General features: G+C 32.4%; 2 protein-coding genes and 1 long non-coding RNA gene across 3 annotated transcripts; 1 reads left to right on the top strand and 2 right to left on the bottom strand.

Annotated features, from left to right (window-relative positions):
- The first annotated feature begins 33326 nt into the window (after positions 1-33326).
- LOC111001319 (DE-cadherin) lies at positions 33327-199617 on the top strand. The gene is made up of 24 exons (XM_045631197.1): positions 33327-33807; positions 157872-157954; positions 158364-158486; positions 158842-158967; positions 159210-159359; positions 160236-160421; positions 161149-161351; positions 161697-161874; positions 162064-162556; positions 163198-163469; positions 163882-164163; positions 167375-167528; positions 168612-168799; positions 173429-173620; positions 177001-177156; positions 179949-180146; positions 183038-183254; positions 183832-184050; positions 190775-190999; positions 191387-191517; positions 192887-193022; positions 193554-193754; positions 194135-194290; positions 195757-199617. The coding sequence occupies exons 1-24, from the start codon at positions 33723-33725 to the stop codon at positions 195879-195881; spliced, it is 4479 nt and encodes a 1492-aa protein (XP_045487153.1). The 5' UTR covers positions 33327-33722; the 3' UTR covers positions 195882-199617.
- Positions 49043-50628, bottom strand: LOC123689758. The gene is made up of 3 exons (XR_006750647.1): positions 50415-50628; positions 49879-50082; positions 49043-49774 (listed from the first exon to the last, which is right to left on the bottom strand). It is a non-coding gene; the product is annotated as an uncharacterized LOC123689758 (long non-coding RNA).
- A 17197-nt stretch (positions 199618-216814) lies between the features above and the next one.
- On the bottom strand, positions 216815-221772 carry LOC111000482. Its single transcript, XM_045631089.1, has 6 exons — positions 221641-221772; positions 220147-220233; positions 218894-218980; positions 218057-218302; positions 217530-217686; positions 216815-217353 (listed from the first exon to the last, which is right to left on the bottom strand). The coding sequence occupies exons 2-6, from the start codon at positions 220222-220224 to the stop codon at positions 217169-217171; spliced, it is 753 nt and encodes a 250-aa protein (XP_045487045.1). The 5' UTR covers positions 220225-220233; positions 221641-221772; the 3' UTR covers positions 216815-217168.
- Between the last annotated feature and the right edge of the window lie 66586 nt (positions 221773-288358).

A 288358-nucleotide genomic window follows, 5' to 3' on the forward strand; every position in this document is an offset into this window, starting at 1 on the left:
TTAGTAGTGTTAACACAAATTAAAATTAGTATAAAGTTTGAGATATTTATTTTTTATTTAATAAAACGTATTATCAACGTACCTACTATCACGGTAGCAAAAGGCATCGTAAAATACCGCGTGCTTTAAAAAATTTAAAAGAGTGTAATTTCATCTTTCTACGTATGTACATTTATATACGTGCCTGAGTCGATTGTGTCTCATTGAAGAAATTTAGAAATCCAACAATTTGTGTTATTTTTACTCCAATTCTTTTGTCGATCATAAGTTTGCATTAGCACTAGCAATACGAAATAATTTATCTGTGAAAAGGGAGAAGTCCTGTCTAGCGTTTCGATAAGCACAACCGTAAACAAAATTAATTAATTATATTACTATTAAATTGAATTACTTTGATAAATAAACGATTTCCGTTTCCAGGAATAGTCTCGAACCGTTTGGTAAACATTTGGGAGTCAAAAAGTTTCACGTTATTTAACCAGAAACACGAACGTAACATAAAATTAGCTTATGAAAATACAAACAACTTTGTATTCATGGATAGAAATATATTCGGGCCGTTTATGGACGGCTATAAAATGCTCACAGTGTCATCTTAGTTCACACAATTTTAGGCTACACCTTCAATAAACCTGTAATCGTAATGCGTCAACTTCAAAAAAGCTTATTTAAGCACTTTCTTTTGTTTGAAATAGTTTTCTTGTCAATTATTATTAAGGAGTTTCTTTATATGTGTAACAGTGACATCTAGTAGTATATTTGTAAAACTATGCCTTTAAGAACGCGTATTTGTAGTTGTAAGATTTTAAGTTTTATATGATACTAGCTGACCCGGCGAACTTTGTTCCGCCATAATGGCAATTAATAAGTAGTTTTTTTTTATTGGAAAAAATACAAAAAAATTAAATACCTACATTAATCATTCATTATACTAATGGGCAATGGCACTATCAGTACATTATAATTGTTAATTATTTATTTAATAGAAATAGTTTGAATATTTATTTCTTACAAATATCAAATTGTCATACGTCAATTACATAGCATTCATTTGCGTTTTGTTATTCCAAGTCTGATTCTTTTTTGTTATACCACGTATTATGGTGACTGACGTTTCATGTCAAGTCACACGGGAACGCTGTTGAACGGGATAAAAAGTATCCTATGTCCGTCTCCTGGCTCTAAGCTACCTCCATACCAATTTTCACCCAAATCTGTTCTGCCGTTCTTGAGTTATAAGTGGTGTAACTAACACGACTTTCTTTTATATATATATAGATTGCCATAATATTTTGAAGGTATTTTATTCAACTATAATTTATATTTGCTTTTAAATATATATGAAATTGACAAATAGAAATTATATTTTAGATTAGATTCTTCGTTACTGGGGCGTAGGTATCGTCGAAGGATGTACCTATGTAGGTAATAACTTTAATGTTTTTTTTTCCCCAGAAGTCAAGCGTAATCAAATCATTTATTCCAACTAGACCACCTAAAATAGAATTTTTGAACGTTAAATAAAATATATAGATGATTATAGTTGCCCCTTCCAAAAAAATGTTCTCTGTGGAGAAGAATGGGAAAGAAACTCCACACTTACTCTTTTAAAATAGAATTTACTATATTTAATATACTACTTTATAAATAAGTTAAATTAGGTATATGTGAAGATAATGAACTTCTAGAATAAAACTACTATACAGGTCTATTATTGTATTGTTACATGTTCCTCACATGTTTACAAATATGGAAACCGTAAAATATTATACATTGAAGAGTAATAAAAAATAAATTGGTACATTGTTGTATGTGTGTGTGTGATTTAAATAAAATAATTACAGTTTGTAGTATTATACAACAAAAAAACAACAATAATATGTAAAATTAGATCAGCTACCAATTGATTTTGTCAAGGCTCTATGAAAGTCCTATGGATCAGGACCAACATGTTTCCAAGCATTCTAATCTTGATTATAATCCTTAATCGTATGTCCTATGGTCCTATCTGTTAACAAAACCTCAGGGCGTCATATTTTTTCACACACATAGTTTATTTGACCCATATATATATATAATTATCACACTTTACAAATATTTGTATTGCATTCTTAGTATTCGTCGGTTTGTAGCAGTTATAGTTGAAATAGATAGTGAAGACCATAATATGATTACCAACATTATAAATATAAGTTACAAGTCGCAGAACAGAATATAGTTAGAATTTCATCAATTTAATCCCTTATATGACGTAAAAAGTGGTAATCAGATATTTTTAAAGCACATTTTTGGTCAAAATCCTGCATATTAAAGTATTGACGTGAATATTAGACGCAGAATATATTAAAATAGGTTGTAATATATATTTCACTATTTATCTCTGTTAATTATCTTATTTTATAATCGATGTTCAACGGCTGTTATGTATTCGGGCTAACCGAAAAATCAATGTCATACAAAAAAGTGTTTGCATAGACAACTCTCGCCAATGTTTCAGCAGGCGTTAGTGTCCATTTTACAACCAACGCTTAATTCGGTTTGGCAGCCATTCCACTACCGCATATTACAGTAAAAACATACCACATTTCGGCCGATATGTTAGGAAAATTTTGGCAACTGATCAGGGTTGTCAGTTAAAAAAAACTAATTTAAATATCGTGTTATTTCGAAAACGGAACAGAATACATCTAAATCCTCCAACAATATAGACTAAAAGTTTGCTATATTTTTAAAGTATCAGGCATATATTGCGTTTGGCAAAGATGTAAAAATAATGGTCTGCCTGGCAATTTTTTTTAAGCCGTCCTTGTACCGTACGAATACAGCTTGTGATATCTAAACAAAGTTTTTTAATGAGAGAGATACAATATGTCTGTTTCACTCCTATTTAAAGAGGCAAGTAGGCTGCTGTACCCTTCCGAAACCGAAAAAAGTCTTTATTTAATCTATTGTTTACATTTACTATTTGCATTTTCTATTTCAATTCCTTTTTATGGGAAAGGAGGCAAAGTTTGTTTGAGGCTTACCTGATGTAAACTGATACCGCCGTCACACATTGCCAGAAGGCTAGCAAGTGCGTTGCCGGCCTTTTAAGAATTAGTCCATCCATTTCTGGAAGGACCCTAAAATACATTGTGGTGGTGCCTTAAATATTCAGTTGTGAAACAACACTCATCGAAGTGATACGAATGGTATCTTATTCTGTCTTGAATTAATTTGATACAGAATATGAAAGTCAAAGACAATTTGATGAAGGAATTCTTGTATTTGTACTCTGAATATTATAAATTGCGAACCTAATAGGTAATACTGTTCCTTTTACTAGGGTATCTATTATTTCAAGATGAATAAATTATTCAACCCAACATACAAACGTAAAATGCATCATCACGAGAGTAAAATTACTGAAACATTATGCATATAGTGTGTCAACACTGTAGTTCATAGTTTCTATTATTTATATGTTAAAACGTAACAGGGCTTATTACAAAAACACTGAATTTTTAATTGGCCAATCATATTTAATATGATAATGCTATCCATTTCGATCTTTCAAGAGACGAATTAAAATAATACCTAAAAAATAGTATAGGAACAGAAATTTCTTTCTAGTTATTATAAGCAATTACAATGAATTCATTTATATAATATGGTGTTCTATAAATTACAATTATAATTGTAATTAGTACTTTTACTGTTTAAAAACACCGTTCGATCGTTGTGAAGTGACACCTACAATCCGCGCTGACTGACGCAAATCACTGCGATGACGTAATACCCTGAAACCCGCTCACAAAGTTACTCCATTCCTAAGGATATGTACAACTTCTCGCCGCTGAGATAGTTGAGACGCGAGTAAGCAGAGTGAGAGTAATTAATAATTTCATATTTCATCATTCGCTGTTTAGTCGAGTCACCTAAGTCAGACAAAACTTTTTTTTATAGAACGGAGGCAAACCGGCAGGAGGCTCACCTGATGCTAAGTGACACCGCCGCCCATGGACACTTCAATACCAGAGCGCTCGCGATTGTGTTGCCGGCCTTTGAAGTATTGGTACACTCTTTCCTTGAAGGACCCTAAGTCAAATTGGTTCGGACATATTTCAGTGGGCAGCTGGTTTCACAAATAGTGGTGCGCGGCAAAAACTGCCTTAAAAAACGCTCAGTTGAGGCACGGCGGACGTCGGGATAATACGGGAACAACTTCCGGTTTGGTCCTACCAGCCCTTAAGGCTATTAACGAAATACTAAAAGACGGCCCAAGGCGAGGCCCTTGTAATAAGACAGGCTTGAGCTAGTCGCGGAAAGAAGCCTCAACCAAACAGCCCGGGCTTGGGGGATAGAGGTCCAAGAGGAAGATTCCATTCCCAAAAATATGCTACCGGCTAGTCCATGGGTAGACAGAGGATACTACAACATCCTTCCTCTACAGTTGTATAAAAGTATGATAAAAATCTCAGTGTGCCTTTACGCATGAGCTCGTGTCACATGTAGACCTAAAGCTAATAGATATTAGGCACATTTTCCTGTGCATGAGTGTCTTTCTAGACTATTTATATACAACCTGAGGCCAAAATCTATATATTAATAATATTATACTCAATATCTCCATAGCAGTTCTCATTGTGGTGTATCTAATTTAATATGAACAAATATAAATGTGTGACTTTATAATGAAATAAACAAATTCCTTAATTCTCAAACAAGGAGCATTTAATGTGTCGTGGCTTGAGTCCCTTGCCGTACAAACTTTTCCAATATCAACATAAATTTTGATTGGAGTTGGAAAATTTTGGAACTTTATGAGCGGCATTTGTTAAATTAAAAAAGATACCTATAAAACTGAGCTATGAGTTTTTTACGATTTAGTAAAGCGTAATTTATGGGCAAAAGTTTTATCACCTCCTTAATAGAATGCATTTTAGCGTGGAGATTGTTATACTTAAATTATAATTTAATTAAATAACAAATTTAAACATGAAAAAAATGCAAATATAGTTTTACAGAAATAGGTACTATTCACAAGTTTGTTTTTTACTAGTCAGGTTCGCTTTTTAAAGTGAAATTTTTATTACATCGTCTCAAAGTTTTTGGTCTGTGTGGTGCACGTCGCGTGACGGTCGGCCGCGGAGTAGGGATAAATTGAAAGGCGCTCGTCATAGCAACCAAGGCCAATATGGCGGCGCACATAGTTCGCAGCAGCTGGCTGTGTAGTCAGTAGTGTATACTTATAGACTATTATTCATTTGTGCCAGTGCTCTACGCTATTTTAATATGTGTATATAATCTAAATAATTGTTAGACAGTTAGTAAGTAGTTAGTTAGACACAGAATTCAATAAAAATATTAGTTGGAGACTTAGTCTACTTCTATTAGTCCCATTATCATTCCAATTTTCGAAGTATAAAATTAAGATTGATAAAGCGAATTTATACCCTTAATGGAATATGATTCCAAAATTATTTAGTTAAATGTCTATAATATTTTAGGTACGTTAGTTAAATGTGAAAAAAAGTTTCACTTTTACCGTGGTTTCATAAAACCACACAACATTTTTGGTTCAATATGCCAATAATACATACTAAAGTAAATACAAATACATTTCAATATTTATCTATTGAACTAAATCTGATAAGTATTTGGTCATCGGTCAGGACTCAGGTATAAGCTTATTCAACAATTTGGACGCAATAGAAACGCCCTGATACTCTGTAACATTAAATGTAGGGTATACGTTTTCAAAGTATTGAAATATCGCTATTTACATACGTAAGTCAGTTTCGTTTGAAGTAATTTCAATAATTCGTTCGCGATGTAAAATAAGAGCATGTTACGACTACATGTTACGTGTTGCCAAAACAGTAAAACTAACTTCATGTAAGTACAATATTGTTACGAGCTAGGGGATCGGATAGAAACTGCCGTCGATTTCTTCAAGGGTTTATTTTAATAAAATCTACGAGGAATTCGTTTACACTAATATCTTGAAATTACGCACAGAAAAGCACTAATAACACACACAATGAAACACTGTCACTAATCACTTAAAACACTCAGAACTTTATCACTGGTTCGCACTTATTCGCACTTTTTCTCTTCGGTGTTTATCGCTTGGAATCGCATTCAAAACTGAACTGAGTGATCAATCGTTGCTCTTGTGTATCCGCTCTTCTGTGAGGCGGACAACAGCCAGTTCGGGCTGAGCCCACGCTGGCGGTGTGGTTGTTCGCGTCCTGCCGATGCAGAACGGTACTGGGGCGGGCGTATAGCCCTTGGTGTGGCGGAGACGAGGAGCGTCGGGCTCGACTCATCTCAATCGTCTTCTTTTGTTTCCTCATCCGTTGTGGGGGGCGTCGGGCAGCGTCGCGGCTCGCGGTCTAGTCCCGCCGAGAGCGGCGAGATGACCTGCGGGTGATGCTGCGTTGACCGTCCGTGCCCCGGTGTCTGCTACGGTGGGGGTACCCGCGCGAATCAGTTCGCGCGGATACGAAAATCTTGTGTCTGGAGGTCTGGAGTGCCACGGCGCGAGTTGCTGCAAGTGCGGGAAGCGGGACGCGTCCGCTTGCTCGAACATGTTCTTCGCCGCCTGTGCTACGAAGTCGTCGATGCTCTCTAGGCGTAGGTCGCGTGCGATGGTGGCGTTTCTCACGTAGCGCTGCGCGTTTACTGCGCGCCGGAGTGTCGTATTCTGCACGGTGCGCAGTCGTTGGCGGCTCGTTTCTGAGGTGAGCGCGAACCATGCTGGCGCCGAACTGAGTGATCGCGTTTTGGCTCGCTTATATATCCCTGGGAAGAATCTCGAACGATGTTTCCGATGTTTACGAGAACTTTCTAAGCGGGAGCGCTACTGAGTAGCGATCGCCTAATTCTAGAACGCGCGTACTTGCTATCTCTTTCGCACATTGCTTTTACATTTGCATTTACGTGCTTGTCGTACGACGTTTTAGAGTTCTCGGTCTAGTTTCGAGAAGGTTCTTATCTTTTCTCTCTTTCGCGTATCAAACAGTGCTTGTCCCACACCTAGAAAATTCGTTCTAGAATATTCCTTTATCAAAGGGTTATAACCAGGCCTGAAAACGCCTGAAAACGGGTCTGCTGAAAAGTGTACCATTCATCTATACGTGTTCTGAAACCGACTGAAAAAATGTTTCAGCCTCCTGAAAACTACGGCAACATTATGTAAATTTTGATTTCCTAATATGTGATTGACCCTCTCCCGAAACGGTCATAAATCATATTTCAGCCTGCTGAAAAGTTCTCTAAGTAGTGGAAAAATCTAAAAACATTGCAGTTGACCTGTCTTCGTAACAATATGATCCAATACAATATGATCAATATGACCATAAAATTTTTGTAGCATATTCTTGCAAATAAATTACAATATCAAAATAAACGTTAAAAAACTAAACGCGACTATATATCTATATAGAAAATAGAAATCTCGCGTTAACTATGTCTAGCACACGGAATTTCAGTTCGTAATAAACTCCTATTTACTGTAATGTTAACTATAAATTATTAACTAATAGTACTCACGTAAACCATAAACAATATTATACTAGTACATTACGTATTTTTGCTCATCCAAACCAAAGAGAATTTCCTATCATAAAACGGAAGGTTTCAGATATTATTATGTAAAGCGATATCAATTCAAAGAAAATCATGGGCGGGAGATGTCGATAATTCTCATAAATATTTACTGTGTATTCAAAGATTCAACGTCTGTCGGTTGTCATGGTAACGGAAAGCCCCAGCTTACATACGCCTAAAATTATAAATAGTTCGCAACAAAACTACAGAAAACGGAATCATTTAAAATCGTTACATATTATTATAAAACTTGTGGATTTTTTTTATATAACAGGGGCAAACGGGCAGGAGGCTCACCTGATGTTAAGTGATACCGCCGCCCATGGACACTCTCAATGCCAGAGGGCTCGCGAGTGCGTTGTCGGCCTTTAAATTGTAGGTTGTCACAGCAAATGATAATAAAGAAATTGGAATGTTTTGATGGGAAAAATATTTTCTTGTTGGATAGTTCTTATAAAATGGTTTAAAATAAGCTATATAACTTAGTCTACGACTTACTTGAACAGGCATGGCATAGCTGGTAAGTATAAGATAAATGTTCAAGACCATCCTTGGAGACCTTGGTATTTCATTATATAAAAAAATTAAAACAAAGCTATATATATATGTTTATAATATATAATATAACTATATATATTTTGTTTATCGGCCTCCGTTACTACGTTACTCAGTTCGCCCGTTGCTTCCTCTAACGAAAATACTGTGATTATAAGATACTTCACTTTTAAAAATCTAAAAAAATCATAGAATATCTTGGTTTTGTTGATGCTTAATATTTTAGAACTAAATATAAAAAAAGAGTGTGTACTTAAGTTATACTTCTTTGGCGTTACAAGATAAAAACATTTCCAAAAATGATATTCTACATTTGTAGAAAAGACAACAATTCATGGTGTCGGTTTTTTATGACGGTGTATGTGGGCATCGTAAAAATAATTTTATAAAAATTCCCTAACGAGCCAAAAGAAGTATAACTTTAAAAAATGCTTCAATATTCGTGAAACTTTAAGTTTGAAATATTCATATCATATTACTCTAACCCATTCCGCTTATTAAAGTATATTTCAAAAATATTAATAAGCTACCCCTCTATTCAAATGCAATGAATGACCAATCTTCAATTTCCGTGACGAGTTCATACGTGCATTGAGTGCTTCCCAAATACGGGAGTGCATTTGAGATTTTCAATAAACCAAGGCAATATTTCTGAAGAGGGAGAGTTCTAAGTCAAGTTTTATTAGCTATCGGATAATGGAAAATTCTTCGTTTCTTTATTCAAGACTAAATTATTTACTCGTAAGAGTGAAAAACCCCGAAGGGTTTGTGGAAACCTTATCTTTGTTGAAAAAAGCAAATGCCTTTATTTGCCAATAAATTCGTTGATTTGCAAAGAAAGTTGTGCATTCGGATTTATTGGTGAATTATAAATACCGTACAATCAGCCATATAAAAATAGGCATGCCAATTAAATAATAATAATTATATTTTCATAATAATAATAAGAACAGTTATGTTATTTATAATTGTTGTCAAAAATTAAGGTCTAAATACTCTCGTACACTATGAAGCACTTTGCCTATAAAAATTTAATTTACCAAGAAAACATTACACTAGAGTGATCTGTAACATCTAGGATCGTGATTAGCTACCTATATTCACACATCGTCATGCAGCAGCGGGAACTCACAGCTGTCAACTGATACAGGCAAGTTTCTTTATGTCTTTCGTTATATGTTTGTTTGGTTACTCTATGGGAGGATATAATCAGAATCAGCAATAAAATTCTTTCTTTACTAGTTAGAGTAATTATAAGAGATTATTTTCGAGAAGCATATACAAGGTAACCGTGGATGGTGAGGTCGGGTCTGGTGGTGAATTTTATGAAACTAAAAAAGCAGGGTATATCAGGATCCATGGTCTCTGCCTATAACTTCGGTAAAAAGGCATGAGTGTTTCGGTAAAGGATAATGTACTTTATTTATTTATTTATATTTCGTTACATTATAATATAAAAACTTAACATAATTACATGAAAAGCAGGGCAACTGGTTGCCTCATCGCTTTCGAGCGATTTCTTCTAGACTTCTTCTTTCTTCTTCTCTTTAATTTGAAACTAAAAAAAAATATTTCTAAAACTTCAGCAAACACACTCGCGAGTGTTCTGGAATTATGGGTGTCCATGGGCGGTGCTAGCCTCTCTTGGTGTTAGGAGTACGCCAAACAAAGAAGTCCATTAAAAAGTGTTTTATGAAGAGCACGCCGTGAACAATTTCTTGCTATAATCCATAAAATAACGCTACTGTTATTACAAATTATAACCGCTATGCTAGAGTAGTTGACGTTGAATTATATTAAATTGAACAAAAGTTGTGTGTACTTTAAAAAAACAATTTTAATTATTAAAAAATTACATGTGTTTGTTTTACTATATGACAGGTGACACTAACAAGAACAAAAACCTTGGGAGATTTAAAATAATGACGCAGACTTTATTGCCATTTCTCGTAAATTATACGCCCTTGAATTGAGAACTGGCAATAATTGTAATCTCAGAATTATCTATCTATTTCATGATAATTTGTTAAACTAATAGGCAAGCATCAGTTATCTGTGCTTGACACACACTGTTGTTCGGGTTTGGGTCTTAGGAATGGCGATTTCCTTCACCATTAGACCGAGTGTTAAATACACACAAAGGTTATTTAACCATTCCATTGGTGTACAGCCGGGGATAGAACCTACGACCTCAAAGATGAAAGCCGCACGGTGACACCCCTAGGCCAACACTACACTGCCTTTTGTTTAAACAATATAATCAAACTGGTTTTGTTAAATAGGCTATAGATTAATTTAAGAATCACTCCTAAATCGAATTAAATTTTCAATCTAGTCTGGACTGTTCGCCATAGAAAATATTGTGAAAGAAAGTCGTAAAATTTGCGTTCCTTAAGAAATCCCACAGTAAAATAGAACCACATTCCGTATCCAAAGCAACAATACGTATTTGCATTGTAAATACAGTGCTGACTGTGAAAAAGTTACGATACTTGAGCGCCAAATATAATAATGCTAAGAATTCCATGTATTACGATTTTTCTTGATATTTACTGAAATAGTAATGAAATTTTTCAATGTTAACCAATGAATATTTCTTTTTAAATCTTGCGGTGAAGGATAAGTAAGTATTCAGTAAGTGTGATTATGCATCAATTACCCATAATAAATAAAAAATAAATGAAAAAGCAGTTATTCCAGTACTAGCATGTTATTTTTAATATAAATACATGACCTCATACAAAATTCTTCCACTTGTCTCTCATCCTCGCCACAATTTTCCCGTCCTTTCCGCTAGTTTATTCCATTTTCTGAGGTTTCTGGTGGCCGTCTCTTTTTCTTCTGCCATTCCAAGTAAGGGTCTTTTTGTCCCATCTAGATATATTTTTGATTAACACAGGCAGTATAACCGGCCCAATTATACTTAAACTTTTTGAATGTGTTTCAACGCCTGTTACTTTTGAAAGGCTTCGTATAACAACGTTTTTAGCTCATGAAGTTTCGATTATACCTTTACAATTAATAGATCAGATGCAGATTTTTTTTTTCAATTATGCTAAGTATAAAAAGTTTAGCCATGAGCTAACATTAGTTACGTAACATTTATTTTAGTTAATTAATAAAAGCGCAAATGTTAACTATCATCTTACACTTGAAATGAAGGCAGTGTTGGCCTCGTGGCCTCAACGTGCGACTCTCATCCCTGAGGTCGTAGGTTCGATCCCTGGCTGTGCACCAATGGACTTTCTTTCTATGTGCGCATTTAACATTAGCTCTAACGGTGAAGGAAAACATCGTGAGGAAACCAAACGTCCTAGACCCAATAAATTGCCAGCGTGTGTCAGGCACAGGAGGCTGATCACCTTCTTGCCTAGTAGTTTAAAAAATGATCATGTAACAGATTCAGAAATATGATGCCCAGACCTAAAAGAGGTTGTAGCGCCACTGATTTATTTTATTTTACGCTTGAAATGATCCAAATGAGACATTCTCGTTTCTGATAATAGGCAATAGGGCGACTTAACTAGCTTTAAGATAAAAGCCAGTTGACACCCAGCTTCAGACAAAGAGTTTCATTTAACATCCCTGCAAAAACCATCCCAAACTTAACTCCCGATTCAGTGATATTTATTCAATATATAGTTAAGGTGTCTCAAAATAAAGTTCATATTTAGTTGATCGTATAAATAAATAGAAGTCGTGTATCAAAAAAGTGTATATTTAAAAAGTTTTACATTTAGAAACTCCATTACATTTACAAGGTTTTATTATTTATTTTTTTATTTTTTATTTCTATGCAAATATTTTTTTCAGGCCTTTCAATTATTAAGTACGTTATAAACGCCCAAACTTCACATGAAATTGGTGCATAAAGCTGATTTTTGGAGGTTTGTACTGAATTTGTTTATTAAAATTTTAATTTTGCGTTTTGATAGAAACCTAGATATAGTGCAAAAGATGCCTATTAGTTCAAAAGTTTCAAATAAAAATCTGTTACAAAGCCATAATCACGTAAGAGCGTTTGTATGGAAAGATAGTCGGGTTGGCCCCTCTTAAAGTACACATTTTGGGAATTAATTTCTTAAAAATAATACCGTTCAAATGTAGACCCTCGCGCAGCACTCATTTAATCGAACAATAAAATTACTTGTGACGGCTCGGCAGGTGGACTCAGTGATGGCTGCCATTTCGTGACGGATATTATCTTTCAATTGATAAGTCGGCTTATTGGCGTAGACAACAGATTTAAGATAACCCTATAAGAAAAAATCCATTGGAGTCAAATCAGGACTGCGTGGAGATCAATTTATGGCACCTCTCCTGGAGATCAATTTGCCTGAAAAAATTTCACGAACTCTTGGCAGAGACGTATTGGACGGGTGTGACGTTGCTCCGTCTTGCTGGAACCATGTTTTTTGGTTTTAGGCAGGAATGTTTTGAAGTTCAGGCACCAAAATATCGTCTTACATTTTTACATAACGTAAGCTAAATAAATGTTAACTTATTTCACCTTTTTATCCGACTTTATTATTATATTTCAGATATTCGATTCGGGCAGAATATTTCAACCAATATTTAACAATATTTGGTATGATGTAATAACTAAATAATCATTTAAAATACCAAAATAGTTTACATTATTGAACAAAGTATTTAAAATTATTTAATATAAATAACTCATCGGTATTTTACCTATATGTTATAGACAAAAAGAAAGAATATAAATTTTATGTGGAACAAAAAGCATGAAAACATGAAAGTCATTTTTCATTTACTATAGTAAAAATCCATAATTAATTATTAAATCCAGCCAAGGCTTGTATTAAATAATACAACCGGTACGTATTTCCAGAACACTTCTAGAAGAGCCGAAAGATGATATTTAATTGTAATAATACAAAATTACAGCACTGAAATTTTATCCATTCTACTTGTTGAAACTTTTATAACGCTCCCGTTCTTCGGGTCTTTCAAACCAAGTAAGAATTGTAAAGATTTTGTGAATTGGATTTTCTGGTGAATTTTTAGGTAGTTTATGCTCAGCCAGTCGCTTAGGCGGAATAGTAAATGACGTTTCTATTGTAACGTGGCGTTATTTTCGCTTTTAAAACGTGATTGCTTTAAATATTGAAGCCTTTCACTGAGGAAGTCGAATCTTTTGTCTGGCAACCTGAAGTGATATGAATGTGTTCGCTCTTGGATTTTAGTTCGAATACTGAAATGATTATAATTATAGACTTTTAAAATAAATTTAAAAGCATGTTTGAAACATATTTTGTTTTAAATGTTTCTGTCAAAATTGTATTTTTCATAAAGCTTGAATGTTAAATATTTATAAAGGATAATTAATTACATCCATCATAAATTTTAAACCCAAATTCCTTTGCATTATATCTGCTCTATCTATTGTCAAGAAAACCAATAATAATAATAATAATAATCTTTATTTCCTCACAAAACTTCATACATGATAAGTTACAACTATTTATTAATGTATGTATATGTAAAAAATTGTCACAAAACTATTAAAATCAAATTCTATTTACAGTAGGAAATTATTTATTTATGTTAGAGTAAGAAATACGGAGATTCCCCACAATACCTAATGCGGCACCAACACCCATTGTTTGCAAGTCTATTGTGTTACATTTCAATAAACCTTTAGAAGAGCAACATATTGTATGCGTTTTGAAACCCCTTAAGCGATGTTTAAGTTTGTATGACGGATCACTTGCTTTATGTTTACGTTGGTAAACGTGTTAATTTATAATAATTGATCAAAGCGTTAATAAAACTTAAAATAAATAAATCAGTGGGGCTACAACCTCTTGAGGCCAGGCCTCAGATTTCTGAATCTGTTTTATGCTCATTTTTAAATCTAATAGGCAAGTAAGTAGGTGATCAGCCCTCAGTGCCTGACACACGTCGTCGACTTTTTGGGTCTAAGACTTGTCGGTTTCCTCAAGTCCATTGGTTCACAGACGGGGATCAAACCTACGACCTCAGGTGTGAGAGTCGCACGCTGAAGCCACTAGGCCAACTCTGTTAATAAAACTTACAGATGCTATTATTATTGAACTTATAGATATGACGTGTATACTGGAGTTATTGCCATCCCGAATTCACATTATATACATAATTTATGCTGTATTATGACTAATTAAAAAAAAAATTATTCCAGATCTGGCGACAAAAGTAAAGATCATATGCGAATATTATAAGGCAATACGCTAAAATCGTTAAGGATACTGAGTACAGTTTGCAAGGCAACGCCATGACGGACATCCGGTTTACATCAGGTTTACGGAACTGTAAGTGCTTTAAAACAAAACAAATTAGTACGCTTTTAATATTTGTTTGATATTTAAACTATTATCCTCAGTTACATAGCCGATACAGTCTAGACTGTGCCTGCCTCTAAGGATAAGATTCAATCTTACTTTTAAAGGCAATACAAGTGGTAATCGTCGCAATATTTTAGCTGTGTCAGTGTCTCGGGGTGGACTACGGTGCGCAATATAGAGACCTGGAGCACTGAGGCGAGCGAGGAAAAGAAAAAAAAATTATAAAATACCTTTAACTAAGCCGTCCTAATTCCGATGTGTTGTCATGGTGTGTATCTGTGGTGAGTCTATTTTTAAGCATATTATATTTTAATTATTTTAAATAGTGCTATGTATGTTAAGAAAATTGTAATTATTGTTTAATTGGATAATAGTTTTTATAATATTTTTAATTATAATAATCTAAGATGTTTTTTTAAATTACCTTTAAGTTTCGTTGATTAAAAAGGAACATCGTATTCAATAATGGTACAATTAAAAAAATATTAATAGTTTACTGCAACCAGGCTGTTTGATACACAATTATATCTATGATTAAGAGGTAGGTATGACATGCATGGAAATGGCGAAATAGATGTGGCTCCTAGGCGCGAAAAAATGCTTCCGTAAACTCTCAACATACCAAGTGCTACTCAAGCTGCAGTTCCACATTATCTTTAGATAATCAGACTGCATAATAGAACTGATAATAAAGTAGCAGTTATTATCAGTTCATTATTTTTTATGACTCTTTATTGTAACACTATTGCTGTCCAGAAGAGTTCGAGGGAGCACCAATTTCATTCGCGTGACATTTAATCTAACGCTGCTCTTTGTCCACCTCGGAAGGCTGAAAACAATTCCATTTCATCAGAACTAGGAATATCCCCTCAAAAAGTACAAACAAGCCTCCAATATCCAATACCTATTCTTCGCATTCCGAAAAAACATGGCTCAGAGGAAATGCCTTGAAAAGCGGTGAAACAAATAGTATTTCGAAAAGTTATTTTTTTAGTTAAGTCGTAAAAAAAGCTGATCCATCATTCGTGTCGTTTATGTTGATGTATTTCCTGCACCTGCTCACCCATCAATCACAGTTATGAGGAATAATTAGCTAATTCAAATATTGGCATAGTTTAGTTTAGTTTTGATATAAAGATTTCTATAATATAATCTATTGCTTATATTATTGCTAGCTCACTAATTAATTGAACAGCCAGGACGCGAAAATAAAGATATAGAATTGTTGTATTTATTATAACATTCCTGTGCTGTGTTTGACTCTTTATAGATGCAATAATTAACAAAAACTTTAGTACTAAAAATATGCAGCAAAAGAAAATCAAATAATAAATAATCCTGCCCGTTTGCCCCCTGTTCTATATAAAAAAAAGAAATCAAAAACGTTGATAAATACTACGTGTACTTACACCTGATTCCGTGATCATATGAAAATGCTCCTATTTCTGTAGACTATCTCACCTGAAGCTACCGGTAATAATATTAGCTCTGCTTATTTATATTAATTATTCACAGTTATCCTTTTGATTGGCTAGTAACGTGGATAGAATAGTAACGTGTGGTTTTGAGTTTTTTTTTTAAATTATTTTGCATTTTTTGTACTCTACCCTCTGTTGGTGTTTCTTTTTCGTTGTTTCACATTAGGGTTGCCTGGAAGAAATCCGTTGTAAGCGATAAGGCCGCCCGTTGCCTTATATCTTTTGTAACCGTTAAAGTTGCTCACCTCACACATTGAAATCGATTATTTTTTACTCGTGTATTTTTGTTTTGTCACACTTCATTTAGTATGAAAATAACAAAGAAACGCCATAATCGTGTTTCATATGTGATTTGTACTGTAGATGATCAAAAGCCAATAAAAGGCTATAGGTAACAATAGGTCGAAATAAGAATATTCCATTAAAGCTTAAACAAATTGCCTTTCAAAGGAACCAATTTATGAAATAAAACTTTGAGACAGAAAAAGTGAAATACCAATTTAACAACGGTTAATTATGTTTGATGGACACATCCGAAAATCAACTTTCTTTGTTCATAACGAAATTAATTTCCTTATAACGACTTTGGGATTGGCTTGTCAATTAAACACTGTCTTATACCCAGTTTATTCAGTAACAGCTACTAAATTTTATGAAAGAAATGAAATGCGATATAGCAAATATACATACATACGTACCTACATAAAGTTGGATTGTGAACTCCGCAACAGGATTGAATCAAAATCTACTATTTTATATATTATACGCTTTTACTATTACAAAATTGGAGTCATTATGAAACGACTTAATTAATAAAAATAATTAATTTATTATATACTCAATGTATATATAATATGAAAACAAACGTATAATATAGACTACATATCTCTTCTACCAATGAAAACATTAACATCTCATAAATCAGATTCGCAATTAACATTTCTACGTAAAATTAATTTTCATAAATAATTTAATTTAACGCTCTTTCTCGTTTATCATAATGCCGATGGTAGCAATTTAACTTGTGTTTAAATTTATTCGAGGATTTAATGTGGTTGTTGATCAATATTTAATTATTTGGTTGGTTAGGTATTTATTAAGGTTAACCAACGCGTGTCACTTCCGTTAGTGCAAACTTAAATATTAATTGCGTAAAAGCTCTTTCCTCGCATTAAAAGCTTAGGACTCTTTAACCTAGTTATCAAAGACGTGTACAAATTATTATTTTATGTTAAGTATAATGTCTATATATTATTTACATTCCGCTTAGGCTATTATTAACTTGGTTTGAGAAATTATTTTTAAAGTAAGTAAAAAATATGATTTAGTTATTTATTAATAATTTTGACTATATGAAGCGGAATATTATACACTGGGTTGTTAATGTTTCATAAAAACAATATTTTTTAATAACGATGAAAATAAAATCTTAAATATTAATTGAAGATATGTACAACCTTTCTGTGTGTCAATCTTCAAGGCTCACAACTTGTAGAATTAAGCCCCGGCAAAATTTTGATTATCTTCATAATTTGCTTATTTTTAGCTAACAATATTAACACATATCTTCTGTGTCGTTAGCGATATCTTTGTAATAATTTTTAATGTCTACTGCATTATTCCCGTGACCACCCCATGTAGACAAACCTACCAATGTGTAATATTAAAAACAACACACGATAATAAAATATGATAATATTTAAGGATAATAAATTTTATAACAAAAATTCAAAATGCAGTATCATAGGCGAAAACTTGAGATTGCATAGCGGGTCACGTTTTGTATTGAAACAGTTCGCACTAGAACAACCAACTGACAATGCATAGGATTTACTATATTGCATCTTCATTTATTTGGATAAAGTAATAAAAAACTTATATGTTTCTTCTGGTAGATCACTTGATGAGTGCTGGGGCATAGTAAAAAAAATATGGGATTCCGATCAAGAAATTAAATCACACACGGCCCAAGGTTCTTTTCATAAGCTGAAAAAAGTACTATGTTGCCGATGGCGCTTGTCGCTGTCTTCTTGGCGGGTGCGCTCGGCTTCTTCGCCGATTTGGCCGCGAATTACGCCGCCGCGCCGGAGCCCTTAGCACCGGAAGACGTGGAGGCGGCCGTCACCTTCTTCGCCATAGGCACGCTTGTGATACTTTCTAAGAACGGCGCCAACCTCTCGGCTTCGAGGCGACGTACTTCTTGATCGCTTGCACATGAGTATACAATTTAGGACTCGTACTCTGTTACATCTGGCCAGTAGTACTATACGGCGGTAAGGCATGGACTATTAAAGATGACATAAGAAGGCGCCTCGATGCTTTTGACATATAGTGTTATCGACGTGTGCTTCACAATTTGCACCACCTGGATCCGATTTATTGCATCGTGTGGCGAATGTATACTAACTCTATACTAATCGGACTATAAGACTTACCTATAATATAAAACTGAGTCTACTTCATGAACTATATATATATTGATATTGTATTTTGTGAATCATCATATCTCATAATAAGAATTATCTATAAGTAGAATAATCAAAACAGTATTCATATAACATATTTTGATGTCCCATATATCATATTTATATATGGCATTATTTGGAGTCAGAAGTTAAAGCAAATACACAAAACAATGAGAGAATTTACGTCTGCCACATGTCACACTCTCAAAGTAGGTCATATCAAGGCTTAATGTACTTTAAAAGGTTCTAAAACTTTGTCATGTAATGTTCTTCATTAATAATATTATTTCAACCCATACATTGACTACATTTTACGTCTGTTTTCTGATTTTCGAATAAGTTTTTTGCAAGTAACTGATCAGCATTCTGTGCCCACGCGGTCGCCTTTTTGGGACCAAAGCATGAAAGTTTCCTTCATTGTACGATCGTTTAATAAGCAAACAGAATGGCAATGTGCATAGGACAGGGTTGAAAGTTGCTCGCTTAAACCACTAGGCTAACACGTCTCTAAAGATCTACAGATGATACTGAGCATAGATCCAATATAATGTTTAATAAGTTGGTAACAAGTCAGACTTAGATCCATTGTAAGTTGAGTTTTTATAGTGGGATTTGGCGTACCATCTCATAATCTAAGTGTTTTACAGTAAAAAGATAATATGCGTTTAAAACTTACATTTCTAGCTGTGAATTTGATGCGCAGGTAAATCGGAGAAATATAAAAATAAATGCCTGAAACATGATAATAATTTTAACCAATTGTTGTTTAATAATTGTTTGGTTTAATATTGGTAAGTTCCCTTCGTGTATGTCACATTAAAAATAGTATTCTGTGGTTATTTTACCGAAGTTACAGTGTGCCGAGAGTTAGTAAGCTTTTATCAATAAAAAAAATAATTAAAGGGTTGTTCCACCTGATGGAATAAAAAAGGGAGTTAAGAAACTGAAATTGTGAAGTATAGGTAGCAGTTCTACCAAATCCAGCGCTTTAGCTCGTTCAAATTTACCTCAGTTTATTTCAGTTTAAACGTGAGGCACGTGTATTTTTTACATATTATACAAATTTATCATAAATATACCGGTACAACAATTATATACAAGAGTGCGGAGAATCAGGTCATATAGTGGACGTCAGATCTTGGCTCACAAACCTAGAACACAATTGAATACACAATAAAGAACCATTAATTCTAATAAACAGAAGCTTACACAGGCTGTTATCTATTGTAGTGAGGCGTAATTAAGACGCATTCTCACAACTCAAAGTCCCATTACCAAAGGGTCATTTCAGTCCTTAATTAACTCCACACTAAAATAAGCAAGTTGGCAGCGAATAAACATCTTATACAAAGATCTAACTATGGATAACTTTATTTAAATTGGGTTGACCTTCTAAAGCGATTTAAATACCGACATGCCTGTCAAAACCAAAAACGTACTATATAACTTAAAAAAAGGACAGTTATTATTCAGTTATATTGCTGTATAGGGTTTCTGTTACAAAACAAAACTTACAGATGTACTTGTACACGCATGGGGAGGTCCTTTGTCTGAAACGAGGAATAAAATATGGACACTTGAAACAACAGCAGTTTTTCTAGGACTGTAGAAAAAGATGGATAGGACGACAAAAGAAAAGATAGACAGATTACGTAATAGAACTAGCGGGAAAACTCGATGAATGTTGCTCAAGACAGAGAAATGGAGAAATATCGAGTAGGCTTGTACCGTAAAAGAGCCCATACAAATACAAATACTAGAATACTAACAAAACTTACCTAAATTTTAGAACTTCTACTAACACAAATGTCAACTAAACAATATTGTAAGTATCTAATATATAAAATTCTCGTGCCGCGGTGTTTGTAGTTAAACTCCTCTGAAACGGCTTGATGAGAATGGGTCTCATGAAATTTTGTGAATTACGGATAATACTATAAGCGCTTGTTCCTATAGTGAAAGAAAACATCATGAGGCCAGAACAAAACCATGCCGTGGTTGACGTCAACCCAAAAAGTTCACGGCACTTGTCTTTGAAATAAAAAGGTGTGGCACTCAGGCACTGCCGCGGTAAAGCTATTGCGTAGCATATTTTATGAACTTATATAATTATAATTTTTTTTGCGCTACGTCACCGATTACGCCAGACCGATGTGAGACGCAGTATGAGTTCTGTCCCACTATAAAGCGTATTGACCGCACCTATTTTACGCCATCGTGTGTTAGGTTTATTATCGTTACGGAATTTCTTGATTCAGTCACCGCGCTCACGACTCGCGACAAAATCTATGCAATAACTTAAAATTATGAAATTTAATCGGTAATCCTCACCTGAATAGATGACTTAATCGATGACGTGTAAGACACAAGGCTAAGCTACTTGTCTTTATCATGAAGGATGCAATCTGTAGCCAAGCCTCATATAGGGACTGTAGTATCCCTGGACTATTATGTACCGTTATTTTTATTTATTGTCAAATACCTAGTCTATGCTTAGCCTAAATAATGTTGCCCAACTTCTAAGCAATATATAAACCACATACCCCATAGCAAACCACTCTAAGTCATACGTCAACTGTACATATGTTTCTGACCGTCATTGTACTACGTATTAACAATAAATCAGCTACACGTCCAAACTCATTGTTCCATATATACGCAGAGGTATATGCTTTAAGTTTGATGTCTTTAGGCAATATTTGACCAAGTAAGTAATTCGTATGTGATTAAATATCGTTACAGGAGAAGGCAGGTTCGAATGCAAAATTTCACATAAGAATATATTCTCTGAACAATTTTCATTTTATTTTATTTTTTTTCATTTTTATTTCAGAAATTACCTTCTTTTATAACGAGGGTCACGCACTCGAGAATCTTCTGGAAAGTCTAGAGCCTAACCAAATTCTATAAAACATGATGTAATATTAATTGTCAATAATAAATTTAAATTCATGTATAATTTATTTATTTATTATACTTCGTTGCAGTAATACAGAAAATACAGTATTAAGTGCAAGAAGTCCTTAGTCCTCTAAGTACTTATAAAAAGAATGTAACAAAAGAAAGCAATTAAAATGTATGTAGACAGTGAAAGAATACATGAAAAAATCGTAGTTAATAAATTACCTACCAGAATACTGGTTATTATTTCGCACTTATTTGTAATATTTTAACAACATTTTTAATGTTATTGAAGATATTTTAAGCAATGAAGCGAGAGAATTGATACCAGATCATCTTCGATCTCACATTTGATGCAACCAAATTTCCTTCATAATTCAGGTGAAAGCAGGTCATCAACGAAGGAGCAACACTGTTTTATAGACCTACCAAACATATCGTTCTATTAAGAATATTAGCCTGAAATAAATTATTTATGCTAAATTCGAATAATCGTATTTTTTATTTATTTATTTATTTAATTATTATTAAATTTTAAGTTGTTGGATTACTAATAAGTTGGATTACTTATTAGTAATCCAACAGCTACTTAACACATATTATTATACAAAACACAAATACAATACACAAAGCCAAAACAGAAATGTGTTATTTCAAAACAATGAAATATTTACAGCAAGTGTGAAAAACTCTTGTGGTGTCTAGAAAATGTAAGTGGAAAACAGTCTATAATTCTTTTCGTGTTAAAGAATAAGGTTCAATTTACAATAATTATCTCGCCCGGCTCTGATTACTGCTGTTTCGTCTTGTAATTATTATGTAATTAGCACGCGGCGTGTTTTTCAAAGGAACGAAAAATAAAAATTAGCTTATGCGGATAAAGGAGCTTTGTAATACAAACGCCTTAATTCTTGTAACTTTTTGTTACTAACTTCTTATTATTATTACATTCGAAAAAGAAGTGGTTTTCCTGTAATTATATTTTAAGAGAAAAAGCACATTTAGTTTTTAGTTTGTTTTATTTATATTTTGTGTGCATTCAACTATACAATTCTATAATTTTTGGATTTCTTCTTGCACTTTATCCACCATATTTCTTCTTAAGTTCTTCCCTTAATAGGGTTGCCTGGAATAGATCGCTTGTTTGCGAAAAGGCCGACCGCTGCATCCCTTATGATTTTTATTTAATATGTTATTTGATTTGTCTGTATGTAACGAAGTGTCAATAAATACATAAAATAAAAACACTCATACACACATATACTATAACTAAATGTACACAATCATAATAATTTTATCAATGTACCAGCAAAATATTAAAGTATTAATTTCTAAGAGTGCAGATCACTATTCAAGCCTTCTGACTGATGATGGACTTAAGGGCGTTTCATCACTCCTATGCGAGGATGTTCAATCACCACAGCGGACACGCAGGCTTCAAGGCCTGCTCCCGGCGTGTGTGATGATGGTGCTAATTTTACGTTACATTATATAGTCTTATGAAAGAACTGCGCCCATACTCTGTAACTTCCATGAGCGACAGATGTATCGATCCTGAAGTTTTTGTACGTGATATAGACCTCTTAATATCCGTAGCGCCGTTGCAACCGTGGAATCACGAGAATCATTATTGCTGTCGTTATTGGGTGTACACTGTACAGAGTAAGGGCTCTGAAAGCAATCACTTACTTTTAACGCCTGCACTCGCTACTTGAGCTTTACTAGGTACTGCGGCAGTTTATTGATTATAAATTTGGCTTGAATTGACAGATATATAAAGCACATTCGTGGTTCATTGAGTGGTTTAAAGTGATATACAAAATGTTATGTAGTATATAGAATTTCTGTTAATAAGTAAAAAAATTTAAAACACAAAATCATTTATATATACCTATAACTATATCACAGACTAGAAACACAGGACTAGTACACACTATAAAAAGTGCTAAAATATACATTTATTTATTTATTTATTTAATTATAAGTAGTAAGCTTATACATATTGTAAGATAAAACACTAAGACAATACAAAGAGCCAAAACAGATAGTATAAGTAAACAATATATGTATATGAAACAGAATGTTTCGTAATATAGTACCTACCTGTGACTGCGTTGGTTGATTGGTTTTCCAATCCGTCAAAAATTCCGCGGTACATACTGCCGCTTTTTTTAAGATAAGGGTTCTTGCGAAGTCGTGTAAGATCGTAAGTATGCCTATGCGTGAATGTAGTAGTGTTCAAGTGTGTGTGCGTATAATATACACTGTATTTAAGAGTGTGGCTGACAGTTATAAACGTGCGCTGTATTAGTGTTAGTTTTTGTAACCTCAGAGTCAAGCCATAATATGTAATAAGGCTTCTTCAGAATTCTTTTTTATGCTTTAAAACAAATTTGTGTTTTAGTCCCAAAAGCTAGTCCCGCAAAAAACCCACAGATCCAAAATAAGAATACTGCACTCAGCTTCATAATAAAATATGCAAATTTTAAAATGAAGTCTACGAAAACGTACAAGTTTGCGTTGTTAATGAAACAATGTAGCGAGTGTTTCAGTCGGGCCTTCTAATTATCCGGAACAAGAGAACACCAAATTAGCTTTGACTCGACAAAGGACAGTGAGGCGCCAGCGAAAACCTGCGACTTTCAGATGTTTCGAACTCGCATAAAGGAAATAGTGATTTTTCCGTACAAAGGTTTTGTAGGAAAATATTTTGGTTACACTATCGTTAAAAGGCTTTTATACTGTTTAGTCTTGGTTTATTAAAACCGCGTTTAAATATTACGCATATTACAATGTGTGAGTTGTCACATAATCAAGCTAACGCATTTACCATGGAGAGTGTTCAGAGGAGTTGTTGTGATTATATGGGAATACCTGCTTCATCATCGGACGTCAAGGATAACAGAATACGAAATACCCGTAAAACATCGACGTCCGTCGTTCCACAACTGACCGTTTTTACTTGACCGACTTAGGGCCCTTCAAGATCAGAGCGTACCAATTCTTTAGGGGCCCGCAACGCACTCGCGAGCCCTCTGGCATTGAGAGTGTCCATGGGCGACGGTATCACTTAACGTCAGGTAAGCCCGTTTGTCCCCTGTTCTATAAAAAAAGCTATAGCATACGCTTTTCCATTCAGTTCCACTATGTCCCTTTCTATTATCTTCTACCATCGTTCTAGCTGAAGATATATTACATAAATTATTAAAAATAATTATAAATATTGCATGGAGTTGAACTTCATCAAAAAGTATACTAAAAAGGAAATTCATAACAGGAACTCATCGAGCCATTAAATAAAATCATGATTCATAATATTTAAGAAAAACCATAATTTTCGTAATATTATGGACGACATAATCCATAACAAAGCGTAACTTTCAACGTTTTAATAATGTCGTAAATAAGAAGCCCTTATCTCGGAGTTGCTATAAACTTTACGGTCCGTTATTAGCTACTGGGCATTAAACATTAGGTCAGCAGTCACAAGTGACGCACACTAAATATTCATTTATTCTCAATGAGATTGTTAACGTTATATAATTAAATCTATTTAACGGCAAAAGATATATTTTTTATAAGTTAAAATATGCACTTTTAGGGTCTGTTTCACAATGTCCGGATAAGTTCCAAATAAGCTACTTATTACTTACTGGTAGGATAAACAATTTTTATTATAGCGCTATTCGTCATGAAACGCGAAGTATCTTATTTGGAACTTTTATCTTTCAAATAATTTATGCGTTGCATAGCTATTTGGTACTTTATCCATACATTATGAAACAGGCCCTTAATGTATACAGCAGAATAGGCTTATCATTTTAATATTATATCTAAAGGACTAAAATGGTATACTTAAGGCAGTGAAATACTTTTTTGAGGTTCTTTATTATTTTCTCTGGGAATATAAAAATATTAATATTATTTTCAGTCAATTGTACTTCTTATAGTGATGTAGGAGCCTTCTAAATGTATTGCGTTGATCTTCAACTGACTCCAGTGACCAGTTCATCCGCTACGTGAGTGAGTGTCCATGGGCGGTGGTATCACTTAATGTCAGGTGTTCCATAAAAAATGTTTTCTTGTTTTGATTATATGTAATATTATGTTCTTAGTTTAAAGTTTGTATAAACAAGTATTCTTTTGTATTAGTATTGTTACATTAAGAATATAAAATGAGTAAATATATATAAAAACATATTCCAGTACCATACCACTTTTGGACTTTTTATATGATACTCGTACATAATCAAAGAATAAATAATAACGGTAAAAGATAAAAGATGAACGAAGGAAAATTCATGACGCCATAAATTGAGGGGGAAGAATTGCGACTGCTCTCCTTTACGATATAATCGTATCCAGTCTTAGATCATTAAATATAATCGACTATGTGAAATAAAAATATATATATATATACGTTATTAGGGTAATTTACTTTATACACTATGCATAACTTCATATATTTTGTGCAGTGATGGCCTGGTGCAATAGCGTGCGACTCTCATCCTTGAGGTCGTAGGTTCGGCGCCCGGCTGTTCACCAATGGACTTTCTTTCTATGTGCGCATGCGAACGAATCTTGAATAACATCGTTCGGAAACCGCCTTGTCTTAGACAAAAAGTTGGTTGATCATCTACTTGCCTTTGATATTGACATTGTTTATGAAACATATAAAAACCAGACGAAGGACGAAGTCCAGACTTGCATTTGAGAATCATGTTTTGTAAGGAAATATGAATACTCAACTTAGCAACTATCTGTGGTATTGTTACATTGTTAGTGTTAACAATCTTATTTTAAAAATAAACACCAAAATATTTGCAAATTGAATCAGTTAAGTTTCGTGATATGTAGCAGTTTACAGTATGCGTGATTACAGTTCTCTTTCTAGCCTTTAGTATAATGTCTACAGTCCTCATTCAATTTCCTTTTTTATAAACTAATTTTAAAAATTACATCAAAAATACAATTTCATCTTTAAATTACAATTTTACAATTATTACAATACAATTTCAATTTTTAAATTGAATGATTTTTTTATATACAACTTCACCTTTTACATACCTCATAAATAACTGAATTAATTGATGGTTCAACACGCCATCTTGTAGAAATTTAAGATAACATGAGATACATTCATGCCGCCTGCGCATATCAACTTATTGAGTGTCTTAAAACAAGATGGCGCTATAAAAGTGTAAAATGCAAAAACAATAAATTGTTATAAAAAAAATTCTACTATCTTGTCAGTCATCTTATCTACGTCTGTGTCATTTAATAGTGTCGCACAACAGTCTTCTAGATTTAAACGAACTCAGAGTTGAAAATTGAAATTGTGTAATTCAATCGTTTTTAATAAATTATTAATGTATGTTTTGTGATAGGGTAAATACAATTTAACAGAACGAAACAAAAGAGTGCATAGGCTGATTTTATTTTCAATGAAGGCTTTAAGCTACATATTATATGTTGTCGTGCGTCAAGAATTATAATTAAGTAGTAAATATATTAAATATCTTTATGTTTAGGACTGAATAAAGATGTAATATGATGTTGTAGATTTAAGATTCATTCGGTTTATTTATACGTTTCCTACGCGTGACGACACTGCATCAACTATACGAAATATAACTTAATTATATAACTGTACAAGTCTGTCTATGACCTGTCCTCACCATCTACGGTTGTCTTGTATATCCTACCCGTAAGCCGCTGCCCATTCATCCTATCTACTGAACCTAAGCATCTTCATTATCTTTTGCTTATCCCATCAATAAACTAACTCTAGGACATACTACAGCAGGGACCAAAACCGACAATTATCCATTGTGAATGTCACGAAAAGGAAACGAGAGAAATATGTAGCAAGTAATCTTCGTGTAAATAAAAAATTATGACTGGATCTTTACTAGGCAATTATTTAGCCGTGTTAACATATCTAGCATAAGCTACTGAGCTTATTAAAGTACTATATATATGCAGGTTAATATGATATACATATTTAAAGCCTAAAGATTAAGGTACACATAATGTAACTTTATGGCATGTCATGTCTACGTCATCCGGCGTTAGTTCAGGAATTGATAGGTTTAGGTTAAGATAATGTCAATCAAAGCTCATAGTTTGGTTATGCTCTAGTCATAAACTACGCAGTTTGGTTTAACATGAATATCTCTTTATGTTAAATAACCTTGGTGCTAGCAAAACTCTGTTTGACGAATTTACAAGTCGAATTCATAGTCCTTCGGTACTTTGAAGCCGCTTTAGAATGTAATGTAACTAACAAGCAACCTTTTTATATTTCTTTATTAAGTATATTAAAATAGATAAAACAGTTTTTTTATTAATTAATTTTTCAAAAATTTAATTTTAATTCTTAATTCTGTTTTATTTATCATAACGTCACAAATATTGCAATTAAATTAAAATACAATGCTAATTAAAAAAAACTTTAGTATACTAAACTTTAATTACAAAACTTTTGTAACTTAAGTTTTATGACCATAATTAACATTAAGTGATCAAAATAAATGCCGACCATGATGTTAATTTACAAATTACTGCTTTAATTTCACAAATCACCCATTACATGGGATAAATCAAAACACGCTGACAATTGTCTATACTAATATTATAAAGAGGAAAGGTTTGATTTTTTGTTTGTTTGTATGAATTGAATAGGCTCCGAAACTACTTGGCAGATTTGAAAAATTCTTTCACTGTTGGAAAGCTACATCATTCCTGAGTGACATAGGCTATATTTCATTTTCAAAAAAAATAGGCATCCTTACTAAAATTACGATAACATTAACATTTGTTTATTATTTGATACAATTCTAACAGATGGCGCTGAGTTAAAGGTAGTTTAGTTTAGGTCCGTGTCGTGGTACCAACGTTTTACATAATTCTCCTACGGTTTCCCTTGATTAATTTACTACTATGTAATATAACAAAAACCTTAGCCACAGCAACGCTTGGCCGAGTCTGCTAGTATGTTATATTTGCAATATATGATGTCTCCAGTTTGCAGATCATAGTCGTCTTAGTTGTTAAAAGTTTAAACGGTTATTTGCCGACTATGATATCCTCTGAATCTATAATACAAATACAATAAAAAAAAATTCTTTCATTTTTGATTTGCGATGTTACTCTGTTAATTCCAATAGCGATTCTGATCGGAATAATTACTTGTTCTTCCGCTCAATCTCAAAGCAATAATGTAAAATGATTTAAAACTTTATTAATTGAATGTTAAAATGCTTTAAATATCAAGAGCTGTTACCGAAGATGATAATTTTCACTTTATAAAAGCGGTAAACACTTAATTTAGGTCAATATCTGAATGCGCCCGAATCACACCTTAAGTCTGATGTAAAAGCTTCATTTTCTATGTTATTTCAGAGGTACGTGAAAATTAAGTGCAAACTTCGCCAAGTATTCAATTACGAACCGAATTGCCACCATTTACTTTTTATTCACAGTTGTAAGTAATAAAACAAAAACTTTATTGGTAATATAGAAATGATTATTTGGTACGAGGAAATTGCCCCAAATATAATTTTTAAAGATACATAATATATTGTATGTCGTCTTCATGAGGTATAGGTAGGTAATCTAGTATTTCGAATTGTCTTAAACAAAAACAAAACAAGATATATTGAGATGAAACACATTTATTTAAATAAAACCTACACATATTTTTAACATTATTTGAAATTTTCTACATAGTAATTATTACTATGTAGAAAATTGATTAAAAATTAATCAAAAGAAATTTAAAACATATTTAAAAAGCTTTGTCTGTATTGTCTGGTCCTGTGGCAGTAGTAGTAGTCTTTAACGCTGGCAGAATTTCCTCGCTGTATTGCGATACTTATTCGTTGAGCGAGGAATGCACCAGTTCAAGGGACACCGGTACTATCTACCAGGTGCCAATTTCAATCTTTAATTTGGGCCCGTTTAGTTGAAGGTGGACCAAGAGTCTTTACTCCAAAGGGAAAAAATATATTATTATCCGCCTCCTCTGCGGCTTTTTTTTCTAGAACAGGGCAACATCAGGTGAGTCTCCTGCCCGTCTGCCTCCTGTAACATAAAATAAAGTATGTATATAAACATTGTAAAACTTCTCTAGTCAGTTCGCAGTTTTAAGTCAGGTGATATAAATAATTATTTTTTTCTGTAATGCCCGAGTTAAGTTCACTACAAATCAAATGTATGTTAAATAAAACTCTTGGTTTGATGCTGGGTGTCAACTAATTGGTTATAACATGAGCTTATAACTAACATAACATAGTAGGATAGTGGGGTTGCGACAATAGCCAAAAACTAACTGGGCTTATTTAAGTGTTTTTAAATCTATGTGACACTGTAATGTAAGTGTAGCAAGTAGTCGATCTTTTGAACATTATCGGAAACAAGAATGTTGCATTAACGTGTGTGGGAAATATATGGCGAATTTTAGCTAGCGATAATTGCTAAAATTGGTTAATAATTAATAGCTAAAATATATCAGAGATTATGTAATACAAAAATTCTATGTCATTTGTTTTATTAGAATAGCAACACCATGCAGTATCATACATTTTATTGGTGTACAGACATATGTCAATGTGCCAAAGTCAATTTTACAGTAGTGCGTAGAATCGATCGATTTAATAAAAATGTCGGACGACGGATAATGACACAATTTTGCACTTATTAACCGCGTTGAATCTGCAACACATGTATAACGTAACTAATGTTAGGTTACATAACCAGCTTAGAAATATTATTCCTATGTTAGTATACAACAAGGTATTCTATGATCAAGCTCCTACAGAATTAGGAAATCACCAAATCTATTTACTAAGTCCTATGCCTATTAATTTGTATACTAAGATAATGTTAAAACGATTTATCATCCTTACCGTGATCTTGAAAGGAATTATCAACATAATGGAATTTCTGTACAAACGACTACTCTGAAAGTCGGGCTCAGGAGATTTAAATCTGCCCTCTAGGCTTTTATCCTGTTATTTACAACAAGATTCTGGTATCTTGATACCGCTGAACATATTATTTGGTTACCGAATCTTACATAAAATTCTTTTTATATGGTATTCCTACAATGGAATTTGTTTACTGTAAATATCGTTGGAATTCTAGAACTTACCTACTTAAAATCTACTATTCTTTCTCTTTTAAATTAAAAATATCTTACGCGCAGTTACGTTATATTTCTGTCAATTTACATAAAACCTTGATCAACTAAAACTAAAACTTCTTCAGCAACAAAATTTGAATGAAAATCGACATAGTTTTTTACGTCTATCTCTAGCTTAGTTCTTTCTCCTGCATTTTAGCATACATAGTATAAACCTAAAAGCGCAAATTTATTTACAGAATTGTATGGACCAAATGTAAAAACAGTATTATATAATTAAGCCATCTTTACAATATCCACAGAAAACCTCTAGCTATCCATTAATTTTCCCTTCTGTCATAGTGTATTCACCAATTTATTCACAAATAGGTCGGTATACGGCGAAGAGTCAAGCAAAGTATTAAGCTGCGATCGGAATGGAAGCATGTTGACGCTGGACTGAGCTAGTCGAATGCACAACCAAAAGGTTGTGTTTCCGGCTGCAGGGATAATTCTCTGGAACGTTATTAATTATGCTTAAACCAAATTTCTTCAAAGCTAAATCCCTACAAAGTTCTAGTGTATCATACTCTTAAACCCCCATAAATTAGTAGGGTAAAAGGAACTTAGTAGTAAAATAAGTTGTACCTTATTTTATATAAGTTTCTTGTTCTTATACACACTCTCTGTTCTCTCTGCATCTTATATTGCATTTGAGAGTGGTCAGAGGAGTTGTTCGGATCAGAAGCTGTTTAATAATCAGACGTCGAAGTAGAAAACGAAATTCCGGATGTAGTAATTCAATTCAACGTTTACGCGTCGTTCCACAACTGAGCGTTTTTGAGTCGGATTTTGCCGCGTGGAATCAGCTGCCCACGGAAGAAATTCAAAACCAATTCTACTTTGGCTCGTTCAAGAAAAGAATGTACTAATTATTAAAAAGCCGGCAAGTCACTGGCAAGTTTCTGGCATTGAGAGTGTCCATGGACGGAGCAATCACTAAAGATCAGGTTAGCCTTCAGCCCGATTGCCCTCTTTTCTATACATAAAAAGGCAGCGTTTTCCAAAGATATATTATCAAGATTATAATTAATAAAAAAAACATTTTATTTGTAAACATTGCATTCGTTAGACACACACAATCATGCGGAAAACTCAGTGAATTACTCTCGTGGAAAATATTTATAAAAAAGAGGAAATGTTTATTGTGTCCCATTTTCAGGTAATGTTGAAATAAAAACACGACGCACAGACTAATGTATGCAACCTTTTAGCCTGTACATGCCAAGTGAATATAATACGAGATTTTTTATCAAATGAAATTATGAAGCGAAATGATGGAAATAAAGACACAAAGGAAATATTATCCTTTAATAAACATGTAACAGAGCAATTTCAGTTAATTAGCATTAATTACGTTTACTATAAAATTCTACGAACAAAGTTGCATTAAATATTTTTCAGAATTATATAAAATTACATTAAAATGTTTTAATATTGTAAATTATAGGGGATTTTTGAAGTGAAACTTCTTTAGGCGTTATGGATGAAACGTCACAAAGAAGTGCATCGTTTTTGTCGAAGATAAGGTAGAGATTGAGTAAGAGAGATCGAGAAAAAAATACACGTACACATGTATACACATTAGAACTTTAGATGAAAATTCTGTCGCATAACGTCATCTATTGGAGCTTTTACCTTATTATTAACTAATTTACAACGAAGTTCAGTGTTGCAACTTTTTACGATGTACCTACTCCTCTGAGTAGAAAAGCCTCTGAGCCAAATAATTCTCCTAAACCTTAACATATCTCAACTTTTAAAATTACAAAAATTAAGTGACTTTCATATGCATGGGGCGCGGAATACAAAATTGCATATGTAGATATTTGCATGCCTTTCTCATTATAATATGCTGTCATGTTATTTGAAAATGGAAAGCGCAAATGAGACTTAATGGAGACAAGATGTATCCACAGGAAAAAGACAGAAAGATAGTAATAATTATAAAACTTTTATATAATTAGTGATGCCCACGGCTTCGACTATATAGAAATATGTTCGTCGGAAAATGTGATGAGTACTTTTGTTCTAATTTATACGGGATCGAGGGTATTTCATACTATATTTAAATTTTATATAGATTTTTCAACTCACGCAAGAAAGACTCTAATATGATATGTATAAATATCTCTAGATAAGTAATAAATTACATTGCATTATCCCTCGCAGTCTGACTACTAGTTACAATAGTTTAATACATATAACAAAATATTAAAACTTATATGTAATTTATGTCATTATTATAGAAAATTTACTTTATGCGGAATAAATCCTAGTATCGTAAAACATCAACTTTAATAATAACATAAATGTATAACGTCAAATCACTATTACATTAGCATAAAAATAGTTTATTTGATATTACATATTTATTAGTTTTTACTGAGATAGCTAGGTAAGGCTAACAAATGTCAAAATCGTAACAAGATTATGCATAAAATGTTAATGAATAGTTAAGTTTATTTCAAATCTAAAACTTGCTTTAAAAGTAATGAATGCAAGATTTATATTTAGGCTCTACGGAGACCCTAAGTTCTCGTAAGGTACACATATATTGTAATTCCATATAATGATCTTTAGAAATAGGAATCCTGGCTGGACGACATCTTTTTTGCGCGAAAAAAGCCTGTTTAAAGTTTCACCGGTTGCTAACGCTTCACCTCCACGTATTTGCAATGCCGGTTGCCGCTTAGTCAAGTGTGAATATAGGAGCATATAGCGCATGCTCCGAACTCAACGGCCCGCCTCGCGCGGCGCTCTAACTTGTTGATTGTTCACTCACTTCATGCTAGTCTCTCGCGAACGATGCGCCGTGTGGTCGTGTCGCACATAGCGCTCACTAAATATCAAGTTCGAAATTCTTTTACGAAAGTATGTAAAGTTTTAAAACAAAAACTTGTGTACAAATATCGCGAAGTTCGTGCCGGTTAGTGCGTTTATAAGTAAAAACGACACAAATAAGTAGTTTTAAGTTATTGAAACTTAATAGGCTTACTCGTTATACCTGCATGCTTCGTCCCACGTCTCGTGCGAAGCGGTTACCTTTATTGGATAAACGAACATTTTTCAAATGGATGTGTTTTTGTATTATGTGATAGTGTGCGTGATATGTGTAAATAAAGGACTTCATGAGTGCATTGCTAAGTCTGTGTCCAGGTATTTACTCTAGTGACGTGCCTAAAATTGTCAAGTTAAGAAAATGTCTTTCTGCGGAAGAGAGAGGGGAATGTTCGTTGCGCTGTTGGTCGGCTCGCTGGCATTGGCGTCAGCTCAGTACACTAAAGGTGGGTAAAAACGACTTTCTTACCTGTTTGTACGCACTACGCTAGGTAACCCCGACCCTGTCTTGCTTTGTTCTATCGCCCATTGTTCACTTCCCGGAACATTCAAATTTTGAGCTACCTGTCACCGATGACATCATTTTTACTTAGAAATGAAAACGTGTTCAATGATCGGTATTGTTACCGTTCCTAAAACCTACCTATTGTATGGGTTATCGAAGTAATAATGTAAATAATATTATTTCGTTCTCTTTCTTGATTAGGTGCGATATAATTCTACTATTTATTATTATATATTCATGTTCGTAATTCAAATCTAGCTTGCCTAGATCTTATTACAATCTGTTTATTTCTATTATGTATTTTAAGTGCTCAGTGTAGACAAATGTAAATACTGATAATTTTTATAGGTTATCATTATTTACCGTGAGCAAAGTTTTAAGTCTCGCGTTCGTTATTTTATTTCACAATAATAATAGACTAAACACATAATTAATACTTATTTTAGTTGCTTATATATTATGCTAGTAAATATGGTAAATTTGATTGCTACTGTTTACGATATTGACCCAATAATAACCTAAGGTAGGCTGTAGGTATCGTATCTAGAGCATAATACCTTATTATAGTACAGTTCGGAGAATGCTAGAATGTGATACCTCCTACTAATGGCACTCCTCGCATTCTATTACGTTTAAAACAATAGGAGGAAACACGATAGGTCCTAGGTACGTATTGACAATGGCCTGCAAACAGATCCGTTGTATGGTCAGGTAACACATAACGACCACCATATTTAGATGTTAGGACTAGTTCTTAGTACCAATTTAGGTTAGGAAGTACAAAATTCAAATTTGTAATGTGAGCCATAAACATTATACAATTATATTAAAATCAGAGAACAAGTAAGATTATCTCTGTGGTATACGTTAAAAAATATTAAATACATGCCATTTTGTTACTTAACAAATTATTTATGTCCTGATGACGAACTTTTTTCAGTATTACCTATAAAAAAAGTAAATGAATGTGTTGACTCAGTGGCTACGAGTGAATCTGATTCATGAGTTCGTAGGTTCTATCCCTGTGCACCAAGGGACTTTATATTTGCGCATTTAACAGTCGCTCGAACAGTGAAGGGAAACATCATGGGGAAACCGGCTTGCTTTAGAGCTATAAAAGTCGACGCGTGCCTTAAGAAGCTGATCACATACTTGCCTATTAGATTGACCAATGATCATGGAACAGATTCAGAAATCGGAGACCCAGACTCAATTAGGGTTTTAGCGTATAGATGTTTTTAATATTAAGTGAATGTATATACGCGTGAAAAGTTATAGGTTTTTCTAATTATGTATGTCAAACAAAAATTTGTTTCTTTATTGTTGAATCAAGCTTTTTGATATCAATAAGATTTTAGCTTATAATTTTAATATCATTTTTAAAGAACGGGCATGTGCTATTTAGAAGTAAATGTTTGATTGCTATATACATATAAGTACATATATAAATAATGGGCGGAAGATGTCAAAACGCGAAACAATTTCTGTAATGTTAATGATTCTTTTAAATAATACTTAAGTACTTTAAAAATTCTAACAATTATTAATAAAAAAATTTCTGACTTTCACTAAGAAATTTGTACAATTTGCTTACAAGTTGAGAGTCATTTACCCCAGCGAAAGGTGATCGTGACCACGACACCCATTGTTTCTTGCAATTGTTTAAGTTCAACCGGTTTTGCAGAAATATACATCCGAAAATAGTCTGTAATTATATTGGAATTAAAATTGATATCCTGTACTCCACTTCGCTCCAATTGACCGTTTACGAAATCAGCTTCACATTTAATTTCACAGAATAATTAAGTTGGTAAAAGTAAATTTTGTAATATAATTAAACTGAAGAAATAGATAAAATATCCTACCTATATATATATATATATATATATATATATATATATATAGGTATATATAGGTATACTAGCGGATCCGACAGACGTTGTCCTGTCTATACGTCTTTAATTTGAAAATTTCAAACTTTTTTTAATAAGCTAAAACATTCTGGACCATTTTGATAAAAATTATTATTCAAATGTTATGACAATATCTAACGATTCAGCACATGGTCTACAATAACACAATGATAACAAAACTTTTTTTTAATTAGATCGCAGCGCTAACTGTCGGGACAGACTATAAAATTAAAATTCGAATATTATTTAAAATTTGACAGTGCGATGGTAGCGCCGTCTGTCGGATCCAATGTAAAACATTCCAAAATCAACAACTACTAATTAATTAAAAAAAACATTGTCCAGCGGACAAAATTGTGAATCTAAACCATTCTCGAATCTCCACGAACACACACAAAAAATTTCATCAAAATTGGTCCAGTCGTTTAGGAGGAGTTCAGTCACATACACACGCACACAAGAAATATATATATTAAGATAAACAAAAACATGTGCAACAGTCTAGTCCTGTCGTATAATTGCAGACAAAACATTTAACTGAAATATTGTTTGTTCACGTATTGTCTGCATACTTTAAGATTGTGTAAAATAAAAATATCTAATAGATTTGCATAGTTTTAAGTAGGTAGCTAGTATAGGTCAAGGAGAAAATGTTCAGAGAATATGCTGATTTTATAATACCTTGCTGAATCAACTAGGTCGGTGTCAAGAAATGGTTCTAGAATATACTTAAATGTTATAGCTTCCTTTAAATTTTTGTTGAATTGAAAAAGTTGGTCCAGCTCACGAAATCTAAAATTATTTTTGTAATTAAAGATAAGATATATAGAGATATGATAAACATATGAATAGTGGCACTACTGTTACACTGTCCGTAACCATTCAGTGGCGTCAAAAGACGGTCTCAGGTTCATGTTTCACTGAAAAAATTCCTTTATCGTATATATTTCATCTATGTCTTTTCAAGTCGATTACTAAGGCTCTTCCCAATCCGAACCAAGACTCCTGTATCTCACAATCCAACACGTGTACTTAGTCCTAAGTCTCGACTCTGAATTTTACTATAAGTTTTGCTTTCCTTTCCAAGTTCACGTCCGTACTTGTGTGCTCTTGTGTACACACACAGCACACGTCTCTTGTCTTATTTTTTTCTTTTTGTAAGGAAATGCGTTACGCATTCGCTGACTTGGCGGGAATGTCTTTGGTAGAGGGAGGGTTATGTAGGCCTCGTTTCTGTTCCTACTAAATCCCCACGGCAACACCAGCGATTTTAATTTTTAGTTTATGAAAAAAATTACGACGCCGGAAAATTTTCATAAATAAAATCATACACAAACTAGCTTCAAGTTACTCCTGACGTAAAGGAAAACGTAACATTTCTCGTAATAACCTACTTTGAAACAATTTCTTCGTTACGAAAGCGAAAACAAAGCTAAATCTTGTTAAAACTCTTGTAATGGCCTATTAATTTTCTAGACTTGTGAAGTGGGAGCCAAATTCTTGGTGCAGTGCGGCTTGGCGTGTCGATGCGTTAGGAAATTGAAAGGAATTCTATTTCAGACTTTAGTTCGGCGAAAAAATTATCACTTGGTACATTAGATTTGTAACTTTCCTTTCAATTATGTTGTGTCGTAACTATTCCGTTTAGTTCACTTTAGTGATATATACAGTTTGTTATTAAAAACAACTTGTCTAAAAACACAAATTTGGCACAAAATATTCAAAAAGTCCCGTTTACTAAAATAATTTTCAGACGAGAACAAAGTACATTTGTAATTATTTATTTAAGATTAAAAAATTTATTCAAATCAAGAAGTGCATCCTACATCTATATATTGTAGAATTTCCTAATGTTTTCTAATAATATTTTGGGCTTTACCTTTAAATAATAGCAGAATTGTAAATATGTGCTTTAAATCACTAACAAATAAATAAAATCGTGTTAAAATTTTCCAAACATTTAAACTCCAATGTTTTTTTTTATATTTATTTAGATAGTACTCGTAAAAATGGGAATGGAACATCCAAAAATTGAAAATGTATTCCGATTAAGTTGTTAAAGTGGCTTTTAACTAGAGTACATGTTTTTATGTCCATCAAACGAGGGTTGTAACCCTTATCTGGTAACATGTAGGCGGCATGACATGAAGTTTTTGCCCAACAACCAACAAAATAATCATTAATATGTATGTCTTTAGTACATTTTGGTATAGATACTTCTATTATACGAATAGACTAGGTACAAACCTAGACTGTTCTTGCTGGAATTTATCTTTATATTATGATATCGCATATATAGTTAGCAGTGCAAGGGTAATATTAAGAAACGAGACAGGGCTGACGTCAAATTTATTGAATTTTAATATATAGTCCTTGCACTTAATCTTGTTTCTCAATCTCACGCCACGAGGTTTGTGAATCCTTAATAATGAGGTGGTAACTGTCTTGATGAAACATCGCAAGCAATCTTTTATCTGCCGAAAAATTTGGATATATTATATATATAATCTAAACTTGTTTTACAAATTATCCAGAAACCTTTAAGTTAAGAAAGTTAAGCTAAATTTATGCAGGCTATATTAAATTGACGAAATTATGTTATTAATGGCTCAGAACTGCATTTTTAATTATTCCGTACTGAAATGATTTAAACAAGTTTTCGCCCTACATTTGAGTTCTGTATCAACAATCTAAACGAACTTTGCCAAAGTTTAAAAGTTCAAAATAAAAGTTAAACGTTTGAATAAGTTTCTGCTTTAATATTTAATAATTTTCATCTTACAAAAGTATAATGAGTAATATTTTATGATTTAACATTTAGTTTTTTAGTAAGTACAATACATAGTTAAGCTGAAAGTTAGGAATCAACATTAATTTATGAACGCTTCACAAATATAAATAGGTTTTACTTCACTCACCTAATAAGTACGGTAGCGATTGTGTAAATCACTTTTAGCCAAAGATGTTGGTGCCTTTCTACAACTATGCGTTTTTTAAGGCAGTTTTTGCGCCACACTACCACCATGTGGATCCAACTGCCCACTGATACTTTAGTACTACTTTTTGAACCAATTCGACTTAGGGTCCTTCAAGAAAAGAGCGTACGGCCGGCAACGCACTCGCGATCTCCCAGGCATTGTAACCATGGGCGACGGCATCACTTAACATCCGATGAGCCTCCTGCCTCCTGTTCTATAAAAAAAGAAAATTAAGTCATTAACATTTGATTAACTCTCTTGTCATTGAAAACAACATTAATAGATTTGTAGTATACTATGTTTATGTAAAACCGCAGTGTACAAAACATGAATGTGCAGCAGTATGTAATTACAATGAAAACAATGCCAAGGTACACAAGACCACATAACAGAATGCTAACATACACTTTGTGAATCACTCACCACATGAATAAATATAATTCATTAACCAGTATATATATTGAGGCCACTAGGTGTGTTTTTGTATCATTCCGCTTGTTTCCACCCGTATAGTCTATTAATCGTTGCATACTTAAACAGTAGTGTAATTGCGTTTACTTTGATAAACTGTTCAGAGAGAATCTAGGCCTCGATGATCAAAATAATCAACAAGTACGGTTCTAATATACATTATAAAAAAATCAGTGCCTGACGTTGTCGACTTTTTGAGTCTAAGACATGTCGGTTTCCTCACGATGTTTTTCTTCACCTTTCGAGCAAATGTTAAATGCGCACATTGAAAGTCTATTGGTGCACAGCCGGGGATCGAACCTACGACCTCGGGTATGAGAGTCGCACGCTGAAGCCACTAGGCCAGCACTGCTCATTTAAATACATTATAGGTTACTGTATAAAGTACTACCTTTTCCCACGAAGCAATGATCACAGTATACAAAGGTATTTCTTGATAAGTTTAGTAATTGCTGTTTTATTCCCAAGTTGTGGACTTAAATTATTCATGCATTATAGTAGTTTTTCTTTATCGACATATCTCAGTTTGTTTCATACTTGTTACTCATACTTCTAAATAGTCAATTTTGTAACAGCACTCATTTTGAAGAAAAATTCACACTGGACAGTTAAACATGTTCAAGTAGCAGCAATAATAATTTCCTGTCTCACAATAACCCATTCATTACCCTTAATTTATACACCTCATTCGAACGGCGCTCATTGCACACTGCACAATGCTGACTCAAAGGTGGCAAGGTTAAAAGCCGATAAACTGAGGGTGCGATGGTTACAAGTCTGCGCCCGCGCTTAGCTGTGGGTGCCATTGCGATGACGTCATCGAACCGGATTGGTGACGCTGGCCTTAGAAAGCGAATGCCTTTAGGGATTTGTTGTATGTAGTGACTACTTTTGGACATATTAACTGTTCTTCGTGGTAGGTCCTTTGTATTTGTAAATCCGTTCTACTGACCACATGCTAAATCTTGTTAATATTCTATGACTTCTGTATAAATTATTGCGTAACTGTTTTTATGGTGACACCTTAAATCAACGCAGTTACAAACTCAACTACTGAATTTTTAACGCTGATTAATAAATAATCTTTTGTAAATTACGTTTAACAATGAACTGGTTTTATGCGAGCATCCTTTTTTATATTTACACACGTACAGCTATCTTAAAAATTCATTTAGAATACATATAATATTAAACGAATCGTTTAATCAACTTAACACTCAGCAACTATTGATGCATGAAGCATCAATCAGTAGATACTTTTAGGTCGACAAGGGTGGGGTGGGGTTACTGTTATCATATTGATAACAAAATCGGATCATAGATTAAATGCACTGTTTGAAACGGTCACTAACTACTTAAATTAAAAAAACCGGCTATACAGTCAAAATCTGTTATAACGACATCGAAAGGACTACGTATATTTGGTCGTAAAAACCGATAGACGTAACAGCTAATTACCTAATACAATAGAATTCAGCCGGGACCTTTGATTTTTTCAATATAACCGGTATGTTGTTTTAAACGATGTCGTCGTAAACGGTTTTGACTGCACCTATGCTATAGCGATTCATGGCGAATTAAAAGCCAACAGTTTTATTAAAAATCCTATTGAGTCCAAATTATGAAGTAAACTTATATTAATTAATTTTAATATTTGATTTACAAATGTATTTGAAAATTATTAATATAAAATCTAACTGTAATGACAAGGCTTGAGGAAGTTTCAGTCTGCGGTGTTGCGGCTGGTCTAGTTTTGTTAGTATTGAACCATCCTTCCCTTTCGCTCGTGTTTACAATTCTAAAAGTATTAATTTATTTAATATAGGTATACTACTGTTATTTTTATCGCATATATTATAACAAATTAAAGAATTATAAAAATATCAAAACATAGTCGAAATGAAAAATTAGATCTATAATTTAGTAGGTACCTACTTAGCGATCCATGTCTAATGGCATGGCGGACATATTATGCTATATAATTTAAAATATTGCTTAATAATTCGATGCAATATGCCAACTCGTTACTATGTGATATTTACTTAATAATCTTATCTATGAATGATTATAATTGATAGTAGAATGTTCACACCTTGTTGGCAAATAAATTTAGCATTCTAAACTGTTATACTATGTTCTAATATGTTAACTTAACAAATCATATTAATAAAAATTTCAACCAATTTTACAATAAGTTATTACAGACAATATTATCATTCATATATATGTATAGCTTATATTTCCATACAACGTAGGTACGTTTATTAAGTCAAATGAAATTGAAATATCAATGGCCATAGATACGTTTCGATATGCCGTATTTTTCTAAGGTAAGTGAGTTGAGAGGGTAATTTAATCATGCCAATATCGTGGTAGGGGCTGTCAAGTTAAGTAGGAGTCTAATGGAAATCTTATGTAGCGATACACTTCTAGTGCCATGTGAGTATAGCATCGATAATCGTAGTACCATATAGTTGCTCTTTTGATCATTATTTACTTAATAAGACCCAAGCTTATAGGAAGGCTTTGATAGTATCAGCTCGAAAATATACATAGTTTATTGTTTTGTATCTTAAGATGTTATGCATGAGTAAATATTTTGTTTTTCGTATCGATTTCGACGATTCATTTGAAAAATATGACTTCATAATAAATTAAAAAGGATTTTATTAACAGTCATTAAATCCATGACCTTTTCAGTTTTTCAGTCATTAATCGTGACATTCTTTGACTAAAACACATTTATAAACTGCTTCAATATATGTATGTAACACAAATAAATTAAATATAGGACGATGAAAAAATAAAATAACAAAATAAATCCCATTTAGTAATCGTTGATTGCGTGTTAATCTTGAAATTTGGAATGTAACTTGTAATTATTTTAATGAACTTAAATTCGTGACTGATATCAAAGTTAGTTTAACAAGATTAAAAGGTAAGATATACTTTGGTTAAATAAGTGGTTTAAAATCGTATCAAATTATATCCACTTGAAATCAACATTAAATTTTATCGAACCTACTTCGAAAGAGAAAAAACTAAATGTTTTTCTAAATGGTAATTGCAATTTGTAGAGTTAATTTTTAATTTGAATTTTTATACAGCAATATTATTCGTGATTTTTATGTTTAATTGAAAATTGTATTTATTTATTATTGACAATTATTGAATAAGATTACCATGAATGAGAACAACATTTAAAATTTGTTTTTGTCAACATATATATGCAGTGTTTTTTAACTTGTATCAAACAAGAGTCGCTCATCTTCACATGTCTGCATATGTGCTTGCGCATCTCAGTTACCTAATAAAACTAGACTAGATTTTGACTTTTTTGGATAATGATATTGCCGAGATATTATCACTATAAGCTTAACTATGTAGGTAATCATTTATTAAAGAAGCAATTTCCCATGTAATTGATTTTCCAATATTACTCATTCTTGTCTGCAAGGTTACATCGTAATATGTTATTAAATTTGTACAGGTCGCTGGATTTAATATGAGCCTGGGATTACAGAATCAAATTATTTTTTGTAGGATCACCACAACCTAATAACCGATGATTTAAGATGTCGAACAAGGGTGAGGAGATGCATTGTGTGTAATATTTTGCGTCCTATTCGAATTGGTTATGAGGATGACACGTAGATGATCTAAGATATTTATGTATAAGTAGGTTACAATGCTTGTTTGAGAAACACAGGCATATAAAATATTAATTAGATCATATGAGATAATTCAGATAATATACATTAAAATAACGTATACAAAATGCTTATATTTTAAAACGCAATTCCAATACAAAATTATTTTAATAATACGACTAAAAAACTGTTAATTTAAACTTCTCGATTTCCTATATATAACGAAGCTGTCATTAACACGGGAATACTTGAACTTAGTAAATATTTCGAAATTAAACGGTACAAATAACAATAGATCCCGTTAAGAGAATATCCGTATGGGTCCCTCGGGGGTCGTTTCCACGAAGCGAATTGCACGTTTTAAAAATAAACCCTCTGATTGCTCTTAGTAATCGTTTTACATTCAATATTGCTTAATTTGAATTAAATTGTATGGGTTTGTTATGATTGTAATGTAGACGCATTAATACGTAGGGTATTTGATTAGAAAACAATATCCGAATGGTTTAAAATATAATCTAGTTATCGATTAAAAATTTAAGTTTTAAATATTGTAGAATTATTTGACGATTTGCTTTCTTTTAAAGAGTACCGAGAGATTTTTACGCCGGCTTTTTCTCTCGGCCAACACACTCTGTCTTCTTTGCCGATGAGTAGGGATACCAACGGGCTCGAATTTAATGACGGAATAAGTGATACCACCAGGATCCTATGTTCCAAAATAAACGTACATATTTTATTTTTTATTTTTTTTATACTGGCTGGCTACTTACGACATGTACATGTTTCTATTTTAAAAGACGTCATTGCTCAGTAAATAATATAAATATACAACCTTAGTCGTACATAGTACGTTAAACCGGGTTCGATTCTGGGAAAAACATTGATTCGACTTGAATGACACTCTTCGCTTATAAATGAATTTCGGGTTTGAGAAACTTGAAAATTGTTTGATTTATTGAGCCTCCTTTCAATGAAAAGTAATAATTATAATAACGAGAGCATAGAAAAAAGGACGTACGTTGTCAAGATATTAATAACGAAACAGACGCAGAGATTACTTCAATCTTAGAGGTAAATCAAAAGAAATTCCGCAATCCAATCCGAAAAAAAAAGATTAAACGAAGTTTGTATTTATTTCCCCCGCAATTTATCGTACCCCAGGGTACCTAAATATGTCAACAGAGCACAATTATATTTCTTGGCGGAAGTCCTATAGACTTTTGTTTTGAAATTAAAACCTTGTGCTAAGTTGTTTAAGGGTAAATGAATAGACCAACTTCTAATGAAATTCGAGTCTCGAATAGCATATTATAGTTCTCAACCCCTCAGCGTAATGGTTGTATGCTCATATATTTGTTGTCATGTTCATTCAAAGTGTCACTACATTCAATAGACTTTTTGAGGTTTAAACAACGATAAGGTAAGGCTTTGGAAAAGGCAGATTTGACTAGGACTAGCAATTAAATAAAGAAGCTCTGAAGTGTTTAGGACTCTTCACTGTCTATGGGTTTATAGTTCGGATCTTTGCCTTGGATTCGAAGAACAATTAAATGTTGTGATGAGTATTTGTGTATGAAAAATAAATTAAAATATTCCCAATTTAGGCTAAATATTCCCAATTCAGCAGTTGTAATTTTTAATCGGTTTTAATGTTAATATTGTTATGAACATCAACAATTTGGTTTAACAACTGGCAGGTAATTTAAATTTAGAAGCATTTAAGTTTTGTTTTTGTACTATGTAAATTAATTGAGCATCAATACAGTTGATACTCACTTCAATACTTTCTAGTTTCATTTTTCTACCAAACAAAAAATACATAAAGGCACTCAAAATACTTAATTTTCTATAGAGCTTAAGTGGTCGATACTTAAGTGGAATCGGAGAGAAATAGGTAAGTCCTGATACCAGTTCGCAACACTTGAATGTTTTCTGAACAGTGGATCTTATGAAATTTTGTAGAGGTCTTTTATTAAAAATAGTTATAGCAGAGACTTCAAAAAGCAATAAGTTTAAGAAGGTTACAACGTCCCTTATTAAGATGATTTTTATAATATGTTTTTTATTAAGTAAAAGTATTTTACTACCATTTTATGTTTTGAAGTCGGTATCCATTGTTACATTATTGAAATGAAAATATACAGTTTATTATTTATTGCTTGGTTATAATTATCGGAGCAGTGTTGGCCTAGTGGCTTCAGCGTGCGACTCTCATCCTTAAGGTCTTAGGTTCAATCCCCGGCTGTGCACCAATGGACTTTCTTTCTATGTGCGCATTTAACATTCGCTGAAACGTTGAAGGAAAACATTGCATCGCGAGTAAACCGCCTTGCCTAAGACCAAATAAGTAAAGGGCGTGTGTCAGGCACAGAAGACTGATTACCTACGGTTTTATAAGATTAACAAATTATCATGTTATACAGAAATCTGAGGCCCAGTCCTAAAAAGGTTGTAGCGCCATTGATTTATTGTATAATTATATCTATTGTATAATTTTTTATTATTATATAGAAAGTCAACGTAAATTGACAATATTAAATCTTTATATATATAATAAGTATATAGTAAGCCATTGGGTATTTAGTGAGAATATTATCAAATGTTTCACTCTACTTAAAAAAATATCACTTTTAGAAATCACATTCCGATGCTCCAAATTTAAAAAAAAAACATTTCCACTTGGCCTTCACTCTGTGAACTGTCACAAACATTTTCACTATAAGATCGAGTCGTAAAATTAAGTGCGGTTTGTCGAGCTGTCACTATTAGCACTAGAGGCGATGATTGCTTATTGTTGCCTACCACAATACCCAATCAATGCTCATTCGTTCACTCAATTGTGAATGAGTTCCGTTAAGTAGAACGAGATACTGCCTCGACCTTTTATTGGTCACGAATTCTGGGTTATTTAGACTCAGCTATTCTTTAGATCATTTTGCTAAGTTTACAGATATTTCGATTTAAAGCGTTTTCAGAGAAATATATATTATTTTATATAACGGCGAGATTCTTGTCCGATCTATGCCCTAGGAAACTAGTCAATATGTATTTAGACCTTCCAATTTTTTAAATATAAAACATTGATGTTACTTTCTATGTTTACAAGGTGTGAATATATGGTACCTACTAGGAAATGGAAATATGCAAAATTTTAGTATTAAACAAACCTATGGAATTACATAACATTATGTTAATACTTAGTTTTAAAGTTAAATTTGTTGTTTCGGCGTTATCCTTGTGGGAAACACAGAAATTTAGTTGAATCTGGCTGTATGCTACTGTTTAATTAAACGTTGGTATATTTCGTACAGATGCACTCCTCTGCCGTATTATAATATATATATATATATATATATACATAATAAATATATGAGTATCTATTATTATTATTATTATTAATCTATTATAATATATTTATATATAAATATATTATAATAGATTCTTTTTCTTAAAAAGAAAAAACTTTACTTTTTACTTAATTTGTTAACTACACTTAACTCCATTCGTTTTAGGCATACAGCGATGTTATTTTGTAAGTTCCAGTATGGATGAATATGATGTACCGATATTGGCGCGGTATTTAAAAGAACTATACAGCAATTAGGTACAAACATCTCGGGATCACGATGGCGCTCTTTGAAGTTACAGAGTACCGATGCTGGCGGGCAAGCCTACTATTTAAACAGATACAGTAAACCTATATAATATGTAATTCTTAATAGAAACAACACTACGCCAAATATTCGTAGAAATTTAATTGCCATATTTTAACATTATTATTGTTATGTAAATGAAGTTTTTGTGTTAACTCATGTGCTAAAATATGTAATGCTGCAGATTAAATAATATATTTAATTAACTGAATTAATCATGATATATTTTGTTACAGGTAATACAGTTAAAGGGACTCCTTTTAATAATATTTTTTAATAATTAAATTTTAAGGTTAGTTATTAGATATATTTTTAGTTTGTAATTGTATATTAATATAATTAAAATCCTTATAGATTTAACTTCTTTTGTGACGTTCATAAATATACATTATAAATACAGTTATAATTCGGATATACGAGTATTTTGTGGTGAGTATTTTGCTGGTTATGACACCAGGAAAAAATATAGCCACTTTTTGTGTGTGTGTGATATAAACATATGATGATGATATAATATCGTTTGACAGTCAAGTGCAGGGTACAAGATTTAGAGTGGAGAGAAATAAAACATGAAATGTATTTAATACGAGCAATACCTCCCGGTTTGACTCGCGTAGATACCGATATCCTGCTAACAGAAAGTCTACTAATAAGTTAAACTGTAGATATATTTTTATCATAAAAGTTTTATTTTAATTTTCTATAAATAACTTTTTTTAGATTATTTATTGGATACCTACTGCTATAATAATAATCTAATCAATATGTAGATTTTACTTTACAACGAATATATATCTAATATATTTATTAATGTAGAATGTCCAAACTCCGAAATTAGTACATTTTATAATTTCTACAGGTATTGAATAATTCTTGATTACAAGTAGGTAATGAAAGATGTTTTTAATCAAGGAGTTTTAGCTTGATTTTTTAATTGTTAATGATAAAAATATATGCAAAACTTTCTTCTGCGATATTGGAGAAAAGATTTATTTATAGAACTTCCTTATACATAACATTTGACGTAGTTTTGTTTTGTGGCAGAAAAATAATTTAATGTTCTGGAGTTCCCACTCGTGAAAAGCCAACATACCTTATATGGATAAAACATTCCTTATATGGATATTGATACGTTACAACATTACAAGCATACAAACGAAAACACAAATGTTTCCTCTTTATTATATCAGCATAGAGTACATAGATATTAAATTTTAAATTAAAATATAATTAAGTACTTGTTTTCGTCGATCTATTTTCAAACTATCAATTCGACAATTTCTCTAGACCTATGCTGCCATAATTTGATTTTATCAAAATTTTACGCAGATAAACCGCTTCCGTAACCGATGATTTCAACAAATACTATCATTAAGATATTAATTATCTTCCGTAATCACTTTACTTATATAACACATGTGACAGCACGCGTCATAAAAAACGAATCCATGGGACGTCTCTGCCATCTGTTTCCTAATTGAGCATCGCTAGACTAATAAAGATGAGTTATGTTCTAAATTATGGTTGCTTGTATTGGCTGTAACGGTCAAGATAATGTTCATCAACAAATTTTGATTATTTAAATTTCGAATGTTAATTAAGTATGGCTGACAGTTTTGCAATAATTATTTCTTCCAAATTCAAATTCACACACACTCTCAACTAGATCTTATTTCTGTATTTATTGATTATATTGCAACACGACAATATAATCTACACTGCATAACTGTTAACAGCTAACGTAAAGAGGAAAACAGAGATATCACAAATCTAAACAACATAAAGAATAGAATTTGAAAAAATAACTATTAATATTCTGGATGAGTTCTCTATAAGTAATAACTGTGGCCCACATTATTATGTAAGTGTTCTCAGTGTCCTAAACAAGTACCTATATTTGAAGCGGTAAAGCTCTTTACATTTCAGTACCTTATCATAGTTAAGTATTCCAGCTTTAGGGCTATGCCTTGTGCCCGTGTAACGCCTGTGTTTGACAGCTATTCATAAACAGTGCCCGTTGTTATTCGCGTGTCGTGTTTTTTTCTCCATCCCACGGAATAAATCTCGAACATTTGTTCGGAAAATGGAAGTCTATGTTAGATGGAACAATATGCAATCAAAACGGACCTGATTGCTTTAACCGGATGTTTATGTCGAGTTCGTTTTAATTCAATCCTATATCTTACCTGCTCTCACGTAGATAAATGCTAGCGTTTTATCTCTGTTCATATAATTTTTAAAATCTCTGAATTCGATTTAAAATAATAAAGCTTAAACCTTTATCGCCTTAGATTGCATCTAATTTATTATTATTCTGTGCCAGACACGCCGATTCTTAAGTATCACACATCAGTCTCATACACTCGTACAGACAAATTCATTTGTGGATCATTCGGGGTCATCGTCAAACGCACGATTTGTTGTTTATTGTTTGATAAGTATTATTCCATATAGCATGTAGGGTAAAACCCGGATAGTTGCCCCACTTTTCGAAAAAGCTTTATTTTTTAAAAATATGAAGTTGCTGAAAATTATTCAGTATGTATCTCACAACATAGGTCTTTTATCTTCTATAAAAGCCTATTTTTGTATACATAATTAACAATGGTTTTGAGTAAATACTGTTTTATTTTATCTCTCAGAAGAGGGATAGTTGCCTACTATGGCGGATAGTAGCCTAGCGTAGAAAATGCTTCGGGGGATACTTGCCTCAGTATGATTTTTATTTTGGATAGAAAGAAATTTATATCAATTAGAGTAATCTTTATTATTCATTTAACAGTTTTTAAAACTTTTTCGCCAGAAGTAACTGATTTAACTGCTTTAGCACCTTTCTTAGGGCAAGTACCAATTTTATTATTGAGTTGGACACCGCTTTCATCCATGTTAAATATTCTATCTGGCTTATCCAGCAAATTATTCTCCGTTAAAATAGTTGTTAAGAGTTTGAAAAAATTTGCAACTTCTGTTCTATTAAGACCCATCGCTCTGTCAATTGATAAGCCCTCAGCTTGTCTCAATGCTATTTCAGGATTTCTTTCAAGAAAGCTTCTTAGCCATTGCTGTCCAGCCATCTTACTCTCATTATTAAAGTTGTGCTTTAATCCTAACTTATCAGCAAACTGATAAGCTAATTGGCGAATCACAATTCTGTCAGGAGGAAAACCGGCGTCTCCGAGCTTTAATATATGAGCTACCAGTCTAGTTTTTCATTCTCAAAGCCAAGAACAGGATATTTTCCTAGAAAAGACAAAAAATCCAATAAGGTCAGATAAGAAGGTAGGTATGTAGATAGAATTTTGTATTTATACTGCTAAGTATACACCTTTAAATCAAAAATATACCTTGAGTTAGCAGTTGCTGGTTACTCTTTTTATAGCGTCTTCTTAAGGTTCGAGCGGATATTCCGTATGTTCGAGAAATTTCATTGATACCTTTTTTTTTTGTCTCAATTCTTCGAAGGCAAGTGCTAAGCTCTCTTCTGTCCAGTTGATGTTGCGTGGCACCACGCCTGATTTTCGCTTATATTTGCGAGGCATTTTGCTTATCTAGAATAAATATATAAAACTATGGTGTAGATATTTATTTAATTTACAACAAGTTAGAGACAAAGTAAATTTAAAAAACAGCAAAAAAATAAAATCCGTCTTTGCTTGTTAAGAAATTTTTTTTCACTATAGGGGCAACTATCCGCGACAGTAAGTAGGGCGACTATCCTTTTTGATGCGGATACTTGCCCTTTTTATTTGCGAAATAAATAAAAATTATTCAGCAATAAAACATAATAAACAATGGAATTTAAAGTCTAATGCATGCAAAAAAGCAATAAGTTGACTGAAACCACGATCAGTAATAAAAATATTCAATAGAAATTACTTACCAATATAATTATAACGCCCGTCAAAGTTTCGCCGCGGAAGATTTTTGCTCACACAGACAAAACAAGTGCGCCTATTCCGATGGCTTATGCGGCATTTAGGCCTTCGGGGTGGTCACAACTTATTGTAGTAAAGCGCTAACACAAATTATAATCGTAATATAGTTTATTAAACACCGGGGCATGTATCCGTCCGAGGCAACTATCCGGGTTTTACCCTAGACATTCTTTAAATTTTTAATCTTTTTAATCTTCTTTAAAATTTCACATATTGTCAAAGAAAACTTAGTCGTTGAAAAGTTGTGCGTCCCGAACGGATAAGTCAAAGTCCCTGGAAGCTATTATTTAAATTGAAGAGTAAAGTTTCGCAATTTTCACTCCTTATTTGAGCTGAATTAGAGTCGAGGCGTCAGACTGCATAGAAACTGCAGATTATGTCCACTGTTGGCGATATTAGGTGCTTCTTTAACTATTAAGGTTTGCCAATGTTTAAGGCTTACAAAAATAACCACGCATCTTTAGCGTTCCTTACTGGGAGCTATATTTTTTGCGACATGCATTTTAATATGAGCTATGGTATTTAACTTTGAAGAAGAAAGATACCTAGATAAGAATAATTAGTAGACTAAGGGTCTGTTTCACAATGTCCGGATAAGTTCCAAATAAACGATTTATTACTTATTAGTAGGATAAACAGTATTTTTGCGGTTCGTGACTGTCAGATAGCGCTATTCGTCATGAAACGCGAAGTATCTTATTTGGAACTTTTATCTTTCGAATAATGTATGTGCTGCATAACTATTTGGTGCTTTATCCATCCATTGTGAAACAGGCCCTTATTATATTAAATTTGTATTATACAAAATTTAGTTAATAAAACAGTTTTTTGATGAGCTGTTTAATTAAATTTAAGATTTATTAATAGATTAAAGATCAATCAAAATTATTTAAAATCGTTAACCCCCCCTTATATGTTTTTATTAATTGCACATAGATTATATATATTTATACATTAGGAAATGATGTACCCTTCGTTAAGATACATATTAAGGCATGGGCACTAAAATAAAGGCAGCCTTACATGTAAGACTTAATTGAGGACGAAATTTCAATGACATCTCATAGGTTTTATTACAATTCTATTGTTAATTTAATTGCATATGATGGCTGTCCTAAATTTTAAGATATTACTTTATTTTTAACGTACAGGCACTAAGACCTTTCCCATATGTAACACATAAGATTGAGAACAATATTGTCTTTCTTAGTAAACTTAATTCCTGAAGCTGGTCGGGTTAGTATCGCCGCAATTTTATCCATACTGCTCTGTCTTCGCACAGTCTCAGCGCCTGGATAATTGTCTTGTAGAGGCCTTGACTTGTTCGTTCCCCGGCGAGTGTTAAACCTCGCAGTTTATGTCCTCCATTCTACCTATGGCAACAATTTTTACTCATTTGTACATATATATTGAAAGTGTGCAACTTGAAATTACATTCTCTACACAGCCATTTAGTAGAACTATTTATATATCCCTTCCAAAAAACGTTCTTGCTATGTCCTATGATTCCTTATTACCTTATTAGATGAAATAAACTGAAATTTGTACTTTAGACGTGATTTGACTTTTAAAGGTGCTTTGTCTGAAATACACATATCGAATTATATTTAGCAAAACTACTTAAACGAAAAATGAATTTTCTTTGATGAACTTTCTCTAATATATAAGCGGTATGTTGTACTAAACGTATACAGTTTTTACTGTATTTCTAAAAACCTCGACTAGTAAGGTCCGCCGTTTACTTCATAGTTTATTTTTGTAAGTTTAGGGCTAACAAAAATGGGGCTACGGGATTTGAAATCGAAAAACTAATCTTATTAAACCGTAATTAAACATAAGTTGAATATTTCGTTGAATTAGTTCTAAAAAGTTATTTCCAAATCAAGGTTTGTACTCATCATACACCGAATTACCCTTTAGTGGGGTGAAGTGGAATTCTATTAAACTCATCTTGAGTTCGTGGCATTTTAACAAGTTTGGAGGGCTATTTAGCGAGAGGTATTCTGAAAGTTTCCGACTAGGTATCAAAGTTCGTTCAAACATCGGGATTTTATGCGCAGGAGCGTTGCTGTTTTGTTTCTTACACCCAAATGTGACAGGTTATTACTAAGGCTTGTGTACCCTAAGGCCCTATCCCAGCACGAATTCTGTGTCATGCTCAAGACTTATGTCAGTCTGGGTGAACTGCGGTGCGCAATGGAGAACTGGAGTACTGAGGCGCGCCGGCCCGTAATAATAATTAGTTATGTAAAACATTAATATAATTTTGTGAATTTTTTTCTCAAATGGATTACTTAAAATATATCGTGTAAATTTCAAAATCATGTTCTGTACAAATTTTCGTCACAAAATTAAGTGTCAAAAAATGGTTATGTTTGGGTATTTTTTCTAAGGCCCTATCCCAGCACGAATTCTGTGTCATTCTCAGACTTATGTCAGTCTGGGGTGAACTGCGGTGCGCAATGGAGAACTGGAGCACTGAGGCGCGCCGGCCCGTAATAATAATTAGTTATGTAAAACATTAATATAATTTTATCAATTTTTTTCTCAAATGGATTACATAAAATATATCGTGTAAATTTCAAAATCATGTTCTGTACAAATTTTCGTCACAAAATTAAGTGTCAAAAAATGGTTATGTTTGGGTATTTTTTCTAAGGCCCTATCCCAGCACGAATTCTGTGTCATTCTCAGACTTATGTCAGTCTGGGGTGAACTGCGGTGCGCAATGGAGAACTGGAGCACTGAGGCGCGCCGGCCCGTAATAATAATTAGTTATGTAAAACATTAATATAATTTTATCAATTTTTTTCTCAAATGGATTACATAAAATATATCGTGTAAATTTCAAAATCATGTTCTGTACAAATTTTCGTCACAAAATTAAGTGTAAAAAAATGGTTATGTTTGGATTTTTTTTTCTATCAGGCGAAGTTTTTTAAATCGTGTCAGCCTTAAAAATGCTTACATAAACTACTTAACTACACCATACTTTTTTTAATTGCCCTAATTTAAGAAACGATGAAAAAAAATGGAAAGAAACAATGTACTTTTTTTAAGTTTGGCGACCGGACAGGTCCTTAACGTATTGAACCCAGGATGTGCCTTCTAACCGTTTAGTGTGCTTTACAAAAATGATCAGATACATTAAACTTAAACAATGTTATAAATACGCGTTAATCCGTAGAGCAGTGTTATAAAATAAGTTTGTGGTGAATGAAAGCCATCGATACCTACTCGGCCAATTGCGATACTAGTCGTCAAACACGCAATTTTTTTTAATTTAAAATAATTTCACTATGTTATTGTTAATTTAAATAAAACTGCAACTAAGCATTTAATCATCTACCCACCTACGATTTATCTTACAGTGTAAATTAATTAAATTAGTAGAAGTTTGATAGCACTGGAGACATTTCAATAAAATTATCGATTAGTAAGAGTCTAAACGAAGCCTTTGGAATTACTGGACTATACGAAAACTATTGCTATTAATATGAAGTTTAATGTATAGTCTTTAATGCATTAGAAGTAACAATTTAGCTCTTTTATGAGCACTTTCTACTTTGTTCTCAGCTTATTGTTGTTAAGAACATGAAAGTTGTGTATTATGTTAGTTTTTCAATAGTTTCTTGTTTGATATATTCAATGTATGCAAGTGATGGTAAATTTAAGTATGTACTTATAATATAATTATAACTTATAATAGTTTAAATGAAAGTGGATAGGGTAGGTAACTTACTAGGTACTTATTAGTTTTCTTTCTTATGCTAGTCGTCATACTTGAATTGGCGAATTAGGTGATTAATTAAGTATGCAGTAGGTAAGTATATTAAATATGAAAAAAATTTTTTTTTACATTTTTCATTAAATTTCTAAATAAATTTAATGTTTTATTTTCGCTTTTTCGAAATATGTATAGATATATTATATATGTAGTCCATTACAATTAAAAGGTAATGTTACTATTAATTCCCTTCGCTTGTAAGTATATAACCGCTAATCACTAACTTCTAAAATATTCCCATATAAATATTAAAACATCGATAGGTCTTCAAGTAAACCAACACTCAAAACAGATTGAAAGCCATTGTAAAAAGTTATTAAGCCGGGGGCTGTAGTGGTCCTTGAAACGACCAATTACGAAGAGGCTGGGACCATCTGCTGGGGTACAAAAACCCGATAATATTGGGTGCGCTCAACCTAATGGACGCTGCATTTTATCCGACTGCGCGGAGGAGAATGATTTTTTCTTTGCATTTATTAGCCTGTTTTGTTTTATCCAAGTGATTTATTTACTGACCGACTTAGAAACATACATTTCGAAATTTATCCTTAATTTTTTATGTTTTAATATACAGTTAAAATCTGTTATAACAATACGTGGACTTGGCTACTCAAGAAAATAGTAATAATACTATTTATACTGAAATCATGATTATAAAGTACCTAAAACAATAGAATTTAGCCAGGTCCTTTGATTATAGTCAATATAATTTGTGTGTCTAAACGATGTCGTTAACGGTTTTGACGTTATATACAATAATATAAAAATTGTCATGTAAGATAATTTCCCAGCGACGACAAAAATATTGTGTTAGATGAGGACACTTTTTACTTATAATAATGTGATGTCACGCGAAGTGCGCATCACACGCACGTTTTGAGACAAATGATACCTCAAATTCAGCTACTTAAATTGTAAAATGGTATGTATCACATTAGAAATCATAATACATTACTTATGATTCTTATGTTAGAAGGAGTCAAAGAATGTATGTGATGCTTACTTGATACTGTTGATATATTATTTATATTTACTATGGGGTAGGTATACTTCTTTCGCTTCCAATTTAATGACATTCATAATGCATACTTTAGGCAATGATTACTAGGGCATTTGTTACTTTTTATTTTTACTTTTATTATTAGATACATTGGCTTGAAGAATAGGATCGTAAGTAATTCTTACGAAGTACTTAAGGTTTTATAGAATGGCTATTCCTCATACAAAGAGATCTGAATATGGGCTAGAATAACAAGTACTATTGTAATTCAGGATTGCTCTCGAGTTTTTACAAGTACTTTTTAAAGAACAATGGCTACGTATATGGACGAAATACTATGCTGTTCAGACATTTTCTATAATGTAAAAGAAACAGTTTGGTAACGATTTTTTATTATTAAATCGTTTGTTTATCTGAATATAATCAGTAACAAGTGGTACAATAAAGTTCAATAGAATTCTTTATTCAAAAATTTGCGTCAAAAGAAATACTGTCAACAATGTGATTTGCGAAATGTCTTCATACTTGTACTGTGGTAGTGTTTTTTTATCCCTCTTTAAGACCTTAAACATTATCTATAATTCGGACATCTAGTCGGTACTAGAAAAAGTAGCGGTGGGCTAGTGGCTAAATTAACTTTTGTATAAGTGCGTATTTAGTAAGGTGAAGGATAACATCAGAGAAAACGTGCCTTAGATTTAAAAAGTCGACGCCGTGTGTGATATACTTAGATACATCACTAGCCTATTAGATAAATGTGATGGTCAGGAATACAGAAAACTGAGGCCCAGATATAAATGGTTACACTGACCGCTGCTGAGTTCAATTTTTTATATACCATAATCGGGCAGTAGGCTAACTTAAGTGATACCACCCAACCGCCTATGGACTCTCAATGCCAGAGGGTTCGCGAGTGTGACCGGCGTTTTATAAATTGGCGCACTCTTTTCTTGAAGGAACCTGAGCCGAATTGGTTCGAAAATACTTCAGTTGGTAGCTGACTTCATATACAGGTGGCGGCAGAAAATGCCAGTAAAATTTCTGGATCGACGAATGTCTAGGTGATACGGGTTACATTTCGTAGTCTGCCTTGACGTTCAATCAAATGTTCCGGCTTTCTCCTATGTACCAAATCGTATACTCTCGCACACATAGATTACTGATACCGCTATATTGTATAACATTTTAAAATTCTTATATTCACATTTGTTATTGAATACCGCAATACTATTGACTTGATCGCCCTTCTGTGATATTTACCGTTATTTGACTCATTGTCATTGATATATCTGTTATGTGAATATCTTGTATTCAGAGCATGTCTCTCTCATTATTGTCGGTGATTTTCTGCGCATTGTCATATTAACTGTACGACCTCGAGTTGGAAAGTTGTCTTTTCAATAAATTTTAACGTTCACTGTTTCAAATGTTTCGATAATGAAATATGTGACTCAATAATGAAATCATAGCGTTATTCAATTATTTATTGTAAAGTCATGTTGAGTTCTTTGTACATAAATTACTTAAATAACTTTTCCCTTTCCGTTTCCACTAGATAATTAAATATGGGTTTATTAAGCGGAGGTTAACACTTGCCAATAGCCCGCTGTGACCACATCGTATCCATAACTTTCGTACTAACTGAGATTGATCTAAAATTATCGTTATTCTTTTTTTTTATTCATGTGCACTGTTTCGTTCTCATAGTGTGTACTTTTTTGTTTAGTTTTTTTCCTATTTTAGTTTTGTCTAAATAGCTTTATATATTATGTATTGCACTTCTTGCTTGCCTTATCTTATTTATTTTGTTTTTTTTTCAAAGTGGTTGACTGGCGAGTTTGCTTCCTTTTCATTTTATTATGTCAATTGTATTGTTCTCTGCAAACGAAGTATTAATAAACAAATAAAACCTTTTTTGATAATTGAAATTTTTAGTCGTTAAAACAACTCAAAGTTTCCATCTACTTATGAAATAAATTTTCACGAAATTTTCGACTTATATTACCCGACCGAATTTCGTAAAATGACACTAAAGTTTCTTAAATGTCTCGTTACCAACTACCGGTACAATCGTGAGAATAGCATTACTCATATATAACCGGTTGTGGAGCGTTGCCCTCATTTCGTCGTAGTATTTTTCATAGCTTAGGTCATGAATTTTACCGTTACCTCGCCCTGGATGTATATGGTTACACTTCAATACATAGATTTCCAAATTTAAATATCTCATTCACACGTATGTATTATTGTAATAACGATAAGCAAATCCGGTACCAAAAAGATAAGTGTATATGGAGAAAAATCTTGATTATACAAACCTTAAAAGCCACGGGGCAAGTCGCTTCTCGTAATACTAAACAAGATGGAGAGATATAACCAACAAAACAACAAGACAACTTTAAGCGTTTTCGAAGCATACGACTGGGAGAGTTCTTAACTTCTTTTCTATCTTTTTTCATATGGTTTTATCATTATAGATACCAACGTCTCAAAACATGAGTATTAACAAGTGGCATGTAAAAGTGAAGTTACATTGAATACAATATATATATCTTGTGCTGTGGAACGTATTAGGAAATAGAACAAATGTATGTAAAATGTCGAAGTCAGAATTTGTATGATAATATAGTAGATAAATTTTTATACAAATTTAGTTTTCGACTACATACACTTATGTTAAGGCATCGAATTCAAATTCAAACTAATTTTATTCATTAAGGTAACTTAATGTACACTTATGAACGTCCAAAGAAAAATAAATATACATTAAATGATTCTATATTGAATAGAGATTTACTTAGATCGTTTAAATATTTATTTATATTAAAATAGGCCTTAGCAAGCAGTTTTACTTTAATGTTATTCAATTAACATCTTGAATAAGCCCTATGGTACGCATACGCACAATGCAACCTTAAAAAGATTAGGATTAAGTATATATTTTGAGTTAGAAAAACATACATCGTTCTCGTATCCAATACTGTGTAATGCGTGACTCACTCTGCAAATATTTTATCGAACGATTCTTAATTCAGTGCCTAAAGCTATCTAAAAGGTTAGGTCTGAAGCCTTTTGATGTTCTCCCTTTTTAATTAAATATACGTTTAGCTATAGCTGACGCAGGGATTCTAATTAAATTGGAATTTATTAGTTACTCTTTTGCATTTCTAAGGAATCTTGCAACCTTTAGTAATTGTCTACGAAAATGTGCCTTAATATACATATTAAAGTCTAATCAATAACTTTAAGAGAAACACTAGTACTTATGGGGCTTGGCCAAAGTTCCTTCGACAATTATTACCCGACATTGTTAGTAGGAGCCACAAAATTTGAGTTAAAGGCATAAATAGCTAACTTCATATTAGCAATTAACTATTTATTTTCCTACAAACATAAAGATATATTTGTAATTTAATAATATAATGTGTAAATCTAGGAATTCAACTGAATCATTTTGATAAGAAATACATGAGGGGAGATAAGACTGATATGTATAATCAATGATATATTAATATACCTATATAACATAATCGGTTCTCAGTAGGGAAAAATACGTAAAGTTTTGAGGATACATAGTTTTGCAAATTAAAAAAAGCATAAAAGAGTGACACCACCTTTTTTATATACGTTTTATATAATAGTTATATATCGCCACATGTCCGAAACTGACTTACCGTAACATAATTTACGATTATTGATTATGTTTACGGCTAGTAAACAATTTTAGTACTTGATCTAAGTGAATGTTTGTTTCCATTTTTTCACCTTTGTGACTCAGTGACAAACATATGTCTATGAGTGGTATTAAGTAGTCATAGTGAATCATGGTCTATGGTTTCTCATAGATGAACATTGCCTCAGAAACGTGTTAGGTTATACCTCAATCTCGCATAATAGTGCCTTTTATATGATAATTAAAAAAAATGGGTTTTGCTTGTAGTTTATTGTTGTTATTGTTAAAACATTGTAAGCTATTCAGTGCTCAGAATATGCTTAGCTGATTCCTCATAGTTAATAAGCTTAATTCCATAAATACAATTCTCAAGAGAAATTTGGTAAACATGACTGAAGTCAAATGTGACGTCGACATTTATTTAGGACGAAGGTACTTTTGAGAAAGTAATATTGTGATATCGTCATTATGAAATGGCTCATAATAACGGTATGACGTATTTGGAAAATCCTTACAATTACTTCAAGAATGCCTTTTAAAAATCTTTTAATATTAATCAATGTTTTCACATTTTGGCAAATACAAAAACAAATAAATAGTAAGGGATGCAACGGGCGGCCTTATCGGTAAGAAGCGATCTCTTCCATGCAACCCCAGTAAGGGACAAACTAAAAACAGGATATATATTGTAGTATAGACATTCTAGGAAGAAGTAATTTCTTCCAACGCAAATTCTGGCGAAGTTTCGTGTCATACATCGATAACGCGTCAGGTGTGTCTATGGAAACATGCAAGTGAACGATAAAAGTGAGGCGAGCTTATCTTCAGTTTTTATGTCCTGACCACGTCAGCGGCCCACGATGAATTACACTTACATTATGTGCATGGAATATATTCGTAATTCTTATCAACTTAGGGTAGATAGTGTCTAGGTGTTTGTTAGAAACGCTGCCATAATATGCATAAATAAATAAAATAGTCTGTAACCCCATAATACTGTAAATAAGTATTTTAGATATCTACTCTTGGGCTAATTTAATCTCTATTACTAACAAAGTATAGAAGTAGTAAAAAGTTGTTCGGATGTCTGCAGCTGAGTTCACTATCGGACGTCAAGGCAGGATCACCCCAACACCTCGACGTTCGCCGTTCCACGACTGAGTGTTTTTCAAGGCAGTTTCTGCTGCGCACTACCACTATGGGGAACCAGCTGCCCGCTGAAATATTTCCAAATTAATTCCTTCAAAATGAGCGTACCTACTTACTTCCTGCCCATTTACCCCCTGTTTTATAAAAAAAAAAGGAAGAAGGATGAAATAAACTTTTTATGTCTGTCTCTCTCGCTCTTAGGCGGGCTAACCATGCCCGAGTGGAAGGGACGCGTGCCTCTCACTCGCTCTCATTGTGAGCGCATAACGTGAGCGGAGCGTAACGCAGTTTCTTGAAGTGTCACCCGGCAAACCAATTCATAAGACGTTGTCGCGTCAAAAAACCTACACAGTAATAATAATAATAAGAAATTTAAACGGATTTGAAAAGTTAGGTCCCAGTGGTACCTTTGATGCTGGCAGCATTTCCTAGCTGTATTGCGATACTTATTCGTTGCGTCTGGAAAGTACCAGCTCTTGGGTCGCTGGTATTATAGAGCCAGTGCATTCGATCCCCACGGCCCAAGTCTTTATTCTAAAGCGAACAAAAGTTGGAGGAACGACTCTTATATATGAGACTTAGTGCGTGTCTGAGTTGAGTTTACATTGCCAATCATACAATTTAAAGAGATTTTTCCTCCCGATATTCTTTTATTGTAATGGAATAACATTTATGTGTTAACGACGTTAGCCGCAATAGGTGTTCTTATTGTATCATAAATTTAAATTTGTAAGTCATGAATTTAAGGTAAATCCGCCCTAATTACTCGAAGTACATAAATCTCAATATATGTTCGTGTAATGGATGGGTTTTATGCCTTTGTTGATTACGTACATTAAATAAATGAGTGTGGACAGTATTTTTATTTTACACGTGATACTGGAATTAATTTAACTAAAAACGTACTTTGTTTTAATTGAAGCAACAGTTCTTGTGTTGTGTAAAATTATTCCTTTAATAAAAAGGCTTTGAGATATTTTACAGTTCTTCTCGCTTAATCTACAACCTTGATTTGGGAACTGTAATTTACACCAATAGTTGTTTAGACGTACGTTGTTAAAAGTCAACTCATCTATCTGTTTTTATCACAGGAAAATTACAATTTGACGAAAAGAGACGAAATAGCACTGTAGTTGTAAGACTGCAATTAGACTTAAGTTTTTAACAATATTTACTAAATTAGTTTAGTAATAACATAATTATTTAAATATATGATTTAGTTAATAGATTAAAAGAGGTTGAATTGCTATCCTTCTAGTGTTTTAAATTCGGTTAATTCAGTTATTACACACTCATTTAGACACATAAATTTTGGGGCTATACTTGCACACTTCTCTCCAAATTTTTTTTTCGAGGGTTATGTTGTTTTTGAAATTTAAAATACATGAAACTCTATTTGAAGCTGGGTGTCAACTGGCTCTAATCGTTTAAACATGAGTTTATTACTCACATAAAATATAGGGATAGTGGGGTTGCGAGCTGCGACGCTAACAAAAAAGTGCGTGCGTACAAAATAGATACACATGTCAGAAGTAAAACTTCTTTATAAATTTATTATAACTAAGGTAAAGAACCCCAATAGATGATCATGTACCAGTATATGATCACTTCATGTATTTGTATTTATCTATATTCACACTGTTATCGTGCTAATAATAATATAAATAATTCAGAAATCTGCGTTTACTGCACGATAGCTTATGCGACGGACTAAACGAATATCAACCAACAGCGTATTTTTCTCTCTCTCGATCGTACTTAATCGCTCTCTTAATGTAAAAAAATTAAGTTAATTAAATTAAAGTAAAGAAGTTCATTACAAAACCTAACTTGTTTATTCAACGGTTCTTAAATCTATGTGACTCTTCAATAAAAGTGTAGTGAGTAGTCGACGTTTTGGAAATTATCAGAAACAAGATTGTTATATAGATAGAAATAAGGGTCTCATTTTTTAACATAGGAGTAGTAGGAGGAGGAATCCCGAACCGCTATTTACTATGTATTTTTGTTTTATAAGTTTCATTGGAATGATCCCTTTCTTCTAAGAACAATGGAGCTATGCAAGTTTCATGTTTACTGCCTTTAAGACATTTTACTGAGGCATTTTAAAAACTCACAAAGGTCTGTTGCTTTTAAAGTATGTTCAAGTGGCTATTATATTGATTGTACATTGTATTTGCATATGTACACTATAATGCATGTTCGAGGACGCGGTGTGTATATTGAGATTGCAATTATTAGACGGCAGAACTGAAATCATTATATGATGTATATTTTAATGGGTTTTTCAAATATTTCTGTCAGTATTGGTATAGATAAATATATTTTTTCTTGTTTCAGTATATACAGACAATATTGAGTTTTTGTAAACGTAACCTAAAATATTACTACATACTAATATTGAAAAAGAAAAGTTTCTTTTTATATTTACAAAGAATAAATTCAAATTCAGAATCATTTATAGTAACACAATGTACACTGATGAACGTCAAAAACTGCTATATAAATAGCAGGACTAATTAACGTAGATCTAAAGTATTATACATATCGGTTCCTAACTTGAGTAAACCCGAATCTGCTCAAAAAAAATTGCGAGTCTAAAAACTCATTTATTTGCTCTAAATTTCTCTATATGTTACTAACGTTACTAAAACCAATTTTTATTTCGCAAATAGTTCTAGATGTCATTTAAACGATACAAAATGTCTTCAATATCAATCAACTCTTGCCGCTTGATTATTTATTGCACACTTATTTATGCAGACGTTTTATTGAGCCAAATTGCGTACACAGTAAGAAACATCCATTACTGCACAGCCGGAGCTTAAAAGCTCGAATTTATAAAATCATACGCTGCTAAGAAACATTTTACATACCAAGGTGGAAAGGCTGGACTCAAAAAGACATCAAAGGGGCCATCGGGCACGCTTTCCTATTCTACATGGACTAGGATGCAATATGTATGCGACATAAGAAATCTTTATAAACTTGAGAGATTAAAAAACAACTGCCAACAAACCCTTATGACGCCCATTTATGACTGCTAAAAGTGAACCAAATTTACGAAGAAATCCAAAGGCGTACAGCCTAATTGTTGTTCAAGGAAAAACAATTAGGCTGTACGTTACTATAATTTCAGTAAATACAAGTAACACGACACGATTTTTTAACCTCAATAAAAGCGAAAAAATTTAGGCGCGTCGAATGGCGGGCGGGAAATGTATACGCAAGTGACGTGGCTGGGAAAGCCATTTACCCACAGTTAAGTAATGTATATTTTAATGGATTTTTCAAATATTTCTGACAGTATTGGCATAGATAAATATAATATACAGATAAGTATATATATACAGACAATATTGCGTTTATATAAACGTAACCTAAAATATAAAATTACTACATATTTCCAATAATTTTGGAAAGGAAAATTTATCTGTATATTTGTAAAGAAGGATGAAGAAACCTGGTCTTCCCTGGGATATACGACCTTCAGTTGTTTATATAATGAGTATACTCCTTCCTCAAAGGCGGCATCAAACCCATTGGTGACCATGGGCTGCGATGCCTACCGTGCTATACCTACTATACATGACATAAGTAAACACTAAAAAAGCATCTTCGATACAAAATAACGGCATGCTAAAATTTACTCTATCTGTGAAAATTCTGGAAGTTTCCATTAAAAAGCAGCTGTCATTCTCGTAACTTTCGAATCGAACTTTTAATACTGAGCTTATCTATCCGAAAGACGATTAAAACTTGGTTCAGTTTCTTTGTAATTATCAGAAGAGTTAAACTTTGACCGAATTACCAACTGACAGAAAGTCAATTAATAATTTAGATCATTCAATTAGGTAAGAGGACTATGTTGTTAATTACGTAAGTCTTAATAAGATCTCTGGCTATAAAGTTTACTTACCTTGTTGACCTGTTTGTGTTAGTTAGAGCAGAAAAATCCTAGAATGTTGATCAATGATTAATTACTGATTGCTCTTTTTTAACAATAATTTAAATTACTTATCAATATACATCAGTGTAAGTATAGTAAATCTGTTTTTCTACGGTGGAAATTTCTTTGTGTGTACTTCATATCTGTCTATTTATTGTAAAACGTAGACTAAAGATGTTACTTACCATGGTTACAATTATTCCATATTTTAAGACTAACTACTAACTAAGTGTTATACTGTACTGTGTTTAACCCACGTTTATCAAGGCTGCGTATATCTGTGTTTAGAAACCATATAATAATACATACAGGGTTATAGTATAAAAGGCTAATACGCGTCCATCCTCTAGAGAGCATCATGACCTACCATTGAAGACCATAAAAGTTAATTGACACTCATATTTCCAATCAAAAGGTTATAATCTCTAACTAAAATTAATACAGTTACATACAACTTTGCTTATCTCAGCATCAATCGTTCTTCATTCACAGGTAATATTATGTAAATTATTATTTTTCCATTATATAATAGAAAAGCAAATCAATGCACCTAAATACTTGAAAAATTTTATTGAAGAGAATAATATGAAAACTAATTAGAATGGAATACAATATTAAGTAGAAATATTCTTGTGCCATCATTAGTATAGCCACTCGAAATGCAAACCTCTTCTGAACTTCGTAGAATGCACAAGTCATAATAACAGAACTGAAACGATTCATTGAACAATTATATTTATCATAGCGTTATTTGTGTTTGTTATTAGGTATTTTATTTAGAGCTTTGTAGCGTAGATCAATTTGAATGGACATAATAAGGGATATAAATTTCAATATAAAATATATTTAAATTCAATTCAATTCAAAATCATTTATTCATGTAGGTAACATAATGTACACTTATGGACGTCAAAAAAAGAATTATACATTAAGTAAATGCTTCTAATTTTACATTTAGTGCCATTTCAAGATTATGAATTTAACCGCTCCGACCTCATTGTGTCCAGTACAGAAGTTTTTTTATACTCGTGTGAATTAAAAAAATATAAAGACATTAAGAACTATGAAATAATTATATTGTTTGCGTGTTTTAAGTGTATTAAAGTAAAGATTTTTAATCGTAAACATTTTAAAGTAGGACATATTCCTCGATAAAGCGACTTTCCAAAAAAAATTTAAAATTCGAATACAGCTTTACAATTAGCGCGTGCAACAAAACCTTTCAGCTTCATGAAAATGTTAAATTGTGTCGCAAAGTGGTGTGTTAAGTTTTCATATACATAGTGATCAGATCGCGTGCCCAGTGGCAAACGATTTGTTATTGGGCCACAAATGAATGAGAAAACACGCCGTAAATATCCGGACACGGCTTAATTAGCCCTCACCAATACCATTAGGCCTCGATGACAGCTTTCAAATTGATGTTATATTCGGCTAGGCGCGGAGTGGCTGGTATTAATGTAATAGAAGAAACTTGGTACAATATTGACCTAATTTATTAAAGGAAAAGTCTCTTAAGTGTGTGTATGGCATATAAATACTGATCTTGTGGTTAGCTTGTTCGACTGATGAGGTTGACAAGCTGGAGTTCTTAATTTTAATATTGAGTTGTAAAGTTAGCGGTGTATAACAGATGGGTCTTGAGTGAGCAGGTGACGCTGATGACCCTGAGTCTGATTTTGTGATGTGGCATAGGATCTGCTCTGATCAGAGTATTTCAGTAACGGGATAGAGACTGTGATGCATACACTTGTGCACTTGTCTAGCCCCTATGGCGGAGAGAATTCATATTTCGAATTAAAATAAACCTCGAAGGACGGAAACTAAAGTATTTCCGAACCAATTCGACTTAGGGTCCTTCAAGAAAAGATCGTACCAATTCTTAAAAAGCCCGCAACGCACTCGCGAGGCCTTTGGTATTGAGAGTGTCCATGGGCGGCGGTATCACTTAACATCAGGTGAGCCTCCTGCTCGTTTGCCCCCTGTTCTAAAAAAAGGTGCATTTATTTATGAAATAACTAGTTACTTGAAGGAAAATCTCAGTATTGTACTGCTTGAGACAAGAGTTGTTAACAACCCTTCGCTTAAAGGAAATTGAAGTTTTCAATATTCATATTTAAAAGATATACCTAGCACCGCGTGAATTTAATTTCATTGTAAGACGTTTTAATGGCACGTTTTTGTTGGCTTTTGAATTTCGAATGGGACGTTTGATTGTGATTGGTCAAGCAATTTTAGACCAATCACAGTTAAGCGATAGGATACGTCAATCTTTTAAAACGAATTAGTGACACGAACTGGAACTGGAATTATGATTAAATTATCATCGTTTTCAAAAGTATATATCACGCATGACTTTAACAATTTCAGATAAGAATAAAATAATGTAATGAGTAAAAGTAACGGGATTTCAAAGGTTACTTTAAACAGTTAAAGATTAACGATTTAGTTTTTTTTATTCGGTTTATTTTGATACGTGTAACTGAAAGCGAAGTAATTCAAATATACAGATAATATTTATTATCATAACAGATTTTATCACTATCGGGAAACGGGAGAAAATGGAAAAAAATGTATTTTCCTCAACCAGTAAGCGCATAAGGATTGAATATTTCCGACCGATTTATGAAATACGTCGTGTAAGTTATGGCACTTGCTCTGTATTTCGGGTATTTTAAGGCACTTTTAAATATACTGATTTTTAAGTACGTAGTTATAATATCTACGGTTTTCACTTATGGTAAAAAAGGTATAAAACATAAAAAACAGTATAAAACTCAGTTTTGTCTTTCACAGGAACTGTGTCATAGAATAACTGTGTGTGTTATGTTATAATCCAGTGTGATGCCTATAACTTTATATCGATCTTGGTTTCATATTGTATTCGTTTCTTTGATAAAATATTGCTTTATATTTATTTTAGAATCCCATTTAACCTTTACATTAGGTTAAAAACAAAATTTACTTAACAGTAAAAAGTTGGAAAATTCAATCAACATTCTGATCGAAAATAAATATTTACACTAGAAAAATCTTACGAAATGAAAAAATGAATAAACGCCACAGTCCAATATTGAGTAAATCACTCGCAAATAGCGAAACTCTAACTAAAACTTGGAGTATGTGTGAAAAGTTTTAATGCGAACGAAATAAATCGAGGCATTTGTCTTTACAAACTACTGACCTTACGCCAAACTATTCGAAAGTAAATCGGTGATTTAAGTAAGCTACAATTTCAGTACTATAAAACTTTCGGATTTAGTAAGTTTATTTTATGAGTAAGGAAATACGATTTTTGCAATGCCTCGACTTAGATTTAGTGCATGTTCGTGCTTATTCTCGTATTCGAGAATCTTACCACGACCTATGGAGCTCACCTTTTAAGGCAGCTCACTTAAGTTGTACCGTGGTAGTGGTGATCATTTCTCGTGATAAATGCATTTAGAGATGCAACAAATTTAAAAACTAAAAATCAAAGTAAAAATATATGTGCGCATAATAATAATTCTATGTGCGCATTTAACATTTGCTCGAACGGTGAAGGAAAACATCGTGAGGAAACCGACATGTCTTAGACCTAAAAAGTCGACGGCGTGTCCGTTCTGAACCACGCCAGAATTCGCTTGATTTTTGGTTGTTACTTCTTCCACTCTGCTGATGCAGGAGTACCTGGACCAGTCTACTGGCCGAACAAAGAATTGATTATAACATAAATTAATCATCGCTGGAATCAAATATTATTTTTTTACCTATATTACATTTCATGTTAAATGGTGATAGTTTTCCGATATTAGCCTTCAGTTTTGAAACATATATTCTCTGTCAATAATATTGTTGTTTCTGTTACCGTAAATCTGTCAAACAATAGCCTTCAGACGACTCGAAATCGAATAACAAATAACGTACTATTTGAACGGATAATATTTTACTGATGTATTTTACGGATAACATTTGATGTTTGCCAGTTGTTGGCTTAGTGGTATTAGCGGCCCACATCCCTGTGGTCCTAGGTACAAATCCAGATTGTGCCAATGGAGTATATATATAGACTATATAGGCTATATGTGCGCATTTTACACTCGGTTTCACGGTGGGAGAATTGATCGAGAAACGCGGCATCGGCATGCTTTAGATCCAAAAACCTAAAGCCCAGATTTTCTTCACGCTTTATGTACTATGAAAACGTATGAGTTACCTTTTTATAATATGAAACTGCTTTTTTTTAATAGTACAGTGGGCAAACGGGCAGGCTCATCTGATGAAGTTACTGCCCTGTTAATGCAGAGAGGTCTTGCGAGTGCGTTGCTCCCCTATTAAGAATTTAAATTAATTTTAATTTTATTTTTAATTTTGAAGATCTTTTCGTGATGGACCCGAAGTCGGTGTGCTCGGAAATACTTCAGTGGACAGCTGGTTGCATAGTAGTACTACACGGCAAATACCACCGTAAACCCGCTCAGTGTTTTAACATTAATGATTGAATTCGGATTTACAGATTTGTCTGCTATATACGCTCTTTTTGACGACTTATAAGAGGCAAACGGGCAGGAAGCTCACATTGCCAGAAGCCTCGCAAATGCGTTGCCGGCCTTTCAAGAATTAGTACGATCTTCTCAAAGGGCCCTTAATCGAATAGGTTAAGATATACTTCAGACTGAGTACAAACAATGTATTTGTTTATTCATATCTAATAGGTTAAATTATTATTTAACCCTCAAAGTTTCTCTATTCTCATAATTTTGACTACACATGACAAGTTCACATTTCGACTCAACATGATAAATAGTTTCACTTGCGCCGAAAAGTGACGTAATTTTTTTCTCCGTGACTTGGATATTATCTTTACGAGGGGTTGAAAGCTCACACCACTATTGCCTTTTTATTGTACCCTTGTTAAATAACGTCGACTTATTTTGGTAACGCCATAAATCGTAGTTTCAGAATTAGTTAATCCTTCTGTTGTTTTTGAAATTAGAAATTCGTTTCGGGTACCGTTAAATAAATTATTATTTTGTTATATGTTTTACAGTCTACAAGCCCAACGTTAATTAACAGTTTAATTAAATATTTCGAAGTTTACAAAAAAATTAATATTAGTTTCGTTCACAAAAACTAATTATTAAGTAGTTTAGTTAGTTTATACTTATAAGGGGAGATGGGGATACGAGAGAGATATGCCAGAACCGTAGCAAGATATCCGTTGTCTCTGCTGCCCCATCATACTAAAATTAAGTATATTATTAAAAAGATAATAGATACTACTACAATTATTAGTAATCTTACAGCTTATACTTATAAGACAAAATACTAAAACAATACAGAAAGCCCATACCGATTACATAGATAAACAATATATGTATATGAAAAAACATATACAAGTGAGTACTCACTTTATTAATACTACTAATAGACAAAGATACATGCAAAAAAAACTAAAGTAAGTAAATTGAAATTTAACATTTAAAACAAAAAATAATACTTAGAATTTAAAATCACTAATTGTGTTGTTCCATTTCAATTAAAAATCTTTCCAGAACTTAAATTTAAACAAGGCTTAAGTGTTCTTAGGTCAAACTTACAGCTTATGCCTAAGTTATCAAAACGTGACAAAATACGGGGCGCAGTTATTTCATTGAATAAATAATTCTACTGAATATACAAATCTATTGTCTGTACGTGTCATATTTTAATTTGTAATAAAATTAACATTGAATGGGAATCGTGTTAACGATTTTCGGAAGCTTTTCATAATATTAGCTAACTAATACTACAATGTACGATTATACGGCTTAATGAAATTTCTAGTGATAAACTTAATTTATTTATCTACAATGAACGGTTATTTTTATAATATTATTTAATATTGTATGGTAATACTGATTTTTTCGAAACTTATAAATGTAAAATTAAGTAACAATTATCGTATCACAGCAAGTAAATGCTACCAGCGTACAAAGGTATACAAGACAAAACTCTATCCATAACATAATTTTTTTTTTATTAAAAATGCTGTATATTGTTATTTAATTGTGAAAATGTATCTTGTAACTTATTACAGATTCTTGTAAAATAAAATAAAAAAGCACAGGATATTATAAAAGGATCCACAATCAAGCACTAAAATAAACTATACCAAATCTTATAATTATATAAAAAGGGTGGGTGCCAGGGGGATTTTGGTTTATTTTACCGAAACTATTTTCATGTGGTAATGTTTATAACATTAAACACATTGTTATTTTACTATATTTTAAATGGATACCTAAATTGAGGGCATTTTCCAAAGCCCTCATAGTTTTAACATAAGTCGAACATTTCATATTACACAAGGAACAATTTATAACTCCAATACACGGCAATCATGTGTCTGTTGTTATGTCCATACCCTATTATAAACTCATTATCAGTTTAAAAAAACGCCAAATTAATGTCAGAATCTAATAAAATATGTCTTACATATGCTGCATATGACTGTCTTGTATAAGCCCTTAAAATATTTTTTATTTAATTATATGTTTCGGTTTCATAAATGAAATGGTGTCATATGTTCCCGACACGCGCTTCCATTTGGGTGATGCTAGTTCTTACGATGTATCTGCGCTAATACAGAAAAATACCCATACAGCTGGCACTCGAACGAATGAATAGGGTTAAGAGTCGCGCGTCTAGCCCCTAATACAGCTCGTTTCTTAAATAGCTCGACTTAATTATCTACCTTGGTACAAATATAATAATACATTCTACTCCCTCGCACTGAAATTCTTCAAAGACACGGTTTTTTGTACGTGTTTAATTAAATTCTGTTGCCTCTAATTAAGCATATTCCAAGGTTTTTGACCTGTGCAAGCCTCTGTCAATACGTTGACACCTTATTCAGTAATACTAACAAATAACGACCGAAATATGCAACGGAAAATATCGACATTTCATTTCATTGTTTTTGTGGTATTGATACTGATTTTTTTTTGTTTTTAATTGTTTGTGTAAGAGAAAGGAACTTGTACAAAAAATACCTTATTTATTTGATGGATCAGTTCAGAATATATGCAGAATACTGAGTCCAGACCACAATTGCTCGTCTTTAAATAGTCTGCAGAAATAGTTTAATGAATCAAATAACATTAGTTCACGTGGCGGTAAGGCAAAAGTTATAAGCGATCTCAAGTACATACTTTAAAGTAAATGAGATCAATTTAGTAATAAGAATGATTAATCTTAATCGACCTAGATCGCTGGCGCATGCTTCTGTCCCTCTTACACAGGCGTTTCTGATCGATAGTGAGCGAGATAGAATTCACTCTGACTCAGTCAATGATTCATGACGATCTTGGCTTGTAATTGCAATATCTACAGTTAGTTTGAGGGATTATATGATTATCGTGCGGTTTTGTCCTACAAGCCTTCTTAATCTCTTAAAATATTTGTATAGTTTTAACGCCAGAATAGATCAAACGAGGTGCCTAGAAGTTTCACATCTTAGTACAGTAGTACTTTGTGCTATCTGAATTAATTATTTTATAATAACATACTTTGAAATTAAGAGATCCTCTGAGAATGTTTCGCTAAGTCTAAGAGGAATGTGTATAGTTGTGGTTGGAAAACTTGGACTTCGGAGACCTGATCACACGCTGATGCTACTACGCCAACAATGTCCTTCCAAATCAGCGCAAAGAACAACCATTGAACACATAGTATACATAATTTTGATTCCATACTTTCAGTACATTAACACGAGTATATTACGTACACCAATTACAAGAATAAAGAACCGACTTAAAACAATCCAGTTAGTGTTAACCGGGCCACCAATAATTGAATTAACATCACTACATAATGTTCAACCTGTTTTGGTACTTATGCTTATGTTATACAGGCTAATATTGTATGTATATTCGAGTTTGTTAAGCTAATGTGTAAGTTCTTATAAGCTTTGCGTGGATTATTTTTGTTTTTCGGTGAATATGTGTATTGAATATTGAGGGTTGTTCCAGCTGACGTCAGTATACTAAACACAAATAAGAACCCAAACTAAAAACCGAATTGGAATTCTTATTGATATACTCATATCAGAATTCTTATTGATATATAATGTTTAGTGATGGGATCTCTCCCCTCTCTAAGAAAAAAAACCTGATTTTTAAGTAAAATGACATATACTTTTTTTCTCAGGAAGATATTTCTTAATGTTATTTATATTATAGTATATAAGGTACTTGCTAAAATGTAATAGACACTAAAAGAGTGTCAAATTAATAGAAATTTTGGAGCCAACAGGCATCGCAAGTGACGATGGCAAATGGCCGGATAGGATGTCGTTGATTCCTTGGAAGATGGGACGGGTTTTAGTATGGGATGCTACTTGTATGGACATATTTGCCCCGTCTCACTTCCTTCGGACAAGTAAAAAGGCCGCAGAGCAGGCAGAAAATAATAAACGCCACAAATATAGGAGTATTTCCACCAACTTCGATTTTTTTATGTTTGGAGTAGAGACTTGGGCCGTGGGGTTCAAATGCACAGGCGCGAATTATATATTTAAGTTGGCGCCTAGTAGATAGTACCGATGACCCCAGATCTGGTGCTTTCCTCGCTCAACAAATAATCGCAATACAGCAAGGTAATGCTGCCAGCGTTAATAGCACACTAGTACATCGACCAAACTTGAAAAAATTTGTTTTGATTTTCTTTTTAATAATAATAATAATTATTACTTACTTTGTAGCTTAAGACAATTGTAAATACTGACAAATTAAAAAATAATTACTGAACTTAGTAATAAAGTTTATTAAATTAATATACAATAATGCAAAATTGTGTCTGGCCCGTTGCTTTCGTTCACATGTATAACATCTTTCCAAAATTTTACTATATTCACGTCATACAATACTTCATATATTATATGAAAATGTCAGCCAATTACGTGACTGCTTTTGACTAACAACACAACTCCTTTGTTTCAGGTATTTATAAATTAAATGTTGCTATATGAAACCACATCCACACATTTCGGTAAGTGTAAATTAAACCATTTGTTCTAACGAATCAAAATTACCTACAGAAAGGTAAATGTAGGGTATAGGAGTAACCGCAATTGTTTCGCAATTATAAAGCATGATTAAAAACGATAGAAAAGTATCAATATTTTGACACTCGGCGTCGACTTAGACCCAAGACAAGTTTCCTCCAATGTTTTCCTTCTCCATTCGAGCGGATCTTCAATTCGCACATGTCACATAATAGTCGGTTGGTGCACAGCCGGGCATCGAACCTACTACCTCAGGGATGGGTGTCGCACGCAGAAGCCTCTAGGCCAACACTACTTAAACTACTTTTTTAATCTATTACATCGTTGATGTATTTAACTATCAGTCGACCAATAAAAAAATCCTAAGATCTTAGAAGCTACTGTCTACATTATGCTCATGGACACCTGTTTAGCTGAATTCATTACCTTTGAGGTTAATTTGATTCCCCGAGAAATGCTTTTTAGTCTGAAAAGCATAAATTTGACCTGAAACAATAGATAGTCACATATACTGTATTACATTAGTCAACGGATTACGTAGGATTTTTATTGTATTTTCTATGACGTACTTTGCAAATCCAAATAATAAACAGCCAATAATATGACACTCAAAAAGAACGTACTTTTTCAATCAATTAAATTTACAAAATTAGTTCAGTAGAGCCAGATATAATAGTAAATGAAAGAAATTAAAAATTATTATGCTAAGCCAGTGACAACATTAAAGAAAAATCGATGTGCCCTACATAAATTAGTATTGTAAAATATTCCAAATAAAATGTTTTTCTCTGGATATTTTGTACAAAAAAGCCTCAAAAAGCTTGAATGTAAACTGTCAAGCGTTTACCATTTCAATAATCATACCCGAAACTTTTGCAATAACATAATTTTTCATCCACAAAATTACAAGCAGAAATGCCATAAAAGTTAAGTCGAAACATTTGTTAGGAAAATTCCTCTGTAAACACGCTGAAGTATGAAAAAAGTCCACAAGTTCCCAAGTAAGACCGAGTAAGTGCATTTGTGGAGCTTTCATAAGTTTTAAAAGCACTGATCGCTTCAAGTGATTTATTTGCGGCTGCCGGTTACAAAGTATTGTGAATTGTACTGTGTTAGGATCGAATCATAAGTGACTCAAGCCGCGTAAGTATTGATCCGTCATTTATAATCGAACGTGTGTTGCTATTGTTCAATGTAGACATCAGAGTCCTCAGTACGATAGTTTTGTCAAGTATTCGTATACATCAATACAATAAATTTCGCTAAAGAACCACTAAGCTACACGTATACTATTCAAAAGTTACTTTGTGCTTCCGTTTGGTTCCGAATCCGCCCACGAAGCACTACCTTAGTTTTTCTTAAAAATCATTACTTTTACGATAGCTATATACTGTTTATGTTTAATACATAACACACGCGTATATGAATCATTTTAATTTGGTATAGCTATAAGTTCTTGTTCCGCCTCAAAGCATACTGATATTTACACATTATTTTACAGCTCGACACACACTAAGACATTCGTTGTTTTTGATGTCCAGACTTTCGAAGGCCATTTACTATTAATTTAATTATATGTAACTTCATGGACATTTCGTTTAATTACAGGTAGTCTGTTAAATAGCCATCTGGGCATCGTAAAACCCTACGAAATGACAGTACAAATCTTTACATACATTTTTGAATAATAAATAGTTGTAACTTATCATGTATGAAGTTTTGTGAGAAAAGACATTCCAGTCATCAAATGTTTTGTTATCTATACAAACAAATTTTGCGTATAGAATCAATCTAATGGCGAACAGCAGCGCTCAAACATAGCAGCCTATGCATTGAAAATCGCGTAACCTACACTAAGAATTCCCATACATTTTTCAACTGTTAATTAAGAATATACAGGAACATTTTTCGTATTTTAACTTCTGCAAAAGCGCAAATTTGGCGTAATGAACTGTATATAACTATGTAGTTTAATTAATGATTTAATTAACCGCATCGGCCGTCTACTAAACCGGCAGAGCTCAATCATCGGCTTAAATGATGTTTAACTCATCATTTTGAACCTCATTTAGTAGTTCAATACTATCGAACAGCAGTTATATATCGATTTACAGAATTTGTAGAGAAATATACTGTAGCTTTGGGTTTCCAACTCCATGCTGCATTGATGGCTTATATTTTTAGTTGTTAGGTCATCTAAAAAAATGTTAGGTATATATTTAAAGTTGGAACACCAACAAGTCTAACCATGTCTTTGATAATAATTATAATAATACATTTTATTTACATATTTACAATATTGCATTTTACGGGTTTACATGTCACTGGTATTGACCATCTTCGTGAGAGGCTGATGCCTATAACAGGACTACAGAAGTCCTGTGGTAACAGGTCATCACCCTTCCATTGCGAAAAGAAGTTATATAAAAACTTGATTACTAAATTAAAACTAAAGTAATAAACAATAAAACATGAGAAATTGTCGGTGTGTAATATGTAAAAGTGTGTAATATAATTTAATTTAAAGTTTTTGATTGTTTTCTTACGAATTTAAAATAAAGTAGGGCTTATTGTCTTGTATAAGAGTCTATTTTACAAAGTCTAGTTGGTCGTCATGCTTTGTATGTCGTATGTATAATTTGTTTCTGATATTGTTTAATAAAATAAATTTTTTCGTTATCTCAAAAATGCGTACTGACCTATATGAAGGTAGCACAGTTTTAAAGTGCGAATAAGAGGTGCGCGGGCGTCGGTCAGCCGGGGTCATTGACCGAGGCCGTCGAGAGACGCGTTACTGGACACTGTGCCCATTTATGTACGGCACGATTGCCTTACCTATATTAGATGCATTCCTTATATGTACTTTGTTTATATAGTGATATTGCGATGTTGGCGCAAAATTATATTGTCAGTAAAAAATCATAATATCAAATAAATAATAATATACAAAACTTACGCCGTTTTAACAAAAGAACTTTAGTTCCAATTCAACTAATTTATATTAATGTTCTTAATTATAAAATTGCACTATTAATTAAAAATAAAATATTGAAATTAAATTTATTTAATATTCAGTAGACACTAGACACATCAGTGTCTAACTTATTATAAACTATACTCCCATAGATATTCTTTTTTAGTGATTTACGTAACATAAAAATATACATAAAATTTTATGCCTACCATTGTATAAAATCGAATGGTAATGATACTTTTTATATTCTACCACAGACGCGTAATAAAAATATTTTTTATGCTATAAGTTCTAGTTAAAACTAAATAAGAATACACTGGCAGCATTTAAAATGTGTAATCTTACATTTAATGTTAGGGTTTGCCTACAACAAAACATGATGTTATTTAAATATGACATCTGGCAATATTTCTTTCTAGATATTCTAGCTGTATATAACAGTCATAAAGAATATAATATAATCATAGTTGTATATAACCTAGTATTAAAAAACAAAAAGACATCGTGCCTCTATAGATCTAATCAACATCCACTCGCTGGTACGGCGAAAGAAAACATCGAGAGGGAACCGCATGCCTTAGAAACAAAAAGTTGACGGCGTGTGTCAGGCACAGAAGACCTTTGCACACACTATTGCACATGTGCGGCACACTCGCCTATTTCATAAAAAAATGATCATGAAACAGATAAATCTGAGGTCCATATCTATAATCGGTTTGTATTCTTAACAAAATATTATAAAGGCAATTAGGCAATTAAAAACGAATGAATGAATAATAATTATTCATTTCAACTAGTTACGTTTTAATACCAATTCATTTTAGTTAAATGTGGATTTTCGTTATCGAATCGATCGTAATTGTTGCCTACACGAAATTGCCCTAATATGATCTACAGACAGAAATCTACGGCTCGTAAAAATAACCAACGATTTGGAAACAGAATAAGAATATCGTGTGAACTATGAAAGTGTTCATAGAACGTAAACGCCCATCGTTTTCACACTTTGTTACGAGTACTTATAAATGTTCTGTATCGAATTCGTAATAATAGATATTGATGAAAACGTCTTACTGATCGTTGAGATATTAATGCTTTCGTGGAATTTATGTTAAAGATGAATTATATTTCGTTTATATTATGTTGTTCATTCCCTTTGGTTGTTAATATTAAATCCAAAATCTTATAACATTATAATTATTATAAAACGATAAGAGTTCGTACGAGGACTTATGGGGTAATGGGTTCCCACCCCGAATTACAAATGAAGCGCCAATAATTATTACTGTAATTTTCTTTACCTCATAGTGTCTCTGAGAGACATGGATTTAAATATGTAAGCATCAGTACAAATTGTTATGAAGTTTTTGTCATAAATAGTTATATATTTGATTGGTACGTACAATTTCTAAGCTAATATCTAATCTAGTCGTGCTAGACTATTTTTTGTATTGCTATATTTTATAATCAATACAATATTTTCTCCATAATGTATTTTATATGAAGTATGATAACCTCATGAATGAAGCATGAAAATTATGAGCAATACGAAAAAGATAAAAAATAACTCAGCCTTTATAGGCGTTTATTATAGCTCTGTTTCACTTTTATTAGGAGCCTTTTTATTTTCCTACATTATGTTGGTCAAGTATCTAAAGAAAAGTTAATAATGTTTAATGGAACTGAGAAGTCTATTGCTAATATAAGGTATAGTAATATTGCTTTAGATCATTACATATTGCCTCAGAAAGTTTTTTAAGCCGAAAATTGGATTTATGTACACCATGTCAAAATGAAGACGATTACAAAAGATGTCACATGTAAGAAGTGAGCCGAGGCGGAGGGGGGGAAGCTGTAGGGGGGAAGGGGCACCTAACCTCACTCTATAATCGACTATAGATAATCAAAATGCTTTAATCAGTTATTACGCGTTTAAATATAACATACACTTAACCAGTATTTATTATTCTTTTTTACATATCACGCTAGAACAACTGTTTATAATATATGTATATGTAGGACAATTATGATGATACTAAACTAACCTAACTTCCAATCCAACGATTTTAATGAATGCTTAATGTTCGTTAATTATTTCCGTTTTAATGCCATTCTTCATCAAACTTATCCGTAAATGAATTTAAACGGCCTCCCCGATTAATTGCTGACATTTTTGGCGAATTTCCTTTGAGCCTATGGGACATTAATCTTATTGTTAAGGAGCTCCGAGAAATATTTACTTAAGAACAATTGTTTGCGATTCGTAAACAATTGTAATTTTCTCTGGTTTCCGAAATACTAGATTGATAATGCGATTAAATTAGATTGAACTGGTTTTTAGTCGTTGAATTATCTGCGTTATTGGACGGACAGAGAAAAGAAGATATTGTTTTGAGTCCAGTACATATTCAATGCTTATAAAAAAATATTCTTGTAGATGCATGTTATACTGAACTATCTTTAACCATAACTTCCCATTTAATTGATTGAATTTTGCGGTAAAATTCATTCATAAACAATCGGTTTTATTAATTTTCAATGATTTATTTGACGATACAAACGGATGTGAGTAACCGCAACATATGTTGGTATATTTTTAATAAGTTTATGTTATTTTTATATCGTGTTTAAAAATAAGATGTATGTCAGGTTTATCTTATCTACTATCTTTGAACAAAACATCAAGATTTTTCTTACAGTATAATTTAAATTTAAACTTAGCTCCATGAATCAGTGTATTAAAACAACTTTGGATTACTCATTTTCTCGTTGCGGTTTCAAAATCCTTTGTCACAACTGTCACAGAAATAAACCAAAAGGTCCCTGGCGGCGTATTTATTCGATGTGCAAACGCATCGGTAATTTGTCGAGACGGATAAGTAATTACTATGATATTTATGGCACGCAGAACATGCCGTTTGACAGTTCTTTATTGGTACGTAGTTTAGTAGAGTATCTTTTTCCTGACTTATTAAGCATGCCTAGCTTCTTTCAGAAACTTAGAAGTTTCCTAGGCACAGGCTTCTTCTAGGAACGACCTCACTCCGAGGATTTCTGTTCAATAGGAAGCCACAGCCACGAATTCCAGGGAATGGGTGACTAATTCACCTGTTACTTATTTCACTGTTGGTAAAATAGCCTCTGGACAATGGACTGTTTGTCGCGCTTAGGACAAAGATGTTTATTAAGGAGACAGTGGTCTTATGACTGCGTTCATAACTGTGACTCATATATTACATAAAATCAAGGTCAATTTGTTACATCTAATTTTTCCTCCATGTATTGCCCTAAGAACCGACAGTGACAGTACAAAAAAGAATATAGGACCTGTCGGCAGAGAATTTAACGAACTTTATATAGGACATATGACCTGGTGAGGATGGATGAAAGGCGTTGGACGTAGAGTAGACTAGTCGTGGACATGGACATTCTGAAACAAACGAATGAAATGTTTAGTTGCCCATTATTCTTGGTACCTATTAGATTTCTCATACCGTTAGTATTAGAAAAGATGCACTTCCTAGATGTATCCGTGTCTTAATTTCTTGACCGTTTTGCGGTTCCACATCACGTCGTCTAGATAGTATCGAATTTCAAGAATTTTTGCCGAGAAGCACCAGACTGACATGACACTGTAACACGTTTAAATGACTAATGTTGAGCCGTGACTTGCTACTATTGTGCTGTTTCATCCGACAATAATGAACGTTTACAGGTAATTTATGATCTACTGGAGTTTGATAACAGACAATTACAGCTATTGTTCAGTTTATGCGTTCCTGGTAACTGCTTGAAGCTGGGCTTTTCTGAAGCACCTTTTAGTCTTTTATTAAAGCTAAATTTAGATCATAAATTATATTTTAAGAGCAATTTTTTATTACGTTCTCCTATGTTTTTTACACGTGTATATTAGCTCTATACTAATATTTGTCTATATTGAAACTTCTTGAGCCATTACAAACATGGGGGAGATAGTAATCCGTCCAACTATCTCTTTTCAATCTGGTGCAATAAAAAGAGACGGGCAGTTATTGAATGGTTCGTAAAACGATGTGTTCTAAATTTGAAAACTTATAAAATGGCTTCCTTAAAATAAATCAAAGAAAGCAATGAAAAAGTACTCCGCATACACAAAGGTAATGAAATTTATCCCCAAGTGTGTAGCGGCTATTATTCAGCCACATACAATATGTAGTGTGGCTTACGAATGCTACTGAGATGTAGGGAATTACTTATGCTAGAAGTGATAATGTTATATTTATAAACTTCAATAACAATTTATATTTAATTATTATAAATAATGTTTTAGTTAATATAAAATCAGTTGTAATTTTCAACCTTGCAACCAAAGCATATAAACATAATCAGCAAATATATTTAAATCAAAATAATATTTAGTGATATAAGTAACACAATTTACACTTATTTCAACGCGTGAAGAATGCGCAAAAAAGTCTCCGCAAATCTTTTTAACGACGAAGTTTCTATTTTATATAATGCCTGAAAAACTGCTACATGACATTATCATGGGCAGGCATGGGTTAAGAGCACGTGGTCTAATAGCGAAGTCTTTGGTAATATAAAGTTATCTTCAAAAAATTATGATGATTTAAAGGAGATATGTACTTAAATTAATATCTTAGAATTATTATGTTCATTTCATAGTTATCCAATAATTTAATGAACTTGGGAGCGATAAAACCAAATCAAAATCATTTATTAATTGATGCAACACATTAACACAATGTACACTTATCAACGTGTCGTTTGAACGTAAAAAGACATACATATTAAATGCTTTTAATTTTAGCCAGTTCTCAAATCAAGAGCGTACAACGGGACACGGGACAATATCTTAATTAATTAATAGTTCATTAATAATAATAAAATAAATCAAATACAAAGAATTGTCTTTTATCAGCAGGAGGCATGGTGAAATAGGAGCACGCACTTACATTCTCGTGGAAACAACACGCAATTGCATAGTTAAAATAACTAACATACTATATCCAATAATATAAAAAAATGCATAGTACATATTATATACTGAAAACATATCTACAAGTGGTGCCTACATACATATTCTATAATAAAATTACAAATTTGTACAAACAATATATAGAATAGCTAGAATAATATATCTTAGTTGCCGGAATTGTGTTTCAGCACGTTTGGGAATATCTCTTCGTACTACGCCATATCCAGCGCTGTACATCTATGTGCCAGATATGTTCTTTGCGATTTGTAAAGAAATAATTCTGTATAGTATGATTGTGCTATACTTCTTGGCGGGTATAATTTGCTACAGCGTTTTACTTACAATTACTTCGCTTCCTTAATATATCTTTTGAGGATACATCTAGGGCTGTCTCTTTCTAACAAATCGTTCAAATTTCTTTTTAAATAAATAAGCTTTTATTCAGTTTATGAAAGGTGTGATCAGTATTTGAGCGTTCTTTCAGTTTTTGTTTTAGTACATTATGATGGCGTTTTATACAAGACCATTGATATTGTATTCGTAAAGCAGGCTGTTTAATAAGTATTACGTAATACTTTTATTGCTTGGCGTGGCTTACTTAAAAGACATTTACCTCCACATATGAAGTCCTGTGAAAGAAGTGACAACTGACAACCCTAGTACAGTCGTAAAAGAAATTGTGTAAATAAATTATTACTTAGTGTTACACACGCTCCCCACATTTGAATGAGATTACATTCCTGCTTTAATTTTCTTTTGCGTCAAACGTATTCTGGTTTTAATGGTACTTAAGAACAGATTTGAGATAAAAGTTTTTTATCCAAAGTAGTAAATCACAGAGAACACTTGAGCGTGCCTAATTTTTGGATAAAAAAATTCATTCCGATTGAACAAGATGTTCTGTGTTTAAAAAACAATCGAGGTACCTAGTCGTAATTAACGACGTATGTTAATAAATTTTTCTAACTTTTTAATTTTATAAATTGTACCCAAGCAAAGACATTATTTAATAGAATTCAACCTGGTGTAGCGAAAACTGTATTTCAAGACTAAGATATATTGTCTGTGCATGTGTTGATTAATTTAAATATAAAATTATATATATGTTTCATAATCATATATTGTAATAACATATTATAATTATTTATTGGTGTTCGTTTGTCTTGCTAAAACTCGCGTATGGCTGGACCGATAAATCTAAATATTATCTTGAATTATACCATTTGCAGATGTTAGTGGAAGGTTTAAAGTTTTAACAAAATACTAAAAAAAGGACAATTCAATTTTCCAATAAAAACTGTAGTGCCCTTTGTATTCCATAGCTGAATATGAGGTCCGATCGGTCTAATTTTCTTCTTATTGTGATATACATATAGGTGTTACGAAATTTCCCCGGTCATCTAGTTAATAATAGAAAAAAATTCTTATGACATACATTTCGTGTTTTAAAGGATTCTAATACTCGTTGTCATCATCATCAATCAGCGTGCTCTAATATTTCCTTTCATCGCATCTTCCAATTTGGACTACGATGTTCAACTCATTATCATCTTCATTCGGTTTTTCCTATGGAACCCAATTTTCTATTGGAACTTTTTAAATTCGTTTTAATTTTTATTTTTTTTTATTAAGTAATACTGTTTGTAGGATAAGAAATTTGTAAATCTGTATATTTAAATGTTATGTTATGGTTTTAATAAACTTTTTATTACAAGAAATTGTATTAACTAGTAATAAAAGTAAGTAGGTGATTGCTATATGTTATTAATACATAGCTGCTATAAGTCTGCTTAGAATGTTATACAAGATTTTAGGGCAAGCCCTGCAAGTGACCTTTGTAATCAGATTCCTCCAACCTCTATCAGATAACTTTGACGTATCCATAAACGGTACTTGTAAGTTTTGCGTGAACTTAGCGGTTAGAGCCTTATCGCCCCCTTGAAACACTTGTAGTAATTTATGTTTAGGGCTGTCACAAAGTTTAAACTCATAAATCCTTACTCGACTGGGGGTTCCTTCAAAAAAGAGGATAGCTATTTTTAAAATCCATCCATTAATTAACATCAGGTGTGCCTGATACCCCCTGTTATATAAAATGAAATCCTATTTAGTGTTTCGAAATGTTGTTAATTATCGGGTAAAATGATACCTGAACGTATTTTTTTTATTAAAGAATAAGATGCGGAATTCATTAAACTTTAGCTAAATGTTATTCAAAAGGAAATGCCTAATAGTCGGAGATCAATAATAATAGGCCCAGGTGGCGCTTGATCGACGAGAGCGAAGAAGAATATAGAGATAGAGAGAAAGATATAGCTTAAAAATATAGTATCTATACAGTTATAATTTTACGGATTCATACTTTTTGAATTTTTACTTTAATAATGATTTATAATTTCAATGTGACAGCCCTATATTTGCTTAAGTTCATTCGATTAGGTTCGGTCTTTAAGACGCTGTTATCTTATCAGGAGAAATAATGCTTCGTTTTTAGGTTTTTTGTGTAATGGTTTTTGTCAACGCGAAAGTTCACACGCTACACTTCAAACATTTCAATTAAATTTAAATTTTTAAAATTTATTCAAGCTATAGGTAAAGCTTATAGTTCATATAGGCGAAATTATTAAATTAGTACTTTACATCTTAATTTTTTAAACTCATAATGATTAGATTAATACAAACATGCAAAGAAATAATAATAATATAAGAAAGAAGAACAATATATAGAATTCTTAATTTAAAGTATTTACCTATTTCACATAATAATAATCATTTTAAATGGATAAATAGAAAACTAAAACAATTTTAAAAAGCTTGATTGTAACGTATCCTAGTTCCGGTATCATTATATTTTTTAGTTAAGGTTTTTTAATTTGTTAAGCTTTCTATAAAATGTAATAAAATCTTTTGTCAAAAACCTAGGTACATATACATATATTAATTTTCTACAAATATTTAAATTTATTTCATGTTTTCATTGGTAAATTAATATTTTTGCATAGATCTTGTTAATTGTTCAAACCGAAATAGTAATAAGAAAAATGTGCGCGAGCACTGCTATCTTTTGCTTATATCCCCCGTTCAACTTCCGTTCGCCTCACTCGATCACACTTTTCGTAACGATTACGTCACGCGTTCTCCTGCTTACTCCCCAAGTCAAGCGTGCGTAAAGAAGTTTCACTTCAAAAAATTTAATGTAATCATAACTCCATATGAACCGTATGAACTATAACTTTAATTGTAATTACTTTATTAATTGTTGCTAACGCGCTTAAATCCTGTGCGATAACCCCGTTACTATGTTGTACAGCTAATGTTATCACCTAAATCACGCTTATGTCACCTGTCAATTTACGAACAAAATGGCTCGACCTTTTCAAAATAATTTCTCACACATAACCTTACACGCATCGTATGATTTATTTGAAACGCGTCGAGTTGGGCATTTTAATGAACTTAGGTCACATTTCCTTTATTATTAATGGTCAAATATTACTCACAGGCTAAATATTACGAGTAATTTTAATTTCCGTAATAATAGGTGTAAAAATGAATTAATTACTATTCTATCATACTGGTAGTCTTAATAATATTAATGCATAATTATTTTTTATTTATATTACACAATTCTTTAAATCTAAATCGTGGTATATTACTTTTCAATCAGGTTGTTTGATATATACTTAAAAATAATACAACATTTTTTTTTATATTTACTTAGCTTATAACATTGAGATTTTTATGTAACGGTATGCTCACTTATTCTTGAAGGACCTTACGCCCAATCCAAATAATTAATCCACAATATCAGATTGAAACCAATCCGAAATCAGACAGTGACAGTCGATCGATCTCCTATCTGCATCCCAATAACCAAACCCTACAAAGACAATCCATTTTTTGCGACGAGTTAGAATGTTAACTCTTCGCTCTTTACACATATTTAAATTATATGAACCAAATAAAGTATATAAACCCTACTAATAATATTAAAATATACATGTCTATGTTTAAAACATATGAATAGCTTTATAATTATTTAAAAAAACTGGTGTAAGTTAAAATCTTAAGATATTGGCACAGCTAAACCGTCATTTTCTTACGAAGGTCTATCCACATACACCGGTCCGACCTACTATGGATAGCTCGTATCGACAGATGGGTATTACAATCCATTGATTGGACATCGACACACTTTTATCTATATTTTGGATTAAGATGTATTTATATAATCTCAGATGGTTAGGTTCAGAATCACTTTCATATGGCTTCATTCTGAACATTGTAATAACTGAATATAAGACTCTCTCTTTATTATCTCAGGTATATCGGTATTCAAGGGAGGTTATGATAAAATTGTTTTCTACGAAGCGCCTAACAACGACAAAGTTTAACTATCAAGTTTGTATGAGCAAAGCATATATCAAGGGCGCCTACAAGAATGTTTTATTTTACAATCATTAATATGTGTTAATACTATGTTAATGTACGTTACATAGGACAAATAGCTAATAACTTTATAAAGGTTGATATATGTTGTGAACTAAAATTTTCCTTCTAGAGAAGAGCATGCTATATGTTCCATTTATAAAAAAACTCACCTAAAAACATTTTCATAATAAACTAACTCACTATTAAGTAGTCCCAGTTCCAACTCGAAAAATCTCGAAGCTTGTCTGTATATACAATATTAAGAATAGATCGTACAAACATTTGTATGATTTCTCATTAAAAATACATTTAACCCATAAGTTTCACTCTCATACCAATATTTTTTCATAGCAAAATTTACAGTCATTTTTATGACAAAACGAGGGCTGTCGGCCTACACGATTCTAGGAGCCTACTGTTCTATTATTTTATTCTAAACTCCATCAAACTATTTCCTCAACGTTAATGAATGAACGTCCTAAACGTTCTATGAGTTATTAAATTAATATAAATATAAAACCCTAAATTTTATAACATCCTTTTTTCATCCCCTTACATAACCTAAAATTTAATTCTATTCATAGAGTTTAAATAGATGAAGAAATTTATTTTTCTAAGAAATATTTGAATTTCTAATAGCAAAATAAGCTTTCTTGAAAATGGACCAAAGACAACTAGAACTAAGAATATTGAAATTAATGAAAGCTCTATTTATAAATAACAGGTTTAATTAAAGTTGTTCTAAAAAGCGAAAAACAAGGAAATACTTTTTAAACTAAGAATTCGAAATTGAATCAAGCTTTTAATGTTTAGCTATTTGTATTTAAAATCAGTCTAATCGTAATTAGGTTAACTATTCCTTACCTAAAGGTACAAATATAATATTTAAATGATGTACTAATAACATCGCCAGAATAGAAATCAGGATAAATATAACTCGTTGATTCGGGTATTAATTCAACGTTTCTTTTATTCAAATACGCAACACAAAACATTAAAGGAATATTTACAAATCAGCCAATCCAACTCAAGTGTATCGAAGCGATATTCCGATCACGTTTCGTCCACGAAAAATATTTAGCCGATTCTAAACGGAATTAAGCCCCAAAATCTGTAAATCGCTATTCGTCGCATCGAATGCCGATTCGGATGAATCGAATTGAATCGATATTGGATCGCGATTCCGCGGCCATCGTAACCCAATCGTTTGCAATGCAACCGTTGCAGGTTTAAGGTTAATCATCTTGTACTCAAAGGAATTCACTTCGCGACTGATGTGCCAATTACGCGTGCGCGTGCCGTCTTCGGTAAATTATAGCGAAAACGGAATTCTGGATTCAGAAAAATGAGGTCAATTGAAAATCCTTAAAGGCATGTTAGTTATTCAGGAGTTTTATCGACGTACAGGTTTTGCTGAGTGGTTAATAATGTATTCGGCTTCCAAATCTTGATTGTAATATGAATTAGTATAGATTAATAGCTTGTTCCTACAGTGAATAAAGAGTTGGCGTGAAATTGGGGATTTATATTGTGTTTATTTTTAAATTAGGGAATTAATAGTATTATAATTTTTCTACGGTGTTGAGTTGAAATTTTGTACCTTCCACATAAATCATTCTAGATGGTTGAAACCTGCAATAAATTTCGTGCAGTGGTTTTTGAGTTTGACTTGTTTTTATTTGATATGAAAGTTAGACATACTGTCGATAACTTATCAAGCTTTACTTTTTATTAAATTATAGGTTTAAGGAAGAACTTAAGAGTAAATTGCTAATGAAACAGTAAGTAAATATTGAAAAAATTATAAATAACTGACATTGAAATTCTATATATTTTTTATAAATTTTGGAATAATAATAAAATGCCCCATGTGGGTCCCACGTCAGTATGTTGTTATAGGTGAAAAAAATAAACGTTTTACTCGACCATTTTTCTCCTACCATGCAAATCCACGAAAAGTTATTTTCATTTGTGGATATCACCTGACACTCACAAATAACGTCGCAACAGCGAAAATATAATTTTATATCAGTACAGTAGACCCAGAAAGTTACCCCTACAAACTCACAAACTTTACCTATCATAATATTAAAGATTAAAATTCTTAAAGTAGGTCACACAACTAATTATGTCATTTAAAATGCCACAAATATATTCTGTAAATAAAATATGATATCGAATTTGAACCTAAATAACAATGAACTGCTCATATAAAATCAAAATATTCCCTACCATAATTTTAATAAACAAACCGTATAACGTTGAATTAAATATAATCCTGAGGTGATAAAGGACGTGTTGAGAATTCAGTATAATATGAAGCAGCAAATCATCGACGAACGAGGTGAATCTTAAGCTTTGCATCTCAAACCACATATCACTTTAATATTTTATACCTTCATTCGTATTTTATGATGAAAATTGTATCAGTTATAGACTTCTTTTTAAAACGTTCTACTCTAGTGAGGTTGGCGTTTTAGGCGATATCTGTTTTATACAGAAACTATTAACTTAGAACAACTCCAACTATTGATCGATTATTTAAACTGACTTTGAATTGAAAATTTTAATTCCAATTACTTAATTATATATTATATACTATAAATTACAGTAAATTTTTACGATGCGCGTCATAAAAAACCGACACCCTGATATATTTCAATAAACTTTAATTTACTATATAGTGCCGTTTTTTCTGCTAACATAGAATAAAATTTTTGAAAATACTTACTTATTTTGTTACGCCAAAGAAGTATAACTTCTAATACGTGTACATAAGTACACACACGTTTTTAGTGTGTATATTTTTAATTAAAAATATAATAACAAATATAATTATAAACCATAATGTATTAACGCCACTGTAAAATATACAATTATTCAATATAATCTTCGCTTAATATTTGCTAACCTAATATTTGTTTAAACAAGATTAACTTTAGCTCAGAGTTCCCGGTTAGAATGCATATCATCTAAGACGTTGGTTATTCTATCAAGAGCGTACTAATGAGTGGGTGAGATATTCTACCTTGGTATTGAGTAACAAGATTAAACCTACAAAGGCTGCCTGCATGAATACTAAGTCGTGTCTAACACACCTTTAACGAATTTACATCTAGATGTCCTAGTCTTCTCGTGTGCACTATGTACGAATAATTTGATTGCTTGTATCGTTTGGACATTCAATCTATCGGATTTTATCTTAATTTTTATATGTTTATCTATTATTATAAAGTACGTCTTTATATGTAGATATGTTTCTAACAAAATGGCTCTAAAAGTACTGGACCGGTTTTAAAAAATTTTTCAATTGCAAGAATAATGGTTACCCAAGGTGTAAAAAATGCCTATAAAATATCTACAAATAATGTTTCAAAAATAAACGTCAATTCGTACGAAGCCGGTACGGGCCGTTGATGAGTAAAACTCAAATGTGTTGCTAAAATATATTTTAAGAAACAATATTGAGAGTTTCTTTTTTACTTGAAATCAAACAATTTTATCCTATTTCTATTAAAATCAAAGTTAACCTAAATGTTTTAGCAAAAAATCTTCGAATTAAAATTTAAACGACAGCGTCTTTTCCACAGACGAATGAACAAATTAAATGTAACAAAAACACATAATAGATAATCAATAATCTAAAGCATCTTATATAATTATTTCTCTACTTTCTTAACTTTAAAACAGTAATTATATAATATACTAGCTGTACCATACGTTATACTCAATTGTCTACAAAGCATTGATCAATAACCGGTCGTTTCTGTACAACATAAAGTAAAAATGTACGCATGTAAACGCCAGATGTATAATGTATGGGGCACCTCATTTGAGTTTCAACCTATGAAAGGAACTCAGATATTAAAAAATATAAGTATTCCAAATTCAAACGGCAACGTATGAAAGCCGTATGATCAGACAATAAACGCTTAGCAAACAATTACAAATGCGTGTAACATTCTGAATCAGTGTCCACTGAAATTCCGCCGGGGGACGATATGGGTCTCATTTGACGTTGTCATGCGAGCGGTCGCGGTGTAGCCCGAGAGTCGAATTTTAGAAATGATAAGTGCTATTGCAATGTTTGAAAATGGAACGTGGGTTTGAATTCTATTTTTAAATTAAGATCTAGTTTAATTCTAGGTCTGTTCATACTTGACTAGAGACTACTTGTCGTGTTTACCTGATTACTTAATCGCCTTTAGACCACATGGCTTGTTGAAAGCCATACAAATGTGATAAAAGGGAATTTTCCATAATTGTAATGATTCCGTATATAAAATTTAAAAAATGGATGATGTAAAATACAAAATATTTAATCATATGAAAACAACGTTACCAAAAACCCAGAGCTTTTTGAAACATGAAAGACAATGTCACTCCAGACTCGTACTTTATAAGGAAGTACATTTGAAAAGCGCTACGAGCTCTCAGGCTATAATAAGCTGCACAAATGATTTTAGCTGTTAAAACGTTGCGCAAACAGCATGCGTTCGTTAGCGCTAATTAGGCGTAGGCTTACTGGCTCATAGCTTTAATATTCAGTGCTGGACTATTTATGCGTCTTTGAATTCGCAAACAAAAGCAATGATGCTTATCGTGTTTAGGATTTTGCTTGTGACAACTGACATATCTTCTAGTGTTACCTTGAACTTTCTGAAGATTAAATATAGTTAAAAAAAAAATAGAATATGTTTATTTTGGCATATGTATAAGATTAATCATTTATTCCACGTCATTATGCTTTGAAAACATCGCACTACGGCCGTTAAACTTTTTAACGGCAGTTACTGTAACAGTGAGTTATTCCCGTCCAACAATTATTTGTATCATGTCTAATGTGACCATTTTTGACTAAAAACTGGGTTAATGAACAAAGAGAACACTTTTTTAAAGTTATTTATTTGAACAAAGTTAGTTGGATTACAAGTTACGAATCACAAAATAATGATAATAAATTTATTTCAAGTTTGTTTCACAGGAAAAGCTTATATCTAATTGGGCTAGTTAACGAAATAACCCATATATATATATAGTTAACGAAATAACCATATATATATCAATAAATAAATAAACGAAATTGGTCAGGTTTATCCGACGCTGTACTAGTGTGAACTTGTATCTCAGATTGTTTTCAATCTGAGATTGTGGATTAATTATTGAGTTCGGGCGTAAGTCATGCTTTGCTGACAATGTTTTTCTGCACTAAAGGAGCGTGATAAATGTGCATAGACAAAGTCTATTGGTGCACACCCGGGGTTTAAACCTATGATCTCAGGTCGCGTTGATAACTACGTGACATATATATGACATCGTAATATGCGCAATGATTCATATATTACGATACTTTTAAAACAATTCCTTATTCGTACTAAAACATGAGTCATGCCAGATAACTTTTAAATAGTATTTTCAATTCAAGTATTTATCACCGGAAATGATATGAAAGAAGTCATGTATGTCTTGCGTTAGATACCAAAATTTATACCGCACCGGCAATGTCTATACCTACAGTCAAATCTGTTATAACGACATCGAAGGGACTACTCATATTTGGCCGTAAAAACCGATAGTCGTAACAGCTGATGACGTTGTTATTAAGTACCTAATAAAATAGAATTCAGCCAGGACCTTTGATTTTAGTATAATAACCAATATATTGTTCGTCATAAATGGTTTTGTCTGTATCTATAAATAATAAAGTATATTCAGATCTATTGCTGTAAGTTCAGTTCTCGGGAGTTGAGTGTCTTTTTTTAAGGATTTTTGACATTTTTCCTCTTTATTTAGTTATTATCAAAATTCGATATTTTCGAAACTACTTTATTGCGTAATGTTTTCAAAAGAACTACGTATATAAAACAAAAGAAAATCGCCGTCAAAAGACAAGATTTACACTATTACAAATTAAATATCCCTTAGAAAACGATTTACTCTGTTCAGATACAAAAAGCATCACCATTTAGGAGCGAAAATCAGAACGCCAAATTCGCCTGTATTGCGGTGGGTTAAACACGAGAATCGGATCCACAAATGAGACACATGTAACCTATGTCAGGTGGTTTATCAAAGTTTCCCGTTTCAATGGTTGCAATTAACATTTTGTCGCCGTCGGAGACTCGTTGTTAAACTGAACCCGATAGTCCCCTGCTAAATTATCCTCGGTTTTAGATTCCGAACTGCACTGATTAACCGTACAAACTTCAGTGTCGAGAGAATATGATGTGTGTGAATATCGAAATATTCTATACATTTCCTAATGATAGTTGATGCAGACTCATTCATAATTTGTCTCTTTTTAACACAGATTAAACGCAATTTGATAGAAAGCGACAAAATCGTACAATTTTATGTTTCATTTTAGTCTTAAAAACTTCCACTTCAATTTTACACAAAGACTATATCTGTTGTATTATTCTAACTAAACATATCGCCGGCTACCCACATATAATCTACAAAACCAATTGAGTATTTATAATAAATAATAATAGAAATATATTTTTATCTTTTACACAATGAATTGGATCAACTAGGCTTGTACTTGGAATGGCCCAGTGGGCAGAAGAAGAGGACCACCTGAAACCTGGTAAGATGAAATAAATGAGATAATGTTGAAATATTGGAAAAAATAGAAACAAGTGGACGAATTTGGAGGCCTTCACTCCTTCGGAAGTCGTGTAATAATAACAACTTAATTTCAAATGAAATAATCAATTTTCTTTATATCATTATATTATTGACTACCTATGTATTTTTTGGATTAGAGCACTGTTGATCTAGTAGCTTCAACATGCGCCTCTCAATCTGATCGTTCGGTCGAATTACGGCTTATACTTTGTACTTACAATTTTCTCTCAAGAATATTACCAGCTTATAAAATTATTAATCCTAAAAATCGATAGCGTTTCTGATAGGAAAATAATTGCTAAACAAATAAATAAAAATGGCAAGATCCAGGGCTGCTAATCAGGGCTTTATTTATTTATTTACTTTCGCCAATTTGAAATATATAAATAATCTTAAAATATATAAATAATCTTCTTTGGTGGTCGATGCAATACAAGTTATAGCCTTTTGATCATCTGTTACGATTTTATTTAGCTTATTTAAAATTCATGAGCACTCTTCCGGTCGTTATGAACACCCCACAGTTTACTAAACATACAGTTGCAACCATCCGGTTAGACTGTTAACTGAATTCTTAATTATATTACACTGCATTGCTAAGAGCCGTGTCAAAGAAATTGTATTTTCTAATATTGTTTGATGATAATAAAAAACATTTTGTTTAATGGTAATGGCTTGATTTAAATTATTTATTGCTCTAAATTCGTCACTGAACTGTACTTACTGTATCTGCAAACCGGTTTGGGATACCACTAACCCCTGGTCCGCACCTGTTCTGAATTTACGGGCTATTCAAATTCATTCTTCCGCTTACTTGGTAGATTCTCTAATTTTATTCACTGCTTTTATTAGCTCGAGCATAGGGGATGAATTTGTGTCTGCATAATTAATAGCCAGGGCTGACACATAAGCAGTTCCGATTTAGACAGCCCTCAACACTACTAAAATACTTATTGAGTAGCTTTTTTAATTTCTGAATTTCATACCGCGCCAGGCCATACATTCATCTACTATCCCGTTCTTCGGCAATTTTGGGCCTTTATAGTCTACGCCTAGCTTATAAGAAATATGGCCTTTACTTAATCGGTGCAGCGAGTATGGGGTGTCCTCCGTCAGTCATGCTACTTTTCTAAATTTTTTCGATGTCTACGTGTTTCAGGTCCCAAAAATTTAGCATGCCTTGGTAACAGCGTGTCGAAATACTATTTTTTATCTATAACCATCTTAGTATGGTATTATAAAAAGTTCTTAATGTGCATAAATACATATAAATTACATATTTCAGGGCTAATTGCAATACTAAAAATTTAAAATTAATTAGACAAAGTACCATTTAATAAAAAACCTCAAATCGATTCTACAAAACCTCGGTTAAAATACAAACAACTGTGAACTTACTTTTTATATACCTACTTAAAGATTTTTTGGACAACCCTAACTGATAAAGTCAGCATGTCACCCGTAATAGTTGGGGTCAGAAAATGCGACAACAGTCAGGATTTTGTTATAGTTTAATGAACCGTGATTGTGTTAAAACACCCCTCAAGCCAATTTAGGACGGTTAATGCAATTTTTTGATTAGCCCTTAACAAATGTTACTTTTTGTTGTTCGGCAATTGCAGTGCAAGGCAGCCAGCATCTGTTATCCTGTATTGTATGGGCGAATTTGAATCATGGGGGTTGATTAGGAAAATAAAAAATAAGTGTGGTCGAGTAATCCTTTTTGATAAGTTTATTGTTGCAAAATGTCTGTATTAAAGCGATTACCAAATGTATGTTTGTACGGCTTTCACGAATAGCGTGACTGAGGACGGCCTAGATTAATTCATTATGTGTCTTCTTCTTATAGTGCCATCTCCGTGCGAAGGTTGGCGATCATAATGGCTATTTTAATTTTGGATGCCGCGTTTCTGAACAATGACTTGGTGCTTTGACCAAACCATTGTCTCAAGTTTTTTAACCAGGACGTGCGTCTGCGGCCAGGTCTCCTTCTACATGCCACTTTGCCTAAACATGTCTAAAATAACAATTAAAAAAATTCAAATCTTGCCAAACACGAATTTCACACGGGTATTCCGATGATTACCCGATCCGCTAGACTAAAAAAAATCTACAAGTTGTAAATGTAAACCATTCTTCAATTAAACACAAAAAATCATAAAAATCGGAGTTGAATTTCACAACACACTGAAGGTTTATATATATAAAGTTTACTATCACTTACTTTTTTTACAATTATTACTACTGCAGTTGTATCAATAAATTTATAATATTAAAGAAATAAAATAATAATAATAGTAATGTAAACAGCATCCTAAAACTTAAACGTTAAATTGTTATCATTTTCAGAATTCAGTAATACATACTTACTTTTATGCGTTAAATTCTCATAGTTTCGTTAGTCATAGTTACCGACTGTATGCGTTTCGTCCGTAATAAATACACCAATCTACCGAATCCGACTCCTTTCACAATGTCAGAGAAGCCAGGCTGCCTGGCTTGGCATTCACTTTGACTTCGAAAACATTTAGCATCTATCAAATACAGCAACTACTGTTATCAGCATCACTTTATGGACTACGTTAACGACTTAAAACTTAAAGTATGTTTAATAGCCAAGCTTGATATACAAACAATAAATCCTCAATCTAGTCTCAGGTATTTAAATCAACAATAATGGCCCATTAAACTCTTTACGTTCACGCAATGCGGTTGGTATCGCAGATAAGTTATACTTTTACGATTAATTTATCGTGCGAATAAACATCGTTTTAAAATTCCGTTAAACTTTTACCGCCAAAAGTTTAGGTCAAACGATTTTATCGATTTATTTGAAAATAGAACGCAAAGTGGTTCCATTGAGATTTTAAAATTTTGTAAGCGAAGTTTTTAGCACTTGTTACAGCATTTAACGAACATACATGCTTTGCTCATGTTCACAAAGGTATTTTTAATGAACTATAAGTACATATTGTATAGTCTACTCCGCTTTCTGTAGCTGTTATGTTGCTCTAACGTTATATTTACTTGCCTTCTTTCTGTGTCTACTAATATATATATAGAGATATGTGTTACCTAATAAATAAGCCATTTCATTGCAAACATAATGTATAAAACTAATTCTTAAGGCTGGGATAAAACGAACACTCTGTATAGTATGTGATACTTTTAATTAAAAATAATAACTAATTAAGTTTTAAGTACAGCTATATTAACGAATAACCATATAAAACCTTTGTCGTAAAGCGGTTCTAAATATAACCTAGAAACTGGTAACCCTATCCTGTTTGATTTCCGCCAGCAAGCGTGACACGCTTCGTCCGGTACTAGAACTGGCTACAACCGCTTTCTACATGTCTTCTTTATCAGACATAGACAGACTTTGAAATGAAGAAAAATTCAAATGTACTAAGGAAGTTCTAGGCGATATATAAATTATATCGTCTACGGAACAAAGGGTTTTATATCTAATGTAGCAAAGTTATCTGACTTGTTTAAAATTAAAACGCAGGTAAGATTTTAAAAATCCAAGTTAACTTTTTTTAATAGTCTCAGTTCTCTTCCTACTTATTTTCATTTGTTTTTTTGTAATAGGAGGCACACTGATGTTAAGTGATACCGCCCCGCCGCCCATGGACACTCACATTGGTAGAAGGCTCGCAAGTGTCAAGAATTGGTAATTTTAAATGAAATAAAATTTCTTAATATAAGAATACTAGCGGATCCGACAGACGTTGTCCTCTACACGTCTTTAATTTCAAAATTTCAATTTTTAATAAGCCATTTTGATGAAAATTATTATTCAAATGTTATGACAATATCTAACGATCCAGCACATGGTCACACACGATATAACACAATGATAACAAAACTTTTTTTAAATTTCGGGACAGACTAAAATTAAAATTCGAATATTATTTAAAATTTGACACTGCGATGGTAGCGCCGTCTGTCGGATCCAATGTAAAACATTCCAAAATCAACAACAACTAATAAATTGAAAATTAATTAAAAAAACATTGTCCAGCGGACAAAATTGTGAATCTAAACCATTCCCAGATCCCCTTGAACACACACAAAAAATTTCGTCTAAATCGGTCCAGTCGTTTAGGAGGAGTTCAGTCACATACACACGCACACAAGAAATATATATATTAAGATTGCTTCTTTTTCGAGGTAGCTATGATGATCAGATTCTCCTCCATGTTTGAGGTTTAAGAAAGACTAGTTGAGAATCTGACAGGGATGAAGAATAAAGTTCCAACATAATTTTCAAGAAATACAGTGTTTACCTACAGTTTTTGTACTAGACAGGCAGATGGAATAGATGTTTGTGTAAACTAAACCATAGTTTCATAGCACGCTCCGCTGCACCCTTTCGGCGAGTCAAATTTCCGAAGTAACGGACGACGCATTTTAATGGAAAATTTACTGTCGCCTAGTTTTTCTATTTGGTGTGCGTAACGATATAAAGGTTCTCAATGTTTTTTAAACCTTTCTCACAATACATTTTGATCGTACAATTATGTTTAACGTAGGTCACCTAAATACTATGATTAATTATTTTGGTTAGCATAATGCCAATACAACCTTTTAGATCTGGTCAACCTTTTTTATTTATTTACATTTCGATACGTTATACAAAAACATACATATAAACAAGCAGGTTACATAAGTTATTGGGCAATGGGCGGCCTTATGGGCAACAAGCGATTTCTTCCAGGCAACCCTAATTTGGATTTTGGCAGAAATAAAAGAAACACCTATGAAGGGTTAAGTACAAGAAGTGCAAAATTAACCGAAAAACTAAAATCAGAAAAAAATAAATAAATTAACAATACAAAAACGAAAAAGCTAATCCTACTTACTACTTCTATATAATACGCCAAGGTTTGTAGGTAGGTTTGTAATTTGCTACTACTTACAGCACATAAGAATATATATTTATGACTATAAATTAAGATTACTTTTAAATCCTACACTAAACTTAACTACTAAATAAAATAAAATTTTATATATGATTATACAATTTTTAAATGCGTTTGGCGTTTGTATGGTCTGCAACATTGCTAATTTCCTAAGAAATTATTAAGAACTTCATTGAATTAATGAAAGCGATATTGTTTTGTAAAACGTAATATTCTAATGCATTGAGATAATTCTCAAACATCGAGAACGAAACAGGGGATTTGTGTGATTCCTTTAAATTCCGTATGGTTTTTTGTTCCTGATACTATTCTATGGAAATTCTAATATTGTGAATGCTATAGGTGTTTGGTACAATTTATAAGCATTTTAGCAGTAAATATATATTGCCTTATAGAAAGTTCCTTGATTTACACAATCTCAGATAGGAAACAATCTGAGAGTGTGGATTGCCAGATCGTGACAGTCGATCGATCTCCTATCTGCATCCCAATAACCAAACCCTACAAAGACACTCCATTTTTGGCGAAGGATAGAATGCAATATCTTGCCTTTATTGAGAACAGAAAGATAATTAATAATGAGACAACCAACCAACTAACTACAACAAGCTGAAATGTGAAGAGTGGAGTCATATAACTAAAAAAATTAACGCCACAGTACAACTCGGCGTACCCCTATGCACATTGTTTCACCCGTCAAACAAACTGTAAAAGATTTAAGATAGGATATTGGCACAGTTGAACTTGTAGCGTATCGTAGATACGCACTAAAATGTACATTTTATTTGGTGTAGTATTTTCTATACGATTTTGATGTATGTGGCAATATAAATACAGGACACTAAGAAAAGAAGAAAACAGACGTCACTCAGAACAGACTTTTAAGCCGAGTGAGCATGTATTTTTTCCTATGAGCCTTTCTATAAGAATATAAATTAATTACCGTTGTTTGTGAAGAAATATATCAATTTAACAAAGATAAAAATGGGTTGTGATTTATAAAAATATAGAACATCCCATAAACTGTCATTTTCATGTAAAGGTCTATCCACAAATACCGATCCGACCTACCATGGATAGCTTGTATCGACAGATGACTATCTCAATACGTCTTTTGGTTATTTTTACAACACTGGATTAAGATATCCATCTCAGATAGTCAGAAATGGATTGAGATAGGTTATTGGATTTGGGCGTAAGAAGAGTCGAGACCAAACAAAAATTCTCATACGGTTTGATGTGTTTGAAGCACTTTAGTAATTATAAGCGGAATTAAACATCAATGTCTGCGAAATCGATTAAAACACGCCCTTGTAAGCCTCATACGATGTTTTCTAACTTTTACCAGTGAAAGTTAATTACTTTATCGATCTTTTCCGTTACAATATCTGCAGTTTGGCGTTATACTTAAGTTTTTTGATATTCAAATCGGTGCCTTTCTCCTTTCGTGTTTTGTTACAAAACTTTTACTACTTTACTAGAATTAAAAACTTACGCAGAAGAAACTTGCATATATATAGATTTCATTATATGAAACTTCTTTAGCACGTTTCATTTTGACATAAAATGTAGGCCAATATGGAATTTAAAAAAATATAAAGCAGGACATAGGTCAGAGAAGCCCTAGGTTTATTTAAATTATTAAACTGAATTTTAATTAAATTTAAAATTAAACCGACATTAAATATCCGTCAACCATAAAATAGGACAAAAAATCGTACAATAATTAAAATACATGTGCTGGGCAGCCTAAATAGATCATTATCAAATATTTTTCGACTCCAACGATACCAATATTATAGCCGAATGGAAAACCTCCTTTTTTGAAATCGGTTAAAAATAAATTTATCGCATTAAGTGGTATTAAAAGTTCACATAGTCTTTATTGTGTATATATTTTTGTAAAATGTAGTGTCAGTGTCTAGTTAACACTACTATCCGTAATAAAACAGCCACTTTTTCTGCTCTCTGACTTAGCTTTATCCCTTTATGCGAGTGTGACCCCTTGACACGGATAAAAATCATTCTCGTAATTCTTCAGCCACACATCGTTAGTGTTGCCACATTAAAAATCTCCACGAGTCCTTGAGACGTAATGACCGCATTAATGAAATGGAACTCGGTAAAAATTGCAATTAAGGGTCGACCTAGTACCTAATGTGTTTATGGTCATTTATTATTATAAATAGATTTTATTATTTGTTTAAATTGTTCTCATACACGCAAAACCGTTGAAATCGTATTACCGTGTCTGTTTCCTTGATCTATCAGGTCTCAACAAGAAGATATGATTTTTCGATGTCGATGAATGATTTTCTGGCGTAAAAATCATTGACTCGTCGTCATGTTGACATTACCTAATTTATATTTTTAATTTTTAGTTTTCTATTATAAGTATTAGCGAGTAAAAGTTATTAGGGACTTAATGCTTATATATATTTTCGTTTACGTAGCTTCGTAGAGAGGGTACAATTAGTTTTGATATAAAAATTCTTTTGTATGTTTAAAGATGTAAGTTTTATTGTAACATATTTTTTTTATATTTCAATATTTCCATAACATTAATAATAATCTAATTTATTAATAGAACAGGCTTTTGATGTTAGATATACCTTGTTGGAAAATAACATTTTACAATTTACACAAAAAAATCTATTTCCTCTTCTATTTTATTTATTATTTAACTTTTTCACTATTAAAACATTTTAGTATTTTACAACCTTAAAAAACCCAGGACGCGGTCATCCCAGCTTTCATCTCATATTTTATAAATTATGGTCCAGCCTTGTTTTAAAATCACGTCGTGTCGCATCTCAAACTTGTTCAAAGATAGTTCTAACTTTATACGCCCATTAAATTGTTGTAAACTTTCAATCAAAACTTTCCGACTTTCCACAACTCCTGCCAAATTGTATGATACATTATCTTCAGAAATTGGGACACAAAATAGAACACAATAGTTTTGTACTTTCTCGTATATAGATAGCCCATTTATTTATAATTGCTTGCCTACGATGTGCACACATCAGTGCGTGAACATTCAAATTTATTTAGATTCAATGTTTAATGTGACCCTTATAGGCAAACAGAACATACACGACTAGATAATTCATTCCAATTTTTATCAATCACTGAATAGTTAATGTAATAGAAAACTCTCTTATTTTTCTACAGTAATTTTCCTTGCGAATGATATTTGATTATACATATAGCCCACGGCAGCTTCAAACGCGTGGAGTTTTTCTATTTTAGCATTTTTTCGGGGAAATACAATTATCGTTATAATTCAGCCAATTTAAATAAGCTTCCTGAGATATCTCATTTTTAGTAAAAACAGTCATTTTATAATAACTTTGCAAGTACGTAATAAGAAAACAGATTTGGAAGAATCCAACTTGAATTGGCTCAAAACAAGATTGAGACCCGAAGTATCCTTGAACACTTCACCTACCGGTTACCGAGAAAAGTTAGAATGTGATACCTAGTAATCAAGCTTATTATCATTCATGAGAGCCGGAACAATCTATATGCAAAATAGGTGTAAACAAACGTATGTACGTGTATTCAAGTGCGAAATTTAATTTAATTTTAAACATGTGATATTCAGTAGATTAAATGCCTAATACTCATACTGCGAAATTACGCCAATAAAGAAACAATTTCGCCTGAACTTACACAGGGACCGTTAAAGTATTACGTAGACATTATATGGTCTTCTACGGTTTTCTTTCTTATTTGGTGAATGGGTATGTATTTTAACTTTAATATACATATTACCCACGCATTGTCTATGATTGAAAACGAAATGCATTATAGGTTTAAAGACATTTATTCTCATAATAGACATTAGTCACTTACATGAGAACACTTATATGCTAACGTTACAATTTGAAAAAAAAAAGAAAAAAAGAAACTTGGTAGAACTTGGATGAACTTTCTTTTCCGTAGATTGGGATCACTCAATAGATGGTCTTTTAATCTTAATTTAAATATTGCTAGGCTGCCTGAACTTTTGACATTTTTTTGGGAGTCTATTATACCGCAGCATTATTTATTTATTTATTTATTGACACTTCGTTGCTAGAAAGAAACACAAATAACACAATAAATATAAATTACAAGGGATGCAACGGCGGCCTTATTGCTAACAAGCGATCTCTTCCAGGCAACCCTAGTAAGAAAAGAAAACAATAAATAAAAAAATGATGAGTGCCAGAAGTGCATAACCAGAAGTTATATAAAAAACAAAATATATTTATATTAATCTATAGAACCTTAATCTAGAGAAAATAAAAAAAACAATATTAATAACTAACTAAAACTAAAAAGCTAATCTTACAGATTCAAGAATAGCAAATAGTGAATTACATTATCGAGGATTACTACAAAAATTTATAAGTTTATGAACTATTATTTTTGAGAGCTCCGCTTGTTGACAAAATAAGGGGGGGGGGGGGGGGTTATTAAATTGTTATTAATTGCACGGTAATTGCGTGGTTGAATTTTATTGTTACATATTTTTAGTAATTTTTCTTCACTACAGGTAAAAACGAGGGCATAACGGCGAAATACCGAATCTAATTGCACCCCTAAATTCCTCAAATCCGAATAATCAAATATATTACACGAATATCCGGCCTATAAATCATAGATAGATACAAACTGCACTATTTATACGTATATTTATTACTATATAATTTATGAAAGAGCTGGAACAAGTCATTTGTATTTAAATGTTAAGGGTCCACGCATTTTACATAGTTCTAGTTACTATAAGGTATAAAATAAAAAATAATAATTAATTTATGTTCAAATAGTACTAAAAAAATAAGCATACATCTTTATCATCTTTCTTACACACCCTTCTAAATCAAATCCCCCACAACACTAATAAAAAATCTGTTGCGAAGTCAATTTCGGCTGGAAGACACTTAATTTTATTGCCCGCCCATCTTCATTGAATCGTTTACCGGCTACGCTTGTTCAATTAAAATCAAATTTACTTCCCCGTGTTTAATAAGTGACACGTAAAGACTTCAACTTGTTGATTTACGACGCCTTGAAATGATCGAGAACTTTCGACGGTACCTTTTACCTGTTTTGTAATTTGTTTCTAAATAACATGTGAAACTTTGTGTTTGTAAATAACATACTGTGTTGTATACGCCTACGTAGTTAAGTATTTAGTTCATGCGTTTCTAAAAGGGCCAATATCGTCTTAGAACGCCTGCGAAATATCAGTTTAACTTACGCAGAAATTTGCTTGCTTTGGACCCTAGCAGTGACAGATAGCAGTACTCGTAAATTGAGCCTCATAAAAAAATGTTATATAGTTTATTTTACTTGCTGTTATAAATATAAAATATTTAAATAGCATACAGTGTTGGAAGCTGGAGTTCGAATTTTAAATTTAAAACAATTGCTACTGTCAATTGATTGTGATTAGTCAAAATCTAAAGATTTTAACGAGCATTATTACATGCTTGACTCTTACTAAATCGTGACCCATGACATTTATATAAATTTAAAAAAATATATAGGTTTGATAACTAGTTGTCCTCAATTTCTATGACGATAGTAGAAATGCACGTCTTTTCTGACTAATGATGCAGTTTCCTTTGCATTTAAAAGGAAAATTTTCTTGAGTCAATATTTATGTTTACAGAAGAATGTTTGTAAATAATTTTATTTGTTTCATCCATAAAGTTCCCAAAGAAAATAGCTAAATTAGAAATCGCCTGTGCGGGTTAGCCAAACATAGTAAATAGTAAATACATTCGTTCCAAAAATATATTGAAAAGTAAATATAATCTATGCTTTGTTACCTGGATGAGGAAGACACTTTAAAATAATAACATACAAAGTTAAGTAAATAAGTTATTTTTAAGTATATTTAAGTACTCTTGTGTACCTTCATAGACTTTGACAGCCGTATTATAAGAATATTCGAAGCAAGTACAGCTCAGTATACCACGGTAATATAAAAAATCGAATATCTACATGATTTTAAATATACATGTATATCTCAAAGATATATTGTATGTATGGAAAACTTAGTAGCGGTCTGAAACTAAATAGAACGAACTTTTATCGTTCGATAAGGCTTCGTAGTAAACTGCAAAATATTGTTGCCTGTACACAACCTTATTCATGGACGCCGAAAATGCCTTGATCACTAGAATTTAACAAAAAAACTCACATAACGTATGTTTCTTTTCTCACATTAATGTTTAATTAAAAGAAGGCCTCTTACAGGAATGATTTTTATAATATTATCGTAATTGATTGCATTCCCATTTTTATATGGCTGATTGTGCAGATTTTTATAATGTATCAATCTGAATCTTTCTTTGAAAAGAAACATAAATTATAATAATAATATATATAGAAACATAAATTATAATAATAATTTATGTTTCTTTGCAAAGTTTCTATACTTAGATTTAAAAATAAAAACATATCACATGCAACGCTCAGTGTCATGTCATGGCATTTATTCTGATGAAACATTTACTTAAATTAATTTTTTTCTGTCTACTTATCCGAAGTCGTTAGATTAGTGCGTTAGGTAACCAATTCTCAATATAACTCGAAACAATGAACTAAAACAAATAGTGTATTTATACTGGAATAATTGATGTTTAATATGTATATTCTTTTTTACAGGTAAATACAAATATGCATACAACAGCTGATTTCTATTAAGATATTCAAAACTGGTAAGTGATTCTCATATGCGCTCATTTAGATTTTGATTTAGATCTGCGCCGAAATGTGGGAAGGAAATTTAGTTGCCGATAGAGGGCGCTTATAACAGTAATTTCTGGAAGATAAAAATCACGCCACCATTATTTCGTAAATTAGTTTTTTATTTACACATACCATATGTTATGGCAATGACATATATAATTTGGCAAATGTATCTCTTGATAAGAATCAAGAATATGTTGTGTTTTTTTTAATTACAAAAGCATGCCAATGAAACAGTGATACATTGGTACAGAAAGACAAATTAAATACAACATTTAATGTGACAATTTCGTCTCAGTCAAGGACCAGGGCTTAACGATTGAATAGATTCGATTTAGCGAAATATATTTAATAAACAAACTGACAGAAACATGGATGTATTCAAATGATGTGGTAAAGCTACACCAAAGCGATATTACCCATATTATAAGTAAATAATGATTTCCAGGAATACACTTTCATAGCATTTACAAATACATAACGAAAATCAAATACAACAAATTGAAATCTATCGGGTATAGACAAACAGACGTGCGCGATCGTTTTGCAACAGTGTTGAAACTTTATAGTGGTACAACATTGGCACGATTCCTAGTTCTTTAACAAATACATTTATATTTTTGTTTTAATTTTAATCAAATACGTTTTGTGTTCAAAGTGTTAACGATTTATTTAAAGATAATATCTAATTGTGTATCTCGACGTTTTTGTATGCAATTTCTCAAGAACCGCGCGAACAAAACCGCTGATTTGTTAGCACGGTGTAAAAACTTAATATTGAATAAGAAATCGCTATCTCTATCGCTATTGGGAGTTACATTGAACCGGTGGTCAGCTACAGTTTGTTTTTATGGATGATTGGTTATGATTAGAAATGTAATCTACACATCAAGACACAAGCTTACCTTGTAACTTCAAAATCGGCGGGGCGTTATTCAATAAACGTATCTTTTTGTTTTGTCAACGATTGAAATTGGTTTCATTGAATAGGGCTGGTACAGGTAGTGTAATCTCACACAAACAACATTTTATTGTTGTTCCACTGAACGGTTTGTATACTGCAGTTTTATGGAGAAATTTTCAAAGTACAATATTTATTGTCAGCTCTATAAACATGGTTTGTTGTTCTATTATTTTACGAAGCTTCGATTGTTGCATTTTGTGTTTTTAAGAAAGTTGTCCACTTGAAGAATGAAAAATATTTCTCGTATACCACCAACTCGTATACCAATACGATGTAAATTGGTATATATTTTTTTTAAAGTACACCATGATTTTTAAATTGATATTTCCTAACGAAAATCTATTCTACACAGAGCTAGATCTATATTGGTAGCTGTTGTCCAAAATTGCTAGTATTTGACCAAAATATTTGGGAAACAAACCTTAAATACTTTTTGAAGTGAAACTTCTTTAGGCGCATGAGGGTAACATTTTTAAGTCACGAAGATGTGCAGCGTTTTAGCAAAGAAATGGGAGAGAGCGATAGAGACCCATTGAGAGAGAATGAGAAGGGCAAATTAGCTTATAGAAATAATAATATTTTAAAATTAATATTTCGTAAAGAGAATTTTTTAAAAATTACATGGTAATCGAAGACATAAAAAACAATACATAATTTGTGTTAATTTTCTTTTAATATTTTTAATATTTTAGACACTTTTAATATTTTAATATTAATTAATTTCCTAACATATACATGTACGCAGGCACTTTTTTATTACCGATACTATAAAAGTACGAAAACAATATTTTAGTTATCAGAACAATAATATTCAACTTCATAGGAGTTTGGCCAGTCGCCCAACTTGACCGAAAACAAACGTCAGGAACAATATTGTTCCGAATCACAAAATTCAAATCTGGCTAAGATGAATTTTACCAAAAGTTGGAACTAGTTGGTATAACTTCGGAAGTTTGATTTGATCAATTGTGAATCGGGATTGTATGCATTTATCCATTTGTTAAACGAATCTTATGTTATACTAGCGTTCAGCTACCGCCGAGATGGCGGGAATTTACTGTTGCACAGAGCAAGACAAATTATTAATTGACATATATATTCATGTATATATATGTCAATTAATAATTTGCATGCGCTGGAATGCATAAGACTGTTGACATTCATTTTTAAATATAAAAACTGCACACGCGTAGAGTCGCTTATTTCCTACATAATTATATTACAAATTTATTAAGAATGCATTTTATATCTTTTTATCGTTACGTTATCAATCAATGTCAAGATAAATGCACCGATATCAAGATACAGATTGGTAAGAAATAATATTCAGTATCCCTTTGTGTTTTAATTAAATGTTATGCTAAGGTTGCCTAGTTTTTATGTAACAGGGGGAATTCCGGCTGGAGGCATGATCTCAAGTAACCGCCTATAGACATTCAAACGCTCGCAAGTGCGTTGCCGTTTTATGAATCGGTACGCTCTTGAACGATCGTTAGTAGAATTGGTTCGGAAATACTTTAATCAATTTATATGATAATGCTGCTTATGATATATTTGCATATATACCAATTTGTTGGAGAAATGCGTTTAATTTATATTTATTTAATCAAGCTATTAATCAATGTTTCTAATATGTCGTCGTATGAAACGCCATGTTCATAGTAGTAGTCCTAATCTTTAAAAATATTAACATTCACTAAACGAGAAATTATCGAGCGTAATATTCTTTAACGACTCAACGCATCATTGGGGTCACTAACCTAAGTGAACTATGGTAATCTTTTTTTTGTTCTTAATTGACAAGTCTCGCGGTTGACTCAGTGTGCTACGAATTGGTAAGGAAATGTGAATTAAAAACGAATATCTTTTTATTAGAAATATATTCTTATACTTATTTAATAGTACTTATCTTTATTACTTCTCAGTACAAAACCAATTCAATTGCAGTAACATATAAATATTTAAGAACCTAACAACAAAACTAGAAAAAATATTATGAAATTTGTATAAAGTCTTGCAGAATTCTATAGTTACAAAAGGCTAGAAAAATATTTTAAAGTTTTAACTTGATGTGTATCAGAATACAATCGTCTCAACGTTAATATAAGATGTGTTTAAAAACTAATTTATAGTATTTACGATTCAATAAACACAAATTATATTTATTATATATTTTCATTTATTTGTTTATTAATTCTTCATTGCTAGCTTAAAGTAATATACTACAATTAAAATTATTAGGTAAAACGGAGGGCAACTGGCGGCCTTATCGGTATCGAGCGATCTCATCCGGGCTACCATGTGATAAAATGTTTTTTATTAGATGAGGTTAGCGCAAGAAATGCAAAACTACATAAGACATATGCGAGTAGTTATTTTGACATAATGAAGTTATGAAAGATAATACTACTTCTTAGTCATAAACATATTTTGGAACTACCGCGATCTTTACCAACTGAACCAATCGACTAATCACAATTTTATATTGTTACTACACGTATTGTAATTGACCAAAGCATGTTCGTGCTGTCGTTTAAGATTTTTATACAAATTTTACAATGGTACTGTTATACGCGTTAATATTTACAAATTATTTCGTTCACACGAATGCTTCTATTGTGGTTATTGCATCACTAAAATGTCATTTAGAAATCATAAGATATTGTTACTGCATTGTGGTTTGAGTGCAACATTCCATTTGCGAACAAAAGCTGCGCCTGCGTCTAAGATTCAGAGATAACCGATCGAGGCCATTCGCTTGTATTGCTGTCCTTTATCAACCCACGTCGTTAAACTTATCTTCCCTCTCTCTTATTCCCTCTCTTTATATATTAAAGAGTGTTAACTTCGTTAGTAACCTAACAGAGGTTATAGGTGACGCTTGAACTCTATCTAGAGTTAATGCTAAAAATTGTCGATGGATTTTGTTTGTTTGTCAGTACCATAATGTACTTTGAGTAAAATTACAGAACAAATGAAGTACTACTCACTAGCTGGCCCTGCGAAATTCGTTTTGCATTAATAGAATGTAATTTACTACCATTTAAGTACCTAAGTACCAACTAAAACTATTATTTTTTTAATTGACTACTATTTTATTCTAATAACATAACTAAACACTTTCCTTATTATATAAATGATCATTTATATAATCACAGTATTTAATTAACTACCAGTGTATCCAGGATATTCAGTAAAATGAATGTACTAAGTACATCTATAAATTACTATAATGTTGCAGTATTAACTAGTTCATAGAACAAGTATGGCCTCCGAAGCCCTGATGTGACCAATCATCAAATGACATTCATTATTATGAGTACTTTATTGTACGTATCGCATACTGGAATTAATACATACAGGTTCAAATACCGCCACAAAACGTTAAAATAATTTGACTTTTTGATTCATTAAAAATTATACTGTTTCTAAACAATACCTTATTTATTATAGATATATGTTGAAGGTCTTATACATTGATATGAATTAAAATTTGAAATTTTATTTAATGCATCATCACTACATATTATAAAACAAAGTAGCTTTCTCTGTCCCTATATCCCTTTGTATGCTTAAATCTTTGAAACTACGCAGCGGATTTTTTAAATAGATAGAGTGATTCAAGAGGAAGGTTTATATGTATAATAACATCCATTAAATAGTGGAGAAGTACTGTTATTTTTGAGGTTTCTAATGTGATGTCGTAAATAAGTACATTTTTTTCGCTTACATTGCAAACAAAAGGTCTACAGAAAAGTGATGGTATATGTCTATCGCTTATGGGTAACCCACATTTTTATATACAACGTTCACAGATTTTCTGCAGTGTATTTAGTATCAGCATTGCACCCGTGCGAAGCCGGGGCGGGTCGCTAGTATTTATATAAAATATAGATTTCTTGAAGATATCAAGTCATTTACTAACGATTAATATATCACACATTGTGAGTATGATATTGATAGAATCATATTTTATACACTAATTATTCATAATTTGGAGTCATGTATTTAATTTATAGGTAAATTGAATAATTGTATCAATTTTTCAGACAAGCACAATGAATATTCACTCATAATTCAACTTGTCGTGTGAGTGAACCGCCAAACACAATTTAAAATTCGAACACCCGCAAGCTTTGTTTCTCAGCGTAACGAATATTAGAATTTAATTCAGTATGTAAAATATTCCATCAGTCGCCTATCGGATCGAGCTAGGCAGATATCGTCAATCAATTACGATATGTCACATACATTCATCATGCACACGTCAACTCACTGCACGCTTAGATTAAGATGGAGAATAACTGGATCTGGAGATAGTCCGATAGTCTGAGTACTGTGTGACTATATTGAAAAGAGCTTTCATATTAGGTGAACCACTTCATGTGGTATATATCTTTTATTTTGCTGTGCTAGTATATATGCAATACTGGCTTTGATTTGAGGTCGTTCATTTTTATTCTATGCTCATAATAAATGATTTTTTATTGTCATTTTTATTTATTAGGTGGGATAAAAAGTTCGTAGGCTGACCCATGTGTATAATTACATACATTATTTAAATTTAATAATAGTGCTACTTGTATTCAATTGATTTAATTCTTAGCTAGCCCTAACCTTCAAAAGACACGTGATAAAGTGTTTTTGGTGAGGAACTTTTGTTTAAAAAAATAGTGAGTGTATTTATGTACACGCGTTAGAAGTTATACTTCTTTGGCGTATGGAAAAAATAACTAAAATGCAGTAGCATTTTAGTTATTTTTTTAGTTAGTAGTGATTAACGATATATATTAAAATTATGCAAAAAGATTATATTTAAATAAAGAAGTTATTAGTAAATACTATCACCGTCGTATATTAAATTGATTTAAAAACACCTAAATAATGTTTATTTATTCATACTGTTTAATTAGTATATTACGAAAAACTAGCCAAAAACATGCCACCTAGACCTAACTTTACGATGTCGAATTCAGGTGTCGGTGTGCGCGCGCGTAAAAATTCACTCTCATCATTTTTCTCTATCGCGACAAAAGAAGTATAACTTTAAAAATGAATATAAATAAATTTCCGTGTGAGGCTTACTACAGAAAATATGCAAATGCCGTTATGAGTTTGCACTATGTATTTCCCAGAAGTTTATTTGAATATTTTCTAATGCACTCGATATCTAGCGAAATGATTAAGCGTCAAAATAAATTGCTATTAAATAATCAAGTTCGGATGAATGGTATAGTAAATAAAGCTTAATGGATGATTTTGTTCGGGCCAATTTCCTTTTGTTTCTAGACATATTTTGGGGAACGCGGTCGAGCCAATCAATTTTCTGCTTCCCTATAAATCATCTCAGCTGTCTCTGGAATCGTGACGTGTCTGAAGTAAGAATAATGTTCGGATTACTTTTGAGCAGTTTCTTTTCGCGAGATAAAACATATTGAGCCTATAATTTGGGATGGTTTGGATGAAGCGTTTAAGCAGTTTTGACAAACGCGAGTGGATTGTATTGATGTAGATAATTGTTTTCTGAAGAATCATCAAAACCTCAAATCAAGTATAGATTTAGTGCATATCATAGTACGAGTTTCCCCAATTTAAGTACCCGTTTTTATAGATCAGATTAATAATATTTCTTGTACCTAGACCAAGCGTGTGAGTTACTTCAATAAAACTATACTTTGCCGTATACAGGCTCATTTATTAAAGGTCAATTATTTTAAGACATGTAAGAGATCAGATATTATTTGTTAAAGATGCCTTACGAAATGGCCGTAGCGCCCATCAATTGCGGCTTTCCGGCTTCATAAATCATTTGCGATGTCGCGCCAACGAGCGATGAGCAATTTGTGAATACTTCCTATTGTTTATGGTCTTTATAACTTTCGAAATTTATCAGTGCTAGGGTATCGATATATATCTTATATTTATTGTCTATGCTAAGTGATTATGTTTTCAAAAAATTATTTTCCTTTCTAATTTGGCTTATTTATTTTGTCAAAAACAACTATAATTTTTTATGTTATATCCATTTGGTTTATAAGTTTTATTTGTCCTTGAAGTATTTTTATATAGGTCTGAAATAAATAATTATAGCGTATAATCGAATCTTGTTCCAGTTTAAATGCATAAAGCTATAGAGGCCGCGCGACGGTTGCATTGTAACAAAGGTATCGTTCGCTAATTAATCTATTAAAGGACATGTTCAGAAATTGTGCCCCTGAAATTAAATTATTTCATTGAATTACAGGATCCCATATGACATAATAGCCACCAATTACGTTATTTCGGCCAATGTGCCGCGTTCATTCATCTGCCCCAGGTCGTTCCTTTGAACGTGTGCCTTTGCACAATCTGCTCCATGATAACATATTGGAATCACGATTGATTTTTCTAAGTATAAAATAGAAAATATGTATTTAGGCTTTCTTATTTCTCTGGCGCACTTGCTAATGTTCGGAACGCCCGACTTCTGCGTTGAAATGTTTCAAAATATACGTACAAACATTTAATTTGGTATCAAACTCTTATTCAGCTCTATGACAGTATTTTGTTTCCGATAATGGTCTTAAGATATTCGATAAGAAATTTCATATAAACAACACAAAAGTCACAAGAATTTTTTTCATACCAAACGCATTTCGTCTAATTCCTCTTTTTAATTATGTATGGACTAAATGAGCTACTTGTGACGAGGCCTGTTTTGAGAGACCTGACAGTAGCATACAGTTTTAATATGCATTTCTTGATGAGAACATGCATTATTTTAAACGTGAAATACTTTTTATTGTATGTATCATTTTGAAAATGGAATTAAAACTGCAAATGATTCACAAGTACCCTGAATTCGTGTAAGTTCAGTTTAATTTTAACTGTTATAATTATTTATTAACTTTTTACATTTTCATTAAAGAATAATTACTCTTATTGGAGGAGTTTCCAATTAATAAATTTTTACTTCACAATATTTATGATAAAACCAATTTGAGGTGATACAATGTTTTTCAATTTTTGATGGAAGAAACCGACGATATATTTTGCAGTTCTATAAGTAGTTTGTTTGTTGTGCTTTATTTTCTTATTGCCTAGATACATAAAATTTACTGCATATGATTCAAATCAAATGAAAAATCATTTATTCATATAGGTACTTAACATAATGTACACTTATGAACGTCAAAAAAAAAAAAGAAATATGCAGTAATAAATTCTAAGTTAACATTTACTGCCAGTTCTCAAATCAAGGGCAGTATTTCCGGTAGAACCTTTATAACAGGTATTAAATACTATGCATACAAAATATACTACAAAATTGATTTACATTTCACGTGAGACCAACTTGAGATTATAACCATTGAGATTGATCTAGAAATAGTTCAGTTCATTTAAAATTGCAAAGCAAAATGCACAGATTTTGGGGTTTGCGCTAATTTAACATTGTAATTCGAATGTTAGTTAATGGGTACTCTTAGCACTAATTAGCTACTTGACACTTAACTCGAACCTTCGCAAAAAGAACGAATATTTTCGAGAATGTATTTAGGAATTCGGTCATTCCAGCTCAATAACTCAATTGAAAGGTATTAATTATTAAATAATTAATTATTACAAATATTTTTACATGCGACTTGTTCAATGATGTTAAACTATAAGTAAGTAATATTATTCTTTATATTCATGCATAAAGTATTAGTTTTGTTCAAATTCTAAAGGAATGATATAGTGCTTCGGGTGGTTCCATCGTCCTTAGTAAAAAATATGAAAACTGTGTGGAAACATATAAATTTTGCATGACCATTACCTATGTAAACAAGTTTTATAAGTACTTTTTGTGATTTTTCTTTAATTTGAGGCGAGAAAACTTTACCGAAAATTCTGTAGAATAGGTTTTTTAGGTTTTGTGGCAAAAGATAAACCATTTTATTTATGGTAAATAGGTTTTATTTACTTTTCACTTTTTTTAACACTACGTGTTGCAATAGGCCAGTTTCTCTACTAAATTAAGACTTAGTAATTTGAAAACGCATTTAGGTCACTTAGCACTCAGAAACTGTTACATTGCAATCATTGGAAAGTTGTTGAAATTAACTTCTAAATTACGAAAGTTCTGTTGCTATAGAAACCGATGTTGGGGTAGAGCTTAAGATGTCTATGCACCTTATGTGTATTCCTCTGTTATTTACCGATTCAAAGTTAATTTTCGATTCGTCGTTTTTTAGTTTTTATTATAAGCTGGAACTGATTTGAACGTTCCATTTTAAACAGAGGACTGTCATTATTTAGAAACATTTAATAAATTATTATTTAACACAATTTGGCCATGTTGAACTGACATATACTTATGGATAATTTTTATATGTATATGACATTATGTATATATTTGTATCTCATGTCCAATAAGCAATGCCAACAGCCAAATATGTCAAACGTATTATAGGACGAAAACGAGGTTTATATTGCAATTACTTAAATTATTATATCCCTATAAGTTAGCGCTTTCATATTCTGGCGTCCTTCCAGACACATTATAGAATTGAAGTCGTTAGCCATTATTACGCTGATAAATTAAGAAGCTTGCAAAAAAAGCTTTTCAAACAAGATAAAAGTATTGCACAAGAGCTTAGACAAAGTCTATACTTCTACTAAGCCTCTTAATTAATTGAATGAAAAGTTTTTCAATAATTATTGCTTCGCTGGATGGTACCCATCATTGTCTACAATACATACACTATCAACTCTGTCACGGGGTATAAATGTACATTTCACCTGTATACGATGGGTATACAGGTGAAATGTATTATATTTGTTTTATCTTGGTAGATTTCCCCCAAGACAATGTATGTTTATTGAATACAATATATTTTTAATTCTACTATTTACAGACTAGTAATAAAAAAATAATCTCGGGCGGACCACATATTAACGCAAATATAAGTGTTTCAGAAACAATACATCGAACCCCTTCGCAGTATCGTCTGTTACATTGCAGATTTATTTTGTAAGTTTGCATTGACCCAACTTTATCAAATGCTTAACAATCCATTTTCTTTGTCCGCAGGTAAACAATGAATTTCGAAGACCGGATAGGGAAGAGTCGACTTGCTTAAAGTATGAACTTGTTTACGAAGTATGTTTTAAAGAGAAGTAGAAAATTTAATATCTTATTATTTCGTAAAACATTATTCCAATTGTATTCTGATATAAAGTAAGAATTATATATTCGTTGTTATTAAAAGCATAGTAGAATGATTTTGAAATAAATTCGTATATAATATAAACTCGAATTTACTATATAAATCTATTTTTGTTGTACTCTTTTGTCTAAAAATTACCAGACGTCGGTTTTGAAAGCTTCGTATGCTTTTAAATTAAGAAACTTAAAAGCTTACGAAGATTCATTAGATATTCTGAACCAATATATTCAGAACATAGAATACAGAAGCCAATTTGTCACTTCGTTACGTAATATATAGTGTTCTGATATAAACAGAGCTATTCAATTGACATAACAAGTTTGAGCCTCAGGCAGTGTTGCAACAAAATGCAATTATCCACCGATGTTGCCAATTTTCAACTCATTGTCGTCCTAGAGGGGAGTTTTTGTCCTTAATTAGGTTTCTAAAGCTACGGGGTGTGAATGCACCCCTAATATTGAGCTTTTACTTCAAATCTTTATTGAGATTAGATTCACGTACATTTTAGTATTCGTTAATGTATAAGTAATCAAATAGTCATTTGCAGTAAAGTATCGGGAGCTATTAGTTGAGCTACCAATTCTTTGAGTTTAATAATAAATAATCCAGTGGAGTAGCAGCCCTATATGGGAGTTATAGACAAGCAGGTGATCAGCCTTCTGCATCTGATACATATTGATTTTTGCGTTTAATAGATGCCGGTTGTAACGGTAAGTGTTAACAACACTAGCATAATTTGCACTATCTTTTGCGAACTAGCGAACTGTGGTATCGACTGCCGGTGGGTTTTCCCTGAGCGATACGATCTCCAACTATTAGGTTGGCCCTCAAAGTTGCCCTCAAAGGCCGGCAACCCACCCACTAAAAATGGGAGATGACTACTCTCTATGAACGTCGCGTAAACTCGATTGCCCCCATATTATATATTAAAAAAATAAAAATAAAGTTCATTGGTGCACCGGATTGGTGGACTCTAAGCTAAGAGTTGCTAGGGAAGCCTACAGGTTCAAATTTAATGACGTGGAATAAGTGGTGATCTTATGTTCAAAAATAAACGTATTTTCAGTATTATAAAAACTAGCAGCTGTGTTTGGCTTAAGACCCACTTAAAGACAGTCGTGTAAGGTTTTGTATGGCGTCTCGCATATTGTCTTATCGCCAAAGATGGCTTTCAATTCTTGGTCCTCTTAATAATAAATATGAGAGCGTGCTTATAGTTTTAATGCTTTATAGTTAGTGCTAATAATCTCTGAACTGTAGAGTAATACTATTGTAATGACCTGAATTCCGCTAATACTTATTTCCGTAAACAGCTTTTGAAAGCACAGTAAAGCTCGAATTTAGTAGCCAGTATGAAATATAAAAAAATACCTGGTCAATAATGGCCAGTACTAACAACCCAGGAGAATCCTTATACATAATGTTGTTCACGTCAAACTAAAGATTAAGCAAAATTCCACTTGAAAATTTGGTGTATTCCCAGGGGCAGTTTGGGTCCGAATTTACTGTAATTGGAATAATCCCTATTTCATTGGGGTCTGTGGATTCTGAGCATATGCCATTAACGACATCACGCCAAACTACGTATTAGGCCCATGAAATATTGAGGGGAAATATTAATCTGTGATTGAAGCGTAAAATTGGCCCATTCACGACAGCTGCAAATTATACATTTTGAAATTATACACATCGCGTCAATAAGTTTACGTGGATTTTGATGAATGTGTATATTATCTATTGAACACATGAAATACATACTTACTGTTTTTTAGATCACATAATGATACAAACAAATAAAAAAATTATGTATAGCTTTGTCAAGGCTTTAGCGTCCCTTAATAGACAGAATTCACCGTTTAAACAATTCCAAAAGTAGGTATGAGTGTTGTGAAAAGTGGTCCTTACTTCTCAGTTGCATACTACCCGGGATGACTTTGTAGCATGAGCCCAATGGCAATTTAGAAAATGAAAAACTACCATAGAAAAAAAATTGAATGAATTTGAAAAAAAATATTAACCTTAATAAAATATTTATTTAAACTAACTCCTACAGCAAATTACGGACCTACTTTTAAGAAAAAAATGACAAAAAAGATATGGGTACTACTTATTGTATTAGAACCAGAAAATATACGAAGGATCTGGTTCCAATAGAGATAAATGCAATTTCCATGAAATAATATATGCATTTAAAATGAGTCATTTTGGAGTGCACTGATTTTGAAATGTCTCTTGTAAGTACCGTTGGGTTTCAGCAACATTTTACACATGAAATATTATGTAATAGGGCAGTGTCAGAACGGAAATTTAGCAAATGTCACAGCGAACACGCGAACGTTAGCATTAATATCGGCTTAATAAGAGCTTTTCGCACGAGTTTATTTACATATTTCAACGATACTAGAGCAACATTAAAAATTATATGAGAGCGCGTAATGAGTATGATATATGTAAGAAAATTCATATGACATCTGTCGTGGCAAGGAACATTAACTAAGAAATCTAGAATGTCTTAAACAGATTATTGTCTAGATGACCATGCATTGCATAATTTAGTAGTAACTGAAAGAACTATACTGACTCTGCATACTGCCTCTTGTACTTTAATAGAACTAATTACTGAAGACTCCAGTAATAGTTCCTTATTCGTATAAGACATGACGTAAGTAAATACTATTTGGCAGAAAGAGAAGTATTTTACCATGACTGTAAAAAAATGATATTATAGTTTTTATTTTTACAGCCGTACTCTCGTCATATATAGGCACTTAAGATGTAATGCATTTGTCACGTAACTTTAAAGTTACCAAGTTTAAAGTAGTTACAGCTATTAAAATATGGTTTCAAGTAATTTTGAAGTTTGAAGCGTTCTCATCCCTCATTAAATCGCTCCGCACAAGTTCTTAAACAAACAAATTAATATTATGCATAATCTTAAAGCAAACTTAGTTATCTTTTTGCTAACTCGAACACTTTACACCCGTTTTAACTGCGCAAAGATCTCAAGAGAATACTGTTTACATTTGGATAATTTTTATTACAGTATTGTTTGAGCATTGCATTTTTCATATTCAACCAAATCAATAATATATATATGACACATATATTTCTTATTGATTTGGTTGAAAAAACTAAAGGCTGCAAATACAGGGGTCTAGGCTCTGAATATGATTTTGTCCCATTCGGTGTCGAGACCCTTGGTCCGTAGGGTCCTAGCACGTTAAGGCTTTTTACGTGGATAAGGAATTATCAAAAAGGTTAGTCAAAGGAGAACGAAGAGCTGGCAGCTACCTCGCACAAACAATTAGTCTAGCTATTCAAAGGGGGAACGCTGCCAGTATCTTCGGAACCTAAAGGGACTCCTTTTAATAATATTTTTTATTTATTAAATTTTAAGGTTAGTTATTAGGTATATTTTTATGTATTAAATTTATATATTAGTAAATAAGACAAAAATCATACCTATTAAATCCTTATATTAATAGACACAGACATAAGAGTATGGTATATACTTAAGAATATTACCACTGAATCAATAATTATACAATTGAGTTACAGAATCTTTTCTAATTGTTTAAGAAGACAGAAAAAAAGTTTTAAAAGATTTCGTTAAAACAGTAAATAAAATATAAAAAAGTTATTGTAGTCTTACCTTCGAGTAAAACCAAATGAAGTATTTGTTTATAGCAACGTTTTAATCAAGCATAACACAAATTAGTAGGTAAACAAGCTGAAGAACACGCTTAGGTGTTGCAAATGTGTAGATCATTAACTGATTAGACGCGCAAATAATTAATTCTGTTTACAAAGGCGTGGCGTAATTCTCTAAGCTATATATACCTATTAGTTAACCACATCTTCAGGTATATATAGTTATTTAGCAGCTTGTGGCTATGTGCAGTCGGTGGAAGTAACAATGTGCCGTCATTAGGACGAGATTTTCAATATTCGAAGGTAGACGAATTTCTAGTAAATTCTTATTTTCCTTGTAAGATTCTATCATTATTTTTTTTAAATACATAAAATGTCTTTTGTTTTGTTAACTTTCCGTTAGTTATCTGGCTCAGGTTCTATATTATACATACTAGTCATTACTTCATAACCGTTTCAGTGCTGAAGGGCGCGATGAACCAAAGTTGGTAAAACGACTTTTCTTCTCATTTTAGGCACTCAAACGGTTAAGAAAGCCTCTGACTGTCGTTAATACGAAAGCATTATATTATTGTAGTAAGTAAGGTAATAACATAATACCTACCTGAATTTTCAGTAAATGTTTACACAAAATATAGCTTCTTTTCATTCAACATAATCTTATATCTTTAAACGAGCAATTCTTATATATATATATATATATATAATTGGAATCTCGGCTCCAACGATTTTCATGAAATTTAGTATACAGGGGGTTTCGGGGGCGATAAATCGATCTAGCTAGGAATAAATGATAGAAAATAACAAAAAGGTGGTGTTTGAGTAGTCCCAATTTAAACTGAAAAATGTTAAATACTATATTTTAAAATTGTTTTAACGAGACAACAACACTAAAGCTATTACAGCATATATAATCTATATTGTTCATAATTCATCATTTTATTAGCGAGCAAAGCTCGGCCATCCAGGTACTAAAGATAAAATGAGCTATCTCAATGCAGCAATGTGTCATGTCAAGTGACGTATTGCGTGTACCGAGTGCATGATAAAAATTACGTAATGCGTCACGCTGACGTATTATAGGCGGGGGTCGTCTGATTAATGGATGGACAGCAAGACCCCAAAATTGCTTTTATATATTGCTTATCAATTTAGAGATTTAAATAAATGTCGGTTATATATGGTTATTCACTTATCATTCATTCACATATCTTGCCAGAGACCATTGTGGGAGGTTGGCGGTTGAATAGTTTTGGGGCTCAAGGCTTTGCTACATAAACCTACCGCTATCCATCTGAGGGAATCTTAGAGAACCTTTATCTATTAATTATCTTTGTTAAAATGAACTATGCAATGTCGTATTTATTTCGACTAATTACAAAAAAACTGGGATAATGTTAGCTACGCCAAGGTTTTCGGATTGACATCGATTTATATGACATACAATACGGGATACCTGTATGCTATGTTGTATTTAACCATATTGAGATGAAAAAAAAACACAAACAAGCATTCCAAAAATTATATTTTAAATTGTCAATTTTTTCTTTGAATTTCTATACACTGTTTTGACATATTACAATAAAATAAGTAAATTGATAATTTTTAAGACACTGTTGAAATTAAATCCGTTAAAAAACTTCTTTAGATGAATAAGAATGCTAAACTTAGAGAGGATAATATTTTAATGAGATCTTAATAAAATACACTAAATATTTAATTACACTCATAATTAAATATTTTATGTACTCTTAAAACTTAAGTGACACGCCAGAACGAGACTTATTTATTTCATTTGCCCTAATTTAATCAAAATAAACATTTTAACTCACGAAAATGGCGGATTAAGCTTTAAAAATAAATGAGAAAGTACATGGTTAATTTAAATTCAGTTGGTTATCCGACAAACGCTGAATCGTCCTCGAGGATTCATAAAAGATTTCGAGTTACTTTCATTTCGAAATTGAATCCAAGTGTAATGTTGAAATAAAATTTAATATTTTAAAAATATTTTAAAAAAGCATTCCGTTGCAACGGTTCAGGTTTCTGCGCGCGTCCGCTAGATGGAGCAATCTCAGAAGTGGTGACGACGTGGCTTCACGGAATTTACTCCTTCGAGCGTTATGGCCGAACGTGCCCGCAATTTTAACTCATAGGTACCGTTATTGTTGAAATGTTGAAATTGATACATTGAAAAGGAATAAAATACCTTTAAACGAGGATAATTTAGCTTTTAATACAATAAAATACGTAGGTGATATGTTCATTGGTAGCGTAATGAAGATGTAAGTAATAGTATTTTTAGATGATTATTATAGAAAAGTTCGAATTATATCAACATATATTGCTGTCGATTTATACTTATTACTATCCTACTATTCCTTGCTGTATCTTCAAAACTTCGTCTAAATAAATTAATAAAAATAGGTAATAAAGTTTCCTACACAGTAATAATATTAAATAAAAATTGATAAATAGAAAACAAACATTTAAAAATGCTGCCAGTATTAAAGTAAGTATCTCTAATACTGGAAACTGGAGGAAAGAACCACTCTGGTCAGTACTTCATGGTATTTAGTAGGAGGCAACTTTTTTAAATGTTACTTACATTCGTTTTAAAATTATACTGTACTGTAAACATCAGTTACTTAGTTAAAAGAATACATGTTTTTGTTTCATATCATTTGTTACTTATTTGAACTTAGGGAGGGAATTTCTAAGTCTTCTTAGATCTATGTCTTACGAAATTCTTATTAATTCGAAGGGAGTGATGTAAGGGTGAAATATGTAATCTATCTATGTGGTATATAACATAATGGCTACTATTTGATTAGGATGTAGGGTCTTTCCCCTAAATTTTTCTCAAATTTGCGATTTAGGGGCGCGCTATGAATTTGTTATTAAAAACAGAATTTATTATTTCTAATGTTTCCCAATATTGCCGACAGTATTTAATATGTTATTTATGACTGCAAACTGATAGTTTGGTTAAAATACATTTCATTAGAGACCAATGTGGGATTTATTTTAGCGGTTATGAGCAACGTAAATTACACTAAATTGATACTACGAAAATTACAAATTGTTTACATTGAAGGGTTTAGAAAAGTAAACATTTTCACTGAGAATTAATTCTTGAATTAAAATATTATTTATTTATATCTTTACGCCCCTTTCGCGAGGGTTTAAACAGAGACTACGGATCTCCACTTGCTACGGTCCTGATATACCTCAGTCGCTTCATCTACTTCTATCACCATGCAGTCTCGTCAGTGATAGGTATCTACTGTTAACTGATCTCTTCTGTAGTTCTCCTGGTCCAGGCCTAGATCCAGACGACAAGGCCGCAAGGTAAGGTGAAGTCAGGTAAGCTAACCTGACTTCACCATCCACGGTTGTCTTGATATTTATGCATTCTACATGGCCAAAGCTATATGGATAAAGTACCTTTTATATTCACACTGCTTACGCTGCTGCTATCATGCTGATCCACACATACTTTTTAGCTCTCTCATTTCCACGGCATTTTTCTACTCTCAGTCTCACCGCTAAACCCAATTCACCGTGCCGTACTTGTCTGAATAAGCACTCTTAAAGCAAGTTATTAAAACTAGATCGCGCACCTTACCAAGCGTTAGACAACCCTTCGTTGGACAATAGAGTCATGATTTGCCTTTATTATACAGTCTACCATTGTTGCTACATAAATCAATCAATTTTGGGAACTGATCTATTGATATTCTAAGTTGAGTACTTGTAGCCATATTTATTGCAAGAAAATTGTCATTTAGCCGTAGATTTCGTAACGCGCTGCTAACCTCCGATTCCTTAACACTTTGACACACGAGTTTGTATTTCGTGATTCTCAGAGGTCCAAGTCCCTAATTTAACTGTCAAAAGCAGTTGTCGAATCAGAAAGCAATTAGAAGATAAGATTCCTGTATTTTAGTAAATTTAATTAATTTTTTTTCTATCAGTATTTGAATACCTATAGATGTTTATCAGTGGAAGTCATACATTATGCGTTTGATCCAATTTGAACCCGAATTAATAATTTGCTACCTTCGCTACACTTCATTCCAAATTACCAGTACCAAAATATAGGTTTAAACTTTTAAAGAAAAACAATTTTTTAACGGATTGAAGTTATGTATTATTGTAAACTTATAATTATTTAAAAATAATTTTAAATTTAACCGACGTTTCGCGTGCTTTACATTAAATTTAAGTTATGTTAATAAAAGACAATACTAGGTTTAAACCTGATAGCAAGCGTGTATCTAGATTTACATATCATAAATCGAAAAATGAACGTGAAAAAAGGGCAATATTGTGAAATCGAGGGCAATAAATAAGAATAAATAGCTATAGCGACCCCTTATGAAAAATGTTATTACATACCCCCCGCGATACACATTTGTCGGTTTACCGAATAAATATATGGCCCGGACCCCGGCTGCCCCTTCTGCAAACAAAATAAAATAAACACTACAAAAATTCATATTTCTGATAGTAATCTCATCTCGAATAATGGCACGAAATAATAGCTTCTGCGGGAACGAATATTTTGTATTTTCCCGTTTCAGAAGTTTGTATTTAGAAAGTAGGTGAGGTGGTTTCTCGAAACTTTAACATAAAACATAAAAATTATGCTTACTTTTAAAGTTTTATATAGCGATTTGTGTAAAACATTTAACGCCCAATTTTTTTTATATTAAAGTGTACCGTTAAGCTTTTTATTTTGCTACTGACCTTTTAATGACAGTGAATTTATCACTTAATAAATTTAACTTCCTCGTTAAACGAAAATTAATCAATTAAGCTTTTTATCAATATGATGAATATTAAAATGATCCTAATGCTTGGGATTGATTTGATCCAGTTTAAACAATTTGTATGACTCAAAACTTAGCGATTAAAAAATAGTGGCGGAAAGTTTATTGCCAAATATTGCCCGCTTGCTTACGCCCTTGACTTGCGAACTGGTAGTAAATTTAAATTACAATTGACTTTACTTCTTATCTGACGTTCATAAGTGTAACTTGTTTACCTATATAAATAAACTTATTTGAGTTTGTTAGGAATTTGATACATTATTAATTATTATTATTGTTGGTCCTGTCCGTTCGCCTCCTGCAGCATAAAAAATGGCGATGGCTTGAGCATCAAGTTACAATCAACAATACAAATCCAATTTTCGTATTCCCGTTAACAGACGGCAACATAATCTCTCCATCTATTTTTATACATTTATTTTCATCAAACAAAGCATTCCCTGAAAATCCGGGATGAAATTCTAGATTTAACCGGACACCCGTGACAGGTTCAATATAAATAAAAATAACGACACAGCCAACGGTCATAATTTCAAAGAATATATGGGCTTCGCATAAATGTGACATATATCAAAGCTCGTAATTGGAACGTAATGTCGAAACGCAGGGCCCTCGTTTGGAGGCCCTGCGTTTTAATTGGCGGTAAACAATATTTAGTGAAAAAAAAATATATTTATGTACTTCTTAACAATTGTTCTCACTAATTTAGTACACCTTTCCGCAGTCTTCATTATGTATACTGGTAACTTTTATTATTATTATTGTTTCTACTGAGTATTTATTACATTCCTTTTCTTTCTTTTTTTGGGACTGCAAACTACCTGCTGTGGTCTCTGGCAGAATGATCAGCGCTGTGGAATATTTTGCTCCTCAGCATAATGCTGAGCCAGGGCCAATTACAGCCACATTACACACGCATTTGAAACGAACCGAATATGTTCCCATAGGATTTTTTTACATCTCTCTTTTTTTTCTTTAACTATGTTTGTTTTTGTTTGTAATAAATGTTGTCTATGACTAATCTTCTGTATTCAAAATATACAGATATTTCAAATACATTTAAAACTCCTCCACTCAATAGTTTTGTATACAAGAATCAAATTTAAAATTCGACTAGGCCCTTGGGAGTCGTACAAGTATTATGTAAGGGAGGAGGGGATTTTTTTATTTGGTGACTTCTAATAACAGTAATTATTTACTGTTTTACACATATTACCCAGACATGTCTATGTATAAAAACGAAATGCATTTTCGAGGATTCCTAAAAAAACATCATAGGGCTATGTACTATTATTTTTGGGAGGTTTGCTTACTTTTGCTGACATGTGTCCCTTGTCACTCTATTCTTGCACTTGAAATGTACGGAACAAACGCGTATTATTGTTATCATTATTGACCTTGGGGGCCCTATTTTATTTAAGTAATTTATCATTGTTAACTCAGCCTCATATATGAGGGCTCCAAAATGTCCTTTCAGCTGTGTACAAGCTTATCTATCCATCGCAAATTCGGGGCAAAAAGAGAATTTGCACGGTAGAATTAATGAGGATCATGCGGGGTTGAGCGTTAGCGCTAATACTCGGTAAGAACCTTGTATACTTTACATAATTACACATACACAGTAGCTACTGTTGGCTCTGAATATATCTCATACAGATGGTATTTTTCGATGAAAAATATATTACCAGCAGTGTTGGCCTAGTCACCTACAGCGAGCGATTCTCTCCCTGAGGTCGTTATTTCGATCCACGTCTGTGCACCTGTGCACCAATGGACTGTATGCGCACTCAACGTATTTGGTGAACGAAATCATCGTGAGGAAACCCACATGTCTTAGACCGAAAAATTTGACGGCTGATACTTGCCTATTAGACTGCGATAACATATTTGAGATCCGGACAAGCAGTTAGAAACGTTAGGACGCTTAGAGAAATGCTACATTTCATATAGTAAATATAAATGACTTCTATATTAGTTTGGACTTAAGTAATTATTCGAGTACAGTAGTCATTAATATGGTTTCCATATATTCATACAACTAATATAGTAGAGACAGTGTTTAAAATGGTGGACGAGGCAAATATTCGAAATTCAAACATTTTGTATTTGTTATTAATTTTGCTGACGGGCGAATAAAAAAGATGAATATTTCTTATGAATGTATCGTCGTTGATATGGAAATCCTCTGTCGTATTGTAACCACATAATACTAATTTGCATACATAAGAGTATTGTACGTGTAAATATGTTCGATCATTTATAGTCACATCGTGTACGTATTGACGAAATATCATATTTGTTCTGTATTTTTACATGTGTACTCTTTAGTGCTGTAATATGATAATAATACCTATCTATACCTTAGGTATGCTTAATTTTATACTTAGTTTTAGACCCACACAGCAGGAAATTTTTTTAATCAGTAAATATTACGATATCGAGGCACACTGGTCAACGCATGGCGTAGCTTTGAGATGAGTTTCCTATTAAAAAATTACTGAAACAAGCTGAAATCCTGACATTCAACTGGAAAATTAGAAGACTGACTTGATTTTTACTAGACAACGAAGTCACTAAATTACATCGAAAGTAACTAATTCGACTCACACAATTATTTGTAACAAAAACATATAAGGTATCTTTTGCGGGCCAGCAAGCCATAGAAATACGGTCTTTCCCCTTTCCATTATCTTAAATTCGGTACTGTCACCGCATTTCATTCACCGTTATGCAGATTAACTGTTCCAGTGCTCACGTCGAAACAAAATGGGTTCACGATATCTTTGATTAATTGTAACTAAATCTCCTGTGTAAATGTTAAATAAATTCAATAAAGGTATTTTGACGTTTTCTGTTTGTAGTAAAATACATGTTTCAGTAAGAAAGTCCAGTTTACTTATGCATTATTTATATGGAGTATTATTATGGATTATATATATAGTTTACGTTGGAATATTAAATCGAAACTAAATTATGTAGAAAGTAAATAGTAATAATTATCCTAGGTAATTACAATTGTTTTTTTTTATTTTGTATCTTTTTAAAATATTAAAGACAGATTTTGATACTCGTTTTAAAAGCCCTTTGTGTAACAGAAATTCTTAAAAGAGTTACGAAAAGTTATTGACATTTCTTATCGTCCGTTCTGGAACTGAAACTGGCAGTTAATGTATATTTAGAACCATTTTTTTACTGACGTCCATAAGTGTACATAAAGGTTTGTATATGTTTTAATTATATTTAGATTTTGATGATAACAATGGCTGAATTTATTATTTCCGTTAAAATATTTAAATTCCACGTACATATAAATATTAAAGTTTTTTAATCTTATTTATTTCATGAGCCATCTAATGATATAGATATATATATTGAAGTTGCTTTTATAACATTTTGGTAAATATGTTTAGTATTGGCCTTTATTAGTACCTTTTGCGTGCGACTATCACGCCGGAAGTCCTGCGTTCGAATCCTGACATTCACCGTAATGAACCCGACCCATAAATTTAAAAAGCTTGTCTATGCTAGAAGCTCAAATATTACCGACGCTATATCTAATAAAAAAATACTTCAGTATTATTTTATTCTTCAAATGAAATAATACTACGCATTGCGTCACCACAGTCCATGAATATCCAAACAGGATTCACTTCAAAATTAATGTTATCCGTAATCACTTAATACCATAATCCGATAAGTAACGGGAACCGAGTCCCGGGTTTTTGTTAATTTACCAAAGAGCGTAACATTGATCGATGGCGGAATGTCGTGTCTATCACATAGCCAATCGCGTGATATGACGGGTTTGCTTTTTGTAATCCACGCCGTGTCATATTGACAGTTGGTTAACGAAGTGCTTTTAAGCCAATTCCTAAGAATTTCGAGTACAAGTCATAACTCATGGTATTTTTGGACAGCAGAAAACGTTACTGTCTGGTGTTTTATTTATAGCGAATCGAAGTATTTGCTGACTATTCAGGCTGAGCTACGCTCGCAGAAACAGCTTGAACTGAGCTGTTAAGGCCCTAAAGGCCAACAGCGAGATTCTATTTAAAAAAATGTGTTTTGATATTTATTGCCAATATCTAAGTATTAAGCATTCACACATTAAACCAGATTTTAGTAGTATCATAACGAGTACCAAAACGACCATAGCATCAACTAGACTGCCTCGGTTTTACAGCGAACCAATGATTTTCTGAAGGCATTTATAAAGAACCCATAACGAAACGGAATTGTGACCCATGTTTCGCCGTGGGGTTATGGAACTTTAATCCTAATTTCGTCACACCGATTATTTTAAACTAGTTTTCGGTCGGATGATTTGACATTTTAGTTCAAGTTTTTTCTTGTTTTATATCACAGTTCACTAAATAAATACAATGATTCATCTGTGTGCTTTGCGCCGCTGATACTTCAAAAACTTCGAAATCTTTATATTAATTATCAAATTTTGTTTATATATAGCCGGAAAAAATTTATATAAACAGGATAGGAGTCCAAGTATTCTAAAACTAAATCTCGCGGCCGTCTTCGTCGCTCACACCGGTCTTTTCACAAAACGCCTCATATTTGGTGGGATAACATACTCAAAAGAATTTACTTTTTTGAAGTAGGTTCTTTTGTTTTAAATACACTAAAGTCGCATACAGAAAATAATGTCAGCGTTAAATAGCAAACCGAAATACGTAACTTCGTTTAATTAATGAAGCGGTCACAGTTTGTTAGATAGTCCCGAATGTTTTATTTAGTTTTAAACCTTCGGAGACTGCGTGGAATCTGCTCATGAATAATTTAAGAGTTTATTTGTTAAGGCCTGTGCGATTGAACTGATGAATTAATCGTATTATTTTGTTTTATTTCTCTTGAGTTGAATGTCTAGTCAGTTAGGGATTTGCAAGGCTGTATCTGACCCCCTTTGTTTCATAATTATATGTTAGGGTAGTATTTCCAAAAGAAATGTCTTACTTTGATTTAGCTGTATAATTATGAGATGGGTAGTATCGTTCCCATGCCAAATATATTAGTTTTTTTTCGGTTTCGCTGGCGTATATACCTACCTGTTTCGTAGTAGTGGAAATTCTAACTAAGTCGTACCAAAGATATATCTTTGGTACAATAATAATCTGTTCTTTTCTTATGTGTAGGATGATTCCTAAAAGGCTGGCAACGCACTTGCGAGACCTTTCGCAATGTCGGCGCTATCACTAACATGAACTTCTTGTCGGTCTGCGCAGTGTTCTATATAAAAAAAACATTATGATTACACAGTGTGTATAAACAGCCACCGCGAACATTTAATACTCGTAAAAATTAATGCACCATCGCGACAGCACGTATGAAAGCTGTCCGTATGTTTATTTTATTAGCCTTGACATGTTTATATTAGGGGTGTCAAAAGTGACGACTGATAACGCGTTTCAAGGGATACTAAACAAATATTGCGCATGCAACGCCACAGAAGTAAAAACTAATGTGAAAAATATTATCATTATAGTAGGTAAATTATGAATCGAACCCAAGAATTCCAATGCTTATTAACCGCAAGGTTGTCAAAACGTTTTCTACGATACATTTTCCTATTGATGTCTACAAAACTATGGTTTAATTAGATGTATTGACAGGCGTCTGATGTTTAAATAAAAAAAAATTAAAGCATCAAAAATGAATATTAATCAGATTTAAAGTTAACATGACATATCTAAGTAACGCCACGCGTGCATAATGCATTTACTGTTTTTACATTTCGGAGGGAGACTGTGGTAGCCATATGTTAATTCGTTGCAGCCGTTAATTTAATTTGCTTTAATGGATTTAATTTAAATATTATATATGGTATATTATATTTTGCTGGGACTATTTGACGCATTAAAAATACAAACAAATTATAATTTTCGACCTTAGATTTTTAATTTTGGAACGAGACAGAAATTTAATTTCCGCGTATAGATTTTATAATTGTGTTTCAAATTCCAATCGCCAAGGTGTATTCAAATGAAATTCCATGAAAATAATTTCTACTGCAATTTCTCTCACATTACCAAACCAATCCATCACCAACAAAATCAATTAAGACATGCATAATGGACAAAACAAATTGCATTCGACTAATAGCAATCTAGTTAAGTGCATCATTTGCTTGCATGTGGCTTGACAGTACCCATGTGGCCCTTATTTACATTCAAAACTTATAAAACCATCAACCATATTAAAATAGCAATACGGTTGAAATTCCCGTGAACCAAAGAATCATCTATCAAAGGTGTCAACGAAACAAAACTATTTATGAAATGGGAAGCGTTCTGGCTATTAATTACAGTGTCTAAATATATGAAGTAGCTTAGGTAATGGATGGTGAAATGATTTGAGGGTACAACACCTGGGTATCGTGGGTACAACCTTCTTAATACACACAATAGGTCTGTACCCAACCGCTAAAATTTTGTTTATTTATTTATTAACACTTCGTTGTATTACATAAAAGGTAAAAAAAATTAAACATAATTTAATAAAAAGCCACTGGCGCCCTTATCGCTATAGAGCGATTTCTTCCAGACAACCACAGTGAGTAAAGGAAAAAACCACTGTGAGTATATTACATAAGGTAGGCAAGAAGTGCAAAAATACATATTACGTATCTGATTCTTCATAAGTATTTTAAAAGAATTGAAACATATTAAACATTAGGTACATGCCTTTGAGCATCCACCATTATGTGCATATCTTACAGAAAAGTGCGTGTTAATATTAATAAATATTAAAGACTAAATTAAATTTATTTAATTAAAATTATTTCTAGAAATATATGAAAAGAGTAGAGTTATATATGAAAAAGAACTGTATTAGGTTAATCACTCATGATCTCTTTTCTTCTCAGCATGAACATAGTTTTAATGAAAGAGACGAGAATATATCTTTTACTCGAGTCCCCAAATACACAAAAATCTAACCATGCAAAAGCTGTTTCGAAGCCTTTTAAGATAGGCATTATATATTCAATGGAACGAGTGAATCATAAATCTCAGAGGTGTCCGTAAATCAAAGTTTTTCGCGTATCTATAATTCATAAGACGCGCATAGCTAAGTACAAATTGATGGCCATAGTGGAGGAAAAGATATAATTGTATACCATTTTGAAAAAAAAAAAAACGTGTTTTTTAAAAAAATAAAAGGATGGGGTCGTATTTTGTCTCAACGTTTTGTGAGAAATTAGTGAATAAAACGCAGGATCTCGCTTGCAAAATCGACTTTCTGACAGTCATTGTACATCTTTGATAATACACACTTTACAGTGTTATGTAATTTCCTAAGTTGTTCAAACATAATTCAATTCCAGAACCTGTAAGGAAATCGCTCAAACAGAAGCGTGGAAGTGGAAATTTTAAAAGTTGACAGCGGAAGTTATGTTACCCGGGACGAAAGTAAACTGTCACAATGCACTCGTCAAATGCGCTGTGAAAGGTGACCTTATTTACGGAGAATGGCTTTGCTAAATTTTTCCGTAACTGTATACAATATAGTTCAACCACAGTCTACAGACAAAGTTGTACAGTCCATATTACAAAAGTTTTAACATAAGTAAAAACAACCTTTTTCGGCATAGCGGAGCGCTATCTTTCATAACCTTTTGTTTTGTTACTCTACAAAAAAAAATTGATTGATTTTAACTCCCAAGTTCTAATTTTTAGTTTGCTTTCCTTCAGGTATTGGTCTTAAATAATACTTTAGTGTTGGCCTAGTGGCGTGAGCGACTGTCATTTCTGAAGTAGTAAATTCGGACCCCAGCTATGCACCAATAAACTTTTGTCTATATGCGCATTCGACTAAAGCGTTCCCTCGTACGGCGAAGGAAAACCAATCAAACCGCGTGTGACAGACACAAATTAACCTACTCTAGCCTATTAAAAAAAACTAATGATCACGAAACAGATACAGAAGTATGAGGGCAAGGTTTTAATTTCTCATTTAAATAATACCTATGACCAGAAATGTATATCTACAAGTTCTACAAACTGCTATTACCATTTATGACAACAATTTTAAATACCCACTTTGAAGACACTTGTACAGTATTTAAATATGCTAACTGGAGCGCAGAGTTTCGCTGCAACTTATCAAAGTAAAATAAACAATGCAGAGAAATTCAAAGGCCTAGAGGGTCGCAACGTCTCTGATTGAATGATTTATTCGTTGGAGGGGACTTGTATCGGGCCGTATTTTATTCGTCGTAAAGGAATTTATGAGTTCATCTCGTTTCTAGGAGTTGTACCTGCCCATCGCGGACTCAATCTATATTGCCTATAAACCGAATCTTTATATTGTGCGAACGTATTACGTTTCATCGGGAGCTGAGGTGTTTCCAATTTTGTCGTGAAAAATAATGACGTTATGGAATATATCGTCTCCGTATCATCGTTTCATTGCATCGTTATCCAAAGGCGATGTTTCGAATAGTCTTTATAGTTAAGTAGCTATATGGTCTAAGTAATTATATATAAATATATGATCACCTCGATAGCTGGGTCTTTCTCGGTTCGCTTTTCAAGACTTTTTCTTCTCTGATTTGTAGTATCGATTCCCTGTGGGGTTTTTTTTGGTAGATACAAACTGTAAATGTTTAAAAAAAAAGCAAAAACCATTTTTTTTTCATTTGCAGTAGCAGCATTCATTATCCCACGATTAGTGGCTATCTACGCAATTGAATCCTTTTTGTTGATTTGTCAACATTCTCTGACCTAAAGCTTACAAAGGCAGATGTATTTGGTCAAAGCACTAATCCGTACGTGTAACGAGAATCATGTCTGGACGTTGTAATCTTCAAGACAATCGCATGCCAGATTAGGTTCTACCATTTATGTATGAAAAATTTATACAACCTACCATGTAGGTATACCCATTATCTATGAAATATTTGTAGGCTCAAAAAGATTTACTAGTCTCTTAATAAGTTCCTGAATGTCGTAATGATAAATCTAATATGGTTATTTTGAGCTGACTTCCAAAACGCGAAGGTTTAAAATTATTAAGAGAAAATGAACCAAAAGCATACATCACATAGTTTTGTTGTACCTAAAAAAATGACAGTAACATAAAAGACATTTTCCCCTTACCGCATCCGATACGGGACTGCATTTAGCAGTTATACTTATCACCGCAGCAGCTGATTTGTAATACACATTTATTGAAAACAATTTCCGCGCCTAATGCTAAATTAAAAATATATTCCGAAGTACTTCTAAAATCTCATTAAATTTTCTTTTGATCTTTTGATGGGTATCATCTCCCGATTAACTTTATTTGGTAATATGAACTATTTATCTACTTCCTTATTCGAATTCATTTTTAATTAACTTTTCTCTATCTCAAAGTCATGTCGTTAACAGAACACCGCGTCGCTTAAATATTCCGTTGAAAATCAATCCTTGTTGGCAACGTCGATTGATCCGTTTACATGTGTAAAGGATAATAAAAATAAATATGAGATATTTCTCTTTATTTTGATATTTAAATGGTGCCTTTACAAGAAACCTTTAAAATATAGGCTGTGGAATAAATATAGAATGCTAATAACTAACCTAATCAAAATCCGTAGACAAAGTATTGTCACTAGGAAGTGACTGGTACTCACAGCAGGTGGTTTCGTCTCTCAACAAATAATAATCGCAGTAAGCAGGGAAATACTGACTTAATCATTATAATTAAATTAAAATTTCAGTTTTGTAATTTTATTCTTTTGTTTTTTTAAATGTATCTTTGCCTTTTAATGCACTTGCTTGTTTTCTGTTTTTTATACATAATTTGTTAATCTATGTAATCTGTTTTGGCTTTCAGTATTGTATTAGTATTTTGTATAATAATATGTATTAAGTAAGCTGTTAGATTACTTATAATTAAATAAATAAATAAAATAAATAATTATACTTGTATTTATGATTCCAGTGTTAAATGTACATCTTAAGTAATGGTTCGAATCTAAATATGTGTGTGGTATTAGGGATACTTTGATTCAAGTCCATATGTATTAAGTAATACTTTGAGACTGGTTCAATTAATTAGACATCCGAAGACCATTCGTTAAAACATGTGGAACATTTACACTTCTTGCACAAAATTAAAAAAGTAATATTAATAATTCTTTAAAAAACATGCATGCATTGGGTTGTAACTCTACTTTAATTTTGCTTAGCTTAATTTTCGCTGAAACAATGGCAAGTATATCCAGCAACAACTCGTCTCTTTCACTTGTCGACTCGTGCTTTTAATTTTACCGGGGTAATTTATCACGAGGCAAAAACATCTAAAGCTATACTTCAGTGTGACGCGGCGCGTATGGATTTATTTCTCTAGTTTTGTGACAATAGAAAATGCATTCACAGCCTATTTTAACAAAGACTTGGATTTTGAAATACGTCTATATATAGTCTTGGCTATGCTGCGTCGCCGTCGCTTTATCTGGAGATTTATAGCATATAACATACCTACTAAATATAAAAATCTTTTTTACACCAATAAACAAAATTTTACATATAATTAAGTACTAAATAATTAAATAGATTCGTAACAATCATTTTAATCCAATAAACTAACTAAATTTAGTTTAATAACACTTAGGGTGGTATAACTTCTACGCTTACATTTATGATACACTATTTATTCTACACTTACATTTATGATATACTATTTATTCCTCTGAGGAACTCAGATGCTCATGCCGACATCACACTTGACGCGAACAGGCAATATCAAAAGTTCAATTCCTTAACTTATCCGCCTATCTAACCATAAAGCTGTTCCCTCTGTAATTGGTGTAGTCTTTAGAGTTAAAAGAAAACGTTTTTAATACGAATTAAGTGGTTTCTAAGATCCGTAAGGAAACATGATACCTTGCCTTGTCGTGCCTATAAATACTAGTAAAAATAATAATTGTGTATCGACGCTTAATTTTTATATGGAATATTTATAATTGCCTGGTGTTGCTTGTTAAAGTATTTTTTCATCATTGAATAGAGTAGTTCAGTGAATGTCAATTAATATGTGCATCGTGCCTCAGCGGCTGCCCTTGACACAATAAAATATTGTTATTACACTGTGTTCACTTGGGATATTACAATCATGTTTTGAAAAGACAGAAACGGATTTGGAAAACCACTTTTACATTTGCTTTAAACAATTTGAATCCAAAGTTATATACTATAACATTCGATCTATATATATAATTATTTATATGTGTCACTTATAATAGTGAATCCGATGGTTTAAAATTAAATATATTTTTCAAATAAATAAAAGTATTAAGGTGGATCAGTTCCTCCAGTTTGTTTCCTGGAAAAAAAAAATTGACAAGCACATGGCCATAAAACGTAATATATACTCCAATCGGTTCGGTATTATTGAGTATAATATTAATTCATTCGCATATCAAATAATTATGTATAAATTATATTCAAGTATTGTTTTCTTCCGGGAATACAGTTACTGAGGTAACAGTACAAACGTGTTTGCGCCAACTTGTAACTAGTTTTGAACTACTGGAAGCCGAGAACGTACACACGAAAGACATATGTAAATAATCGTTTTTATGAGATTCACACGCTTATAGACTTAAATAAGGATTAATTACCGCTTTTAATGACAGTTTTTGCCGCGCAACACCACTATGTGTGCCGAGTGAAGTATTTCCCAAACAAATAGACTTAGGGTCCTTCAAGAAAAGAGCATACCAATTCCTAAAAGGCCGGCAAATCAATAGCGAGCTCTCTGGTATAGATGGCGGCGGCGGTATCACCATCACTATAAAGCAGTATAAAAAAGACTTTCTTTTTTGACTACATACAAGGATCTTAAATTACGAGAACGACCTATGCAGAATCTGATCCACAGGTCAAGCGTAACAAATAAGTGACAAAGTCCTAATTATATTTGCACAGATATTTCGCAACATGGCAAAATTGTTTCTAAACCCATTTGACATCTATCTTATGTCCTCCTGTAAGTTTGCTTCATTATAACATGAAAAGAAAAATACTTACTTACTTCATTCTTGTAGTATGTATGTATAGAGTGCAGTCGACGTCGCTAAAGCTAAAGTACTAAGAACTAAGATGTTAAACTCATAAAAATAAATAATCGTTTCTAACGATGACACTAATGATGTCCAGCAAAACCTTGATCCGGTTGCAGCGTTTTTGTTCCCATGATGTTACTGGAGCTTGCAACTATGTTAGAATGTCGCCTCGAACTTTATTGCATCATTATTATTACTCTTTAACTGCTGTAGAAGTAGGTTTGCTATACAACGATTAGGAAGAGTTTAACGATAATTGAGTATTGTTATGAAGGTACTTAATATTCATGCAAATCTCACGACCATTAAAACATTAATATTGGTGTAGTAAAAAGTATCAAAACTTTTTTTCTTTTTTGTATGTATAGAACATTTTCTTTAAAAAAACTTTGCAATTTATTTGCAGTAGTTCTCAAAAGCTGACAGCCCTATAAATAAATACGCTCAGCTGATACGTGGTTCTAATTTATCTTAATGAGTGGCGCCCTCTTGCACATAACACAGACTCCTTTGTTTGATCGAAAATACCATGGGATTAGGCCTTATTATTCATACTTATTGCTGAACAACATAATCTCGAGATTACTGATGTGCCGTCATATTAATTGTAGCATAAGAAGCAGCTGGTATGGCGGTATAATTTGTTGAATGAAGACTTTGATAAAGTGTCTTGTAATGATATGGTTTTCAGTCCGCAATGAACAATATTGGTCTAAAGTATTTTTCACAGAATATTTATTACCGATATTAAACTAAGCTAGTACAAATAATATCGGTACTAATATTTGCATAACATAAATATATTTTGATAAGGAACCGATAGCATAGGTCATTGGCCTATTTGATATCTCTAGTCTAGTTTATATAACAAACATTGAAGGTAATTTTGAGAGAGATAAGACTTTATAGTAATGTACATTATTAGTTAGCATTGCAACGCTTTATTGCACACTAGTATCGTGTTTAATTATGCCTACTTTTCTATGAAAACATAACGTTACTGCGCTATAAAATTTAAAAACCCCTAGGGGAAACTAAAAAAAAGGTTTCATTTACGCCAACAAAAGAATAAACGTATAAAAACGACAAGGTGGAGTCGGCTATAAATTGATGGTCATAAAGCTAAGAGTGCCTAGTCATAAAGCATGAGCTAGGGCTGAAGGGTTCAAAGAATTGTTACTTAAAACCTATTTTTACTCCCTTACTTGCATAACTTAGACGAAAATTAATCTCTTTAAATTTCCATCTTGGGCCGTTCAATTATTACGTAAGCACGGGGGAAGGGGGTGGGGGGAATCTTTGATTTTCTTATTAGGTGATTATCGTCATCAGTTATAATTTACTTTTTTACACGTATTACCCACACATTGTCAATGCTTGAAAATGAAATGCATTGCGTGGATTTTTGCAAAAATTAAGACGTTTATCTCCTATTATTTTTAAGAGCTTTGCCTACTTTTGCTAACAAGAGAAAGGGGGTGATAAATTACAGTAAATATTATTACGCAATTCCCCGCAAACCTGCAAACATCACCCTAGTTTTAAAATGCTTTCGATTGTGATAACCAACAGTGTTAATGAGGCATATTGGGTAACTAACACGAATGGCGAAAACATGATTTAAAAAGCGTGAATCTCGTTGGGTAAGGCCTTACTTAGTACCTTTCTATAAATCTCGTCTTGTATAAAATAGAAATTTAAAATCTTTTTAAAGTTCCAGCTATAAAATTACATGCTGTCTGAACTCCGAACCTTATTTCTAGTCGCCAAGTGCTGTGAAAATCGCTGTGCAGCCAATTGAGTATGATTTAGGTTCTGTGAACTTCAAAGCTATATCAAATAACACGAGATCAATAATATTGAAGGATGCTTTTTGTATTATATTTCCATCAGAGTCGAGAGCATGGCAAAGGCGCGTAAAATCCGTCTTGGACCATCACCACTATGTAGACCCGGCTGCGCACTGAAGTATTTCCGAAAAAAATTAGCTTAGGGTTCTTCAAGAAAAGCGCCTACAATTTCTTAAAAGGCTGGGAACGCACTTGCGAGCCTCCTCTCAATGTGAGTGTCCATTGGCCTCCGCCAATGGCATCACTTTCGCAACATCAGCCTCTTGCCCGTTTGCCTCCTGTCACATAAAAAATTTAGTAATTCTCTCTATTAATCTGGACGTCGATATTCACAACTTGTGTCTATACCCTAAATATTATGTATGAATTACCTGTAATAGAGAAATAGAATAGGCACATTTATGTTTTATTGATGAGTTACAGTACACGTTAATATATGAATCGATTATACGATTTTTCTTCAAGATAGATTTTATCGTTGCTGTTAATGCTTTTCAGTTTTGTCTGTAGTAAAATTATCTTTAAAAACTGTGTAAAATATGTGAATATTGTGAGGCAGAACTACCTATGTAGTTATAATCGCTCTGTTTACATCGTATTAAAAGGAAATTGATAAACGCCCTGCTGCGTTACCCACAGAGAGCTAATCATCGTACATATCCCCTTTTTCAGGAACTCACCTACGAAACCCTATATACTACCCACAAAAGTATACGAAATAATTCCTCCAATAAATATTTAGCCTAGCAGGTGCAAGAATCCCACCGTAAATGTTTAAGCTATTGTAATTCTACCCCGTATAATGACAATCTCTGATGAGTGTTTTCGATCTCTTTAGTACAGAGTTTAAGAACAATTGTCATAATAAAAGAAATGATCGTACTACCAAAGGTGGACAAGAAATCACTAAATGTTTAAACTCTCGGAATTCTATCCAGGGAAATAGATTTAATTTAGAGAAAGAAATGATCTTGCTTCCGAATGTTGACAAAAAATTACATTTAATTATAATATCTTGTGGAGAGGAAATTAGTTTTAATTATAATAGGAGTGATGATACTCAGACGTTTTGGAGACTGAAAAACAAAAACCGGTAGCTCGTTCTGTTCGATTATGATTGGTCATGAAACGTGACATTATGACGTCATGTCTGTTTGTCCAATCACAAAACGTGCTTTGTTTTCGACCCCTTCACAAGATCGTTTAGGCACGAGGCATCCCTACAATGTTGCCTTACTCTAAAATTAAACAGTTTGAAAACATTCTAAATTCGAATTACGAACAAGGATACATTGCCGTAACCTACTTTTATCGTATTTACGTTTCTCATTTGAACGGTATTTGGTGTTTCTACGAAGGTGATTCATTCATCCGCTTCTTGTTATAAGAAAATTTAAATTTGTATATTTTATGGCAATTAAATTAAAAGAAACAATGTTATACACTAGAATTAAGTCTGTTATTGTTATGTAATAAATTCGTTATCTTAGTGTACTAATAAGGCGTAGAAAATCATATAAAATTGAAATACTTGAAACTTGGATACAGTGTTTTTTATATTGAAAATGGAATACGAAACTTGACCTCGTGATGTCACGATTCATGACACGTCCATATCCATTAATTCGAAATATTTGAGAAGGGTCGCTCGCATTCCGATGACCTTTTGTCAGTGATGCATGACTGGGTCCAGATGTTAATAGTGCTGAGTCATCAACCCGTTTACCCTTAAAGCCTTAGGCTTGGGCCTTAGGCTAGCCTTAGGCTTGTTAATGAAAATATGGGACATACAAAATAATGGCGATATTTCTAAAATGTGTTATGTAAATGAAGGCTTATATATTTTGTGCGTTGCTGTATACTTTTATACCATAATATATAAAATAAATTATGCTTACTTAATTAATTATACATTTTCATATTATTTAAAACTGCAACATGGGTGAATTCAACCAACGAAAACCATTGAAATGTTTATTCCACTCGGACGATTGTAACACCGGAAATTTTGTAAATGTTAAAATATTTGTTATGCTTTCACGCTTAAACCACTGAACTTGTAATCGAATAATTTTGTTAACGCGGCCTTTTTTCTTGCATTGTTTTGTAAACAACTTTAGCTAATACGATATCCCCATATTTTACCGGCCGGCAACGCACTCGCGAGACATATTGCAATCACTTAAGATCAGGTATGCCTCCTGCCCGTTTGTAAAAAAAAATGAAAAATCGATACGAAAAATCATTTGTACCATACCATCTTCATATAAATAATTCTACTGTACATTTATATATGCCACTAAACTCCTCTTAAACCGCTCGACCGGTTTGAATGCATTTTTTTGTATGCAGTTGGATGGCGCCCTGGTTGGCTTAGATTCACAAATGAGCCAGCAAATGGCGCTGCAGTCGGTATCTATTAATCTATACAGTAAATAAACAACTGGTGTATATAAAATTTCTGTGCACGTGTTCGTAATTAAACTCGTAAAGAATGAAGGATTTACATTATTAGATATTTTTTATATGGTGGTCCATATAAAAAAATATCTAATAAAAGGTCGTCTGTCGGATTCGCTAGTATACGTATAAAAACTTTCTTATTATAAAAACCACTATAACCTCCTTCGTTGAAAACAAAATAGTTAAAAGACTTTTTTCGAACGCTAAATTTGAATTGGTTTCAATGCCAGTTGTTCAAATTCCTATCTAACTTGAATAATCAAAATCCTTATTGAAGCATTCCTTCCAACCTCTAACTTCGGAACTGTGAAACTAAAACCAATATACATTCGGAGTCAGGGTTTCAAAAGGAAGTTAATATAAACCCTGCAATGTATCTAAAGATAATAAGGTACCTATAATGGTGATGGTGATAAAAGTTGCTGGTCAGAAAATTGATAACCAAACTTATTCGTATTTTCTTAAAGAGGCAAGAGGCATACTTCATGTGATAGGCTCTGCACATCCGACACCCACATGACTCAAGTGTGCGTTGTCGACCTTTTAAGAATCGGTTCGCTGTTCTTGAATTCGAATTGGCTCGGAAATTCTTCCGTTTGCCCCTAGATCAAAACGTGTTTTGATATTTGGAGACTTTGATATATTGGTATTCCATCTATAAACATACACAAACTATATTAAACTAATTCATACACTGCTGTTTTGCAGTTACAATTTTAGTGTCAAAGGTTTTCACATACAAAATAAATTGATATCGAATCGAAAACATAACAAGATTCTAAATTTAAATTTCACGTGACGGTATTTGGAAAAGGTACAAAAACTGACGTGATAAAGTGGCCCATCGATGTAGGCCCATCCGAATCGATTGTACACGATATCAAACACCTGTCGGCGGACAGGTGTTAGCCAACTGCCATTTTGGCTTCAATTTAAGGACCTTTGCCTTTTTACGATTTGTTTTAGTTCGTATTTCTTATATTTTTCCTTTATCGGTGTAGCTTTGATTTACAGAGGGTTAGTTGATATAGCTGTCAAATGTAAATGATAAAATCAGGAATTTTCTAACTCACAATAAACTATATATATATATAGTCCTTTAATGTAAAGTAGAAATCCGAAAAAAGTGACAAAAATGGAACAGCTCTGAATATAAAATTACTCTGGGACAGTACTTACTAGACGTCATAAAATAATATTAACCTATGTTGAGCAACTTCGATCGCATTCTTAGAAATTTATATCGAATTATTTTTAAAATTGAAATTTAGAACTACGTATCATACTTACTTAAATGTTCTATAAAATAGTTTTATATAAAAAAAAAATATTCAATTATTGTGTTACATTTCTACGTATACTTTCGGAAATATAAAACATATATGAGCTTATGAAGATGATTTCTGAAACATTAAAGTTTCCTGAGATAATGGACGATAATAATTAAATTTGTTACGAGACAGGCGATGTCCCAGATTTCCGTTTGTCAATAATACTTTAACGTTTTGATAAAAACAGCGTGGAATTTTTATGAAATTTTTCGACTGAAAATTGTCCTTAAAATATTACTATTGCGTTAAACATTGTAGTATTTTGAAACGAGTATTTTAATGACACAAAATTCATAAAACTTACTACTTTTTCTTATATTATGAAGGCTTACATTAAAACGCTAAACGCGCCATCATATGCACTTCAGTGAGTGTAAAATGACTTTTCTGGTATGTAACTAATCTATGTATTCTTTGTTACAGGTAAGAACACGTCACCGATGATGCATTCTTGTGGAATGCAGTCTGCGATGTCCGGCGCTTGCGCAGGACACTTCTCCTTTTGTGTTTGTATCGTTGATCTTAGGAGGTATAAATTGCGAATCACGTTACCTTAAGGAAATCGTTAGACTTATTTTAAACTTACTTTATACTATTTTATACTTAGGGCCTGTTTCACAATGTCCGGATAGGTTCCAAATAAGCTATTTATTACTTATTGGTAGGATAAAAACTATTTTTGCGTTTCACGACTGTCAGGTAGTGCTATACGTCATAAAATGCGAAGTATCTTATTAGGAACTTTTATCTTACAAATAATTTATGTGTTGCATAGCTATTTGGCACTTTAACCATACATTGTGAAACAGGCCCTTAAAATCCTAAACATAACCTTTATCTAGGCGTTGGTTTACAGCACATTAACGCATCCAGATATAATTTGTAAAATTATTCTTATATTAAAACTTAAATTACGCAAGATTTCTACATTAGTAAATAACCGAGTTTAATTCAGTTTAAAAAACTTACCATCAAACGTCATGTTGTACAGTGACGTCACAAAACAAACTAAATCTACCAAAAACTACTATTTAAAATCTATCCAACTGCGCTTGTAGATTCTAAATTCAAGTAACGGAGAAAATGGCTTGAAGATTCTAAATTCAAGTCACAAAAATAACTATTTCGGGTTTTAAACAACTGAACGTTGTCTTTTAACAATATCGTTGCATAGAATTAATAATTGGCACGTCGTTAGGTCAAATAAATTAGCAGTTAGTGCAAACATGATGGATCGCTATATGAACATAGATTAACTCCTTGACAGCCGACCTAGTGGTTCTATTGTCTATTGGCTTGATACCACGTGAGGTGAATGCAGCCTTGATCTGAACTGAACAATCACTTTATACGAGTTAAAAATATATATTTGTGATTTGTCATTAAACGTACATTTCTATACTTAATGAAATAATCCTGTCCCTGGCTGCTAATTTACTTTGACAAATATTGTCAACAGATGCAGACATATTACGATATACCATTTACAATATAGATATACTGAAAATCATATTTATAATCTCCAGATAAAGTAAATTTTTTCCTGTAAAGCATGCGAAACGTTGGAAAATTTTAAAATTACGTTAAATAATTATAAGTTTACAATAATACATAGCTTCAATCAAAAAAGTGTTTTCTTTCAAAATATTTATTTTATTTTAAATATTTATTAACGACTTAGAAATAAAATCGAAACTTCGAGTTTCCATAAATCAAATACGACATTCTTAATTTAAATTAGTTCATGGTTTGAAGAATTTCAGGGGATAAAACGTGTTCGTTTGGGTGGATCCCATGAAATTCTTAATTCAAACTTTTTGGTTCGATTATTGCGTAATAGTATATAACATAGCTGTCATCAAAGCTGTCATGAATCCTCCATTTGACTCAATTGAAGCATACACTGACCATTGTTCCTAACTATCAGGTCTCACGTCTCTCAACGGCTTAGAACAATAAGCTTTGGGTATGTTAAACGTCTTAGACACCAGTACGGTCCAGCTTATGCTAAACCATCGTTTAGCCATGTTTCGCCCGCGACCACGCCCATGTAGAATTTGGCTAAATATCCTTTAAGAGTGTCAGAAAAGTCAATTGCCACTTTTTTATTGGTAAGTATTTTTATGACGAGTAGGTATACTCTGTGTTACACATCTCTCATCGCTTACGAGAATAACATAATTGTTTGGGTTACAATTTTTGTTTGTGTAATGTTTGTCCTGCTTAGGACTATCAATAATATAAATACAGATAACAATAACTTAGTTTATTTTTTTTATAAAGAATATAACAGACTCATCACAAATACAATATCATATATGTATAACATTTTTTTTAATAATGAGTAACACATTTTGAAAACGCACACAAAGCCACGTAATTTTTTTTACACATTCTTAAAATATTTACAGGAAGGTAAAATTCACTATATAGATTATTTATTCTCTTGTATCAGATGACGCCATGTGGGTACGATGTTCGGTGGTAGGCTTTGAATAAATCTTCAGTTTCCGGTCTTGCACAGACTATTTTTAAACTAACCGCAACGATTTAGAAAGCTTAAGTCGTTTAATGTCGTACTTATTTAGCACAAGATCGTAATTTATACTGAATCGCAAAATATTTTGCTAAACTGAAATCGCGAAAACGGCTAGACCAAATCTTGTACGTTGTAGTTGTATTATGTAGTTTTATTAAGTACTTAGGATTTTATAATATACCTGTATATTGAACAGTCTATGAGGGGAACGAAAATCCATATGTTGGTATGTAACCTTTATTATTTAATTAAAAATTCTAATTGCAACGGGTAAATAAAGAATAATAATAAAATCCCTTTATTCACTGACATTTTTAACTTAACGCTATTCTTATAAAATGATTTCTTAAATCTAATTCACTTAGCAAACTAATAAATTTATTAGCAACTACTTAGGACAGGTTGTCTGTCGACATTGGCCTCTCCCAATTGTTTCCATGCCTCTCTATACTTGGCAGACCTTCTCCGTCCTTTTGGTAGGTCGTCTTCCCATCTTTTAATCTGACACATAGTGTTACTGAATTCCAAAAAATGTGTAAAGTATTTTTAAAGTTAAATTAAGGTTAATATGTTGACATATTGTTTTTCTTTATCATAAAGGCCGGTATAATGATATAATAATAAACAAATTTGAAGTATAGGGCAAACAATAAATGAGCAATTAGTAAGCGTAAGCTTCGGTTGCTAAGAAACTTGTTGAAATTTTAATGTACTGTTTTTATTACGTTGTACCTAGTGATGGGTGCCTTTTATATAAATATATAAAACCTTTTTAACAGTACATTTATTTAATTAATGCACATATCTGTTTTCATAGCGTAGAAATATGATACCTAAAGGATAAAAACTTAACAGAGTTAAACATGGAAAATAGTTTTTGATTGTGTAAATTCATATAACTAAAAGTCAAAATCACGTTTTTTATAGAACATGGGGCAAACGGGATATAAGCTCATCTGATTTAACTTGATACATATCCAGAGGGCTCGCGAGTGCGTTATCGGCCTTTTAAGTTTTCTTTGAATATTGTGTTTATTACGTAGATAAATCAAATATAATAAATCTTTAGGGCGGTAAGCAGAAGAGGAGATTTATTAAAACCTTTGTTGTAAGAAACGTGTCGATCGGTTCAATATTAACCCGTTATAAACTGACCCCGGTACAATGCATTTTGCATCATATCTGATGCCTGTTTCCAATAAAACAATGACGCGAGTACGTGGTCGGAATTTAGCGTCCAATTTTATACGCGCGTAAAAAACTCAAAGATTCATAGCTATATTGACACAGAATATCTTATGGCGGTGCGATAAAGTTTGTAGACTGCCAGCTTTATGGTGTTCGGATAAACGTTGTTCTACTCTGTGGTTTTATAACGTATTGTTATTTTTATATGACGGCAGTTTGTTTTTACATTTTTAGGCTGTAGAATAATCTGATCAAAAGCGAACCACAATTTCTTTTTTGAATATTTGTTGTTTATAGGTTGTAAGTAATTTTTGTAGTATTACAAATGAAAGCTTTGTTATGTCATAGCCCCGGACTGATTATTTATAGATAACGATACCTCTGTATTTACGCAGGCTTTGTCCTCATTCTTTTCAAGTGATAACATATATGTACTTTACGTAAATAGGATGTCATCATTAAACAAATACTTTTCTAATATATATATTTTTTTATTTTCCTATGAAAGTCAATTGTCAAAATCTTATGTTCATTTATATACAACTACGGTGTTTTCGTTACTGTTTGTGATTCAGGCTGTGATTAATTAAGGAGTGATACGTGCCTAATTTATATCAAAGTGAGAACATGGGGATTTAACAGAGCAGGGATCTATTAAGGATGGGATTATGCCCCCTTGCCCATTGCGTGATACTTATTAAAGAGCGAACTTTGGGTATCAAACTAATCCTGATATAGGGTAACTAAATACTTTTAAGCTTTATCCATTAGATTATTTCCCGTCTAGTCTTACAGAAGCTTAAAGATTTTGAATTTAGAACACAATATAATATAAAATAATGAAAATAGGAACTATTAAAATAATTAAAATGAATTGAAAAAAAAATGTTTATTATGGAATATAGGATACACGTATCACGTCATTATATTTTAATCGGTAAACATCCCTACTCATCGTCAAAGAACACAGAGGGTGTAGGCCGAGAGAATATTCCGCGTAAAAAGCCGGTTTAAATAATCTCGGTACTACTGTTTTAAAATAGCAAATCGTCGTACAAAATAACTATGGCCAACAACATTTAAAACAAATATCGGTAGTTAATTAGAAGTAGCCTGTCTAACACTAGTCCCAGGACCAACTAGATAATCGTTAACTTTATAGTAAGACACATTTTAGACAGCTTTTCTAACACATTTCCTAATTATATTAATACGCATGGGCGGCAGTTTCATTCATCATCTGTCAGGCCTTACCAATGTTCTACAAAAAAGGTTGTACCTTAAGAGTACACGTAATCGTAAAAATAGCTTAAGTTAATGTGAATGAGTACAAAGCTTTAACTTCAACCCTATTATCAACTTTGCACATATAACGGACTATACATAGTTGCAATTTCTGTTAATTAACTACATATTATATGTACAGTGCAGGTACGAGTTCGTACTTTAATTAAAACTATGCTAGCTATGTCCATTTTGTTTTCATTACCATTAAACATAATTCGATTTAATGATAAATTCTTTATCCACCTGTCTTGTTGCATAACTTTCGATGTTTTATTGTATAATTTATGCTGTATTTTGAGTTTTGTGATATGGTTTTGACAGCTGCAGCTAGCCTTCTGACACTCGCTGCAAAATTTGGAAGAGATTTTTTTATATATAAATGAAGGCTCGAAAGTGCGTTACCGGCTTTAATATATAAACATAGCTCATTCTAGTCGATGGGTTCATAGCTGTGAACGCACATCACACGACTTCAGAGCGAAACGTCGCAAGCTCAAAGCACTAGTCACTAGTCTTGAACATATATTAAATATAAAGAAGATATGAAAAAATTGGTAATATTTTTGGATAAATAAAGTGAAATACATATCTCTGAGATTAAGCTATCAGTTCAGTTTATAGGTAAACATAGATTTAAATTTGAATTATTTGTTAGTTTTCAATTTTCTAAGGTACTCAGGTGAGACACCTTCCGTGATCAAACAGCGGTTCTGTAGATCAGAAGCTGTGATTAATTAATCCTTAATAGACATACGATCCTTCCCTGTTTGAATATAAAGTAACAAAAATTTAAATTCATAGATAATGTTGAGGTAGAACCTTCTACGTCTGCGTTTCATAGTTTTCCCTCACACTTTGAAATCGAATTTCCTTGAGTTTTAATAATATTTCTTTTACCTCTTCGTATATGTTTACCTATAAGTGTTTATCCACATGAAATATTGTATTTTACATTTCTTGTACCAATGTTTCGGCGTGCCGAGCGTTGGAAAGCTTTTAAAAAAATAAAAACAAAAGATGCGTATATACGTTAAATAAAATAATAAAAATATATATGCGTATATACGTTATTGTCTCAAAAACCTGCAAATACTACTCTAAGTTGTACAGTTGTTATGTTTAAATACGTAACTACTACTTCGAAACAAATCTCTGTCGAACCATGTCAGTTGAATTTATGAACTCATTTGTTAATGGCTTTGAAGGCTCATAAATTATTCCTTATTAGCTGCTACGGTTTGTTTTTAGCTTTTGGGCAATTTGTCATTGAAGATCGTCAATCTTTGGGACCATTCTCGACTACATTTCGCTCTTTTGTATATTATAGGGTGTAAACGAGCCTACGGGACGCCCTAAAGGGGCAGTCATTGCAAACCACCTTTTAGTGGATGCGTTGCCGGCCTTTCTATAAACAGTTAAAATTTGATGGTATTGTATTTATAACTTGTTTTCTTTTTTATTTAAGTCTGGCCATCAGACTCCCTAAATTAAAGCATAACTTGAGTATAAGGCAGTCAGCCTTAAAAATAATTTTAAGGTCTTATTGCTGTGCCTTCTGTTTAAATGAAAAAAAATGTAGGCTATTAAAACGTGTGTGAAACTAATACACACACTATATGTCATTAGATCATTTTAATAGCTATCATGCGCGGGGTCTGAAAACGTAGTCTAACAAATCTTGATTAATGCAATTTACCAGCATGTTGTTCAATATGAAAAAAAGTATTAAGAATTGCTAGCTGAGTGATTTTAACTATAATCTAACCTAAAGAAACTAATCGATGTAATAAAATATATATACCTATACGTTGTTAAGAAAAAGTTCGACGACCTCGGTAGGTCGTCATTCATAATCTAGAGACGGTTCTCTAGATTATGAAAGGGTTAGAATCGGTTAGAACAGACGGCATAAAATTTGATTAGTGTTACAGATTATACATACAGCTTTAATATTCGTCAATAATAGAAAATAAATACATTATATCGTATACGTTTACGATTGCAAAAACCGTCAAGCCACTAAAAATTATGGCAGCAATTATTCACACACTTTCCTGTCACTATCCTGGACTCGAGGTAGTCGAGGGTGGCGAGCCGTCACACCCATGGGAACTCGAATGTTTTAATAACTAGCTTTTGACCTCGGGTTGCTCGCAGGTCTCACAGGTCACGTAACATACATCGAGGGTTATAATATTTATAATAAATCATATAATTGACTTTTGGATTTAAGAGACGAGTGAAGTATTATCTTAGCAATACATAAAAAAATTGCTGTTTGTACTGCTAATCGTTGTTCAAATGTTTATCGGCTGAAAAAGGCGAAACTTGCACTTGCCGCAGTCTGACAATCTACGGAGTGTTACGGAGGGAGTGAAAAAATTGTTTAATTTGCGTTCCCTGACTGTCTTTATGTACTTTAAATCTGATAAAAGCCAAGAGGCTGATTGCAGATGAATAAAAAAAATACTGCAAAAAAATCAACCAGGCATTATAGATTTAAATGTATGTCAAATACGAACAACTATTCCAACCAATTACGGCTTGTGTATTGGTATAGGACTGAAACGTAAATCATAGGTAAGGACTTATAAGTATAGTCGTCGTCTTTAGGACTCTTCCATTATCTCTTTCGCTTCGGTCTTCTAAGAAGTAAATATTGGTGGTCATTCAAAGACAACGCACTCACTTCCACGTCTATGGAACGTCTATGGGCATTTAGCTATCTTTTTTTAAAGGGAAACTTCTGTCGGCGAATGAGGGTAAATTTTTTACGGAACGTTAAGAAGATGTGCACCGTTTTTAGAAATGGGAGAGAGCGATTGAGACCGATTGAGAAAGAAAGACCGAAAAAAATACACGCGTTATTTATTCGTTTAAGTAGTAGTTACATTTTAAAAATTTAGATGGAAATTCTGTCGCGTAACGTCTAGTGCAGTAAACGCAGAATTTTTATTTTTGTATATTATCATTAGCACGTATACTGTGCGTAGACAGTATGAATATATATACAAATACATGCAGTGATCATATACTGGTACATGATCATCTATTTGGGCTTTTACTTTAGTAATAATTTTCTACGAAGTTTCACTTCTGACATGTGTACTTTGTACGCACGCACTTTTTTTATAGTATAAAAATATTTGTGGTATATTCGCATAGAAAATGTGTCATAAACAACAATGTATAAGACGATATGAAGCGTTATTTACAACAAAATCTTTCATTAAAACATGATTAAATGGGAGTTCGTATGCTAAGGAACATTTCGTAATTAATAGAGTCGGTTGTGGAAACCGTTTATAACCATTAAAGATATATGTAAGTTACAAATTGTGTTATCAAACCATTATTGCGATATTTCAAGCAAAATGTTCACAAAAGAAAATCCACGCGAAGAAAACCACAGTTAATAAATCTTTGTAGGGCGTTTTCCAGACTGTGACAAATTAATTAGGCCTATGAAGAAACCGCTTAAACCAATCCCCGAACAATTTGTCTTTAGCTGTAGGTACGTTTGCTAATTGTTTTGCTCTTAATTTTTTTAACTATAAGAGTATTGGTTGTATTTATTATGATCTATCTTTCGTGTGTTTCATATCTTAATATATATAAATCACGTGTCACGTTGTTTTTCCGCGATGGACTCCTAAACTACCGAACCGATATCAAACTTGCACACCGTGTGCAGTTTGATCTAACATAAAAGATAGGATAGCTTACATCTCAATTTATACCCGCAATATTATTTTATTGCAAATACATATTTGTTTATATTTGATACGATTCTAATAGATGGCGCTGTGTTAAAAGTACCAACGTTTCTCATAAGCTTTAACATAAGTTCTACCGTATCCCTTGAATAGTTTACTTCTATGTAATATAACAAACACCTTAGCAACAGCAACGCTTGGCCGAGTCTGCTAGTACCAATATATATAAACATTTTTTAAATGAGATGAAACTGCGCTTACGCAGGCTCGCGCCATCAATGTTGAACTTGACGGGGAACTGTGGAGCTGGGTCTACACTCAAATCCCTCTTCTCTTCAGAGGAGTAGCGAGACCCCACTCACTAAAACATCACACTTTTCAAACGCCCTATATTATATAATAAAATAAATAAATAAATGTTTCAATAAGTTTACAATACATAGCTTCAATCCGATAAAAAAGTGTTTTCTCTAAATACTCTTATTGAGACATATCTAACAAGTATGAATAAAATGTAAGTAGGCATTCTTACGGTGTAGGTATATAAATAACCAACTTATCACTTGGCGTTCATTAACCTGATAATGTTCTTTCAGACAAAATTATACCTTATTCAAATAATACAGAGGTCAGAAATGAATGAAAGGGGAGATAACAAAAACAATTCCCAAGGTAATTATCGCACGTAATTATATGTCATGTGTTAGTTGTTAATAACAAAAGATATCGCAAGTAAGATGCTTTGTTTGAATGATATATTCAAACAATATCTTTCATACGTACCTTACCATGCGCGTACATCAATTGTAAATATATCTATTCTAGTTACCCTACACCAAGGTAAACCTTCAGGCTTCAGCGTGCTACTCTCATCCTTGAGATCGCAGATTCAATCCTTGGATGTCCACTAATGGACTTTCTTTCTATGCGCGTATTTAACATTCGCTCTAACGATGAAGAAACTTCGCGAAGAAACCGGCTTGTCTTTGAACAAAAACTCTTCGGCGGGTATCACACGAAGCTGATCAAAAACTTGCATATTACATTGACAAATGATCGTGAAAGAGATACAGAAGTTTGAGGCATAGACCTAAAAACGTTATAGTGAATTTTTTTTTTAAATTACTCCATCTACATATACAGTGTCACTTGCATCCCTGAAGTCGTATATTTGAACCCCATATATAGTTTTCTTGCTATGAACATAATAAAATGAACAAGCTAATAAATGTCTTCGATAAATAGTTTCTAGTTGTCTAAAGAGATGGTCAATCGTCACCTGTATGAAATTCTATTTACACATTAAAAATTTGATTTATATTGAATATACAACTCGTTCCATAAAAATAAATTATCGTAAAAGACATAAACCTATCAATTTTTAAAAATAACGCAATGAAAATATAAAATTTAATTATAATTATAGTATAGTGATGTTAGGATTTGTAATGTAAATTGTTCAAATAGAAGACAGACACGCAACACAAGCATTAATAAAACGTTCTGTTCTGTTATTATTTAATTAATTAAATAGCGCTGTCATATTTTAGCTCGGATTGAAGTGTATATTTTAATTTCGTGAAATTTAATTAAAATTCATTATACAATATTATTGACCCTCATCCTTGAGAAAGTAAATTTCCTTGCTCCTGCGGTTAAGGCAGACATTGTGACAGGATGTGTGTGTGTGTCTGAAACACAAAATACGACAAGTGCCACACACAGAAGGCTGATAATGACGATGCGGCACCTGCCTACAATAAAGATAATATCTCAGAAACAATCTGATGGAGGATGCAATCTGAGACCATATAGTTGTAGCGTATTATTTTATACTAGTGACCCGCCCCAGTTTCGCACGGGTGCAATGCTGATGAAAAGCAGGTTTTTATTATATATTGTTATTTCCGTCGCTGGACAGCTCCGATAAATATACCATATAGACATATACCATCACGGACTTTTCTGTAGACCTTTTCAATGTACAATACTTAGTACATTATTTTGATAAAACTCGTAGGGTTCAGCCTGCGTTTTAGCATACAAAGGGACATAGGGACAGAGAAATCGACTTTGTTTTATACTATGTAGTGATGATGATGTCAGATATTAATTGTACCACATTGTAAATAAAAATTCAAGATTAATCTGCATACCTACTTGTCGTGTACCTAAATTTCAGTTTGGATATCAGAACTATTATTTTAGGGTTATATATTGTATAGTGTTAATACATAAAATGTGTAAATATAAAGTTTGAAACCTATATAGGTTAATCTTGTATGACTCTTAAATATGCCTGAACTGATTATTATGCAAATATCATGTGGAAAATGCCATTTTTTATTTCTTGATACCTTTTTAATTGTCTTGGTTCTAGCCATTTCGCAGCGCTAATTTGTTTTGTACGAAAGTAATTTCATGAGTTAATTGCTCCATTTTGAATATATACAAAAGTGGCTAATTTACATGTTTCAACCGTGATATGCTCTTTGTTAGTTTCTAAATTAAAATGTATGGCTGCAATTTGTATGGGTTTATATTTTGCATTTGGAATTGTTGCAATTAACAAAATGTGTGAGAGATTTCTTTTTGTGATATTTTGATCTTAATGATGCATTTATTTCGTTATAATAGTTCATTTAGCTAAAAGTTTTCAGATTATGAAGGATTTGTTATTTTTTAAATAGAAATCGCCGCCGACAATGGATTGTCTTCGTAGGGTTTGGTTATTGGGATGCAGATAGGAGATGGATCGACTATGACGGTCTGATCTCAGATTGTCTTCAATCTAAGATTGTGGATTAATTATTGGGTTCGTGCGCTAGAGAGTAGAGGATCGTAGCGGTCGTTGAAAGCGGGAAAATAAGGGACAACTTTTTTCCATCATATCGTTTTATTTTCGACCGAAGTGTCAAGAGTATTGACACAATAGATGAGTGGCTGTCGATTTTAAGTGAAGCTCTTAATTAAAGTGCTCCTTTGATTGTACCGCTTGTTTTTGTGACGTCATTGAATTTTTTATTCACGAAAATCAAACACAAATTCGTTAAATTTAGTTCTAAGTAATTTTCCTTTACTTAATAACATTTTCAATATTATAAAGATATTTATTTTTAATTAGGTAAAAGTAATTTGTTTGTAGCTCAAATTGTGGTTTGGTAATTACCGTGCATGCTATTTTATTTAAACCTATTTGTAAATAAATTTCCTTATATTCCTTAATTTATAAATAATGGAAGACGAAAATTCAAACCAGCTTGCTATGTTTCTGGACTAAGAAAAATTCATAAGATTATTTCCTGTTAAGTAGCTTTTTGAAATTCATAAGACCAGACCAGACTAGATTACTATGAATTTTATGGTTATAACCCGTTATTTCGTGTCCCCAGAACATAATGCAAAAGTGCCATCCACACATCCTTGAATAGCTTCGACATTAAATTGTTACGACAATCCCCCTCCCCTTAAGAAACCTTACAAAGAGAGGAAAAAGCTAGGTTTCACAGCGTTGTATTGTTGACATGAATATCGGTTTTACGCCTATTAGTGTCACCGTACACTCGAGTTTTTTTTAAATATTTTTGTTGTTTATTTTACTATTCATAAAACATATCTCGTGTTTGGACTGAGTGGTGCAATTAATAATGTTTACATAGATTTTTAACGGTTGCTATATTTACGTAATTTGCGGTAACTACTAATTAACAGTGCGATTCTTAACTACTTAATTATTCACGGAAAGTAAAAATTCTACTTTCACTGCCTAAGAACTACTAGTAAATTAGGACATACATTTTCATGCTGCTATTTGAAATGCTATTATCATTAAGTCAATCAACTAAAAACCACCTGATTCGACTGTCATTTACAAACAGATGCTTAGCTACATTGGACATGTTGGCAGGAGAGAACCAACTACTCTTATCAAGTTGGTAATGGTAGGAGGAGTGATGGCAGGACAAGTTGATGTCGATCGCTTACCCGTTGGTCTGACCAGGTTAAAATGATTATGGGTCTGAACATCCTTAATACACTGAGACCAGCTGAGGATAGAGTGGTGTAGAGCCAGCAAGTCGATGTTTCAGGGCTTTTCAAAACGAAGAATTTATGGCAAAGAATATTAATAATAAAGCCTTTTTCAATTCCTTATCCTCAAACTGAAAATAACTTTATTCATATAGGCAAACTAGTGCACGTATGAAAATTTGTAAAAATTATTATCTTAACATGTACCTCCAGTTCGCAAGTCAAAAGCGTAGAGCGGGCAAGAAGAACTGACAAGAAACTGTCCGCCACTTCTTTTAATCACGAAGTTTTGAATCATACAAATTCTGTGATCTCGAGGATCATTTCAATAATCGTAAATTTTTTTGAGAGCTTTATTGATTAAATTTACTTTTAACAAGATTTTTGAATTTATTCAGTGATAATTCTATAATTTCGCTTGGGAGTTTGTTGTAAAAAGGAATACAATTTTCATATAAGGAGGTGTTTATCTTCTGGAGACTGGTTGGTCGTATGCTTAGACGAGTTCTCTTACGAGTATTATAATGTCGTTAGTAGTGTTGTTATATAAAGCTAAATGTTAGTAGGCCATGTGTATGAACGTCTCTAGTGTAAGGTCCTCTCACTGTTTCATATCTATTTTTGCCAATAGTCTGCCAGTCTCTTCCTGCTATTTCCGCCAAACAATAAATGTGGGAATTATTTATCCTGTGTGCGTTTGCTCTATTCTCGTTGTGTTTGGTCTGTAATTTGATATGGATTCGTGTGAAGTGGCCAGTGAAATTGACATCGAATGTCTGTCATACGTAGGTAGTGATCCTCAGTGCTACAGATATCATTATATATTTCTTTTATGTATACCTATATTTTTGATGTGTAATGTAGTCTACATTTGTAGGCCATATCCATGAAAACTAGATCAGTCTAGACCTCCAAATTAAAGACTATTGTCCCTTTCTGTCAAATTGGCTTTTGGCTGGGCTAAGAGAAAAATTATTACTTTAGTTTTTTGTCATTTTGTACGAATATGGCTTTATACTCTTATCATTTTATAAAATCATTATCATATATACAGGCAGTCCTCGTACTTACGGCATGTTAGGTTCTCGAAATACGCGACGTAAATCGAAACGACGTAAGTCGAGACACGATTTTTTCATATGTTTACATATAAAACCCAAGGGTTAGGTTCCATCCGGACTCGAAATTTAAAGATAAAACTGCATTTAGAACAAAGAATATACTTACATATTTTATTATCAAAAGTAAGTTTTTAAAATATGTTTTTTTTGTATTTGTTGTAATCAAAATATGCAATGAGAAATAATAAATTAAACTTTTGGCTTAAAGAAACTATCAATTCTAGATTGCTTTGCAGTTTATCTCTCATATTCATACAAAGGTAAGGTATCGACAGATGGCTATTACAATCCGTCGATTGGTTATCGGCACTCGTTTATAAATATTTGTATGTTGTTTATCTCAGATGGTCAAAAATGGATTGAGATAGGTTATTGGGTTTGGGCGTTAGCCAACATAGCTGTAAAGTATATCTCATAATTCAAGGATGTGAAAAACAAACGAGCTATAATCTTTGAATAATCACCAGTTAATATATTTTACATTTCGGAATCTTAGATTAATTCTATTTACATCAATAATTGAATACAAAATACAATAACGCGAAAACGGTCCTTTGTGTTTGAACTTTCAATTTAAGATTGTGGAATGTGTACATCAAAGAGGTTTCTGTACCTTTGAGCTGTATTGTATAATGCAATTTGTATGTTAATTACATTACACGCGCTAAATTTTCAGGTAAACATATAGAAACATACACCTGTTACCGCTGAGGTTACTTTGATAATTTATAATAGGCGTATGACGTGAAGTAACGAGAGGTACGATAATGTAAGATTATAATAACTTCGTTTGCGTTTGAGCTTATCTGCTGGTCTCTTAAGTCGGTTTGGTGACGATAGTTGAACGTGACTTCAGAAAAAATGCTGATGAAATGCTTGCATTTTTCAAAAGAAAATTTAAATTTTATTTGTTTGATAGATATTTTGTATGAAAAGAGGATGTAAATGTTTACACAATTGAATTGATCAAGTTACGTTTATTTGTAAGAAAGAAAAAAAGAAAGAATCATTTTGATACGGATTTTTTACCGATGAAACGCAAAAGCGACTAACTATTTGGGTTTTAGAATGTCCTCGATTATAAAAATGAAGTTTTAAGTAAACATAAATGTCAGGAGACAGAGTGAGTGATCTTATGAAACTTTGTTCGTCCACTCCCGATCGATGTATGTATGATATTAAAGCGCGTCAAACACAGCGCCGACCGCCCAATGTGAAGTCGCTCCTTAAGTGACAATTTCACGAAATAAAAACGGTCCTAAACTTACTTTATATTTATACTTTTAGTATTAGAATTTTAAGATTCCAAGTACGATTAAACACCTATTAAAATTTGACTAAACATTAATTTTAATTCTGTTTATTTCCACACATCCCGTATAAATCATGTCAAAATAATAATTTATAGGCGCTGTATTCATGACTATTACTTGTGTTTCATTCCGGTGTAGCTTTTATGCGAAGTCGTGTAGTAAGAGCGTTTGATTGCGTATTCAATCAGATATATAGGACACCTATTTCCAATATTCCAATGGCATTCGTATTGTTCGGTTTCATGCCCTAGATCTCCGTTCTATTGCTGTATAAATGACTTCTTTTTTATACTTAGCGTAGGGAATAAAAATACTTCAATCGGGTACAAAGTATCGGGCCATAAAACATTTCTTTGACCATTTCTTTGTTACTTAAATCTGAATATTGTGTGCCTGCGATGTTTTTATATAATATATTTACTACACCAACAAATAGATCAAATACAGGACACTTTAAAAGTAGTAAAGATAGATATTTATCAAAAATTTACATATAAAATTAGGGTTTATAATTAGCTTTATGTATTGGAGATGGGTGATGTGAACTCATCAGATCGTGTCCAACACCAACCATACCTTAAAATATATAAACAACTTAGACAGCATGAAAAATACAAAGTTATTCTATATTTTACATTGAATTTTATTAAAATAGTATAGCGATTTCATAACACCTCCGGAATGCAATATACCCAGAAAACATTTGCACAGCAAATATATTCAGTTAGTTGTTCCATTGTAAAGTCTATTACATTCTAGCACATACCTTGGCTCGTTAAATATTGTTATTGTTCTACTAAATTAGATTTACGTTATCAAGAATAGAGCTGGGTTAATGTTTACCGGCATTGTTGGCTTGTAAAATAATTATATGGTTCTATTTCATCCAGGCGACATCGTTTGATCGAATAATTACTATATGTACTACAAAATATGCTGGAACTGAATATACAATTATGTAATCCGTAATGCCTAAATCCGAGTCCACTGATTGATTGCTCTATATTTATATCTAAAGCTTCACACCGTTTCATACAGTTTTCAATATGAGTTTCAATCTCAAGTATAATATATAGCAACGGTGGACATAACTCGGTTTTACAAACAACTTTAATATTATATTTTCATAAGAGAAAAAACGTAACTTTTACTTAATAATTACTTATTTAAAGATGCTTATTCGATTATTATGAATTATTATTGAAACCACGAAAAATAGTTTTTAGTGTTATTATACAAGTTGTTTTGAAGGTACAAGAGTATAATGTAATTTGTAGGTAGCTACAGCTACCATATTTTCTAATCATTCGATAACGACTGATATATTTTTAACTTTTTATATTTATATTTAATCTTAAAAAATTCAAATAATGGTCTATATACGAATGAATACATATTTTATTTAAACCTATTCATAACAATTAAATATACAGTATTTTCATTTTTTAACCTACATAAATAAATATTTAGAAATGAATAAAAAGATAATTTAAACAAATTTTAAAAGTTTGGTCCTGAAAGACTATTCTTATATAGTCTTTCTTTCAACTTCAAGAAGCGAGTAATACTGCCAGCGTTAAAGGTACACAGGGACAAACTTTTTAAATTTGTTTAAAATATATTTTTATTAATTTTTAAATATTTATTTATGTAGGGTAAAAAAATTTAATTTTTAAACATTTTTTATCGGGAATGTCAAATATATTTTCTCACTATTTTTTTTTTATATTTATTTTAAAACTTAGTACGTTATTGTTAGATTATATAATAAGACATCTGAATTACAATCGAACCTGTCACAGTCAATCGTTATAAAAGACGTACAATTTTAACGAGAGGTTTAAACAAATTATTTCGACCCTTCCGACCTATTAAAGTTATCTGGTTAACTTGTGATAAATTGCGGTGCGGAGTTTAAAATTGCAGTGATCTCGTGGCCTGCTTGCGACTCTTAACTACTTCTATGAGATATTATAAGTTTCATTGCTTTAATTTCATCTGAGGTCTTCGTGGAACTGTTAAACTGTGACAATTTAAACTCAGGTTTTCCCCTGTTTTTAGTTTAATGAGTTTACCTTGTATGCTTGTTGCTAAATGGCTCGTTATTTAACATTTTAAGAGTAAAATACATATTGCATAAAAATGTTCAGTTGAAACTGTATTTTTACTAGCTGCCCATCCCGGCTTCGCACGGGTGGACATTTATTTTTAAATGTTTTGTAGGTATTGATATTATGTGCTTTATTGTGAAACATTTTTTTGTTATGTCATCAATTTATATTTATATGCATTTTATTACACCTTAGGTAGCATTGCAATTTTTTGTAGGGATCCTTATCTTTTCTTGCAATTAAAATAGCCCATATTAATCAGTTTTACTGTGTGTCACATTCAAATGGTGAAAGCATTATTAATATCGGTCTAGTACTTTTTGAGCCAATTCATTATAAATCCGTACAATCTTTCCTCTCTATAATATTAGTAAAGATAATAAGTTTAGACATGGCCCAAGTGTGATTATAGTGTACTCGAATAAAGGCTATTTTTATTTTTAATAAGTTATTTACGTATGATTTTTTTTGTTCACAGTCAGAGACCACCCTTCACATCACGTCACACGGTTGCGACACTCGAGGCACTTGGATGGGTACCTACCAATACACACTTCAGCCGTGAGTTACTTTCATTTAATCCATAAAACCCTTACATCATCAACGTTTACCTTTCCTTTTACAATTTGGCCCTAAGCTTATCCCTTTAGATTACATGTTAATTTTGGCTTTTTAATAAATTGTATAGAGATTGCATGCAATATGTTAAACACGCCTAAATTGATCTCATTGTGCTAGCGAGGAATGATGTAAGTAATCTTCTTAACCGTAACTCATTTTCCATTTATACCGTTTTGAAAAATGTATAATAATCTTCATAATTCCTCTCAGAATCAGCAGGAGATTCGTAAGTCAATTTGATAGATGCATGTGTTATTTTAGAGTCAAGGTATTACTTGGATGGTAATTTTGTATTGTAAATAATGTTATGTTGATAATGATGTAGTTGCACACCCAAATGGGGTTTCAGTTTATACCGGCCACGTCACCGAAGCTCGCAGTCAAAGACAATCATAAGCCGTTGTTCACGGAATGTCTGAACTACAAACCGACAGTTAAAGAGGAGCAACCGATTGGTACTTATGTATTTACGGTGAGTTTTTTTATAATCTTCAATTAAATTTAAGAGCGTATTAATTCTTAAAAGGCAGGCAACGCACTCATGAGCCCTCTGGCATTGAGAGTGTCCATGGGCGGCGGTATCACTTAACATCAAGTGAGCCACCTGCCCGTTGGCTGTTCTATAAAAAAAAATCTTAACATACAATTTTACCTTTCTTTTGATAGCTTTCGCTTACTTCACATTAGTGTAGTAAATAATCTATTAATTATAATCTGATACATTACCTTATAAAGACTTACCCTCTTTAAAGCAAAGTTACTAACAATAAGGTATTTGTTACATCTAATTATTATTTTGTATATAAAAATAAATTTGCAATTTACAGGTCCATGCAGAAGATAGAGACCCGCCCGAAATGGGTGGCACTGTAACTTACAAATTTGTCTCGACGCCTGGTGAAAAAGAAAGATTTCATGTCGACCCCGAAACTGGAAGAATCACGACTGCAGATGTCAGTATTTTAGTCACTCTCATTATTTGAATGAAAAATATTCCTATTCATTTCAAATCAGAATGAAAGTTTAATCTCCATATAATTTGTCTGATGCTTTTGTTTCTTCTCCATTGTTTAAAAGCTTAACTTTTTTCGTTATCATATATTTTACTGCAACTAAATCAATGCAGAACAAAGGATTATCAGGTGGGTACAACATATACAATGAGCTTATAAAAAATATATTAAAATGTGTTCAGATTTTTGATCACGACGAGCCATCGCGTGAGAAAGAAGCCTACATCACTGTTCGTGCCAGTGACAATGGACAACCTCAACTGGATGATGCTTGTACCATTAAAATCCTCATCGAAGACATCAATGATAATCAGCCGGTCTTCGACAAAGTCGTAAGTACTTCTATTATAAATTGTGTAGATTCCCTGGGTAGACCATGTGTTCACTGCATATGTAATAAGCTCGAAGCACTCGAGTTATAAAATATCTGCTACCAGCACTCGATATGCCAAAAACTGGTGAACTTTTTCTTATGTCTGTTATAGGTGCATCCTAACTAGATAGGGAGAAGGTATGAAAGATCTGTGTATTGTCATTCATGTTAATGTATGCATCATTCATTTATACTAACTAATCATTCGTTCATTAGCCTCAAACCGTGGCGCAGACTTTATTAACACTTGCCTGTTTTTCGAAGGTCTTCCGTGGACATGTTTGGAAGGTTTGTCTTAAAGAACAATGAATTCCACCAAATGAGAGAAAGCGTTTTCGCACAAAGACTGTTATAACGTTTTACACATGAACTTTAATTACTAACAATCGATTGTTACCATCGCTAATGTAGTATAATGTTCTGTTTATTAGAATTGGTTTTAAAGTAATGATAACAATCGAATATGTTTTAAAATATCTATTTTACTTGCATGTCGCTGCATGTCTTTAGGATTGTAAGCCGCCACTCAAGGCGATATTGGTAATAACTTTTAAACGTTTAGTGTGTATTCACCTTTTTTTGCACATTTGTAGTTGACGTGTTTTCTTTAGCTAGGCTGCTCTTTCCCCTAGATGCATTTTATCACATGGCACGATTATTGATTATTTTAAGGAACTTTCTCTAAGCTTGGGCATGCTTTGCGTAGGAGAACAAAGCAGGTACCTTTAAAGCTAATGACACGCTGATTGAACACAAATTTTGACTTGGTTTTTCACCGAAAGTTTTTCTTTTGTTTATCGAGTTTATACTTACGTATAATTTGTTTTCTATACAGTCGTACTCGGAATCAGTACCTCAAGATTTGCCAAGCGGCCGGGAAGTAATGAGGATTTCGGCCACGGACATCGACGATGGAAACAACTCCATCGTTCGATACAGTTTGGATTCCAATTCGCCAGATCAGGCGTATTTTTACATTGATCCAGATAACGGAGTTATATTTTTAAACAAAAGTATAGATGTAAGTACACACTACAGCAATAAACCGTTTTCATTTATCGAAATTTAGTTTAAATATTTAACTCGATTATAAATTCTTAGAGATTTCATTTCTCTGTATTAATACGTTTCAATATCTGAGAAATCTTAATATATAAATTAAGCGTCGCGTTGTTTGTCCCCTATGGACACCAACATTACCTAACTAAAAATTATTTGATTAATGAAAAAGAATTTGATTGAAATAAATTTGCACCCCCAGTTACTTAAAAGATGGGATAGCTTACAAATATATATATAATTGTACAGTACATGTGTATGTTTCTGAATTCCTAAACGGTTGGACGGATTTGTATGAAGTTTATTTGTATGGGTTTGGGTGGAGCCCTGAATGGTTTAGATTCACAAATCAGCCCAGTAGATGGCGCTGTACCAACTACAGCGCCACCTGTCGTACTTTCATACTTTGTTTAATATCCCAATCCCTTGAAATATCATTCAGGACAACGTCTGCTGGGTCCGCTAGTATAAATAAATAGTTTAAATCAAATAATGTGAAAGAGGTTTACAAAATATATTCGCTACGTACAGCATAATAATCCTTGTGTCTTTAACTGTGACTGCATTGTTACTACTTCACAAATGTTTAACATAAATTACATTTACATGTGTTAAAACAAAATGATGCGATAAATCATCGCGTAATTATCACCTAGAGCTGTATCTTATTTTCCTAATTAATTTTGCAGAAACCGCCCGGTTACAAATTTAAATTGAGCGCGATAGTAAAGGACCAGGGTGATGAGCCTCAACAAAGTTCGATTACTTTAGACATCCAAGTCGTGGAGTCTAACAAGAAAAGCCCGTCCTTCATAGAAGTTCCTGATGAACCGATCAGATTAAAAGAAAATTACGCAGACTTCAATACACCCATAGCTACCGTGAGGGCCGTGTAAGTAAACCATTCAATTTATACAAATTGAATTTACATATATGTTATCGTAATTCAAATCTTATTAATGACTTTTATTGTTATACTGTTTTGAACAAAATATACAGTAATGTTCATTTTTCGATTTCCTTTATGAATTCAATTAAGTATTAGAAGGTGCCGTAATAATGGAGTTGATACATATGGTTTTGTTTTTTGATTTATAACGAAAGTTACTGTAATCTATGGCATAAAGTTCTGTTTTGACGGAAACTAAATAATTTGGATTAAGCGAATTAAAGAAATAAAAGAATAAAAGTTCTTTAAATATATATGTTAAGTTTACTTAATAAAATTCTCTTTTAGATCAAATATACTGGAAGAGAAAAAACTTCAGTTTGAACTTGTTATGGGTCAAACAGAGCAAACTAACAAGTGGCATACCTTCGTACTGGAGCCGGAAGCTGACTCAGCGTATATTAAACTCGGAAATCATCTGGATTATGAGAAAATTACGGACTACACGTTAACTGTAAGAATACAGGTAAGTACATTCTATTACTCGTATTAAAATTGGGCCACGACAGTAGGCATTTTGAGTATAGAATATTTCAGAGATGGGAGAATCGCATTTTCGTTTATTTGGGACGTGACTTGTAAAACGTATACTCGACGATGATTTGGTGACATGTGGGAATTTATTGAATATGTTTCTCCATTGCGTACTTTACAGAACAACTACAAATTGGCTGCAGAGACTATCATACAAATAGAAGTTGAAGATGTAAATGACAACATTCCTATATTCAGTGAAATACGGTCTGGTAGCGTACTAGAAAACGAACCACCAGGTACGCCGGTGATGCAAGTTCGTGCGTTCGATGCTGACGGTACATCAGCCAACAATCAAATAACATATGAACTAGGTGACGCCTCAGACCCCTTCGCTATCGATAGCATTACCGGTAATATTACAACACTGAAAAACTTTGATAGAGAAGAGAGAAGTTTCTATAATATTAAAATAATAGCCACTGATAATTCTGAATCCGCTCTAATTCCGGGAAAACATAATGCTGGTCAGCAAGTGTTCCTTATAGAGATAGCTGATAAAAACGATAATCCACCGCATTTCACTCAAGACACGTACGTGGCGGAATCTATAGCCGAGAATGCTAACATTAATGAGCTCGTCACGCAAGTTACCGCTTTGGATATCGATACGGGTAAGTTTATATATTAAATGTGTTAAGGAAAATTTTACAGAAACTACCAAGATTGTAATTAAAGAACATTCTAAGAATTTTATTCATCTTTTGATACCTTTCCATACCAGTCTTAACTATTTCTAAAACTGTCATATCTTATCTCGGATTTGTGTATCTGTTTCGTGATAATTTTCTCTAATAGGCAATTAGGTGATCAGCCTTCTGTGACTGACGATGTTGAGCCTAAAGCATGCCTTTTGCTCTCGAAGTTTTCCTTCAACGTACAAGTAAGTTTTAAATAATTACATAGACGAAAATTCCTTTGGATCGAACCTATGACCAAAACTGCTGTTCCGTCGCTCCCAAATAAATCTATAGTAATTAAATTAAGGTAGGGGGCTAGAACAGTTAGAGGGTTTAGGTCCTAAAATATTTTGGACCCTATTCTGAAAGATACAAAAACACATAAGAGGTTGTGAGGTGTGTCCGGCGATGGACATATATATATTTTATCTCCGCCAATTGATTTAGAAATAAGTAGTCAAATTTCTGGAATTTGGCCTCATAACGATATCATATGTTCTAGTGTATTATTTTTATAATAGGTTTATAACATTTTCTATACAAAAGTGAATATTAATATTATCCAATTTTCGTAGCTTCCGTCGTTACGTACAGCATAGTATCTGGGAACACATACGACGCGTTTGTCATACGTAATTTCACCGGTGAAATTCGTGTTAACAACGAACTCGACTACGAGAATATAACCAGTTATAGCCTCGATGTTAGGGCGTTTGATGGCCTTTATGAAGACTATGCAAAGGTTCTGATCAAAATTGAGAATTTGAATGACAACCCACCTGTATTCTTGGCTAATTATACAAAGACTATTGAGGAGGAGAAGTTGTATGAAGGATGTATTGTTAAGGTAAGTCAATATAAATTGGGATTATAAATGTAATACCTCGTGTTTCTCGGGAAGCCGACCATCGTCGAATCAAACATTTATTTAAGCGGTTATGTCATTATTAATATTTTGTCATTATAAATTAATTATATCTTCTTATGATTGTGGTTTTTCTTTCACATAATAAAATGTAATAGATTAATAATATGGTAACAAACAATCACCAACGTTATTATTAAAACAATTGCGTTTTCATCAGAATATGTATGAATATATACAGTTATGTTTACTGTTATCAGAGGTATGATCTGTGTCGACACATTTTTTCATGTTTCAGGCTCATTAAACTTAGTCTGAGGCATGATAAAGTTTATTTAGTTATACTTAGAAAATGTTACACTGACAGAGAAATTTGAGTTAATTGTTATTTCAGGTCGAAGCATATGACCCAGATCTCGACAGGAACGAACCCCAGAATATTGTCTATTCTCTGGTCAAACATGAACAAAAGGAGTTCCTTCAAATAGACAATGATGGATGTCTTCGCCTGACCAAACCATTAGACAGGGACCAACCTACCGGCTTCACTCGATGGCAGATCCTAATCATGGCCGCTGATCATGGCGGAAGACTTGGTTCTGACAGCCTACGGTCCACTACTGAAGTTATATTGGAGCTAACTGATATCAACGATAACGCACCGTTTCTTACCAATGTAAGTAGTTTAATATTTTTAACATTTATTTTTCAGGATAGGCCTTTAAATATTATGTAAGCAGATTTACTACAATTAAAAGAAAACTCATTTCGTTTTAAAGCATAGACTCTGTGCGGGTGATACATATGTGTAAGAAAGTAAATAATTACTATTGTCTTAATTTCAAAACAAGAAAATCAAAGAACCCCCAACTCCTTAGTGTTTACATAGTACCTCCTTATACACAATATTACTTTAAATTTTGAATAATGTAACACATTCCAACAATACTTCGTGGATTTGACAAAGCAGCTTTAATTCTTCTTCAAGACTGAAATTAAAAACAAATTTTATTTTATTTTTAATACCTATTCTTTTATTACTGATTCTGTATAAGATTATTCTTTTCGATTCGATCAAAGCAATGTTATTCAATCCCTTGGAATTCTTAAATGTTCTCAAATTTCTTGCTTCTGTGATTTAGGTCCGTTTAAAAAGATTCGACCGTTTCGTCAGAACTATTTGTCATTGGAGTTTATTCATATAATCAAACATTAGAACAATAAGATATAAAGCATTTACCAGGCTGTGTGTTTAATATGTGTATTCCTTGACTTGGATAGGTGAATTCATTTGTGTTTATACAAAATATACTGAAAGCTAACAATGTACAAAAAAATACGGTGGCACTACATCATTTAGGTCCAAGCCTCAGGTTTCTGTATCTGTTTCGTGATCATTTATTTTTCTCAACAGACAAGAAGGGAACCTTCTGAGCTGTTAGTTCTAAGGTAGGTCGGTTTCGTCACGATGTTTTACTTCCTCTGTAAGAGCGAGTATTTGCACAGCCAGTGATCGAAGCTACGACCTCAATGAGTAGAGCCACATGCACGAAACCACTAGGCCAGCACTACTTGCTGCAAATAATATACTGCCCGCTATTGACTTCCAAACTGGTAGCAAATGTAAATTAAGAATTAATTTAACTTCTTTTCTGTCGTTCATATGTGAACTTGTTACCTGTATGAAGAAAGTTGATTTTGACTTTTGACAACACAGTTTTAAGTATGGTATAAATGCATACTTCTCACTAATTTCATTCAGGATTGAGCCAACATCGGCTAAGGTAGTTAAACCTGATTACTCGCCTGAGCTTTCTGGGTTGAATGCCTTGTGCGACTCCCGGGGAGCTCACTGCAGTGCTGGACGTCATTCATTCAGAATGTGTGTAGTCTAGCACCGCAGGCGGTATGGAGGGTCCAGGAGGAAATTTCAGTAGGTCGGGCTTCTCCCCTCTGGTTAGGACAGGGATGAAGAGATAGCCATCCCCACAGTCCCCGCGATAGTGACTGCATTTATGCATTTTTACCTCCTTTATAAAAATTAAAAAAATCAAACCTGAATTTAAATTCATTTCTTAACTTTGATTATTGTTTTTAAATTAAATGAAGCAACTATAAACATTGAGTTTATTGACAGGGGATTTATGCATTACACGAATAAAGATTATTAGAATTCCCTCATCGCTAATCTTGAAAGTCAATAGGGCCTAAGTAAGAAATTAGTTAAAGTCATTTATTCAAATTTATGTTGATTGCCGATCCGCTAAAAAACTCTTCGGATGTTTACTCCGACTTCAGTGAAATATTCGAGAGCTTCCTTTAATCTCTGCGTGAAAGTGGATTTTATTACTTTTGTTACTTCTTTTAAGTCGTTATTTTTTCGAATGAATTTTTATCTCGTTATGTTTCATCAGTAGTTTATTGTTAATTGGAATATGTTTGTTTATATATTTCTTCTAGTTTTTTTAATTGACTTCAACGTATTCGACGTGAATTTTTTAAATATGTAGTGGCGACCTTCATTCGTCTGGGCATTTTTTCTATTAAAATAAAGCATATGTTATTTTATGGTGAAGTAATGTTTGAAATTGGTTCAAGTATGTTTGAATTCATACACCTCCAAAAATACGAATTTTATTTTTTATTTTTAAAATACTATCTTTACTACTAAATATTTAATGAATTAATAATTATTCGACAAATTACCTATACTAATCGTACCACAATATCACCAAGAGTGTTAAATCAAGTGTTATTAGTGTAATAAATGTTAATGGGAATGTATTATTATAAACTCGTTATTACATAGATTACGACTATTGATGAAATTGCTCTCGACTAAAAATCTAGTTTGTCACGTGATCATTTTAAAATCTGTACTAAGAAAATTACATTATCGTCAATAAAATAAATTATTATTTATTAAAATTATAAAATGTTATAAAAATTAAAGAAAAACTAAGCTGTACACGTATGGTTATAGGTTGGTGTTAAATATAATTTACAGCAGGCGCTAACAATTTATACAATATCAAGATATGCATTTTAAACGTACAATAGAGTAAATATCGAATTAATATTAGGTGAATAGCACGTTTGTCAAAAATAATCAACTTGAAATAATAACAAGCAACAAACCAATACGTAAAGATTCCGTTCAAAGTTAATTACGAACGAGTAAAAGAACACGGCAAAGCCGATCTCTTTCAATATTCACTTAAATTTGCAATTTTCCCTCGAAACATGAGTTTCGTTTAGCGATCTCTTGGGTACGGGCCGTTAATTTTTCATGCAAATCCCTCTATCTATGAAAGCTCAATTTGTTTTCCGATCCTTTAGACTTCAGGTATTTTCCATTTCCCTCACTATCTACGAGGATTTAAATAATACACGGCTGGTCCGCTGGCTTAAGGCTGTAATGTGGTTTGAGTAATAGAGATTTATTTTGGGATCGGGTTAGAAATATGTAATACATGAGAGTATGAGAAAATGCTCGCGGCTAGTGATACTTTTTCTTAGATCTTTTAAAATGTAAGAATCTCAGTCACATCTGTATTATTAAATATGTCTCAATAATTAAAATCGTTTATTTTTATACGACTCATTATACTTTATGGGCGTACCAAAGTGATAATACATATTTTTCCCAGATTGTGAAATAAAAATATTTATAGTACCGCAGCCAACAGGTAGTAAGAAATGAAACGTCATCGATCCAAGACATTTGCCTAGCTGCTTGATAAAATGGCTGAACATCTTTCAGGCCGTTAGTTAAACGGCGCCGATTAGTTAAAAGGCTAGGCTGTTAATTGAACGGCTAATTTATCTACGTGGCTGCGACACATAAATAATATTGTATTTATAACTTATAACTTGTTTATTTTCAGACGCAACCTGTGATATGGTATGAAAATGAGCCTCCCGGTCAGGTGGTTATTCTCAGTGCAAAGGACTACGATTCAACTGAGAATGGACCACCATTCACCTTCGCACTCAACGAATCAGCTAGCTTCGATATTCGCTCCAAGTTCCATATACAAGGTAGGTGAAATCAATGCAACCAAGTAACGCCATTGCAACGGTGAGTCAAAATACTCTCGGTCACCACTGCTGTTTTATTTTTTGTATAAAAAAATACCCGGATTGCAAACTGTTCCAAATTTAAAATAGAGTTTTGACGAATGCTTTTTTAGCACTTCGATCCTCTTAGCGATGACGCATAATTTTGCATAAATTCAGAAAAAGCACTGAATTTTTCAGATAGCTTTTCTGTTACTGATTGAGTGAACTGACCTAAATTGCAACTAGGCTGACTAAAATGATTAAAATGAAATTTACGGTTGAACACAAATTTTTGCAAATTGTTCACGTTTCCATCTGTTATTATATGCTTTAAGCATTTTGCATCTGATCGAAAACCACATACAATCTCGGTTTTTAAGTATTTAACCTTAAAAGCTTGATAGATAGATTATATACAATAACGAAAAAATAAACAATGATCACTCACCTAATAGGGCTTAGATCAGGGATGTTTCTATATATCATGAGTTCTGTAGATATATAGATTAAGAGTCAATGGCCTCGGGAAAAATTTTTAAACTAAGAATTAGGTAAATAATTGAAAAATTACCACTAAGCGCCATTAAATAGGATTCAGCAATTCTAAAAATGTAAAATGACTAGTTAACAATTTCCGCAGACGCGGCTTACAATTATCAACACGCAAATTGTTCAAATTGAATTGGCACTGGAGAAACAAAGTTAGCAGTTTAGCTTCGAGCGACATTTATTGAGATTTAACTACATTAAAATAGATTAAATTCAAAATAAATTTATTTATTTTAATTTTACTATATTTAACTAATGTTTGGGGTGCATTATCAAGTAACGATTAGATAAGTTAATAACTTGGACTAATATATGGCAGGACTTCCAATTCAAATCGTATCAAAGTTGTCACGTGACTAGCACGAAATACTGTCATTATAGTCTTATTAATAGAGAAATAAAGGTTAAATTTTTTCTAGATCTTAAGTAAAAAATGTTGAGGATTCTAGATAATAACAAATGGGTAGGCATGACAATTACAGTTCCTTCATTTTTACATTTATATTTTTACAGGCAACATTCTGTCTACATTGGTATCTTTCGATCGCGAGCAACGAAAGGAGTACAAAATTCCTGTAGCAATCACAGATTCTGGGACACCCAGATTAACCGGGGTGTCGATTTTACACGTTGTAATTGGTGACAGGAACGACAACCCAATGTCTTCTGGCGAAAGCAACATCTTCGTTTACAATTACAAGGTAAGAATTTGACGACATTCTTAAGCCATTCATAAAACTTCACCCTTGCAGATTAAGGGCCTGTTTCACAATGTATGGATGAAGTACCAAATAGCTATGCAACACATAAATTATTCGAAAGATAAAAGCTCCGAATAAGATACTTCGCATTTCATAACGAATAGCGCTATCTGACAGTCGTGAAACGCAAAAAAAACTGTTTATCCTACGAATAAGTAATAAATAACTTATTTGGAACTTATCCGGACATTGTGAAACAGACCCTAAATGAATCGAATTTATTTTTAAAACAAATAACATATGAGATAAGAAGACAACAATTGTATGAACCATCCAGTACAATCAAAAGAATTAATTTACAGAAATAAAATGAAAATAGTACTCCTATGCAGCTGTTCATTCCAATATAAAACCTCAAATAACATTTCTCTAATACAATGAAGAACGTTCTACTAAGTGTTCTTTGTTAATAGTGTTTAAAATAAATCCAAAAGGAATTTATTGATACTGGTTTTTATGATTAGATAAAGTCAAAACATTGTTTTATTCCAGTAATAATTAAAATACACTCTCTTTCAGGATATGATAGAGTTCTGTGTTATTTATGTCTTTAAAACAGATGTAAAAAACGTATTCAGTCAAATGTGATATAAATGTTAGGTGCATATTTAATAGTACCTTACACACTGTATTTTTTAAATATCTGGTTTTGTTCATTAATTTCGCTGAGTTGAAATTAAGAATAATATTCTATGTAAAGTGTACGAAGGAATGATTCTTGTGTTAAAGCGTGGCATAAATTCCTTAAATCTGCGCCGTAAATCGTCTAGATAAAGCCTGAAAATCATTGTTCCTCCCGAACGTGAACTACAATTACGTAAATAAACAATTTAATAGAACATTGAGTTGTTAGTCTATTAACACGATTTAGGGACGACTAATTGCAATTTCGGAATAACTTGAAATGTTTGGATTTAAGTGATGTTTATTTTGTATATTAAAGTGATATCACATTATTGGTTTTAACAAGTTCGTAACCCTGAAGTCTATTACGGGATTACTGTATGTTCTAAATTTAAAATACTTTATATTTATTTTGAATTTAGAATTTCGTTCTGGCATGTTGATTTTTTACGAACACTGCCGCAGACTTTAGAATCGATGTTCAACAAATTCTGAAGACAAATGGTGTTTAATTAAATGTATTTTCCTCAGACGGAAACTTACTTCAATGAGCTATACCGCTGGCCGTATTACGTGAGTATTGGCACTTGGTATTGTAATTATTGATTTCTTTTCAACCTCCTTTTGTTTGTACTGGATGGTAGTCCTTATTGGTTGTTCTTCTGATTTCAGTCTTCCTATAACTTAATGTTAAACTTTTTTTTAATTTTTGTTCTTGTTTTTTTTTCGTTTCGTTCGTTTTTGATATTACTTCCATTATCTTTAGGTTACAACTGGTTTATTTGTCAACAATTTTGGGCCTGTTGGCCTCTTGTATTTCGACGGAATAGAAATATTCAGCTATATCTAAATATTATTAAGGAATATAAATGTGCTCATATTTCATAACAATTCGTTCAACAATAAATTCTCGCAGTAACTTAGGTGATCATAAAAATAAAATTTACATTGAGCAATGCGGCAAGTAGCAAATGAAATACGAAAATGTCTTCAAGACCCGGCAACACATTTATAGCTGTTTACAAACCACCGTAAAATACTTTACGATTTTTCGTATCTGGAGGATGTTATCACCGTGCAAGTTTTTGAAAATTTTCTGGCAATATGAGCGAGAAAAATAAGTTAAATGTTTGTAAGTGCTTATGATGCTGTATGAAGGGAAATATAATTGTTACCAACACCCACACATTCAAATTATTTAAAAATAGAATATTATTTCCTCGATGTATACATACATATTCGTAAATTACGCTAATATAGGCACTACAACCTTTTTTTAGGTCTGATACTCAGACTGAATCTGTTCCGTGATTATTTCTTATTACTTATAAATAAAGGTTAGCTATTATTAATAAAGGTTGATCACCCTGATCATCCTTCTGTGATACACGCCGACATTTTAAACTGATGAATGAGAGTCGCATGCTAAAGCCACTAGACCAACACTAATTTCAACTAATATAGTGACGGAAAAGCTCCTACCCCGTCTTAGATGTCATAAAGCCAAACCAGATCTTTGAAGTCTGGCCGGATATGAACTAAACTTTAAACGATTTACGGGTAGATCGCATAGTTTGCCAAATTCAACAATGGAAAACATGAAAGTTAGTGCGTCTGGTATCTTAGATATATATATATATATTATAATATTAGGTTTTAAAATAATCATGAAACAGATTTAGAAATCTGAGGCCAGCTTGTAGCGCCACTGATTTTTTTTAAATACTTGAACTGGTTCACCAAATGTGTTGATTTGCTACGCAAAAATATTTTAGTTTAGAAAATGATAATTTACCGTGTACCTATTCGTAATACTTTGACCACTTTACCACCACTATGTAGAACCAACAGCTCACTGGAGCATTTTCAAACCAATTCGACTCAGGGTCCTCCAAGAAAATAGCGCACCAACTCTTTAAAGGCAACACACTTGCGAACGTCTTGACTGTTTGCCCCTTGTTATATTAAAAAATAAGCAAAACTAGTGTTTTAAGTCTGATGACAGCTATTCTATTGTCGTATATTTACATCGGCAGGTACATAGTGCTTGAGGTAGATTTAAATCTACCCAACATAAAACTCTTAAAATGCTTACGGGTGGCACGCCAAGAATACATTTTTCCAATGAATAATTAACCCAGCCATTATCCAATAAACTTAATAACGCGATAACACCGGTGTTTTATAATAATATGTGACTATTAAAATGTTAATTTCGCCTTAATGAAACCGGCTATAGTGGTGTGTGCGTAAACAAGGATTATATTATGTGGAGGCAGTTTTTACTACCACCCCTCCCATTTCGCTAAGTTACGATGCTTGTTTTATTCTTGACTACCTTTAGTGATACTAGAAGGATTTTGTTTTATTAAATCTTCCTTTGTTTTGCCTTTGTGACGATATAATAGACTATGGATTTTCAAAGGAAAAATACTTTATAATCAGACTTGAATTATTGCTTTTTGAACTTTATAAAATATAACACAAAACAAGTGAATGTCTGCAAAACTTGATATAATAAATCGACGTTTCAAACAATTTAATTTTTTATCTACCCAACTTTGTTTGTTTTGCCTTGGTGACTATGGATTTTCAAAGAAAAAATACTTAAACTAACTAAACTAAACTAATACATAAAACAAGTGAATTTTGTCTGCAAAGCTAGGTATATTAAATCTACGTTTCAAACAATTTAATTTTTATCTACCCAAGCATAATATAATGCTTTGCATAATTAATAAGTTACCGGTATTCGATATATTTTTACTATCATGAGTTGAATTTCGATTATCTTTTATACAGTTAATTTAATAAATCAATGGAATTGAACAGGATTGAACAATAGTCGCTTCGCAAAGGCGGTGTGACATCTAACCAAATTAATTAGTCGACGACTTAGCCACTGTCTCGCTTCTAATGAACTAGATATTTACCAACAACAAACGTTATAAGGATTATTTTAATAATTGCACTAATGTACACCTTGCTAAAAGGACACATGAATGTAATAAAAAAAATTATCTCTTTGTTTCACAAAATAATATGGTGTATCACAAAATGTTACATTAAAAAACCGCTGTGGACTGTATTGATGTAACCATAGCAGTCTTGTTTAGGAGCGCGACAAATGCTTGTATATACATTGATGCAATGAATAAAACCAATAGAGTTAAAAGACTGAATAGATAATATATTGTATGCATAAGGGTAGGCTTTTAAATACGCAAAAGGCTTTAAATAACTCATGAAACGCCTTTTATAAAAAAGTCAGCGGTATTTCGGACAACTGAAAGTAGTGTTCCAATTTTAAAATTATAAAGTCCATGTTTGCTGTATGTAACCCACGCCGTTTTGCACACATCAGTAATTCATGGCATGAACGAATTAAATGAATATTCTTAACACATTTGGAGCATTTTATTGTAAACACGTCCCAATTTCGGTTAATTTATTTAAGATTTAAAGAATATATAGGCGTAGACCGGGAGCTGAAATCTTGGTCGTTATAAAATTTAAAAGGGTTCAGTAATAAATTCAACAATCATCAAATGAATTAGAAAATTAAACCGTTTTATTTACGGAGGGAAATAATGTAGCCCGCATTGTTCCTCATTAAAACCTTTTAAGAGATTTACGTAATTTAATTAAAGCAGTAAAATTGTTTTAATATTTTTTATTAAGTAAGCTTAATTATATTTTTTATTAACTTTAATAAACTCCGTTATCAATAATATATAGACTTTCTTAATTCAATTATTATGACTGAAAGAAAAAGTGATTGATTTGAACCTGATTTTTCATTAAAAAAATCCATTTAATGTTTGCCAAAAATATTTTTTCCTAATTTTTGTTAATTTATTATATATATTCATTTGTTTTTATGCACTTCAAATAGAACATTTCCAAAGCGACCTATATGCGATGCTATAAATTTGTCTTTTACAGGGTGAAGCGCCGGATACGGAAATCGGAAGGGTGTTCGTAAACGATCCGGACGATTGGGACCTTCCGGACAAGCGGTTTATGTGGCTACCGTCATATGAGCAGAGAAGCCCGTACTTCGACGTGCATAGTAATACCGGGATGATAACTATGAAGCAGGGAACGCCGAATGGAACGTATCTTCTACACTTTAACGTAAGTATTTCTATCATTATCAGATAATTTATCTAAACTTAATCTCAATCTTATTTACCGTATTTTAAATACTTCTGTGTTACACGAAAAAGACGTTACCATGGCAAAAAACACTACAAAAACTCAAACATAAAATTAATCCAAGATCTATAATTAGGCTGTCTATAAAGAAAGTAATACTTGCTGATATAGTGGAATAAGTTAATACATAATTAGTTACCTACTATAACTATTAAGTGTATAGTTAAACTATATATATGTGCTAAAACTTAAAGGCAAATACACATTTAAATTAAACTTCTTTAGTAGCTCAACGCGTGCGCTTTTAACAGTCGTGGTTAGCAAACATGTTATTAACATGTGTAGTGTGTACAATATACATACCTTGGCTAAATTTAACATGAAGGGAGTTAATTGAATTTTGCCTATTTTGCTTGAAAACGACCTTCAGGCGACTGTGGATTTAGAGACATCTTAACAATAGGAGACTAGTCTAGTCAAATCTTGTTTGTGGACTACGAGTGTTCTACAGACAAGATTTACATACTTAATAACAATACATTGAATATTAGAATTAGATAGTTTTTATATAAGGTTTAAATTATAGAAATAATTTCTTCAATGATTAAGGGTTTTGTCGAGACTTAACGCTAAGGATGACTCAATCGCTCATTCAAATTTCATTTCGATTCAATCAATCCAGATGGAATGCATTGCTATGGTACTAAAACCACGACTAAAGAAGTATACAAATTATTTATTATTTATTTTATTTACAGAAACATATACATCATCCATACATACCATTACGATAATGTCGAGAAAATATAAAATAAACTAAATATTATATACTTAAACACATGTCGCTACTGTTAATTTACTCGGCGAACATATAAATATGTATATATACATATTTATATATAAATATGTATATATACATATTTATATACATGCTGATAGTGTCTCAAACAGCATTCAATAGTCCTTGATAACGGGGATCTGTGCAACATACTGGTTCTTACCCTTGATATTGCAAACAACCTTTGCCTCATCGCCGTCGCACATATGCCATAGGTACAAAATTCTTTGGGAACATAAAATAACACAATATAGAGAAATTTTCCGATACTGCAGACTTCGAAAGACGATGAATGTTAGATGTTGAATATTAAGTATTTACCTACATGGAAATTAAACCTGTCCTCGCTTTTATAATCATTGAACCGGCTAATACAGAGGCAATGCCACGTGCTTTGGGTAGTATAATCGCCAATCTTCACAAAGGTTGTGGTTAAATATTCGACCAGTAATAGTAAATATTTTATCAGCTCCCGGTCTAGAGCGGTTCTCTTGGATTTAGTGGCCGGGAAGTTAATAATTAAATGCTAAGTATTTGCGGTGACCTGAAATTCCGCTCCTTACGCTATGCGTAGGGCGAAAGTTGGCAAACTTTCGTTCAGTAAAAAAAACAAAATTCTGTTTTCCTTTTTTAAAAAAAGGTATTATAACAATCAAGTAACACCAGCGACAGCAGTTGCAAAAAGAGAAATTGAAAATATTTTCTCATTTGAAATCGCACCATAGCTAGCATACATTTCCAGCTGTCAAGTTATGACTCCTTTAAAAGTTCAACAATATAAATATAGATTGAATGAAAACAGTGTTTCCATATCTGCATCATAGAAAGAACTTTTATTTAGGATTTAGACGCAGCTTTAACATGAAAAGCTTTTACGTATTATGTTAAAAGTTATTTTAGTGTTAGCAGCCCTACGTCTACGTTTAACAGGTCCATTGATTTTGCTAACACATTTTTGCGTTTAGTTTTCATTTGTATGATTTAAATCGCACTCGGGTTCGGTCAGTGCATTTCGCGCCGACATACATTTTATAAGTTTTTTTAATGATTGTAGATTATTTTTATAATATTTATTATATATAAAACAGTATAACTGGGAACTTAACGTTATTCTGTTTTATATATATATATACTTATATCGTTTTGACAAGAATTCCTATCTCCAATAAAAAATTTTGACCGACTAGGCATCCCTAGCTAGTAAACGAAATTGGTTGGACATAATTAGTCACGTAATTAATAAAAGAACTCTATATTTAACTAATTATGGCTTATGGCACTTATTGTGAACGTGGGGCATTCTGTGTTTTAATTGCGATTTTAAAGCAAAAAAAACAGTATCATCGGGAATCAAGACTTAGTTATACAATATCACTAATTTAAACGTCTGCTACTATACATAGATGCATAAATATATAGACGGATTCCTAGTACACTTAAAATTCACAAATCTATTTTAATGTTAAAAATGTATCTAGGAAGTAACCTACTTCGTTTAGTAACTTTACTAACATTCAAAAAAGGCTCGATAAATATAAAATCAAGCAGTTGTTATAAACATTGTATGCTCCAGAGAATAATGCTTGAATGCAGATTGTAATATAATATTCTCGGCGTTATAAATATCACGTTTTTTGTCCGTTGGGAATATTCTTTTTTACTATGTCTGTATTGTTATGGAAAATTTGATGTTTCGAATTTCAACAAGTACGTTTTAATGATGTTTATGACTTAAAAAAAATTAATAGATATCGTCTTTTGTTTCATTGTAATTTTCAGCACAAAATCGTCTAATACGAATTACTAACTTCTACTTGACGCGATTAAAATCAAGTTCACGAAAGCTTCATATTATAAGTTGTTCAGTGTCGCATTTGAAAATATCCTAACACAATAATTAATTCCTCTGTTTGTATATTTTGTATTATTATGATATTTTTTGATGAAATGGTATCTACGCCTGCTATGTTAGGTAATCACCCAATATTAAGAAACGCACAAACAACACTGTGACAATAGTCGTTACGGATATGAAATACATAGTTTTTTTTTACTTACACGATGTTTAGTTTAATTCAGTATAACACTCAGACATTTTTTATTTTCTTCAAAATTATTGTTATACATAACGTATATTCCTCTCGTTTAAACTATTCAACATTTTTCACAACACTGTGGTGGTTACATAAATTTTGTCACAACCACATTTTTTATGATTAAAGTTTATTATTTAAAAAATAAAATATTATCCAAGTGCAAGTAGTCATACTGCAACCCTTATTAACTTCAGATTTCCACATGTTTTATGTTTATTTCTTTATATACATAAGACGATTTATCGAACGAGATGCCGGTTTCTTCACTATGTTTTAGTTCACAAAACGTTTGTTTAATAAAAAATATCAGTTGGTACACAGACAGACTTTATTAAAACCTTAAAACGTAGCTTCTTACTAAATAAATCTTCATTATATCTATGCAGTGTTTGCAAAAGTACAAATACATTTTTTTATTTTAATAGGTGACAGAAGAAAATGAACCATTAGTACCGTTCCATTGGGTGGAAGCTACAGTGAATGTGACCATCAAGGAGATCCCAGAAGAGGCAGTGGACAAATCTGGTTCCATCCGGTTCATAAATATAACCGCTGAAGAGTTTATTATTCCTGAAGCCGATGTAAGTATACACTTTTAATAGTAATTAATTATGTACAGCATTTAATATCGCTTGTAATGAAGCTTGGTGTATCATTAAACTGTTTTAATTAAAACACCCGTTTAGCGCCGAATTGTAAAAAAACGAAAATTGAACGACTGAATCTATGTTACTATGTTTATCAAATTTAAATACCCACTCAAGTTAGTGGTTTCAATTGGAACTTTTATGTGTACTTTTGAAAATTCCCAGGTAATTAATTTAAGTATTATTAAAGATATGTAGTAGTATGTATACGATTTGCATTTTTCTGTTACTTGCCCTCTATTGACACCAGTTGCCTGGAAGACATTTCTGTTAACTGCCTGTTGAACTCACCTTTTTATCTGAATAGACATGTTTTGTGAGAGAGAAGTTTGAATACTTGCTCTCATATTTTTTTTTCTTAACAACCAATTGGCATATCTCATTGAAGATCAAAAAAAAAACATTGGCCTATATATCTCCATAATTTCCCTTTTGACATTTTCGCTAAAATAATTTCCTAGAGTAACATTCACGATTCCACTTTTAAAAAAAATAATAACATGTTTATTCACGTCTATGAACGTATGATAGCCGTTACAGCCCTGTTCATCACAATTTGTTTTGATTGAGACCAGACCAGTAGTTCTTAAGCTAAGCACGTTTACCCTAATAAATTCATAGCCTTTTACAATCGCAATATATTAGAATGATTATTAAAGTTTTATGTTACTATTGATCAGGGCCGGATTTAAGTGCATTTAAGTGTACGTAACTAATGATGCACTTCCATAATGAGTAGTCAAATTATAATATTGTTAAAAATATGTCGCACCTTAAAATTCGTAATCTCAAAACGTGTTGTCTAATACAAAATGTTATCTTAAATATTCTGGAACAAAATTAAGCTCGTAAAGGCACTTTAGATCTTAACAGAATATACCTACGGATAAACGTTATGAACTTATGTGACCTCACCTCCTTAGTGACGTCTTCGCTTCAAGGATTTAATTATCGAGACAGTCTAGAATTATTTAAGCTTTTAAACCACTCCTCAAAGTTTTTATAATATGCTAGCTTAGGGCTAAACTTAAATTTATTTTACCTTAACGAATTTTCGTGACATTAAAATATCAATTATTTTTTAATTCAAAATCAGAACACCACGGTTACTTAGTAATGATATGAAACAAAATGATATACAATTTTAAATTTCGAACGCCAAGTTTCAGCTTACGTCACACCAATGGCAAGAACATCAAATCCACTGCATTTTGACCCAAAAATATGCACTATTTTCCAAATCACAAATCACGTTCACGTATAGCTTAAGTGGAATTTAGTCGTGGCCCGGACACGTCCCGGCGAATTGTGAGCAAAAATTACTGCTAAACGCCAGAAACCGCGAAAAGCCGATGCGGTAAACCGCTTCGTAATATACGGTTCCTGTTACGTAATATAATTTGATTATAAATATACGATTATAAAAAGTAAATCAAAATATTTAATAATGGAAGTTGTTTAAGATGATCTCGATTTAGTTTCTTGAAAAAGCTATGTCGTATTTCCAACTCCCGAAATTAATATATACGGCAAATATGTATCTTATATTACATATATTTAGCACATTGTAATTTAGCATATTATAAAACTCTTTAAATGTGTGATACCCGCTACAATAAAATTCGGTATTGCCTCAAGTAGAAAATATTTTTATACACAGCTTTCCGTACATCGTTCATGTCGTTGATTTTTGGGTGTAATTTTTTCTTAAAAAGTTCGCCTTTAACGTACAAGCAGTATTTAATTTATATAAATATCTATCGGCACACAAGTAGCACTAATCAAACAATAGTATATCTAAGACATTTCGTACGAATGGTTTAAACAACCATAAAACTTCACCCTGAAATAAACGTTCAAGAACTACAGTGTTAGGCTACAAAGGTATTCAGCCCAAGACATTATACACTACGCGGTCACTTAGGCGTTTTTACGTTTATGGAGAACTGCCAAGCCCTCGGGAAAGACCTTGACATAACGTCAAACATTACGAACGAAATATGTACTATTGTGTAGTAAATTACATTACTTCAGCTTAAGGCTGTTACTTGTCCTCGAGTTAATACAAATGCGTTGATATTATTATAGGCATTCCTTTCATGCATAAATTATTAAGGAATAATTCAACTATTAAACATATTCTTGTAGAGGCGGAGATTTTATTGAAGTTCCCAAGTAATTGCGCTTGTGTATAGTTTAACTTCTGTTCTGTATTATTTATTGTATAGTAATTAATATGTACGCTGTTTGGGGACATAAATAAATTATATGTATCATATTTCCTATTATATAAAAGTGTTGAACCTTGTAAGTTAGTAGTTGGTTTCGTTTTAGAATCTTCAAACAAGTCTTTGGTCTTCGACCGTTAAATTGTAGTGAATTTCAAATGTAAAAGAGGAAGTTAACATACAACATCTGACATTATAAATTATACATGAACAAGTACCCGTTTTTGCGAATCTAAAACTTCGGTTGATGTGTGATAGTAAGGCGATGTCAATTTAATAGCAGATGGTTGCTGCAGCAGCCATTCACGGGCTCTCTTGGTAGAATGCTTACGCCACCCCAAGTTACCCCAACAGTGACGCGATTACTGGGAGGGGTTTAGTGGGTAGGGCTTTTAGAGAGAGTCCCACAATCTTTGCGGAAATGCATTCCCCTCAATTAAAAAAAAAAGTTGTTTAGTAGTGAGTTGAAGATATTGATATGTTTTTTTTTTATTTCAGGGTACCAGCAAGAAGGACAAATTGCACCGTCGCCTCGCACAGTTGTACAACAAGTCGCTCGATAACGTTGACGTTTTCACCGTATTCAGCAAGATGACAGTTAAAGACGAATTCTTGGATGTACGGTTTTCTGTTCATGGATCCCCGTATTTCGAGCCTGAGAAATTAGATAGCATGGTCATTGGGATACAAGATAAGGTATTTATTTTCTACTTTCACATACATCTGAATTTTGAATCTGAAAATTTCATGAATATCATCAACATGTAAATTTATTATATTATTATTAACCGCTGAATGGACAACCATATTTTCACTCCAAACTTTTACTAAAGAATTTATGATAATTATATAGCACATCTATGTCTTATTAATGCGCGTTTTAAAGAATTCTAAACTATTCCTGAATCAATATTTAATTTAGAATTACAATGCAATTACAACACACTGCTTCGTTCAACCTAATTTAAAAGTCGGGTTCTTGGGTAATTCAAACAAGAAAAATGCGCGTACAATATACGTATCACCAAAACAACAATATGAAAATAAAATTAATCAGATAAAAACTTAGTTTCAAAGTCTAAATTTAGTATTTATTTAAATAGCTTACGTTGAACTTTGGTATCACAGACGTTTGTTATCATTTCTTGAAAATGCACGTTTAATTTCGGACTTAATCAAATTATATTAGAAGTTGTACTTTGCGGGTTGTCATAGACCCCTAGGGGTCAATATAGACCACTTCGGGAATCACTCACGACAAATTATGGTCGAAGATTTTACTACTATGGACTATCTTTAACATGCGTCCATAGTAGGTTTACTCACGTACTTTTAAATATGCTACCTTGTTGAAAATAATATTGAAATTTCCATGTTCTGTAGGTAGTGCTAGTGACCTATTTTCACTAGAACAGTAAGTGCTTACGCCCTCCCTAAGCAATTCCAAGTTCTCTGCGGTTGAAATCGAGTACATATTAAGGGGTCGTGATAAAGATTCATGATCATTTACTTAAATGTAGTGTATTTTAACGTAATACATAGTACTATAATCCTTTATTGTAAACGCGAAGACTTAGTTTACAACGTTGTTTTAATGAATTTAGACGTGATACAATGTAGTCTATTGTCTATCGCTTTCCCAGTTTAAAGAAAAAACCGGTGGCGCTTCAACCAGTTAAGGATTAAGATTTCTGTATATGGTGCTTATTTTTATTTATATTTGGCTAAAGCATGCCGGTTTCCTCACGATGTTTACCTTAGGTATTAAATTCGCATATTTTTTTTATATGAAAATTGAGCCTGCCCAAAAAAGGCAGTCATTGCAGCCCATACACACCCATTTTTAGTGGGTGCGCTGCCGGCCTTTGCGGGAGGAGTTCATTCGAATTTTGATATCTAGACAGAAAATCAAATTGGTGTACAGACGGATGTGGTTTGCACGTTAAGCCGAAAAAAATTCAATTTTCAATTTTTTTTACAGCACCTCACAAATAAAACTTTAGTGTTTTCAACCTCTCGCCAAGAATGCTTTTTTATTCTGCAATAAGTAAAAACCAAACTAAACGTTTAATATTTAATACGAATAAGTTTATTGTGTATCGCCTTTAACTTGTTCACACCAGTTAAAGGCATATTCAGTCCATTCTCCATCCAGTCAACCAAAGCATCTCAAGTCAAGTTTATTTTATTTGAATGCACTAATTTCACGTATAATTTAATTATAACAAAATAATTATACTCTGGCATTGAGAGTGTCCATGGGCGGCGGTATCACTTTACATCAGGTGAGCCTCCTGCCCATTTGCCCCCCCTGTTCTATAAAAAAAAAACTCATCAGTCGGTTATACTAAACTCTAATTACGTTCTCACATAAAGTTGTTTAAAGTTTGCACTAGGGAATGCTTTCTAGGAGAAAAATATTTTTCTCTTTAAGCTACGTAACATTTGTAATGACCTCGTTAGTGACATAACGAGTATCGAAGCGCCTTGTCGTGATTTTTGTTAGGAAAATACTGCTGTTTATTGTTAAAACAGCACCTTAATGGTGTTCTGAAAAGGGTTTATGGTCTAAGTAGATTACGAATTATCACCGCGTTTTCGTTGCGTATTTTAGAACTTATAAAAGTCCAGAGTATATGCTTGGCTGTTTACAAAATCAATTTAAATACTGAAACATTGACCATACAACAAAATTTTATTGAATTAATTAGAAGTTTCCAGAACGGTGATTCCATACTAAATGCACGACATAAAATTCCTTACATTCTGTGAATACTTAGTTCAAATGTTTAATTTTTGTATTGAAATTTGGTATTTGAATTTATTTTAAAGAAACGTATGTGTTCGCAACGTTTTTGCTGTAGATAAAAAAATAGTCACGGTTTCCAACATTCTTAAAGCATTTGAAAATATATCTCTATAAAAAATTAAATCTGAGATATGAACTTGTTATTTTGGTGAAACTTTCTGTGAAATACTTTTACGGAAATATTTATGACTTAAAATATACATTTAAAACATATTTTTCATACTGAGTTTCATTTAACGTATTTTTAATTCCTTGATTTTTCATGATAAAAACCTAAGTTTTAATTCATGGCTTAGATGTCATTTAATAGCAAAAAACAAAGGACATGTTTATTTAAAATTAAAAATCTGGGTAGGAAAATAAGACTCTTTTAAACTCAAAATATTTTCTTTCTGTTTTAAACTCTCAGCTACTACTGTCCTATCCTTGAACATTCATTTATATTTTTTTAATAATAAGTCTTATTCATCCACATCTTATTAACATATATTTAACAAAAATAAATAAAATTTCTACTAATCTAAAATGGGTCTCTCCTTTTCCGGGAAAGGCCTTCTTTTCATTTCTTTCAACTTTTTCCACCCTATATTATCTTGTGCCACCGTCATCCTATTTGTACCAGCTACTCTTTCGATCCCGTCAGTTCATCGGTCTATTTTTTTATCCTTGTTCCTTCTGGAAAAGATTAATAAATAGTCTAAAAAACATGCAACCTCTGATGTTTTGACATTTCTTTCTGCTTTGTCAAGTGTCGTTTACAGTACAATACCTTTTGCAGCTGGAAGAAGAGCTCCAAGCAAAGATCTATATGGTGAAAATAGATGAATGTCTAATTGAGAAAGAGCAATGTGAAGACGCGTGTCGGAATGTCTTGACCAAGAATAATGTGCCGCTTTCTGTCTACACCAACACCACGAGCTTTGTAGGAGTATCAGCAAGAGTGGAGTCAGAGTGTACCTGTGACGTTGAAGAGCCACTCGTTTGCTTGAATGGAGGTAAGAGCATCAGAAAACGGAGTTCCGTATGATGGGATGCAACTTGTGTTGTATGTAGTAATTAAATGACAAAGTTGATAAGCGGGCGGGAAGGTGGTATACTTAATAAATATATTTACCAGTTAAACGCGTTTTTTGGACTCTGCAATTGTTTTTTTTTCTATATGGCAACTCCGTTTCCGTCGCGGGTTTTAAAATATTTGCTTATAATGCAACGACTATAAGTTTGGTATGAAAGGTGTAATTTACGTTACGAATAACCACCTTGGGGCCTATAAGTGAACCGCTAGTAAAGCTAAAATATAATGCAGCCTATCATTATTTCTGAATATTTACACCAGTTGAGTAAATTACTCTTTAATTAATTAAAATATATCTTATGTTCTTTGAATTTTTAATAATGATTATGCACGTTAAAAACATATTTTTTTACATTTAACTTTACCTGAAGAAAAGAGTATCAATTATTAAAAGGCCAGCAATTCTCGAGCCATCTATAATAGTGACGGCGGTGCCACATCAGGCACTTGGCTTCCCAATCTATAAATGTGTAATTTCTACAACTAATCCTTCACAGGTACACCATTCGCTGACAAATGCGAATGCCCCGAAGGGTGGAATGGTCCTCATTGTGAGCAAACGTCTATTGCCTTCCATGGCAACGGCTGGGCAATGTACCCATCACCGCCAGCGTGTCACGAAGGCCACGTGACCTTGACTGTGACGTCACACTCTAGTAACAGTTTGATCTTCTACCTGGGACCGCTGAGACGTAACCTACTTTTAGATGTGCAAGGTACGTTATTAAATGGCTAAAACATACTTTTAGGGTCGCTAGGAAGGGATTGCTTATCGATAAGGCTTTTTTTATTTTCGGATCAAAGCTGTTCCTAGCTGGGAAATATTTAACATTTTAGTTCAAGCCTTCAGAAGTTTGTGTTTTATAGCTGCACTATAAAATGTATAAGGTTTTTCCAAAGCCAAATCCTCATCATTTTAAAGTATATTATTTAGAAAATTATAAACACAAATAGTTGTGATATTACTATATGATTATTGTCTGAATAGTCATATCGTTATTGTGTACTTAAAAAATTCAAGTTTTGAAATCTCTCAAAATACCTATCTTAAATTAAATGCCGACATAAAGAAAAGAGCGTATCGAACCACCTGGCATAGGGTATCACTTAACATGAAATGAATATTCACAGAATGATCTCCTACACATTTGCTCCCTGTTCTATAAAAAAATTCTTAACCCAAATAAAAACTATAAATTCCACTAATATCAGCAGTTATCCAATTTCCGTTACCGATAAAGCAGTTTAGACGGTTAACTAGTTTTATTTGGAATCTGTTTCAACAAATGTTGCTATAAATATCGTAAAATGAAAACATATTATAAAGTTTAGTGCAATACGGATTTATGATTGTTATTGCTTTCGTGAAGTTTCTTTTATCTTTATAGTGAATGGGATTAAACGTAAGCTATTTTGAAAATATATTCTTCGAATTCAGATTAAAATGGATGAAGGAAACTTTTAATCTTCTATAATTTGCCTTTACTAAAGACATTATGGCAAATAACGATCTAACCTAATTCACTAATAATGATATTTAAACAAAAGAAGACTGCGTAGAGATCTCTACTGCATTTATCATCAATAGTTTTCCGAGGAGTTGTTCGGACTAATAACTGACTTTCATAAGCGGACGTGAATACAGAATAGAAAATAACATCCGTATCAACTTGAAGAATATATAATCATTTAATACATCATAGCATATAATAATTTAGGCCTCTCAGCTGTAGTAGTGATACTAAATAGTATATATTTGCGGCATTTAAAAATATATCTCTAAACCTTGTTGGTATGATTCCTGAGCCGTACACATATAACACAAAAATCTGACAGTTCTCAATACCTATACAATTTTTGCAATATGGCGTGTGGAAAAAACAATACTGACACTTGGCAAGCTCTCCGTTAAAGCAAATATTCTTTAGGCGGTGCCAAATTGGCAATCTTGTGAAGTGAGGCTACTTAACTAGATCGGTTTGATCTAATTTGTGTCGATTGCAACTGCAAATAAAGCTTTCATCGATTTTTCCACTAGCTAATGCATATAGTTATTTCTAGTCTGATTGTGTATTTATATACAGTATTAAATGTTCTGTATATATTAAAAATTAATAAAATAAATCAGTGGCGCTACAACCTCTTTAGGTCTTGGCCTCAGATTTCTGAATCTCTGTCATGATCATATTTAAATCTAATAGGTAAGTAGGTGATCAGCCTCCAGTGACTGACACACGTCGACGACATATGGGTCTAAGACATGTCGGTTTCCTCACAATGTTTTCTTTCACCATTCGAGCAAATGTTAAATGCACCCATAGAAAGAAAGTCCATTGGTGCACAGCCGGGGATCAAACCTACGACCTCAGGTATGAGAGTCGCACGGTGAAGCCACTAGGCCAACTATCTCTGTATATATTAAGCTATTTTATTTTTTAAGCAAGCTACATTGCTTGCTGGTATAAAAAAGTGTTTTGACACTTTTCATACCAAGAATTAAATTCTCAGCCCATTTATGGACATCACGATATCACCTAAATTAATTCATGGTGCCATAAGGATCATTCACAATATCCCTTGCATCTACAATTTTAGTATCTAGAATTGGTTTTACTCGTTGGGAGTAATAAAAACTTTTGTCACGTAAACGAAAGCGAATTTAGTAAATGTTATTTTATTTTTACTACTTGAATAAGCTGTCTGAAGCAATAACATTTCGGTTTTATTCTTTCCTCAGTCAATGTTTATAAAGGAAGAAAAATACAATTGAACATGAAATTCCAGAATAAATCGCCTAAATCAATCTTACATACACCAAAATTCTATCGTTATCAGCTACGTATTTATTAGCTCTGCAACAATATGGCTCGTATAATACAAATATGTATGACAATTTGTGTATGAAGATAGACGATTTATTTATATTTCATCAACTTTGTCCTAGGTCGTATTGTAAAGATAAATAAATTCCAATACACGGACGTTGAACACAAAAAGAATGCTTCAATTCAAACTAGTACTTCCAGAGATTATCGCGTTCAAGCTACATTCTCGAAAAATTGCACTTTCATGTTACTGCCTGCTAGGCTCGTAATCATCCTTTGTTTCCCGTTCCTCACATCAACACCAGCTATGCTCACTTTTGTATCGCGCAGCGCGTACAATCAACCACCACTGTTTAAGCCTTGAATTGTTAAAGCTATCGCGGAATATACTTAACACGGAGTATAAATAATATCAGAAGAAAATTAGCACACCTCACAGACAACCTCAAAACAATGTGAACATTTTTGTATATATTATGTATTACGTCTTTGTCTATATGTATAATTATTTTTATGTTACATATAACATATGTTAGATGTAGTATCACGAAATATTTAAATAAGCAGTAGTTATCTTCGACATGTTTTTTTAGAGAACATAAAAAAACATGGGGGTAAACGGGTAAGAGGTACTTGATCTTAAGCGAAACCGCTGTCCATGGATACTCTCAATGCCAGAGGGCTCCCTAGTGCGTTGACGACCTTTTAGGAGTTGGTGGACAGTGTAGATTTGAAATACGATTTTTAGTATACAATCAATATTGCAAGTATGCAACCTACAATATACTCGTACTACAAAAACTTACTAAACAACACTTTCTTACGGCTACGCTAGTGGATAATGATTTTTTAATGATTTCGTAACGACTGACAGTCGCGTGCTATGATTTATGAGCATTCGCGTGATAGAACCTTATAAATATTATCAATAGTTACTACGAGCGTATTGTCTATTAATTCTTTAAATAGACGCAATCGTATTAGGAACGATTTTGATTTACACTATATGAACTGAATTTAGTTATATTTCTACATATATGGATCATTTTAGACAAGTCAGCTCAACCAACCCATATTTATGCCATAAATATAACTCAGAGCTGCGAGACCAAGACGGTCGAATTGGCTTAAAGCACTCACAAAATGGCATCAAAAAATACGCTTGACCCATGAATGTTTTTATCTGTCTGTCAACTGTCGAAAATAAGTTTTTTTTATTACAATCTATGCCAATAACAAAGTTAAATTTCAATTCGATTTTAAATCCCTACATAAATTTAAGCCAAATGCTTTAAGAAAGCTCCAGTTCTGAACTTAATATAAAGCTAAGTAGTAAATTCAAAGGGTAAGGTTGCTGACCTAATCTCCTATTCTTGAGCATAAATAATTTAACGCCTCTTTAAGGCTCCAGTTTTCCCTCTTTGACATTTTCGCTAAGATTTATCGCTTAAAATATACTATTTTCGTTAGGGCTTTGAATAGGAGGTTATTTGTGATCATATATATATATAATATGTTACGTTGCACATATAAATCGCCTTAGTACTTCAGTTGTATAGATGTTTGTGGTAAATAAATTATTTATAATTCAAGCATCACATTAAGGGTCTGTTTCACAATGTCCGGATATGTTGCAAAAGAGCTATTTATTACTTATAGGTAGGATAAACAGTATTGTTGCGTTTCACGATTGTCAGATAGCGCGAAATTCTTTGGAACTTCTATCTTCCAAATAATTTATGTGTTGCTATTTGGTACTTTATCCATACATTGTGAAACAGACCCTAAAAATACCGATTTAACGCAAACTTTAAAATTACGACACCAGTTTGAGATACATCACACGACCTCTGTTAAAATCATGCTTTGTGCAATTACTTTATTAAAGCACACCACATCTTATATAATGTTTCGGACATTCGACGAAAAAAATCATGCCTATGTAATCTTTCATCGTATGCGCTGCGAAAACTATTGAATAGAATAAAAAAATGTCCACCCGAGCCGCTAATTAGAATATAGTCATATTTCAATAAAGTCTTTATTTTGTTTAAATACATACTTATTACTTTAATATCAAATATAATTTTAATAACTTCTATATTACGTAATAAACGTTAATAATGCTTTACGCCCGGCTTTCACGTATACTAGGAAACGTTATACTACTCTCATTATACCAACCTCGGTACTATACAGAATTTCCAAAAAAAATTGTATGCAAAAGACCCTTTTTCATAATAATATTTGATTGCAATTTAAAATGAAAAGCCAATATTGCGAAATTCCTATGTTAAGTTACATATACAAAATATTTACTAATTTTTAATTATTTAGCTTTATAAAGACATCAGTTTGGAATGAAAATTTACCAAAGAAGATGATTTAGTAAATATCAATAATTATTTTAATAATTTATTGCCATAGACAGGTTGCATTTGGATGTATTGTTAACTGTATTTATCGTGTGACTTTCAGTTACATGTATATAACTTTAAATCTTAATTCCACCCGTATCACCTCGACGTCTGCCGTTCCACAACTAAGTGTTTTTCAAGGCAGTTTTTGCCGCGCACCACCACTTTGTGGAACCAGCTGCCCACGAAAGTATTTTCGAACCAATTCGACTTAGGGTCCTTCAAGAAAAGAGCGTACCAATTCTTAAAAGGCCGGCAACGCACTCGTGAGCCCTTTGGTATTGAGAGTGTCCATGGGCGGCGGTAAATCACCAGATGAGCCTCCTGCCTTTTTTGCCCTCTGTTCTATAAAAAAAAAAGTACAATAATGATACATCCTACAAAAAAAATAGTCTAGAACATGTTACGTAATCAATTTTTTTTTAATTTTTTTCATTTAAATAACTCGTGCCAAAAATAGAAGATTATAATATCACGCCGATGTCCAAAAATCTTTTAGTATGTCTACTGGGAATCCAATTTCGATCCAGGCAATGGAGCGCTTTAGAACTTCCTTTAATAATTCCGAGCTGATATAATGTTTACATAGACCCCTTTAATACCGATAGAAACACCTTCATAATTATTACTTCATTATTTGTTGGTTAAGGCGGTGGAGTTTGTTTGTTTGTAATTAATATTCGTCGAAAGATAACACTGGCAAACAATTGATGTTTCGTGCCGTGAAACGTTGTCTTAACCCCACTTGACGTATCGAAATTTAATTATGCGATGAACTTTGTTCGCGCTCTAATTATCGTAATTCCCATTAAGACTTAAATGTTTTAAGTCGATTAAGAATAATTACAAAGATATACGTTTAGGTCTTGTTACTGTCTGGGTAGCCTTAGCTGTAACAGTAATTGAGTCATTGACTACTAAAATATCTTAATTAACGTGGAAACGTTAAAAGAAGACTGAAATGACACGGCGCGTCATTGGTCAATAGAATTTATCTAGGCCAATCAAGGAGATTCGATCTTTCCACTCGACCAATCAAAATGAAGCGAATTGTCAACGTTTATTATTTCCTTTCGAAATCCATAATCCAATCCCAATAGACATAAACTTTATTTATGTATTCTAAAATAAAAATGCAGTGCTACCTTCTTTAAACGCTTTAATGAATTTAAATAAATTTTCGCCCTAATGGGAATATACAGAATCATGAAAGTATTATGTAAACATGAGCGCAGTCAATTTTCTTTTACATCCCATACTACTTAAAGTGCAATAAGCAAAGTTTCAGCTTGAATTTGAGCCAAATACAGCAGCTAAAGCTTCGCACATAATCGCTGCGGTTCTTAATAGCACTTGTAGCATTATAAGCTGCACCTAATTCGAATAACATTAGCTTTATAACACACAGCAAAGTGTGACCACAGAAATCTAATTGTAAGCCTTTGTTTAAACATTATGTTATGAATATGAAGATATAATTCAAGTTTTATTCGTGTTATATTATACAAAATTAAACGTCGTAATTAAAAGTCGTAAGTGTTATATGTTGTATACAGCTAATAGCCTATTATAATTTTTTCTATTGATATCTTTTGTTTATTGAGTACTTAGTATTTTTGAATATTTTTGATTATGAAAAAGTAATTTACATAAAAAGATGTATAACAAATTAAGTAAAAGTATATATAAATTTTATATTTTAAAATAATACAAACAAAACGTTCCAAGTAAAATGCAAAATAAGGCTCCTGTAGAGTGAGCCACGCAAGATAGTATTCGTAGTTGAAACCCAGTTCGTATAAATTTGTAAAATTTACCATAACATTTGTTATTCTAACATATATTTCTGTATCTTTGAGCACTATTATTTGCTTTAAAGTCTTACCTTATCAAATTTATCATTAAAATTATACAATACCAAATCAATGTGTGATTGCTTTGTCACTGATATATTGCACCAGATCAAAATGTATTCGTTATATTATAACACCAATCTTTCATATCAAGTCAGCGCCTTCCTATCAATATATATTATGTATTGCCCTCAGATATTTGGATCCCCATAATTTTTCTTTTTAATCAACCTGACTTGATGTAGTCTTTGCGTCCAAGACCTGCCGGTATCCTTCCGATGTTATCCTAACACTAGCTCTGAACCTATTACCTTGTATAATTGTAACAATGTACTTTTGTTTCAGACTTCATGTCGTTGGAGCTTGTCGACGGATATCCAATCTTACTTGTCGACTACGGTTCCGGTACTACTAAACTAAACAACAGCGTGGTGCACGTGGCAGATGGCAAGCCGCATTTAATAGAAATAGTTCTAATGAAGAGCTCCATTGAAATGTTTGTGGATAGATGCAAATTATCGACGTGTATGAGTCTGGCGGCACCGATTGCGCCGAGGCAAATTTTGAACGGTAAGTTTTTTTATATAGGTTTGGATGAAAAAGGTTTTCAAAAATTATATCAATTATTTAAAATACGTATAAGCTGATAAAGAAAAGTTATGTAAAAAATGCAAAAGAGCAGTCAATAAATAATTGTATGAAATTTAAGCAGCGTTCTAAAACGAATGTACAACTGGGTTTTAACGTACGACTCGAGAGTTGAGAATCCTACGCTTAACCATTATGTCAATACTCTTAACGTATACATAACAATATCATGATAATGAAATGTAATAAATCATTAATTAATACTTCTGATATATAATTCAAGATAAAGGGATTCTGTAGTATAGAATACCGTATCGTAATGTTAAAGAAACATGTTCCAAGTAAAATATATTTAACAATTGTTCACAGTGAATGGTCCGCTGCAGCTAGGTGGCGCTAGTATCGACCTGCAAGACCTAGCTCGCTCGTTCGGTTGGCAGCACGTACCAACGAACCAACACTTTATGGGCTGCATCAGTAATTTTACGTACAACGATTTTGTAAGTGTTTTTAATATTTAACTACGGTAACTGTATTATTTTTTATGCTTTTTCAACATTCTATACATTGGTGAGTTATTTGTGTCTTATTCACACCTGTCTTTTAGTTGACTAAATTAACTGTTTAGTAAATAGTCAATTATTAGTATTGTCTTTTATTAACATGACTATTACACATTTGAAGAAAAACACTTTTTTACGGATTAAAGTTATGTATTATTGTATTTAAACTTATAATTACATCTTTCTAACTACATCTTTTAGTCGATACCAACTCCGGGGAAATAAATACAGATAATACAACATTTTCTACAGCTGTGATACTTTTTGACATTTAACACCTTTTTCTTCAGTCACCGTGACCACGCACGCTTTAAAGCACGCGGAACGTCGGTTAAATTTAAAATTATGTTTAAATAATTATAAGTTTAAATACATAACTTTTATCCGTAAAAAAGTCAGTTATTCATTATTTTAGTAGTCATTGATTTATACAACGGACTATAAGACTTACGTAGACAAAACTAATATGAGGCGATTTCCCCCAACTGCAGCTGCCAGCATTAGCTAACTAAAACACCGCTATCAGAGGCCCGAGCTGCTTAATGTCCACATTTCTAAGGATAAGATCTCCACGAAGTATCAAAAATAAATACAAAAATGCATATAATATATGATCTCGATCGGTAAATAACGTTACAAAACTTGTACGTTAATTATCGATAAGACCGCAATGCTAGTGTGATAATTATTCGCCGTTAAGTCTTGTATCTAGTAGAAACCATACAATAAACGATCGACCCTTTTGTAAATGAAACTAACGACTAGTCGTTAGTTCTAGAACTACAGTAGCAATATAGTGTAATATATTGGGACAGCTTTTATAGATTATTTAAAAGTAAGCTTTCTCGGTGGATTTCCCTAAAGCACTTTGCAAATAGTTTTCACTAAAAGATTGTTTTCTATTCATCCGAAACTGGAGTTGGCTAACAAAACTTTGAAATTAATAAAAGATTTTTCCAATAAGTTACTAAACTTAGCAGTTAAGTTTCACGGTCCATTAAATCATGTAATGACAGAATGATTATATATCAAAATCATTAATCAGCTGAAACGGAACTATACATTTAAAAGTTCAGCAATGCGTCTTTTAGCGAATCGTTAATCGTTAATAACGATGATTCATCTCTTTATTTTGATAAAATAATTTTAGATGTAGAAACCAGAACTGAACGGTGATAAATTAAAAATATAAAATTGTCTGTGTACAGCAAAAATAGTAAAACGTATAAAATGTTTTTATGGGCGTAAAAAACAAAAGACTGTATCAGAAGCTAATAAATATCTAATAATACATTTTTTTCCACAGATGTACAACCTGGGCAGACCATCAGTAGAGGTGAATGCAGACCCTGGATGCCAGAAGAGCGTATTCACTGCTGTCACGTTTGGAATCGACACCAATTTCCTCGTTGCTATACTTGTGTGCATAGCCATATTAGTCAGTAAGTACAAAAATATTGTACTGCGTGAACCTTCCATAAATTAATCCAATTATTTTGATTGGATTTTATATTTTTTTGTCTTCCTTTCCATGTTGATGATCAGTCATTTCACAGTTTATGCTTCTGCTTATTATTTTGTATAATATGTATATTGATTATAATATTTTATTATATTAGATTATATAAGGCTATAGCCTTATATCAGAATCAACATACATATTATACATCATAGGCGGCATTATACAAAGGCCTCCACCATGTTTTTAATGTTAAAATTTAAATTTGAAGGGACATGACAATCTTCGAATGATATGACACTATAGTGCCATGCCTTTACTTATTCCTTATTAATTGTTCCTTAGCCCAAATTTTAGTTTTAATCAACTGATAACTTTTCAAGTTTCCATACAAAGTACGAGTCCAAACAAAATGTTGCGTCGTCGGAAACAACCTTGGTTTTTATAATAAATTTATTAAATCTTACAAATGTCATTAACATTGCACTGAAATAATAGCCTTTCTTTTTCTTAGTTCTTCTCCTGGCGGTGGTAGTCCACAGACGTCGAGCTGATGCATGGGCAGAAAAAGAACTAGATGATATAAGAGAGAACATAATAGCATATGAGGATGAAGGTGGTGGTGAAGGAGACGCAGGATATGACCTGCATGTGCTTCGGCAGATGTACGATGGTCCACCTCCAGATACCGATGTGGCCTTTTTACAGGCGCCTGGTAAGTTTTTAGTAATAGAGAAACCAAAGAATTTCACCAGCATAGATCTTAGGAAAACAGTGGCGCTACAAAATTTTAGGTCTGGGCCTAAGATTTCTGTTTCTGTCACGTGATTATTTATCTTATATTATAGATAAGTGAGTTAATCAGAGTACTTAGTCAAGCTCTTAAATTATAATAATCAAGTAACACATCTAACTTTTGTTAGTAATAACTAAAAATCTTAAAGATAGAAACACGGACAGAACGTACGGACAACACACATATTTATGAATTTGGTAATGTAAACAAAACTATATGTATAAATCGCCCTCACGCTATACTTTACTTTTTTATAACGGGGTGAAGGAACTTTTGTATGACATATCTTTTGTAACCAGGTATGGTAGGCGCAGCGCCGGATATTTCCGGCTTCCTAGACGACAAGAAATCCGTCCTAGACCGCGACCCCGAGATCACTCCCTATGATGACGTCAGGCATTACGCGTACGAAGGAGATGGCAACACTAGCGGCTCTCTCTCATCATTGGCTAGCTGTAAGTTTTTCTTTATATTAAAGGCTACCTTCGCCAATGAAACGGCTATAAACGCCCAGAAATTAGCGATATAAGAAAACTAATTTTGATATTGATGCCAAGATTTATATCGCCTTTGATATAAATCTCGCGGTAGTCTCGCTGACCATGCCACATCACCTGAAACGACGAGTAATCTACAAATTCGCGATGATATGAATCCATCATATCATCGCGAAATAAATCTATCATTTATATATCATTAAATCATTACGACCCAATTTTTTTTGTGCAATATTTTTTTTCTATACTTTTTTTTTATTTAGATGATCCTGTGGTAGATCCTTTAAATACGTTTTGGCAAATGATTATCTCGAGTACAGTCAGACACTGTAAGTCTCGTTTCGGAATATCACTACAGTACAATTATACCAAATGAAATGTATTGATTTCCTTTTGTGTCACACCTGCCATGTAGGTATAGTTAGACGTATAATATACGGTGTCACTTTCTTTGGCCCGCCGCCGAGTTGCACATGCCAAAAACGATTTATAGTAAGTGTGCATTTTGGCACTATGACTTATTGCTATTAAGATTAATCGTAAGTGAACATTTTTTTCATTGCATTTTAATGGAGAACCTACGGTTCTCCATTAAAATGCAAAGTTTTAGATTCGAGTAAATATATTTGTTTAGTGGTTACCTGTAAGAAACTGCTTATAACCGATAGGGCCGCCAGTCGCCAGTTTCAATTAATTATGATAATTATATTATATGTGCAACGAAGTGTTAATAAATAAATATTTGTTTAAAAAAAGCATTCGCGTGGAAGACGTAATACTAGAAACCATACAACTTCAAAAACTCTACCAATACTTTTTAAACTACCATGTATGTGCGCAAGCCGTTTCAGCAATAACAACCGTAGAAAAAGTTGGAGTAATTCAAAATAGTCGTGTTTTTATTAACTTCTCAATGATTACAGTAATTGATGCCATTTCACTACGTACCGATTTAATGAGCCAAATGACGTGCGATACGAAAAACGAATAATTAACGAACATTCTCTGCATTTTATATTCCGTTGGTTGCCACAAAACATTCGTGGATGATCATGATTTCGGTACATTGTGGATTATATCTGCCTTTTGAAATAATTAAAAAACATGGCTTATTGTTACTGTGATTTAACGTTCCTTAATTAATTACAATTTGTTAACATATTTTTGGTATTCTCTAGAAAATATATTCTTTCGTTCAGAACGTAAAAGTTGAATGACCTGTACGATGAAAGAGACAAATCGAAATGTTTTGATAAATCTATGGACTTCAATATGAAAAAGATTGGAATGTCTAAATTTACATTCATATATATTAGCACTTATCTGGCAAATAAGTTAGCTTGTTGATTGTTTTTAGAATTTACTTAAATTAATACTACAAAACCCTTACGAAGCTTCTCTTCTCACATACATTATCTCCACAGGTACCGATGATGAAGACCTAAAGTTCAACTATCTATCAACATTCGGGCCGCGGTTCCGCAAACTAGCAGATATGTATGGTGATTCGGATGACGAGAGAGCGCCCCATGAGGAGTCCTGGTGCTAGCATAACGCTTGGCTCGTGTAGCCACACCAAGTCACCTTTGTATAGGCGTTCTTGACTATCTGGGTTTTTGGTCAGTGTGTTGTGAGTGACCCCACCGTAAGTGACTTTGTGATTACGCATTGTGGCGTTTAGTGCTTAATGAAGACGCGGGTAGAATTGTAATGTCCAATGTTTTGGACAAAATACTTTCTGTATTTTTCTTTATTGTATTTAACGAGTATCTACTGCTCTCTAAGGTTTTTATGAATTAAAAAATCTATTTAAAAGCTGATGTACATAATACCTGGAGAACCCAATAAAACACAAAACGATTTCATTCTTGCGAATTTAATTTATGCAGGTAGTGCAGTATCTACCCGCCTCTATGTCAATCGCTTGTTATTACAATGAACATATTTTCTAAGATGGCGAAAATTCCTAGTGAATTAGAACAATTTAAAACGAAATGTGTAAAATAGTTAGCATTTTTCGATGTTAATATGTTTTAAGAATTGACTGATTTGTAACGTTGTTTAGGCATCGTTGTAGAAATGCCTAAATTACTTCTTGTATGTAATTTTATAAATAACACTTAAGGAAAATACTTATAATCTAAATTAAGTAAGATTACTGCATTTTTTGTATGGTTGTAAATTATTCGAAAAACGTAGTTTTCATAGTATTATTAAGTGACATTTATGACAGCAATTATAGTTAAATTTAAGTGCCATTGATTTCAATTCTATATAATATTTTGTTTGCAAAGAAGTTGCCAGCGAAAAAAAATGGTGATATATCCCGCCCATTTTCGATTTTGTTTTATACTTTAGTTTTTAAGTTTTTTTTTTTTACTTTTTGATGTCGATTGGTTTAGTTAGCTATCCAGCGTTTATGTTGTAACGATATCGTCCAATTATTAATATGGTGCATTCGAAATAAATGTTTAAAATTAAAAGTTTAGTTTCTTGTCGAAAACCTTTTCGTGTTAAAATTAATGAACGGTAACAATTAATGCAAGTTAGACCTATGTAAATATGTAAATTAAATCCTTATTCATACGTATGCATAAGTAATTTTTATATGACTACAATACAGGTATCCCAAGATCATTGCTAAAATGTAAATAATCTAATTGTTATTACATAAAAAATTACGCTATCATTAATGAAGTAGAGAACCTTTTTTTATAACTGTCTAAATAACAGTAGGGCGATTGTGTAAACTAGCTAAATTTAAACAATGGAAAACAAGAACTCATTTATTCCACTTCTATAGTTTGTAGAACAGGCTTTATAGTTCCGATGGATAAGGTGACTTTTCGATTTCCTAATACAGTTTCTTAGTTCATCACTGTCATTTGTTTTTATTACTTGCATTGGACTTGGGACACCATGTAAGAGGCGATTATACAAGGTGTCTTATAATTATGCATATCAACGAAGTGTTATATTCACTAGTATAACTTCTACATCTCTTGGTGTCTAGGATCTATCCATTATAACATTCCTAAAATATAATGCTTTACCGAATTCCATAAATGTCATTAGTTTAGTATTAAGTACTGTCAATCTTAGACAGATCTCAAAACAAAAAGGCAGCTTGATAGTGTTTCTAGAACACACGATTCGAAGTAAATAGAACCGATTCTGAATTTCTTCTATGTTGACAATTGTGTTCACATTTTTGCATATTTTTAGATATAAACAAATCACTATTATACTATGTATTTTGTGTCGTTCTTTTTAACATCTCAAAACAAGTTTTATTAAGTTGCGTAAAACCCGTAAAGTGAATACGTATACGTGTACGTACGTATAGTTTAATGAAAAATCTTTCAAATCCTTTTGCAATATTGGTAGAGTGGCCAAGCAGCGAAATCGTAGCATATTTTGTGGCGGCGTTTTATTGTTTATCTGTACAACGTGACTTATTTCTATGGATTCCAAATCCAATCGTTTACTAAAATTTTCTGTAATTAAATTTTTGGATCATGCCTTTCCCTCATCAATATTTTTGATTTATTGTGTCCACAAAGACTAAAATAGCTATCAAAATAAATAGTTAAGCGAAACACTTAAGAGCTTCTAAAGTCTAGCTAAGTTATAGAATTAGTTTTTAATTTTTTATGTTATTACTATGGTTTGTCAAAAGTCCTAAGCGACCTCAGTAGCAATATTTTATAAAAATATTGACGGCCCGGTTCCCGCTTATTTTGACATTGACAGTTCGATGTATCTTTAGTGAAAACGATCTCGTATTGTCAAGTTAAATACCATAACGTAGTTTTATTTTCTAATTAGTGCTTTTTTTAATGTATCCATTATTTTGCGTACAAATAGTTTGTAATATTAATATAGCTGTAAGAAATGTTTCTAATTCCTACATTCCAAAACCAAGTTCAATGTTGATGTATTTTAATATAATCGGAGCAATTATTCGTACTTAGAAATTTGAGGGGTCATCCAATATGTATATATGATCACCACTGATTGTGATTAAAACCACTGCCATGAAATTTTTTAAGGTAATACAAAGTTATGGTCTTGTATTAAAACCTGAATAACAGAATGGTTAAAATTTAATTTAAAACTGTTTTTTTCTCATTTAAGTGAGTCGTTTTCTTTTTCAAAGTCAAAATAGGGTTCATTTATGCTGCATATTTTAGTACTGCGCGTGGCCGACAGAGGCGCTGTCACGTTTCCCCTACAAATATTACTACTATATTAGTACTATATATTGCCTTATTTATCACAGTATTAAGCGTTTAATACAATCGATATTCACATGTTATCACATGAATGTCATTAATGTGGTACACTTTTTTTCTCAGTAATATTTTTTTAGTATGAGACCATGCTGTTAAATTTGTTCTAAGTGACAAATGTACCTAGTGTGTTTTTAGGTATAAACGATGTGCATATTGATGTATTGTCTGTGGAACATTTATATTAAATAATTGCAGTAATTTGTAAATAATTATTGCGCATGCGGTGTTGTCTCTGGTTATACGATTATTTTTCACTATAATTGACCTGTATAAACTATACGGGTTATGATTAAACCCCATGTTTTGTTTACGTAAATAGGCAACGAACAAAATTATAAATTTATAATAGACAGCTGTAAATTTTCTACAGATATAGGGTAATTCTCAATTCAAACCTGAATTATATCAATTTGTATAGGAGATTAAGCATTTTCTTTACGAAGCATTGTTACATTTCAAAGCTTGCAGAGTCGAATTTGCTAGCATTTGATCCTCATAAATATTCACATTGTACATCTTGCTTTGTATGTTGAAGCTACTGAGGAAAGGTCAAGATGCTACTCGGGTCTTTGAGATTGATATTATAGTGCAAAATTACGAATTCTCGTTTATTTTATTCAATAACGTTCGTATATTTTATTTGATCAACATTGAATTATTAATTAATTTTTAATTTCGTGCAACGCGGTTACACAGAATATGTCCCATAGATAAGTTTGTTCTCCACGATTATTGTTTTTTGTTACAAAATAAAAAAGTATTATAAATTCACACACACAATAATTCGTATAATCAGAAGCAAAAGATGATGGGTTCGAATGTGTGAAAAAGAATGTAAAGGAATGTATTTTATGCGTAGGCTAAAACAGAAGAGTCCGACTGAAGATTGTCATATTATATTAATTAGTTAAGGACCTATAATTTTTAAATTGTTTATATAGAAATAAAAATGTTCAATTCAGCATTGAAATAAAGTGATGCTATTGAGAATTTAGTTTATTATTGACATACCCATATAATATTTAAATTTTCATTCCCATTGTAAGCTGAACAATGTTCAACAAAATATGTGGTTAAAATATGAAAATTAACTTCAAATATAAACAAGTTTAGTCCCAAATCGCAGACACAATGCAATAGCATGGGTAAACCACACAAAATTTCAGTGAACTAAGCTGTTAAACGCAACAACCCCGAACTTTATTATATTTCGGGCAGAACTGAAATATTGTCACCTAAAACTAGTTTGGACCCAACAAATTAAGATATTTTATGTCATATTATGAGTTTTAAATTGTAAAGAAGCTTTGTGTAAACAGATTTAACTTAGTTTTTAATCAATTTTAATTAAATATAAATAATTTATCATGTGAGGTGCGAGCACCACAAAATTTGGAAGTGTCTAAGTGTAGAGATGTGGGGTCACTCTGCATCTTCTACCACATTTACCATGGAGAGTGTTCAGAGGAGTTCTTCGGATAAATACCTGCAGCTGAGTTTCATCATCGGACGTCGAGACAGAATACGAAATTCCACCCGTATCACCTCGACGTCCGCCGTTCCACAACTGCGCGTTTTTCAAAGCAGTTTTTGCCGCGCATCACCACTTTGTGGAACCGCCGACTGAAATATTTCCGAACCAATTTGACTTAGGGTCCTTAAAGAGCGTAGTAATTCTTAAAAGGCCGGCCACGCTCTCGCGAGCCCTCTGGTATTGAGAGTGTCCATGGGCGGCGGCATCACTTAACATCAGGTGAGCCTCCTGCCCGTTTGCCCCCTGTTCTATATAAAAAAAATGCCTCACCAGTGTAGTAAGTTCCCATGACAATTGTTCCCCAAAAATAAAGTAATGGAGCCGCGTATCCCTACAACTTATCCTGTGGTAAATACGAAATAAAAAAGGTAATTTAGGTTATCCTAACCGTAACCCAACGAAGCGTATTGCAACATTTTAAACATAAAACTAAGGAAAGTTCCATAAAATATACTGCACATTGTTTACTGTGGTGGGAGTGAGCCGTTCTGTGCAATGATCCGTGAAAACTGGCGTACGCGACTTAGCCAGGGATTTGGTCAAAATTGGCATCGCGCCAGCCTTATTCCATGAAAAATGATTTTTTTGTGATTCACTCGGTAGTGCGGCGTTTGTGAGGTTTTAAAATCCATTAGCTTCCTCGAATTAGGTACGTAGCTCCTTTGATCAAAGGAAATTTTAAATTATTGGCCTGGTATTGGCTTTCTTTTTATCTTTAGATTTATTATGAAATGCTAAAAAGTATAATCGGCTTTTTGTTTGGAAACTAAAGGCGCCATACAAATTTTAGCACACAAATGGAACTGAATCTAAAAGTACATTAGTGTAACGTAGATATATGTATTGTGAGATCACAATTTACTCCGGTCAAAATCATAACATAATTAAGTTTAATCAACCAGACTAATTTGTGTCCAAAGACAAAATCGTCTGGGATTCTGAAAGCTGATCAGTTTGATTAGTTTCGAATCCTTTTATGTAACTATGAGATTGCTTGTGAGCGAACAGAGAAAACATTTTCGCACACAGTTAAATACATAAAGAAAAAGTCTGTGGTTCAATTTTGTACTTTGAGTCTCTGCATTTTAGTATTATTTTTTTTAATTTCGATTATAACTAATCACGTGGCAGATCAGTGTTAATCAGCATTAGTTTTTGATGATGATTGAATTATGTAAGAGCTACCATTGCTTTTCTTCCACTGCCCTTGTCAAGATAATAAAACGCTTAAAATAACATTACCATACTGTAACAGTATTTTTTGTGAAGCGCCTAAAAGTTTGCAAGCAAAACAAAAGCCATTCAAAAGCAAATTCCGAGCCATTACGTCTCCAAAATAGCTGAGGCACTTGTCCGATAGTTTAGTTTGTTCCTCCCTCGGGCCATATTCTAGTTTACGCGTATGCAAATAATCTTAGCTACGCATAACGTACGCCGAGATAATGATACTTTATACCGTGAATTTATGCTCATAGAGCCGTTATTTAATCGAGTCTCGTAAAATAGCCTTTATCAGGCCTGAATACGGGCGATAGTTATATCACATGTTGATAAAAATCTATATAACTAGTGGTTTTATCCATCGATTATAATAAAATCGGATTTATTTTATTATCGTTTGCTTTTGTTTATGCATAGCATTGAAATAATTTTAATGTCTATTATATGAATTATTTTTGAGAATTTTACAAAAAAAATCGCTTACTTGATTAAATTAAATTTTAGACAAAAATAATTTTCACTTACTCTACTTAGGACTCTAAGAACAATTTATTTAAAAAATAAAGTGTTTATTATAGGTTATATTCGTACAGGTTACTAATTACAAGTGAAGGCGGGTTATCGGTCAAACTTATTGACAAAAAAAAATCTGTGGCGCTATAACCTCTTTAGGTCTTGGCCTTAGATTTCTGAATCCTTTTCATGATCATTTTTAAATTTAATAGGCAAGTAGGTGATCAGCCTCCAGAGCCTGACGCCGTCGACTTGTTGGGTCTGAGACATGCCGGTTTCCTCACGATGATTTCCTTCACCGTTCGAGCAAATGTTAAATGCCCACATAGAAAGAAAGTCCATTGGTGTACAGCCGGGGATCGAACCTACGACCTCAGGTATGAGAGCCGCACGCTGAAGCCACTAGGCCAACACTGCTCTTACACTTAAACTTATTGACAAGTAATGCAAATATCAGGATACCAATACAATCTCAAAGATCTTGAAAGTAAAAAAAGAAAGTCAGCTTAATCGAGGTACCTCCATTCAGTGGGTATTTCATAAATATTCAGTGAAATAAACATGTGTTCAACTCGAAAATCGTATCTAGAACAATTGGGGTGCCGGCTTAACAGCTGCGCCTTGACCATTGTCATTTACATATTCGACTTCTACATATTTTTGCAACTTAAAATTAAAGTTATAAATTTTAACACTCCCTCTCAGTCTTCAAGAACCTAAAAATTGTTAAGACGCACGGCTGATTAACAATAATTTGCGTATATTTATAATGATATACGTATAAGACAAATTGCTATTCACACCTCAACCATAACTAATAAAGTGAATGGAGATTTTTTTTATAGAACAGGGTGCAAACGGGCGGGAGGCTCACCTGATGTTAGGTGATACCGCCGCCCATGGACACTCTCAATGCCAGAGGGCTCGCGAGTGCGTTGCCGGCCTTTTAGAATTGGTACGCTCGTTTCTTGAAGGACCCTAAGTCGAATTGGTTCGGAACTACTATTTCAATAATTCCACCTCTAATTATACAATTATGGCACTGATAGGACACCGGCTGCACGCAATCAAGCTTTTAATTAACCTTTCAAATACAATTTAAAAAAAATAATGCGTCTTCGACTGTCTGATTCGACATATTTAAATATTTTTTTAACTTAACACTATTATATTTTAATGTATCGATGTCTTGAGTACTTTTAATTAGATAACTGATATTTAATGTCACACATACACATATTATAAACTAAAACTCAAAAATAATTTTGGTCATATATATTACATTTACAACCAGTTCGCAAGCCAAGAGCACACACATATATAAACAGCATATACACTGCTAAGATTAAAATCCAGATAAAAGGTAGATTAAGCTTAGGGAAACGTTTGCAGTACAAATATCGTACAACTTACCGGTTTTATGAATCTTCGGACCGTCTTTTTCACAATTAAGTTTATCCGAGAGCCGACAAAGGGCAATGATTATAACGGTAAATCCCCTAATTAAAAGTTAAATCCCTCAGGAAGTTCAGACTGAGTAATGCCTTAAATATTCTTGTCGACGCTGAAGACGAGTTTTAAATTATGTTATATAACTATATTTTTTGTAAAAATGTTAAGAATAAGGATATATCTTTTTATATTGAATAATATATTTGATAAAATGAATTGAATGATCTATGACTCATTAAGTATCTATTCTAGTCTGATTATATAAATAACAAATTGGATTATTATCTCCGCTAGAAAGAATGTTCTCCCCTGCATCTTGGAGATTTAAGTCTTTATAAAGGACTGGCTATGGTCATACACGCTGTAGTTTTAGATATCGATTTATGTGTTTCGATATTTAAATGCCACAGATATACAAAAAAAGGCTCTAATCTATACTAATAACTTGTATATTTTATTTCGTTCATAGAAAAAACGACGTTCGTATGAAAATAAATTGTGATTTTATTTTAATACGAGGTGTTCAAACTGTAGATTCGATAATCCATTGTACAATTTAATCCGATTTGCAGTGTTTGATTAATGAATTTATGGTTGTTTGTTATTAAATTTATTTTAACTCAAAAGAATTTAAGCTAGCCACTACTTGATTAACAATTTTGAAAACGCATGATTTTCTGGATATTCCTAATCTTGTTTGCTTGACCTAGGTCTAAACGATTAGTTTTGTATGATTTACTCAGTAGGATGACACAATAGAATAAGAGCGATGTGTCTGACATGCGAATGTAGATAAAAATCGTTACATATTGTTTCGCCGGGAGTTTCGCCGGTTTTTGTCTGAAAAAAAAAGTACGACCTAGTTAGACCTATTAGCCCAGTGGCTTCCGCGTGCGACACTTATACCTGAGGTCATAGGTTCGATCCCCGGTTGTGCACCAATGGACTTTCTTTCTATGTGCGCATTTAACATTTGCTCGAATTGTGAAGAATAACATCGTGAGGAAACCAACATGTCTTAGACGCAAAAAGTCGACGACGTGTGTCAGGCACTGGAGGCTGATCACCTACTTGCCCATTAGATTTAAAAAAAATATTATGAAACAGATTCAGAACTCTGAGGCCAAGACCTAAAGAGGTTGTAGCGCCACTGATTTATTTTATTCTTTAAATTAAAATAATAAATTAGTGGTTTTTCTTCTATATAAATATATTATATCATTATAAAATTCCGCATAAAACAAAAAATATAATATTTTTAGAAATTCATACCTTTTTTGGCTTTTCCAATTTGGAGATTGACTGGAAATTACTGCACCACTGCTTTCATTAAATTTTGCCTTACAAATTTCAAAACCTCGTTTGAAATGTGCTCACATTCAATTTCTGTTCGAAGGAATTTAGAGTTTATTATAAGAAAAAACACCAATTTTTATTTATTTTGAAAGAGCAGTGTTAGTTAGCCTAGTAGCGTTTCTCAGCCCTTAACATTTATTTCCCAATTAATTAAAAATAATCTGTGAAACATATTCTGAAAGTGCATCAGTGCGCGTAAAGAAAGCTACTACATATGTTATTATTCATGTTTACCCAAATTCAAAACCGTTTCTTAAAATTCTAAAGTTTATCTAATCAAAGTTCAATATACCAATTGATACTTCCAAAGTAACTATCACTATGGCGTATATTACTTGGCGTATGTGAATTGCTAATATGGAATAGTCAGTTCTCGTCTGTTTTATACTTCCGATAGATGTTCATAAATAATCTTTGATTCGTTTAGATTTCTTAATAACTCACATTTAAAAGTAATACTTAAAAACTGTAATATTTTTTTATAAGTTGTCCCTGCAATAAGACATTATCATGTGTAGCCTATTACTAATAAGTACTTTAAAAGTAACTTACTTTACTGAAATATATGATGTTTATATAAGAAAGTGTTCTCACTTCCAGTCTCTATTAAGGGGCAACAATCTGCACTATTTTTTCACGCTTTATACCAGTGATTCCCAAAGTGGTCTATATCGACCCCTAGAAGTCTATGACAACCTGCAAGGGGTCTACGTCAACGAAAAAAATTTGTCTGTCCATGAAATGAAAATGGGGATAGTAGATGTCAAAACTTATACTGATAGTACCTATTTACTTACATCATACTATCTTATAATATCAAAACATATACATTATTTATAAAAGTACCTATGAAGTAAAAAAAATATTATATATGTTTATAAAATTGTGTATGTTGTAGGATGTTGGTATTCGCTTTGTGGTCGCAATACATTTTGAACTTGTAAAAACAAAAAAAAAATGAAATTCTCTATCCATCGGTATCTTTTCAATCTTCATTTTACGAGTATATACAATTAAACAATACCTGAATCAGACCCAATAAAGCTAATATAACGAAGTCCACTCGTTAAGTGAAAAGGTTGATGACAAAAAGCCGCCGCATAATCAAACATGAACTTGTTATGTTTGATAATCCTAGACCCTCGTTAAAATGTTTTGCTTGACGTCATTGCGAGACACGTCGCCTTTGAGTGAGAGTTATAGTTAAAAAATTTCAAAGCCTATTGGTTTTTGGGTCAATAACGTTGGAACTTTTATTTTTTGGCGTTTATTCTTGATAGTTTAAAGAATTTATAGCATTTATTTCGTTTGTGCATTGAATTCTTGAATTATAAAGGCGTCGAAGTACTTTGTGTGTGTATTAATATATATATATATAGAAAATTATACTAAATAGTATATATAGAAATGCGTTAATGAAAATGTTTTTAGTTTTTTTTTGTATCTTTATAGAATGTCAAATAATACAGCGAAATACAATAGTCTTTTATGATTTCATTTGTAAATTGGTGTGTTATGTTTCATTCCCTTGAAATTAAACTTGCTTTGGGTACTTATAAGAGCGTATATAGGTATTATATATAAGATAAGCCTCAAAAATAAATGTAACAGACGTAGAAATTTTAGCACCAGAACCCATTAAGCTACTTTTTTAAATGTCAAATATAAATTAAATCAGAAATATGTATGTTTAGGGTCAAACAGGTAGGAGGCTTACCCGGTGTTAAGCGATACAGCCACACATGGACACTCCCAATGCCAGAGTGCTCGCGAGTGCGTTGCCGACCTTTAAATGCTCCATACTCTATTAAAGTAACATGATTTACTACATCAATACAGCGTTTTTACCTTAATAAAACTATCGCATATTTAACCAAGAATTACTTCATCGTTTTTTCATAGGTAAACAGAATATTTAATTTTCTATGTATTCCTAAGTATAACTAGACATTTAAAGTGATTCAGACTGCACACCTTATTTGCAGTTTATTCGCTGAAATTTGAAAACCGTATGTTATTCACATCGCCTCGTTCAATTTCCGCAGTAGCTGTTACGAACGCTTTAATTCGAACAATCACATCTAATTTACTTCAAGTTGCACTGAATGCGTTATTCTTAGAAGCAATCGCGGAGCCGAAGGTGGCATTAATCACAATTTAGCCTCACGCGAACTATAACTTGTGCCATTTTTAATTGCAAAGTACTTTGCATAAATACCACATACTTTTATAATCACATGAAATGCCGGCGGCGTGTATTTTTGCCGGGAAATTCTGAAGAAATGGCAATTCGAATTTCAAATGCGATATGATGAATAAATTGGAACACCGTTTTGCTATTTAAATAGTTGTATAATTTATGGGGTATGATTTTAATTACTGCACTGTTCTTTGTACCTCCGGGTTTATATAATAAACGTTATATGTTTTATATTTGTTTCATTTAAATTAATGATTTTGATGTTAACCAAGGATCAATCCATATTATATATCCATACTAGCGACCCTCCCCGGCTTCGCACGGGTGCAATGCTGATACTAAATACACTACAGAAAATCTGTGAACGTTGTATATAAAAATGTGGGTTATCCATAAGAGATAGACATATACCATCAGGGACTTTTCTGTAGACCTTTTTAATGTGTACAATACTTAGTGCATTATTTTGATAAAACTCGTAGGGTTCAGCCTGCGTTTGCAGCGGCATGTAAGCGGAAAAAATGTAATTATTTACATCACATTAGAAACCTCAAAAATAACAGTACTTTTCCACTATTTAATGGATGTTATAAAAACCTTCCTCTTAAATCACTCTATCTATTAAAAAAACCGCATCCAAATCCGTTGCGTAGTTTTAAAGATTTAAGCATACAAAGGGACATAGGGACAGAGAAAGCGACTTTGTTTTATAATATGTAGTGATATATGTTCTCGGCGATATACACTGTCAGCAGTCGCGCGTTGTTATGCTATGCCGTAGACATCGATGAACATCATATGTACAAAAATATTTCATATAGCTTTAAGTTTTACTTCTCCTTGCGCGTCAGGGAAATGACGAGAGTAAATTTTTACGATGCGCGCGCACACCGTCTCAAAATACCGACACCCTGAAGTTAGCTATAGTCAACATTTTAGTTTTTTCTACTGTTAGTGTCGTTTTTTCTACAAACATGGAATAAGGCAAAAGATTAAATAATTATTTTGTTACGCCAAATAAGTATAACTTCTAACGCGTGCACAAATGTTTATTTTATTTCCCTCCTGCCATCGCTAATCTAATACATATTGAAATAATATATTTAGTATGTCTGTATTACTAATATGTATTTGCGTGTTGTTCCCACGAGAATGTAAGTGCGTGCTCCTAGTACACCATGACTCCTGCTGATTGAACAAATCTTTGTTTTTAATTATTTTTTTTATCCTTTATTACTTAAGATGTCATATGGAACATGGTGTAATGGTTGCAGCCCCTTACAAATGTTTTGTAAAAGAAAAAACTTGGCGATTAAAAAGTTCTTCTCTTCCGTTCTACGCCCTTGATTTGAGAACTGTAGATGTAAAATTAGAAGCATTTAATTTATATTTCATTTTTGACGTTCATAAGTGTACATTATGTGACGTACACGAATAAATGATTTTTTAATTTGAATTTGAGTAAAGATGTTACAATAAATTAAAGTTATATGAACATAAATAAAAAATAGCAAATAATACCGTCTCAATGCAAAAACAGCGGATCATTTTTCACATAATCAAGGGATATGCTCACGTTTGATCCGGCACCCAAATAAATTTACAAATGTTCCCTTTGCTAAAAGCTCTTTGGGCCTGATTGACCCTTCTTAACCACTTATTGCTGGAGAGCTTTTATTTCTGTTCTAATTTAATTCTGTATAAACACCCATACATTACGCGTTGAATTTTATATGATGTGGGTGTGTTTTATTGGGTTAATTGTTTTAATGGAACCATTACTAACAGTTCAACTTATTTCTAAGATCTCATTATGATATTTAAATGATTTATTTATGATTTAATATCCTATAACCTAGGTAGGGCAAAGGGCGTCCACAGTGAGTCTCCATCGATTTCGGTCTTGAGCCTCGTATTTCACCTCGCTCCACGTCTTATCGGCTCTCTTTGCCTCATCTGCTACTGTACGGCGCCAGGTTTGCTTGGAACGCCCACGCTATCGCTTTCCTTGCGGGTTACAATCAAGCGCCTACTTGGGAATATGATATGATATTTAAATAAATAGATTTTATACTTATGTTGACTTATAACGAAAATCATTCGAAATTTGAAAATATAAAAAAGGCACCGCTAGAGTGGAAGGCAATGAGTGTAATACATTTTAAGGCTCATATCATTTTCTCGTTATTTAAAATGATTGTGTTCATAGTGCAATAATTGACTACGATTTAAGTAAAACGATTGTTAAATTATATAATCGTAGAGACAGTTAAGTTAAAGTTAAATATATAAAGTTGCCAGGTAACAATTTAATATTATGATTAGAATCGATAACATATCGAGTTACACTAACCACTGATACGAATCATTAATCAGTTTTAAAAGTTATATTTCAATATAATTTAATAATTTGGCATTTAACTTTCTATTATTACTCAAATTGCTAAGGTGTCCGTCCTTAAATTGATATTTATTCTAGAATAGCTAAAGCAATCTAAATATCTCAAAGGATCGTAGAATCGTATCCAATGGTTAGTTATTTGAATTTTGGAAGACAAAGCTCTTTGGAAGTGACTTGATTAGTCAAGATATTCTAGAGATATCTGCAGCAATACCTTGTAACAATTCTAACGTTTGAGTGTTTCTGTAGGTATTGTGAGTGGTTGAGATTACATGACTCAGCAGAGATTACATTTTTATGTTTTTTTTTTTCTCTTTATTTTACAAAGTAATATAATATATCACATTAGAAAATCGCTGTCGTTTGTATTATATTATATATTTATATTTGTAACCATAGTAGTCTTGTTTAGGAGCGCGACAAATGCATGTAAAAATAGTTTTTTAATTTAGAATTTGTATTGGTTAGTGTTAGGCTATCTATTATGTGATTGGGTAGACTATTTACTAGCCGCGGTAGCAAATACTGCAACGTTCTCTCGCCATATACGTTGTATGCTCTCGATGTACAGAGCCAAACTTGCGTTACCACTCGAGTCTGTACGTCATACTCGACACGTTTTTTTATGTCATCTCGAAAAAAACATGTATAAGGTCTGGGCCTCAGATTGTATATGTTTTGTGATCATTTGATCATCACTAATAGGGCGATGTTAACCGTATCCTTATGTGACATGACGTCGACTTTTTAGGTCTTAAACATGTCGGTTTTCTCATGATATTTTTATTTACCATAGCGTGTGTGAAATACGCGCTATACAGAAATTTTATTGGTGCACAGCCACAGCAGATACAGGGTTGAGAATTTCACGCTGAAGAAACAAGGCTAACACTGCTCAAATTTACGTATTAGTTTTTAGCTAAATACTTATTAGAATATTCTAAAACAATAATTTTTGTACTTCTTGTCTGAACAGGACATTCCAACCAACCTTCTAATCGAATTGACTTTTTAATAACTATTCCCTAGATATAGAATAAGTTACGTCACACATTTAGTACGAGGATAGATCAACAACGGAAGAGGTCGAATGTACAAACCAGTTTTTATAGTAACGCAATTTCGAAATAAAATAAATTTATCGCCATACAACACAACCCTAATCTAATTTTTCCAAGAACAATTTTGTGGACACAGACATTTCGCTATCATTGTACCAATTCCTTTGTTTTTTTATGGAATGAAAGTCGATCGTTGCCAAAACTATCGTAGATTGAATTAACATAATATAGATATGATGAAATTGTTATACCGAGCATTGAGAATATATTCAATATCATTTTGCCTACGAAGGGAGACCTATTTTTATTAAAAAAACTTTATTTAGACCAAGAAGAGAGACGTTGGATATTTCAAAAAGAATTTTTCAATAAAATATATGTGACGCTGATTTTCTTAATGCTGATGAAAAGTAGTTGTAATTATTTAAGCAAGTGAATTTATATAAAAATAAATAAGTGAGTACTCCTTTCATTATTATAAAATATCGATCTATAATGATAGCAGATTTTGTACATTACATTTAAGGTTAAATTTAACTTTAATGATACAATCTTGTTGTAGTGTTTCGTTCCCAGGCAGCTGCTTTAGAGAGTATCGGCTTTCATATAAAAACTTATATACGCAGGCACTTTTATTACACCCTTCCATGAATGAAATCTAACTTTTATCATTATCACTTATCTATTTATTATTATATTATTATCATTATCACTTACTTATTTATTTATTATGTTTCGATTATTACTTTATAATTAAGACCTACCTTAAACGACAACAGAGAGAAATCGAATATGTAATGAAACATATATATATTTAGTATTAAAACTTGTATGAGGACTGGTCATTACCAGTTATATGTTTTCATTTACGCTCGCGAAAATGTCCTGAATATTTAAACTTCGTTGTGAAAGACATACACTAAAAAATCTATTTGACAATAACTTTAGAAGAGAACGACAACAAACTTACCGCTCACGTCTAAAAGGCATTTAATTAATGGAGCACAGAGTGAAATGAAATTCTTTCTTGCAAAAGTATAAAAGAAAAAGTTGGATAATAGTTTGTTCAGTCGAGATACCCGACTCCAGAGCTATCCACAATTTTCTTTGTGGAACAATTGTTAGATTCCTAATGATTGGTATTTTATATTACGTCAAATTAAAAAAACCTCTGAATAAAATAATTAAAATAGACGATTATAAAAATCTTATTATTATAACATTCTTACCATTCTTAAACTGAATCAGTCACCGTTTTTACTAAAGTACTCATATGTATATTTTAATTATAGCGTGAATACAAGAGTACCTTTAGTATTATATTGGTTTCCTAATAAGGGGTCTATCATTTGGTAAATTAAAAAAGTAAAATTACGTCATATTGTAATATCTTTTATTGAAGTAAATAAATATTGTGACGTTCTCAAAATAGTAATTTCGTTTCAAATGACAATTTATTTCAGTCACACAAACTTTGTCGTCTGGCTTATAAAATGGCGTCAGATCAATTATATATATTTTAGTCTCTGTGTGGAAGAGAAGTTTCATATTTTTTGAGCGGTTAAAATATTCAAATATTTCAGTCGAATTGTAACAATACATTCGAAATAAGTATATTATATAAGTATTTAGTACACAGTAACTATTACAAATATGAATAAACTATGCATTCACGGTGTCTAAAATTAATGTCGTTACAAGTACATAATTGTATAGTTTACTCGAAACCTCAAAACAAAGGAATGATTAAAACTGTAAGTTATGAATTACGAGATTATGTCTTGCCCTTTTTATACACCGAGTAATGGTCGAAGGGTGCAAATTTAAATTTCGAAGTCCTCTAAACTTTGAAAGGCGGAAGTAATTTTTAAAGTAATCTTACCTAAAGGAAAATTTAATTTGATGAAGGTTCTATTAATTATTATTATTTTTTCATTACACAATTGCAAATTAGGTCTATAAAGATGACTTAAAACATGAATGATAATAATAATAATTATTTATTTATTTTTCTCCCTTAAACATTAACAATAATAAATACGATAAAAAATATTTCATCAGAATAAAAATCTACGTATGTAGTTTTAGTTTTAACGACTCTTTTTATTCAATAAAACTTTCGTGGTGTCGTGTGAACCCTGACTTATTCGACCTCCGTCCATCAATCGAAGACATCGATGTACATAGTAGGGTTGTGGCGATTTTTTAAATAAAGACAAAACATACAATAAAGTTTCCGTTATGCCATATAGACTGGTAAATATAAAAGGGTTTAGTAAGTTACAGTTTATAAAATATTTTTGGCGTTTCAATGGTAAATGATTTGAGCTGCAAAGTTTCTATCGTCCATTAATAACAGGTGGTGCCAAACTGATATTAAACTTCAGTGAAGTGAAAAATGAATAGCTTCATGTGATTCAGACTATATGCCTTTGGGGATTTCTTTAATGATAAATTAAAGAATATTTCATACACGTCTCTTATGGGTTTATGAAGATATTTTTATTTTAACTGATTACGTGTGTATACCCACTAAAAACCTTAGTAATACGTATTTAAAAACAAGTACAACAAGTAATATAAGCTGTACAAAGAAGAGGAGAAGCCTTAGAGAGGAACTTCAAAAATACATGTTTGCAGTTGGTAGGCAATATATATTACTATATTATTATAATTGTGCATTATTTATTTTCATTTGTACTAAGGAGGCCTTTTCAGTAACTAGCAATTTCCTTTAGTCTTGTAAGACACATGACGACATCGTATTTCGCAAATACGTGTTAACTCAAGTAGAATAACCGAATTGCAAACGTAAATCGAAAGTTTACAATAAACTTAACATCTCTATTGACGTTCATAAGTGTACCTGTTTATCTATATGAATAAAGATTTTTAAGTTTGAGTTAGTTTCTAAAGTTTTATGAATCACAATTATATTCTTTGACATTATAAACTTTGAACATTTTGTAATATCTAGCAAAATAAAACCGACGAAGAATACAAGAGGCAGTAGTAAAATTAATTCAAAGAGAAAGTAAAATAAAAACTCAGCACATCTGATACAGGTAGAATATCTTGGGACCAAGACATTTACTGAAGACGCAACCTCCGTAGCACTAATTTGCATTCTGCCAAAGATTATGCTGAAGATACGCTACACATTTTCGCTTTGTCCTTTCAACCCCAGTATTAACTAGTCGTAGAACTTGAATATACATTAAAATGCTTGTCTACCTATTGAGAAATTTACGACTAGACTTTAAAAGTTTGCTTTTTGGTGATTTGCTCTCAGCTAATAAGGTTCTACATCATAGCTCGCTTATTCAAAATTAATTCGTAATACCATGCTATGCTAGTAGCTAAAAGCTTATATGTAATATATACCTATAGTGCTCAGAAAAATAGTTGGGCCGTGGTCGTAAGCACCCTAGTTCTTTTTTCCTATTTACTTACCTAAGTGCGCGAGCCCATCACACAAAATTTAGAGGCTTCTATAAAATTGTCTGTATGATCTCCAATTTTTTATAATTCTACTAATAAATTTTTAGTCTTTGATCCACGTCGGTATACTTAATTAAAAGCTCACGAATAAGTGGCCACTTAATTGTATTAAATCGTGCGATACCGCCTAGAGGGCGCTATTCTAAATCATTGTTCTTGTACGTGGGTAGTTTGGAAATGACCAATGGGTAATAAAATGTAAGTTACGAGGACACGTATTATATATGTAATATATAAGACGATATCGGTGGCTTCTTGTATGTTTTTGTAATTTGTAAATTTAATGAGCGATGAATGATAAATTTGACACTGAAAAGTCATTATATAAACACGATAACAAGTGATGTGAAATATTATGTCCGCAACTTAATAGCAATTATAAATTATCGGTCGGTTAAATAAATATTTATACATACTAATAATAAAATAGATCTCAGAGTTATAAACCATAATCAAAAATTTAACAAACTTTATAAGTATGTCGATCTTTCATATCTATTACCTTTGCAATAGTGAAATATCTACTGATGTTATTTATAGATTTTTTTTAAATTATAACTCTAAAAATTGTTGCCTTACTTTGAAAGCAAAACGAGTATTTTAGTTTCTGTATAGCTTTAAAATCAGGTTACAACAGACCTTTAATTTGTTACTCGAGTGTGGCAAAGGATTCTTGATTACAGACTGTTTCAAAGTTTACCTTATATTTAACCCAATGGCCAGTGTTGCTTCAAACGATATGGCTATAAAATATAGTTTTATAATAAATTAAAACATGCTTAAAATAATTGTGGAATGTAAAACAGAATTATACAAAAAAATTTTTTTATATATATTTCAAATCGTAATATACCGAAAAACAATTGGTTGACAGCCGGGGACCGAACGTGCGACCTCAGGGGTGCGAGTCACCCTAAAGGCACTACAACACTGCTCAATCATTGTTGGTGGTAAATTAATTCAGGTTCAAAATCTTTAAACATGTTTTGACACATAAAAACTGAATACAACTATCAGAGTAATATTAAAATAAATCTCTGTTACAAACAAACACATTTTTAAGTTAGCAGTATATTTAGTGCTCGCAGAAAATATCTTAAGACCAACCGGGATGATTTCCTGTTTACGACGGCGGATTTAAAAAGGCGAGGGCATTTTTAAAATAATAAAGATTCGCGAGGAAATAAATGTCTGGTGGATTATGGGATTTGGTTGTCTTCATAACAGCGTGATCCCTTTGGGGATAAATGGTGTTTGCTTGACAGCACTTTTGATTAACTTGCACACACGAGTTTCTTCAATTGCTGTAAGATACATGAAAGTCAATTTTAGGTAAAATGAAATATGTTTTACAGGAAACAATGTAGCCGTATAGACCTCGCATTTTACGTTTAAAAAATAATTGATAATATTTTTATCTATATGAATAAATATGTATATATTTGTTATTATTTATTACTCAAGATGTCATATGGAACTTGATGTAATGGTTGCAGCTCCTTACAAACATAATGTAAAACGAAAAACTTAGCGATCAAAAAGAATGGCGAAGAGTTTATTGCCAGTTCCTCCTCCCCTCAATTTAAGAACGATTTCTTGACGTTCATAAGCGTACATTAAACCTATGAATGATTTTGATTTTTTGATAACACTATAGTGACCTCATTTTTTGTTGCTTGGCTTCCAACGCAGAATACGCCCTACGCCTTAACCACTTAGAGGTGGTAGTGTTCAGTGTAAAGATATTAAAGAGTTACTAAAAATAATAAACCGATAAATAAAAATCCGGCTAAGCGTAAAACTTCAGGAAAAGAAGCCAGCGTCTTTTATATCACAATGTTTTTAAAAGATCCGTGTCAAACAAGATTTAAGTCTAAAGTATGTATTTGCTTATGTTTGCATAGTTGTGCATACCGGTAATAATAGGCGAAAGGCATAACAGTATGATGTATTCAGTAAATGTGTATGCAATGGCAGGGATAAATAAAAAGTAAGATAAAACACACATTTAGTACTAAAAGACACAGGTATTAATGTAAACTACAAAGTGTTAAGATGTTTGGAAACCCTCCAAATGTAATAATGATCTAAATAATTCGCGGTATCTGCATTGAGCTTTGAACCTTTCGACTCTCGACTTAAGGTCTATTTTATCAGTGATATTATTGGCCTTTTACCATTTCATGAATATCATCTATTAACACGGTTTTTGGTATAACATTTGAGACTATAAAAAACTGTTTATGCATTGTAACTGAAAAGATGACTGACTAGTAAAAAGCAAATGTTTAAATTAAGAATTGTACCCAATATAAATAAAAATATTAACTAATGTTAAAAAAATACAAGCTAATGTTAGTTATGGCTGTGGTTATCCATATCACAGGTTCTTACCTAGTTTGGAAACCAGTCTCCCAATACCGTCACAACTGTATTATTAATTATTATCGTAAATGTTATATGGGAGAAAAATAAATAAATAATAATAATAATAATTATTATTATTTCAGAGCCATGTTATTTTTATATCGAAAGAAAACTCCATAAGCCAAATCAAATCTATAATTGCTTCCCTAGTGTTAAAGAATCACATTCTTAATAAACATACAGAGGAACTGTATCTCCCAGATCAATAAGTCAAGTCAAGTCAAAATTTATTTATTCATATAGGTAACATAATGTACACTTATGAACGTCAAAAAAAAAAAGAAATATTAACTGAATCTAATTTTACATTTACTGCCAGTTCTCAAATCAAGGGCGTAAAACGGAAGAGAAGAACTGGCAATAAACTCTCCGCCACTCTTTTTGATCGCCAAGTTTTTTTTACACAATGTTTGTCAGGAACTGCAACCACTACACCATGTTCCACATGACATATTGAGTAATAAAGAATAAAAAATAAATTCAAAACAAAAAATTGTCCTATATCAGTAGGAGGCATGGTGAAATAGGAGCACGCACTTACATACTCGTGAGAACTTAGAAATATTTAGAAAATAGGAAACACACCTACCAATTCAATTAAAACATTGTATTAATATAAGTCATTTTATTTAAAATGTTACACAAACGCTTTTTACATCTATGGTTTACATTTTAACATGAAAATTTAATATCACTTGAATGTCTTTACCTAGTATATATCCTAAACATTATCTAAGCTGCATTTCCCCACAACTTATTACAGTAAAATATGGAGAAGGAAGTAAGGCCTTGTCGAAACCGAAATAATAAAAAAACTTAGCATAGAATACGATAGATAGAAAGAGATCCACTGAAAATTTGAAATCGTCATACAATTAAATGGAAGACGTGGCATATTTGGGTTTTTCGATAGTTATAATTGCTTCTTGCTTATCTTCTGTCTTTGAGTTTTTGAGACACTCCTCGTAAGTAGGTGGTTTCTTCACGATCCAAACCACTAGTTCCAGTGCCAGTTCATTGGCGTATTTTCTTATTAATAGGACGCAAAGGCAACCCAATACTGGAAATTTTTAAAAATCATAAAAAAAAAACACAAAATCGGTATTTATATACAATATATCAAAAGCATTATTTTATAATTATTATGACACAGGTTAAAGTTATGATATGATTCAAGTTATGTATCAGGGAGTTTCAATTTATGTTATTATATACATTAAAGAAAACTCAAATTACCAATATCCAATAGGTTCCCAAAGCCACTGTGTTCTAGGAAGCTTACAGTATCGCTTCTGAATCTTATACTACCAGGCTGGTACGCCAAAAACAATATCTGCACCCCGATCTTCAATAAGGTCCACAAATAGAACATGCGAATTGGTATAACCTCATTCTGAAAAGAATAAACAAAATATGTTGGGTTTCGATAGTTTTTTAAGGTAAGCAAACTCAAAGATGAAACTTAACGCTCTAATGATACAAAGTATTTTTTTAATAAAAACCAAACATTTCATTATATCCGAAGCCCTGGTAGCTAAATAATATTGTATATAAGCCACACTTTAATATTGCAAGTACATTTATATAAGAAACTGGGATCTACTAGTATTAGTGTTTCAAAGTTTATCATAAAGAAGTCTTACCTATAAAGAAAAGTGGTCGGTAAAGTAGAATCGGAAGCTTAGACTCATAAAGAATCGTTCCATTACAGTATTATTATACATAGCTACTATTATGTATTTTGAATATTAAAAAATACTTACTTTATATATAGCGACAATATAACTTAATACAAATATAAACCAAGATGTATTTATAAAGAAGTACAATATGTTAGCGCCGGAGACATGGGTCAATGATGTGTCACATTTCAGTTCTGCTCCGAGCGGCGTATTGTCAAATGCTTCAGCATATGGCCGAAGAAGAAGTGGGTAGGGGTAGAAGCCATGAGTTCCCATGTTGACGACAAATAAAAACGGCTCTAACCATGTCCAATTTATTAGTTGTACCTAGAGAAAAACAAAGTACATGTAGAGATAATTTAATTCAATTAAAGCCGAAAATAAATATATGTAAAGCTTACGGCAGGTTGGGCTAAGAAATGCCTTCAAGTAATAGACTAAAAAATGAAATACGTTTATTATGGAACATAAGATAGAGAGGTATCACTTATTCTATTTTTTTTAAATAAATAAATCAGTTGCACTATAGACTTTTTAGGTCTTCATGATCACTTATCAATCTAATTGGCAAGTGATCAGCCTCCTGAACCTGCACACGCCGTCAACTTTTTGGGTGTAAGACAAGCCGGTTTCCTCACGATGTTTTCCTTCACCGTTTGAGCGAATGTTAAATGCGTACATAGAAAGTCCATCAGTGCACAGCCTGGGATCGAACCTGCGACCTGAGGGATGAGACGCGCTGGAGCCTCTAGGCCAACACTGCTCTTATTGTTGATTTATAAGTGAACAAAGGACTTCCGAGAATATACAAAACAATTGAATAGCAAACTTACTCAACGTTGCATTATCCAAACAAGCGTTGGCAATAATTTTACATACGATTCGTTTGACATTAAAAAAAATTTAACATATACTTACGCTTTCTTCATTTATATCGCAAACGAAACCACGTGTCATAATGCTCACAATCACAAAGTGGGATATGACATTCACCAGACTGGCAAACTGAAAAATAAAATATTTTTTTTTATTAAATAGTTATAAAACCTGTGGAGTTGACCATTGATAGTAAGACATAGGTACTAATTAACATACTGATTAAAATGTATAGTTATGTGTACAAAAAAAAAACAAAATTCCAGCCACATATGAGATGTGTATAACTTTTAATACTTTTTATATAAGTATAGTTTGTTTGAAAATGGGTAGGATATAGACTTTTTTTATGGACACCTGAACAAGTGAGGACTAAAACTCAAAGTAATCCTGCAAAATTTGCTTCTCTCAAAAATTGTACTACAGTTCGAATGAGACACTTTTTCACGTTGCTATGCGGGTAACACCTGTAATTGCTTGCAACTAAGAATTTTAGAATGGACAAAAAATTTAGTGATTTGTCGCTCTGAGTTTTATTTGGACTTTAGTATACGTTTTAAATTAAGAGGATTGGAGTAGCGTAAGATTAACGTTAATTTTAGTAACATAATATAATTTTGAAGTTGCATACCCTTCACCCAGTCTCTATCTTTTTAACGATTGATAGTGGTAATTGTTTATGAGCGGAAGCGCCATTTGAGGATTGCATTGTTAATAACTGGTTATAAAAGGGTCGGATTTTACGTTTACCTGTTACCTATTATTATTAAGTTTTCTTTTGTATTAGTATTAAGCAACTGTAAAAATGAGTAATAAGGTAATTAATAAATAAAGATATATAATTAAGTAATGTTATGCGTTAATATATCGTTTAATAGTTTATTTATCAATTTGAGATGACTTATGGTCAGTTCTTCGTGAGTTTCACTTTAAAAAGTATTAATTTTTATGTCTAAACTTTTTTACACTTTAAAACATAATTCATAAATACCTAAAAGGGTCTAATTGTAGATAAACTGCTCAACAAAAAGTTTAGTACTATTTTTGTCCCTTTTTTAACAGCTGTACTTTTCGTATTTATTTTAAATGGGTAATAGTAATGCATCTTTTAATCAGCTATAAACTAAATTTTGTGACTTGCACTTTTTTAATACATTAAAACAGTTTTTGTTTTCATTTTATTACTATCAAAAACCTTTTGTTCACACGTTGCAAAGGTTTCTATGAGTTTGGTACTATAGCCATCTTCGGCCCATATAATATCTATACTAGTATATTAAAAAATTCAGACTTACCAAACAGAAATATCCTATGACTAGGCACTTAGCCCGTAGACTAACGCCACAAGAGCTGCCATGCCCTTTTTGCCTCATGTCTGGAAACTATAAAAATGATTGCAGATTTAGTAAAAAAATATTAAACTGTGTTGCTATAGAGTACGATCACCTAATAATTTATACCACAGGCAGCTAATTAATCACGTTCATTCGGGTTATAACTCTTCTTAATAGTATACTTATTCTTAAATATTATTCCGTGGACAATCAACTTTACGATTTTATTTATTTACACTTCGTAACATTTATATAAAAATAACACAAGACAACAATTAGGGGATGCAACGGGCGGCTTAAGTCGTATACTAGGGTTGCCTGTGAGAGATTTTTAGAGAAAAAACTAAAAATGTGATTGGTTACGTGCAAGAAGTGCAAAACCAAATTTTATAAAAATATATAGAATAGTACAAAGAAAATAAACTATATACAAAATAAAAAATACAAGTATTACAAAAGTCACGATTGAGCAGGATATGGTTTAGAAACATGTATGTAGAAGATATTTAAAAGATGTATGGGTAGCCAATCGTAATGAGTCATCTATTCCACAACTAAATGGCGGAGATCCTAAGCCTAAGAAGAATGTGCTGTGGTTGAATTTCCAAGAAGCATCTGTTAGAGGAGCGTAATATATAGTTATAAGGGAAGTTATGGAATTGAAAAGAATTTTCGCACCGTCTTACCTCGAAAATGTTAAATAATTATAACAATAATAATATAATTATTATACGCAGCACAGTGTTTGACCACGCTTATATGCAGGAGACGGATATGTTTTTATTTACTTGTTTATAAAATGATCATCATTTAAGGCGTTTGAATCTGGCACCAGTAGGTACGTTTACTGTCTACCGAACGAGCGGAATGTGTTGGTGGTATCTACGATATTGCTTTGCGGTGTTATCATCATTACATGAAAATATAAGGCTTATTCGGTAGGACTTTTAAGAGATGTGTACATCTGACAAGCATGGTAATTTGAACTCGTTTATTTTATATATAAACATTACGACATACAAAATTTAGGACAATTAAGACGGTAGTTCTGAGATTCTCAATAAAACTCCGTTTAACTTTTTATTAAAATTAGCACTAAACTAAATAATTTTTGCCAATAACTTGTGGAATACAACTAAAATCATAATAATACGAATGACATTTTTTTATAAATCGTACGTCTGACCCACAAGAAGACATTTTATAATTTTAATGCGTTAAATGTAGGTATATTCACAACGTGTCTGACTAAATAAAAACGTACATCTACCCTTTATAAAACTGAAAAATTATTGTTGTATATATATTATGTACTTAATAATACAATAAATATGCAACACATCTTAAGCCTATAAAAACAATGTTGAAATCTATTAAGTGATCGTTACTTGAAATTATGTACAATTAAGTAAAATATAGTCGATTACTTTATGTTAACAAATAATTAATACTTACACGTCAATGCGCCTATAAATTTCAAATCACTTTCCTCCAAAAATGTACAAATGCAAACTTTATACTTTATCACTGCAAGTTATCCCAGGAACGTCTGCCTCTGACAAAATCCAAACGCAAAGTGCATACCATGATGCGCTTACGACGTTCTTGTTCATTTATTGACAATTGTACATGTGTGAGATATGCCACATAGTATAACAATTAGAGTAAGTTAATTCATTTCTTTTCTTGAAATATGTTATTTTCATATTTGCCGTCGTGGTCTTTAATATTATTTTGGATAAAAGTGATAGTTATATATTTATTTCCAGCACACAAGTATTTGCAATTATCTTAACCTACCTAGCAAAATTAAAATAATATAAGTTTAAAAACTGTGTCCAGTTTATGTTTCCACCATACCAACTTACCTACTATTTAAAATTATTTATACAATAAAGAAAGAGAGAAATAATCTCTGTGGCAGTGTACCTTTAATGCCAGCAGCAATTTCTCGCTGTATATCCTCGTGGAATATTTATTCCTTTAGCCAGCTCTGGGGTCACCGGTTCTACCAGTTGCAAGTCTAAATCTTTAATTTTATATATATTATATTACGCGTATAAAAAATAATAATAACGTAACTCACTTCGTACAAAAGAAACCCGTCCTAAAGCTAATATGTTGAGATAAAACTTCAGCAAAAATCATATTTAAAATAATATTTCAACATCTCTCCAACGAAATATGTATTAGGTTTGGTATTACAGGAAAGACTAACAATGTTAACTTGGGCTTTACTCTAAGTATATAAAATGTGTCTATTTATTATAGACAATGACAACTTATCTAAAACAGATCTTTATAACAAAGTTCTACCCCCTTGAATTGGCATATTATGTTTAATACTTAAAAATCTACAATTACTATTAACAACTAACTAATTGAAATAAACGTAAGTGAAGTTTATTAAGATATATTTTATGTACAATACACCTAAGTTTATTAAAAATGGCCACCTTATACTTGCGAATTTGAAATGCTATGTTATATAGTAATTAAACAATAACTTCTTTCGTTTATGGTTACACTGTTTTCGAATAAAGTCGATTCTATGATTTTGTTAACATTTTTCCTCAACTCCATAAAAGACGTCAATTTCGATCGAGTGGGTTTTTTAAATTCTTGACATCGGAGTTCTAGTACGGGAAAAAGTGTAAACATCTGGTTTGCATATTTAAACCAGTTTTTACTTAGAATATTTTATAACCTATGTGGGTACATATATATATATATATAGTGAGTATAGACAGCCATTTGAACCGAACAGTATATTCAATATTACGGTAAGTATTCCTAAGGAAATTTTATCAGCGCTTTTCGGTTCAAACGCACAGTACTACAGAAATATTTATTAATTTTATATGCTCGTAACAATTTATGGTACTAGTCAGTAATACCGATATCAAAATTATGAGTTATTTTATGACATAATAGACAAATATATTTATACGACATTATTAATTTTGTCGGCAGAAAACTTCTAGTTTTTAGTAAAGTTAAAAAAAAGTCATTGCTAAGAAATATGTCCCAGGAACACAATCCATACATTAAGAATGCCACCACTACCGACAGTCATTTGCCAATATATTTTTTAGGGAAAATGTGATAATTGTCGATACTCTAAGGATATAGAATGCTCGGGAATGAAAATAGCAACATTATTTTAAGAGACGGGGACACAAATTGTCTTCTTAGGAGACATTAGTGTTAGTCAGCGTGTAAGTAATTACCTAATGCGGTACGTGTCTCGCATAGAGCGAACCACACTGACGTAAGACGCAGCTAAGATGTTCCATTACTGGTGTACTTAACTAGATTTGTGTATCGGGGGATAAGACCTAAACATTTCTTTAAGAAAAAAGTAAATCAGTCACAGAAACGAACTCCTAATTTAAAATCACTTATATAACCATTCCTATAACTTTCCGCGAGTATGATTTCTTAACGGATTAGTTATATTTATTTAGATGTACATACATTAAATTCTTTCATGTCAAGGAAAAGAAATTTCTGCTCTCCCAACTTTTAGGATCGTCGACAGTTTTACATCGCTCATTTTCCTGTCGGTTTATAGAAACGTAAAATTTTCAATCACGATTCAAAATTGCCAGTAAAAAATCTACTCCAAGAGCCAATGTTTCATTTATTACAGGTAAAATTAAATCAAACAGTTCAAGCGAGATACATTATTAATTAGAATTCGTTAATTAGAAGAATTATAGTCGAAAATTTTTTACAAATACTACTCTAATATAAAATTGAAAATCTACTGTTTTTAAGGTATTGTAATAAATTTATGCATACGAAAACAAATGTTGAGAACATAAATTCTCAAAAAATCTAAAACAACGGGATAAAAGGGAACATGGCTCACATTCTTACGAGGTGGTACGAGTATAACTATTTCCTACTCTTAAATAAAATCAAAAATCAGTATATTTTAAATATAGATCACAGGTGTAGCGCGACTAGATACCATTGGGATTTGATGCAAAATAACGCATAATTCCTCCTATTACAATAGCAATTGATGATAACCACCCAATTTTCATATTCAAATATTATGCTAAATCAAATCAAATATGAAAATCTAATGTGAAAATCAACATGTGTGAATTGGTTAGTAATTTATATGGAAAATTCTCAATGGTGCATATATTTGAAAACTGCGTTTATTTATTTTATTTTTTATCAAAAAATTAAACATTTTAGGCCGGGATAGGATCACTGAGGCCGGCAAAGCACAATAATATGTATTTAACAAAAGTATTTTCTTAGATATACGTCAATCATCCTTTATAGTTCTAGGAAGTTTTCATGTCGAACACTATGTCAAAAATCTTGTAGAATCCGTGAACCCTTGACAAGAAAGATAAATAAATAGTTTTTTTATTATAAATAACAGAAAAAAAAATAAAAACAAAATCTTATCAAGTACCTAGTGAGATCTGTCAGTTATTCTACAGCTCTCTGACAGTTTCGTTCCATATTGATACCACTTACTAAGGACTTAAATTATTTAAGTTTAATAGTTCATACTGTAATATTAAAAAAAACTGAATGTTAGATTCCTGTGCAGATGCATTCCTTCTGTCCACGGCTGGATATGTGAGTACTAATTTATACATTCTATGTTTTCATCAAAACTTCAGGGATACAGATTTTATATAGGACAGGAAGCAATTGCGGAGGGTATAGAGCAAATTAGGTTAGGTGTTTAACGCCGCCCATGGACACTTGCAACACCAGGAGGTGAGCAAGTGCGTTGTCCGCCTAGAAGGTACGCTCCTTACTTGAAGGCCGATCAAGCCATGGCGTGACGGTTGTATTCAAGAATGGTAAAGGAATTTTTCAAATCGATTTTGTAACCAAAACAATCAAATCATTCCCCTTTATATAAGACTAGCTGACCTGGCAAACGTCGTCTTGCCAAACTACTACCTTTAACTCAGCGCCATCTGTTAGAATTGTATCAAATAATAAACAAATGTTAATGTTATCGTAATTTTAGTAAGGATACCTATTTTTTTGAAAATGAAATATAGCCTATGTCACTCAGGAATGATGTAGCTTTCCAACAGTGAAAGAATTTTTCAAATCTGCCAAGTAGTTTCGGAGCCTATTCAATTCATACAAACAAACAAACAAAAAATCAAACCTTTCCTCTTTATAATATTAGTATAGACATAATTATTAAGTAACACTTAATCTAGATATTTTTTTTTTCAAATACACAATAATACTTTTCGGTACAGTTTTGAAGCAACGGCCATTTTACATTTCTTCATTGGTGAAGGGTCTTTTACAAAGTAATATGAGAAGGGTAACGTTAAACGATTTCCTTATAAGTTTGGCTGAAAAGGGATTCTCAATACTGTGATTTTTATCGTGACATTGATGAATATGGTGTGAAAAGTATGCCTCTTTGTATTTGTTACTCATATTATATACTCAGCCCTGCTCCTACTGCAGGTGCCGCTGTATTTGTGGCAATGTTCCGGACATTGCCACAAATACTTTTTACTGCAATCTTCGCTAGTGAGTGCTCCCAATTAGCTCATCACTATTTACAATAAGCAATAGCAGCTATACGAAGCAGTTGGAGCGCAAGAATTACATACTCATATTCCTGCCCATTTCCCTGCCTAGGGCTGAGTGTAAATGTGGCATAATCAATACAGCGTGATTTCTAAAGATTTCTATGACAATAAGCTTCAATGTAACACATAATGAGAACCTTATTCCTGTTTATAATTTATAAAAAAGACCTTTTATAACCGTCGTGTCTTACAGCCTGATAACAATTAATAATGCATAAACAAACCTCGGCGTTACATCATACGACTTTATTGTTGCTACTGTTAAACGAATTAAATAAAAACCTAAATGAAACAAGATTATTTGAGTACACGCTTAGTGTACATGAGATTCCATTTTTGTATATTATTTGTAGACTAGTAAGGGCCAACGCAACTTTATTTGGAAACGGGATAACGAGCTATATCACAGTAAACTTTATCATTCAGAAATAGAATTACTTATTACTTGAAAAATAATTTGTTTTGTATATTATATATTGTAGAATTGTTTGATGATTTGCTTTTTTTTAATAGAGTACCGAGAGATTTTTACGCCGGCTTTTTCTCTCGGCCCTATGCCTTCTTTGCCGATGAGTAGGGATGCCAACAGACTCGAATTTAATGACGTGGAATAAGTGATACCATGATGATCTTATATTAACTATTCTGTCTTATTACTGTCTACTTTTAATAATGTCGCTGTACATAGTAGTCGCCTACCCAATCGGCGACAGAAAAGTATTTTCAAATGTGCTAGGTTCTAAGACGATATCGTCGGCCGTTGAAACGTCGTCGGTCTTTGTAAAGAAACGTTAGAAATGAAACGCGTGACCATCCATTTGCCAGGTGGCTTCATGCAATAATTTATTAAAGAAGCCGCCGATGCCAGGCCAAAGGTGGCAGCGATCGATATTTACTTCACCACCTGGCTAATGACGAATCTAGAACGCAAAATATATCCACTATAACAAGAATTTATAAAACTTATGTTTTTTTTATATAATCAGCAGTGTTGACCTAGTAATTTCAGTTCAATTTACATCCTTTAGATTAAAGGTCCGAGGCTCGGCTGTGCATCAATGGACATCCTACATCTACTACTCGCTTTCAAGTGAAGGAATACATAGTGAGGAAATGCTATCCCTTAGACCGAAAAAGTCGTCGGTGTGAGTCGTTCACAAAAGGCCTGCCTTCGTTCATCATACCTACTTGTGTATTAAGAAAAATAAACAAACACGAAACAAAAAAATCGAACCAGCAATACACACATATGAGGGTCAGACCTACATAGTTGTAGCGCTAGCGGCCTATACGTACTTCATACATTGAACGTTTTCTTTCTGAATATATGTCACTTTTATATGTAGCATTGTAATTGTTAATTAACTTTTAGTAATATCATCTTTATAATAATAGTATATTATAGTATATTTTATATAATAATTAGGACTGTGAATGCGATCGTAATCACTGTGTTTCGTTTACACACATACATACGTGACATTTTTATTTAAGGTTGTTCATATAGTATCTTAAGTCGGCAGCTGCCTCCACCGGTTTCTGTGTAGCGCTTCCCTTATCACACTTTAGCTTTGAAGACGATGAGTCTTTCACTTGATTGGTCCATCTGGTTGATGAATGGCCACGTGATCTTTTGCCTTCTGTGTTACCAACCACGATCAGTTTCTCCAAGTTCTCATCGCCTTTTCACATTGTATGGCCGAAATACGATACGATTCAGTAGACAAGCGAGTTCGTATGCGAAGTTGGGTCAGGATTAATGTGTTGGTGCGCTTCGCAGTCCACGGTATTCTGAGCATTCGCTGCCAGCACCAAAGGCATCGATCCTTTGCCGTTCATACATTAATGTTTTTAAAATTAAGAGGGTTGTGCCAATCAGCAACGAAAAGTTATTTAACAAATACTTCTGAATAGCTCGTTTTAAAGCCACAAAGAGAGATTTTATGAAATTATTTGAATATAATAATCCCGTCGACTTACAAAGGATATCAAAGCGATATAGTTTAGTAAAACAAGACTAAAAGTTTCAGTTTTCAAAGATTAAATAAGGTGAATGTTAACGGTTCTTCCTTTGTTACGGCTTGAATTTATTTTAAATGTTATTAAGGGTTTATATAAACGAACGATTACCATAAATACAGTTACAAGTAAGGAATTTCATGTAAAAATATTATACTCACATTGAAGCACTTTTTTTGCAAAAATGTTGCTGTTTTTTAAAAAGAACTGACGAGAATTATATTTCATATTCGGGTTATTGACCTCCTTATCGTTTTCTACAACTATTAAGCCAAAGTATAGAATAGATCTCAATATAACTCTCACATCCCACGATACACATACACATAACGCTATCAAATCTTGTCGTAGTTGTATTACATACGGTTTTTTCAATATTCGTTATTAATTCGCTATTGCTATTAAAAATTACAGTCTACCGTTTATGGAACGCTTAGCCCTTAGCGCGAAGTACCTATAGCTAAAAGCTTTTTTATGACCATTGTGTACAGGTACTTTAATCCACACATCGTAAGATTCACCAAATAAGTAATCATTATTATTATTAAACTATAATAAATTTATACCGCATTTTATTGTCTGTAGATTGTTAGGATTATTTGACAATATACTTCTGCTTAGTAACAGAGGTACACAGTTAAAACGCTCGTCCATTGATCCCTTAACAAATGAAAATAAATCTCTTTAATGAAACGTTAATAAAGCGAAAAGACTAAGTTTAATCAAACCGAATGAGATTGAAATTTATCCCGTAATCCCTATTATTTACGTTAATGTAATTAAATCCGACGATTAATGACTTATATTTTTAATCAAATTCAATTCAGGATTATTTTAATTAAAGTAACCTAATGAAAGAATGGTATTGAAGCAAATAATTATATTGTTGGTAATTAAATATTTTAATTGACCTCCGAGTTTTAAATTTTAAAACACTGACCCACAAATAATATTTTTTATACAAGATGTAATCTTATATATTCGCTGGTTCTACGACCTAAATGTGTGGCCTCGCTATGTTGCTGACTTTCAGCTGCATCAAGTGCTTGCCCATTCTGTTGATCCAGTGGGGCGCCGTCCTCTTCTGCATCTCTGACCATTAGGTATGCCTAACAGTCCAATCTCGCCCCATGCGCTCATGGTACTCCATTGCGTAAGTTTAGGGCTGACAACGGGAAGCCAAGCCCAGAGAGTCCGAAAGACTTACGAAATAGAAAAGTTCGTAAGCTCAAAGCTCAACATTAAAGGCGAACAAGGTTTAACCAAAACTTATACAATAAAGCTTTAATAAAACCTGTTCTAGTTTTGAGGCCCTTATCAAAAAGACACTAACATTTTTTTTCTCGTACTATCCTATCTTACAGTCGACGTAGTAGTGTTCTGTGATGTAGCATATTATCTTTGCAGACATAGTCCAACAACTATTGGTTCTGGTTCAGGTGAGGACCTTTACTGCGTACTTCGCTCACTCCAGTGACCAGTGACACTACGACCGCCCTTCAGGCGTTTGACCACCCCGCGACGCAAGCCGAGGTTCGAGTCTCACAGGAGACGCCCTTGTGCGAGTCGCGGGAAACCCGCCCATTCATGCCAAGCTAAGTTCGCCAATACAGCCTATGCTGTACTGTAAAGCTTCTGGTGAATGGCAGCCTGTTTTTGGCTAGTTTGTATCTAATTGTTGTTTTTGCTCATATTATATGCTACTATTTAAGACGTTAAAAGTGATTTTGTGTTGTGCGGAACTCATAATCTCATCTTAAATAAATATTTAAGTTACTATTTACATGTTAGGGCGCTAACGAAAAAAATATAGTTAAGCAAAAAATAAAAAGATCCTCACTCCTATCAGTTCGCTATTCGACCAGCCAATTGTTTACATACAAAATTGTTTTTTAAGAGAGCTTCCCAAACGTTAAAAAGCTTGAATTTCTCAAGTCTTATAAGGTTTATGAAGCCTCAGATAGCAGTAATTTAAATTATAATTATGTATATAAAAGGTCAAAATGTCTGCTGCGGATTTTAAATGCTGTTCAATTTTATAATACAGTGGTCAGTCAATCAACACACATGACCACATTATGGTTAATTCTCGTAATATCTAACGTAATTCTAGTAAATTTACATTTATGTAATTGCTGTAATTAGCACAAATGTAATTGAGCAAGTAAATTGAGTACTGTACAATAATTTAATTATATACAATAATAGAACTTTACTCAATTTGTAGCGTGGTTAATGAAGTTAAGTGATTAAGAGAAATTAACGAATTTGACTACAGTTGTTTTACATTTTCCCTAAGTAGGGACACGAATAATAATAATAATACAACAGGGCTACAACTCTATACGGGCCTCGTATCACGTCAGCATCTTTGATCAATTTTGCATAGACAAGTAGTTGATCAGTCTGACACATGTCGTCGTTTTATGTTTTATTTCACCGTACAAGCGTTGTTAGACAATAACATACGCTAAAAGACCATTGGTGCACAGCAGGGGATCGAACCTACGTCTTTAGGAACATTAGTCGCCAAGCAACTAGTGAGGGTACAACTAAATTTACTAAATGTGGACAAATAATCTTAAGGCTTCATTCAATATCAAATACATACTTTATAACCTTATTTTGTAGTTGGTTAAATAGAAATGTTTTATGGCGTTTATTTACAAAGAACTCGAGTTTGCTAACAAAACATTGCATTTTTAAGGTTATAATTTTTGGTTGTTTTTTTTTTAGAATAGGGAGCAAACGGGCTCACCTCATGTTAAGTGATATCGCCGCCCATGGACACTCTCGATGCTAGAGGGCTCGCGAGTGCTTTGCCAGCCTTTTAAGAATTGTACGCTCTTTTCTTGAAGAAGCAGGTTGTAATAAAAACCTTATTACTTTCAAACATCACATATTGTAACAACAAACAATAATTATCAATTAAAACTACTATTTTTTTCGCAATAATAATTTTAATAAGTATGCCGTTTTCAGAGACATAGTTATGAGTTTTCATAAGACATTTTAATACGGGCTATGCATAAATTAATTTCCATCGAACACTTCGAAAATCAAATTGAAGTGACATCACAAACACCTTTGTACACCGAGGTCAACCGCACCGGAAATGGCAACCGCCGGATGCGGGAACCCTTTGACAGATACGAGTGAATGCTCTTCATCCTACGTCTCATTTCAAGCCTTGACTTAGATAATGTGGAACATTTTTGTTTACAAATTTGTCATGAAATAAAAACCCTTTTCTAAAATTATAAACCTTCTATAAAAATTAATTTCCTTTTCAATACGCTAACAGTCAAGTAAAAACTGTGTGGAACAATTTATTAAATAGACAGACCGAATATTGCAAGGGTGATTAATTTTAATTATTATTATTGTTAATTAATTATCATACAACAAATTTAATAATAAATATGTTTAATGTAAATCAGTGTTTCAATTATCTTTTAGCTGTGGCATTTCATAAAAGAACAAAATGCCAATTTTATAGTATTTATGTCCCTTTTAATTTGACTTTTTAATTAGACGAAAGCTTTCTTTGCCTATTTACTTAATCTTCTTAGGAGATTGTCCAAATTAAAATACTGCTTACAGAGTTTCAAATAAATTATAGAGAAAATGTTTTTGTTGGAAGACTTTATAAAACTTTGCAAGATTTAATTAAATTAATTTAATTTATAAGGATACAAATTTCGTAACGTTGATAATTATAATTTCCTGGAATTACATATTGTAAGTGTATCGCAAATAGTAATCCTTCTGAATATCATTTAAATTATGACTATTAAACTCAATAAAATATACTGTTTTATTCGTAATATATTAAATGTATTATATTACTGTCATACAAAGATTCACGGCAACAGAAACTATGATCTGAATCTACGTCTTTTATCTAAGTGAGATTACTAAGATACCTGACAAAAGGATTCTAAATTATAATAATGGGTTCGCTCTTAAGCGTCAAGTACATTTGCAGCACTGTCAAGCACCCAGTAAAGGAAACGGTTTCCCACAAAATGCTTCATGAAATGCATTTTCCTTAAGGGAAATTACATTTTTTATCAACAAAAGAAGACAGGTTGTATTATCATAAATTCATACAAATTCGACTTTATCGTGTATATGTAACACATTACATCTCAATGTTCCTTGAACTGTTAAGACCTGGAGAGTACAACCCCTTACATATTTATGTTTACTTAGCAGATTAAACATATCTAAGGGCGTGAAAATTGTATTCAACTATGTAGAATATTAAACTCTAATGTTCTACATAGTTCAATAATATTTAAGAATATGTTTATAAAAATCATGCCATCATTATTAATTTAAAATATTTTATTTTTATTATTATTAATGATATATGTTTCTTGAAAAATAAACTGATATTAGTTCTATCTCTAGATATCTCGCTTATGTTTAATAAAACAAATTACATATATATATATGTGTGATGCACATTTTCAATTTCGAAGAACAATACGGTAATAGAAATTTGTTGGGTGCAATGTGAAAGCTCGTAAGTGCTATTCCAAGATAATGTCCTCATACAGTCCTAAGTGGAGAGACTGTCTTTTAGCGGAACGAATTGTATTTTTGGAAGGATTTTATTTTTGCTTGACGGTTTTAGTTAAAAATTGAAGATTTCAGTAATTTAACAGAGCTTAATAGATTGGTCTAGTCTAAAAAATAAAAGATACTTATAACATATTTGACATAAACATTTTTTGTATGTATTTTTTTCTTGGCTACAAAATATGCCTTATTTGCCACCGCAATATTCCAATCCGGCATCGGATATGTGCACCAGATTCGTATAATTTTTAGTTTTATCATAACTTTTTTATTAAATTTTTTTGATAGTATTATTATTCTTTGTTATTGTACAGTTATATAGTAATATTATCCAACACTGTTTCTCGTACTGCAACAATAGACCATTGGAGTAATGGCCGATCCTTTGCCTAATGGAAAGGTCGAGTTACGCTTACTCTACCAAACACTCTTTATTTTATTCTCGCTCGCTATAGTGACCCCTGTGGTATTAATGATATAATATGAACCTTTAATAAAAAGTTAGTTTATAATACTTAAAACAATATCTGATTATTTTAAACTTATATAAAATAATACAATTTATAAACTCACAATTATGAATTAACTTAAATATTGTTGTTAGTAAAAAGGTGATTAGTGAGGATATCTGCATGCGATGTACGATGATAATATCGACGGCGTGAGTCACAGAGGACTGATCAATATTTAAAAAAAAATATGTGTGTGTACCAAAGTACACAGGTAAGAAGTGAAACTTCTTTACGACACATCATTTTTCTACTATTTGCAACTTCACGAAAATGGGGTAGATAAGGCCTTAAGAAAAACAATTTTTTCAGGCATATTTATTAATTCTTGTAAATTCACTTAAATTTGAACAAGTCTTTTTATTTTATCACTTTCAAATTAATATATTGTTATTCTTATTTCATACCAAACTTTAAAACTAATATACTGTTGTTGTTATTATCATATTGCATTTTCTTATAAAATTTCTCCCATACGTCGATAAAAAAGTTTCACTTCAAAAAAATATCAAAGGAAAATCGTTGTAACATTATTAGGTTTATTAATAAAATTTAGAAATACATCATATTTAAAAAAAATCAGTGGCGCTACAACCTCTTTAGTTCCTGGGCTCAGATTTCTGAATTTGTTTTATGATCATTTTTAAATCTAATGCCTGACACACGTCGTCGACTTTTTGGGTCTAAGACATGTTACTCAAGATGTTATCCTTCACCGTTCGAGCAAATGTTAAATACGCGCATAGAAAGAAAGTCCATTGGTGCACGGGATCGAACCTACGACCTCAGGTATGAGAGTCGCACGCTGAAGCCACTAGGCCAACACTGCTCGTCATGCACAACATCTTATTTTTACTTGCCCAAAAACAGCAACAACAAAAATAATAAAGATTCATATAATTTATTTAAACTCGCTACAGTAGAGCATTAATTTCCCAATACAGCCTTTACGCAATTTATTTGAATGTACGAGGAATAATGATTTAGTCATTAATGTGAGTGGCGAGAGGTCCCACGGGTATAAACTAGTCTCGTACATAGCAACATTAAATTTATTAAGCTTCATTAGTTCCTATGCCAAGTTTGGTATTAATATGAAATTTATGTTTTGTTTCGTGATATAATTAACCTATATTAGCTAATGCCCGTTATTTGCGTAAAATACAGTACTATCACAATGTGTTATATACTGGACTCCGAAGGAATCCTTTGTACTATGGTAGAATTCCGTAGTACTTTGTGAGTTGTACCTGTATAGTACGTATAGTATAATTTCAACATAATTAAAAATATATAATTTAATATTCATTAATGAACGAAAATGGCGGCCGCATTTTGTTTGAGTGCACAATAACTTCTGTTTCAAAAGATTTATATTTTGTGTCAATCAGGGAAGCTGCTCGTTCATCAACGTTTCGATTCCGCCCAAACTATTACCACAGTTTATGGAATTAAAGTGTTGAAACAGAAAAGCCTTTACGTGAACACGCATTTTAGAATTATTTCATGGAACATAATGAACCTTCTACGTATATGATTTAAAATCTTATCAACTTTTATAAAAAAAAAATCAGTGGCGCTACAACCTCTTTAGGTCTTGGCCTCAGATTTCTGAATCTGTTTCACGATCATTTTAAGTGTAATAGGCAAGTAGGTGATCAGTCTCCAGTGCCTGACACACGTCGTCGACTTTTTGGGTCTAAGACATGTTAGTTTCCTCACGATCTTTTCTTTTACAGTTTGAGCATATGTTAAATGCGCACATAGAAAGAAAGTCCATTGGTGCACAGCCCGGGATCGAACCTACGACCTCTGGTTTGAGAGTCACACGCTGAAGCCACTAGGCCAACACTGTTCACATTAACTTTTATATAATTAAAAATAATGTAGCTTAAACGTAACATTAAAAAATAGCGTGACGTTATATAAATTTTATAGTTATTATCTGTGTTTACTCATTCTCACGCGAAGACTCTCATAACATATATTTAAACAGTGCAGTTTAAGTTTCTCCTTTAGCATTTTGTATTCTTTCCTATAATATTTTTAGTTTTTTGTTACCTGTAAGGAAAGCAGGTAGTGATCAGCCCTTTGTGTCTAAATCACGTCGATTTTAGTTCAAACACATGCTGGTATCCCAAATATTTTTTGTCGTAACTTTTAATTGTTTAAAGATACACAATACGACTCTTGTACGTTTTTGTTACCAGGAAAAAATAAAGCCGGCCATTGTAGTAAGTCTTTTGTAAGGGATTTTATAATTGTTTTGCGCAGAAAGCATAAATGAATGAATAAATTAACTATTGCAACAGCTTCAGTGGTAAATACATCCCCAGGGCAGTACCAACCCTACCTGGGTCTCCACAAAAGCGACTTCGGTTTATTTCCTAGTAAACAACTTTACCTTTGATATTTTTGTCGTGTTATCTTTACCTACAGTACATTTGTAGAAGCATGATTCATCATCATAATAAATAAATTATTTATTGGAAAGATCGACTGAAATTTGTTTTAGTTTGGAAATTCATTAAATATAGGATTGCTTAAATAAGACCATTGCAAATTCTAAAGATCGACTGAAATTATTGTTTTAGTTTGGAAATTCATTAAATATAGGATTGCTTAAATAAGACCATTGCAAATTCTATATACTGCCCAACGAACTATTGATTCGAAATAATTATCTCCCATACGCAGTGTTCGTTCAAAATGGATAACAAAGAATATTTCTTATTTTAATAATTTATTTCGTTAGCTTCGTTGGAAACAGGGCACCATGAAACATACAGTTACAATGGATTTCCGACACATTTGTTGTTTAAATTTTCAATTCATGTCCCATTTACAGACAACCAGTATCAATATTTAATTGAGAATTAAATGTGTAATTGTCGATATATATTATAATTCTACTATTACGATATATCTGCTGTTATTATTTATAAAGAGCTTATTTAGCTTAACATTTAAACTCAAAATATCTTTATTCATATAGGTAAACATGTACACTTATGAACGTCAAAAAAAAACAAATTAAATTTACATTTACAACCAGTTTTTGCTAATTAGTTTATTTTTGTCCTATTTTTATTATTCCTGTGTTTTTCTTAACCTTTTTATGTAATTTTACATTAATTTTACATAAAAGGGTTATAATAGTACAGTTTCAATATTTGTATATATAGTTGTTTGTTTTAACTTATCTGTCCTGACTGTATGGTCCCCAAAACAAGCTACACTAGCAACAAAAAATTAAACTACAAACTAAAGATGTTACTATGTCCAGATGTTTAAGTTAAGGACCTATCCGGTCGCAAAACTCCAAAAAAGTACGTTGTTTCTTTCCATTTTTTGTCATCGTTTCTTAAAGTAGGGCGAATGGAAAAAAAATAAAAAAAATAAAAATATGGTGGAGTTGAGTAGTTTATGTATCAAGTTTGAAAGATTGATACGCGATTTAAAAAACTTTGCTCGATGGAAAAAAATCCAACCATAGCCAATTTTTGACAGTTTTTAGACGAAAATTTATATACAACATAATTTTGAAATTTACATAATATATTTTGTCGCAAGCCAAGTAATCCATTTCAAAAAAAAAAATGACAAAAATTATTCATTATTCATTAATTTAATGTTTTTGATAACTAATTGTTATTAGGGGCCGGCGCGTCTCAGTGCTCTAGCTCTACTGCAGTCCACCTCGAGACACTGACACAGCAATTCGTGCTGGGATAGGGCCTTAACAGCCGACTCCAATCTGGTACTACGCACAGCTTTACATAGAGATCCATAAATTGAAGTCAAGACTAAGACGGTTGAGTCAGGTAGAAGCTTACCCCAGTAATTAAAAAAACCGGTTCCATCCCTTACAAATAATGGTAAGTGTTATACTACTTTGGATTTCGGACTAAAGTTCCTTTTGTCACTTACCAACGTTGCATTGTATTTTTTTAATACGGTCGTATTAGGTTGGATGTAATGAAAAAATCGATTGGTTCGACCTCAATGATAAATAATTTACACGTGAAAACTTGATATTTGCATAGGCAAGGAATAGGTTCTATAGTTACAAATAAATAATTAATATGGATCCCATTGAAATAGATAATGGGTATTTTTTCTATTTATATCTATCCATTTATTATATTTTTTAAATAATTAAATGTATAACTTTATAGCTGTAATCAACAGAGTTTTTAAATTAATTACAACTGTCATCTCAAACAACTTATTCATATAATAAAACTCTATTTGACACCCTACATGATCTTAATATATATGTATATAAATCTCCTGTCACGATGTTTGTCCTCGATGGACTTCTAAACTACGAGATAAGAATAGCTTAGATCTTTAATTATAGTCGCAATTTTATTTTATTGCAAATTAATTGTCTATAATTAATTGACAGTCACAATTATCTGTTAACTCCAAAAGATTCTAACAGATTTCGATACTTTTCGACTGGATTGAGGAAGTAATCAATAGATGGCACTGCTATGGTAAACCGACAAACGTGTCATATAAGTTACAATTCAATATCATGATTACGGCGTGTTATTATATATAAATTAAATTTATTTTGTGAAACGAAGTTCGTGGGGACAGCTAGTTTATTTATAAAATCATTGTTTCAATTAGTGGTCAATTAAAAATTGAAATCGGATCTTATGTATACACTGACGAAATTAATATATAAAGAAATAATGAGGTGCTCTTAAGTTATCGAATAGTTGCAGGATTAACTAGATTTCCCGTATCTCATTTTCATACACTTTTAGCTTAAGTTGAGCTGACAACGGCAGATTTAGGCACGTTCAATCATTTTGGATTAATGACCAGTTTAGAGATAGAATAAACGTAGAGTAAGAACGTGGGCCGTGGCGTCCATATAATAAAATCATTAAGGTTAGGTACTACCTGCTGATAGTAGACAAATCTTTGCTTTTAATTTATTTTATTATTCTTTTTTTCTCAAGATGTCATATGGAACATGGTGTAATGGTTGCAGCTCCTTACAAACATTGTGTTAAAAAAAACTTGGCGAGCTAAAAAGAGCGGCGGAGAGTTTATTGCCAGTTCTTCTCTTCCGTTCTACGCCCTTGATTTGAGAACTAAGTAGCAGTAAATGTAAAATTAGAATAATGTATATTTCTTTTTTGCCGTTCATAAGTGTACATTATGTTACCTATATGAATAAATGATTTTTGAATTTAGAATTTTTAAATTTTACCGAACATTATTATCATACTAAACAATCTCATTTAATTGAGATATATATTAAGTTTACCGATGGCCAAATCAACCAAGGCAAGTTATTTGAAATATAAATGTTTTAATATTGATATAGTCACTATAGGTGCCCCTTAAATGATTTGCTTTTTTTAAAAGAGTACCGAGAGTTTTTTACGCCGGCTTTTTCTCTCGGCCTACACCCTCTGTCTTCTTTGCCGATGAGTAGTGATGCCTACACGTTCGAATTTAATGACGTGTAATAAATGATACCACGATGATCTTATGTTCCAAAATAAACTTATTTTATTTTTATTTAGTGGGGACTGAATAAATTTTCTGACTTGATATTACATAGAGCTCATAATTTTTTACGGTAAAGAACTAAGTGGGGGGACTTGACGTTTTGCAATTTATGTTTTGATGGCATCCTACTATAATATGCTAATAATGTGTTAAGTTCACTGAGTACTTTTCCTAAAAGACACCTACAAACTAAAAAAATACACTTTTCTATTAAAGGCCGGCATCGCCTGTTATGGTTGTTAATACGTTATATCTAAGTAATATTACTTACTCCGAATACTTATGCCGTCCTTAGTAATTGCGATTTCGTTTTTTACCTTACAAATAAAATTCATTATAAAATAATATTCGTAAAGGTTCAAATTATTTAAACAAAGTTTTAATTGCTATGAAATCAGTTTCTATATAGAAGACCTGCACAATCGGCTATGTTACGTAAAATATCAAAATATAATGAACGAAAATGCAATTCATAATATTAATATGGACAATTAATACGACGAGGACGAATTAATGTTATTTCAATTTACTTTATATATTATGAAGTTGATCGATTTTATACCCCTGTCTCATGTTTGTGCTAATCGATTAATGGTGTTAACAGGACCATATGGACACCGGATTGTGACGGATTTACAATAAAACTGTGATAAGATTTGACTTGGTGGAAATCTTCTGCAACTCCATGGAGACGTTTCGCTGTGTCGCTTTTGAAATCTTGCTGTGTTAATTTATTAGCTATTGTTGTTATTATCTTTTTATCTACATAAATATATATTTACAGTGTATATTAGCGGATGCTTGGCGGCGACTTCTTCAATACAAAGAGTCCCGTGATTTGTGTGCTGAGGAAGTTGCATGGATTTGATGTGCGCTGAGCTTTTTTTTGTTGTCATGTTATTTTCACACATGTGTATCCTTTCTATAACGTATGTTCATAAGTACTTGTGTGCTCCTTGTATCATAACATTTAATGTCATTTAATATACTCCCTAACATTTAATGTCTTAATAAAATTGAACCCTATAATATTATATACTGTCATTCTTACCAATGCAGTACAAAGAGTTACAGTAAATACTACAAGAAGCATTTATTTTGCAAAATTTACATTTAACATAAGAAAGGCATTGCAGAGTCATTTAAAACTTGCAAGAATCGTGAAAGTTCATAAGAGGCGAAAGTTTGCGTTGCGGTAATGTTAATCGTTATTTAAATATTCCTCTAATGTGTCTGCACCTAGGGAAATAAGAGTAAACACATTTGCAAGTGGTGATGGGTTTTAAATAGCATACTCGCGTTTGAAAAGAGCTATAAGCGACGACCGGGATGTGATACTCATTTGTAGGAAAACGTAACGTTTTTAACGACAGTTATAACTTAATTATATTGAATAAATAAATATTGTTTTAATTTTTATGATTGAACTTTATAATGTTAAGTTCCAGGAAAAAAAACAAAGGAAATACACATGATAGGTCACGATCAAGATCACGAGATTAGCCGTTGATTTCCGATTCCTCGCGTTTTTTTGTTTTGTTTATTTCCCAAATAGTTATGCCATTGGTGCACAATTGGATATCGAACGTATGATCTTAAAACGAGAATTGCGTTCTAAACCATGCTTAGCTATGACTTTAAATTCAAATTCAATTTATTTTAGATAATAGATCATAATAAAATAATTATATAGCGGATTGTTTAATATAAGGTATAATAAAAAAAACTTTCCTGAAGTGGGTCTTTTAAATTTTTTAACCACTGCTAATATTTATATTAAGTAAAACATGTATTGTAGTAGGTGTATATTCGATATAATTTGTGTATAAGAAAACATTAAACAAGACAACAATCGAGTAACGATGCAAAGTTTAACGGCCAAGTTTAAAGTGTAGTTTGCAATATTTTTTCACAGACACTTTGGTAAGTATAAAATGTTTGTACTTTAAAAATTATATTTTAATACTACTAAATATTTTCACTTATCGTTTATATTCCAAAAAGTTAGATGACGTGAAATGAAAATATAATTCGATGCTGTGTTTGACGTGTGTAATATATGAAAAAGTAGCAATGTTGAAATAAGAGGATTCATTACGAACAAAAACGAGCACTAGGATTATATTCCGGGTAAACATGACTCAATAATGTTTTTTGGGGAGTATTATATTGTGATTAAAATAAACACAGTTAAAAGTCAAGTCACTGTATATTAATTATTTCCCTATTTATATTATGTCGACGGGCACCCGGGACGCGACCGGTAAACGACTAACAAACCCAATGATACGTCACGGCGCGTTCGACATAAACGCTGACGCTACAGTTTTTTACATTAATATAAGACTGATTAAGAGATAGAACATTGGAGTACCTCAAACATTTTTATGAAAATCTTATTCGGGCAAAAGCATTTTTTTATGTATGTATAGGCAAATGAACAGGAGGCCGTGTACAAATATGAGGCCGCCCATTGACACCCACATCTTTAAGAGTTGGTACGCTCTCTTCTCTCCCTAACGCTGGCCATAGACAGCAGTCGTCTACGACTGCTTGGAGCAGTCGTGTTCTACCGCACTAAAAAGTTTTTCAACTACTTTAGAATATGTGGTTTCATTCGCATCAGTATTATTTTGCGGTCGAATGCGGTGCTCCAAGCAGTCGTAGACGACTGAATTATGCGGTCGTGTCGCAGTCGTGTACGACTTGTAGTATGAGATACACCCACAAACTTCGGAGTCTTCTACACCCATGCGTAATAGTAGTACAAGGAGCAGAATTTCGTCATCGAAATATATCATCTAAATGAACTCGCATCAGTATTATTTTGCGGTCGAACAGAACTGCTCCAGAAGTCGTACTCTACTGGAGCATGCGGTCCGTCTATTGCCAGCGTTAGTCTTTTATTATAATACGAGATCAGTCATTTATATTATTGATATACTAATATGTAGCATATTTTTTAGCGCATTGTGCTTCTAATTTTTGGAAAATAGTTGAGTTTGTATAGTGCATAAAAAATTAAGATATTCCATATAGATAATTATGAAAACAACCAATTCATGAATTATTGCACGGAATCTTTGAGCGAAATGAAACAAAGCAGTAGGTATTATGAATGCGAAACACGGAAGGCAATGAACTAATTGTTTCTATCAAGTATGAACCGTAATGAAATTTGCATTTGCAAGGAATATATATCATTTTTATGGATATTAGAGAAGTAATTCTAGTAATCATTTTTAAACAAAAATTGTTCTTTGTAAGACTTATCTAACACTTCTTATTTAACAGGCGATTATAAAAAATATATGATTTGTTATACTTAAAAAAAATTGAGGCTTTTGCGCGCAAAAAGAGTTAGACTTTAGAAGAGATCGCTTAGTATTGGTTAAGGCTGCCCGTTGCATTATTTTTTAATTTTTCTACGAGTAATCATTAAGTATGTTAGCCTAGACGAAATAAATAGGGGTGGAATTGTGTTTTGACCAAGGCTGTGTGTTCATTTTCCTATCGATCACCTGAAATTCTTGGTGTGGTAAAAATGAAACCGTCAAATTATTTGTATACTTCAGAACTTAACACTGATATTATTCGTATAAGGCGTAATTCGTTGTCTAAAACATATAAAAGAACGATTATCGCTCCTATCATTGATTGAACAATACAGTTTCACATACTCTCCAAGAGGCAAATGAAGCAAAAATTCTTTTATTTCCGCCGACCGTTGGAATTCCCGTTGCCTCACAATTATATTAAGCCTTCGGGCGTCGATGTAAAAATTCAGATGCAGACTTGTTCAGACCTGTACGATATCTTGTCTATGTTTTTAAAAATCGACCAGAATGCTTCTTATGTTTTACAAATATGTATTATTTATTACATTTAAACTTCAAACAATAGCAAAATTATAGAATAAATAAATGCCAATGTCAAATTATGGTTTAATTGCATTTAATCAAAATCAAATAAAAAATTTGACATTTGCTACTTGTTTGCTATGGTAGATTGTGCGGTTTTATAATCAAATAAAAATCAAATCAAATAATAATTTTTAATGAATAAAAGACAGATTGTACCCTTTCAAGGTAAACTAACTCGCTAGTCCGTTGCCGACTTTTTATTGAAGGACCCTTAGTCAAATTGTTTCGGAAAACGTCAGCAGGCAGGTGGTTCCAAATAGTGGAGTCGTGGAAAAATCTTTCTTAAATAACAGTTCTAGAACCAAGGACGACTACGTCTTCGACAGACGGGTGGAATTTTGTGTCGACGTCCGATGATAAAACTTAAGTTCAGCTATTGATACAAACATCAAAATTACTAGTTATGTATGAACTGCTTTCAAATGCTATTTGTATACCTATTGATAGGAATAACGTATTTTGTATATATAATATGGAAGTATAAACAATTAATAAGGAAGTATAATTTGGTCGAAACCAAACTAGAACAAACTTGTCTTAATTTATTAAAGACCAGTCAATACTTTTCCCATTACCAAAATGCTGTTAGCAGAAACAATTTTCTTAATGACCAGGGTTTTCATATTGAATCATTTATTGATCACCTCTTTATCTACTTACGCGTAATTAATTTTGCTATTAATAGCGCTGATATTTCGCTCATTGCTAAATCTAAATAGGAATAATATAAAGATGAAAACTAATATACCTAGCAATATATTTCTTGAAGTAAACGTAAAATATTTGCCAATTTGCGAACTTTTAAAGTAATGTATGTTATACAGCAAGTTTGTAATGTATACAAATTATATTGAACATTATACAATTTATTCGTTCTCCTCTCGACATCACAGGAGAACGAAGAGCTGGCAGCTACCTTGCACAAAGAATTAGTCTAGCTATTCAAAGGGGGAACGCTGCCAGTATCTTCGGAACCTTGCCTAAAGGGACTCCTTTTAATAATATTTTTTAATAATTAAATTTTAAGTTTAGTTATTAGATATATTTTTATGTATTATTTAAACTTTATTTACGTTTTTTTAAGGAAATGTACTTTACTCAGATCTAGCGACAAAACATGAAGAATCTGTCAAATCAGTCTTACGAGTCTCAAAAGAGTTAATGCCAAATGATTTATAGATTCACACAAACCAAAACTCAGTTGGAAACTGACATTGCTCTAATGAACCCTCAAATTAATTAAACGAAAGTTGCAATGGTATGCGTAAATTAAACAGTAAATGATTTATTAGTTTCGCCGAAATTTATGGCTTTGCTCTGCGACTGTCTACGAGTATCTATTTTGTTTGTATTTGCTTTTGATAACTAAAATGGTTAATACATGGGTATGTGATTAAAAATTTTGGTCCTGTTACTGGTCTGGATCTATATATGGTAATTAGGATGTTATTGTAACTTCTATCATGTAAAACGTACATAAATATTCCTATAAATAATATAATCTTTTAGACGAATCTGTATAAAATAATTATACTATTAATGAGATTAAGTGATTGGTAATGATAAACTCAAAAAATAATTTTAGATTTTATTTCACTTTTAGAATGCTATTTTAACCCTACGTAAAATATAGCCTATTTACGTAAAGTATTTTCAAAATGTGCAAAAGCGGAACTCGCTACTACAGTTTTATAATTCTAGTATGTATTACTTTTTACACATTCATGAATATATATAATATATGATTAGAAAAGAGACATAAAATAATGTTTCTTTATTATTTATGTCAGTGTAACCCATTTAATTAACTTGGCTTTTAAGTAATTTTTAAAATTTTGTTCGATGTGTTGCAGGTCAGTAACTTTCAAATCCCATCAAACGCTTATGGAAATTAATTAAAAATGTCTTTGCGTAAATTTTCGATCGTCAAACTACGATATAAAGGAGGTCGATTTCGCGCCTCACTAAGCCTTGCCCCGATAAAAGACTCAAACTTTTAATTGAACTAAAACTCATCATAATTCTTTATAAAGTATTCAAAGTATTAATTTGTTCCTTAATTTTGGTCTTTGTTACAAATTGTTTAATATAGAACGACAAAAGAAATTGATTGTACCGTATTAAATATACCTTGTTTTATAGCGGGAGTAAAATATTAAGTTTTTCAACTATCTTGTATTTTTACTGCTTATAATTTATAACAAATACTGTACTGTGTATTTACCAAAACATAACATAAACAAATTTAATATTCTCTCGCAACACATGTGGAAGTTATAAAAACCGTATAAAATTTTAAAATTTTGTCACTGAAACGATGCGGCGTTATTAGAAAAGTGCTGCAACTTTGTTAATTTTTAATTTTACAGCTCCCTTTAACCCTAAAAATTTAATAAACGAGTTTGTTTAATTCCGTAGCAAGATTAAAATAGTTCCGTAGTAATCCGTGGCAATGCTCGTAGCAAGCTACGACGTAGCAAAGGCGCGTCGCATTATGCAACGGCTTTAAATCAAGGAAAAACAAAAGCTGTTTTGATTGAGTGACTTCGTAGCGATGAGTAAATTAAATCAACATAAACTTTGTATTACGCCGAGACTTATCTGTGTAGTTAGGATATCTGATTACTGACTACTTATAAGTCGAAAATGTTCGTTAATATAAAGGATGTAGGTATGATTATTGGTTATGTATATTTTCTCATGATGTGATTTTCATCCTGATCCTGGTATTGGTTCCCAGCTTTGCGGGAAATTTGGTTATTTATTACCATTCATAATCAAAAGTAATTCACTTAACCTTTAGGTTAATAGCTACATTATAAAATTGGTAAATCCATAGAAAAATGTATATTTTAAATATTATTTATATATATCTCAATGCCACCAAGCTCGCAATGGGCGAAATATTATCCTAATACCGGAGTGCTCCCGTGTACGTTGCTGAATTTTTAAATAATATAATCATTGCAAAAAATAAAATAAAACATTTATATTTCTAAAACCTCGGTTTTGTATTGTGCAGCCTGGACATACAAGTCCACTTTTTAAGCCTTGGCTTGTTAAGCTATCGTTGGAATATTCTTTAACGGAGTTTTAAAAATACCCACAGCACTAAATATCTTATTTGCATTATGAGCACACACTGCTTTCCCTCCCGCACACACCCTTCACACGACCCAGGCAAACTATGTATTACTTAGTGAAATGGATTTAATAATTTTATGACTTTTTTCCTTCAGCAAATGTTTGACCTCTTTTGTATATATTATGTCTTCCACCTTTGGCTATATCTTTAGTAATTTTTTTTTTGTTTTATATTATTTATGTTAGCTGTAGGAGTAGGAAATAAAATACAATGTATTTTTTAGCTGAAGAAGATCGGGAGATAGACCATGCTTTTGTAAAACCGATTTATCAAATAAGTGCTCTCACAGTATTGCACTAAGTTCTGTCAGGCTTCAAAAGAATCATGCCGCAAACAAACCTCAATGTATCGAACTTAAGTTTATCGAGTACGTGTTTGTACGACAAATACGATTTTCAAGACGTGACTTCTAGAGTTAAAACTTTTGAAATAGAATTCCTTATAAAGTTTAATAGATTGATCATTGTTATCATATATATAAATTGTAACAGGTGTATGTACATAAATAATTTAAATATGTCTCAAATATATGCTTGAAAGTTTACATCTTTATTTAATCATTCATGAGGTCGTATTGCTCCATACATTTAAATATATATTTGTTTTATATTTTGCATTGATTGCGTTGAAGAAGCCGCGTAGGGTCGGATACTAAACATGATTTTGATTGAGTTGGAAAGTTTTGCCTTACTAAGTTTCTTGATTGTACATATAATTAAGTAGGCACATTTAAGTGTAAAGACCGTTTATAAAAACCTTAACCTGATAATAATGCAACTTATTATTGCCACTTCGTAACTTACAGAATTGATAATAATAAATTGTTCTAACATCGATGCACTTTCGTAAAAAATATTATACATATTGTTAGAAACTAATATTTTTATTTTATGTAGGTTATTTTTAAATAGTTTCATAACAACATTTACATTACTAAACTACTCTAACATTTCTCACTAAGTGACTGTAATTCTTTGAGAAATGAAGTACCTTTGAACCGAATGCATAAAAAGGAAATTAAAACAAATTAATAAAGTTTGGTCCCTATAGCCTGCTCTTGCCATACTTTTTCGTTGAGCGAGGAAAACACCAGCTCTGGGGTCAACAGTTCTATCTACCAGCGACTTAAATCGTACGTATAATTAGCGTACATTTTATGTTAGTCATCCACCTCTAATCAAAATTGAATGCGATTACTGTTCTAGATAGAAGTTTGTAATATATAATAATATCGTGAAAAGTCAAGGCGATGTTCTAGTGAGTATACTGTATAAATAACGTTCATAGTATATTGGAAGTGAAATGAATAAAGAATAATATATTGTGCAGTATCCTCGGAGAGTTTAAGTTTTATTAATCCTATTTCGTTCTGTTTACGCTTTTACTATGAACTGGTGGCTATTTCCCCGGAATTGGTTTTGAACGTGGAAAATATTAAAGCAAAGAGTGACTTATGATTGAAATATTGGTTTATTGTGTGTGCAAGAAGGTACAAAGTACTGAAATTTAAACTGAAATAATTTGTTTTAATTTTAGATTTACTTTATATTATTTTATTTATTTAATAAACTGAAATCTTTTTAGATTAACCTAGGCCTTATATTTCTGTAAGTGTTTCATGATCATTAGTCAATTTACTAGGCAAGAAGATGATCAGCCTCCTGTGCCTGACACACGCCGTCGCCTTTTTGTGTCTAAGGCAAGCCGGTTTCCTCACGATGACAGAAAGTTTATTGGTGGACATCTGGGATTCGAATCAATCCCCCAAGTAAATTAACCCAATATTAAAATCGTATGCATGAACATTATTTTGATAATTATTTATTAAAAGTGTGCAATAAAACCACCATTACTCGTTTTACGTCCATACTTTATAACCATACTCTTCTAATACAATCATAGAACATTATTTAAAATATTTATGGAAGCAAACATAGACTATACTATGCTACTGATGGAGTATTCCAATGGTATGCATCAGAGGCTATTGTGTTGAGCGACTGAGGGAGACGTCGGGATAATCGAAGACTGTCCGGTGTATCTGGACTAGGGTTTTGCTCTCGTGCAGCCCGGAATCAGATCTAGACCTAGCCCTTTGTTGGATATACTTCCGAGTTCCCTTCCCCACTATCTTGGCGAACCCAGAGGGCCCTTGCTAAGGGTATGTGGAGAGCTGAAGTGCTTAAGTGAGTAGGGTCTCGCTACATCTCGGAATAGAAGAGGGTTTTATGTGTAGACGCAGCCTGGGGAAGTCATCAAGTCCGACATCCGAGGGGCAGGCTTGCGTAAGCGCATTTTCATCTGCACGAAAAACGTCTTCCAAGGATGAAAGTCTTCCATCCTTGGAAGACTTTATTAAAATAAGTCCATTGCTTTTGAAGTTAATTATTATGTATAAACAAGATATAAACATTCTTGTATCAAAGAAATTAATTTCAGTAAAATTTGATACAAAAGTTATTATCTCCAAGACGAATGTATATACCTAATGAGATATCTGTAATTATCCGAGGCCTACTTATAAACTCCCATAAAACCCATTACATTAGCCGCAATCCGCTACGTGACTACCGCCATTACTAATGAAGACATATGGAAGATTTCGCGTTTGCATGGTTAAGTATCTTACGTAAGGTATATTTGTATTTTATCAAATTCTTTTACAGTTTTTCTTGGCATACATTACAATAGGAGCAGTGTTGGCTTAGTGGCTTCAGCGTACGGCTCTCATACCTGAGGTCGTAGGTTCGATCCCCGGATGTGCACCAATGGAATTTCTTTCTATGTGCGTATTTAATATTTGCTCGAACGATGAAGGAAAACATCGTGAGGAAACCGACATGTCTTAGACCTAAAAATGATGCAGATTCAGAAATCTGAGGCCAAGATCTAAAGAGGTTTCAGCGCCACTGATTGATTTTTTTTACATTACAATATAATTTTTTTTCGCCACGTAATTCCTTTTTATCCATTTTGTTAAAACCAACGTTACTTCTGCCATAACACTGTATCTCAAGAACGAATACTACAGTTGTCAAATTTATACACATGTCTTTTGAAGGTTAAGCTAGACTAGGCTTAGGCTAAAAATCATTTTAATTTAATATCAGTAGCGCTATCTATGAGTCAGCCCACGAACTTTTCAGCCCAACAATGTTAATATTCATGTCCTGGGTTCGCGGCCTCTATTCATACAGAAGCATACTTTTTAAAATAGAGCCATTTAAAATTTCAAAGTCTTTTTAAAAAAATATAGTATTAAACGGGTTTTTGAGAAAAAAATCTTCATTGAAGTGAAACAAAACATTTATAAGATATTATATATATTGCTACGAGCTAGGGGATCGGATAGAAAATTTGTCGTATCTCTTCAAGGGTTTATTTCTAAATAAATCAATAAGAAATTCGAAAACGCTAATTAACCGAAAATAACTCTCAAAAATGTATTAATTACACACACAACAAAATACTGTACTAATCACTTTAATAACGCACACTTCACATAGTACTTTCTCACTTGTGTTCACTTTATTCGCACTTTTTTTCTTCGGTATCTCTTGATATCGCATTCGAAACTTAATTAATCGGTCACGTTTCAGATCGCCTATATATATCTAGGAATAAGCTTCAACAATAATCGAGAATTCTCTAGGCAGGATCGCTACTGAGTGAGCGATTGCACAATTCTAGAACGCCCGTACTCTTGTCTCTTTCGCACATTGCTCGGTCCTTGTAGTACGGCGGCGTTCTAGAGTGCTCAGTCTAGCTTCAAGACGGTTCCAATCTTGTGGAAAAATCTAGAGACATTGCAGTCGACCCGTCTACGTAACAATATATTGGTTAAAATAATGGTGAAGTTTAAAAATTTAGCCTGAGAGTGTTTTTCTAATCTACGATGTCTTACGTACCAAACTATTAGCTGTGCACCAATTATTATTTCTATAATCATTTATTCATAAAAACCACTGGCACTATTAAGTCTAAATCTATCTGAATCTATTTCGTTTATTATTCTGTCGTTGACACACGAAATCGATTTTGGGCCAACGTTGATGACGCACATAGAAACAAAAGTAACATCCGTGACTCAAACGAACGACCTCAGGCTTGAGATGCGCACGCTAAATCGACTAGGCCGCACTTCACAGAGAAATAATTAAGAGAAAGTAATAAATAAAACATTATAAATTAAGACTAATTGTCGAGCCCAAGAATCGTGCTCCGAATATCGATTGGTTAGCTGAGTACTTTATCTGCAATTAGGCCGAATTCAATCGACTGTTTGTTGCTATTTCGATAAACCGATTTGAAAATCGAATAAATTCCTCCCATAGTGATCACGTTGCAATCGAAATTGTCATTCGGCTCTTTGTTTAACGAACTTCGGTTTATAAACTTTTATGTTTGTGTGTCGATTTGAATAACGAAACGTTTTCTATATTTAAACGGCTTGTTTATTTGCATTCGAAAATGGAATTGTACAAATATTACCACTGAAAAAGTTGTTATTTTAAAAAAGGTTTAATGGACATTTTTATTAAATTTGAGGATTGCCCAATTTCAAATTCAAATGCGCACTTCACTGACAGACTGTGTTAGCAACTCTTAAAGAAAGAAAATAATTTTGCTTTTATATATTTTTAACTATTATAAAGTGTTAACAAATATAATTCATCCTTATATAAGTATAATTTGAATAATAATCATAAATGTATAAAGATATAGGGTGATTATTATGATTGTGACCCTACAAACGGTTGGAAGTCATATCTAAATATTCATTGGTTTCAAAGCTGAGTGTCGGGTTTATAATTTAATACGGTTTGAAAGAAAAATATATTTTCCATACAGATTTAATAGTAGAAATCTCTTTGAGGTGAATTCTTTATGCGGCCGGTGGCGTTCGAACGCTTTGATGCATTTTATACGGGCCTGTATTATACTTTATTTCAAACCCTGTATTTTTACCCGATTACCGTGGAGAATTATACTATAAAGCAATCCAGGCTGAGAGTGGACCACTCTTTGTAGTTATGAAAAATTATTGTTCTATTTTTAAAAAGGATTCCTGTTCGAACATAATTTGATACTTGTTACTTTGCAATGTAAATTGTTACCTTTAGTGTTATTATTTCGACTTATTGACAGTTACTTACATAAAAATGAATTTAACTAATGAGTTGTTAGTGCATTTTTAAAATGCCTACAAAGTAGATTATATGTATACGTAGGTACATACGACTGAGCCTAATGTATGATTATTTATATATGTATTTAAAACTTAATTTAAGTGATTACTCGGAGTATGCATTTATCTATACAGCGTAGCAGGTAAAATTTGTTCAGTTTGAAATCCAACATAATTTAACTAACAGAATTGGAAAAAAATGTACAACAATTTAAAATATAGAAAACTGGTCCATTTTAATCGAGTTAAAGCTGACTAATCGAATAACAATCATAATCGAATTAGGCTTATCGATTAGAATCGCTATATTCGAATAGTTAATAATCTGTCCACGTTTCGATTGTTTCGGGTATCAGAAACTTAAGAGGGGTGAGTTTGATCGAGTTATTAGGAATATTTAAGAATATTGTTATTGGTCCAATAAATTTATTGAATACAATAAGAGAATGGAAATGATGAATCGTAGAGTCCATAGGACCTTCAAAGCAACACTGATTAAATTATACTTTAAATCATTTTATTTGTTTTGGATAAGATGTTCCATTTTAGTTAGTAATGAACTAGTACGTTAAACATCAAATATTTAAACAGATGCATTATTGAAATAGATGCTCTCTCTCTTTAGTAGGCAGCTCATGTCTGAGCGTCGTGGTCAGCAACTAAGAATCTAGAAATGACTATCTGCTTCCACCGGTTTCTGTCCAGCACTTCACTTACGACACTGAATAGCTTTGAAGACGATGATCCTTTCACTTGATTGGTCCATCTGGTTGGTGAACGGCCACGTGATCTTTTGCCTTCTGTGTTACCAACCACGATCAGTTTCTCCGAGTTCTCATGATATAGATGCATGCCAAGCTAATGCCAAAATATTTTTATATTTACTCTATGGTTTTGCGTATATAGCTTCTGTAACGGATATCATTGCAAAAGTATTACCTTACTCTCACCGACCATGGGTGTGTATAAAACGTTTAACTAAACTACTATGCGCTACGTTTGATTGTGATTGGTCAACGGGATCCAGTCAGTTAGGCGTTGACACACCAATTCGTCTTGCGCCTTTCGCTCTACATTAACGAGCTACTGTAAAGTAATTTCGTGAAGTAAACGCCACTTAATAAATACTTATAAGAAGTCAAACATCCTTTAACGTAATCCCTTTCAACCAAAATAGTAGACCTTTTTAAGTAATAGACCCTTTTATCTTTAATTTAATAAAACATGGTTTATTAAATTATATATTAAAAAAATCAGCGGAACTGCAACCTCTTTAGGTCTTGGCCTCAGATTTCTGAATCTGTTTCATTATCAGTTTTTAAATCTAATAGGCAAGTAGGTGATCAGCCTCCAGTGCCTGATACACGTCGTCGACTTTTTGGGTCTAAGGCATGTCGGTTTCCTCACGATGTTTTCCTTCACCGTTCGAGCAAATGTTAAATGCGCACAAAGAAAGTCCATTGGTGCACAGCCGGGGATCGAACCTACGACCTCAGGTGTGAGAGTGGCACGCTGTAGCCACTAGACCAACACTACTATATATATAAAGTATAATTAAAGTACAGAATATTTTTTTAAATATACGTAAAATATTCGAAACAAGAATAAAAGTTAAAAAGCTTTTCCGATACAATTCTTATACAGGAATTATACCTGTCTCGTTTCGCACAAAGTGAAGGAAATGGGAACAGTTGAATGCTACTGACATTGTTTTATACATGCTTAAATGTTGGAAGCAATCTTTCAGATGCTCTAACAGCAATAAAATATCTTCTAAAATTAAGAATACCATACTTCGGAATTTGAATAAAATTACGATGCAATGCAATTTAAAAAAAAATACTAACGGCTATTCCAATAGAAAAATTCACTTGTAGTAGAAATGCTATGACAATTAACAGTTCAAGCACTGGCACTGAGTGATTGTGTTTTTAATAATAATTTAAGAATAGTAGGTATTCTAAAATTCAAAAAACGTGTATTTTTTTAAATTTACTCTAAACTAATGAGTGTGGAGGGACGATTAATATTTTTATAAAATTATTCCGACAAGTTAGTTTTAAATATATTGTTCAAAATGAAACATAATACTACTAATTTATAATAGTAATAATCAATATAATATAGCACTCTATAAAATAATTCCTGATATTCAACCGCATGTAATCCCCAATCATTAAAACGTAAAAAAAATAATTCTTGAGAACTTGGAAACGTCATATTCTTTTTTTTAATCTCCATTTCGGTGAGTTCACACGTTATTTCCGAGGCTTTGAAATACGAGATAGCTAGATATTATCTTGAGGTCGAGTTTTTCACGCAATATAAAATATTAAAGCGTTTTCGCGCTTGTCAAGTCGGGTTTTGAGTGTCAAACGAGTGTGTTGGGTATTATAATTTTTTGCAGCAACTGTCTACCGAAATCTTAAAACAAGCTATTAAAACTACTCTATGTAATTTAAAAAAAATATAGACGGACGGATCGGATTGTAAACATCTCTCTTTATCTGCATACTCATACCTTTTTATTAAACTATGCTGTATAGATACAGTTTTCTGATTCTATTTAGCCTTTAACTAAGTAATGGTTAGAAAACCTAAATTGTGAGGGCATAGGGCTTAAAGCAAAAAAGCGTTGTTGCTTAGCCTGCCAAATGAGGAAAGAGAGAGATTGTGTGAAACTGTCATAAATAAAAGATTGTTTCATTAAAAAAAACGTTTAAGTAGACGGTGTATGAATGACAATAAGGATATTTTCTCAGTGGTATTTACTAGAAACTTCCGTTTTCCAAATATATTTAACATTGAGTTTTGTAAACAAATTAATCACAACATTTATAATTGCATAAAAACAGGACATTATAACATTATTAAAACATTCAATACAGTGGTATGGCGTTATAAAATTCTCGAATTTAAATAGAGCATGACACTTGGCAATAAAACATCGTAAAAAATTCACAAAGCTGTATTAACTCAATTCATTACAGAACCACTCACATCCAACTCACGTTTTGTGCCCGTAAACTGGCTAAAACGCTTTTTAGGTATACAATAAAATATTTATTGCGTAAACAAGTTCTTGGCTGTAAAGAGGGAACTGAGTGCCACTGTACGCAAATACTTATCAGTTTATAGCTACTGAGTTTTATAAGCTACGAAGATAGAAGTATTTTCAAAAAGTTAATACAAAAGTTCATGGGTATTCAATAAATCGCTCTGTATCATAATATATATCTGTATGTAAAAGGTGAAAAGATATATATATATATATATATAAGAGAGCGATCTACTCCTTATTTCTTTTAGCACTTGTACTTATATCCACATAATATGAATTACTTAGCGGAATATCTCAATTCTATATATTACCTTAATATTTAAATACAGACGGCGGAAGCGAGTTTGTTTTATACTGTATTGATTAAACGCAAAAAAATAGGGTAATTATAAGTAGATATCTTAAATTACGTATAACGTACATATAATACAACGTACACATATACAAACATCTACTTGTATAGAAAAAAATGTGTCTGCCTACAGCTCCTTTCAGGGACGACAGAAGTTATATTAGAATACGCTGTAATAGTATGCAAAATTTTTAAATGAATTAGTCCTAGTATCTTAGCTGCTCGGTGGTAAAAAATGCTTTCACGCGTACTAAAAACCCCAAGTCGAACAAATAACAAATTGTCCAAAACTCCAATTGCATTTTTGTACTAAAGGCCATCTAAACATAGCTATTGATTTTGACAAGGTTCTCAATGCCTATACTTTTATTTTCAAAGCATATTTCATACATTTTTTAATAAAAATGTTTAAAAGATCTATTCATACGTAAAACCTTTGTTTAAAAGCAATCAAACGAATTTAGGCGAAAACAAAACAATTTTGTGTTGTACTGTTAAAACAATTGCACTTTTTCGTATTTCCAATTTAGTTCGATAGCAGTGTAAATATCAGCTAAATAATTCAATTGCTTTTTTAAAAAAGATAACTCAATAATAAAAATTTAGCTTGTGGACAATAGTGAAGATCGAAGATTTTTTTTATGTTCTGATTTGGTGAGGCGTTAAATTATTACACCACTACAGTATGAACTGCTTCTAATAGTAAGCAAACAGGAACTGTACCTTTACTCTGTAACTTCGAATTTCTATTCGAATTTCAAAATGCCAGGATCGGTATTATTTTAGAAACAATGGTAGCTCTTGTATTGTCTTTGATGTAGTTCTCTTAATATCCGTAGCGCTGATGTCGCAACCATGGAATCGCATAGGAGAAAATTAATTATTGAGCTCCAGACTACTAACATAAATATACATTTTATCAGACTTAAATTGATCAATTTTCACAAAATAAATTTTCAAACCTGCTACATCACATCTTATTAGTTCGTGGTAAAGTAATTTTATTTAACTGTAAACTGCAGGCCTAGACAAATGGACATCTAATATCGTAAACGAAAGTAGAATAGAATTAAAATGTATGGGAATGACATTTGTCACGTCATCTATCGTATCGCAAATACAGCGATCGTTTTATTTCGCAGCCAAGTGGCATAGTTCTGTCATGATTCGATTATCGCATTCGATAAACGAAACGCGTCGTTCGCAACGCCATACAATTCGTAGCCAAGTGGCACATTTTGACAGGTAATGTAAGCATCAATCGTATCGTTTAAGCGATGACAAATCGTACGCTAGGACCCTGTAGATAACCACAAAAATGGCGGTTATTTAGTCAGCTGTATATATATTATTGGTAAACCAAACTATCTCTTTATATTTATTTTTAAGAATTTATAGGTACCTTCGTGGTAGGTAAATTCAAGAGTAAATAATAAATAAAAAAAATGTTTTTCCAAAATCAAATCATCTCTTTATTATTTTAAAGAATTTGTACATAATACATAAGACTAAATAATAACTAAAATCGTTTCTTTTTCAAAATCAAATCATTCATATGTATTTTAACCTATTTAGCGCCAAAGTCTGATGGGTTGCCATAACAATTACTGTAAAATCACCCGATTAAAAAAATATATTTCGTTTGTAAAAATAAATACAACAAATACAATTTAAATAACAAATATAAATATACATAGAAACATAGACGGCTAAAATCATTACTCTTCCTTTTGGCTTTGCCGTAGTCGGGTAATAACAACAGAAACTACACATTAGTCATTAGTTAAAAATTATCATATATGTAGCAATTGTCGTATTAATAGCAACACCAAGATTGTGCTTGTCAACAGCTATCAAAATGAACTGACAGCGCGCGCTATACCACATACAATATTGTGTATTTTCACATATCTATCGCATATCTAACGCAAATGGAAAACGATGCAACGTTAACCGAACTTAGGTCCGTTTGGCTAGGCATCGATTTGCGTTCACGACAGATCGTGCGTATTATTCGATTGCGAAACGTTTGATAACGAATGCCACTTGTCTAGGGGGGCTGGTAAACTTTCTTTCATATGCCTTTTTCATTGAAAATTTATTTTTAAGCGATTTAAAAGATTGGTGGTGAGTTCCTTGCCAGTTTTACGCCCTTAACTTGCGAACTGGTAGTAAATTTATTTCCGACCAATTCGAATTAAAGAAAATAGCGTACCAGTTATTATTAAAAGGCCGACTACACACTCGCGAGCCCTTTGGAATTGAGAGTCCATGGGCGGCGGCATCACTTAACATCAGATGAGCCTCCTGCCCATTTGCCCCCTGTTCTATAAAAAAAACGAATTAATTTAACATATTTTTTTTGTCGATTTTCATAAGTATACTTGTTTACCTATATGAATAAAGTTGAAAATAAAAGTATAAGCACAATAAAATTTATGACGCTTACAAATACATTATTCACTGATAAAGTCCGCTCTGTAATCCTTAAAATGCCTGCTATAGTTACAATATCATATCGCATATACAAATATTCATAAATTGAATTCAGTAGCCAAATTAGTACGCTCATTAAATTCATCATCACCATCCCACCATCAATAACGTAAAGACCGACTATAGCCTGCGTTAGAATGTGTTTCATAATCGACAAAGGTTTTTCAAAAATTATACTAAAAAACTTATTCTTACAACAACAGCGTGAATCATAAAAACAAAAATTAGGCAGCCTGAAAAAAATAGTATGAAAAAGATACTCAGCTACAGTCACCCACTTTAAAAAATATTAAACTTGTATATTGGAACAGATAAAATAACTTTGTAAGATACATTTTTTGATAAAACCTTATCTCGAGTTATTAATTATTTTAGACGGTAACAGTAATCCGTTGTATAAATAACGTCAATTTAGATCTGACAATAAAAAGGAATTGTAATCTAGGTTGTTATCGTGTCCACATAAATTCGTGGGAGACAATACGTGGTGGCGCTGAATAAAATATAAAGCAATTCGCGTGTTTATCACTATAGATCTTACAATTGTGTATTTTTGTAAGAGCGTATACAAGGTTTTCCATTTTGGTGTTTTATTCATGACCTTACTGGTGCTACACATTCTGTTTATAATCTATATATGAATGTTTATGTTTGTTTTAATATGTATGCCTAGATGTTTAAGCAAATGATAATGTTTTTTTTTTATTTACTCTACTCCCCTGCCACCGTGTCACATTTTTTTTATCTCACAAAAAATATACATTTCATTGCCTCCAATAAACTATTTCACGAATGACGTGCTACGCGTTGGGAAATACAATAATTATGTTTAACTACTAGACTGTAAAGAACAAAATTCAGAGAAACTTAACTCGAAAGATGTTTGCGGAGTACTGAGAGGAAAAAAATTATATTACTTTATGATAAAACATAATTTTGAATAAAAAATTATGTAAATAATAGCTGTCCCCGCGAAAATTTGATTTTACTTAGCCTACCTTTTTAGTTCCTACATACCAACATGGAACATTTTGCTATGCTACCCCAGAGACTGTTCGGTTTTCCGGAATGAAAACTTTTTAGGTTGTTCTGTGATTTTTTCTGTATATGAACGTCAGAGTTCATGTCATAAGCTTTTAATTAACAAATAAAAATAGGGGTTAATTGTAGAGGGGTGAAAATTATGGGTTGTATGTGTTTGTAGGTTGTATCAAAAAAAAATTGTCTAAAAAGTAAAAAAAATATTGGGCTGGACGCTTAGGGGTTTGAAAGATTATCAGCCGATTATCAGATTTACTTAATATGCATAATAAATTTCATAGGAGTCGGTGGAGCTGTTTCGGAGGAGTATGGGAACTAATATTATGACACGAGAATTTTATAGAGATTATTATTTTCATACAAATATATATTTTCATATAAAATAATGAATGTAATTTGAATTTATACTTGAAAATTCCTATTGTCACCTATATTTGTAGCTTCAAACATATATTTAACATTCCTTATCAGTCTAGATTTTTATTAAAACGGGATAAAACATAATTGAATCCTAGAATCAAATGTTTGGTTGAATTTTTTGGAAATCTCACTGTCGCCAAATCACTGAACAAACTCATTTTGGTCCTTTGATTTCTTTAAAACGGGTTTAAAAAGATTCGTACGAAAAGCAAGACGTTTTAAATGGAAGCTTCACAAAGTGTGTTTAAATTACGCAAACCGTTTCTCGTTTACCGCTTACTCGCTGCACTAGTTTGCTTAGTGATTGTATAATACAAGATTAAATTTCATTCATTTTTTTTCTCAAATGTCTATAGGGTTGGTGTAGTTTTACTTAATGTTCTACTAGGGCAGGACGCTCTACGTTTCAAGCTCTCACGAAGCTAAAGTAGATTACTAAGAGGGTGGTTGAGCGCATTGGACTTCTTAACATCGCTTATACAATCAATCAATACAAAACAATCTTCCGTTCAGCATGATCAAAGAGGTCACAAATGAGCAGTGTTAGTTTCAGCGTGCGACTGTCATTGAGTTGATGTAGGTGCGACGGTGCTTATAACATTGGCTCAAGTGGTGAAGGAAAACTTCTTGAGGAAACCTGCTTTCCTTAGACCCAAAAACTCGACGGCGTGTGTCAGGTACATGTGTTAGGAGGCTGATCATATGCTTGCCTATTAGATTGACAAATTGTCATGAAACAGATACAGAAATCTGAGACCCAGACCTGTAAAGGAGTGTTCAAGTATGTCCACGCAATTGGACTTGGATCCTTGACCCCTCCCCCCATGTAACGCGTAACGTTCGTAACGTCCGTAACGTTTTTCAGTATCCAATATAAAATCGTTTTGTTCCCACCCAGTGACTTATTACACCTTAAAGTTTCCATTTATGCGGTGTTAAGTACCTATCGGAAAGACGAAAATAATATTAAAAAAAACGCATAATTCAATCCCCGCCCCGCATCTTAACGTTTTATCCCTTGAACGCTTCTTAATAAACTCGTACATAAACGAAATTATTAAATGATCTTAATTTAATTTAAGCTTTACATGTCCTTGTTACAGACATACAATAAATTCTGTGAAATTTGTATCCATATACAACAAAATGTATTAACTTTGAAAAGAGCTTTAAAATAGTTGTAATGATACTGGAGCAGATGCTGGCCGATAGCTGAGTTGCGCTTTGAGAACTCAACTAACAAATTAAGAAGAATGGCGCAAGTTAAATTAAAATCTTAGCAGTGAGGGAGTGACTATGATTGTGGTGTTTATCGAGACATGCTTCGACATAGGATACAGAATTCAGTTCCAAATGTTTTTAGATGCTTTACTGACTGTCTAATACGTGGGAGCAATCCGATTTGCATTAAATTAAATTTAAATTAAATTCGTTCAAATCTCTTCTTGCACGGATTTTTATATATGCCACATTAACTTTGAGGTAATCTCACATGTATGAAGAAATATCTGTTTTAGGTATTAAACAGAAATTCCAACTAATGAAATTTATTGAAATGTCAACCAATGAAACATAATCCTACACATATATAGTATTATATATTAGGTTATGAAAAGATGCTTTGTTAATCAATATAACTTTATATTCATTATTTAGGCTCATTTAGGTTGAAATAGTATAAACGATATTTTGTAAAGGATTCGAGGGCATTATATCCTACTTAATGTCAAAAATACTGTCACCCTAACTTTAGTCAGCGTTATTCGATCCCATAAATACCTTAATTAGGATTGATTGTGTGTTTATTCTTTCTTAGAACATCTAAATCGACGCCACCCTACATGAGGCGTCTTCGTAAATTTATGCTTGTTTTCTAGATACTTAAACTGGTACAACTCGTTCCGGCCCAAGTTGTAACTTACGCATTTTTGAAGGGGGAACGATAAAAGTTTAACGTAAAAATACACCTTCGAAAATGTTTCATAATGATACTTTTTCTTGTCTTTTGTTTATGAAATAATGGGATGATTTGTTATTATTGTTGCTCTTTTGTTTTTCAGGATTTGTTCTATTAGATTATTTATTTATACTCCATTGTTTACATAGTGAGCAGCACTATGCAGCGCAGTTAGTTATCTATTTATATAATTATATCTATAAATGAAATATAGAATATCATATTTTCTATTGATTGTCATTTGTAGAAAATACATTTGATTATATATAATCAAACAGGCTGCCTTATTTACATTCAGAGTATATCAAAAGTTTTAATAATTACCAACAGTTCAAGCGATTCATGATGCTTTTTGCTGTTTCTTGCTGATCATGACTTTAGAAGTGTTAAAACGAAACTTGTTGTTATGTTTTTTTTTTTAATATATATCAGGCGGAAACCGGACGGAAGCTTAACTGATGTTAAGAGATATGAGAGATACTCTCAATACCAGATGGCTCGCTATTTAAAAAAAAAGTACGCAATATACTTGAAGGCCCCTAAGTCGAATTGGTTCGGATATACTTTAGTGGGCAGCTGATTTCAGAAAGTGGTGGTGCGCAAAGAAACTGGCAAAAAAAATGTTATGTATCGACGGACGAATTTCGTACTCTGCCTCGTCCCATGATTAAACTCAGCTACAGGTAATCTGAACGACTACTCTGAACACTCTCCTTGGTATATGTGTTACTATATACAGTGTTAACCCACATCTCTACGCAAGTGATATATGTAACCATTATCAGTACGCGTTTAATCTAAAACCAATCTTAAACATCTAAAGTTAAATTATTGAAATTCAAATGGACGATATAAATCAATTCGTGCTGAGTATTTTCTCATTAGAATCGTACGGAAATAACTGTTGTTCTAATAAACAGCAAAATGGTAATTTATACTCAGTGCGGTTTCCTCGGACTGTTTATACAAAATTATCTACAAAACTAGTTGGTTCGTTCATTTATTGAAATAATATCTTTTGTATGAATTCAATTGCATTACTAGAATTATATAGCGCTTTATTTATCAACGTCAGCCTACGTGAAATGTTTTGTCCTAACTACTTTATAACTATTAAAGATAAATATTTACATATATGTCGCATATTTTACATGATATGACATATATATAAACGACATACAAATATAATTTTTTCAATAAGAATAATTTTTAAATCTACCTTTCCCCAGTTACGATAGACATATCAATTTAAAATCGAAATTGGAATTTAAAAATCACATTTTCATTTATGCAAATAAGATATACCAATCAATTGTATTAGTTTGCAATTATCTTTAAAGTACAGGTTTTTGAATACGTAAAGACACGATAAATCCTGTTGCACGTGACAATTAAGCTGCACAAATACCACACCTGAAATTTCTATACGAAATGATCTGATTGTTATTAAACTGAAAATAGGTGAAGAAGACTCCAAGCCACATGAATTTCTATTAAAACATTCATATCGGAAAAACTTTCTACTTAACGGAAAACTTCGCACGAAAGTTCGATAGTGACAGTCGCTGTTAACCCCAATTTGAGAAGTTAAGGAATTTAAATATTCACAAGTATGACGGTAGTGGTTATGGGGACTGGTACAAAGTGCTAACTGCTGTATCTGCCGCATCAAGTCTTTAAGCTTGTGGTCTAAGTTTTTAAAAAAAATACTTAATCTTATACTTTTTTTAAACGATCGACTTTTATGACATGCTAGATTTACACTATTTTAGCTATCCTCTACATTTTTTATGAAATTAACACTTGCTCGTATGACGGTTGAAATCGTAAGGAATCTGGCATATCCAAAATTTGGAGACTAATAGGCACAAGAGGTTACTCATTTGCCAATCCAAGTAACATGACCAAGGAAACTGATATTTAGACCAAGCCCAAGGTTTACAGCGTTGGATTTCATTACCAAACTGAAGTAAGAGAAGCGGTCTGCTAATACTTCAACAACAACACGAAATAAAGATAACATGAATATCAATTTCTTTCAATCATACAATTGTAAAATATTTTTGTGTATGTAACTTAGTATACCTTCTATTTATATAATTAAAATTATATTCGTTATTTTAAAGTCTATAAGGTAATTTTGCTTACGTATCTCACATTCAGTAAACATCATATTAAATATACATTTTAAAAAAATAACGCTTTACCCCGTCACTTGGGCCTGCTAAGTCAGCATACTCGGCGCATAGCACCCTTGAGTGTGTTTTATTACAAAAATACTCGCCCTCCAGGCAAATACTTAGATAATGCATGTCTCTTTAATAATAGTTGCAAGAAAACTTGTCATGCAATTTATTTTATGTAAAAATACGAATAAGAATACATTCATATAAGTTCAGTGGTTAAGCGCTGTTAAATCACTCATTAAAGCTAGTCCCGTAGACACAAGTATTGGACTAGTCTAGGCTAGACTTAATCTTGATGCTAAAATGTATTTTGATTTTTGACACTCTGTGCAAAAAGGACAGACGAAATTCTATGCCCGTCTGTCGGAAATATGTAACGATTTGCCGGCAACCGAGGGGTGTAGGGGGGGTTGTCCCAATAGGAATCTCATTGTAGACATTTTAGTATTTCTTTTTCGAAATATTTCATTCAAATGTTAAATTGTGATTATAAAACGGAATTGAAACCACTATTTTTAAAAACCGAATCAATCAATTCAATTCAAACATGAAGTGATCAATGTAGTTAAAAAAGTTAATAGCGGTGTTTAATTTTGATACTGGCAACAAAATATCTTCACTCAATGAGGGAGGCTCATAAAATATCGCCATAAAGCCATATTGTACAAGTAATTGAAAAAATAGAGGAGCGGACTCATAAATTGTCTTATTTATATCCGTTTTACAGTTCACACATTGTACGAGGTTGTTTATAACCTTTAAAGCCTTTAATAAGTATAAAAGTGTTAGACAATATAAAATTATTATCTAATATATCTCTTACTCCTATACGTCTTTTATTTATTAACACTTCATTACATTAGAATATAACAATTTTAAATAATTAAATGACAAGGAGGGCAACTTGCGGCCTTATCGCTTTCGAGCAATCTCTTCAAGGCAACCGCTTATAATTACAATCACATCTGAGAAATTACGAGCAGCTGTTATCTTTTTAATAAGTTCTTTATCATAATAATGTTGAAACTAAAAGTAGTACGAAAGAGAATTGTACCCCGTGGCACAATACTCTTAATCAATCTTAACTCTGATTAAAAATGATCATTCCACACTAAGAAAGAACCAGGGTCACCCAGTCACCAACTGGAGAAAGAGTATATATTGTTTTTTTAATTTTAAAAATCCATCTGCTATGTACTAAGTTAAATAACTCGTACTGAGTTTATCATATCACAATACCGCATGTAATTATATTTTATGCCAGCTAAAATTACTAACATATAAGGCAAATATTGTTTTGTTTGACAAAAGCCCATATTGGACAGTATTAATAATTGTTATATGATTTGAGCTTTATTATCGAAAAGCGGGCTTTAATATTCATAATATATTTATTGACCATAAACACAATTTCCGCTTTATTTACTTTTCGGATAGAAACCTGTTAGACTTTGATGGTAGTTGCTCCTGAAGAATATGTAATCGCTCAAAAAAATTCTTTGATTACTGACCCTCTACCTTTTCTTATTGTATTAATAATTAGCAGTAACAGTGTTACATACACTGTAGATAATATATCTAAAAAAGGCATTTTTAAATTTAAAAATAGAAACGACACTGGCCATCTTCGACTGCTTGGAGCAGTTGTGTTCGACCGCAAAATAATACCGATGCGAGTTCATTTACAAGATGGATTTCGATGAAGAAACACTGCTTCTTGTACTACTATTACGCAGGTAGTAGTACAAGACCACAACCACATACTACAATCAAGAGAACAGCATGGAATATTTCATACTTTGTATCCCCAGCTGAGAGAAGACACTAAACATTTGGAGGGATTGGTACTCAGCTAGGAGCGGGAGGGGATTGGCGTCCGGTCGGCATCAACCGCTTGTAGTGGTCCGGCAGCTTTAAGCAGTCGACCGTACGGCGAAAGTCGACCACAGAACGACACTGCACTGCTCCGACCGCTCAGGAAGTTGAGCGGTCTTGCTTGAGCGGTCCGTGTATTGCGGATATGAATTTAATATGAAAACTGCAGATCGCCTTGCAACGAATGCTCTAGTCGGTATCGGCTGCAACATGCGGTCCATCTATGGCCAGTGTTAGGTGTATTCAGATGATATCATCACGAATCAAACCAATACTAACGTTAGCTTACGAAAGAACAAATTATAGTGGTGATCGTGACTTTACACGACCCTGAAAAGCAAAGCAAATTGAAATTCAGTAATTAATTGGCTGACATTGACAGACAAAACCTTAAGTCTAAGGATGAAATACAATTGCAATATAATTATCTCAAAATTGGTAACACTGTCGAACATACGTAGAACAAGACTGAAATTTACCGTTTCTAAGGCTCTTAAATAAAACAAAAATCCAAATTTTCTGCAATTTCTACTTTTTACGAAACTGTTTATCTTTTAATTAGCTTTATTAATCGTCATCATACATATTTATTGAAATGTTTCCTTATTTCTGCAATAATATTGAATAAATAATGACAATTAATTCACAATTGCTATCAATTAAATTAAACTGGCGGTTGCACCTTGTCCGCTGAAATTTTGACGTTCATTATAGTAACTTTAATTGACTTCCATAATACTATATTTTGATGATAAATTGATAACCCGTTATCAATTCACTCATATTTATTATTTCTGTTTTTGTGTATATGAAAAACTATGACTGGACATTATATTGGATTATTTCAATAGGTATATGAATAAAAATAAAGAAATATTAATTCAAGGACTTATGAACAAAACATATGACTATGTGAGATAGAGAGAAAGATTAAGGAAGAAAGTTTTTAACTAGTTCCTGTATGTATAGCGCCCGAATTGGTGATAAACCAGTTTCATGATAAAATACACATAATTAGTACACAAAAGGGTTATTGTTACTATAAGTAACTACTAAGTACTAGTAAGAGTCGGTAATTGATGGAACTAGTAACATTGACAAATCAACGAAACTTAATTTTTTAAAATCTAATTGAATGTTTTAAAGTACATGTTTTTTTAATAAGATATATTGGAACACAAAGCACTGTTGTCACCAAAAGATTACAATATATAGTAAGAGAAGCCAGTCATATTAATATCGTAGATAAATGAGGTTTCTAAGCTAAATGTTAAGCTCCAACACTCGAATACACTACAGGTGCACTCAATTTGCATACGAGAAGGTTCTTAGCTGTATTAGATTCCATGCTTCGGAAGAGCCAAGTATAATATTATTTGGATTAAGTTAGCAACATGGATTTTGTTAACTAAAGTAGCTTGATCATAGAAGAGTATGCCTTTTCTCAAAAAATAAGATTTGAACGTCTCCTGAAAATCGTAAGCAAGTTATGTACGAGTAATATTTTATATGCTACACAATTAGTAGGTTTTTGAAACTGCACACACAATTTAATTAGACAACCAATAACCAACTGATAAGAACGATTACTGTCGTAAAATATATACCTACCTTAGACTGTAAGGAAGTAAAACAAATCAAACGAGTATTGATTTAAATAACAGCAAGCTAACACATTTAACTGTGGGATCTACTGACGGTTTTGCTCGGACTAGTTCAGGATTTTTTAAAGGCTGTTTTAGCACCACTTTTGTATAGAAAAATTCCAATGGCGTATAATTATATTTGTAATTTCAGCATATAACGTATAGTGTAATTGCGACATTATATCTATGACGATGTCGAAAACCTACTAAATTATATGGAATAAATCAATTGAACAGTATTTTATATATTAACTTACTTTATAATAAATTAACTTAATTTGTTTCATTAACTCGCGACAATACCTGTAACCCGTAAGTCATAGGCTCCTGAAATACATTACAGTTCTGTTATTAACCCTGTTTTAGGCAATAAATAAAATTATTATTAATCACATTGCATGCTTGCTTGCGTACATGCTTATTATATTAAGATAGTTTAGCTCTCTTCCTATATTAAGATTAATCAAACGGTTCATTGATCGGTTTAGATGCAACGAAGTGACACATACATTATCAGTTTGTTACGCCATCTATTAGAATGTGTTGGTTGTGATCAAAGTCGTACTTTGATCAGAATCAGATCTGCTATAACCACTGTTAGAAGATAATATACTACTATTAGAAGGTAATATAGTAGACGTGAGCTATATATTAGTCATACATTACGGGTTATATATTTGATAAGTATTTTAGGAAGAAACTTACAGAAACTAAACATTATTTATTAAGTTAGTCAATTTTCATTTTGGTTTCTCTTATGGTGCAGTGCTGCCGTAGTGGCCTCAGCGTGCTACTCTCATCCCTGAAATCGAAGGTTTGCCTTCCGGAATCCCATCGTTTGCCATCCAGGATCCCTGAACTCCCGGCTCAAACCATTCCGTGCGCCAATGGACTTTCTGTCCATGTGCGCATTTAGTACTCGCTCGGTGATGAAAAACATCGTGAGGAAACCGAGAAACAAAATGTCGATGTGTGTCAGGCACAGGAGGCGGATCATCTACTTGCCTACTATTAGACAGTCGATCACGAAACAAATGCAGTGATCTGGGACCCAAATCTAAAAATATTGTAAGGCAGGTTTTCTTTCCTTATAGTAAAAACATTAAGAACAATTAGTATCGATTATTTTAAAGATATTTAGGCCGAGGAAGACTCGGGAGCGAAGAAAGATGTACTAACTCAACTTCAACAAAGATTATAAATAAGCAGCTTTCAGTTACTTTAAGAAAATATACTAAAGCTAAAATGTGCTATGAATTAATGTACTTCAAACTATTTAATTAAAAATAATAAATAGATATTCAGTATAAGATTAATGAGGACCTAAGTTGTTCGTAAATCCGTTAAAGGAGATCGTCGCTGTTAGCCATCCTATTTACAAAGTTGCTAAGCTCAACCGACGCTTTCAAAGTTTGATGAAACCTAACGCCTCTATTATTTCGTCATATTGCTATTTTGAACTGTTTTAGTCACTTAAATTCCATGTAAAATAGTCTGAAATTTTCAAATATTTTTTACCACTAAAATCTCACAAAAATTACTTGTTTTTGTTATTTCAGGCAAAATAATTAAAATAGTGTCATACATACGAGAACTTAAATATTCAAGTATCAGTTGTGTCCTTTACAGTTAAAGTTTATTCAAGTAAAAATGTTACATGCTTGTTCTTATTATTCAAAGGAAAAAAAATATTGTATACAATGGATAATAAAATAACTAGAAAATCATTCAGAGGTAGTATTTATCGACGAAATATCAATAGTAAAGTGGTTTCGAAATCGTCACCTACAATCTTACTCATAATTTGTTATGAAAGCGGAAAATTTCTCTGATTATATTACACAAAATAATTCTCATGTATTTTTGTAGATATTCCCTGTTGTGTATGAATAATATGGTTACAAGATATAACTCAATTTCAAACGTTATTTTGAAACCAAGATCAAGGGGCGCGAAAACATAACACGCCTCACTGCCGCCATCTTTTATGCTAAACTCGATTATTTCACGCACGGTCTAAAAATATACTTTGATATGATATTTCAAAGAATTAAAGCACTAGATGTTTTTGTATTTAATCAATTTTTGTTTATTTTTTAAATATGTTTACTTTACCCAGAAGGGGTAGGCCGGGGACCACGAATCTCTACTTGCTACGGTCCTGACATACTTCTCTCGCTTCATCCACTTTCATGATATTCACCACGCATGCTTGTAGTACTAGTAAAGTACCTTTCCGGATTTGGTCCATGACTACCCAACCCCAATTCACTATTCTAGTTGCCTTATAACCTATTAAGAGCTTCTCATTCATCCGTTCTACATATCACATGAGAACTTGGTGAAACTGATCTGATATGGTTTCTGTCTCTGTATTGGTAACAAATCAAATAGCAAATTATTACATTATTTATATAACTAAGTAATGCGTGAAATCATTTAGTTACAAGAGAAGCGGGTTCGTTGTTGCTACGTCATACGACAAACAATATAATCGGGCAAATTGGTTTTATTAATCAAAAACAAAACAATAAAAATGGCAGTAGAGATATTCAGTGACATATATCTTTGTCATCGATACTCGAATAGGATTGCGCGTTAGAAATTGATTTTAAGCTATTCTAACCTCAACGGCAATGTATTAAGACACCTTTGATCTCATCAATGTTTACATTAATTTACCAATATTAAAGCGTTTCTTAGACTTCTAAGAAAAAATATATTTATAATCGAACTAAAACTGAGAACAATCTTCTGCGCCTTTGATAAGGTAAAACGTCTGGACAATTCATAAGCTATTAGCTTAAGCGAGGTAAAAACTTTTGTCCTAAGGTGTGAACCCTAAATGTACCAAACAATATCTTATATAAGTTGGTTGGTTAGTATTGCAGCTTAAATTACAACTTAAATTTTAGCATCTTTTCATAATACATAAATTTATTTAAAAAAATACTGGTGCAACAAGTCTTTAAATCTGATCAGATTTCTGAAACTGTTTCATGATCATTTATCAATTTAATAAACCTGTGTGTTTAGCCTCCTGAACTTGACAAAAGCCGTCCACTTTTTTGGGTCTCGCGATGTTTTCCTTCACCTTCTACGACAGAAGGAATGATAGTCGTACGCTGAAGTAACTAGGCTAACACTGCTCTTATATATATACTAACAATAAAATAGTTTTGTTCGTTTTCGTATACAAAGTAATAACACTGATATACGATCATTTGACTCAAGGCAAGGATGCAAGTGACTAAAACAGGATGTGACGACATCTGCCAGCGCGAAATTCAATTATTATTCGAGCTGAAAATCGCTGTAATAAAGTAACATATTCTCACGAATAACAAAATTAAGGGAGCGTTTAGGAGTTATATTTATGAAATAAATACTCTAAATCAGTTAGGACAGTAAACTCTTGATCTGTAGGCTAAAAAACCTTTTTTTTTTGTCGCACTCGCGAGCCCTCTAGCATCGAGAATGTCCATGGGCGGCGGTATCACTTAACATCAGGGGAGCCTCCTGCCCGGTTGCCCCCTGTTCTATAAAAAAAAAACCTGCTTGGCTTGAAACGCACACTATAAGTATCATGAACGACGGTATATTCCGTCAAAGCTACGTCATGCTATTTTAAAAATACATAGAACAAAAATTATACCATAAAATGTATGTATGTACCATTGTATGTACGGTATATATATTTATCCAGATTAAAGGTGGTATACCGATAATACCTAACATATTAATAAAAGTACAGCGAAGAATTGTTAGTATTTAACTTGCTATCGAAAACCGGCGCGTCTTAGACCTATACAGACCACATACAAAAATCCAAAGAGACGTTAAGGGCTGTTTCACTACTGGATTGTTATAATATGAAATTTCAATAGGGCCTGAAATAAACTTATAACGCCAACATTTTCTGATTAAAAATGGCGATAAATCCAATCACCCTCGGACCTCGATCCCATTAATTTGACAGAGCTCGGTATCCAATGATTTTATCGCCTACGAATTAATCAAACTTTCGCCAAAGTCAACCGTAAGCCTTTATCGTACCACAAATTCAATCCAACTAATACAACACTTAGAAAACTTTACTTTCCTTAGAATTCCCTTGGAATACTTTATGTTCACTTGTACATATTAAACAGAAATAGGTTTAATTTAAACGGATTATTATTTATTTTATGGTTTTGATTAACTTTTTGAAGTACTATATGAAACTATTTAGAACTGTTTTTTAGTCTTAAGTATTTATTCACTCACACGGTCAAGTAACTTATCGCCTTCGAGTCAAGAGAACGCTATTAACCAACGAGCAGACGGTGATTTTTGTGATACCAACCGCAAGTGCACTGTTGGGCAAGAAACTCTATTATGTATTACCTACAGAAACTCGTTTTTTAGCTATACTCTTAGGATATATCTCTGTCTCTCCAGTCAGTAGCTCATGCATAGTGGTCAGTGCTCACATCTGGAGCGGACAATCTGTTTCCACCGGTTTGTATGCCCTGGGCGATATTTTATTAGATTAACAGTTTTTAGGACAATAAGTCTTTTACTAGAACGGTTACTGAACGAATCTTTTGCCTTCTGTGTTACCAACCACGATTAGTTCCTCCAAGTTGCGTCGTCTCTGCCGAAATATGGTATAATTGGTTTTCCAGATGATATAATTAAGTACGTAAGCTGAGTCAGGATCGCTGTATTGGTGCGCTTCGCAGTTCTTTAAAAATCACACGTTGATTTATTTGAGTTTCCACCCACTGCTATTTATTTATAGAAAAACAAAAAATATAAGGGACGCATCGGGCAGCCTTAGCTGCCTAGCTGTACCTACCTTATGCCTACCTTATGCCTACCTTATTATATTAACCTAGGAATTTTGTAAGACTGAGAGACAATGCACCAATTAATTTGACCAATTAGTTTCTTATTTGATATTAATGTAAAAAATGCAAGGAAGAAAATAAGTATTAAAATACCTTCGAACTATCGTGCCCCAAAATATGCGGGTAGTAAAAGCTAGTGTCATTCTCGTGTGACAGATGATTTCTATTCATATTATTCTTTATAGCGTTCTTGACAGTGACGAATGTGCTATTATTCATTGGGCACCGGTAATATTATAATAGTGTAATTCGATAATATATTTTAATATATATAAATAACGTGTCACGTTTTTCCGCTATGAATTCTAAACTACCGAACTGATGTCAATCAAATTTGCACACCGTGTGCAGTTTGATCTAACTTAAAAGATAGGATAGCTTACATCTCAATTTATACCCGCAATATTATTTTATTGCAAATATTTGTTTATTATTTGATACAATTCTAACAGATGGCGCTTGGTTAAAAGTACCAATGTATCACATAATCCAACTTTCACATAAGTTCTCCTACCGTTTCCCTTGAATAGTTTACAACTATGTAATATAACAAAAACTTTAGCCACAGCAACGCTTGGCCGACTCTGTTAGTTTATATACATAAAATATGATAATATGTATATTTAATTATAATAAGTCTTACAAATGTTTTCTTACAATTATAAAATTGCAAGTACTTCTAAATGTAATATATTACAATTTAAACATTTATTAACCTAATCTACATATTAATTATTGAAAATAATTATATAATAATTCAAAAAGTTTGATCCTTGCAGACCTCTAACGCTGTCACAATGGCTGGGGCGACCAGAACAATCTTCATCTGATTAATTAACACATTTGGGAAAATGTCGAAATGGTAGAAATATCTCAATTATAAATCAATACTCATCGTATTATATATGTATATATACTCATACGCCCTGGGGCCAAAGTATATTAAAGTACCGTAGTGTATGATATATGTAAATTATTTGTTTTGTGACAAAATATATTATTGCCGTTACACGGTTGGGAATTTGTTCCGAACAATTTGTGCCTTTGAATTTCAATGTATACCTAATTTGAATGTCCGTCATATTTATAATGTTTGGGAATGATAAATGTAATGTAGGGACGGGGCGGTACTTATATTGAATTGGGTCGATTGGTAATTACTTTGCAATTCACTTGATTTATTCTTAATGAAAAAAGTTAAATATGGACTACTGATTTACATTGTATGACAAAATATGTTTACATGGAATCGGTTTGCGCTGATACATTGTAGCGTATTTTAAGATTTCAATAGATTAAGTACCGCTCTTACAAAAACCAAAAAGAGATTAAGAAATATTTTATGAACACATATAAGTAATGTAGTACATTCACCAAAGAACATTTGATGTAAGCTAGTGACTATGGCCGAAGACGTGGCATAGAAAAAAAAACCAATTTATCGCGATCTAAATTATCGCAATTCCTTCTATCAGAATTACTAAGAATGAATGTAACTTTTAACAAAAAATAGGTTTCATACTTCAGGACGACTTCAAACTGTTTATTTATATATACCATATTATTAATAATTATCAATTTCACGAATTACTTATAGTCATGCCTTACTAAAATATTTAATATTAAAATAAGTGTTCTCTAGTACTTGTTAAACTAAAGATTTTACTCCGCATAAAACGTAACATTGTGAGTTCATAGTACATTAAACTTGTAAACTCAGCATTCTTACAAGCTTTGAAAAACTTAACTGAAACGCTGTAACCATTCATATTTTATTTCCTAGTACGTTCTCGGTTCGATCGTAGTTCTTCTACTAACTTTTATTTTATTTAACTAGTATTATAGTTAATTTTATTAAAAAGTATGAAAGTCATGTACACATATCTGTGTTAGTACATAACGTACTTTTGTATATGAAACAATTCATTTTGGCTATATTTTTAAATAAAATTGAAACTATCTGGATTAACATTAGTGTTAATAATTCAACGAAATAGATAATTAAGGTTACAAGGTCTTTAAATATATTTTGTCATTTATTTATTTATTCATTTAGGAATCTTAATGGACTAATGGACTTAATAAAACTTCTCAATCTCAGCCACTGGGCATTCGGGCTGAAAAGTATCTTAGACTGTCCGTAGACCCTTTAATTTGGAGGTACATACTATTCTTCCTCCATAGGTTTTATAGTTACATTTAACTATAAAACTTTTGTAAAGACGAAACGTTATTTAGACAGTACAAGTTAAAATATACAACAGCATAAATCTAGGCAACATTAACCTCAACAATATTTATGTGACAAAAACATAGAAACAACATTTTCTAACTTCCAAGTATTTTCAACTTAGATTTTGTTTTGTTAAACGTCACTTTATCATCGTCACAGCTTTTTTCTGCATATAAAATGTTTTTATGTTCTGAGTAGATTACAAAGTTTTATTACGCTATATTCGTCATAATCAAGAATACTAAATTTTCTACGCGCTCAAGTTTTATAATTACTTTTTGTTTTTGAATGACCACTTGTAATGGCTTTTAGCTTCTGAGACTTTGGGACTTGTATAAGAAGTTTTCGACAATGATAAGGAATTATATTTGAAAATAATATAAATGCGCGCGAGCCCTCTAGCATTGAGAGTGTCCATGGGCGGCGGTATCACTTAACATCAGATGAGCCTCCTGCCCGTTTGCACCAAACTTCAATCTTTATAAAAGTGATGTAATAAATTCGGGATTAAATCTATAAAATAAGTATTAAGTATTAAATATGCAGAACAAACAACGCAATGATACATTCCTGTTCATATCGTTAATCAGTGAAAGATCAAAAACAAGACTATTTAAACGTATAGTTCTTGCACATAGTAAGCAAGCCTAGTTTTATTTGTCGTAAACATTTTTACAACTTCCGCTCGTACACGAGGTGATTACCAATAAACTTGACCACGTCAATCTTGAAGATTTGTCTCCACCATATTTAGAATTGGACGTTTAGTTGTTGTATACAACACGATTACAGACGATGTAATCAAGATTAAATTGTATTTATGTTATTTAGTAGGGGAGTTTGGTTGGATTATCTGTAAGCGGCAGAATCTCAAGCAAAACGTCGTGTGTTCGTAACCTAGTGTACAAATATATTTTTCTTTATATCTCCTCGATCTCATTCGGATAAATTATTATAAACAGTTTATATGGTATTTTAATAATGACTAATGGTGGCTTTTTACTGGCAATTGTAACCTTGAAAAATCATTTACAAAAAAAGAAAACTGTATTTTCTGTGAAATTTTTCTTTTCGAAAATAATTATAAAAAATACTGGAATTAATTCGGCCGTCTTCGAATTAAAAAAATACTCTAAAGATTATGGCTTGATCCCAAAGAAAAAAAATAATGTACCTAGGTAACACTGAAAATCATTAGAAAATGAAAAACGGGCTTTATTAAGAAATGCTAATCGCAGCTTATCATACATTTGTTGTTGAGTAAGCCCATAACGAAAGTCATAATTAACCAAAAAATTCGCATTAGGTTCATTTTCATGTGTAACAAGAGTTCTACATTTGCCGCCAATCCATAAAAACAAATGATAAACGGATGCAATATACTACATTAGGTTACCAAAGAGTTCTAAAATTGAAATTTAAAAAAAATTTTCATTAGAAATGTTTGTAACTGGCCAGTTCTAAACATTTTCAGTGATACCCACGTATAAAAAAAACAAGTAAATTTATATTGCCTTACAAATCTTGCAATAAGCAATATAAATTAATTTTTATTTTATTACATTTATTATTATATATGTATTAAATTGATTGAGCCGCGACCAATAGGAACTCGTAACCTTATTTAAAAATAATTTACACAAAGATTTTTACAACCATTCTTGTCATGTTCTCACAAGTTATTAGGATTTAAACTAAGCTATTTTACATAAAACATACAGGTAAAGTTTACGCTATTAGAAGAACAAATAAAAAAAGCTAATTTTATTAGTTTCATTTCCTGCCTTAAATCAAGATGGCGCTGACTGTTCAATTTGTACCACTAAAATTACATCATAAAAGGCGAAGGGAGGAAATTAAAAAGTTTTATGACGCAATGTTATTGTTTATAAACATATATGTATATTACCGGCACAACAGTAAAACTGCAAAGGATAGTTCTATATTAGTATAATTGTATTGTGTATTGCAAGCATCTTTTGTATTGCAGTTTCAGCTAAATTGCACTGACTTTTTATATCGTTTTTTGTGTCGCTGCTGTAGATATCAAAGGCTAATTCAGGCTTCAGGGATATCAGTGTATATTTTAGTTGTATTAAATGTCTCTTTTATACATAAATAAAATAAGTAATGGGTGTTATACTTGTCCATGGGATCGCATTCGGCCCTACACTAATGTTTGTCTATCTTTCTTTTTACATATACTCTTGTTTTAAAGGAAAAAAAATTGTGGCGGAAGCCATATTAGATGCTGATCAATATTTATTTATTACAGAAAAACTTACATTATCCTTACAGAGTATGCCAATACAATAATGTCGAGAAACATTTAATAAAATTTAATACTAAACACATCATATACACGATATTGCTACTGTAAATTCACTCTGCGAACATACAAATATGTCGGTAGTGTCGGAGACAGCGTTCAGTGGGCGCAACGTCCTGGGTAACAGGGATCTGTGCAACAGACTGGTTCTTTACCTTGATATCGCAAATAACCTAGCCTTTGCCGTCGCACAAACCCCATGTTCCACAAAACCCAAGTTCTTGGAGTACACTTACACTACTTATTTACTTACTTACACTTGGGTTGCACACTACACCCCTCAAGACAGGGGTATTTCAATACGTAGTAGGCCAACTTTAAGTCCCATCTGGTTTACAATGTATTATACCCCACCATCCCTGAGACAAATAATGATGGGTACATTAAAGGATAGTAAGGATAGACGCGATAAAGTCTGTTATAGAGGTATCCTGTATATAGGTATGTGTCTGTTAATACGTAGAAAATTTATGAATTAACAAATACAATATTAATTCTAGCTACAAAATTATCAGATTTACTTAACTATATTTATCATTGTTTAAATAGTGATGATCACGCATGGGCAAATTCAAACTCATAGATGTTTGAAATTAGAATATTAGATTTCGAAATCACAATTTGTTTTCTGTTTTAAAAAATTCGTATACGATCAAAGTTTTAACGTCAAAGCATGGCAATAAAAACGACCATTTCGTGTGTTCGCACCGCCTCTGAAATCGCAGCAGGCTTTTATTTTTTACCTATCTACGTGTTGTTTGACTCTTTTAGGCTTTTAACCCGTGTTTTAATATAATTGGTTTTCCATATGTTTTGATTTTACGGCGTAATAAAACCTGTAATAATATGTATGAGGTACACATGTTTCTGAAATAATCTAGAAAAAATCGGACTTATTATTAAACGTGATTAAGATTTATTATTTAACACTCATCCGGAGGTCTAAAACATCTTTCACACACGAGTAGTGTTGGCGACTTTAATCTCGGAAGTCCTTGGTTCCACTGCTGTGTATCAAAGGACAGAAAGTTTTGTCGGTTGAAATTAAATGAATTTTTTTTCCTTAGATAGTGGTACAATTTTTTTTTATAAAACAGTGGGTTCAACGTCCTGGGTAACGGGGATCTGTGCAACAGACTGGTTCTTTACCTTGGTATCGTAAAAAAGCTAGGCCTTCGTCGTCGCACATACCCCATGGGTACTAAGAAACCCAATCACCTGATGTTAAGTGATACCGCCGCCCATGGACACTCGCGATGCTAGGGGCTCGCGAGTGCGTTGCCGGCCTTTTAATTTTTTTTACGTTGATAGATTAAATATAAAATTATTGAACCTTTAAAAAGTACACTTTGTAAAACAAGATAGCAATACCTAAACTTAATTACTGAGCAAATAGAAGTTTCCTCGAGGTGACCGTATTCCGTTACAATCTTAATTGAGTTCAACGAATCTTATCTAAGTGAGAGACTAATAAACAAAAGTATTAGATACTCGAAGGACGTCTTTGAACTTGGACAATCGGGGATAGTCTGAGATACGCTGCTTTATTATAATATTACCTAAATAAGATAGCCTTCGTCACTTTATCGGACAAGTTTAGTGAAGAGCTACACAGTCTATTGGAAAGACATTGTTACAATTATTGGGTTTCCAATTATCACTCATTTTATGTCTAAATAATATATAAAAACACTTAATTTTAATACCAGGGGACAAACAAACAGGAGGCTCACCTGATAGCCAGTAATACGCCCATGGGCAGTAATATTGCCAGAAGGCTCGCAAGTGCCGGCCTTAAGTGGTACACTCTTTTCTTGAAAGACCCTTAGTCGAATGGATTTCGAAACACTTCAGTGGGCTGCTGGTTCTATCTGGTGATGGTACGCGGAAAAGAGAAGAGAAAGAGAAACGCTTAGTTGCGAAACGACGGATGTCGATGTGATACGGAAGGTATTTCAATTCTGCCTTAACGTCCGGTGATTTAATTCAGCTGCAGATATTAATCCAAACAACTACTCTCAATAATCTCCATGCTAAACGTCCCTTCGTCTCTAGGCCGAGGTCACTCGACGGCGGCCTTATAGAAGACAGTGATCCAAACCGTTTTCCATTGACGGTGAACTAGTATGAAAAACAGTTTTTTCTACTACACTTTCTCTTTTGCTCACGTTGATAGAGTAAGTCATTGACAGTTCACGAACTGCCTGATATTTATAGAACGAGATATATAGATTGAACGAAAAACATTTTAGCAAAACTCATCGTTAAATTTACGAATCACTAGACAACGCGTTCATAATATATTAATATATTTTGTGGAGATCGACAATACATACCTTAATAATAATTACCAATGTCATGTTTATCTTATAATCCGAACAGCGAGACTAAGTGCTCTTCGGTTATATATATATATATATATACTAAACCCTAAATTTATAAGGCTGCTGATATATATGTAATTTTCTAGTGGTTGACAATAACTTCATCTCTCGGACTACAGTCTCGTAGAACAAAGAGATTTGTCGACTGCAAGGTAGCTTTGGATTAGTTTTATTCGAATAAAGTTTTCATAACTCATTATTATAATATTCGGATATCCCTTTTATGTTCTTGCTATCTGTTTCATGAATATTGTTATTAAACACTACGCCGTTATATGTTATTACTTCAATGATATGATGTTTCGTTGTTAACAAAAAAATTGTCTTAAAAGAGTGGCGGAGAGTATCTTGCCAGTTCTTTACCCGTCCTTGAGATGAAAACTGGTAGTTGATCTAAATTTAGAACTTTGCAATTGTTTTTTGGTTGCATAATAATCTATATCAATATATATAATTTCTGCCATATACAATACACACTATGTAAGGCATACACCTTTAAATAATTGACTAAATAATAGATTGGCTTCTTAAACTAACTAACATTTTTTTATAGTTCAGGGGGCAAACGGGCAGGACGCTTACCTGATCTTAAGTGATGCCGCCCATGGACACTCACACCGCACAGAAGGATCGCTAGGGCCTTAACTTAACAGATAAATAGACTATTTTATTATTATTATTATTATGAGTTATCCGTTCAGTAAACTGGCAAAAGGTGTTCTATTTGTCTTACGATACTCTTTTCAAATTCAATTATTTCTTAAGGTTTCTATAGTAAAAAAGTACTATTTGGGCAATGTAAAGGCTGTATATATATTTTTGTCAATAAATACATTATATGTGTATTGTTCATTAAAATTGTACATATATTAGAGAAAGCTCATAAAAGCTAAATCTTTTAACACGCGGTACACTTTAACGCTTCCACACAAATGTGACAGAAAACTCGTTTTTACTTCGCCACTACGTGCTCTATTTATTATTTTTTACTGGCTACTGTCCTCATATTTCGGTTAGTACGCTACCAGACGCTTCATTAGACCATCACAGTGACATACAGGGACGGATTTTGATAACTCTGTCGCCAATTTCTTGGGAAATTAGATAATTCAATAAATCCATACAAAACAGTTTCATATACGAAAATTTAAACATATTAAAATAAAGAATATATTATTAACATCGTTGGTGATGTCCCCTTTTATTTTACTGTCGTTTTATGACGTTCATTGTACATGAGAATTGTCAAAATATTGATTCATTTAACAATAAACTGGTCTAAAACCTAGTGCGCTGAGACAGTTATGCTGCATTCATACCTGCTGACACGAAACTTGTTCTGTTTCCATTCTATATGTGTGTTTTAAATATTTTCAAAAGGGCACCACATTTTTAGGGCCCCTAAAACAAAGTCACGAATGCGTCCCAGTGGAATTCCTCTCACGCGCGCTTCGCTTAATTTCGTTAACTATTTTTGTGTCCGGCACCAAAATGAAATTTTCACAAGTTAGTCTACTCCGCTGCCACATAGCCCGCTAATTTCCTTCTTTTCTCTTTACTTCATTAACTCGTGCTATTGCAAGTTCTAGCTACAATGTACATGAATTCTTAATACTCGAATTAGCTTTTCTTATTGTCTGATTAATTCTCATACAGTTTTAATTTACATTATTTGTGGAAGAATCCTGGCATGGTTGGCTAACGTGATTGATAAACATAACTGTCTTACGTCAGATTGAGCTCTCTTTAACTATAAATAGATACGTTCATATTTTGCTGTAACGGCAATCTTTAAAAAAAGTCATTTTTAATTATTATTATTATTCTTACTATCTTAACGACATCACTCGTCACCGGCTTCAAGTCTTCATCTAACACGGTCTTCGCCGTATTCTGGGTATCTACTGGCCCGTAAAATCGTTAACGAGCAACTATGGGAGCGCTGCCAATAAACCCCGATTAGCCAGCAGATCAAGCCACGCAAGTGGAAATGGATAGGCATTACAGTCTGAAGAGATTCCAATTAAAAGTCCCAAGAAAACCTAGCATCGTTGAGGTGAAAACAAGACCGAACGCGATGTAGACTCTGACTCTGACTATGGACACCCTCTGCCCCATTAACTAGGATATTATTTCAAACTCAAGTAGGTTAAGAGCTCCTTAAAACAAAAGAGGACAAGCACGTAAGGTCTTTTAATAAAACTAGTCTGGAAAAACATTTTATTATTCTGAACCAAAACATCAGACCCTCAAAATTAAAATAAATGCTAGCTTTTATCCGTTGCAATGTACTTCATTATTAATTTCAGCATTTTATTTAGCATTGCGTCTTGATTTCTAATTATGTATAGTACTTTTATCTAACTAGAGAAACTTGAGTCGTTTGAACACAGTTTAACAGAAACAGTGAGAATATTGCTGCCAAAATGTGTGACATCGTTCCGAAATATGTTTGTTACATTAGATGGCTACAAGCCCATCTAAAGTTTTGTGTTATGAACACAATAATGTAAGGGTGAATTTGTTTGTTTATGTAAGGATTAATATTACAATAAAGCACTCTGAGAGGTACTTGTAAATTTCCAAGATAGCACGAGTGGTTTAATTTTTGAAATAACCTGCTCGAGGAGAGCAGGTTATTTCAAAAATTAATCTAATTATTTCTAAATTAATCTTCTATATAATAACGTTGTTTATAAAAAGTACAATATTTAATATATATATGAAAAGTATACAAATAGCTTAATTAAGGTAATAAATATCTTATGTATAAAATCTACTTCGGTGACCTCTAGACAATTTTATTCCTATACGTGTGACAACATATACGCGAGAACTGTCAAAAATATACTGTATGTCAAACTTGGTGCCGATATTGTACGAGTGAAGCTAAGTTGGCGTTTCTTGAACTAATTCGAGTTTATGATAACTTCACCGTCTGAAGCCTTTACGCTATATTAGACACCTTCTTCTGTGTATGTTCGTGCACAATATACGATGTCTTGTAATAGTATACATGTATATGTAGCAGTAAAGTAGCTTAATCAGAGAGTTAATTGAATCTCTAGACAGTTAAGTAAAGATCGATATTCAATCAATTCGCTGGCATTTTTAAGTTTAAGTATCTGTCTGACCGAAAGCCAGCCAGACAACAGCTGATAACTTTTAGAATCTTTCTTTTAACAAAGTGATTTTAAATTGTAGTCTTTGGTGAAATTATAAACATGTTGTCGACTCCATCCTGATTATTTCATTTGTTATTGTTATTTCGGTGTGATCGCGAAGAACTAAGAGCTCGAAAATTCCGTATTTTGTTTTGTTGTTGTTAGGTTAGGTTAGTCTTGTTGCCTAGGAACGTTTAGGAAACTCTTTCGTTCACTCACTCACGGAACCTCAGCGACTTGATTGAATATCGATTTTTTATTAACTGTCTAGAGATTCAATAAACTCTCTTATTTAACTAGTTTCCCGCGACATATACACTATAGATAGTTAATGTCCTATAACCCCTAGGTGGGGCAGAGGGCGTCCACAGTGAGTCTCCATCGCGTTCGGTCTTGTATTAATCATCAACAAAATTGGTACGTTTATGTATTGTTACAAGATCATAAACATATTGTAAAATTATATAAAAACGTACACCATTTAAGTGTACAACCTAACGCGGAGATGCATTTTTTTTATATAACAGAGGGGACAAACAAGCCTTCGGGACGCCCAAAAAGGGCAGTCAAGCCAGCCTATAGACACCCATTTTTATTTGGACGTTGACATTCACGCACTTAACATAAGTCTTACAGCAATGACCGAAGACCATGACGTAACCAATGGAAAGCCCTAAAAGACGATGAAAAACTACACGAATACACGTCCTTGTCTATAAAAGGAAAATTGCCCCATATGAGACCTGGGCCACATAGTAACAAATCTATATGTAAGCGCAAAACACCAAGACGGCTGGTCCAATTCTAATATTTTTTATATATTCTTTGAACTCTGAGGACCTTGACCTGAAAAAACTGAAATATTTATTTTTATTTAGTACATCCGTATAGGTTCTATTCCGAAAAAGTAAAACGTCTCCATTGAGTACCTATAGCAAAATGTTCCAATTTCTCTCCAATTTCGCTTATTAATTTTCTTAGATTAACCTGTGATTTTTTCATAAATAATTAACTAATGTTGGGCCAAATACCTAATGTAATCCCAAAGCTACACACTCGCTGTCGCTCAATGCAAACAGATTGAAAATCAAACTTGTTTATTAATGTGTAACGAGTGGATAATTAATTCAAGCATTAAATAGATGAGTAATTGAGCCGTTAAAACAATTTAACCGTGGAAAATATTACTGCCGGTTATTGTGGCGTAACTATTGTCGCAATTTTGTGGGTATTTTCAGTAATAGATTCTGTGGTATGTACTTTGCAATAATCACCTTCTGATATGAAGACTTATGATTTATATCAATAAAAATCGAAACTGTGTGTAAATTTAAAAAAAATCAGTAGCACTATTTAGGTTTGGGCCTCAGATTTGTGTATGTATTTCATGATAATTTGTCAATATTATAGGTAAGTAAGATCCTGTGACTGACACACGCCGTCGACTATTAGAATCCAAGGCAAGGCAATTTCTTCACGATCATTTCCTTCACCGTTCGAGTGAATGTTAAATGTGCACATCGAGAAAAATATTGGTACACAACCGGGGATTGAACCTACGACTTCAGGGATGGGAGTTGCACGCTGCCAACACTGATCTGCACTGCTCAAAACTGCCGACGGAAGAATACATACCATCCGACGAACATAGATACGATAGCGTAAGTTTTTGACAGAATTATGACTTTCAAGTCATTCAGTACACTTTGCTCTGATTCTAGTTTACTTATAATTAGGGTTACATGTAACTTTCTATTTCTATTTCGTTAATTATATATATGCACTGCTTGTATTTTAACCTCGGTAGGATATTCTTTTTTATTTTTCCATTTTACCTGTAAGAAACCGCTTGTTAGCGATGAGGCCGCCCGTTGCCTAATAATACTAATTACGGGCATAGGCGGATTTGCCCGTAGGCCCAGTAGGCCCAGGCCTAGGGCGGCAAGATGCGAAGGGCGGCAATTTTTTTTAAATATTTGAAAAATTGATGTCTACAATTTTGTCCCGAAAAGATCTTTTGCCCTTTGTACTTCTTTCAAGAAACTGTTTCCTATAGACACTAGACAACCCATACGCAGTTTAATGAAGATACACCGTCCCTAAAGATATCTATATCATAGTATATCAATTATCATAGTATCTCATGTATAGGTGTTGAGAAAGTAGCGGCACATGGACTGGGGCCTAGAGCGGCTAGGTCTGCAAATGCTTCTATGCTCCATGGGGTGCACCTAAATTATAACAAGTTATTGACAAATGTACTCTTTCGTCCCTTCCTGTCAAATTGTGCTTACGTTATGATAAAAGGAGGCAGCTGAGTACTTTCGTTAAAACTTTCGAACACCGATTATCGTTTATAAATAATCAGTCTCATATAAGTTAAAACAGAAATTTTATCTATATAACAAAAGAACATGTATTCTATAGATATAATCATTATGTTTTATTAATCACTGCAATTTCTGTATACTGCATTGACAAGCCTGATTGCAGAGTGTTTGCTCATTATATTAAGGAATTGAGCGTAATTACCATTAATACACATCGAGTGAGTGAACTCCACATAATTAGTTGCAACCTGATTCACAAAGCTGCAGTGATAGCTCAGTTGATAAGTCTACATTTCACAATGATTTCGGTCCTAGCTTTAGACACATAATTTTCTGACGCTTCAGAAGTTTTTTAACATTAAAACACAATTGTACTCCCTTAAAGGCAAACATATTTTTTTATACAAACAAGCCTGCGGGACGCCGACGCCGACGGACGCAGTTCACTTGATGTTCAGTAATCAAAAGTCAAATCAAATTTTTCAATTTAGACCACCTAAAATGACACTAATAAACATTACATAAAAAAAAATAAAAAGAAGATTCTAGTTGCCCCCTTTCAAAGGGTAGTTTCGTGTGGAGAAGAATGGGCAACAAACTCCAGACTTACTATTTTAAAATAGGATTTACAATATTTGAATACATTAGTTAAATAATTATATGTGAAGATATTGTATTCCTAGAATAAAACAACTATAGATGTCGATTATTGTATGGTTAGTATACATGTTCCTCACGTCATATTTACAAATATCGACACCGTAGAATATTATACATTAAAGAGTAATAATAAAACAATAAAACAGTGTGTGAAATAAAAATAATTAGTTTGTAGTATTATAGAACAAAAAATTACGAAAAAATATGTAAAATTAGATCAGCAACAAATTAATTTTATCAAGGCTTAATGATTGTCTTATGATGCAGGACCAGCATGTTTCCAAGCATTCTTTGTTGTTTTTATTGGTATGGTAACAATATCAATACAACTAGCGCCATCTATATTCATTATGTAAGTGATTTGTAAATAAAAGTTTTGTTCGCCAACGTCAACCGTTGTTTCATTGTTATGGGCCCAGAAACATTTTTAAGTGCATTTTGAAAGTTTAAAGTATTCTCTTTATCCAAACCGCTCAAATAATTTCGGTAAATTATATAGTCAACGTCCCAAAGTTCGTGAAAATTATGACGACTGGTGTTTTGCGGCGTAAAATGTTTTGGTGCTAAAAGACATGGCGGATAAAATCAAGACAGCTATCAGTATCGGCGTCTGGGAGTGATATTGAGCTAAAGCCAAGGAAAAATTGATATTAACAATCAGCATCAATTATCTTAAATATAATCCTCTAATTTGTATAAGGTAGTTTACAAAGTGTACTTTTAATAGAAAAAAAAAACACCACCCGTTGACATTCACATTACCAGAAGACTCGTGAGCGTGTTGTCAGCCTTTTAACAATTGCTACACCCTTTTCTTGACTCTAAGTCGAATTGGTTCGGAAGTAATTTAGGGATAGCTCAATTTATTCAATAATTATAAAATGTTATTATACCTGGCGTTTTACCTATACGCTACGCACATTCCACAATAATACAATATTAACACAATATTCCACAGGTAGACCCTTTTACAAAGATTAAACATAGAAAATATAAATCAAAACCCTTCCCACAAAATAGTAAAAGCATTAGAAAAACCGACAAAAGCTTTTCGAGAGGCCAAATCCCAACCCTATCTTTGAATCCCATAAAGTATCCTTGGGGGCTTCTATGATATTGTGAAAGTTTTCCTTCAAGGAAGGCTTCAGCTTTAATTGGATTCCGCAGTTGTATTTCCCAAAGGCGACCTGTCAGGCACTGAAGTCCAACTTGTTAGTAAAACATTTTGATATACCGTTCATTAGGAAAGGTTTGTATCTGATTTTGACCACTTTGTGGTTATGCTTGTACGAGCAATTGACTGACCCCTAAATCACAAACGTAACTCAAATATGTTTAATTTTAATCGTAAAAACAATTCCTACTGAATGCTGTCTCCGACACTATCGACATATTTAATTCACAGTAGCGATATTGTGTATATTATGTGTTTTAGAGTTTATAATATGTACTTTGTTATACTATTATTGAATGTTTCTCGAAAATATCGTATTTGCATAGTCTGTAAGGATAATGTATTTATTTCTGTAATAAATAAATTCCGGCGTCATTTATATAGTTGTATTAGAGTTTTAAATTAATTAGCTCAAATAGCTAATTTAAAGTTTATTTTAACTATTCTTTATCAATATTAGACATAACTAAGATAATATGTTTATAATAAATTAAATAATTATGTAGTGAGAAATTCTTAGTATTTCATTGTATAGTAATATGAAAAAACAATATTTTACTGAACAGGGGTCTGAGTTAAGATATGTATTAATTTATTTTTATTGCGACCAGTGGCGGATTTACATATTTTCAAGGTAGAGATTGTGAAGTTTGCGCTGCCTCCAATCAGTGGTAGACTGATATGCATAAGTTGTGGCGAGGCGAGGGAAATACATTTTCTTCTATTTCACTCATACAAAGCGTTAGCTGAGGGTGCAGAGGTGAGGAGAAGAATACTGGGGAGGGCGGCGATCTAGCTGCTTTATTCTAGAATTTGGAAGGTTGCTAAACTAAGGCCCTGTTTCACAATGTATGGATAAAGTGCCAAATAGCTATGCAACACATAAATTATTCGAAAGATAAAAGTTTCGAATAAGATACTTCGCATTTCATGACGTATAGCGCTATCTGACAGTCGTAAAACGCAAAAATAATGTTTATCCTACCAATAAGTAACAAATAGTTTAATTGGAACTTATACGGACATTGTGACAGGCCCTAAATGTACAATGACTGGTGAGAGGTGATTCGCTCCCCAAATTTGCCAATGATTTTCTGTTGGTAAATCTACAATTTTTTCTTAGCAAGGTCCGGTATAAATATCGTAACTTACATACAACGTGCTTAAAATAACTCCATCTTCATTTGCCTTGTAAAACATGCGCCTTGTCCCTGAAGAAAACCACGAAGACACAAACAAAGCACGAAGATTGAAAGTAATAAACTAATGCTTCAAAAGCTAAAGGCTAAACTCTTAGAAGTTAAGAAATAAGTATAATTTTCTGTTCAAAGTAAAAGATCTCACTTTTTGTTAGTAAATAAAAATTATTTGGGAAATACCTTGGAAAATGGTGGAGTTTTTGATCCGTTGGTAATTGTTCCTCTAAGTGGAACACTCAGAGGTATAGATTAGAGTAATTTTCAGTACAACTCAAAGATAATGGCAGCCCTTGGATAACGAACTGGGGAAGGTCCCAACATAGAATACATTCATACAGTAACACTGTTACTAAATAGATTTTTATAAGTAATATGATAATTTTATACTTATAATTATATCAGTTATTATTGATCTAAATATTATATTAGTAATTTTGACATAAAGAATCAATAGAAAATTACCCCCCCCAAAATTTTAATATTTTTTATTTAACCCTGTAGGCACATGCAGTCTATTGTAATGATCCAATCCAACCTCCCCGCTATCACTGCCAGCATACTGTAACTCCTCTGCATGCGTCTCACCAGAGATACAATAGCGATCAACATCAACATACTGAACACAGTATTGAACTGAACACAAAGGCCATTGCTACAATCATAAAATTATGTACTATATGATCGAAAAAGAGTGTCGCGAACTCCGTGAAAACTGCCAAACGACCATATCAGCTCTAACACACAGCGTCCTTCGTTCCCGCTCAACGTCAAGATATAGTTACGAAATATCCGAGGTATTTTACCATCCAGATGCAGGGAAGCATATTATTCACCTTCTTTTTATTATTTTTTTTTGTTTGTGAATTTCAAACTTAAACAACTTATCCAACCTTAACCGTTATAGTAATTTGTTGCAGATTTTTTCGTTAGTAATCCTTTTTTATAGGATAGCAGGGCAAACTAGCATACTGGACGCCCAAAAAAGGCAGTCGTCGCTCGTGGACATCCATTTTAGTGGGTGCGTTGCTGGTCCTTCAGGGAGTGGTATAGTTTTAAACAATTGGAGGTCGTATCTCCCAGGAAACATCCCCACCAGATTCGCAAATGAAAATATCTTGTGAAACAGACCATGGATGTCATCAAAGTGATGCTAATGAAATATTGTTATAAGAGTCGTACCAGTATTATAAATTAAGTCTTCAGAACACATCGTACACATTGTTTAGAAGAAAAGAATCGATCAGTAATATGTTGACGATTGGGTCAATCTTCAACTTCGCTGAGTTTGGTCAAATGTAAGAAGCTAGTACTTGGGAGTACCGATCCAGAGATGTGAGCAGTTAGTAAGTTTTTAATAGCTCATATAGTACAGTAGTACTCCGAGTCAGGCTGCTGTGCAAACAAACTCGAAGTGATTATTTTTAATTGAAGATCGAACTCTATGTTAATACAGTTTGTTAATATCATGGAATGTAGTACAGTAATAATGCATTGCAAAGTGTCGTGTAAGGCTTAAGTAATACCAATAATTTTAACTAGACGTGTTTGGATTTGGTTTGGATTATTTCTACTGTTTTGAGTCTCAACTGCGCCGCCGGTAAATTGTCTGGAGGCTTAACCGGGAACTTTTTTCATCGAAAACATTAGAAGTGTAATCGCCTAACGAGTACTGCTTCCCTCGGGATCCCAAATTGGGCACTTCCCTCCGTTTTAGGATTCCGACACCTGTTGTGTACCTATTTACTACCCTTTGGCCACCGCTTCATCTATTAAATAATTTCCTACAAGAAGATTTCCTAAATATAAATGTATATTTGCCGCAGCAAACTATCAATACTTGTTATTTGATTGTATTGGTTACAAGAGAAACATGTGTCGTCATGTTAAAAAAAAACGTATTATTTCTGGACTTTATGATTTTACCATAATAATGTGAAGCAAATAGCAATTCAATTTTAAATTATTTTTTTATATTATAATTATATATAAGAAAAAATATAAATAAAATTTATAATATTTTTTCATTCCATATAATTTCCACATGAATAGTTAAACTGCTGTTAGCCAGTGAATATGGAATGATTAATAACGTAAACAGTATATTTGACGACTATTAAAAGATACGTAAAAGGAGTTTAATATGTAATGTAAGTGTAGTATGTTTATATTAAACAGGGTTAATAATAAAATAATTATAATAGATTATTAAATACGCTTACCATTAGCCCAAGCAGAATGATTCATCTAAAAGGGACAGCTGTTTCG

The sequence above is a fragment of the Pieris rapae genome, chromosome 14 (genome assembly GCF_905147795.1).
Source record: "Pieris rapae chromosome 14, ilPieRapa1.1, whole genome shotgun sequence".
NCBI lineage: Eukaryota > Metazoa > Arthropoda > Insecta > Lepidoptera > Pieridae > Pieris > Pieris rapae.

Bases quoted from the DNA above. Each gene is read 5' to 3' on its own strand.
- LOC111001319 (XM_045631197.1), top strand. From the start codon at position 33,723: ATGTCTTTCTGCGGAAGAGAGAGGGGAATGTTCGTTGCGCTGTTGGTC. The intron at 159,360-160,235 runs GTAAGTACTTCT...TTTTCTATACAG, and splicing joins AGCCGGTCTTCGACAAAGTC to TCGTACTCGGAATCAGTACC. The intron at 193,023-193,553 runs GTAAGTACAAAA...TCTTTTTCTTAG, and splicing joins GTGCATAGCCATATTAGTCA to TTCTTCTCCTGGCGGTGGTA.
- LOC111000482 (XM_045631089.1), bottom strand. From the start codon at position 220,224: ATGAGGCAAAAAGGGCATGGCAGCTCTTGTGGCGTTAGTCTACGGGCT. The intron at 218,981-220,146 runs GTAAGTCTGAAT...TTTATTTTTCAG, and splicing joins TCATAGGATATTTCTGTTTG to TTTGCCAGTCTGGTGAATGT. The intron at 218,303-218,893 runs GTAAGTATATGT...GTTTTTCTCTAG, and splicing joins GCGATATAAATGAAGAAAGC to GTACAACTAATAAATTGGAC.